This window comes from Pelodiscus sinensis, chromosome 16 (genome assembly GCF_052426305.1).
Source record: "Pelodiscus sinensis isolate ZL-2025 chromosome 16, ASM5242630v1, whole genome shotgun sequence".
NCBI classification, from domain to species: domain Eukaryota; kingdom Metazoa; phylum Chordata; order Testudines; family Trionychidae; genus Pelodiscus; species Pelodiscus sinensis.
This window is the reverse complement of record NC_143067.1, coordinates 21,036,315-21,324,672: the sequence shown is the minus strand read 5'-3', so window position 1 is coordinate 21,324,672 and position 288,358 is coordinate 21,036,315. Positions and strand designations below refer to the sequence as shown.

The window sequence follows — 288,358 nt, the reverse complement described above, 5'->3', positions numbered from 1 at the left end:
TGCTGGCATTTTATGAATTATTGATGTGTCTAGGTGCTTCTGCTCTCCCATTTCCTCTGTAGTGCCGTTCCTTATGCCTGCATCGCATCCTTCCTCTGAGCAAAGGACCACACAGCATAGAACCAAGATCAGTGTAATTAGCGCCTTTCTCAGAGCTGCCATGTCAGGACTGCTTCCATTCACTGACACAGCTCTTGCAGCCTGCATCACTCTGTGTGAGTATGTATACGTATTGCTGCAAATCCAGCACAACTTACTCAAGATAGGATTTCAGCCTTCTGCAAAATTCAGTTCAGTCTTCCCCCCCAATACTTACCTTAGGGATGGGTGAACCTGCTGAGGCCCATGACTGTTAACCAAGCAAATTTGGAGATGTGCAAAACTAGGCTGAGTCTGTGAACCTTTCCTTACAGTGGTCATTTAAATCCATGTTTGTTTTTCATGGATGAATATTTCTTTCCCTACATTTCTCTAACTAAAGGGCAGCTTCTGCCATGTGGTGGAAGTATAAAAAGTCCCCCAAAACTTGGCTGACACCTGTATATCTAGTGCAGAGACTATATATAGTTTTTCATTAGTATGTCTGTCTTCCCCCTCTCGGCTCCTGGTTCACACAGTGTGTATTTGGTCTTCACTCCCTCAACTGTCTTAATCCTCAACTGTCTGAGGATTATTTCTCTCCCTGTTCCTTTCTGCTGATTTTTAACAGTTCTTCCCAAGTACACTGCAAAACCCAAGGATGCTTAAATTCAAGTCGAACTTTTGAACCGACTATGTTTCAATGGATTTGACATTTGGTAAAATAAGATAGTAAAACTCTCATTTAAATTATTCAGTCAATCTTCACATTGCATGGACATCCAGAGGCCCTAGTCAAGACCAGTCCCAGTTGTGCTAGATGCTTTACAGACTCAGAAGTCACCATGCCTCCTGTCCCCAAAGAGCTCACCATCCAAAGCCACAATCTTTCAATGAGCACTGTTGGGTGGAACCCTACACCCTTGGAGACTCCCATTTAAGTCAATGGGATCATGCAGAATTCCACTTCCTTGGCTCTCATCTGGAGTATTTGTATCCACTTTTGCCGCTCCCCCTCCCCCCACTACAGACAGGATGTGGACAAATTGGAGAGAGTCCCGCAGAGGGCAACAAAAATTATTAGGGGGCTGGGCACATGACTTATAAGCAGAGGCTGAGGGAACTGGGCTTATTTAGTCTGCAGAAGAATGAGGGAGAATTTGATACCAGCCTTCAACTTCCTGAAGGAGAGTTCCAAAGAGAACGGAGCCAGGATATTCCCAGTGATAGCAGATGACAAGACAAGGAGCAATGGGCTCAAGTTGCAATGTGGAAGGTGTAGGTTAGATATTTAGAAAAACTTCTTCACTAGGAGGGTGGTGAAGCACTGGAATGGGTTATCTAAGGAGGTGGTGGAATCTCCATCTCTAGAGGTTTTTAAGTCCCAGCTTGACAAAGCCCTGGCTGGGATTGGTTCTGGGATTTAGCTGGGATTGGTTCTGTTTTGAGAAGGAGGTTGGACTAGATAATCTCCTGAGGTTTCTTCCAACCTTATGATACTCTAATCCCAGGCCTGGATTGACCATTGTGCTTATTGTGCATTTGCACACAGATGTCTCATAAAGGGAGTTGAGCCTCTGAACACCAGGTTTGGATGTGTGAACATAAGAATGGCCATACTGGGTCAGACCAAAGGTCCATCTAGCTCAGTATCCTGTCTTCTGACAGTGGCCAATGCCAGATGTCCCAGAGGGAGTGAACAGAAACAGGTAATCATCAAGTGATCCCAGTCCTGTCATCCATTTCCAGTCCCTAACAAACAGAAGCTAGGGACACCATTCCTACCCTTTCTGGCTAATAAGCAGGGCTCAACAAATCGCTGTTTCTACTCGCCTGTGGTGAGTAGATTTCAGCCGGTTGCCCCGTTCACCGGTGCTGCATGCATGCACAGTGCCAGTCTGGCGCATGTGTGGTGCGGGGCTGGCGAGTAGATCTCACCACAGTTTGTTGAGCCCTGCTAATAAGTATTGATAGACCTAACCTCCATGAATTTATCTAGTTCTTTTTTTAACCCTGTTAAAAGTCCTGGTCCTCACAACCTCCTCTGGCAAGGAGTTCCACAGGTTGACTTTGTGCTGGGTGAAGAAAAACTTCATTTTTAAACCTACTACCTAATAATTTCATTTGGTGACCCTTAGTTCTTTTGTTATGGGAACAAGTAAATAACTTTTCCTTATTCACTTTCTCCATACCTGTCATGATTTTATAGACCTCTATCATATCCCCCCTTAATTTCTAAGATGAAAAGTTCCAGTTTTTTAAATCTCTCTTCATGTAGCACCTGTACCAACCCTCTAATCACTTTTGTTGCCCTTTTCTGAACCTATTCCAATGCCAATATATCTTTTTTGAGATGAGACAACCACATCTGCATGGAGTATTCAACGTGTGGGCGTGCCATGGATTTATATAGAGGCAATAAAATATTATCTGTCTTGTTCTCTATCTCTTTTTTAATGCATGGCGTGGTGACAGAGGCTCAGTGCCACTCAGTTTTAGCCCAGCCTCCCTTTGTCCTGACAGGAGACAACCAAATGGGAGTGAGTGGCATTGTGACCTGGTGTGAGGGGTCACAGCACCATTCAGGCTTGGCCTGGCCACTTCTTTGTCATGAGAGGTGAGAAACTTGGGCTAAATTTGAGGACAGATGGGGGCCTCTGATTTCCATATTGCACAGAGCCCCCAAATTCTTCAATCTAGCACTGCTAAATCCTTAATAAAACAAAGTTTTCAGAAATTGGCACCATTACATAGTTAGATCATGCACCATTGGAAGTAATACTTGACAGCCTGGAGGGGTCCCAAAAAACACTTTTTTTGGAAAATGATTGCTTGCTTCTGGAAGACAAAGATCGGGTTGTAGCAATTAAAGAGGACATAGTTCAATATTTTCAGACAAATAATAAAGATAAAAAGACTTCTTCTCTGGGAGGCAATTTTTAGGGGGCATTTAAAAATCAGAGCCTCTCGGGGGGAAAAATGAAACTAGAACAAGAGATAAAAGATCATAAGAGATTTATAACTACACAAATTTAAAAAGTATATCCACAAGTAATTAATATAAGGGGGAAATTAATATGTTGTGAACAGATCCCCTAAAAAAAACCCTTTGGTATACAGGGCATAAGTTCTCAAAAAAGGAACTAAAAATAAGCTATTAGCTTGAAATCTTAAAGGGATTCAAAACTAATGTATTATTCTACCAATTAAAAACAATCCGCTGCTTACTGTAAAAATCCAAACATCTCTGTATCTCAGATACTCCAAAAATATCTGGAAGTAGCAGGCTTGTCAAAAACAAACAAAACTGATAAAATAACTTTAGGTAAAGAAATAACAGAAGAAGAAAATTTTAGAGGCAATAGCAAGTATGAAAAGTGGTAAAACTCCAGGATCTGATGGCTTTCCAGTTGCATTATGCAAGGTATTTAATGAAGCATTAGGGGTCCCTTGAGAAGTACTTTATACTATTCTGTTAAGAGAAGAACTTCCACAACCTATAAACAAATCGACTATTGTTCTCCCTGAAGCTGGAAAAGACCTTACTTATGCAGTTATTATAAACCCATATCACTGCTGAATCATGACACAAATTTTAGCAAAAAATCCTAGCTAATTGATTTCCATCTGTGTTCTGAGTGTATATAAATCCAAATCACAATAGCTTCATTAAATAGCAAAAAATACCAGAGATTCCAGATATTCAGAGAGTATTTGGAATCATCCAAAATGCCAGATCGGGGGGAAAAGATTCATTTATTTTATAATCATTTGATGCAGAGAAAGCTTTTGATGAAACAGAAAGTTCTACTCAATTCTAAGTCCTGTCCCAGATGCACGTTGGGTTCTAGAGAAACAGATATTCTCTATACTAGCCCAAAAAGTAGTTGTGCAAGTTAATGAAGTTAAATCTCCCCTACTGGAATTATGCAGAAGAATGAGGCAGGGATGTCCATTATTGCCTTTTCTTTTTGCATTGGTCATGGAGTCTTTTGCACACACAGACTGGAGAATAATGATTCTCAGCATGCATCTGAAAACAGCTGTATATGCAAATATGATGATATTTTTTCTCTAAACCAAATATTTCCCTAAAATTAGTAACTCAAGAACTACATGTCTTTGGGTAAGCATCTGGATTTAAAGTCAACAGTACCAAATCTGAAATTGTAGCTATAAATTTGCCAGGTTCAGAGAAGTAATTTCCATATTTTGCCAGATTCAGCAAGCTGTCCAATTCTGGAGGAATATTAACATTTGATGGCTATGCCTGGTCTGTTAAATATATGTAATCAGAGCTTTCACTCAGTTTAATAAAACCAATGCAAATAATATGTCATGTGTATGTAATGATGCTCACTCTGCTGTATGGTTACACCCTGTTAAGAGAGAGCTGGTGACTGTATTACCATGTAATGTCTCTTGAAACAAAAGGTTTCTGTTGCAGTGATGATTGTTTTGTTTCTGATATTTACAAAGATTTGTAAACTTGTCAAACCTCCTACATTAATACAATGCAAAAGCAAAGAAGTGCACTTGTTTCCATAAGATATCAGAAGTGCTCTCTCTCTGAAATATGAGTTTTAAACGGGCATATCATTTACCCAGGAGTATGGCAGCCCCTGCTCTCTTGTCCCCGATACAGATGCATAACAGGCAGTTTGGGGGGTGATTTTCAGTGAGGTTAGTGCTGGTGAGAAGTACCAGACTGGTGGCTCTGGAGACCAAAGACATCTCCTTGCCTACAGACCAGTTAAAGGAGAAACTGCAGCAGTGTCAGCTTCTTCCCCACACTGCCTTACAGACACTGTACATCACAGGTGCACATTTACAATTGCCCAATAACACTTGGTGGCAGGGGTGGGTGGTGAGGGTGACCAGGGTGGCCGCCCAAAGGGGACACTGTAAGCAGGGTGAAAACAAGCCAGTGCACAAGCAAAGAGCTGGCTGGGCTGGGGTGCTCGGCTGCAGGAGGAGGTGATGCGCTTCCAGCCCAGTTCCCAGGGCTTCCTGCAAGCTACTGAGTTAAGCAGCAGACAGATGAAAGGGGCTGGCTGTGGGCGAGCCCTGCATCGGTCTGGGACTGTCCCAGCCCTGAGTCTCCCCTAGGGGCCCTTTAGGAAGGGTGGGGGGACCTGAAGTTCACTCCCTCCCCATTCATAAGGGACACTCAGTGCTGCTTTGCTTTTCCCCTTCCCATCAGGGAGTGAGGGGGAAGTGCACAATTTACTGCATTCCTCTTTCTTCTTCTGGCTGGGGAGGACAGGGGGCAGGTGAGCCGTGCACTTTGCTCTCATTTCCTGAGAGGGACAGGAAGGGGAACAGCAAGCAGCTCAGGTACAAATACTGGGGGGAAGGCGGGAGCTTCATCAGCCCTGCCTGCCCTGATCCCCCTATGTCCCCAGCCCTTGCCCTGAGTCTCCCCACACCCGAACACTTCTCAGTCTCCTGCCTTGATTCCCCCACAGTCCACCTCACACTTACATTTCTTACAGGTACTATCGTATTCCTGTCCTGAGGGGCTCCCTGAACAGTTGCAATATGACAGTACCTGGAAGAATGTAAGTGACTTTCACCCTTGACAGTGGGTAGGATTTTGATCCCACCTAACCTGCTGAGAGCAGCTGCCCAAGGGAGGCGGCAGGCAGGTAAACAGCAGAGCAGGGAGTGGGGAGTCCTGAGCTCAGGGGGAAGCTGGATGACCAGCCAACTCCTCCAGAGCAGGGGCGCTTTCAGGGCCGTCCCTGCTGATAGGCAACACATGCAGCCATGTAGAGCACCATGAAATTTGGGGCACCAAATTGCCCTAAACCTCTTGACATCCTATGCAGCTGTGTGGAGGCTCCGGCCACCCGCTCAAGACTCTGTGCCCACCCCCCACTTAGCAGGTGGCAGCAAATGGCTCTCGCGGGCTGGAGGACTCAGACAGAGCAGGGGGGCAGCTTTGTAATGGATAGCTGAAGAGAAGTGGCACTTTCCCCTTCAAAGTGCTGCTTCTCTCTGGCTGGCTATGCAGCTGCCTGCTTCTGCTCCTGAGTCCTTCAGCCCACCCTTCCCTCCCAGCCCTGCTCCAGGTTGCCAGGGGCACAGGAAGTGCAGGGGTAGGAATGAAGGGGGCACAGCATAGGGGTTGGGGCACAGGATGGAGGTGCAGGCATTAGGGCAAAGAGGGCGCAGTGCAGGAGATATGGATACAGAAGGAAGGTGCCGGGGTTGGGAGGAGGGAAGTGTGGGGATCCTAGGGAGCCCACACCCTCCGGGACCACGGGCAATGAGGGGCACCACAACCATGGGACTAGGAGGACCAAAGTGCAAATTCTCTCAGGGTGCCATTTTCCCTGCATGGTGGTGTTGGATAGCCACTCCCACCCTAACTCACATGCCTGGACTAAGGGTAAGCCATCACACTGGCCAGGAGTTAAAGGTAATAGCACAATGTAGGCAGGATCAGACAGGATAAATTGTCAGAGTAAGGCCTGTGATGCTAAGAATTCAAGGAGCAATGAGCCTGAACCCAAATCTCAGATTTGAATACTCCTGTACTTATGGGAAGTTCATGGTTAGATCTGACTTTCGCAGCAGGGGGATAATTATTTAGATTCTGACTATATATCAAAGTTTTATATTGCTGCCTCTCCCCATCGTATCTGAATGTTTTCCCGGTAAAAGCAATAGCAAAATCCCTAGTGGACTTCGTGGTGGATGCTTGTACCTTCTTTTATGTCTTGCACAGAACTGAGTGCACTATGGGCACTGAACAAAGATAATTAATCATCATCTCTAGTTTTAAGAGACAGAAAGATAAGTCAGATGGAGACAGGGAGGGGGTTAAAGACACAGTTATGTGATAAAGCAATGAATGGAGATGGGCTTTTTTTTAGACCAGTGGCCTTGATCCATCTAACATTTATTTGCATCCTCCAGACTTTGCAGAGAAACTGGAATAAATCCACCTTTCTGGCTCAATTTCAGGTCTGCCTTTTAGAGAGACAGGAAATACAATTGACATGCAATGTCAGCGATACGGATCCTGCATTAATTCCTCGGGTACTGATGCTCATGGCCCATTTCATCAGGAATCAAGGTGAGTGGTAATGTGTTTTCCATGTTAATGCATGTGCATATGGCATGAGACCCATCTGCAATGTGGATCCAGCTGCCAGTCAGGGAGTCACTTGCATGCCCAATTTGTATGGAGCAGCAGGAATGAAATGCACAGCCCCTATGCCATAAAGCGCTAGCGCACCTTATTCCATTTACCAGAAGCCTTTTAAAGCAGGTCCCTCTCAAGACAGATTTGCCCCAGTCTTGAACCTTCATATCTGTGCAAAGTGGATTTCAAATGCTCCCAAATGAATACTCCCCACCACACTTAGTATACACCCTCTTTGCACAAATGTGAATGACCATGCATGGTGAAAAGTCATGGTCAAACACTGCCCTAGGTAATGCTGAATCTGGGACACTTCCCACCAAAGCTATAAAGATCTGGAGTATTTGTGTCCAGCTCTCTAAAGATGCTGCCTATTTCTTTACTTAATTCACAGCTCACCTGCCCCGTGCTGGCCCTGAGGTGGAGCTGTCCTTTCAGGCATTAGGAGTTTAGATACTGAAATGTGAATTTATTGGGGAGAAATTTTCCTTTTGTGTTGCCCGAAAAGGCAAGAATCTAAGGCTATGTCTATGCTGCAGCCTTTTGTCGGCAGAGACAATGCAAATGAAGTGCTCATTAGCATTTGTTGCGCTGTCATTTGCATATCTCTGTTGATGCTTTTTACGGAAGAGATTTTTGCGCAAAAACAAGCAGTGTAGATGGGGCCGTTTTGTGCAAAAAAGCCCTTTTGCGCAAGATGCCTCAAAAAAGGAAGTATACAGGATCTTGCATAAAAGGGTATTTTTGCACAAAATGGCCCCATCTACGCTGCTTGTTTTTGCGCAAAAACCTCTTCCGCAAAAAGTATCGGCAGAGATATGCAAATAACAGTGTGACAAATGCTAATGAGCACTTCATTTGCATTGTCTCTGCCGACAAAAGGCTGCAGTGTAGATGTAGCCTAAGTCTCCACCATCATCATCTTCCTTGTACTAGGCAGAGATCCCAGCTCTCGTGACCAATACAAACAGACCCCACCTCCCTCATGTGCACCCCCTCTGCACATCTTCCAGGTGCCTAGAGTAGAAGATGCCTCTGTTTGAGAGCCCACCTCCCTTTATTCAGCCAAGTCTTTAGAGATCACTTCCCTTCTGCCCCGTATCATATCAGTCCCACTTTGTGGAGAGGCTTGACTATTTGTCTGTCTGTCTCTAATTTTCTGATGGCTGCATCACCCCTAGTGTCTAGGCACTAGGTGAAACTAGGCAAGGTAACTTAACCAGAGAAGAACATCCAATGAAACGAAATAAGACAGTTCCCCTGCACACCCAACAGAGGGATGATGACCAGTAAATCATGGAAGCATAGGTGTGTCTCGTCCTACCCTTTTGGCTGGCTGTAATGGCCTAATTGCTTAGAGCGCCGACCCTACTACATTTGCATCCTTTGCCTGTGGTACTTCAGAATGTATCCAAGCAAAGCAAGCAGCAGAAAGTGCCTAGCATGGCTCTTCCATTGGGGCTGGTCTCTGGATGCTGACTGCCAACCCCTCTCAGTGTGACAGAGGAGAAACAAGTCATCCAGACCACCAGGGACCACATCGCCTGCTGCCTCGTCATTAGCCATCACTCTCACTTTTGAAGCTTGCCAAACAATGACAAATGCCTGACACTGGGGGAATTCAAGTGAGGACATCTCCTGTGTTTGTGTTAACCTTGGTGGGAGGGTTTTTCCTCCGTGAGGGAGAGGCGGGGGAAGGCGTAAGGGAGACGGGCTGGGACATGGTAAAAATTAGAAAAGGAGTAGGATGGGAGGGGATCAAACAGGAAGAGACTGGCCAGTGAGCAGAAGAGAACAGCCATCCATTCCAGTGCCCACCTGGATTCTCAGCACATGCCAAGCCATTGCAAAAGGGACTGTGCTGACATCCCCAATGGACGCTTCTCTTTCCAGGGCTTTAGGACTTGGGTGTAAAGATTCAGTCTAGGTGTTCCTTGCTAAATCTGGCCTCAAGCACATGTGCCGCTCGTTTGCATTTTGTATGGTTTACCAATCTATCGCTCATGAAAGCTTGAGAGCCCTGGTGACCGAGGTACTATAATTTAATCATAGACTAGGTACAGCACAGGGCAAAAACAACAATACAAATTTCTCCTATCTCCAGCCCTCAGTTCTAACCAGCAACGGGAAAAGAACAGTAGCTCATATACCCTCCCTTTGCTTTAGGGCAGTGTTTCTTAACCTGGGTTTTGCACACCCCCTGTGGGTGTCGCACCCCCAGAAAGGGCATCTGAGACATGCCAGATTTTTATGATATATCTGAGGTTTAAAGACCTGACCTACTTCAACGATTTTTAATAAGGGGTGCGAGAACATATTTTGAGAACCAAAGGGGTGCAGGCTGCAGTAAGGTTAAGAATCACTGCTTTAAGGGAAGGACAGATTAGGAACTGGAGTGAGCCCCCCTCCCCCAGTCTTCTTAAGCTAAACTACAGGGTGCTATTGAAATGCTTAAGACAGACTCACGTCACACTGGCAACTGAACAGCCTTCAAATCACAGAAGCTTTCAGACCCCCCACTGAACTGTACTAGACCTGAGCTCCTGCCCAAGAGCTGTACAGCCTCTTACCCCAAAAGCAGATCCCTAAGGCTAAGCCATCTAGCTGGCTGGATAGAGCAGCAGATAAAAACGAAGCAAGCAACAAACAGAAGCAATGTTTTTTCAACTGTTTTTATATGTTCTTACTGTGTTACAGGCAGCCCCCGGGTTACATACAAGATAGGGACTGTAGGTTTGTTCTTAAGTTGAATTTGTATGTAAGTCGGAACTGGTACATATTGTAGGGGAAACTAGCCAAACATTTCTCCAGAGCTCAGTTTTATTCTCCCACGCCTCACTTCCCTCAGTCCTTTATTCTCAAGATGAGGTGTCTGCTGAGAAAAGCCGCTCCGCGTCTCCCTGGTCTGCTCGGGGGGGAGGGGGGCGCACTAGCTTCGCGTCTCCCTGGTCTGCTGGGGGGAAGCAGGTAGTGCGGGGTTGCCTCACCCCGTTTGTAAGTAGGGATCCGATGTAAGTCGAATCCATGTAATCCGGGGACTACCTGTACTTAAAGAGGGTTGGCTGGGTTTTTATTTTATTTTTTGGGGGGGGAGGAGGGAATTGCAGGCACTTATTCCATGATGCGGTAATGTTTGCGGACTAATCTGTTTTGGCGTTTGGGAAAAACAAGCCTATTTTGAAACAGATGAGATATCAAACTTTAAATATCATCTGCTTCAGATCCTGTACATTTTTTCCCTGAGTGCTGAGAGCTACTGAAGGAATATTTAACACATCAGTCTTCAACAAAAGAACCAAGCTATTACATCTAGCGAAGAACTGGAAGGCTGAAATCTTGGCCCTTTTGAAGTCAATAGCACAATTCCACTGATTCCAGTGAAGCTTGGATTTTACCCATAGCCTGTTCCACCAATGCCTCAGCCAATGCACGACAGCATATGACAGTTGATTTAAATGATCATACTGTGACATTATCCAGGGGAACTGGAGATGTGATACAGATCTTTTGTCCAGATTGTTAGATCAAATTTAGCCACGCTTATATGAAATGAGTTTTGTTGTCCTTATGCAGTTCCCTCAGGGCGGGCATTGATCTCACAAAAATCCACTGTCAAAACGGTAGTTATAGCACCACCCTGATTGTCTCAGCAAGGAGGCTAAATTCTGAATATGGCACAGACACTGAGCTGTGATCTTATCCCCAGGGTTAGTTCCCATAATTCAGGGTTGAGGCACATGGGATAGAGTGTAGGGGAAACCAACATGGCTACTGCCAAGGCTGCACCTGTTTTGTGATTAGACACTTCCAGTCTCCGAGTCCCTCAATCTGATACCTTTTCTGGGAAGAGCAAACATTTCTGAAAAAAAATATTATGAAATAATGAAATGGGAAATGCAGGATGCTTCACAGGATAAGAGAATCTTAAGAGCTGGTTTTTGAACCTGGGTGAAACAGGAGCATCTGCAAAATTTCACATTCATCTATTTCAGCAGCAATGTACATATGCAAAGAGTTGTGCAAATCTTCAGCTTGGAACTTGGAACAGTTTGCACAATCTTAAGTGCTGTATTTTGCAGGCATGGAAGGTGCACATCTTTCCAGGGTACCCATTATATTGAAAGGCAATTAATGGATGCACGTGAGTTTTTGAAGGTGTGCTAGGTCTGAAATTTTGCCCCAACAGAACTTGAGTGTTGAATTTAGACTTACTGTAAATGGGTGTTGTCATGGCTCCTTCCCCACTCTGGCATGATAAATGCAGAAGTGGGGGCCAGCAAGTGTACCCCAAAGCCTTATCTACCAGGCTTTGGTATAAAACTTCCCCCAAGATCTTAAAAACCTAGATCTTGGGAATAAAACTTCCGCTGCCACCACCCAAATGTTGCTAAAGAAACCAGGGGAAAGATCATTTGGGAAATCTTCCCCCTAAAACAAAAATCAGGGCACACCATTAACCACTGCCAGGTTAATAAAAGAAAAGAAAGAACTTTTATTATTACAACAATATTCTGGTTGCAAGTATAATGACTAGAGAGGAAGGTAACAAAATATACTCATGGAGAAACTCCATGGGCCTAGAACTTAGTTACAAAGAAAAGCCAAAACATCTTTTAAGCAGTGCCAGACATCAGATCCCATACCCAATCCATAACACAATAAAACCTAACGAAACTACCTAAACTTTACCCTACTTACAGAAAATGAAGAATGATGTCTTGGAGAGAGAGAGAGACATGCTTGTCCCTCTCTGTAGCTGCAGACAGCTCTCTCAGAGAGACAAAAGGAAGAAAAGAGAGAAAAAACCCGAATTCCTTTGTCCCAGTTTGAAAAGTCCCACCTACATTCCTATTGGTCACTCCACCTGGCTAGGTGTAGTTAACCCCCTTAATCCCCAGGCTGCTGGCTAACCCTCATAATCATGACAGGTGTGATACCATTGATTTCAGTAGGGGATCTCACTTCTTGACACCACATCTGAATATCAGGTCTGTATTTGACTGCATATGTAAAATTGTGTGCTTAATTTCACAGACATTTATGCAGATTATACACGCAAACTGGATATGTATAGGTATTTAAGTAAATGGTCAGTGGGACAAGTAAATGAGCATTTATGTTTCCAAATACCCAGTTTGTATAGGCAATCACGGTACTGTAGAAGTACATTAGGAAATCAAGCACTGAGCCTATATCACATACAATGGAGGATGCTATTTATGTGGAGCAAAGAGGATGTGGTATCTGTAATGGGTACAATGGAGATCTAAACCAGATGACATCCCAAAAGTATGTCAGGAATTTGCCATTTTTAATCTCATCATAAGGTACAATGAGATTTTCACTTGGAGGATATTTTCCTGTATATCCAGCACTGGCTTAAGTCTTTCACCAAAACATTTCCTCGCATTTTCTAGTGGTTTGATTTCTAAGCACAACATTCTTTTAATGTAGTTTCTGTTGTGTGAATTATACCGTGTATGCAGGAGAGCTCTGTGTACCGTTGTCCCATAAGTAACTCTGAAAGAAAATTTCAAACGCCAGAGATGAAAGGGATGTTCTTCTGTCTCCCATAAATACTGCAGTTTCTACTTGTGGCTCTGCTCTCTGTGCATTTGAAAAGCAGGAACATCTACAATCCGCTTTATCTTTTCTTTTTAGAACATGTAACACAGGGAAGCCCAAATATATTAGTGTCTTATCAGTTTTCACTTGCCTTTTGTGTTTTCCTATGGATCTTAGCTTCAGGTGACTCCCAGGGAACAGATGTTTTATTGAAAGCCTGGCCCTGAGCATGTGCTGCTGTACCAGCTTTTTCTCCCATCTTCCCTCAGCTCCATGATTTGTTCCCCCAGCACTTCAGAAGTGACATCAAGAAGCGATGGTGAGGGCAGCTAAAACCAACCACAGTAAAATGATGGGAAGCTGTAAGGAACTGGTTTTATCTGAGGGCCTCAAAAGGTAGTTTCAAGCTGGGTCATACCCAATTTCTAGCACCTTGCTAAGACACAGTAGTGATCCACCTCCAGTCAATCCAGAGCCCTGCAAAACACATTTGTCAGTGGGGCTAATGTACAGGAGGCATGTATGAATGTTCAAATCAAGATCAACAAGTGCACTTCCATGTGTGTGCTCCTGCTGTGCTCCAAAGCACCACATTTGTGCATGCAAACTGGGCAAGTAGGCAGGCAAACAAGCACTTAGGCAAAGATCCATTGTGAATGTGCAAATGCTCATTTGCACAGACAAATGAGGATTTTAGTTGCACAACAGATGTGAGGGAATTTTTACAGATGCTCCATCTGGGATCTACTCTGCAGATTTGACCTAGAGGGCATGTCTCCGCTGCAATTAGACACCCATGGCTGTGCCATGTCAGCTGACTTCACCTCCAGGGGGTGTGACTGCTGCACTCTGGAACCCTCCCACTTGGTAGGGTCCTAAAGTCTGGAATCACAAGCTAGGCATCTACATTGTAATGAAACATCCTTGCAGCCCAAGGCTGAGTTAGCTCTCATGGGCCAGCCAAGGGGCTTAACTGCAGTGTAGACATTAGAAAAGTGAGAGACTTTGCTAAGTAGTTACATTCCTCTCACTTCTGTCCAACAGCTGTAGATTTGACCATTGCTTACCAGACCTTTTTGTTCTAGTCAGAAGTTCTCACAAGAATGCGGCTGCTGAAATCTTCCTCTCATGCAACAGCATCACTATGATTTCAGCAGTGATAATGGTTGTACTGGACTCTTTTCCCTCCTGATATAAGAAACTCAGTGGGCCATCCATAAACACAACCCAAGTCATTCCATGTGCTGTCCCTAGTCAGATCACAGCGCAGCTAAGAACTAGCTGGGTGCCTGAAGAAAAACCATTCAGGTGCTGCTATATAAACAAAGACTCTAACTAACCCTCCTCATCACCTGCATGCCACTGCCCAGAATGCTCTTTTGAATTTCAGAGGGCTCAGCAACACTGGGGTAACAAATGAAATATGGGGCCAAGGTGCTTAAAGATGCATTAAGTCACTATTGAAGGTTTCCGTCACCATTAGCCATAGTGTGGGGAACAAGTGATTTGTTTGGGATTATAGTAAAAAAAAGTATTGGAGTGGGTAATCCAGTTGATCTAATTTTGACTATGTGTAAACAGTGTGAATATTATATACAGGGCACTCTCTTGTGATAGCCCTATTACAGAGAACAGGCTTTCCCATAGCTACAGCTGTATGTGTGCACGGGCACCCACAAGCAATTACAATCAAATGACCATTTTAAAAATTATGGGTTCAAATTACAGGGGGAAATTATTCAGGAACTCAGTCTAATTTTGCAAGCCAACAACATGTTCTGAGGCACTTTAAATGCCCCTAAGTTCACTCTGTGCTCTCCCTAATAAAATTAAAACCAAAGTTTCATCCAAAACTGCTGGGTCTGACAATGCCTTTTCTGTTCCCAAAACTTAGAGAAGGAGAACCTATGTGCCACAGGCCAATTTAATATAGCAGTCAGACACTTTCTGGTCTGTCATCCTATCATGGGGTGGCTGGAATGGGGAGCCATGCTGGACAGCGGTAGGGCAAGCCGATAAGCCTCCAGGGCCCTTCCGACTGATTTTTTTTGTGAATCATTGGCTCTTGACCACAAAAAGGTTCCCCACCCCTGACTGGGGAGTTGCCAGTGCCTTTGAGCTATTCTAACTTAAGCTAGCTTGGAACAGCCTCTGTGGGTGCACCCCTAACACAGTATACCTGGAGGAGAAGCTGTTTCTATGCTCTCCCCACCCACAATCTGACAGTCACAGATTCTCAGCTATGTACCAGGGTGACACAAAAAGGCTGAGGATTCTGCTCCAAAATCTTACTGACCAATATGTTATTCCTTAGTCAGGCAAACCTCTCATCCACTTCTGGGCCCAAAGGCATATTATATACATGTGTAAATGGGGGCAAACGTAAACTTACAAAACTCTCATGCTGTAGACAGAAGAATCAGAGGGCTTACTGGAAACCCTCCAGCCTTGCTGCTCCTTGTGCATTTGGTTCACCAAATTCATGCAAGTTTAAGATTGTGGTAAATGCTGTCAGTGTGATTGGCCTTCCCACCCACTCCCTGTACCTCTTTCTCCAGAACAGAGGCACTTACATGCAAGCTGGGAGGCATGTCTCCAAATTCTGAGCTACATGAATCCAGACCAAGGTGGTTCCGGGGAAGTTACAAAATGCTATACTTTTAAATAGATGCTGAATTATTTAGTGCTTTTGCACTGCCCAAATGCTGTGTTATTTTGGTAGATGATGGCTTGGTTTCTCTCTCTGCTCTTTTGTTATGACACTCAGTAAATGGAGAGATATTGCACTCCTCAATAATTTATAAATAATAACCCACATTAAGGATCATGCTCAACCACAGAGTTTGGGTTACAAATCAGGCTGTGAGAGATGAAGATGTTTAGCTTACTTCCAATCCTGGAGGAAATGCCTGGCTCTGGATTTCTCTCAGATGCTTAGACTGGAGGGTTTCCTGACCACTTGCTTCTTGATCACTTGAAACAACAGCTGTTTCCAAATATGGATCCATGAGCTATTGGATGAGCTCTCAGTTTTCCAACGGGCACCTCAAAATAATAAAGTAATAGTAATATTCAGCATTTAGACCATGCCTACCTGGAGAAGCTATGGTGAAATAAGTCAGCACGTTTCATAGTGCAATAGCTATTCTACAATGACTCTTGTGGACATTTTTATTCCACTCTTTTGCTCCCCACTGTGGCAAGGTGCTTGCCCAGGCCCCTTGCCTTGGGACCCCTTCTTGGGTCACAAATCAACCAGAGACCTGTTCTGGAGCCATCACCAGTGCCTTTTATCATCAGTGCCAATTTCCCACTACCTTCTATTTACAGAGCTTTTGTTCACAGCAATTCAACCAGCCTCACCATCTGGCTTGGTGCACACTCAGCCACATCCTAGCTCCTCCCCTTTCACATCCCCGCTGGCTACCTTATATAGCCCTCTGGCTAACGAGGCCCACAGCTGCTTCCATTAGCCCTTCAGGCCTGGGCTTGCTCAGCTGGCTGTAACTGGCCTTTTCAGCCAGGCTGCACTGGCAGAGCTCTGGCCTAGCCAGCAGTCTGTCACAACACTTATTCATGTATGTGGCTTAGTCCACTTTCAGCAGAATGAGTGTGGCCACAGAAGAGCACTGGTGTGGAATGCTATTCCAGGCTATCTTCCTGCACAGACTAGCCCTTAGGTGACATATTTAAGGCAGCATGAATGGCCTAAAGATGGAGTCCCAGAGCTGGAGTTCTGCCTGGAATTTGAGCCCTTAGATGTCTGGGCTTCTAATTCTGCTTCTACCATTGTGCAGCCATGGACCAGTCACTTCAACCCAGTGTCAGTTTCCCCATTTGTCTGAAGGGGCTTTAGCATTTTCCTATTTCCCAATGGTCCTGTCAGGACATATTCTTTGGACTACTGGTTGGTCCAATATTTTGAATCTGCAAAGAGCTCTATAGGTGCAAAGGATTGTTAATTATTGGCATCATTGTTATTACTTTTGCCTCCTGGAAACCCTCTACAAACTAATGAATTAACCTTCACCACATCTGGAAGGGAAGGAGGCTAAATATTCAGAGGAGAGAGAATCCAAAGTATTTGTTGTAAACTTTGACAATGCATTGACACTAACATTTCCCAAAGTGGGCCTTAAAGTTGGCCTCCTAAATCCATATGCATTAGAATAAGAGATCTTATTCTGAGCTCTGCTGAGCAGCCATAGTCAAGTCAATGGGGAAAGACAGGTACTCAGAACCTTTGAAAATCAGGCTACTTTTATTCTGAAGTGTAACAATAGACTTAGAAGGATTCACTTTAGTTACCCAGCTTGGAAAATTTTCGCCTATGTCAGTAATATTTTTAAATATTCGGTCTAGATTATGTAGCATTATTACTGCTTTAAAAGGCTCAATTCATTTAAAAAAAAAGTCACATCTTTTCATCTCCTTTGGTCTATTGCTTTAAACCCCCTATAAAATAGAATAGAATTATATAGGTGCTCTCGCAATACCTAGTTCTGAATTTGCTTTACAGAACAAAATGCAGATCTTTGCTTTGCTGAAGAAACAGATTTATATCTAACACTGTCCAGGTGAAGTAACCCATGAACCTCAGCTTCTGCTGTGAAAGGAGAAATCCACTTCCTTGCTTGATAATGTAGTTAGCTGGAAATAACTAGGGAAGATGCGAGACTAAAATACATTCCTTTCGCTTCATACCAGTGTGCTAGACTATTTCCTTTTTGACTCAGTGCATTTCTGTATCGCTTTCATTGTATCTCTGTGCTGTTTGCTCTGAATGCCCAAATGAAGCCTACAGCAAAATGTACTTAGTATCCCCAGACTGATTAAACTGAAACAACAGGTGGCATGAAAAGAAAGTCCCATTTTCCCTTGTGTAGCTAACTGTAAAGTTGGTTTTATTAGGGATGAGCTTTCGTTATTACATTTCCATGCCTTGCCACGCTGCCTTGTGGGGTCGGCCAGGCTTTCCAGCATAAATCTTCATTTTCAGGCTTAGCAGCTCATCACACCAGGAAGGCTGCCCTTCCCTAGGAAAGAAGGATGATGGTTGTTGTTAGAGATGTTCCCTGTGGAATAAGTTCTCTGCCTGAATAGCTGGCCTGGGCACTGGTGACTTCCTTTGAGTCAGGAAGGCAAAAAGCCTTTTACCAAGGCTGTGGAGTAGCAATGGGTCCATTCTAGCTTGCTAAGGTGCAGGGAGGGGCAGCTGAACACACGCTGCCGGCTGTTTGGGCAAGCTGGAGAGAGATGTTTGACAGGTTGGATATGGCCCACCTGCCTGATTTTGCCCACCCCTGCTGTAGCAGCTGAGAAAGTAGCTGTAGGATCCATAGAGGGGGGATTCACAGGCTCTGCCCCTCCCCTCCCTTTGCACACACTCATGTTGCACACAGTCATGCCAGGAGTGCGTGCAGTTTTCTGCTCCAGTCCTTTATGTGAGCTCCCAAAATCTTGCCTCCTCTGCTGTGCAGTGGAACTTCACTGAGTCTGGACATTCTGCACCTGTGCCTCCAACGCCCCCACAAAATATCAGCCTGGCTGTTCATTCAGACTGAGTAGGGCCAAGTTACACCCCCTTGCTGTATCAATATATGCTGGTTTCGCTACATTCCACGTACAACCTTTTAATTAAAAATAGAAATTTTCCATAGGAAAAGCAGCTCAAATCAGCTTTAATATATGCAATATTGTTATTCATTTATTAACTGAAACCCGGACTTAATCAGTGTAGTGTTGTCCCATGGGTTTCGCCATGAAGCCTACCAACATACATAGTCACCACCACATCCCAGGGCTGGGATCCCAGAATGTAGCCTTAGCCAAACTAGCTTCTCGGTTCTCTAAGCCAGTTGCTGAATCTACAGATTTCAAAACATCCTCCCTGACCGGAGCAGCCCCCGCATTCAACGCACTCGGGCCCACTGCAGACACGGCAGCCTTGTTTGCTATCGGCCCCTTCGGGCTGGAGCAGTCCCCTGGCCATGGCAGGTAGGGAGTTGCGCCAGCCCCCACTGGATAACTGGAACCAATAGGCATTACCTGTTCGGAGTGACGTTTACCACTTAACCAGTTAACCTTTCACATACCTAGCAGGTGGAGCAGCTCCGCTAAGCTTGGTAACACTAGAGGTTTTCCGGGGCCAAATCCTGGCCTCGCTGACATCAACATTCATCCAAACCTGGAAATTAGGAAAGAAATGTCTTTAAAAATCAGCCCAATCCTGTTATTTCCAGCTGTGCCCAAAAGAGAATATGGCTTGGTTTATATTGGTTTTGTACCTGTATAAATATTGTGGTTAGGAGTGTGATTTTTTTAAAATTGAAGTACATAAGGCCTAGTGAGGATGCAGTTATATGAGTACAGAGGTGCCTTATTCCAGTATAGCTTAATATTCTTCCTGTACAGCAGTAAGCTATACCCACATTGGTCTATTTATATTGGTTTGGCTGCTTCCAGCCTAGGGGAGCTGTACCCCTTTAACTGTACTGGCATGGTTATTAGGGTACACCTTGCCTATTCTTGAATGTCTTCGCTCTCAATCAGGAATGAAACAGGGAAGCCGAGAAGCATCCAAGGACAATGAAAACAAAAGAAAGTTAACTGGATCTTTAAGCTGTCAGCAGAGTTCAGTTCACATTTCAGAGGCAAATTCAGGCTATTTCTGCTTTTCAAACCATTATTCCACCCCTCATTGGGTCTGCGGTACTGGCATGAAATATAAATATCACACAGGATGGGGAGGTGTTCAGCACTTTCTGCTGCACACCAGCTTCCCTGGGGTATACCCCTGACAGGTGTAACACAGAGAGGCAGCCATCCTCCCAAGCACACAGCCCCTGCATTATGCAGCAGTCATACATCTCCGTGTTGCTAGGTTTGGTCTTGTAGAGGGTTTTTTTCCCCACCCTCCTTCTCATCTCCCCATGATATCAAATGTGCTTCTATTGATTTCCTCCCTGCATTTGTTTTTGTTATTCATTATTAATGGGATCATTTTTCCATCCTTCGTGCATGAAGGCAAATTTTGTGTAAAAATCAATCGAGTGAGCGCCGCCGATGGCTTGTTTGGTTTTCTTTGCTTTCATCTCCTGTGTGCAGTCCCCAGGAGACTGAGAGCAGGATATTAGGGAACAAACACAGAATGGGGGGGGAGGGGGAATCAATTGTTAGTGGTTCAGAAACCATGTCAAGGGGCCTGTCTTGCCAAATCTCTTTCAGTGCCTCATATGCATGCACTTTATGGAGCTGTCTCCCTCCCAGCTCTGGCTGGATCACTCTCTCCCATCTCCCTCAACCACCACCATCATTACGTGGGAACTCCTTTTCCCCTCAGGATCACAGCCAGAAAAGGGAGTGGGGTTTTCTTTTAAAGGAATCGATTATTGCAGGGTGGTTCCACAGAATTGCTGCACATGGGTAATACCTGACCCAGCCTAACCCCACCAACATAGGAAAGGCCAAAGGTTTTGCTGCCCAACCTTACAAAGTACTGAGTGCCTCAGAATGCATCAAGGCTGATGGGAGTTAAGGGCATGCTATATCTCATCTGTACTTTTTGTAGCCTTAAAGGATCTAGCCCATAAGGAGCAGCTTGGACTTTTTGGAAAACTTTCTCAAAATATTGTATTTGTGTGCATTTTTGGAAGATTTTGATGAAATATCCTATTATTATTGATTGTTATTGGCAATTTCACTTCAGGCAGTTTGCTCCTATTGAAATTTACTCCCTTTAGAAAAGTTACTTATTAGTTACTCTCACCTTTTATATCTTGTCTCAAAATAATAATTTGTGCTTTTAGAACTCTTTTAACAGTTCGTTTTCAGTATACTTTACTAAGCTGGATAAGCTCCTCAGGATGTTTTATTTGCTCTGTAAAAAGAACCATCACACTTCTGGTAGAAATGTAGCCGTGTTAGTCATACTAATATTGCATTGTAAGGAACTTGAGGGTCACATCCCCTGGCCTCACAAATGTCTACCTCCTAGGGTGTGTCTAGACTACATGCCTCCTTCGACGGAGGCATGTAGATTAGCCAGATCGGAAGAGGGAAATGAAGCCGCGATTAAAATAATCGCGGCTTCATTTAAATTTAAATGGCTGCCCCGATCTGCCGATCAGCTGTTTGTCGGCAGATCGGGGGAGTCTGGACGCGATGCCCCGACAAAGAAGCCTTTCTTCATCGACACAGGTAAGCCTCGTGAAACCAGGCTTACCTGTGTCGATGAAGAAAGGCTTCTTTGTCGGGGCATCGCGTCCAGACTCCCCCGATCTGCCGACAAACAGCTGATCGGCAGATCGGGGCAGCCATTTAAATTTAAATGAAGCCGCGATTATTTTAATCGCGGCTTCATTTCCCTCTTCCGATCTGGCTAATCTACATGCCTCCGTCGAAGGAGGCATGTAGTCTAGACACACCCCTAGTAATGCCAACAGGGGTTTCTTCAACAGAGGCAAAGAATATTAGACCTCTTGCCTTTGCTGCCACAGCCTGAACTCTGATCAGGTCTCAGTGTCCTGAAAGTCATCACCAACTATGGATTCTCTTCCCACCATAAAAATCCAGCCAACTACCGTTGAGAGCAGGAGAATCCTTTGATGCTACTAACAATGTAGCTGTCATACAACATAGTACCCTGTTAAAAACACGATAGCTACGTCTACACTGGCATGATTTTCCGGAAATGCTTAAAACGGAACAGTTTTCCGTTATAAGTATTTCTGGAAAAAGCGCATCTACATTGGCAAGATGCTTTTCCGTAAAAGCACTTTTCCCGGAAAAGCGTCCGTGCCAATGTAGACGCGCTTTTTTGCGGAAAAGAAATCTGTGCTGTCTACACTGGCCCTTTTCCAGAACAGTTTTCTGGAAAAGGACTTTTGCCCGAACGGGAGCAGCATAGTTTTTCCGGAAAAGCACTGATGATTTTACAGTAGATCGTCAGTGCTTTTCTGGAAATTCAAGGGGCCAGTGTAGACAGCTGGCAAGTTATTCCGGAAAAGCGGCTGATTTTCCGGAATAAGTGGCCAGTGTAGAAATTCCTGGCTCTGCTGAAGTCCATGAAACGTCAGTGGAATTACACCTGAAGTGAATTTGGCTCAGAAAGCCACGCTGGGGACAGAGGAGGAGGGTGCTAGAAGCTCATGTGGACTGCATTTATACCACAAAACTCTAGGGCTGTGTCTAGACTGGCAAGTTTTTCCGCAAAATCATTTGCTTTTGCGGAAAAACTTGCCAGCTGTCTACACTGGCCGCTTGAATTTCCGCAAGAACACTGACGATCTCATGTAAGAACGTCAGTGTTCTTGCGGAAATACTGTGCTGCTCCCGTTCGGGCAAAAGCCCTCTTGTGCAAATCATTTGCGCAAGAGGGCCAGTGTAAACAGCACAGTACTGTTTTCCGCAAAAAAGCCCCGATCGCAAAAATGGCGATCGGGGCTTTTTTGTGGAAAAGCGTGTCTAGATTGGCCACGGACGCTTTTCCGCAAAAAGTGCTTTTGCGGAAAAGCGTCCTGCCAATCTAGATGCTCTTTTCTGAAAATGCTTTTAACGGAAAACTTTTCCGTTAAAAGCATTTCCGGAAAATCATGCCAGTGTAGACATAGCCTAGGAAGGCTTGAATACCCTTTTGCTATATTGCTGTAGTAACTTCTGGTGAATTATGTTGTCACACAAGCATTATCCTCTCCCGATGCAGAAAATAACAGATTTTCACTGCCACAGTGTAACGACGTCACATTTTCAATACTAATGTACAGCAGATCTGACTCACTGCAGAGGTTCTCAAGTCTGAAAGCTGCCCATAGTTCCTGTTTTTAAGGAGCTTTTCACAGTTGCATCATGGAGTCCCACTCAGGTCTTGACTTTCATTGCATGGCTACAGGGTAGAAAAATTCAGTATCACGTCATCTCTATATAATTATTTAAAGAAATATAATCATCTCCTACTACAAGTCAATTTCATGTAATACTTGATCATAAAACAGGGCTATAGAAAGTTACATTTATTTAAACAAAAATAGGAAAAGAGAATCATCTCTTAACCCCACAAACATGGAAGCCACTCGGGACTAGAGCAGTTTGACACACACACACTCAATTCAGCCCTGTGGAACATTAATGAACAACCTAAGACCCTGATTGTTCAAGGACTTTGGCACATGCACAACTTTTTGCACTGAGACCTATGGGACTATTCACTTGTTGTGTGGGCCCAACCCTTTGCAGCATTAGAGGTAACATTTTATTCCCTTTATCTGTAGTTTGCCAGTTACCTTCTCTTCATGATTTTTAACTGTAATCCTGTAGCTCTGCCTGGATGGGCTAGCTCTTCAGAATTTCGAGTTTTGACATGTTTTCTTTGCTGGTTCTTGAAAGTTCTTTCTCTGTAGGAAAAATTAATTGGAATGGGTAAAGGGATATGAACTAGTACAGATAATGATAGTTCAAACTACTGAGAATTAATAAATCTGGGTCTGGCCTTTATGGCTATAAAGACCCAAGGTGAAATTTTGGCCCCGATGATGGGGCATATCAACCTTGCACTGGAGAGCAGGGAGTAAGCTCTGCCCAACTGGTTGAAAGAGCCCCTCCCGCATATCCCTGCTGGGCATGCGCCTGGTGGAACCAGTCTATAAAAAACTTTGTCGGGGCTGACCGCTGATGGGGAAGGAGCTGCTGGGATAACCCAGGAGTGGAAGAGTGACCAGAACTTCCAGCAGCAGCCAGGCCTAGAGGTGCTATCTGCAGGGTCAGTGGATTGCAGGGAGGCAACAGGGGAGATATCCGCCAGACCCCAGTAGGAAGTAGCCCAGGGTGGGGAGTCACCCCAGAGTCTCAGTATGTTGTGGCAGGTGGCAGCCTCAGCCATTGCCTACAGAGCCCTGGGCTGGGACCCGGTGGAGTGCGAGGGGCCGGGTACCCCACTCCACTCCGTAGCTGCCTTGAGGTACCTACAAGCCTGTGAACTAGGCTCAAGACCGTATTAACCCTGATATAAGGGCCTGCAGATGGACTTTGGCCTATCAGCCATATTACCTCTAGCGAAAGGGACTGATGAATAGACTCTGCCCACCAGGTCATATTAAGCTGTCTATAAGGGCCTGCGGATGGTCTTTAGCCTTTGGGCTGTATCGTACATAATAAGAGGAGACTGAGGAATAGACTTTGGTCGCCTGGCCACATCAACCCCGCTGTTAGGGCCTGGGTGCGGACTTTGGCTGCAGGGCCGTATTATGTCTCCCAGAGAGGGACACAAATAGAGACCCCAGTGGGTAGGCCACAAAGGGGGGCTAAGTTCGAGGGGCTTCCCAGAGTAGGTTGCCCCTCGACAGCCCCATTGAAATAACTGGGAATTTTGCCATTGACTTCTATGGGAACAACATTCCACCTCTGGATTTAACCATGATTCAGTCACACAGATGAAAAGGTGGTTCTCATGCCAAACGTCCCTTAAACACATTGCAGGTTACAAGGACACAGTATTATGCATAACTCACAGAAAGCTCAGAACTGAACTAGCCTGTGTTAATGATGAGAGACTGAAGCTCATTGCCCAGAATTTGCCTCACGTGTACCTGGAATGTTAGGAGGGCAATAGTTCAGGATGGAGGTGGACTGCCAAGAGATGTTCCTCTTTCAGACGTGGAATCAGAATGGGGCATTGTAGGACTGCAACATATTAGCACACTGAAGGAGATATTCCCATGACATCTGCCAGCATTGTGCCTGGGCTAGCCAATCCCATTGGTTCCTCACTTTAAATTGCCCCTAAATCGATTCACAAACAATATCAAATAATCAGCACCCACAATTCAGTATAAAACTTACATCTCCTCTAGATTTAATGAAGGAATTTGGAACTTTGCAATGTCTCAAACAGATGAGTCTTGTATATTTCACATCTATGGTACAGAGAAGCACACTTTAAGTCTGTAAAGAGCAGCCCAGCTGCTCATCCATTCAACCATTTTTAAAGAACAATTAAAGTGAATATTGCAAAGGTCTGAGACAGACCATCATCTCACCATCTGGAGAAGTGATTGTCCACCACTGCAACTTTTATCTCACAGGTGAGCCTCTACATGGAGAATGCAAAGCAAGTTCACAGAGTGAAACTGAAATTGTAGTTAGAGTCCCCTTTTTAATATCTTGTGCTGACATCTCTGGGACTGAAGCAGATGCACAGGGAAAACACAACATAGCAGAGAAGAAATTTTAAAAAAATTAGTCAGCTCTCTGCATTTGGGGTACCAAGCTGCCGTTCCAAGAAATCCTGCTCGCCACACTCCCATAGACAGATCTAATGAGGAAAAAGAAAAGGGTTTCTAACATGCCTTATTTTTAAGAAAAAATAAAATAAAATAGTGTCACAAGTCTTACATCCTACATAAATCCTGTTTAGCTCACATATCTAGGCCTTATCTTGTCATTATACACTTCAATGGAAGTAGGATCAAACTTTTATATGTAATGATTTATTAGGGCATAGGATGTTTGATAGGCTTGGTAGTAATCCTTTCACCTTTAATTTACTAGTTTGACTCCAACCTAAATCAGTAGTGACTGAAAGGACTCATGATCCGATAATTATTTGGTGTTCTATGTGAAATACATTTGGGGGCTCAGTCTAGTTCCTAGCATGAGTGTTCACATCACACACATGCACCACAGACACAACTGTCACTCTTTATAAAAAGAGACACTGAACTGAATAGGTCATGAACATCAAACTGCCTTCTCCCTAGGTGCGACCCATAGAGGTTTGAGTTGTGAGAGACAATGATGGAGAAGTTTCTACCAGTCATACATTGGTTCTGCAAAAAGAGGACTGACCTTCTCAGGACTGTCAGCCTGGACCCTTTCTCTGGTATTAGAGAGTGTACACAATTTTTTTTTAAACAATCCCATGAAATGTTATGTTAATCCCTGTTATGCCACTGAAATTGTATCATAAAAACAGATTTTGAAATCCAGCACCAGGAATCTATAGGGTTATGTCATAAATTTCCTATACAGGTGAAAAAATAACATTCTTGCACTGATTTGACTCCAGCTTTGTTGGAGGACTATGCCTGTAACATTATTATTATATAGTTAAGTATTTAAATGTTTTTGAACTAACAGGACGTTACATAACTTGCAAATAGAGATACCTGATACCATGATTCAAGTGTGATGCCTTGTAATGAAGGCAGTGGAGTTATACCAGGCAAGAACTTGGCCGAATGTGCCCACATCACAAAATCATCGTATGACCTGGCACAATGCAACATGATTAATAATAAAATAATTATGACTGACTAGTCTCAGAAGCCCAAGAGCCAGATTTAGACTTGGCATTAGCAGATACAGATTTTAACTGTAAAAGAAGCTGTATTTGCTTGTTCTAAGTCTGAAAAGGACCCAGTAGTACAATAGAAAAAGTGCTGTGAGTCACACCCGCAGTGCATTAAACATAACACTACGGGAGAATTATACACAGAAGCTTTGTACATTGGGCCTGAGCTGCCTTTCAGTTAGGACTGAGTTACACATCTTTAACATTACTGGCTTCAGTGGAATAATTTGATGGTAGGGGAAAGAAGGGAGAGGGAGTCAGAATTAGCCTCAGTACACCTTACTCTAACTAGTGCTATTAGTTTCTTGCATCCATCAATGGAAAAACCACCCTAAGGTATTGGTTTGTAGCAGTTTTATATTCCGGTTGATGCTATGTTTTGTTTACATCTAGAGAAAATGATTCACCTTTTCTCTCTTTCTCTTCAGAATCCAACACAGGCTCTGACCCTATTCCCACTGATATCAAAGAGTGTTTTGCTACTGGCTTCAGTGAAATCAACAAAAGGACAATATATTCTAGTCTGCTTATTTGTAATCAGAGCTCTAAGGAGCTAATACAAAACTGCCACCAAAATGTATTGTTCCAGAAAAACAAGCAAACATTCAAATCTGACCTATCTTTCCAATAATGAAGATGAAAATACCAATATGTTAGTCTCCCATTTAACTCATTCCTTTCCTTAGGTCAGTGGACTCCAACCTTTTTAAGCACAAGATCACTTTTTGAATTTTAATGCAATCTACGATGTACCTGAAACTCAAATACCCTTGCATCTCCTCTTTCGAGCCTCTTTTCTGAGGCCCTCCCTCTGTTCACACCATCCTCTCTCCCTCCCCCACCCTTCCTCCTTTTCACCAGGCAGGGGCAGAGGGTTGGGGCACAAGATCTGGTCTTGGGCTAAGGGATTGAGAGTGTGAGAGGGGCTCTGAGCTAAGCCTGGGGCAGGGAGTTGGGGTGCAGGAGGGGCTTCAGGGTACAGGCTCTGTAAGGGAGTTTGAGTCCAGGGCGATCAGGGCTAGGGCAGGGGTGTGGAGTGTAAGAGGGGGTACATGACTGGGGCAAGGGTTCAGAGCTGGCTCCAGCTGGACACTGCTTACCTCAGGTGGCTTCTGGGTGGTGGTGCAGTGGGGCTAAGGCAGGCTCATCCCACCTTGCGCCTGTACCACTCTCAAAAGCAGCCAGCAAACTCCCTCCATCCCAAGCCCTGCTGTGCCCCTCCCTTAAATTCTGTGGAGATAGAATACAGGGTGGGAGAGGGGGCACTGTGACATCAGCACTCTAAGGCAAAGGGCATGAGATGCGCAGCTGTGGGGGGAGGGGCATCTGAGGTGCCAGCACTTGGTAGCCTCTTGGCCAAACCAGTTAGGATCACATGCCAGAGGCTTCAAGATCTACCAGTAGATCCTGATCTACTGGTTAATGACCACTGCCTTAGTTGAATGGACTCATGTAATCATCAAAATAGTCTTAACTGGGCCTTAGTCAGGCTTTAGCAAGGCACAATATAGAATCAGGGCTGCCCGGATAACAACAATGCACTTTGGGACAACTTTTAATGTTCCAAAATGTGTCTTTGTTCCTCTCTGGGAGGAGGATCAAACCTTTTGACACCACTCATTAAATGGAATTGTGGCAGAAATATCCATTTTCTAATGGGAAATGTCGGGGGGGGGGGGGTTATTTCTCTCTTCCAGGGTATGTCTACACTACCCCGCTAGTTCGAACTAGCGGGGTAATGTATGCATACCGCACTTGCTAATGAAGCCCGGGATTTGAATTTCCCGGGCTTCATTAGCAAGTGCGGTATGCATACATTACCCTCTAGTTCGAACTAGGAGGGTAGTGTAGACATACCCTCAGTGATCAGAGAATTCATTTTGGACTTCGGAAACCTTCCCATCAAAAACTTTGTCAAGTGTCCCCACAATATCTGCACTTCAAGGACATGGCATATTTTGTCAAAAAGTGATCTTGAAAGTGTTCTGACCAGCTCCTATGTGGGGGACTTGGCTGGACTGCAAAATAACCTAAAAACCAGGGATGTCAGAATCTTGCATGGGGGGAAATCCCGGATTTACTGAGTTCTGCCGGTGACTTCAATGAGGCTAAGACATTCCACCTGCTTTGGTATATTTGAAGTGATACACTTCTGTTAGGATTAAGATCGTTGCTACTTGGTAAAGGTGGGTCCTCCTATCCTAGCAGCTCCAGCCTGAGGCTCGCGCACACACCGGTATTTTCCTTTGGATACAAGAGCCACATTTGCTATAATCTTCTAAACCGAGACGGACTTGGCCAAGTCTTGAGCGCTGAGAGGACAGGGAGAACCGCCTTCTTCCTGGCTTCGTAGCACTTTCTGTCCTTTGTGCTCAGAATTGTACGTTTTGTATTCGTTCAGTGACAAGGAAATTGGCACAAGGCCGTTGTATTAGCGAGCTTAGAGCCCGGCTAATGCAGGAGCCTAATTGATCAGCTCCCAAGCCCCGCTCCAGGCCAAATGGCCTAGAGGAGTGTGCGACTGTGGCGGGGGGAAGAGGGGGTCGGCAGCAGTTGAGCGCGCCTGCAAGTAACTTTGTCGCGCCTGGATGGCTGAGCCTGGGACACGACTAGCTGCCTGGAGGCGATCAGGCCGGGCGCTGCACCGACCACCCGCCTGTTGCAGGGCTGCGGGGTTGGAGTGCGCAGGGGCTGGGGAAATGGGGAGTCTCTTCCCGGCAGCGGAACCCACGTGGGGGACGCGGCTTACGGGCCCTTTTGATGCCCAGCCCCGCGAGCCGCTGCCTCCTCTTCGCCCGAGGAAACTTCACCCGAGTCCACGCGCGTTTTGTTTCGCGTTGTGCGGGAAGGATCGGGCCCGAGCACAGCTGTTCGCACGCGCCGTCTTCTCCCCAGCCTGGAAACCCCACTCGGGCAATTCCTGTTCGCCACTGGCCGGGGTAACGCTCTGCCCGGACTCGAACCAAACCCCGCGGTCTTCCCGGCCTGGGGCTGTGCCCTGGGGCTGCGCTCGGAGCGGCACGGGCCGGGCAGGCTGCTGCCAACACTCTTCCAAGCAAACGTCGGGGCGTTTGCAACCCCGCCCCCATTTCCCGCTCCTCACCCCCTGCAGCTCCCAGTCCTTTGGCAGCTGCTGGGCGCGGGGAACGGTGCCCCAGCTCCAGGACAGGCCGGGGAAGGCCAAGAGCCGAGTCTCGGTTGGTCTCTGCGGAAGGGCTGCCCCCTTCCTGCACAGTTCGGGGGCTTCCTAGCGGGGGAGAAGCTGGCGCGCCCGGACTGGGACACGTGTCTAATGGGGACACTGGGCTCCAGTGAACGCAACGCTACCTCGGGTGTATAATGGGACCTGCTTTCAGCCAGGGGCTGCAGCCCCCGCACCCACAGTCCCAGCACTGGGGCCGTGGCCAAGCCGCTGCTCGCCAGGGACTCACTGGAGCGTTTTCTCGCCTCCCTTTGCAGCGAGGTCGTCTGGGAGCGAAGGCGGGTCCCGAACCATTGCTAGGGCGCAGGAGGGTGCCTGGTTTGGGGAGCGCGGGCAAGGAGGCCAAACAACGGGGCAAAGTCGCTGCCCCTCGCAGTGCCCGACCTGGGGCTCCCCTGCAGCTCACTAGTGTCCAGCTAGCCCGGGCCAAGCCCGGGGCTCTGCATTTCCCTCCAGAGGGAAGGTGCATCAGGTCTTAGAACCAACACACTCTAGACACGCGAACTGCAGCTGTCTGTAAATCAGCCCCCATCAGCGCAAGCCCACAGATCACACACTGCTCTGCCCACAGAATGTCCCACTCTCCGCGTCTCGTTGGCCACTGCTGACACAAGGGTCTGGGAGACTCTTCGGAGTGTTGTATTTTAACTTGTAAAATAGCAGCACTTCCTTCTAAACTCTGCCTTTGCTTTTCCGAGCAGAGGAGACTGACTCTCTTGCCCTAGTATTCTACCCCGAGTTGCGAGACTGTAGCAAGCACCCTGCTGGCTCCGTGCTTAGTGACCAGCGGAGGGTTTGCTGCCGGGAGAAGCTCTGACCTTCCCTGCCCACAAGTCCTTCCCAGAGTAACCTTAGCACGGTTGCTCCAAAGCAGCAGGGAACCAGTGGCAGCAGTTTCCAAACCAGGCAGCTGATAAAATAATAAAACCCAACAGACATTTTATAAATAAAAGATGCGGTGCTAAAAGAGGGTTTTTTAAAAAGAGGGCATCTCTTCTAAAAGTGGTGTCCTGAGGAAAAAAACTTGGGAAAAGTTCCCCACACTAAACCAAAGCATTTAACAATGCAATGATCTGACCAGTTCTGAAATGAAGAACGCCTGCCTGGCTGCTAAAGCCAGTACACGTCATTTCTCCGAGGAAGGTTTTGGAAATGTTCTCCATTCAGAGATGTATTGGGAAAAGGGTGTGTAAAATCATACCAGCTAGGAAACGAGGAAAATAAGGAGCCGGTGCACTCGCCAATCACCTTTTAAAATGAATTGTCGTTTCCCTTTTTCTAGCCGCTGGTTGGTGTGTTCGTCAGTTATTTATTGGATCAAAAATATTTGATCTGCCATGGGAACATTGTTAAAATTGATTCCAGGACAACTCTTTTGGCTAATTTATTACAGCGCATGGCTTAACCCCACAGTTAGAAAATAATTTATCTATCTGAAACTCCAAGAATAAATAAATAAATAAATAAAAACCAACCAACCGCCAGCTTGCTTTTGTTGATCTTGATACTGTATCTTGACTGTAAAACAAACAACAAACAAACACACGAAGAAATACAGTAGGTGAAGTTAATAGAATTTTTTAAGAATTGAGAAAAATATTTAAAATATCTTACCTGGACTTTAACAAACCCAGCCCTGCCTTTATAGAGTAACTGCTGAAATCCTAGTGGACAGCAGTGAAAGGATGCAGCCTGAATTGCTTTCTGCTCTTTTTATACTACGATAGCCAATTAATATTGCATCACCCTTATTTTAAATTTTCAAAACCCACAATATAATGTAATGGCATAAGGACATTTATTATTAAAGGACATTTGATTGGGAAAAATCATTGGGGCTGATTAGGAAGAAATAGAGCTAGGAAACTCTGGGAAGTTTAGCATTCTAGTTTTTTAAAAGACCTACAATTAAAAGGATGGATTTGTAAGGTGCTTTCCCAAAGGTGGGGTGAGGTGGGGGTGTGAAAGAGATAGAATCCCTGATCTAAGGTTTGATGTTTGACACTCATTGAAATGCTACGGTGAAATATTCAGAAGATACTTGGGCTTCGATCATTAATTTTTAATCGTTAAGGTGCTTCTGGGATTCATAAATAAAAGCCCTCTTTTTTCTTTTAAACAGCATTAGAAATGATCCTTTCAGGGAGTTGGTTGAGCGATTTTTTAAAATTAAACTTTAGAGAATGAAATACTTTCTGTAACTCTGTCCGGGTGAGAAAAATGAATCCCGTGCCTTCCAAAACTTACTTAAACTTTGGGTCATTAGCTTTTCAAAGGGGAGCTAGTTTTTCCCCGTTTGAATTACACGCAGCCTAGGAGCTAGCTAATAAATATAACAAAAACCCACGCACTGTCGGAATTTTCAGGAAATCTGGTAATTTACATTTTATAGACGGAGGTAATACATTTTCTGGCACAAAGAAATTATGACAGCCTTGAAAAAAAATCCCAAGGTAAATCAATACATGGAAAAGTGTAGAAACAAGGTGGTGAAACTTTACAGCTGGTAGAAACAGTCATATAATACAGGAGAAAGATAACGGGTTAACGGGAAAGGAAATTGTGTTAATTCAGAAAGGATCATCAGAATGCATAGCAATTAAAATAGCCAAAGCAACAGCAGCATGACTAGTAAAGCTGACTCATTACGATTTAAAATCCCTTTCCATTCTCCTGTGGAAAAGCACCGTCTAAAGTTTAGTATTATTACTGCTTATTTATAATAGTCTGTTCCGCTTCGTCCGACCAGCTTTCATCTCTGAAAAGAAAAGACTCCATTCGGGTTGAAAAATAAAGCATTTATTTCAGAAGTTAATCCAAGGGAAAACAACTTTTCAGAATGTATCCCGAAGAATGAATGAATGAATAAATAAATAAATAAACAAATTAATTAAATAAATGGCCACACACAAAAGCACACAAACTATGAGATAATAACTAAAATGTGAATCGTACGGGGGTGAGAGAGAGAAAGCACTTTGCAAATCTTGAACCAAGAATTTGTTACCAGAATCCTTACCAACTTTGTGTATTACAAAACTTAGTCTTTCATTAAAACGGGGCAAAAAATCTTGAATAAAAAAAGAAAGGGGGGGGGAGGGAGAAAATCGAGTGGAGACACCGTTCAAGCGATTACAGCAAGTCCATGAAGTTACAGAGCTACCGTTCATTCCAAGTCCCAGTGGTCTGGCTTCAAACCCGAGTGAGTGCACTGTACAAGTCTGTGGTGGGAATCTATGGAGCTGACAGGCGTTAAGCTGTGTTCAGACTAGTGCACGACTACCGCTTCGTTCCAGTTTCATCTCTTGTAAAAATAAAGTCAATTAAATAAGAGAACTTGATTTAAAGGTGAATTTTTAAAAAATCCAAGCACTACACCTGGCATCTAGTTGGAGATAGTTTTATGTGCGGGTTAGGGAAAAAGAAAATTCACACGAAGAGCAGCCAAAGTATTTCGTTGAGTAAATATAGGTTGATTTGCTGTTCTTTACTAAAGTGTTGGCGTATAAAACAATTGTTCACGTTTGTCTGATTAAGCCTGGACGTTTGTCTGCCAGACATTTCGGTCCTAGAATGCGATGAGATATAGAACCCCCACAAATAGCTAAGTAGAATTTGACCTCCGGATATAATCACGACTTTCTGAAAATAACCTTTTTATTTTTAAATATAATTCACAAATCTTAATAAATATTTATCCTCTGGTTTACCTCCCTGCCTCTCCAGGGGGCATGTCCCCACTCCATCCCCTTCAACCTATCCTTTTATTGTTATTGCAATTGTGTTAGAAAGAAGACAATTCCCCCACCTCTCCAGTACCTCTCAACTCCCAACTCTTCCAAAAGTGACAAGCAGTGCACAACAGAGACAACAAAAGTGAATCTCAGCCGAGGGAGTAACTTGTTCTGTTTGTTTTCAGGACAAGAAAGGGGGGGGGGGAGTAGGGGAAACATAACCAGCGTGATGGGGAAGTTGATGGCTTTGTTGGTCGGTCAGTTTCAGGATCCCTGCTCTTTCTCGGAATAAAATCTATAGAAGTCCAGGCTTCGAGAAGCCAGCAGCCCGCCCCGTCCCACCCAGCCCCGGCCCAGTCAGTGCACCGCGGAGTACTTCATGCGTTTCTGTTTCTGTCTCTGGTTGCAGAACCAAACCCGCACCACGTTTTTTTTCAGGTCCAGTTTCTCCGCTATGGCTGCGATCTTCTCCGAAGAGGGTCGGGGCTGGATGGCAAAGTAGGCTTCCAGGGAGCGCTTCTCCGGGGCGGCGATGGAGGTCCGCTTGCGTTTCCGCTCGCCGCCGCTGAAGAGCTCGGGCTTGGCGTTCTTCTCCCGGTAGGCGGCCTCCGCCTCCTCCAGCCAGGCCTGCAGCACCGGCTTGAGGGCGATCATGTTGTTGTGCGACAGGGTGAGCGACTCGAACCGGCAGATGGTGCTTTGGCTCAGCGAGCCCACGCCGGGGATCTTGAGGTTGGCCAGGGCCGCCCCCACGTCCGCCTGGGTCACCCCCAGCTTGATCCGCCGCTGCTTGAAGCGCTCGGCGAAAGCCTCCAGCTCCCTGGGATCCGACTCCACGTCGCTGACGCAGCCCAGCCCATTGTGAGCCGCGGCCGGGTGGGGGTGGCCCATGCCCATGGCCTGGTGCAGGTGGCCCATGGCGCCCAGGTGGTGCGGGTGGATCTGAGCCGACATCCCCGTGGGGTCGGGCGGCCCCATGCCGCCCACGCTCAGCGCTGGGGAGAGGTGCTCCAGGAGGTCCCCCTCCAAGCCCGGGTGCACGGCGTGGTGGGGGTGCGAGGTCAGGGCCGCGGGGTGCGAGATGGGCGCGGCGGAGGAGGTGGAAGAGCATGGGACGCTGCTCATGGTATGGTAGGTCGCGTCGGGCTTGAAGGGATGGCTCTTGCCGTGGGAGACAATATCCACCGCCGCCAGAGCTTCCGCGCGGGCCAGCAGCGTCTCATCAAAGCCTCCAAATATATTGCCCTGGAGCTGCAAGCAAGAACGCGCATAGCGGAGTCAGTGGGGAATACCGTCAGCTCAGGATTAAACCACATTTCCAAGCCCAGAGATTCCTCCTCAAAGCTCAGGTCATAAAAATTAATATGAAGGCAGCAGCTTTGCTTGACTAGACATGTGGATCAGAGACAAGCGTGAGAGCCGGGGGGGGGGGGGGGAGAGAGAGGTTCAGAGATACGCGATTGTTCTGGCGACATGAAAAAAACATTAAGCAAGTGCCTGTCAAAATATGTGCCTGAAAGCGGTAATTATGCTTCATCTACATACCTGCGGGGCTGGAAGGCAAACTCTGCGCATCGCCTCGGCGGTGGAGTGCAGGCTGGAGTACTTGGGCTCCGGCAGGGCAGGGTGCATCGGGAAGGGCTGCTTGGCGTTCATGGCCATCATCTTTGCACACCTTGCAGGTAGGCAGCCCCTGACATGGATTCAGGGCTGTCTCTCTGGCTCGCTTCTGTCAAAGTGAGCTACTTTCAATAACAGAGCTTCCCCCCTCGCTCCCCCCCCCTCCCGCTTCTTCACTCATCTTACAAGCCGCCTGCCAGCAGTGGGACCGGCGCCCTGCGCGCAGGCGCGCTGCTCGGGCAGACTACAAGGAAAGTAGCCCTAGGAGTCAAGGCTGCCTGTGCCAGCAGCGGCCGGTGGATCGAAGGGGAGCAGCCGGGTTCTGCAGAGCCATGGGCCGGCCGGTTTTAACAGCAGCGCGTCTGACCCTCGCAGCCAGTGCACGCTCGTGTTTTCAAACAAAGTCCAAGGAAGTGCTAAGGCCCCTGCCCCCGCACTTCGCTCGGTTCCCCTGGGTGCCCGCTCTGGGAGTCGGGGTCCCAGACAAGGGGCAGCAGAGTGGGCGGTACCGTAGCCACAGGGAGACACGCATGGGCCATACGCAGAGCGGCGCGTTGTCCACACACGCTGCGGGACCCAGATATAGAAGTGAGATCAACCGGCCTGTTTGTCACAGCCGCAGCCAGGGGCCAGCGGATCTCGTTTGATGATGGGAGCCCTTGCGGGAGGTGTGGGGAGGGGGAAACACCCTCCCGCAGCTGGAGATGGTCAGTTACGTTGTGCAAACAGAGCAGAAAAGTCTCAGTCAATCTGGGGAAACAAAACAGGCACTCACACCCCCCAGAGACACCAAAAGAGCAACACTTGCTTCTGGGCGTTGGCGTCTGCCGGCAAGAGCAGGCCCTTGCAGATGGAGAGCGAATTTTGCCGGCCCCTCTCTGGCTGGGAAGTCTGCTGGGTTGGTTGGGTGGCGTCCGAAGCTCTGCTCCACCCAGCTTTTATTTTCTGAAGTGCATCCTCATTCCTCTTCCAGCAAACCCGAGGAGCTACGTGCTCTGTGCAGTGGAGCTGGCTTTCCCCACCGCTCCGGGCTCCTGGGATGCAGGAGCGGGCCCCTCAGAGGAAAGCCAGCGGTTTCCAAACTTTCTTTTTCAATCGCAGAAGCTCTGCAACAGAAGAAGGAGAATAAATAATGCATGTGAAATCCAGATAAAGCCGCGCGGCGAAAGCCAAGGCTAGAGACAGGGCAGGTACAGGGTTAGAGCAAACAATCCAGCCAACCAAACCGACCCCAGCTGGGGAGAGAGAACTCTCTCGCTTGGGTTTGCAGTTGTCCAGTTTGCTGTAATCCAGGGATGGCGAACCTTCTTTGAGTCAGGGCTGCTGACCCACAGAAAAGTAGTCGGGGGGGCATACAAGAGACACCGTACTGATAGGGCCCCCGACTGAGAAGCAGACACTCCCCACATTTCCCTCCCACACCAAAGCCTACCCCAGCTAGAATAATTTGTAAGCCCCCCCCCCGGCTCTGGGATGGGGCAAAAAATGAGGGGTTAATATGTGGGAGGGGGCTGCGGGGAAGCAGGCTTGAGGTATGGGGTCTGGGTGGGAAGCAGGATTCAGGAGTGGGTTGGTGGGTCGGAGAGGGTGGGAGGGTGCAGGACAGGGATGAGGCTGGCAGGCACAGCGCCCGTGGGCTGGATGCGGAGCCGGCTCAGGACTTCTCTCCCCAGTCGACGCTCCAGCCCTGTGGGAGGGGCTGTGGGCTGGATGCGGGGGCGGGGGAAGCCCCCACCCTCTGGGCGATCCGCCCCCGGGCCTTAGGTTCCCCACCTCTGATCGTACTATGTGTACAAAGGCAATGCGCTTGAACTGAGACGGAGTTAAGAAGCCAGCAACTGCGGACCAAATATCACCGACTCCAACAGCCTTTCTAACAGTGCGCGGCCTGTTCGTGAGTTACAGTATTTCTTGCCCTCCCACAAGTAGCTTTGCTCTCGGAGAAGGGCTAAATAGGCGCCTGTGGCCTCAGGGCTTTGGCTGTAGACTCATGCAGATGGAGGAACGCCTTTCTTCAACCCCTGTAGATGATCTGTGGTGCCAAAGGTTTCAGGGATTGCCGAGAAGCCAGATGAAAAGCGCGGGTGGGGATGCTCTTTCTCTCTCTCAAGCGAGGTACTTGCCTGGAATCGGACCCGTTAGCACTAGAACGGATGAGATCAGCCCTATTCCAGTCTAGCGGTGGGGAGGAAAGTTGGCTTGGTCCAAACCCCGGAGACAGCAGCAGGCGGGAGACACTGAGATCAGTGGTAGGGAGAGAAGGGTAACCACGTGGAAAACTCTTTTTTCAGCTCTTTTACGTCTGAACAGTTTGCACCGGTCGCCTGGCTCCGGTGGTGGCGGGGGGAAGGGCGATCGGGCCATTTCCTGTCCCTCATCAGACTCGAGAGTTGAAATGTCCCCGGATGGTGGGGCAGTTAAACGAGACCTTTAAATACTCGGCCCTTTGACATTTCCCCTTGTAATTTTGACTGGCACGTGCCGAGCACGGGGGCAGAGGGACGAGAGAAGCTGCCTGACCGATTCCATCTCGCCTGCTCTCTGCTAAAAACGAAACATTTGCGGGATGAATGTTAAGCCAGGGGCTCAGAGACAAGCCCGCGTATTTACACTCCGGTGTCCAGTGCTGCGGACCGCTCTGGAGCTAGGTAAGCGCCCGGCTTGGGCGTCCCTACCAGAAGAAGGCAGTGACAAAGTGTCAGCCGCATTAGAATTCCTTTCCCTGGGAATCCGAATCTACATCCACAGACAGCTGTCAGCTCAGTGTGAACGCCACACGCGAATTGTACTCTGGGCTGCGTCCTTGACCCAGCTGGCCCTGGCGCTGAAGGGAGAGCGGCGTTCTACCCACCAAACCCAGCCTGGCTTGTTATAATCTGATCCTGCCAAAGTTTTCTTCCCTTCCCAGGACCTTATGATGGGAGGGAGGGGAACAGCAAATTCTTCGTCAATTGCAATCGATTTGCCCAGAGGGCAACATAGCAACTCGGCACCAACGGGGTGAGTAGAAGATTTCACGGTAAACTGTTGCTTACCTCATCCAAAAAGTTGGCTCAGCAGCTTGCCGAAAGCGTGACAACTCCCATTGACTTCAAGCAAGAGTCGGTCCCTTACTTTGGACCCTGCAGAGCCTTTGTATAGGAGCAAGACCCTTCCCTACAGATCCGCTTCAAGTTTGCCTTGGTCCAGTGCAATGGTGAATACTCTTCAACGTGTACATGGACTGTACTCAGTTGCTGGCTTTGCAACGTATCTTCCTCAAGGCAGCCCTCAGCGCCTTTTGCGCGTTCAACAAGGCAAGAAGAACCAGAATTTTTAAGACAATGTAAACTTCTCTGAGGGTGGTTGCTGTGAGGAAAGCTCGTTATCATCTGATCCTGCCAAAGTTTTCTTCCCTTCCCAGGACCTTATGAGGGGAGGGAGTTGAACAGTTGGGAGGCCATCTGCAGTTCTCACTCTGGCAAAACTACCAATTACATCAGCACTGCGGGTCAGGCGCCTGCCATGGGAATCCCAACCACGCGTCTCTGTATCACTATTAGGGAAGCGACTGACAGTTCGTTTGCGCTCAGCATTTGTCAGCACCGCAGAAGCTAAGGTGAAGCATTAAAACTAAGAAATTGTTTCCACGGAGGAAATTGATGGTAACAGAAATCAGAAACAGCCCTCAACCGGCCTCTTAGTGTATCCGGCCTCTTACTGCTCCCAGTTCTTCGTTCCACAGGACCTTAGCATCAGAACCAGACCTGAGTTTATTAGAATACTAGTTGCACTTTCTCTGAGCTGCTGAAACTACTTTGCAAACATACATTCACAAAGCTTCACCGCCCAGCTGTACCACAGTTATTAAAACTGCAGCATGTATTTGCACAGGACAGTAGGGAAAACTTTGAAGCTCGGAGACGTTAAATTACTTCCCAACTGACTTAAACGCCTATAAAATAGACGCTGAATAATAATTATGACACGGTTTTATATCTATATTGCATAGGCTGGAAGTTATTTTTTTCTTGAGACTTTAAAAAAGAGTAGAAAAGGGAGACTATTAAAATATAGTTTTTACTAGTTATAGTTATAATTTGGGATCCTCAGAACCTTCACACGTCTTCAAAAGTTTGGCCCGGTTTTATTTTTTGATGGTCTGGAGATTTAAATCTACTGATAATAGTGAACTCTGCAGTGCCACAGAAGAATGAAACTGCTGCCAAAGTTTAAAAGTGAAGATTCCAAAGCCCTCAGATCTTTACAGAGATTCTGACACACCATATCCAAAGATCCAAAGAAGGGCAACACAAATGATCAAAGAGCTAGAACACATAACTTATGACTGAAGACTGAAATAATTGGGTTTGATTAGGGTGGAAAAGAAAAGACTGAGAGAGGATCTTATAACAGCTGCAAGTATCTAAATGATTGTTAAAGGAGGAGGGAGAAAAATTATTCTCCTTGACCTGTGATGATAGGACAAGAAGCAATGGGCTTAAATTGCAGCAAGGGAAACACTTCCTAATGGTCAGGGTGGTTAAACACTGGAATAAATTGCCTAGAAAGGTTGTGGAATCTCCATTATTGGTGATCTGTAAGAGCAAATTAGAAACCCACCTGTCAGGGCTGTTCTAGATCAGGGGTGGGCAATAACTTTCACACGGTTGCCACTTGATGTGATCATGAGTGGTTCCACCCTCAGAAAGGGCAGGGTCTGGGGCAGAAAGGGAGGGGCATGAAATTAGCCTCCCCCCAGAATTGTCTGGAGCAAAAGGCTTTGAATTAAAAACACAGCAGAGGGCTCCAGTGGCTTGTGGCTCTGCTGCTACCCTGTTGCCTGGCAGCTAGGCCTGGAACTGCTACAGCTATTTAAAGGGCCCCTGGCCTCTTGGGTAGTGCTGCTACCAGGAGCCATTTAAATAGGATCCTGCTACCTGAACCACTGGCTGAAAATTTGGTGGCAGGGCAGTAGGATATAAATAGAAAGTGAGGTGATGCAAGATTCAAGTTTTAGTTGGGGCATCTGGCCCCATGGCTGGATCTTGCCCAGTCCTGTTCTAGCTGGTGCATGGTCCTACCCTGAGGGCAGTGAACTGTGCTTGAAGATCTCGCATAGCCCCTCCCAGTTCTAGGATTCTATGAAAAGGGAAAGGGACTGGTTACATCTCCTCCTCCCCCCACCAGAAGCATTAATTTTAATCTGTGGTTCACTGAAATCTGAGGTCCAGCTTTGTTCCAAAGATTCCTTCTTTCCCCTCTGTAAGGAGTAGCTAATGAGCTAGAGGTACCACAGCCCTGGCTCTCAAAGCAGGAATACAAACCAAACTAATAGGTATTATGCGCCCGCGCCCCCCCCCCCCCCCCCAGAAAGAAAGCAGAGACTGGAGGAAGAGCACAGTCCTGCTTCCTACGGGTCAGGATGTTGAAGGCACGAGGAAGGAAAGGGGATAAGAAGCTAAACGTGATACACAGAAAAAACACTGAAAAACTCGGTGTGTGGGATTTGTGTCTTCGACACACGTGCGAGACTTGCAGCCTGTGCTGCTGAATTCTGCCGCCTGCGCTCAGCCATAAGAGGGAGGTGTCTGAGTCGTAACTAATACACTATACAGGGCTTTTCCGCCGTGGATCTCCAAGCGCTTTAAAGTGGGGAAAGGAACCCCCTGCTCAGGGCCAGAGGAATGGACAATTGAGAGATGCGTGTGTGTGTGTGCGATATGCGTGTGTGAGAGAGCTGTGTGTGAGTGTGTGCGATATGCGTGTGTGAGAGAGCTGTGTGTGAGTGTGTGCGATATGCGTGTGTGTGAGAGCTGTGTGTGAGAGAGGTGCGTGTGAGAGAGATGCGTGTGTTTGAGAGAGCTGTGTGAGAGAGATGTGTGTGTGAGAGGCGTGTGTGAGTGTGTGTGATATGCGTGTGTGTGAGAGCTGTGTGTGAGTGTGTGCGATATGCGTGTGTGAGAGAGCTGTGTGTGAGTGTGTGCGATATGCGTGTGTGTGAGAGCTGTGTGTGAGTGTGTGCGATATGCGTGTGTGAGAGAGCTGTGTGTGAGTGTGTGCGATATGCGTGTGTGTGAGAGCTGTGTGTGAGTGCGTGCGATATGCGTGTGTGTGAGAGCTGTGTGTGAGTGCGTGCGATATGCGTGTGTGTGAGAGCTGTGTGTGAGTGCGTGCGATATGCGTGTGTGAGAGAGCTGTGTGTGAGTGCGTGCGATATGCGTGTGTGAGAGAGCTGTGTGTGAGTGTGTGCGATATGCGTGTGTGAGAGAGCTGTGTGTGAGTGTGTGCGATATGCGTGTGTGAGAGAGCTGTGTGTGAGTGTGTGCGATATGCGTGTGTGTGAGAGCTGTGTGTGAGAGCTGTGTGTGAGAGAGATGCGTGTGTGAGAGGCGTGTGTGAGTGTGTGCGAGATGCGTGTGTGAGTGTGAGAGAGATGCGTGTGGGTGAGAGATGCGTGTGTGTGAGAGGCGTGTGTGTGGCGGCGGTGGGGAATCGCTCCAGGGGAGCTGCCCACAGGCACAGACTTACCCCACAACGAGCCTTACAAGCGGCTTAGGCGGGAAGAGGAGAGTGTCCGGGCCGGGCAGAGCAGGCGGCGCGCGGCCCAGAACGGGCTTTGACGGGCCCTTGCGATTTCCTTGCCCTGACACTCCCGCCCCCAGCCCTTATCCCGGAGACCTGGCGACAGAAAGCGAAGGCAGCGGCGGGCAGGCGAGAAGCTGCCGCGCGCCGTCACTTCCCATCAGGCGCAGAGCTGCGCCCGCCGAAGCGGGGCATTAACCAGGCTTTGCAAGGCAGGGAGCGCGAGCAGCTTCCTCCCGTCGAGGGGGGGCGGGGGGGAAGCGACGCATTGTCGCTCCGCTCCGTGCCCTGATTTATGATAAAAAATTTAGAGGGAATCATTTATATTTCAAAGGGCCTAAATAGCGGCATGAAAGTTTTATCTAAAGTGGCACCGTGTCTATAGGCAGCCCCGCTAAGCTGGAGGTAATTAATAGACGGCTCCGTTTCCTGCCTTTGTTTTCCCACCCTTCCTTTCCTTGGCGCTGGCGAGTCGAAGTAATTAAATAAAGGGGGAAGGCGGAGGTGTGCGCCTAGCAGACACGCCCCCCCCCCCCGCTAAATGCGCGTGTCCCGGGCTGATGCGTTGCTCTAGGCTGCTGCCCGTTCTCCCCCCTCCTTCCGAAATCTGGGGACACAGCAGGGCCCCCTCCGAGCTGGCAGACTGTGGCAATGGAAGCACCATTTAGAGCTAAACGTTACAAGCTCAGCCGCAGGGTTCAGGTCAAGGCTCCAGCCCCCCCCCCCCCCATTGCCAGGCTCACCCTCCGATCTTGCCCCCCCCCCCATGTGCACCTTTTGAAAGACACCAGACTGGTCCGTCTGAGCGACTCTCAGCGCGCTTCAATTAAAGCTGTAAAATATTGATGGCCCTGGCCCTGTCTGTTGCTGTTACACCCTACAAGGGGGCGGGGGAGGGGGAGACAAGTCCAAAGGATAAACAAGAACAAGTGAAAAGAGCCCAGCTGGTTTGCCATCAGAAAGGAGCTGCAGCCTAAAAGGTGTCACTTCCATGGATTTGAGAGATCATTCGCCTGTTAAATAATTAACATTTCTGGAAGGGAAAAAAAAATCCAACCCTGAAGAAACGTCACCAGTGACTCATTCCAAATCTGAGGGCAAACGTCGGATTTAAATGTGCTTTTTACCCACCGGGTTTATTCTCCGATCACAGTCCAGAGACTGGGGGCAATGGAGTGGCATATACAGAAGAATGACACTTTTTCTTCGGGTCTGAAGCAAACCTGGGGGAGTCAGTGGGCCCTGACGCCAGCCTTGAGTTTCACCAAGAGAAACTTCGAACAGACTTCTATGCACTTTTGAGACACAACCCCTCCCCCCCCCCATTCTGTATGCAACATACCAGCAGCAGCTTTGGCCAATGTAACCCCTCCAGAAACTTACCCAAAGATCGCAAATCCAGGATGTTTTATTTGAATGCTAATTGCATCAAATTCTCGTGCATGATTAGTTGGAGGTCTAGTCCTGCTGGAAAGAGGATATGATGCTTTACATTTCAAGATGCGTGTGTAAATTAAACCATATGTAAGTTAAGCCAAAGTTCTTCTATTCCTTTTCTTTTCCTAACTGGGGTCTAGACACAATACCAGGTGCCTGCTTTCTGCCCCAGGAACTTGATCAGATGCAGCACTGTAATCGTTCCATAGCCTGCAAGGGGAGGCGGGTTTGGTGGTTCTTGTTTTACTCTATTGCACTTTTCTCTGTTGTGGATATGACAGAGTCAGACAAAGCTTTCAGATCTAGTTTAAGAACCAGAGCTGAAGTTAGTTTTTTCTTACTAGTGGGACTGTCCGGTCTCAATTATTTCTTATGAGACGCATTCCTCATCTTGAGCAGCGGAAAGGTGGTTTTGACTTCCCTCAACGTGGGGCTTTGACAGCAGATTTCTGACATCATAAAAGAACAAGAAACTCTGCCCACGGTATGACATAGATGTTCTGCTGAACAATCTGATCGAGGAAATATCTAAGGTTACCCAGACATTCAATTATTCATCAGCTAAACGGCCAAGCATCAATTACCTGGCTTGATTCTCTCATTCATTAAGGAGATTGAACAGTCCAATTTAACAAAGCCAAAGGAAGTTGCTAAGTTACAGCAACAGCGGATTGCCTGCATATTAGTAGACGTTCAGGGGAACGGGTCCCATACAGGGGAAGATAGAATGTGAAGAAACACCCAGGATTCAATTCTATTGTAGCTACTGTCTGTGCAAGGTTGAAGGTAAAAAAAGTTAAGAGCGAGCATTACAGAGACAGGGGTTTTTGCTGACTTAACTCCATCTTTATATGAACTTTATGAGAGTTTAGCTAAGGAAGTAACCCTTACTGGAAGCCTTTAGCAAAAGGCATTAAAAAGTACACATGACATTAATGTTCAGAGTAAGAAACAGAAATAGTAAGAGAGGGAAATCTCCAACTGGAAGTTACAACTAATAGAAGGGTGGGACGGAAACCTCTTGTGCTCTATTCAATGCAGCAGAGCCAGTCTTATGCATAAGCTGCACAGGTGGCCTCTTGGGGTTCCTGATGCTGACTTGGCAACTCACAAGCCAGTGGGACCCCAGCAGAGGATTCTCACCACTTAACTCTGACCTCCTTGTCATCTTATAGTAAATCCAGACCAGATCAACACTTCACAGCAATATGGGAGTTCTACCTTACAGTCTGGCAGATTGTGTGCACAGTTCTTAGCCAAACAGGAGCAGAAACCACAACTAGTCTATCAGAAATCCATGCTCTTTCACCAAAAGCTGAATGGACATTGAGCATTTGTAAGAGAGAAATAAATTACAGTGAGACTGCATCAGAGTGTCAGGGGATAGAATAGTTCTCAATTGTTGGTGGAAGCCCATTATTGATGACACAATCCCTTTTGATAATTGAATTATATGCCACCTGCATGTATGTTGCCAGAACAGATCACTGATGCTGATGAAAGGGGTACTTACTAGAAACTTCTTCAGAAGAATCTTATTACTTTGTTTCTGGGTATGTCTATACTACACAGCTTTTAGGCTACGCCTACACTGTATGAGTTTTGCTGCAAGAGCCTATGCAAATGAAGCATGGACTAGCATTTTCTCACACTTCATTTGCATACTCTCTTCCAATCCATTATTGTGCTAGGGGTTTTCACGCAAAAACAAGTAGTGTGGACATTTCCTTTTTGCACAAGATCGGTATACCTCCTTTTTTGAAGCATAAGGATCTTGCGCAAAAAGGGTGTTTTGCACAAAAAGGAAATGTCCACACTGCCTGTTTTTGCGCAAAAACCCACTGAGCAAAAATGGATCCGAAGAGAGTATGCAAATGAAGTGTGAGAAAATGCTAATCCATGCTTCATTTGCATAGGCTCTCGCAGCAAAACTCATAGGCTACGTCTAGACTGGCCACAAATTCCGGAAAAGGGATGCAAATCAGCTAAGTCAGCATAGGGAAATCCGCGGGGGATTTAAATAAACATGTCCGCCGCTTTTTTTCCGGCTTGGGGAAAAGCCGGAAAAAAAGCGTCTAGACTGGCGCGATCCTCCGGAATAAAGCCCTTTTCCGGAGGATCTCTTATTCCTACTTTCAAGTAGGAATAAGAGATCCTCCGGAAAAGGGCTTTATTCTGGAGGATCGCGCCAGTCTAGACGCTTTTTTTCCGGCTTAAGGGCTTTATTCCGGAGGATCGCGCCAGTCTAGACGCTTTTTTTCCAGCTTTTCCCCAAGCCGGAAAAAAAGCAGCGGACATGTTTATTTAAATCGCGGGGGATATTTAAATTCCCGCGGATTTCCCTATGCTGACTTACCTGATTTGCATCCCTTTTCCGGAATTTGTGGCCAGTCTAGACGTAGCCGTAGTGTCAACACAGCCATGTCGCTAAAAGTCAGGCAGTTGTAAGCACCGTTTGTCAGCACTTTTGCCATCAAAAAATGTCCCCCCTTCCTGCCAACAAAGCACTGTTTACACTAGTACTTGCCAGGGTAAAACTTTCATCATGGGGGGGGGGGGGGCTTTTTTTAAAGCACCCATGAATTACAAAAGCTTTGTCTCTCAATTGCCAGTGTAACTGAGAGACAAAGCTTTTGTAATTGCCAGTGTAAAAGGGCTTATCACCACTACACCAGGCATCCACACAGCAGTGGCCTCTTGTTTATCACATCTGCTTAGGCAAAATAAATTGATCTCTGAGGGTATGTCTATACTGTGGTGCTATTTTGGGATACTTCTGGTATCCTGAAATAGCTATTCTGGATCTTTTGTACAAGCCTATTATTTCAAAATATCTTTCAAAATAACAGACGTGCTATTCCAACATGCTATTCCTTGTAAGCTTCATTCCACAAGGATTCAGGGATATTTTGGAATAGCAGTTTATTTTGAAATCTGGCGCTGTGTAGACAGAGCCAAATTGCAAAATAAGCTATTTCAAAATACACTCGAAATAAGCTGTGAACGTTGGTACTCCACCAAGACAAGAAGAGTAGCCAGCGTCAACAGGAGAGCACAAGATGCCACAGTAAGTACATCCACTTCAGATATGCTGTTTGTATAGCTGAAGTTACACAGATTATATCGACATCATGGGTTAGTGACAAAGCCAACGTTTAAACGACATGCTCTAGCTTTTCTCCCCCTTATCCCCAATATCACTAAACAGAATTATCTAATGGGCCCTTTCTTCCCCAGAATGATTGTGCCAATTACAAATTTATTTTTAACTCTGTTGTCCCAGATGATAAATTAGAGTGAAAGGAGAATGTGGGCCCCAATAAGGTCTCTTTGCATTGTTCTGTTGGCACCAAATTACCCTGGTTGTGGCACTGGGTGGCTCTGGGAGCTGTAACACTGGCATAACTAGCAGTTACTGCTTTCCCATGCAATGGACATGTTGGACGCACTTCTTAGACAGTGTAATGACTTTGAGATGTGTGTCAATGTTGGTACAAGTTAAGGGTAGCCCCAGCCCCTCAGCAGAAGAGCACAGAGGTAGTATGCTGCCAGCTTTGTCCCTTATATTTTCAGTCACAGCTGAGCAGGATTCAGAACCTTAATTTAACACACACCCCTCCCCGAAGTACACACTTCTGCACCAAAGGGAGTGAGTGGGCTGAAATTAACAAAAGCAGATGAAGGGCAAACAAAGTTCAGGCTGAAATTCCTGTCTTGGTCTTGCAAAAACCTAAGGTAAGTGGTATTAGCTTCAGGGGGAGGCCTCATCAAGAGGAGAAGAGACCTATAAAGACCTAAATGCTGACCATGGGTTGTGAAAATCCATTTTCTGTTTGAAGATTCCCTAAGCAGACCCAGGTCTCGTCATATTCTACCATGCTGATGGACAACAGCCATATAGATAGACTCACAGTGTCAACTGAGTTTCTCAATTTTTTAGCTTTTAACATTATTTAAAGAAATATCCACTGGGACAGGAATTACTACAGAAAAATCCTTGAAGCAATCTGTAATTAGGAAATTGTTGTCTCCAGTTGCTAGAACTGTGTTCTCGGCCATTGTCTAAAGGTATGGGAAGTCACTCTGCTCACCTGTGTGTTAGCCATTTGGAGGTGGGGTTACCTTTTTGAGAAGAGTTTTGATAACTAAAGCCGCGATTTAAATAATCGCAGCTTCATTTAAATTTAAATGGCTGCCGCACTGAGCCGACAAAGAGCTGATCAGCTGTTTGTCGGCTCAGTGTGCTAGTCTGGATGCTCCCACGCAGACCTGAAAGCCCTTTATCGACCTCCCCGTTATGCCTCGTAGGATGAGGTTTACCGGGGAGATCGATAAAAGGCTTTCATGTGACAGGGGAGTGTCCAGACTGCCCTGATCTGCCGACAAACAGCTGATCAGCAGAGTGGGGCAGCCATTTAAATTTAAATGAAGCCGCAATTATTTAAATCGCGGCTTCATTTCCCTTTGCCGAACAAACAAATCTACATGACTCCATCGACGGAGCCATGTATTCTAGACGTACCCTAACTAATGTTTATAAAGTGCTTTTGAGGAGCTCCAGCAAGAGGAAATGTGCACTATTTATACACTCCTTTTTTGAGGTACTGCTAAATGGACTAGGTCTTCTGAATTTTGGTTAATTAATTCCAGTCTTTATACTCTACAATTTTTACCTCAAATTAATCTTTCATTCCCTGGCCAAAATTTGAGTTAGCTATCGCGCATCCTCTTTTTTTCCCTGCTTATTGTTGGTTTTTATTTTCCAGAAAACATTATTTATTTACCAGAAAACATTGTCTCCCACTTGACAATCATGACACTATGAACAAGGCCTAAGATACTTCACTGGCAATTTCTTTCACACGTTTGGATTTCCCTTTATAGTCAATACTTTGTGGCATCACACAAGTTTTTATTTAATTTTTAATTATTATATGAACTAAATTCAGTGTATATCACAACTTACTTGACCCTAGACAATAATTCTTGGTATTGAATATTTTTATAATCTAACAATTTTCACAGCATTTCTCATGCTTATAGCATCTTAACAATAAACCTAATTATCCCAACAAATAGCAAATTAACTGAGTCAGGCCTCCTCCTCAAATGCACATTCATTACCACCTCTTCTCTAGTTGAAGGAAAAATGTCAAACATCGTGCCCCTCCCTGGTTTTATGCCTGCAAAACTATACAGCCATGTGTTCATAAAATTACACTTGTGCCAGGTACTAAAACTAAGCCCATGGTTGCATATGCAAGTGGGTTTCTGTGTTTGCTAGAGATGGATGTGTATCAGTGATTTTTCCACTTGCAAATAGAAGAATTATGGCAATCTTTTTATACACAATGAAAATTTGACTCATAAGGCATGTAGCGCAAATCCCGCCAATATTTTCAAATATCTTCTAACTTTGAAAAGTGATTCAAACGAGGATAAAGTTTATTTCTTGCACTTTTAAAAATGTAATTCTGTTAACCCTGAAGTGAATGGGGGCAGTGGATGCCCAATATTTGTGAAAATCAGGCTCATGCTCATTCTGTGCCTGGGAACCCACAGCTGCAATATGGGGGCTATATCCACTTCATAGAAGCAGTCGAGAAAAGAGATTACTAGCTGCAAAGACTTATAACTGCAACACAATCACTAAAGCTGCTTGTATCAGAGGGTTAGCCGTGTTAGTCTGGATCTGCAAAAGCGACAAGGAATCCTGTGGCACCTTACAGACTAACAGATGTATTGGAGCATAAGCTTTCGTGGGCAAAGACCCACTTCGTCAGATCAGCTCTGACGAAGTGGGTCTTTGCCCATGAAAGCTTATGCTCCAATACATCTGTTAGTCTGTAAGGTGCCACAGGACTCCTTGTCACGAAAGCTGCTTGGTTCACTTGCACAACCAAGCTTTCACCTGTACCCCTACAGAGCCAACAAAGCACCATCTGTCCATGGTAAGTTCTGTTGTGCCACCTCCTTTCTTACCATCAGTGGGTACTGATACCAAAAGTCTCTTTCCAGAGTGCCCGTTTGTGTGCTTTTCCCTCCAACCATCTCCATTGCGATCAACATTTCTCTACCAGGAAATTGGAGTTGCCTTTTCCAAACCACTCTCCCCCCTCTGGCTAGAAAGCATCCAAAAGCCTGCTTAAGAAAGCTCTCCCCTTCCCTCTTGTTTCTTACTATGTTCTCCACTTATATTTGTGTTCCATGCAGCTGGCATGTCTTGTCTTTTAGACTTTAAACTCCTTAGGGAGGGACTTGTCATTTATTTCATGTTTGTACAGTGCGATACAGTAACACAATGTTAAATAAGTCAAGAAACAAAGGGATTGTGAGGCAATTGTGTAGTGAGTCAAGATGGATTGATTGCTTTGAAGTCCCGTTTCTTCAGCGCATAGGTAGGGCTCCATGCCCCCTAATCTTGATCAGGAGAGGTTCCTTTTAGCAAGTGAGAGGAGTTTAATTGCCACATCCGTTACATCTTTGGATTCTCTGTTGAAACTGGCAGGAGAATTTCCAACTATGATGGCATCCGGGAAAGGTGAAATGAGAACACTTGTCCTCTAGGAATGAGGCTTGGCGCAGCAATATACTTTATCCGATGATGCTGTTGGTTAGAGGCAACTTTGTCCCTAGGAGGCTGGGCCTGATTCAAACCAGCAGTCAAGTTGTGAAAGGTTCTAGAGTTCATTTTAAACCATTGAGCCAACTAGTTCCCCAAATCAGGAAAAGCCAGAAATATTTTGCTTAATATAAAGATGCCTGTTCTTAAATTCAATCACTTAATCAGCATGCCCCAGAGCTGCAAGGAACAGAAAAGCACTAATGAGTTATGAGATACATATTTTTATGCCAACTTGCAAAGAGATTGATAATAATGCTTGTAACTTATGCAACTCAACCTATTTGAAGTCAGCACTCTCTATAACCCACTTACCAAGTGGTGGTAGCCTGGTAATAAGAACAGAACAGAATTGTTCTGTATAAATTTGGAAGCTTGATTTCTGGTGCGAAATTGCTCCAAAGTACAATCATAGCACATTAGAACTGGAAGGGACCTCAAAAGGGTCATTGAGTCTAGTCACCTGCCCTCACGGCAGGACCCAGTACCGTCTAGACCATCTCTGATAGATGTCTATCTAACCTGCTCTTAGATATCTCCAGAGATGGAGATTACACAGCTTCCCTAGGCAACTTATTCCAGTGTTTAACCACCCTGACAGTTAGGCAGTTTTTCCTAATGTCCAACCTAAACCTTCCTTGCTGCTGTTTAAGTCCATTGCTTCTTGTCCTATCCTCAGAGGCCAAGGAGAACAATTTTTCTCCCTCCTCCTTGTGACACCCTTTTGGATGCCTGAAAACCACTATTATGTCCCCTCTCAGTCTTCTCCTTTCCAAATTAAACAAGCCCAATTCTTTCAGTCTTCCTTCATAGGTCATGTTCTCTAGACCAGTGGTTCCCAAACTTTTCAGCATTATACCCTCTTTTTGATTTTTGAGCAATCCTCACTCCCCCCTGCCAAAAAAAATAGTAGCAAACTTGTTGGGGAAAAAAAAAGGAACTCCGTGGGACCAGTGTAAAAAAAAGGTGCTGGTACTCCAGGGGAAAAGTTGTTGCCCCCCCACAAGTTGCCCTTTTAAGAGCAGAGCAAGTATTGCCCCTTTAAAGCAGCCATTTTGAAATCTGCCTGAGATGCTCCATCCTCCCCCTACCCCAGCCAGCCTGACCTGCACGTGTTCTGGCAGACACCCAAGCCAGGAAAAACAGAAAATACTGGACATTTCACATGATATTTTATGAATTTTTTTACTGGACGGACCAGGCTCTTTCTTGCGGGTGGGGTGGGGGGAAGGGGGAGAGAGAGAAGTGATGGGGGGTGGGGCTGCGTTGCCTTGCGCCCCCCCCCCCCCCCCCCCAGTTTGGGAACCTGTGCTCTACACCTTTAATCAGTCTTGTTGCTTTTCTCTGGACATTCTCCAATTTCTCCACATCTTTCTTGAAATGCGGTGCCCAGAACTGGACACAGTGGTTTAATTGAGGCCTAACCGGTGCAGTGCAGAGCACAGAATGACTTCTCCTGTCTTGCTCACAACACTCCTGTTAATGCATCCCAGAATCATGTTTGCTTTTTTGCAACAGCATCACAATGTTGGCTCATATTTAGCTTGTCATCCACTATGACCTCTAGATCCCTTTTTGCATTACAGGCAGTCCCCGGGTTACATGGATCCGACTTACATCGGATCCCTACTTACAAACGGGGTGAGGCAACCCCGCACTAGCTGCTTTTCCCCCTAGCAGACCAGGGAGACACGAAGCTACCCCCCCCCCCAGCAGACTAGGGAGATGCGGAGCGGCTTTTCTCAGCAGACACCTCAGTTTGAGAATAAAGGACTGAGGGAAGTGAGGTGTGGGAGAATAAAACTGAGCTCTGGAGAAACGTTTGGCTAGAGTTTCCCCTACAATATGTACCAGTTCCGACTTACATACAAATTCAGCTTAAGAACAAACCTACAGTCCCTATCTTGTACGTAACCAGGGGACTGCCTGTACTCCTTCATAGACAATCACTTCCCATTCTGTATGTGTGAAACTGATTGTTCCTTCCTAAGTGGAGCACTTTGCATTTGTCCTTATTGAACTTGATCCTATTTACCTCAGACCATTTCTCCCGTTTGTCCATATCATTTTGAATTATGACCCTATCCTCCAAAGCAGCTGCAACCCCTCCCAGCTTGGTATCATCTGCAAACTTAATAAGCGTACTCTCTATGCCAATATCTAAATTGTTGATGAAGATATTGAACAGAACCGGTCCCAAAACAGACCCCTGCAGAACCCTACTTGTTATGCCCTTCCAGCAGGTAATCTAATAAGGGTGGATCACTGGGACACACTGCATTGCACAAAGAGGAATGTTTTATAACTGAAGGGCTCTACCAATGCAAACAAAATTAAAATTTGATGAGCAATTTGAAATAAAAACTGAGCACCAATTAATCAAGGGTGCCATTCAGGAGTGGGAGGTCGCAGCCTTGCACTGTGGGATGAAGCTTGCTTTTCACCAACCAGGTACGAGAGGCATGCACAGAATGCATGTACTACCCCCTCACTCCCTTCACATCGGAGGAACGGGATGAAAGGCTAGCAGCATCCTGGAGCTCTTGGCTGCTGCCCTTCCTACCTTCCCAAAATGGCACCCTTGCAATTAATCTCTCTCTGATGATGAGCAGATCCATAAATAGTACTACTAAATACACATCATATATAAGTTTATGGGCATTGATAAGGACGTTTGGAGTATAGAACTGGGAATTTTTCAGATGTAGTCAGGCTGTGACAATTTTCAAAGGCGCAAATAGGAGCTAGGCACCCAACTCCCACTGAAAGTCACTGAAAATTAGATGCCTAAACAGCCTTTGTCTGAAAAAGTTTTCTCCACAGCTCAGATAAAACATGACATTGAAATATGTCTTGTGGGGAGACATCAACAATTTTACTTTACCCAGAAAAGAGAACAGACTCAGCTCTGCCATTGATAAAACATTTTTCCAGTAAAATAGGAATTGTTGCTGAAGGTACCATGGAGACAAAGATCTAGAAGCTGAAGCTGACCAGGGAGGCAGATATGCTCCTTTTCATGTCACTGCCCAGACTATGTCCAGTCTTATAGCAAGGCTAGTGTCTGAGCTCTAGGAACAAACCAACATTTGGGCTAGATTTGTGGATATGTGAACATGTTGGAAAATGGAAGATTTATGGAAGGTTTACTCTTAGTTCTCACCAGTTTTGGAATGCGGAAAAGTGGGAGAACCCCCGTATATAATGTATCCTACTTTACTGAGATGGTGGGAACGATTTAGCAGGGTGGTAAAACGACTTAATTAGTAGGGAGGCTGAACTTACATTTGCTTCATATTAAGCCTATATTTTAAAAAGCCAAATTAAAGTCTCTCACACTAGCAAACACTCTGGCCAAACCAGAAAGTGCAAAATGCCATACTACCTTAAAGCTAAAATAATTGGAAAGTAAACAAAACAAACATTGAAAGACTGGCAGTCTCATTTTTTAGTTTTGTAGTAAATAAGATTTTGATTTAAAGTAGCAGGAATGTGAGATACCAGAAAGTTCATTCTAACTGGGAGGGCTTCTCTGTACACATTTGTAATGTGCATGAATTATAGAATTAGTTTCTTGTATCTTTCCTTGAATTTAAAATTGTAACAAACACACATTGGTGCTTGTTAAGAATAAACACTATTTCTGCCATTTAAGATACAAGATGACAATGTTTTCCAGGAATAAAAAAAGACAGCATTCTTAAGAATAGTCTGACAGATCTTTGCTATATTTGCTTTGAATTCTAGAAATCCATCTAAATGTAGTCTAACAAGACTGTTTCACAAGAAATTAATGAGGAACAAACATTAATAATTCATGTCCTGAAACCGCAGGTCTGCTAATGTTTCTGCTAATCACCACAGCCAAAACAGTTGTATCCCTATAAATGCAATCTTGGAAAATATAGAGGTGAAAGAACATCTTAGAAAAGTCTAGTTCATTACAATTAGGTGAATTGCAGTGCCTCCAAAGTCCTCTATTTACCTGCAATTACAGTTGTAAATGCTGCAAAACAAAAGTAAGATCACAGTCTGTTCTAAGGCCATGTTCTATTTGAAAAAAAAAATCTATATATTATACTGAAATACTATAAAGCAGTAACATACCATAGGGCTGGTCTACACTACCTTGGGAGATCAAATTATGTTACTCAACCTCAGCTACGCAAATAACATAACTGTAGTTGATGTATTTAGATTTATTTACTGTGGTGTCTTGACTGGAGATGCTTTCCTGTCAATTCCCCTTGCACTTCTCACTGAGGTGTGGTGCAGGAAAGTTGACAGGAGTGATTGGCTGGCTGGATTGATTGCTGCCCCATCAATCCAGACTCAGATTTATCAATTATAAGGGCAGAAAGGATCAGGGTGACTTCCTATACAACACAGGGCATAAGACATTCCTGAATCAATCCTGTTTCAACTAGTGGAGATTTTTTAGAAAAACATCTTGATTTAAATATTTCTAGTTATGGAGAATTTATCATAACCCTTAATTAGTTGGTCCAATAGTTAATTATTCTGATTTACTATATATTTTAGAGAGTTTGTGCATCTGTCTGTGTGTCCGTCCATCTGTGAGTCTGTTAAAGAATGCCTAAAAGGTAAGAACTCGGACTGCCAAATTTGGTATGCAGTTTTCTCTTATCATACCTTAACACAAGATCAGGGTTTGGTTGTGCCAGGGCAATGGGATGTGCATGGATTGTAACTGTTTGACATCAAATGGAAAGGGAAAGGTGTGATAGCAGGGACAGTTATACTCACAAATGAGCACATGGGTACCCAAGCTCCAGGGAGCAGCCAGCAGCATGGCCCCTGCCCAGGGCTGGCCCCAGGGAGAAACCAGTGAGTGGCCTGTGTGGCCACCCCTCCCCACCCCACCCCACGCCACCCCACCCCAGAAAGGCCCCAAGGAGAGGTTGGCAGGTTGGCAGCCAACCCATAAACTTCTCTTTGTTAAACTAAACAGATAATTAAAAAGCGTGATTTCCATTCCTTTGATTATTCTCACAGGTCTTCTTGGAATGCTTTCCAATTTTTCGTCTTTTTTTGAATTCTGGACACCAGAAGTAGACAATATTGCAGCACTAATTGCACCAGTCTCAAATACAGAGGTAATATGAATTCAGCAGTGGTCACACTTTTCAACGGGAGTGTCCCCCAGACATTATATGCAGGAGAAGTGGCCATCCAAAAGTGGCATGGTGTCACGACAGGAGTTACATCTCTTAAACCCTGGTGAGCCCGGCATAATGTTCTTGTGAAGGCTTTTAAGATATTTGCCTCTTGCTTCTTTATGCTGCTCTTCTCTCTCCTCTTTTGTTTTATTTAACTAAAAGGAGAAACAAAGGGAAAGATCATTGACGGAACGGGAAGGGGAGGCCCTGCGGCCTCCACTGTGATAGGGCTCCCCTTTTTTTTTAAAGCCAGAAACAGGAAGAACAAAATTCAATTAATACTCTACTAATTAAAAAATGGCAACTCACCACATATTCGTACTCTGACCAAAACGCCCTGTGGGGGGAAGAGAAGCTCCATCCGTGACCGAGGGTGGTTAGTGAGGAACTGAAGGAATGTTGGGCCACGTCTGCGAGGCACGAATGCCACAAGACTCCTATTGCGTATGTATGGCCCAACTGACAATTGCTATGAAAAGGTCTGATCTGGGGCTCTGGGACGACCTGTTACCAACCCATCCCAGTGGAGCACCCACAGGGATATCACTTGAAGAAAATCTAGAATTTCACCTGTGCTACAGGGTTAATTCCACTGAGTTTTCTGCAGAAAAAGACAAATTTTAGATCTTGTCTACACTGGGAAATTTTTCTAACTAGTCTGTCTAATCTGATTTTACACCTGATTAGTCATAGTGGTCTCAAAACTAGGTCAGGCTGCCTAAAACCAGGGTAGATTGGCAGAGGCCCTGGAGATTTTTCGCCTTCCTCTGTAGCATGGGGTACAGATCACAGCTAGAGGATTCTCTGCATCTTGGGGTCTTCAAAGTATTTGAAGGCTTCAATATCTGAGATATAGGTGAGAGGATTATTCTAGGAGGGGTGGGTGAGATTTTGTGGCCTGCACTGTGCAGGGGGTCAGACTAGATGATCATAATGGTCCCTTCTGACCTTAAAGTCTATGAGTCTATAAAACCAGCATTACATTATAGCTGCATCCGCAATTACATGTTGGTGAAAGAGGTGAGGACTGAAGCCAAAACTGACTCCTACCCACATGTGCTAACCATCAGAGCATGCTTCCTCCTATGCATCCTGTGGATCCCTTCAAACTAGTTTCCATAGCACTGCAAATGAGGTACTCTGGAAGTCAGCATAAAGATTTATGGGTTGCTTCTATAAAGTAAGGTTTGTAACATCCTGTCCCCCCCTTACTTCCGAAAAGTTACCAATGCCCCTCTGACCAAGCGCCACTGGGGACAAGGACGTTTTAAAAGCTACTGGGTGCATGCTTGCCCTGTAGCTCTACAAAATTATTCAGCTTTGCGTTGCCTTCACATCCCTCTTACATTAATGCTCACTGAGATCTTCATTAAAATTTGAAATTAAAATGTAACAATCAAAGAAGGAAAGGGAGAAATCCTGTCACCTGACATTAAACTCACTGCTTCCACATTTACATTCTTAGGGTTTTTAATTACCCCAAAATAAATGAATAAGTAAATAAATCACACTGGCTGCTATGTCAGAGCTGGGGAAAATAAGTCATTGCTGGCCAAAGAATGTGTATTGTTAGTTGCACTGCCACAGCAAATCCCATGTATGATATCAGTGCTGACAAGCCAAAGCTTCCTGCTCTACTCACTATGTTTTATTAAGGAATAGAATCTGCTGGGCCATGTAGCTGGCAGTAGCTGGTGAACACACACCAGATGATTTTCCTTTGCTGCTGCAAACACTCCCAAGTCACAGGCATCATACAATATTTTTAGAAACTCTGTGTCTCTTCTGTCAAGCTGCTCTGATTCTTACTGCCGTTTCCCACCCATAAAACACATTTATCCTTTCCTTTACTGAGCACAACAATCCTACCAAAAGCCTAACAGTCTTAGAGTATGTCTACACTACAGCGTTAATTCGAGATATCTTAATTCAAAGATATTATTAATTCGAAATAAGATAATTCAAAATAATGTGTCTACACAGAAGCATTTCAAAATAGCGTTTTGCTAATTCGAAATACCGCGTCCACACTGATTGGATGCTGAATCGCATTTAAGACCAGCTGAAAGCGGTTGCCAGCAGGGCATCAGGTCAGTAGTTGCTTTGTGTGGCTGCTGCCTGAGGCTCGTGCTTAAAGAGACCCTCCTGGACAGCTGGTTCTCAGCTTTCTCTGATTGCTTGCCTACCTCGCCGAGGGACAGCAAAGCATTTTCTTCTTTGCTTGCTTTGGTTGCCTCAACTCAGGACACCACAGCACTTGGCACCATGGAGTCAGAGCTGCTTCTGGGCACACTGATGCTCATTTTGGATGTCTTGCTGTTAGCCTGGCAGCTTCTGCGGCAGCCCAACCCCCAGGTCCTCTTTCAGATCCCCCTGGGAGCCATGGAGAAGCAGCGGCTGGACGCCAGCAGTGACTGGTGGGACCACATCGTCCTGTAGCGCTAGGGAGACCAACAGTGGACCCAGAACTTCAGGATGAAGGAGGACACCTTCCTCGAGCTCTGTGAGTGGCTCGCCCCTGCTCTGTGGCGACGGGACACGCACATGAGGCCCACCATTCCCCTCCACAAGCAGGTGGCCATCGCCCTCTGGAAGCTCTTCACGCCGGATAGTTACCTATCCATGGGGAACCAGTTCAGCGTGGGGAGATCCACCATCAGAGCAGTACTCATGCAGGTATAACAGTCTCTGGCCACTGGGCTGGGCGGGGTGGGGGGGAAGGAAGGAGGAGATGGGCTGCCCCAGGGAAAAGGGGGGGAGCTGGTGCAAGTCTCCTCCATGGGAGGATTTGGTCTGTTCCATCCGCACTACAGACTGCCCACAGTGGCCAGGATTGCAGGGGGGTTGCTCCTTAGGAGTGGGGGTGCGGGGCAGTGGTGGGGAAGGAACACTCTCAGCCACCCTGGCACCCCAGTGACTCTCCGTTTTGTCTTTCTCTCTGCAGGTGGTCAGGGCCATCAATAGAGTGCTGCTCCGCAGAGTCGTCTGCCTCACAGATTCGGAGGTGGTAATCGAGGTGTTTGGCACCCTGGGTTTCCCCAACTGTGGCGTAAGAGGGGGCAATTGATGGGATGCACATCCCCATCCGTGTCCTGGAACACCAGGCCTCCCTCTACATTAACCAGAAGCGATACTTCTCAGTCATTCTGCAGGCCATGTCTGACTACCGGGGCCGCTTCCTGGACACCAAAGTGGGCTGGTCTGGCAAAGCACATAATGCGCCGGTGTACCACAACTCGTCCGTGTGCCAGAGGCTGCACCCCGGGACCTTATTCCCCGACCACCACATCAGGGTTGGGGATGTGGTCATCCCCGTGTGCCCGGTGGGGAATTCAGCCTACTCACTACAACCCTGGCTCATGAAGCCCTACACAGGACACCTCAACCCCTCCCTGTAGGCCTTTAATGCCAGGCTCAGCAGGGCCTGCATTGTGGTGGAGGGGGCCTTCGGCCGGCTGAAGGCCTGATTTAGATGCCTCCTCACCTGCCTCAACCTCTCCAAGAGGAATATTCTGCACATGGTGACAGCGTGTTGCGTGCTGCACAATTTGTGCGAAAGGAAGAGGGTGGCTTTCCTGCCAGGCTGGATGGCAGAGGCCGACCACTTGGCTGGCCCGTACGCACAGCCCCACATGGCTGCCATCCGGGAGGTTCATCGGGGGGCTGTCCATATCTGGGAGGCCCTGCCGGAGAGCTTCCACACGGAACAGGACTGAAGTCTCCCTGTCGTGCCCCACTAGGGCCTGGTGCCTTATGCCACCCTCTCATCCTTCCACTTACCCCTTGCTAGCCCCCCTTCCTGATGTCAAATAAAATACACATATTTTCAAAAATATAAAACTCTGTTTAACAAAACTGGGGGAGGGTAATGAAACTCTGGGTAGACTGGGGAAAGGAGGCAGGATATGGGAGGCGAGAGGGTGGGAGAGAAGAGGGGAGGGGAAAACTGGAAGAGGGAAGCAAGGGGAAGAAGGGGGAGGGGAAACTCAGGGGTGGGTGTCTCGCCGGACCAACTGTCTTCCAGCATGGTGAGTGCGGGGGCCTCAGCGTCCCCAGGGGATGGGGAGGTGGGTGTGGAGGTTGAGGTGGGGGGTGTGGAAGTTGAGGAGGGAGAGGTGGTAGGGGGAAAAGGAGTTGGAGGAGCTGGGGGAGCTGGGGGGGCAGTGGCGCAGGAGCAGCACGCCCTGCATCAGGGTCTGCAGGTGGACAGATGGCACAACCCTGGGCAAATACCTTCCACCGGAACTCCCGGTCATCCTGCACCCACTGCTCCATGGTGCAGTGCAGGGCTCACAGGGCCCTAGGTGCTGGTCTTGGTACCCCTGCAATGTTGCGGTGGACCTGTGAGCCCTCAGGTATGGGAGGATTTGCCGGGCGGGGTGGTGTGCCCTGCACGTGTGGCTGTGGAGAAAGAAGAGAAGTGGTCGGTTCTCCCTGGGGACATAGTGGGTAAAGCCCAGCCCCACTCTGCGAGGTGAGGATGACTGTGCCCTGTACTGTCAGAGCCGCTGTGTTTGCACAGAGGCCATGGTCAGAATGTCTGGCTATCCCCGGGAGTGGGAGCTGCCCAAAGACTGCACCCATGCCCCTGTGCTGTGTATAGTTCGGCCGAGGCAGGGGAAGAGATGCTCCCTGCCTCTGTGTAGAGGAGGCTTGTGAAGGGAGGGAGTCCTGCTGTGTCTCACCCCCGGGTCAGGAGCATGTCAGGTCTCTTCACACACATGTGTGGCTATCAGGCCACGGCCCGTGTGGCACAGCACATGCTTGCACATGCACAGGTTGCTGCATGATCCGTTGTAAGCAAGGCCCACGTGCGCAGTCCCTGGTTCTTCCTCCTCTTCCTTCACCACTCCGGGAAGGGGACAGTGATGGCACTTACAAGGTGTGGCCTCCCCGGATGACCCTGGTAACTCTGCTGCTGGGACAGCTCGGGGGTCCAGCTGGTGTGGCACTCTCCATGGTGGCTCCTCCTCTGCACCCTGGTCAGGGCCCTCCGGTCCTAGTTCGCTGCCCCCGGGGTGGCATGGACTGTCCCACTCCCCATGATGCAGTCCAGGGCGTCGAAGTAGGGGCAGGTGTCTGCCCAAGCTGAGGAGCTGCCCTGGCATACACCTGCCACAGCTCCTTGATCTTCATGTGCACCTGTTCTTGTGTGTGCATGTGGCCTTTGGTGGCCATGGTGACAGCTATGCGTCCGTATACAGCGGTGTTCCTCCATCTAGTGCAGAAATCATGGACATTGGAGACCTCCCCCCAAACCTCAGTGAGGTCCATGGTCTCCCCACTAGTCCAGGAGGGCACCCGCTATCTCTGACCCCTGGCTGGCTCCTGGGAGCTGGGGGGCTGGGGACAGCTGCCCAGCCCTGGCTGCCCAGCTCATTCTCTGGCCACTGGGTGAGGGGCAGTGACTGCTGGCAAGCCTGGCTCTGGCATACAGTGTGGCCAACATCTACCCCTTTAAGGGCTCCGGGCCTGGGGTAAAGGAGAAGAGTTTGCCTGGTTTGGCCCAGAGTGGCCACCAGGGGAAACTGGGAAGGGCAGAAGGCCCCCTATTTCAGAATAAGCATCTACACAGCACTTATTTTGAATTAGCTATTTCGAACTTGGCATTATTCCTTGTAGAATGAGGTTTACAAATTTGAAATAAGCGCCCTGCTATTTCGATTTTATTTCGAAATAGTGGTTTGCTTGTGTAGAAGCGAGGAAAGTTAATTCAAAATACCAGCTGTTATTTCAAATTAACTTTGATGTGTAGACATACCCATAAACTACTGTATATTGGTTACAGATCTACATTAATGCAATAGAATCACTCCACAGCAGCCAAAGGTTTATAGTGCATAAACAGCAGACAGGTGTATTGGAAATATTCCCAAGGTGGTTAGAAGCCTAAGTCCAATTGAAATTTATATCCAATGTTTTTCAATGGGTCGTGTGCTCCTAAACCCCCTCTACCCCTCAATTTGTCTCTTCTTCCTTGTTCGTTCTAACATTTTGCCCAATCAAGTTAAAGCAAGAGGGCTTCTGCCTTTTCCCATACTCAACTTCATATACTCTTTCCACCCTCAATATTTTCTTTTGATTATTTTCACCTAATTATTAGTTTATCTGCCCTTTCCTTCCCCCTTCTTGGTCAAGCCACAAACTCAAATTTTGGCTTTTGGCGCAAAAATGAATTTCAAGACAGCCTTTCAATTTCAAGTGCTGCATAGTCCTGTCTTTTGTCAATACACCAGTATACTTGCAAACAGCCTTTTAGCACTTGCTCTCCTGTCATCTTTTAGCTTAGCTACCCAAGTGTGCTTATATACACCAGTTCTTACAGCACTTTCAATGTGGTTGTTGCAATCCTTCAACTTGTCAACCTTTGGCAAGGTGCCCACATTGGCACCAACTAGCCCCGAGTGATAGTGATTGTACCAGTGCTGTACACAGCAGGGGTGGGCAACAAAATGGCAGCAGTGTTCCGGGGTTAGCCCCGTCAGGTTGCTGCCACTATATTTACCTGTGCCTCTACAGATACGGGCAATTGCAGCTCCCACTGGCCACAGATCGTTCATGGCCAATGGGAGCTGTGGGAAGTGGAGCTGATTGGGACACCACTTCCCATAGCTCCTATTGGTCAGGAATGGTGGTCTGTGGTCCATGGCCAACAGGAGCTGCAATTGACTGTTCCTGTGGATGGGCAGGTAAATATAGTGCAGCAACTTGCCAGGGCCTAGCCATGAGGAACCGGATCCAGCCCATGCTCCAGTATTTGACCACTCCTGGTATATGGGGAGATGAAAGCTTCTTCAGTCTATGAGTGGTCACTTATGGAGCCCATAGAGTAAGTGCATGATTCCTCGCACTTCCATTTCTGCCTTTCAAAACTTCACCCTCCTGTTGAAAACTGTACCAGGATGACAGTACTTTCCCCTCTTCTCTCACCTTCACACACATTTCACTTGCATTCCTCTAATTTGACACATCTGCTGCCAATACACATTGCTGCTTTTTGTCACTCAGTATTATTCCCCCACCCTCAGTAGCGTGTAGCATGAGGAAGAGTGTGTGCATATGCACAAAGTAAAAAAAAAAAAAATTCTCAGGATAGGGAAGCAGAGAGGACTCTGATTCTGCAATGCTTTATGGCTGGCTTACTGCTGCTTAATAGCAGAGCAAGGCCTAGGACCACCAATAGCTTGATGAATATGGGGTATAAGCAGGGCCAGCTGAAGCCATTCCTGCGCCCCGGGAAGCGGGCGCACGACACATGCGTGGCTCTGCCCCCGGGCACACTTGCTGCTCACCTTACAGCTGCAATTGGGCACGCAGTACCTGATTGCAGCTCTAAGGGGCACTGCGCAGTCCCGGGCGCGTGGCACCTGATGGCAGCTCTAAGGGGTGCCACGGGCCAGGTGCGCAGCACCCCTTACAGCTGCCATCAGGCACCCCCCCATAGGTTGGCACCCCGGGCAGCTGTCCGGCTAGCCCCCCCCCCTTAATCTGGCTCTGGGTATAAGTATGTATTACATACCATCATTTTCCTGTAAAGGAAGAGGAATTCAGACTGCATCATTCATAGTAGAGAGCTTGTGTTTATCTTTGAGGGAAACCTGCAGTCCCTGTTCACACTTACTTCCCTATTCTATTTTAGATGTCTGAAAGGTAACAGTCACCCGGGCAAAACAATTCTTTGGCTTGCTGGAGACCAAGTATGCGACTAAGTAGGCAATGAGCACATCCTTAGAAAGGGCTCGAGGTTTGTGTCAAAATGCCAGTGTCTCAAGGCAGGTTGAGAAGAAAGGCTGCCCTCCAGTGGCTTCTCAGACATAACAGCACATTGCCTCACATTTACCTTGTTCTAGGTTACAGGCCTGTCTTACCAACTGTCCTCAATGCCCACAGAAAAGATCAGAACCACAAACTCAGACATTAACAATACAAAAACCTCCAGTCGTGATACCATCTTACTACTATTGTCCTAGTCTCATTTCCCCCCACCTTGCTGCTGCCACCAGATTTGTAGCTAAAGCTCCAGGTCCCATTTCTGACAGCGTTACTCATATGGAGTAGTACTTCATTCAGAGTAATTTCAGCTGAAATCAAATTGCAGAGTGAAGGTGATGATCCATCTGTGATACTATAAGCTGCAAGGCAGAGGCTGCATTTTGTCTCCAAGGAGCCATGTGCACTTATGTCAATTTAAAAATAATTACATTAAAATATTACATTAATGAATCTTACTGCTACAAAAAGCATAAAAATAAACTAACAACTGATCATAAGGCATGGAAAATTACAGTTTCAAAAGCAGAATTAATTCTGTCACTTTCTAAGAGTATGTCTACACTACAAAGTTAGTTCGAATTAACTTTGATAGGTTCTACACTAGCGCTCCGCTAGTTCGAACTTAATTCGAACTAGCGGAGCGCTTAGTTCGAACTAGGTAAACCTCATTCCACAAGGACTAAGCCTAGTTCGAACTTACTAGTTCGAATTAAGGGCTGTGTAGCCCCTTAATTCGAGCTAGTGGGAGCTTTCCCTGGTGGCCACTCTGGCCAACACCAGGGAAATGCGTATGCCCCCCTCCTGGCCCCGGACCCCCTAAAGGGGCACGGGCTGGCTACAGTGCCCGTGCCAGGTGCAAGCCTGCCAGCACCCAGCTAGCAGACCCTGCACCTGGCACGGCTCGAGCCAGCCACCCGATGCCCCCCAGCCCTCCCCCTCTTCCCGGGACCAGGCTGGCGGCTCCCGGGAGCTTGCCCGGGACCACAAGAGGCGAGCACCTGCCTGGTCTAGTGCGGACATCGTGGATCTCGTCCACGACCTCCGCACTAGGCACAGGAAAGTGGCCGTCTAGGGCAGGAGAGCTGCCAGCCTGGCCACCCAGCAGCAGGTGTGCATGAAAATCAAGGTGGTCCCCGACCCTGAGCTTACAATGGCCGTACTGGGTCAGACCAAAGGTCCATCTAGCCCAGTAGCCTGTCTGCCGACAGCGGCCAACCCTAGGAACCCTGGAGGGGATGGACCGAAGACAGTGACCAAGCCATTTGTCTCGTGCCATCCCTCTCCAGCCTTCCAGAAACTTTGGGCAGGGACACCACTCCTACCCCCTGGCTAATACCACTCCAGGGACCCAACCTCCATCACTTTATCTCACTTCCCTTTAAACTCTGTTCTAGTTCTAGCCTTTACAGCCTCCTGCAACAAGGAGTTCCACAGGTTGACTCTCTGCTTTGTGAAGAACAACTTTCTGTTACTAGTTTGAAGCCTGCTACCTATTCCTTTCCTTTGGTGTCCTCTAGTCCTTCTATAATGGGAACTAATGAAGAACTTTTCTGTATGCACCCTCTCCACCCCACTCATGCTTTTATAGACCTCTATCCTATCCCCCCTCAGTCTCCTCTTTTCTAAACTGAAAAGTCCCAGTCTCTTTAGCCTCTCTTCATATGGGACCTGTTCCAAACCTCTGATCATTTTAGTTGCCCTCCCCCTCCCACCCTCTCTCTTCCCCTCTCCCACCTCCTTTTCCCAGTCTCCCCCAGTTTTGTTCAATAAAGACAGATTCTATTTTTGACCACACGTTTTCTTTATTTTGTACATCAGGAAGGGGGGCTAGGGAAGGGTAAGTGGAAGGATGTGAGGGAGGAATGGGGTACGAGCCCCCGATGGGGAGGACTTGGATGGCTCTGTGGGCTTCTGGAGGTGGAAGCTCTCCTGCAGCCCCCCAATTGCCCCCTCTCCCCAGATGGCAGCCTGCGGCAAGTGCAGCCTGTCTGATGGCCGAGTGCTGTGATGTGCCGAGTGTGGGCACTCAGGGCACTCCAAGCCAGGACTGCTTTGCAAGCGGGGCACCCCTGAGAACTGTCTGTCCGGGGTGGGGGTCGGGTCCCTTTAAGCACAGCCCTCAGCTAGCCTGAGGCAGCAGCTCCACGCTCTAAGTCCTCATCTGATGCCCTGCCGGCACTGCTTCCGGCCATCCTTAACCCCGGTTCAGGGTCCATTTAATGGGGACATGCTAGTTCGAATTAGCAAAACGCTAATTCGAACTAGTTTTTTAGTCTGGATTCGTTAGTTCAAATTAGCTTAGTTCGAATTAACTAATTCGAACTAAATTAGTTCGAATTAGCGCTGTAGTGTAGACATACCCGAAGTGTTGCTGGTCTTTGCAACCGTACTTTAAAAAGTACCGTAAATTAGCATATATAACCCATGTCCATGTATAACACACACGTGTGTATTACCCGTGGTTTTTCTTCCACGTGTAAAAAAAAAAAATCTTAGATTACCCACGGACATATGTAACCCGCAGAGACTTCTGCCTCCATCAACGGTGGTCTTTGATGCCCCGGTGAGAGATGTGGTGGCAGCGGAAGCACTGCCGCTTGGGCCGGTCCAGCAGCCCCGGGTACTTGAGCAGCAGTGCCAAGGTGAGGAGGTAGCCGCCCAGTGCAGAGAGCATCCTTCTGCCAGCGAGCTGGCCGGCCTGTGGGAGAAGAGCCGCGCTCGCCCTCAGACCCACCCTGCGCAGCCACAGCCAAGCGCCATCCACCCTCCTCCGGGAGTGGGGAATGGAGAGCACAGCACAGGCGCACTGGAAGCTCGTCAGGCCCTCCCTACCCCCCTGCAGTGGAGCAGGGGGAGTGGGAAGAGCGATTTAGGGGAACTGATGCTCCCAGGGGGACTCCAAGGAGTAAAAATCAACATGTGTAAGACGCGGACATGTGTACCCCATTGGGGAGGCGGGGTGTGTAAAAACGTGTATAACCCGCAGGTTATATTCACTAATTTACGGTACTTTAAAAAACAAACATAAATGCCATTAAGTGAAATCAGACCAACCCCTTTTGCCAACATGACTATCACCAGAACTGAAATCTGTGGGTCCATAGTACAGGCACCTACAATTACAGCTGATGGAGAAACTGGCTGCAGTAGTAGGCCGTTTTCATGTTTCATCCCCCCTAAGTGGCTAGTCCATACACTTTGCCAGTGGACTTCAGTCATTTGCTGAATACAGAAATGGTGAGACTTGAGCGTCGTGGTTTCAGTTTCAAGTTCTGTAGGCGAGTACCCTTGAGTGGTACTAACCACTTCTCATTTTGTCCTTCTCATCTCATCTTTCCCGTGTCTCCTCCTTGATCTAATTTCCCTCTCTACCTTTGGATTCTGCCTGGGCCCCTCACAAATGCAGAGATGTTAGAAAGTCAGATCACTTATTACCTAGCCTTCGGCCAGGGAAGCAGGGAGAGTCTTCCTGTTCTCAGTTCCATTATGTGGCACCACAGCAGTCCCACCAGACAGTAAGTGCAATTAAGGGAAAGCCCAGCTCAGCTCTTGCAGTGGCCTTATGATGGAGCATGTTCAGTCATTCTGAAAGGATAGAGCATACTCAAAGCAAGCAGTATCTTTGAAGATAGGGAACATGCCCCGTTATTCAATCTCTTGGAAAAATTTAGTTGCCAGCTTCTAACCAACTTCTGAACATGTTAGAATTGCAATGTTCAGAGGTTTGTCAACTGGCCAAACTTGGATGGATTTTTACATGCATGGCAGATGATACATCCTTAACATGGGGGTGAACTCCCTACCAAATTTCAAGTCTACTTCAATACATGGAAGTGATAGAGCTTTTCAGTGAAACCATGCTAAGGATTTAATCATGTTAAATGTTTTCCCTCTAATTTTTCCTTGAATAGGCAGACATCTACCAGGGACAATTTCTGTCTGAATAACTTACATCTGGCAAAGTTACAAGAAACTGAAACCAGGGTCTTAACAATGGAAATAATTAACTACAGATAGCACAGCCAGCTCACCCTAAAGTGTCCCATTAGGTTTCATTTACACTTTCCAGGGAGGAGATCCCAATTCTGCCTAAGTTGAGGGCTCACTTCCCCTCAATTCTTACTTCATGCAAGTCCAGCTGAAAGGGAATCTTTATGAGAACTGAACTGGCAATCATACTGACCTGGGTAAAGATTAGAGAAGGTGCTGTTCTGACTTTATACTAAGCATCATAGGCAGGTTGAACTTGAAAGTTAATTATATTTCAGTCTCATTTTCCCAATCCCATCATGAAAAGTTGACAGGATCTAACGGCAAACCATTTCTTTCTATCCCATTCAGAGTAGTTCCATCCATTAACTGAATTAAAATGTGTGGACAAGGGAATGCTCTAACAAAGCCAAGATCAGCAAGTACAAGCCAGAGAAAAAACAAAGCAAGACATGCAGGACCAAAACACACGCCGTTTATACCTATATAACTGCAATGAGGTTAGAGTAGAATTTAGCCACATATATTTACAGCTACTATTCTTGACACATTGATTGCTATATTGTTTGAACTTAGCATAATCTGAACCCAGGGATCAAAGATTTAGGAGTAAAGTAACATTCCTGATACATCATGCAACAGGTCGACAGTGTTCCTTTATCATATTTAAAATCAGATTCCTGCTGTGAAGATAGACATGACTAAAAACAGAGAGATATTTATGTTTATGTCAATGGCTTTCATACCGAATATCCTGCTTGCAAGAAAATTGTTTATACTCCAGAGTTGGTTGGAACATTTGTGACCAAAGGTCTATTTGATGGACTGCACTGCTTCAAAACCTGAATGTCTTGTGGTGATGTTCCCATTTCAATGGAGTTTTTCTCTAGAAAGAGAATAAAAAACTTGACTATTTTGTCAGTTCAATTTTTTCACTAAAACATTTGAAAGATTTTGGTTTTGTTCCAATGCGGAATGAAAAAAAAAAATCAACATCTTGACAGTTGTTTAGAGACAGAATTGCCATCCTCTGAGCACCTCTGCTGGATTCTAGATAAAAGTGGTCTTTATGATGGTCTATGAACCAACATGAAGTACTAGATTTTCAGCTAAAATATGCTAGTAATTCTTTGAGATGCACAAGTTAGACTCCTGTTTACTTAGTAGTTATTTGGGATCAGTGGGCACAGTGATAATAAAACAAAGGACTTGAATACATGCAAGGAGCAGAACTAAAGTAGCTCTATTTTTACAATGTCACTTTTTAAAATATATAGCCCACTGATGGCTTCTTAATGTTGTTTTGGCTGGGAGACAAGTCATACAAGTACATTATTAGATATCTTTAACAGGGATTTAGAATTAAGCCATGCATGGCTTACTCCTTGAGCTCACGTTAAAGGAGACAGCTGCTCTCAAGAATAGTGGAAGGCCTCCCATGCTATGAAACCTTTCAGGCTCTGGTATCAAATCATGTCTGAACAATATACATTTCAAGTAATCTTGAAACAATTCCTTCCAGCGTTCATGTTTAGAAATTCTTACAGGTAATTGCAACACACATATAAGCGATAAAAGTGCATGCTAGTCTAATAAAGATTTTGTTACCACCTTTTTAAGAGACATGCTAATGTTATGACTATAGTTTATTCATGTTGTCCCTTTCATATATTTGCATAATAATGGGCTTTATAACACACAAAAACAATTGTGCTCAGTTTATATGACATTTTTGTACTATAAATTCCAGCCTTATAAGTTTAAATAAAATGTCTCAACATTTTAATACCATAAATACACTTAAAGTTATTCTGGCCAGCATTTAAAGTTTCTCACATGCTTTTTAATAAATGCATTTCCTACCTCCTACTTTGACACAACACTTATGGCTTCAAAAAATCTTGCACACACAAGCTTGTGAATTGTCTTTTTTGGGGGGGGCATTTTAATTTGAGTCTGCAGCTAGAAAGCGAAGTTACTCACCTCCGGTACAGTAACTGTCGTTCTTCGAGGTGGTGTCCCCGCGGGTGCTCCACTATGGGTGCTGGGCTTGCCCCGGCACCGCAGATGGAGACTTGTCATTAGCAGTGTCTGGCCGGACCACGCATGTGCCGCGGGCTCGCGGCTTTTGCACTCTGTCGCGCGGTCCGGCCCCTCCGCCAGTTCCTCGAAACCGCCTCGGAGTCTGTAAGAGACAAGCAGAAGAGAGAGAGAGGACTCCGAAACGGGGAGGAGGGCGGATAGTGGAGCACCCGCGGGGACACCACCTCGAAGAACGACAGTTACTGCACCGGAGGTGAGTAACTTCGCTTTCTTCTTCGGGGATGTCCCCGCGGGTGCTCCACTATGGGTGACTGCGTAGCGGTAGTTGCCAAAAAACGGAAGGAGGGCAAGGAGGCCCTATTTATCCACCGTGGAGAGCACCGCAGTCGCCACTGCCCCATCTGAGTGAGAGAGAGAGAGAGAGATAGAATAATGCTTAGCGAAGGTCCCATGAGAGGACCAGGTCGCCGTTCTGCAAAGGTCCTTCAGAGATACGCCTCTGTGGAACGCTGTAGATGTGGCCATGGCTCTAGTGGAATGAGCGTGTGGTTGTGACGGAAGGGGCAATCCTCTCGTTGCGTACGATTGCACTATGCATGCGGTTACGAGATTGGAGATTCTCTGGAAAGATAGACGTTGACCCTTTGACCTGTGTGCCAGGGAGACGAATAAATGGTCCGTAAGCCTGAACGGTTTAGTACGATCTATGTAGAACTCTAAGGCCCTGCGGATGTCCAAGGAATGTAGGGCCACGTCTCGTGGCGAGGCATGGGTCTTCGGGAAAAAGGTTGGCAAGATGACTGGTTCATTAACATGGAAATTGGAGATAATCTTGGGTAGGAACCTCTGATGCAATCGCAGGACTACCCCATCGCTACGGAAAATCATATATGGTGGAATGGCCATCATGGCAGAAAGCTCGCTAACCCTGCATGCAGAGGTTATTGCAAGCAGGAAAACGTTTTCAGAGTGAGGAATTGTAAGGATACGGTCACCAGAGGCTCGAACGGTGGCCTCATTAGGGCGTCGAGTACCACGTCCAGAATCCACACAGGGGGGACTGGGTTACATGGTGGGTCCATATTGATAAGGCCCTTGAGAAATCGTTTAGTCGTAGGATGGGCGAAGATAGAAATGCCATCTATAGGTGATGTGAATGCCGATATTGCTGTGAGGTGCACCCTGATGGAGGCTAACGCAAGACCCTTTTTTTTTTTTTTTTTTTTAAAGGTGCAGTGCATAGTCCAGTACGGAGGAAATGGACGGATGTATCGGATAGTGGTGGTTCGAGGTACACCAGGAGGAGTATCTGTGCCACTTGTGAAAGTAAGTTTTCCTTGTGGTTTGTCGCCTACTCTGTACTAGGACATGTTGGACTGCGGCAGAGCAGAGAGATTCACATGGGTTCAGCCAGTTAGGAACCATGGTGTTAGGTTCAGCATTTGTATCTGGGGATGTTTCAGGCATCCTCGGGCTTGTGTGAGGAGGTCGTGGAGAGGAGGAAGGCGGATCAGTGTCCGCACAGAGAGGTGGAATATGTTGGAATATGTCGCGTAATATGCCATCATGCATTTCCCATTCATGTTTCGAGTGGAATTGTCTACTCAGGAAGTCTGCCGTCACGTTTGTGGTGCCAGGTAAGTAGGATGCCAAAGGAGTCACCCCATGGCGAATGCACCAGTTCCAAAAGAGGATAGCTTCCGTGCATAGGGAACGGGAGCGAGCGCCGCCCTGGCGATTTACATAGTACATGGCTGCAATGTTGTCTGTAATTATCGTCACAGTGGTATTCCGAATGTGGACAAGGAAGGATTTGCATGCGTTGAAAATAGCACTAAGCTCCAGGAGGTTTATGTACAACCTTGCTTCTCGTGGGGACCATTGGCCTTGTACCGAGAGGGAACCCATGTGGGCCCCCCAGCCTAGTAAGCAGGCGTCTGTTGTGATTCGGTGGAGAGTCTGCTGCGGGTGAAATGGTAGGCCCGACAGCAGGCTTGTGTGGCTGGTCCACCATCGGAGTGATTGAAGAACGGCAGGTGGCAGTGTAACGGGCCTGTGGAGATCGTGTCTGGTGTGGTGGTATACGAGGGTCAGCCAGTGCTGAAGGGCACGCAGGTGTAGTCTGGCGTATTTCACCACGTACGTTGTGGCGGCCATGTGGCCCATGAGTCTGAGACATGTGATGAGTGGAACGGTGGGGCTCACGGTGATGGTGCAAATGAGGTCCTGGATGGCCTGAAACCTCTGCAACGGTAGGAACGCTCTACCGGCGAGTGAGTCCAGACGGTCTCCAATGACCTGAGTGGGATGCAAGACAGACTTCTGCTCGTTGAGGAAGAGTCCGAGCGATCGAAAGACTTGTGTCGTGAGGTGAACCATGTGGGAGACCTCGTGTGCCGAAATGCCTTTGAGCAGGCAATCGTCCAGATAAGGGAAGATGAGCACCCCTTGGCGTCAGAGAAAGGCCATGACCACGGATAGGACCTTTGAGAACACCCCGGCAGCTGAGGATAGCCCGAAGGGGAGGACCTTGTATTGAAAAGGGGTCCTTCGCCACGACAAAGCGCAAGAACCTTCTGTGAGCAGGGTGGATAGGGACGTGGAAATAGGCGTCCCGGAGGTCGAGGGCGGCAAACCGGTCCTGTGGAATTAAAATAAGGATTATGGCAGCTAACGTTGTCATTTTGAATCGTTGTTTCCTGAGAAATTTGTTCAGACGACAGAGGTCTAGGATAGGGAGCCAGCCTCCGGACCTTTTCTGGGCGAGTAAATAGTGAGAGTAAAAGCCCCTGTTCCTGAAGTCCTTCGGAACTGGCTCTAAGGCACCCAGAGAGAGAAGGCGGTCAACCTCTAGTCTGAGGAGGGTTTCGTGAGAGGGGTCCCTGAAGAGGGACGGGGCGGGCGGGGGGATGGCTATGAGAGGGATAGGATAGCCTTACTGAACAATCTCGAGGACCCATTTGTCCGTGGTGATTTCTGCCCATTGATGAAGAAAGGGTCATAGACGGTAGTGGAATAGCTGGGTTGAACGATTCACGGTGGTGCCTGTGGCTGTGTGCTCGCCCTCGACCAACACATCAAATCTGTTGGTTGCTGTTGGAAGGCATGTTCGTTCTGCCGTTTGGGTTTCGGCGTCGTTGAGGCCTCTGGCAAGAACGCTGGTTGTCAAAAGGCCTCTTTGTGTCTAATGTAGGGGTAATCATATCTGCGCTGATAGGGTGAGTACCGACGACTCTTAAAGGGGGCGTATACATCCCCAGAGTTTGCAGGATTGTCCAAGAGTCTTTAGAGGAGTGCTGGATTGCATCCGTGGTCTCTGCAAAGAGCTGATCCTTGTCGAAGGGTAAGTCCTCAACTTTTGTCTGTAGTTCCTTTGGAACTCCTGCCACTTGAAAGAAGCTCTACGCCTAACAATAGTCGTGGCAGCAAAGCGATCAGCAGTATCAGCCACGTCCATGGCCATCTGGAGGGACGTTGTCGCTGATGTGTAGCCCTCTTGGATGAGTAATCTCAGGATCGAGCTTTTGAATCGGGGAAATGATCCATGAGAGAAGTGAGGCGTGAAATTGTATCGAAGGAATGATTGGAAAGATGCGCTGAGTAATTGGCGATTCTGAGGAGCAAAGTTGCTGAGGTGTATACCTTTCTGGCCAGGATGTCCAGCCTCCTTATGTCTTTATCAGAGCCCTGGTGTTTGAGGTGAGGGGCTCTAGATCTCTGCTGAGCTGCGTCGACTACTAAAGAGTTAGGCTGCGGATGAGCGAAGAGGAATTCCATGCCCTTTGGTGGCATGAAATATTTCTTGTCGGCTCTTTTGTTGGTGGGAAGGGCTGATGCTGGAGCATGCCACAGTTCGTCAGCCAGTTCCAGGATGCCTTCGTGGAGAAGGATGGCGAGGCGTGAACTGTGTCATGGTTGGAGATTCCTAAAAAGCTTGTGTTGCTTATCTTTGAGCTCTTGTAGAGGAATCTCCTGTATAATCGCTACCCGCTTAAATAATTCTTGGAATTGACGGAGGTCGTCTGGAGGAGAGCTGTCGTTGGGGTTCACTGCATCCTCCAGAGGAGATGAGACCGGAATGGAAGACCCCAAGGTATGGTGCACGAAGGGAGTATGTTCCGGCTCTGAAGAGTGGTGAGATGGAAGTTGGAGCGGCTGCCGTACCGATAATGGTACGGGGAGCAGCGAGCAGGAGCGGAGGTGTGATGCCCTAGAGGAGGCATGAGAGAAGAAGAAGAGGAAACGGGAGCAGCTGCGGCATGGGGAATGGAAAGCAGCAGCAGGGCTCCGGGGTGACTGAACTGCAGTATGCACTGAAGCGCTAGCTGCTGAATTACTCAGCTCCTGGTGCAGCAGAGCAGGAGCGATCAGCACCGCGCCGGCCCAAAATGGGTTTGCACCATGTAGTCCGGCACTGCGCGGTGACTCGAAGGCGGTGCCGGGCAGGTGTCGGGGCAGGTGCCGTGACCGGGTCCGGGGCTGCTCTCGGCGCCGGCTCAACGCTTGGCGGCGGCGGAGGAGGCAGCTACTGAAGTGATGCCGGCTGGGGAGCCGGCGTCTTTGCAGGCTCCCGTGGGAGCGATCAGCACCGCGCCGGCCCCAGAACGGGTCGGCGCCATGTAGTCCGGCACCGCGCGGTGACTCGGGGGCGGTGCCGGGGCCAGTGCCGTGATCAGGTCCGGGGCTGCTCTCGGTGCCGGCTCAATGCTCGGTGCTGGAGGAGGAGGCAGCTGCTGAAGTGATGCCGGCTGGGGAGCCGGTGTCTTTGCAGCCTCCAGTGGCCGCTGAGACTTTGAAGTCCGGAGGCAAGGGGACATGGCTTTGGAATGCCAGAGGTCCCCGGTGTCTGTGCCTGGTTGTGCCTGCAATTAAAGGCAGCTGGGAGGAATCTTTCAGAGGCTGACATTGCCTCCCGGCAGGAGCAGCATTTTTTTTTTTTTTAAAGAAGCCGGTAGCTGACATTTGCTGGCAGCCGGCTGCTTGTTATCTCCTGTTGGTTTTGAGCAGTAGGTGGTTGTTAAAGCAGATAGCCTGGTAATGGCTCTGGTCAGCTATCTTTTGTTCTTGTTATCTTAACAGTGTGTCCTTTTTTTTTTTTTTTTTTTTTTTTAAAAAGGTGAACGGAGCGCTATAGGGAGAAGCTGAGAGGCGGGAGGTAAGAGCGCTCTCCGCTTTCACTCCCGATAGTTCTTGTTTGTCCTTCCTCTCTTGAAAGAAAATGTGTTTTTTTTTTTTTTTTTTTTACTTTATGGGGAGAGAGGGGAGAGGGAGGAAAAGGAATTTTTCTTTTTTCTTTATAGAAAAGGAGAACTAGAAGCTGTCTAGCTCTGTGGAGAGAGAGCGCAGTTACATGCGTCTGCAGCCTGAGGCGGTGAAGAGGAACTGGCGGAGGGGCCGGACCGCGCGACAGAAAGAGCGCGAAAGCCGCGAGCCCGCGGCACATGCGTGGTCTGGCCAGACACTGCTAATGACAAGTCTCCGTCTGCGGTGCCGGGGCAAGCCCAGCACCCATAGTGGAGCACCCGCGGGGACATCCCCGAAGAAGAAACAAAGTTTTATGCGATATTAAATTTTGGAGACCTAAACAAAATGCCGTTTACAAAGAAAAGAGATCAGAGAAATGATTCTCCAAGGCTGGCAAACACCCATTCAAAACCAGTCTTTTTCTCCTTAAATGGGTCAAATGGCTACATTTTGAGTCAACCGCTTCTAGATCACAAAACCTCAAATCACTATTGTTTCCCTCAATGTTAATTCTAAATTGGTTCAGTCTATTCAATTGTCTAATTTATATGGCATTTCATACTCTGAAGTTTAAAAAGGAACAATTTCAATTGACCATCACCAGAGATATTAAAAGTTAAAATCTTAAGATACCTGAAAAACTTAAGATCCCCGTTCTTCCCAATTCCAAGTTAGATCCTTTACCACAGGAGTTAAGAATAATGGTGAAAAGGAATTCCAGGATCTTAAGAGGCTACAAAGAATGCTTAGAATACAGCAGAAACATCCCAGTATTTTGTGAGTTACATTTAAACAATTACCATTTCTCCAAATTGCTTTCCAGATGCGGAACTTCAAAACTGCACTCAGCATTGGTTAAAACAGCAACATGAATCCAGTAATTCCCTGTTTATCAGTGACTCCTAGTATTGTGAAGCATGCATATTGTTCAACTGGAAATAAAAGACTAAATACTGCAGCCCTGTCATTCAGCACAGAACTTGCATTACAAGCAACATTTTCTGTTGTTACATGGGCCAACTGATGGAAGTAGTAAGCCATTCAATTACCATTATATACAATCCCATGTGGGTTTTTTTGTGGAACAACTGTCAAGTAGCTTCAAGTCCTGGTGCATATTTCTGAATCTACCATCGACTCAGCCTGGTCTACACTGGGGAGTTATTTCAAAATAACTCCTCTTATTTCAAAACAACAAGCAGAGTGTCCACACTACCAAGCCCATTATTTCAAATGGTTATTTTGAAATAACTCCTGCTTTCCATGAAGAATAACATTTATTTCAAAATAGTTATTTGAAATAGCAACAGTGTGGATGCTCCACTGTTGCTATTTTGAAATAATTACTCCCCAAAGTCATTCAAAGTAATTCCTCCCCAGAGCTTGCTGGGGCTCTAAATTGAGGTACTGCGTCCATATTAAGGGAGCCTGCCTCAGACTAATTTCAAGCCTTCCTTGTAGTGTCGACATGCTATTTAGAAATAGTTATTTTCAAAGTTATTATTTTGAAATAAGTAATTTCAAACTAATTTCCTAGTGTAGACATGCCCTTACTGACAAGGTCTTGCAGCAAGTAATTTCATCTGTGCTTCAATTTACTCATTGTACAGATGGGCAATCTATTATTTCCTTGACACAACCACAAAGTACAGCTAAATCAAGATGAAAACAGATGGAAAAAAGCAGTTTTTAAATAGTCAAGATATATGTTAGAAGAGGAAGATAAGTTGTACGTAACTTATCAACTGAAAGCCCAAGTAAATTTGGCATTAGCACGTACCATGCCAAATTATTTATGGTACCTTTGGAATATACCATCATGAGGTTGAAGTTACAGAACATAGGGATAGTTTACTTATAGATGGATCCTACGGACTGCTCATCTGCTATCCTGACTACAGCAGTCAATACTGACACTCAAGTAGCAAATACCAGATACTTCAGGAGTGATCCCTTTCCTTGTTGCCACCCCCTAAAAATGAAATAACCAGCTGTTCAGTCTTGTCATACTTCCAGTCCCAACAGGCAATCAAGTTATGTCCAGAAATATAAAGTATATATTCTATACTTTGAAACACACAGACTTGTGGTTGACTGGAGCTACCATGTCATCTGATGGGAAAATTGTTAAATTTCATGTACCAGGCTACTTTTGCTAGCAGTGGACAAAAAGCAACAGTTCTTTATTCTGTAGCTTGTATTGGCAAGATTAGGTCTTCTGCTTGCAAGAAAAGAGCATTGTTATTGAAATTATCCACCATTAACCAGGAATTTCTCTTGATGGAGAAGGATGGTAGGATCCTAATTATCTGCTATTCCTTTTTGCTCTTAGTTTCACAAAGAAAGAATTGTGTACTAAGCAATGGTGACTCCATAATACAAGATGAAGAAAGGGAAGTTACTCACCTTGTACAATAATGACAGTTCTTCAAGATGTGTCCCCCCCATGGATGATCCACTGTTGGTTTTGGGTTGTCCCAGTGCTGCAGACCGGAGATTTTCGTAGCAGTAGCTGGTTGGGCCACTCATGTGCAATAGGTGTTGCATGGTGTTTGCACCTTTGCACCCCAATTCCCCTCAGTTCCTTGTCTATATCTGGGTATATTAAAAAAATACTCCTAAGTAGAGGGGTGGCTGGTGGGTAGTGGAGCACCCATGGGGACACTCATTTCAAAGAACTGCTGTTACTGCACAAGGTAACTTCCCTTTCTTCTTCAAGTGATGTTCCCATGAGTGCTCCACTGTTGAGGACTATAAACGCAGTAACCCAAAAGATGGTAGGTGGGTTTCGGAGTCACCATTTGTAGGCAGATGAAAATACCACTGTGGCTACTGAGCAATCCATGGATAGTTGTGGAATGATCATGTGTTTCATAAAAGTGTGTTCTGATGACCATATAGCCGTATGGCAATTGTCCTTGTGAGGTATACCTGGAGTAATGCTGTAGATGTAGAGATAGCTCAGGTGGAATGCACTTGGGGCACAGCAGGAAGGGTCTTGTTCCGCAGGGAGTAGCACTGGATAATGCAGGAAGATACCAATTTTGAGATATGCTAGGTAGAGATCGGCATGTCTTTTAAACGTTGTGCAAAAGGAACAAACAGGTGCTATGATTTGTGGAAGGTCCTAGTCTTGTCACTGTAAAAGGGAAGGGCCCTCCAAACATCCAGGGTATATAGGATGGCCTCGTGGGGTGAGGCATGAGGTTTCGGGTAGAAGGTTGGAAGCACAATAGGTTCATTGAGATGGAACACTGTGAAAATCATGGGTAGGAAAGAGGGGTGTGGTTGTAGGACATCTTTGCCTTTAGTGAAGACTATAGGGTGGCTCTATTGTCAGGGCGCTCATTTCGTTGACCTTGTGAACTGATGTGATTGCGACTAAGAATGCCACTTTCATTGGAAGTAAAAGGAGGGAGCAGGTTGCCAGAGGTTCAAAGGGAGGCTGAATAAGAGTATCCAAAATCAAGTCCAAGTCCCATACCAAAGGGGGCTGTCTGTATGGAGGGTTAAAATTGTAAAGGTACTTGAGGAACCTTCTCCTGGTAGGATGTGCAAAAACTGAGAATCCCTCTATTTGGTGATGAAAGGCAGCAATTGCAGTGAGGTGGACTGAGAGGGAAGATACAGACAAGCCTGCCTGCTTCAACTTGATGATGTATTCGAAGATTATGTGGATTGGTGTGGAACAGGGAACCATTCGCCTTTGGGCACACCATGCAGAGAAGCATGTCCACTTATAAAAGGTAGGTGGCATAGGTAGTCTCTTATCTGCTGTGTAGCAGAACTTCTTTCACCTGATCAGAGTATAGTCTTCCAGAATCCCAGAACCAGAGAGAAGCCATGCAGTGAGGTATAAAGCTCAAGGCTGGGAGTGTGGGAGAGAAGATCCTGCTGGTTTGGGAGAAAATAGGGAGGCAGAAGAGACATTAGATGAAGGTATGGGAAACATTTCTGTCTGGACCAAGAGGCGGCTATCAGGATGACTTGAGCCCTATCCACTCTGATTTTGTGCAGAATACTCAGAATGAGGGGGAGTGGAGGGAAGGTGTAATATGCACTGTAGCACTCCAGGAGACAAGGAATGATCTCAGTATAATGCTCACTTGAGAACAATACTGAGAGCATTTTGCATTGAGATGGGATGCAAAGAGGTCTACTGGGGGGGAATTCCCAATGAAAAAAGATGAAGTGAATGACATGGGGGTGGCGCTCCCATTCGTGATCTATTGAGATCTGACGGCTGAGGGTGTTGGCCGCCATATTGTTGACTCCCAGCAGGTAGGATACTATCAGTGTAATGTTGTGCCAGATGCACCAATTCCACAACAGAATGACCTCCACAGAAAGCAACCAGGAACTAGCTCCACCCTGAATGTATGTAAAACATAGTGGTCATGAGAATACAGACAGTGTGGTCATGGATTTTGGAGGTGAAATGTGTGCATGCATTATGTACCGCTCTCAGCTCTAATAAATTGATGTGGAGTCTGGACTCATGGGAGGACCACCTGCCCTGGTGGACTTACAATGGAAGCATGTGCCCCATCCCAGTTGTAATCTGAGCAGAGGGCTGCCTCTGGTGAAAAGGAATTCTGGAGAGGAGATTGTTGGGATTGATCCACCACCAAAGAAAAGCAAGATCATTGGGTGGCAGGGGGGAAACCAGTTTGTGAACACGTTTGGAAAGGATGCTTGTTGAAGAAAGCCAATGTAGTGGGCATCAGAAATGTAGGCGAGCATGTTGAATGACATACATCGTTGCTGCCATGTGTCCTATAAATTGCAGACAGGTGAGTACTGACATGGTAGGGCTCAATAAAACTATACTGATGTGGTCCTGGATGGCCTGAAAATGCTGGCAGGCAAATAGGGCAAGCTGTTATCAAATTGAGCCAAGCACCTATGAACACCAAGACCTGAGCTGGTTCGAGCACGGACTTTTGCTCGTTTATGAAAAGTCCTAATGTCTTGAAAAGTTTCTTAGTGATTAGCACCATCTTGACCCCTTATCAGACAATTGTCCAAATATGGGAAGAGCATAACTCCTTGTCGGCAGAGGTAAGCTGTAACAATTGTGATGGTGTTTGACAAGACCCTGGGCATGGAGAAGCCAAATGGGAGGACCCTGTACTGGAAGTGGTCTGAGGCTATCGTGAACCAAAGAAAGTGTCTGTATGATTGAGGGATGGATGGTCAGGTGAAAGTAGTGTCTTGGAGGTCAAGAGCAGTGAACCAGTCTTCCTTGTCCCTTGATTGGATCATCAATGTGAGGGTGATCATTTTGAAGCATCGTTTGTGCAAGAACTTGTTGAGTTTGCGGAGATCTAGGATAGGTCTCCAACCTCCTGTTCTTTTCTCTGTGAGGAAACAGTTGGAATAAAAGCCCTCGGGAACCCTCTCGAAGGCTCCTGTGTGTAGTAGATGATCGACTTCTTGTCTTAGAAGTTTTTATAAGAGAGGGGTCGCTGAAGAGGAACAGGGAAGGTGAGGCGGCTGGGAGAAGGGAGGTAAAGGGGATAACGTATCCTGATTGGATTATTTTGAGAACCCACTGGTCTGTTGTAATTGAGGTGCATTATTGGTAAAACGATCATAAACAGCGGCAGAAGAGGTTCGCACTGATTTAACAATAGTATAGGGGAAAGGTTGGGCAGACCCTCAACCAAATTCTCAAAACTGCTGTTTTGAGGAATGGAAACAGAGAATCATAGAATACTAGAATTGGAAGGGACCTCAACAGGTCATCAAGTCCAGTCCCCTGCCCTCATGGCAGGATCCAGTACTGTCTAGACCATCCCTGATAGATGTTTATCTACCTGCTCTTAAATATCTCTAGAGATGGAGATTACACAACCTCCCTAGGCAACTTATTCCAGGGTTTCACCACCCTGACAGTTAGGAAGTTTTTCCTAATGTCCAACCTAAACCTCCCTTGCTGCAGTTCAAGCCCATTGCTTCTTGTCCTATCCTCAGAGGCTAAGGAGAACAATTTTTGTCCCTCCTCCTTGTGACACCCTTTTAACGCAGGGTCAATAAACGATTGTGAGGAGATTGCTTCTTCTGTGCTCTTGATTTAGAGTGACCATGGTCAAAACCTCTCTGCTGGTGTCAAGCATAGGGAAACTCTCTCTGTTGTTGATATGGTGCATATTGCCTGCTGTGGTAAGGTGAGGTGTACATGCCTAGTGTGTACATGGTTTTGCGGGATTCCCTGTTGGCGTTTAGGTCATCAGTTTTTGCTGCCAACAATTTGTCCTTTTCAAAGAGTAGGTCTTCCACCTTATCCTGTAACTCTTTCGGGACTGTGGAGGCCTGGAGCCAGGAAGTCCTGGGCATAACAATTGATATCACCGTAGCTTGAGCAGCAGTGTCTGCCACATCCTATGCCAACCAGAGCACAGTGTAGATGAAGGTATGGCCCTCCCGGATTATGGATTTCAGGTGGGGTGCTTATGGTCCGGAAGATGCTCCATTAACTCTACTAATTTTGAGCAGTAATCAAAATCATGGTTGGCCAACAAGGCGGAGTAGTTGGCGATATGGAGCTAGAGTGTGGCCAAGGAGTACATCTTCCAGACAAAGATGTCCAGTTGTTCGTGGTCCTTTATCTTGAGCTGAAGCTTTGAACAGTGGCAATTTTGACCTATGGTGGGCAACGTCTACCACTAGTGAATTTGGCTGAGGGTGTGAGAATAAGAAGTCCATACCCTTAGTTGGGATGAAGTACTTCCTACCAACCCTCCTATGTGTGTGAGGAGGGGGGAGAAAAAGGTGGAAGCCAAGGTCTGTCATCTCATTGGAGGCTTCCATTATGGCTTCATCAATAGGAAGTGCTATTTTGGTGTGAGGTGTCAGTTATAGAGTCTTTAATAGCCAATGCTGTCTCTCTTGAACCTCCTGAAGAGGCACCTCCTGGCTTGTAGCAATATGCTTGAACAGTTTCTGGAACTGTTTTAAGTCATTGGCCGCAGATAAGTCAGAAGGAATCACTGCCTCATCAGGAGAGGAGGATGATTGGTTCGTGGATGACATGTCCGAAGGATGAGGTTCATCCTCATCCATAATCTGACCCTCTTCTGCCTCCAAATCCTGAGTACCTCGAAGACATGGGGCTTGAGAGGATGGGGGAGTCTTAACAGGTGTAGAAGCAATGGAACAGGGCCTTGAAGAAGACCAAAGGTGCCATGGTGACCACTGCATTAGACACGAAGGGTTGTTGCAAATAGCATGGTCTGTGTCTATAATGGGCTGAATTAGATCAGTTAGCAGAGGAGTGATGGAAAGAGAATACACTCTTCTGGTCATCCTCAAATTCACTACGTGTGGAAAGCACTGACAATCTAGGTGAGCCAACAGAAGCCTGGAAGAGGGAAGCAATGGTGACAGTTGCCTGGAAGCAGGTACAGTAAAACTTCAATAGTCTGGCATCCAATTGTACAGCACTCCTGATAGTCTGGCATCAAAATGGCAAGAGCTTAGTGAGTGAGCTTCAGCAAAAAACGAGTCACAAGGCAGCAATGGCAGCAGCTGAACCGAGCGGAAAAAGGTAAAAAAAGGGTTAAAAACCTAAAACGTTAAAGTATACTGTATATAGTATGTACAGTAAAGACAGTTAAAAACGATGTATATACTGTATACTGTATATATAAACAAGTTTATAGTACTTCCTGATAGTCCGGCATATCCGATAATCCGGCACCACCTAGGTCCCAAAGGTTCTGGATTATCGGAAGTGTACTGTAGCATGAGAATGGGTTGGTTCTGTAGGAACAGCTGGCACCAAGGTGTTTTAGTCAGGACTTCTGGGTGCAGAGCAGCTGCACATGAATGGATTGTTGGCTGGTGCTAAGGACTGCAATGCTGATGGTGGTGCCATGGTTACCGGTGGTGAGGTGGGCAGTTCAGTGTCTTAGTCAGAACTGGGTCCTTGTCTGGGTCCCATGTCTTAGCTGGCACCGGGATTGTTCCAGGTGGTGGTGACAAGCATGAATAGTGGGGCTTGAGCTCCGTGCTGGAAGTGGAATGGGCACGACCGGTGCCAAAGTTTCCTGGTTTGTCCTCTTGTGCTGGTTTGCGCTGATGCTGTGGCTAGAAGGGACCAAGCTGGGGGAACCCTCTTTTTGGCAACCGATTTTGCTGCTGGTGAGCTTATACGTTGTTTTTGAGTCTTAGAAGACTAACTGAGATGAGAAGTCTTGGGGATTTGAGGGATGTAGTGCCTTGTCAAAGAGGAGCATGCAAAGGTGCAACTCCATGTCCTGCCGCACTCTGTCAGTGAGGCTACAACAGTGCAAGCACTTTTGAGGGCATGCAATTCTCTGAGGCAGCAGATACACAATGCGTGGCCATTGGGTTGTGATTAGTATTGTACTTCTTAAAGCCAGGGGAATCTGGACTGGCAGCTATGAATAGCATGGTCTCTTGAAGCGCTATGTCTGTCATCCTTCTTAGTTCTGTTATCTCTTCTCTCTTTTTTTAAGCACACAGAATAACGTATGTATGTTACCCCTGGGTAGCCGGGGAGAAAAAAACAAAGAAAGAGAAAACAGTTCAAGGGGAGGGTTGTGGCCTTAACACTTATCCCCACTTAAAAAAAAAAAAAAAAAGAGAGAGAACATAAACGAACAATAAAAAAACCATTAAAACTAAATAAGGACAACAATATTTCTATTCTGACTAGGCAACGCTGAGGAAAGAAGCTGAGTTTCTTCTGGGACCAAGGGTGGTAATGAAGGAACTGAGGGGAGTCGGGCTGCATGCGCAAAGTGCAATGATATGAACACCAGAAGGCCTAATCATGCACAAGTGGCCTAACTGGCTACTACTATGAAAAACTCCGATCTGCAGCACTGGGACTACACAACACCAACAGTGGAACACAGGGACATCAAAGAAGAACTGAAACCCCTTTTTGGAGCAAGTCAGTTTAGACTTAAGTTACATGCTATGCAGCTGCTACATAAAGCTTTGTGTCACCAAAAAAGGTGAAATCAGCACAGTCACATCTAAGGTACAGCAACCTGTACTCCTTTGGGAAAGAGAGGGCATTTGACTTGCAGCAACAAAATGAAACATCAGTTCCAAATTAGTATTGCATGCGTTTACAAGAATCTGCACCCTGTACTAAGCAGCAAATAACTCATATTAGTAAATATACTTATGATAATAAAGATTTGATAAGACGTTTCTCTGTCAGGTCAATGCTCCTGCATGCATGTTAAAACTTCCAGTATACAATACTGTACACAAATAAAGCCAAAAAAGCCTTCAAGACCTCTAACAAAGCTTAGTATAGAAATATGGTATATGTAATACGAAAATAAGTTCTATCTCCTTTAATAAAATGGATTTCAATGTTTGAGACATGCTCAGTTAAAAAGTGTTGTTCATTTTTTTCTGACCTACAGATAACCCTAAGTCACTTTAAAATGTGAAACTGAAGAGTGGATGAGATTGTTGTTTGACATATTTTTGGCCACAAGAGACTATACAGAAGTACATTATATTGAGCTGACTCCAAATAATTTTCACATGAATTACTAAAGTGCCAGAAATGTATAATTTATTAACATTTAAATAAATCACATGGAGAAGTACTTTAAGGTTATCAGTGTGATATGCACAGAATACCAAATTATAATTACCAAAAATGGTTATGAAGCACAATAGAACCATGTAATAATTTTACATGAACAAGGCAAGATAAAGACTGAACAGGAAAGAGAGGATTAATCTTTTAAACAAACCAAATGATCATAAATAACTGGTTTTAAAAATATAATAGTTAATAAAACTAGTGCCAGAACTGGTCCAGTTCATTTGGATCCATTGCTTTTTGTCACTTTCCCTGGCAGTAATTTTCCCTAGGGTCTACAACCTCTCACGCACATACATTTGTGCAGCTACCAGAGACAACATGCCTTCTATCAATTAGCAACCAATTAGTTTGCAGTGCACAGCTAAAATAACCTATTTAAGGGAAATTCTATCATCACAAATATTCAACTTACTGATTCATTTGTGGTTTTTCAATCTTGTAAACAATAATGGGCAATGAATGGGCCACCACAAATTGGGTTAGTGTTCCCTTTTGACAGTTCTTATGTCTCACTTTCAACAGTCAGATACTTAGAACGGAGACACACCTGCAATTATTTCCATTAATTTCTGTTTAAACACATGTACAATGTAAATAAAGCACACACCACATTATTTTTATAAATTCAAAATCTGAAAGCTACCTTCTTTAAAAAAAAAAAAGACTATTCTCTTCAAAAACTAATTGCCCCTCTTCCCTCCGCCCCAACACACCCTGGGAACTAGTAAAGGACTTTAGACAGATAAATCTTGATAGACTATTTGACTTTGTGGTGGTAAAACAGGCCTAAGAAAGTAATGCCATCATTAAAGTGCAGTTCTCAAATCTTCTTTGACATTTACAAAAGTTTGAGATATGTTACATTATTATAGAGGAAACATTAACAGTTTTCTCCAGGAAAATGTTTCAAAAGCAAGTATCCCTGTTTCCCTCATATCTAACACATGCATTTACAATTCTGTCCACACCATGTGTTTAATCACCACACACAATTTAAACAATCTGAAAAGATCCTACTCCCATTCCAGTACTGATTCAGATGCTTCTGCAAGGTTCTTGTTTGCTACCCAGTGGGAAGTGTTCATTTGGTGGTAGTTGTGAGAATATCTGTGAATACACCTGTCTTGCACGTCTGTCTTATCCTGACTTTGTAAGAAAGAAAGCTCAATAGATACGACCTTTGGCCACAGAGATGTGTCCCCAAATTTGCACTTCAGGCTGCTAGCTTGAGCACTGCTACTGAATAAATCTGCTGAGGCAGGTCTCTAAAAGAAGGAGACCATCAGTAATGCCTGTAGTTTAAGAAGAAGTTACTCACTTCGTGCAGTAACGATGGTTCTTCAAGGAGTGTCCCCGTGGGTGCTCCACGTCTGGTGTCGGGCTCGTCCCGGCGCCACGAATCGGAGGCTTCCCAAAGCTGTGTTTGGCTGGACCGCGCATGCGCGAGGGCTCGAGGCTGTTCGCGCCTTTCCTCTCCGAGCGCGGTCCAGCCCCCGCTTCAGTTCCTCTCACCGCCTCATCTGAAACGAGAGAAACAAACGAGATTCCATAGTGGGGAGGAGGGCGGGTCGTGGAGCTCCCACTTGGACACACCTCGAAGAACCATCGTTACTGCATGAAGTGAGTAACTTCTTCTTCTTTGGGTAGTCCCCATGGGTGCTCCACGTCTGGTGACTCCAGAGCAGTGGTCTGAGCTAAGGTTGCGCTACGGGATCTGTGTTACGGCAGCGTTGGAGCACTGCCGAGGCTACAGCGGAGTCTGAGGTGGAGTGTTGCTGAATTGCGTAATGTCTCATGAAAGTGACGTTTGACGACCAAGTAGCTGCCTGGCAGATGTCGTGCATAGGGACTCCTTTCAGGAAGGCCGTCGAGGTAGCCATTGCACGGGTGGAGTGTGCTCTAGGTTGTGATGGGAGGGGTTTGTTACACAGATTATAACAGGTGGTAATGCAAGCGACAATCAACTTGGAGATGCGCTGCGCAGAGAGTGGACGACCTCTAAACTGATCCGCAACAGATATAAAAAGATGGTCTGTCTTTTGAATATCACGAGTTCTATCAATATAAAATACGAGGGCTCGGCGAGTATCCAGCGTGTGCAACAGAGCCTCTTGAGGAGAAGCGTGAGGTTTAGGACAGAAAGAAGGCAAGACCACTGGCTCGTTAATGTGGAACTCCGAGCAGACTTTTGGGAGAAAGGTCGGGTGCGACCTAAGAATCACCGAGTCCTTATGAAAGATCGTATATGGGGGAGATGCTGTAAGAGCTGCTCTCTCACTCACCCTGCGTGCGGACGTTATAGCAATAAGAAAAACAACCTTGGTCGTAAGTAGTTGAAGAGATGTAGTTGCAAGCAGCTCAAATGGTGGCCGTGTCAACGTATCTAGCACGAGGTCGAGGTTCCATGCAGAAGGTGAAGGTCTACGTGGAGGGTTGAGATTGAGGAGGCCCTTGAGAAACCTCTTCGTAATGGGGTGGGCGAAAACCGACCGGCCATTGATCGGGCGGTGCAATGCCGTAATTGCTGCTAGATGAACTTTAAGTGATGGTATGGAGATACCTGACGTATGAAGGTGCAAAACATAGTCCAGAACAGCCTGCAATGGTGAGACAGAGGGGTACAACCCTGTAGTGTCACACCACTGCGTAAAGCGAGACCTCTTTGCGAGATATGTTTTTCTTGTGGAATCTCTTCTGCTATTGAGCAGAACTCGTCTCACTTGATCTGAACAAAGGGTCTCCGACGTGTTGAACCATCCAGCATCCATGTAGTCAGATGGAGGGTGAGCAATTTCGGATGGCGAAGGGATCCGCTCTGCTGCGTTAAGAGGTCCGGGAGAAGAGGGAGACGGTAAGGCGTTCGTATCGAGAGCTGCAGGAGCGTGGAGTACCAGGCTTGCCGGGGCTAGGCCGGTGCTATCAGTAAGATTCGGGCTTTGTTGAAGACAACTTTCTCCAGTACTCTTGGAATTAGAGCCACAGGAGGAAATGCATACAATAGTACCGTGCCCCAATGTAGGAGGAACGCATCCCCCAGGGAGTGTGAGCCAATCCATGCTCTGGAACAATAGACCTTGCATTTCGCATTGGCAGAAGTGGCGAAGAGGTCTATGGCGGGTCGACCCCAATGGTGGAAGAGAGATAGGAGCACGTCTGTGCAGATCTCCCATTCGTGGTCGTGTGGGAAGTATCTGCTCAGCGAGTCCACGATGGAATTGTTCACCCCTGGCAGATACAAAGCTATGATAGTGATGTCGTTGCGGTTGCACCAGGACCACAGGCAAACCGCCTCTGCACAGAGGGAGTGGGATCTGGCACCGCCCTGCCTGTTGACATAGTACATTGCAGCGATGTTGTCCCGTAAGGATCCTGGTAACTGCGCCCTGTATGTGAAGTTTGAAATGTCTGCAGGCATGAAAGATTGCTCTGAGCTCCAATACGTTGATGTGGAGCATCATTTCTGTATTGGACCATCGACCTTGGATAGTATACTTGTCCATATGCGCACCCCAGCCGGTGAGTGAGGCATCTGTTGTTATCTGCTTCAAAGGCTGAGGTTGGAGAAAGGGAATGCCCATCAACATGTTGTTGGGCTCGGTCCACCACCAAAGGGAATTCTGAACATGGATAGGCAACATCACCTGCTTTTGGATGCTGTGTTTGGCGGGTTTGTATACCAAGGTCAGCCACTGTTGGAGGCATCGGAAATGCAGTCGTGCGTGGCGGACCACCATCGTGGTGGCTGCCATATGACCCAACAGCTGAAGGTGCGTACATATGGGAAGTATCGAGGAGAGCGTGTGAACTAGATCGCATATGATTTGGAAACGGTCTGCAGGTAAGTAGACCCAAGCTGACCGTGAGTCGAGGTGAGCTCCTATAAACATGAGAGTCTGGGCCGGCTCTAGACGTGATTTCTCCATGTTTATAATTAAACCGAGGGAACTGAAGAGACTCCTCGTTACTGTGAGAATGTGGCGAGCTTCTGAGCGAGTGTGGCCTTTGAGCAAGCAGTCGTCTAGGATGGGGAAAATGGAGACCCCTACCTTGCGAAGATGCGCAGCAACTACTGCAAGTGTTTTGGAGAAAGCTCTGGGAGCTGAGACGAGACCAAAGGGCAGCACTCTGTATCGGTAGTGTTCCTGCCCCACTACAAAACGGAGGAAGCGCCTGTGTGCTATGTGAATGGTGATGTGAAAATACGCGTCCTGTAAATCGAGGACCCCGACCAATCTTCCTTGCTCAGTGATGGTATAATTTTGTTTAATGTGACCATTTTGAAACGCTGCTTCTTGATGTATCGGTTTAAACGCCTCAGATCGAGAATAAGTCTCCACCCTCCGGATTTTTTGGGGACGAGGAAATACCGGGAGTAAAACCCTCTATTCCTGGATCTTGAGGGAACTAGTTCTATGGCTCCTATAGCAAGAAGATGACGTACCTCTTGCTGGAGTTGAGTCTCGTGTGATGGGTCCCTGAAGAGGGACGGGGTGGGTGGAGTAGTGGGAGGTATGGAGATGAAAGGTATCATGAAACCTGACTTTATTACTTCCAAGACCCAGCGGTCCGAGGTGATGTCGCGCCACTGGTGATAGTATGGCTTGAGGCGGTCGTGAAAGAGAAGGGTGGTGGTGGGTTTTTCTACTATGAGCACTGAAGATGTGTTTGTGTCCTCGACACAGGAGTCAAATTTGCTGTTTGGCATTAGCCCGGGCTGGCGCACGACTGAACTGCTGGCGCTTGTGTTGCGGACGCTGTCGGAATCGAGACTGTTCAGGAGCGCACTGCTGATGTTTCTGAAATGGATAGTCATATCTCCTTTGAAATGGATAGTAGCGCCTATGCTTAAAGGGGGGTGGATACATCTCCAGAGTTCGCAGAGTGGTGTGTGAGTCCTTACCCATATGTAGGACGTCGTCAGTTGAAGTAGCAAATAATCTCTTACGATCAAATGGGAGATCTTCGACTTTGTTCTGGAGCTCCTTTGGTGCTCCTGCTGCCATTAGCCAAGAGGCTCTGCGCATGGTGATACCTGTTGCCATGGCTCGAGCTGCCGTATCCACGACATCGAGGGCAATTTGGAGTGATGTCCTACATGCAGAATATACCTCCTGGACAATCGTCTTCAGCAGAGGTTTCTTAGTATCTGGAAGGTGTTGCATTAGGTCAGGTAACTTGGCATAATTGTCAAAATTGTGATTCGAGAGAAGGGCAGCATAATTTGCGATCCTAAGCATTAGGGTTGATGACGAATAAATCTTGCGTCCAAAGAAGTCAAGCTTTCATGTGCCCTTATCCGGGAGTGTGGTTTTGAAGTGAGAAGCCCTGCTCTTATGGTGGACTGCATCCACTATTAAGGAGTTGGGTTAAGGATGATTGAAAAGAAAATCCATGTCTTTAGATGGGACAAAATATCTCTTATCTGCTCTTTTGCTAGTAGGGGAGATCGTTGTGGGAGTCTGCCAGATCTCGTGAGCCACATCCAAAATTGCCTCATCAATTGGGAGTGCAATCTTGCGTCGTTGCTGGGGATGCAGATTTTTCAGTAGCTTATGCTGCTTCACCTGTGCTTCAGACAGCTGAACCTCCTGGCTTTGTGCCACCCGCTTAAAAAGGTCCTGGAATTCCTTAAGGTCATCGGGTGGTGAGGTATCACCTGGGGTCACAGCATCATTTGGTGCATGAAATGAAGAGCACACATTTGCAGGCATGTCTGTTTCCGCATCCGAAATCTGCCCCTCTTCAGGGTCCGATGGTTCTGCTGCGGATCTGGACTTTTTGGAGGGGGTGGAGCATGAGATGGTGATCGCGGCCTCGACCGATCGTGATGAGAAGATGGACTAACCGAGCAACAGGAGCACGGAGACCTCCGATGGGAGCGGGAGTGGCTGTGATGAGTTGAGACATAATAATAGGGTCCATCATAATGTCCATAGTGATGGTCCCAATACCGTGGGGATGAGTGTCGTGAAGAGGTGACACTAGCATGCTTGATGTAATATGCACGGTGTGGTGAATGCACCAGAGAGCAAGAACATCGCGAAGGAGAGCGTGAACGAGAACGCCTTAGGTGGGGAACAGGTTTTCTGCGCTGGTGATAATAGGGTGACAAACTCCTGCGGGCTCGAGTGTTTTGATCCCTGGCGGAGTGAGGTACAGGAGAACAGTGCTGAAGAGATGGTCCGGGTGAAGCTGTAGGAGAAGGCAGAGGAGAAGATGCATGCCTGCAGGATTTTGAGCTTGCCTTCTTTGGTGCGGGGGGAGGCAGCTCTGAACGTACGGAGGTTGGTGCTGAAGGGACAGCGACCTGCGGAGCAAAGGGAGCTGTTAATTCAGGCTGGAGCTCTGCCGGTGCGGAGGCTGAGGACAGCTCCTGAGGTGGGAAGGGGGGAGCTGCAGCTGCACGTGGTGATGAGGACTGCCTTTGAACTGCTGGTGCGGGCAGGGCATAGTCCTTTAAACAGTGCTCCGGTGCCGTGCCCGGTCGAGAGCGCGGTGTGGTGCCGGCCGGCTTCTCTGAGCCCGAGATCCGGTGCAGAGCCGGAGGTGCCCGGCTTGTCTCCTGCGCTTATCCGCTTCTGCGGAGCAACAGGCAGGAACCTGGCCAGTGAAGGTTTTTCCCTCACAGGAGGCGTAGTCTCAGGGGAGGGAGCCCGTCTCCTCCCTGCATCAGCAGTGGGGTTAGTGGTGCTGGCATCCTGAGGCGCGAGTGCCTTGTCAAACAGAATCATTTTCAGGTGCCTCTCGCGGTCTTTGCGGGCTCTTGAGGTCAGGCTGGCACAGTGAGTGCACTGCTGTGGCAAGTGTGCCTCTCCAAGGCACCTGATACAGGAGGCATGGCCGTCAGAAACCGGCACAGCCTCTTGGCAGAGGGAGCACTTTTTAAATCCCGGAGAACCCGGCATTTTGCCGCTTGAGTGCTCTTGCCAGCACACCACTCAGTTCATGGTATATGTGCTACCTTCAGTCTGTAGATATATTTATTTTCTGAATTGCCTTACTTCAATTATCCTGTTGTCTTATTCTCTGTGGGTTCTTTTTGTTTTTTTTGAAGAGAGAGAGAGAGAGAGAAAAAGCGGCTAAGTGCCAACCAAACAACAGGAATAGCAGGGACAGGGAGGAACTACCGAAACGTCTCTATTTCTACTTTTTTTTTTTACTTTAACAGAGATAAGGTAAAGGAAGGCAGATAAGATGGAGGAGTAAATTAACTATTAACAGGATTGGTGAGGTACTCTGAGGAGAGGAGAGGAGAGCTCCGTCCGTGGCCAGAGGCGGCTGAGAGGAACTGAAGCATGGGCTGGACCACGCTCGGAGAGGAAAGGCGCGAACGGCCTCGAGCCCTCACGCATGCGCGGTCCAGCCAAACACAGCTTTGGGAAGCCTCCGATTCGCAGCGCCGGGACGAGCCTGACACCAGACGTGGAGCACCCACGGGGCCTACCCGAAGAAGAAGTTCTACATCCGTGGTGTCCAACGCATTAGCCACTAGACACGTGTGGCAATTTGGCCAGTTGATTGTGGCTATTGCAGTAGCCACTACAGTGGCTACTGCTCAGAAATGATTGGACACCATGAGTCTAGATGAAGTGTTAATCTTGAAGTGGCTTCAGTATGCCAAGGGAACACCGTAGAAAAGGAAGAATTAGCTGGATATATAGAGCCCGGCAAATACATGGGTATCTATTATATATTTGCAGGTATCCGCTTCCACATATGTGAATATCCGTGGTTCACTTTTGTGGATGCAGATACAAAATTTTGTATCCATGCAAGGTTCTCTGGATGTGCTCATTAGGGATGTTAAAAAGCATTTATTTTAATTGATTGTGTAACTACTGAAATTTACAGCCGTTACATGTTTGTACTTCGGGGCTGGGCTGGAGCTGGCTTTTAAGCACACTCCTTGCATGACTATTTGAACTCCTTTATATTTAAAAAAAAATTGTGGTCAACATTTACAAACAAAGCACGCCCCCCCTTGAAATTCCTACATACAGGAATGGTGGTTTTTCCTTGCTGGTTAGGTTGCCCATTCATGGAAGGGGACAGGGTGTTTATAGGGAGGGAGGAAGGGGGATAAGGTATATCTGGCTACAGGGGCTGCAGTAAGAGGGGAATGGTGGGGTGAAGGGGATATAGGAATGGAGGCAGGGGGATGGGCAGTGTGGGGTGAGGAAGGTAAGAGGTTAGGGAGGGTGTAAGAATAGAGGATGAAAGGTGGGGGTGGGTGGGCTGTGGGCCATAGAACTCTGGGAATAAGGTCTGGTAGCCCAGATTTCCCCACCAGGCTCTTTTCCCATGTGACCCAAATCTGGTTCTCAGTAGGGTGCAAGCATGTAAAGCTAGGTCTCCCCCATGGTTCCATGTCTCTCCACTGCACTCTGTCTGCACTGAGCATGTTCTAGCCTCACAGCGGGAGCTCACTTGTCAGCAGGAAGGGCACATGTGGAGTGCTGCTGCCTGAGTGTGGAGAGTGAGGAACGCTTTTCCTGCCTGGCTACTCATGCATAACCCAGCCTCTCGCTAGTGAGCTGGGTGCCCAGGAGCACCCAGAACGAAGGAGATTTGTTTGGAGTTGGGCCCCGTTTTATTGATTACATTTGGCCTCAAGCCCACAAGATATAGCCTTTCCTGATAGGTCACTTCTCCATAGCCCCGTGCTAATTGCCAGGAGAGGCTCTGAACTCTGCATGGAAACAAACTATTTTATAGGTGGGTGGGGCAGGAGTGTGGGGTAGGGACTGGCTGGTGATTGAATGGTGGAAGTGGGCGGGATGGGCCAAGAGCGTTCAGAAAGAAAGGTCCGTCCAGGGATGTGGTGGGATGGGAGCAGAGAAGGGTGCGAGTAACTTGGGGCCACAGAAAGCACAGGCTCAGTGCAAGATTAACAAGCTCTCTGGCTGCAAGAGTGGCCAGCAAGAGGAGGGTTGGCATGCGTAGCAAGCAGCAGGTGCAGCCCTATAGCTTTTATGTATTGCATTTGTATTGGCATTTTGAGATGATCAGCAGAACCTATAAATGGCACAGCCATGAGTAACTGATCTCAAACTCTTGCTGGTTAGCTGCATATCACACATCTGTGCATCTGGAATGTTACATCCAAGCCTTTTATGGTCAGGATATTAGTGAATGAAAATGAAAATTCCAAAAGTTTACCATGCAATGAAAAGTATAATAAAAATGAATGTACCATGGTTGGAAGAATGAGGATAATATTTTCTTGTACAGTGACAAGATGATCCTACTTTATGCAGGCAATCACAAACTAAAATTACTATATCAGCTCTTTTTATCAATACAATTTATAAGACATATGAAAATTGCAGGAACACAGCTAAATAAGTTTATAAACTTTCATTTTATGCTAAGGTTAAAAGAAAAGGCATCAAACACATGAAAATATTGAAAAACAACATACTGAGGCACCATATAAAAACTAAAAGATCATCATAATCCACTTTGTTCCAGTGAAGGCACTTTTAAGATTAAATTGAAAATAAAATAAAGCAGCCAAATTACTGCAAAGTACATTATATTTCCTGGATGAACACTGCTAGGGTCACAGAAGATATTGCTTTAAAATATGTTTATCTACAGATTAACATAATCCTATTCTATATGGTTTCCAATAAACTTTTCTGTGCTGCTCCTCCCAAGGGATACAATGCTCAAATCCAACTTGCAGATGGGGACAGATGAAGCTAGCACACTGACATTTGATAGACACAAATAAAAAGGCCTGCTGACAGTGACACTACACTTACCTATGCATAAGCCTACAGGGAGCCAAATGGAGGGAAAAGTCAAATGCATTTGTATTCATTTTCTAAAACATGCTCATGTAGTGTTGTGTAACCGGGTCTATTATATTCATTATGTATTACATATTCATTAGCCTAACATAAGACACACATTACAAGGGAAACATTTACATAGTCTTGTCTTAATTGTGATGCTGGCAAACAAGGTGCCAGCTAATGCCAAGGCCCCACCTCAACTGTACATTGCTGGGAAACAGTCTGACCTGTGTGTCAGTATTGTTAAAACAGATGTTAAGTTTATATAAATGTATTTAGTGCTAAGGTTTTATAGCATGCCGTAGGATGCTGAATGTCGTCATCTCACTTATAACTCTGTACTAGGGATGTTAAAATGTGTTTATTCAGGCAAATGTGTAACCACTGAAATCAGCTATACCTTTACACATGAAGGGAGAGGCGGTGGCTCCCCAGGAGCCGGTGTGTGCAGGGAACCAACTTTTAGGCCAGGCTGGCTCCTCCAACCCCTACTGCCTCTGTATCACATCTGATAGAGGAAGCAGTGTGGTGGGGTTGAGGGCTACATGTAATATGCACGTTCACCAATGAGCCCAGACTCATTGGTTAACTGTGTATATGTTTACACTTTCAGATCCCTTCTCTGTACCCCAAATATAATGCAGCTTACATCAACCTAATTATGTCTATTTTCACTTGTCCTACTACACTGATAGAACTTCACCTCCATGAGATGTGTACCATTTATGTTGGTGTCGTTAAGGGGACAGTGTCAGTGAGGACATTGCATAACTTAAATCAGCTGTTGGCTGTAATTCTTGTCTATTTTATAGTGCTCCTGCTCTTCGGCAACAGGTGGCTCACAGCTGTGTGAAAACAGGCTCTTTTCTGGCCAGGCCTCGTGCGCATAGCCTTCCTAGCCCAAGTTTACCTTCCCCTCAAACCAAAAATCCTGCACTATGTGACTTAAAATCAGTAAAAACCAGGAGTAAGACACCAGGCAGGTAAGGGTCATACAAAGTTCGCGCCACTCAAGGGCCATCTCACCCCCTCCCCTTCCCCCTCAGCCTGTCACTAGGCAGACTGAATCTGTCAAGCCTATCACAACTAAAAGCTCTTGCTCTCTCTATAAAACAGCTTTCCCTCCTGCATGCAGTTGAGGGTTCCCGAACATTTGGAAGGCAGAACATGAGCCAGGTTCTGAGGGCTGATCACCTGAGGACCCCCTCCCACTCACCGAATCTACCGAATCTTTTGCAGAGCGTAACGAATAACGAATATGCTGTTGTCTCTTGTATGTCTGATAAATGTGAGTATTGCTGTGTAAAGTTAGTTAAAGGTTTGATAAATAATAGTGTTAAGAGTAAGTTAGTTAGAAGTTTGTTAAATAGTATAGTTAGGAGTTTAAATAGATGTTAAACCTCATGAGTGAAATTAATGTAAATATAACTGATAAAAATCCCTGGGCTGTTATTGATAATTACTTAGACTTAGAGAAACCCCAGGGCATTTTCCTCTATTGTATTGCAGTTTGTTTGTTGTTACTGTTAATAGTTATCTGGCGCCCATGCATGTAAAAAGTTGATAAATAAAAAGTTATAGTTAAAAGCATTTTAATAAAAGTTAAAAATATTCAATACAAGGCTGCCTGTTTCTGCACCTCTCTGGGGCTGGCCACATTCTCCAACCTTCCATTTTACCTCTACAAGCTGGAGCCATGAGGGCCAATGTTGAACACAAGATACTGACTAGATCAGTGTTTCCCAATTTTATTTGCCCATGGAACCCTTTTCTGCATAAAAGAATTTCAAGGAACCCCTAGGGTTTCCAGGGTAAATTTTTTTTTCTTGACAAGACCCACCAGGATTAGTCAAGACTTATTTCTTATCTTTTACCCTTAAACACACTAACCACACATCAAGCATGGTAGGGTGCTATCAGAAACATTTTCTAGGTACAGAGATGGGCGACTCCAGTACGTATTTCACCTTCTCTTACTATTCTATCTTATTAAAAATCCTGCAAAAGCCTGGAAGCATCCTATCTGTTGGGCCCTGATGGCTGTTTTCTTGGACTCAATACTTGAAGTTAGAAATCTTTGCTCTCAAAATCAAAGCTATTCAAAGGCTATATTGCCTTTTTTCAGAGCCTGTAACCCCCTGAATGTGTATAATTTATGCGTGAATGTATCATTCTTGTATGTGAAGTTAGAAATATTAAGTGGAAATCTGTTTTACTAATCCTAGGAGTTCTAGTGAAAGTCATTAGTGCTACTTAGGAACTTAATGGGTTGGTACTCAATTCAACGATCTATAAATGGTTTTGTTTTTCCTAAAAGCCAAACTGTGATTGGTCCTTCAGACACACATGACCATGGTGCTGAAATTATCTTGAATTTGTTATTTTTTTGATGGGGAGAATTGAACAAAGGATTCCCACCCTGGGAAAATTCTATTTAAGGGATGGGGAGCAAACAAGAATGGTCTTCAGCTAGCTTTTGAAAGTGCCTCCCCACACTAAGATGATACACGGGAACACCTGAAAAAGAAAAGAACTGTAATGAGAAGGGTAGAGGGAATGTTGGGCCCAGATCAGAGAAAAAGACTCTCTCTAGTGTCTGAAGAATTGCATCCAAGATAACAGCCTGTAGCCATTTACACGATTAACCGATAAGCCTGGGCTCATCGGTTAATCCTCACGGTTACCTGCAGCCCTCTACTGCCTCCCGGATCAGTCAGCAAGGGGGAAGGAGAGGTGGGAGCTGATGCCTGTGGTGAGTCAGCTGTCTGCTGCAGAAGCACTTGCCTCCCCACTGCCTCCTACAAAGTCAGCAGCGTGGGGGAGGAGGGGAGAGAGAGGAAGGGCGGGAAGAGAGAGGACAAAGTGAAAGTTGGCTTAAAAAGCCAGGTGTCCATGAGCACTGGTTCCCGTGGAGCTGCCTGCCCCCCTTGCTGCCCCTGTATCAGAGGCAGCAGCATGGGATGGGGAGGGGAGCTTAAAAGCTGGCTCCCCATGAGCACTGACTCCCACAAAGCCCCCTGCCCCTCCTCCCCTCAGGATCCTGCACTGCTGCTTGTGCATCAGAGGCAGCAGTGTGGGTTAAGGGGAGGCAGGCAGGAGCAGATGCTAAAAATCCAGCAGTTACATGTTTACACAAATACATGTTTATTAACATCCCTTGTGAGAAATATGATTTGTAACAACCTTTTAGTGTATCAGTGTTAGCTGGTGTGTTTTATTTTATTTTTGCTTATTAACTGATGTTGATCTGTCTGTTTTCACTAGCAATCATTTAAATCCTATTTTTGTATGCTTAATAGAAAACAATTACCAAACCCAATGTAATTGTTACCTGGGGGTGGAGGTGGGAAATCAATAGCTGTGGATCACTCTCTTTCATTGAAAAAGGCGGCAAACTCTGAGCTTTCTCGGTGTAAAACTTGTATACAGAATAAGATTGATTCATTTGGGGGTTTAATCTTATTTGGGGCTACGTTCCCGGGTGATGACAAGTTCCTGTAGCTGAACTTTTTTCAGTCTGCGTTACTCTGTTGGGGGGCTGTTCCCCAACTCTGTGCCTTTGCTGGGAAGGCGGGGTGCTATAGACCAGAACATCTGGCCCAGGAGGACAGGGCATGGGGGGGGGGGTGCAACACAGAGCACACAGGCAGGCAGGCTCAGTGGTATGATCACCCGACTGGGTGACTCTTTAGGGGATATCTGTGAGTGAACCTGTCACACACAGTGTGATTTTCAAAAGCACCTATATGTCTAATTCTTTACCCATCTACATCTTTAGGCACCTAAATACCTTTAAAATGTTGGCAATTACAAACCCATTCTTCTGACAAGCTTAAGCAATTTGCGATGCCACAGACGCATGAAAGAGGGTTTATGAGCAGACAGTCATTTTTGCGGTACAAATATAAGATATCTGCATTCTCATGCCCTCTACAGGATAAACTTCCTATAGCTTCAGTTTCTCACCAAATCTTACTTCAACTCTCAATGTTGCGGCATACAAAACCGAAGTAAATGGAAACTTGAGAAATAAAGCATTACTACAAGTTAAACACTAATATAATGCTAACATTAAAAGGTATCGAAACCCACCAAGTTTCAAAAGGTCAGGTATGACCACACACTTCTCAGGAAGTTTGAAAACTACATTAAGCCTTCTAGTGTCCAGTAGAGGACACTCTAGGCTCATCTTTTGAAGGTGCCGTGCAGATTTTCATTGAATTCTTATGACCTTCGTAAAAACAATGGATTTATGGCTTATTACTTCAATCTGTAACCCATTATATTTCCTTTTTTGGCTTATGGCTGCAGAGTTATTAACAGGCTACTTCACCTTGCTTGAATGGTCTCTCAGGGCTTGTCTACACTATTGCTTAAGTTGATTTATCTTAGGACACTCAGGGGTGTAAAAGAGCCACATAATATACATCAACTTCAAGCACTGTTTAGATTGTGTTAAGTTGGTGGGAGATGCTCCCTTGCAACTGCAGCTTCTGTCTCTCCTCAAGTTGGAGTAATTATGCTAACAAGAGAGTGCATTACAGTGGCACAGCTGTATCAGAATAACTGTGCTGGTGTAGCATGGTAGTCTGTTCCACCTTGTATTAGCTGTTACACTGCATAACTTTCCCAGATCTAAAGAGGTCTGTGTAGCATGAAACCTCATCTCCCTCACCAACAAAAATTGGTCTATTTAAACCCTAAGCTTTATTAAGTTCATTTGAAAAAACTTGTTATCCATCAACTTGTATTTAGTATTTAATTGTTTTAACCTTTGATAAAATAGCTAAACAACGTCTACACTGCAGGCTTTTTGCGCAAGAGTTCTTGTGCAAAAGGTCTTCCACAAGAGCGTGTCCACACTGCCATGTGCTTTTGCGCAAGAGATGTGCTTTTGCACAAGGGCGTCCATGACAGTGTGGACGCTCTCTTGCGCAAGAAAGCTCTGATGGCCATTTTAGACATAGGGGTTTCTTGCTCAAGAAATTCATGTTGCCTGTGTACACTGCCTTCTTGTGGAAGAGCTCTTGTGCAAGAGGGCTTATTCCTCGTGGAGAGAGGAATAACTCTTCTGGATGAAGCCGTTTTCTTATGTTGTACTGTAAATTTACTTGAGTAAGAATGCGTGTGCAGTGTAGACAGGGCGGAATTTCCCATTGGCCGTTGCGTCCACACGCTGTTGCCCCTCACTCCGTGTGGCTCCGCATCCGCGCTGTATGAAGTACACAGAGCCCGACCCACCGCCTGTGCCACGTGCCAGACGTGATGCAGGGAAAGGGGGCGGGGCTTGAGGGGCATGCAGGGTGACGTCATGGGGAGGGCCGTTCTCAACCCATTTCCTGGGCCTATTTTGATTGCCGGGATGCTCCTGAGTGTAGACGCTCTGCAAGTTTTTGTGCAAGAAAAAACCTGCAGTGTAGATGTAGCCCTACAGATCAATAGTTACTATCAAAATACCAGACTGTATTACACAAAAGATCACTAGAGATGTCTAACCATTTCTTACTACAAGTCCTACCTGTAGCAAGCAGCCTAACCCCAAGAACTGGACTGGCTGGTTAATCTTCAATGGATTGCAGAAATGAATGTCAAAAGCAGATCCTGTAGAAAAAAAAAAGAAAGAAAAAGTTACTCACCTTGTGCAGTAACAACAGCTCTTCAAGGTGTGTCCCCCCATGGGTGCTTCACTGTAGGTGTCGGGTTCATTCTGGTGCTGCAGGTTGGAGATTCATCACCCGTAGTCCATCCAGACTGCGCATGCGCAGCAGGTGTTGCGTGCCTTCTTCTTGCCGTTTGTGAGCGTGTGTGTGGTCCGGCTCCAGCCAGTTCCCCCTAATTGGATCACATCTGAAAGACAGAAAGAAGAGGCTCTGAAGCGGGGAGGAGGGCAGGTCGTGGAGCACCCATGGGGGGACACACCTCGAAGAACAGTCATTACTGCACAAGCTGAGTAACTTCCTCTTCTTCTTCGAGTAGTGTCCCCATGGGTGCTCCACTGTAGGTGACTACAGAGCAGTAGCCTAGTCTACAGAGATGGGAACTGGAATTATGATCTGTCGTACAGAGTACTGCAGAGGCAACTGCTGAGTCATGCACGAGTGTGTGAATGGCATAATGCTTTGCAAATGTATTGTCCGAGGACCAAGTAGCTGTTCAACGGATATCTTGCAAGGGGACTCCTTTGAGGAAGGCTGTAGACGTCGCCATCGCTCTGGTAGAGTGAGCTCTTGTGTTTGGAAGGGTTCTGTTTTGCTATCAGTAGCAACGCGTGACGCAGTTCACAATCAGCTTAGAAATGTGTTGTGCTGTTAAAGGTTGGCCCTTAGATTGTTCAGTCGTGCAGTGAGAGAGAATGAATCAAGATTATTAGCAGCACACCAGGTGTGGAAAAGACGCCATTTATGCAGGTAAGTTGCTCATGTGGAGTCCTGTCTACTGTGCATCAGCACATTTGATCTCCTGGGAACAGATGACTTCCATCTGTTGGAACCAGCTAGGAGTCACGCTGTGAAATGCAGTCAATCGATTTGCACGTGCATCATGGTCAGCCCTCATTACGTCAGGTCACGTCATTCTGGCAGATAATATGGAGAACATAAGGACATTTGGAAGAGAAATGGAAGCCACATCTGTCTGGGCCAAAACGGGGCTATGAGTATGACTGTGGCTCCATCTAATGATATCTTCTCCAGTACTTTCGGAAGAAGCGGAATTGGTAGAAAAGCATAGAGTAGGTGGCGGCTCCAGTTCAGTAGGAATGCTTCCCTGAGGGAGCTTGATGCAATGCCCACTCTGGAGCAGTATGCGGGACATTTCACACTGTGATGTGTTGCAAATAGGTCTATAGTGGGATACCCCCATTGTTGGAAGAGATGCTGCATTGTGTCGTGGTTGAGTTCCCACTTGTGCTGAAGAAAGAAGTGTCTGCTGAGGGTGTTGGCAATGGTATTGTGTTTGCCCAGGAGGTATGTGTCGATGATAGTGATATTGTGGTGAATGCACCAATTCCATAATCGCATTACCTCTGCACAGAGAGACCTGGAACAGGCTCCGCCTTGACAGTTGATATAATAGACCATGGTCATATTGTCAGTAAGGATTTGAATGGTGTGACTGTGAATGGTGGATAGAAACTGCTTGCAGGTGTTGAATACTGCCCTCAGCTTGAGAAAACTGATATGTTGGAGAGATTCCTGTGTGGTCCATTGACCTTGAACATGACATCCCGCACAGTGAGCTCACCTTCTCTAAAAGAGCGGCGTCTAGCAATCTGTATCATGGGTTGTGGATAATAGAATGGAATGCCAGTGAGCATGTTGGTGGAGAGGTCCACCATGCTAGGGAGTCTCATAATATTGTAGGTACCAAAACGGATCTGTGAACATCGAAGTTGCCTGGGAGATAGATGGAGGCTATGCAATGTTGGAGGCATCGGCGACATAGTCTTCTGTGTTGTACCACGTAAGTAGAATCATAGAATACCAGGACTGGAAGGGACCTCGAGAGGTCATCAAGTCCCGTCCACTGCCCTCATGGCAGGACCAAATACTGTCTAGTATAGAATGACCTACTCTTAAATATCTCCAGAGATGGGGATTCCACAACCTCCCTGGGCAATTTATTCCAGTGTTTCACTACCCTGATAGTTATGAACTTTTTCCTAATGTCCAACCTGCAGTTTAAGCCATTATTTCTTGTTCTATCCTCAGAGGCCAAGATGAACAAGTTTTCTCCCTCTTCCTTAGGATACCCTTTTAGATACCTGAAAACAGCTATCATGTCTCCCCTCAATCTTCTCTTTTCTAAACTAAACAAACCCAATTCCTTCAGCCTTCCTTCATAGGTCATGTTCTCTAGACCTTTAATCATTCTCGTTGCTTTTCTCTGGACCCTCTCCAATTTCTCCACATCTTTCTTGACATGCGGTGCCCAGAACTGGACACAATACTCCAACTGAGGCCTAACCAGCGCAGAGTAGAGCAGAAGAATGACTTCTCGTGTCTTGCTCACAACACACCTGTTAATGCATCCCAGAATCATGTTTGCTTTTTTGCAACAGCATCATACTTCTGACTCATATTCAGCGTGTGGTCTACTATAACCCCTATATCCCCTATATCCCTTTCTGCTGTACTCCTTCCTAAATAGTCGCTTCCCATTATTTATGTGTGAAACTGATTGTTGCTTCCTAAGTGGAGCACTTTGCATTTGTCTTTATTAAATTTCATCCTGTTTACCTCAGACCATTTTTTCAATTTGTCCAGATCATTTTGAATTATGACCCTATCTTCTAGCAGTCATACCCCTCCCAGCTTGGTATCATCTGTAAACTTAATAAGTGTACGTTCTATGCTAGTATCTAAATCGTTGATGAAGATATTGAACTGAGCTGGTCCCAAAACAGACCCCTGCGGAACCCCACTTGTTATAACTTTCCAGCAGGATTGTGAACCATTAATAACTGCTCTCTGAGTACAGTTATCCAGCCAGTTATGCACCCACCTTATAGTAGCCCCATCTAAGTTGTATCTGCCTAGTTTATTGATAAGAATATCATGAGACACCATCTCAAACGCCTTACTAAAGTCTAGGTATACCACGTCCACCGCTTCTCCCTTATCAACAAGACTCGTTATCCTAGCAAAAAAAGCTATCAGATTGGTTTGACGTGATTTGTTCTTTACAAATCCATGCTGGCTGTTCCCTATCACCTTGCCATCTTCCAAGTGTTTACAGATGGATTCCTTAATTACTTGCTCCATTATCTTCCCTGGCACAGAAGTTAAACTAACTGGTCTGTAGTTTCCTGGGTTGTTCTTATTTCCCTTTTTATAAATGGGCACTATATTTGCCCTTTTCCAGTCCTCTAGAATCTCTCCTGCCTCCCATGATTTTCCAAAGATGATAGCTAGAGGCTCAGATACCTCCTCTATCAGCTCTTTGAGTATTCTAGGATGCATTTCATCAGGCCCTGGTGACTTGTGGGCATCTAACTTTTCTAGGTGATTTTTAACTTGTTTTTTTTTATTTTATCTTCTAAACCTACCCCCTTCCTGTTGCCCCAAAAATATTCTCACTGGAGACCACCCAGGGTTACACTAGTATAAGTTTATTTCCACTAGGTAAAACTAAAGAGAAAGCAGCCACCAAAGGTTTAAACTAAAGAAGATAGATCTCTCTCTCTCTTTCACACACACCCCCATCCATTCATTCCTGCCCTTAGGCAATCACACACTTACACAGACATAGAGGTTGCAGAAGGAGCCAAGGCATGTGGATCCTGGAGGGTCTGTCTGCTCATCATGGCTGGGGAAGCTGGTCAGGAGTGAGAGACTGGAGAGGAGCGTCTCAGGAGCAGGGGAAGGAAAAAGAGAGTCTCACATGTGCTCCTTCTCTTTATATAGTGTCTGAATGGCTCCTGTGACTCATTCACCTTGTCATCAGGGAGCATGCCAGATTTCCCTTTATCCAGCAGGGAGCATGCCCATACTGTGATGACTAATTGCCATGTGGTCCATTGTTCCAAGCCTTCTTCAAACACACTCACACTCTCTCTCCATTCACTCAAGGGAGAATGCAGCTTAGGGAAAGTTACAAGCAAGGTGGCTGCATGTTACAAAGATTACAAAATTGCAGTTTACAGTAAATTTGAGAGTTACACAGATTACAAAGATTGACAAGGATCACAATAAGTTGCAGTTTAAAACCTTAGCTCGTACAGTTTGGGGTAGCTTTAGACAATCCATGTATATAAATCTAGTGAGCTCAGGTGAAGGCTTTTTTATGCAACACTTCCCACTAGCATTCACTATGTTAGGCATTCTTTCAGATTTCTTGGTGAAGACCGAAACAAAGAAGTCATTAAGCATCTCTGCCATTTCCAAGTTTCCTGTTTTTGTTTCTCCCTCCTCACTGACCAGTGGGCCTACCCCTGTCCTTGGTCTTCCTCTTGTTTCTAGTGTATTTATAAAAATACATGTTTTATAATGTAGTGGCTGCCATATGTCCTATGAGCTGTAAGCAGGTAAGTATCGCAATTTTGGGACTGATGGCAAAAGTGTGAACAAGGTTCTGTATTGTGTGAAATCTGGCTAGAGGAAGGTAAGCCCTGGCCATTGTAAAACCTAACTGTGCCCCGATGAACTCGAGGGACTTTTGGGGCGCGAAAGATCATTTTGGGATGTTGACTACGAGACAGAGTCTTGAACAGGTTCCTTGTAATGTTGGTAGCAGATAATGCATCATTGAACAAAGGCACCTTGATTAGGCAGTTGTCTAGGTATGGGAATATCATAATGCCGTGCCGGTGTAGGTGTGCGGCCACTATTGATAGAGTCTTTGAGAAGACCGTGGGCGCTGATGACAGGCCGAATGGGAGGACTCTATTGGAAGTGTTCTGTACCTAGGAGGAATCTGAGTAAATGTCTGTGTGCCGGGTGTATCGTCACATGAAAGTAAGTGTCCTGTAAATCGAAGGACGTAAACCAATCTCTGGTGTCAAGCGCTGGAATGATAGAAGCTCATGTTACCATCTTGAACCTGTGCTTCCCGAGGTACTGATTGAGCCATTGAAGGACCAGAATAGGTCTCCATCCCCCGGACTTTTTCTCAGCGAGAAAGTAATGAGAATAAAATCCTTTGCCCTGAAATTGTTCAGGCACTCTCTCCACAGCACCAATATGTCTCAAGCGCATGGCCTCTCGCATTAGGAGGACCTCATGAGAGGGGTCCCTGAAGAGGGATGGAGAAGGAGGAGAGGTTGCAGGGAGTGGGGGGAGAGAGAAAGAAAAGTAATTGTGTAGCTGGATGTTACTAGCTCACGGACCCAACAGTCAGTGGTGATGGTGAACAACCTGTGCTGGTACGGCCGTAATCGGTGGTGGAATAGCTTCTGCGACTCTGGATGGTATTTTAGAGGAATGGTCTGCGGTCCCTCGACCAGTCAATCAAACAGGCTGTTGGATGTTCTGTGGATTGGGTGCCCTATTAGTCTGAGGACGTCATTTTTGTTGTTGTGGCTTTGCACATTGTTGTGGTTCATACTGTCTGTATCTTGCTGTGACATAAGAAAAAGTCCTCTGTCTGTAATATGGAGTGTAACATTAGCGGTGGTACAGTGGTGTGTACATGCCGAGGGTCCTCAGGGTCATTCTAGAATCTTTACCTGAGTGTAGTACCTGGTCTATCTTCTCGGCAAAAAGGCTCTGTCTATCAAAGGGTAAGTCTTCTACCTTTGATTATAGTTCTTTAGGGACTGAAGCCATCTGGAGCCAAGAAGATCTGCACATCACCACTGAAGTCGCTGTGGTTCGTGCCGCCATGTCAGTGATGTCCAGGGCCATTTGTAATGCTGCCCTAGAAGCAGTATAGCCCTCCTGTACTATCGACTTAGTATTTGATGCTTGTCGTCTGGTAGGTGTTCTATAAGCATCATCAATTTTGTATAATTATCAAAGCTATGGTTGGACAGGACGACCGCATAATTAGCCAGTCTCAAGGTTAATGTGGCGGATGAATAAACTTTCCTCCCAAACAAGTCTAAATGCTTTCCCTCTTTGTTGGAAGAGGCGTTCTATATTGGGGCGTTTTGGCTCTCTGTTGGGCTGCATCCTAAGGAATCAGGTTGTGGATGCATGAATAAGAATTCCATCCCCTTTGAGGGAATGAAATACTTTTTATCCGCTCTTTTCTTCATTGCTTGAGAGGAAGCCGGAGTCTGCCAGATCTCCTCCGTGATCTTGAGGATCGCCTCGTCCAGTAGTAGTGCCCTTCTGCATTTCTGAGATGGCTGGAGGCTTTTCAGCAGTCGGTGTTGCTTCTGCTGTAGCTCGATGTGTTGCACTTCTTGCATCTCTGCCAAACGTTTGAATAATTCCTGAAACTATCCAACATTGTCCATTGGTGAAGAGTCGCCAGGGAAGACCGTGTCACCCAGGGAAGAAAACTGATCCATTGGGGACTCTGCTTGTAGCTGGCTCCGCTTGGACATTTGCATCTCCTCCAGTTCAGGCTGACGTGCTGTTGATGGTACGTCCCTCAAGAGGGTGGGAGGTCTTGTGGCCACATCAGGAGGCGTTCATAATTTAGCGCTGCTGTGCAAATGTTGCCATTGGTGATAATGAGGAGATCTGGAACAAGAGTATCAGAGGGGTAGCTGTGTTAGTCTGAATCTGCAAAAGCGGCGAGGAGTCCTGTGGCACCTTACTATTATTCTATAAGGTGCCACAGGACTCCTCGCTGCTGGAACAAGTGTGTTCAGACGAATAATGTCGGCGACGGTAATAACGACATTCATGATGACAATCATAATATCTTCTTGGGGAATACTCAGGAGAGTACCTCCTGCCAGTCGTGCGGTAATATTGGGAGTAAGATGAGCGTTTGGGTGATCTGGGTGAACAAGATCTGCCCAGTGAGTATGCTGGAGACCGTGAAGGTCTGTGGTAACACTGTGGTGATGGTGAGTACTACAGGGAGCGGCTGTGATGTCCCATAGCCGGAATGGTGCATCTCTCGTGCTCCGATCGCACTGAGAGTATAGAAGCCGGAGACTGAGGCTCTGGGGAGAAACAAGCCAGATCTGAGCTAGGAAAGGGAGCGATCAGTCTCCTAGACTTGTATCTAGCTTTCTCTGGTGCCAGAGAGGGCTGTTGGTGATATGGTGGTATATCCACTACCAGGGCCGGCGGCACTGTCCATGCTGGTGCCATTATTGGTGGTACCGGTGATGTGGTGGGTGAGTCTAGTGCCATTGGGCTTGGTGCCAATGACACAGGCAGTGCTGCTGGGCCCAGTTTCAGTCTCATGGGTGGTGCCATCAGGCTTGGTGCCAATCTCATTGGTGATGACGACTCTCGCAGTGCTGCCTTTGGTGGTGCTGCTGTTGGTGTTTGCTTTGTTAGCGCCAATGCTGGTTCCCTTGAAAGGGCCGGACTTGGCGCCAATGTGCTGCGACTCGTCTTATGCCTCTCAGCGTGACGACTGAGGGCTGCTCCTGATGTCACAGGTTTATTGCCCATACTTATCCACCTTGACAATGAGTGGTGGGGTGGGGATGACTTCTTAGAAGAGCTGGGGGCAGTACGGGATTTACTCCCCTCTGAGGACCCCGGGAATCTGGAGGACTCCGTATTCGTAGGCTGTAGGGCCTTGCTGAAAAGTAGCATTTTCAGGCAGATTTCACGATCGCACCTGGCCCACGTCATTAACCTGGAGCAGTGTAGGCATTTCTGAGGGATAGGACCCTCGCTCAAGCACTGGATGCAGCTCGCGTGGCCATCCATTGTGGGCATTGGGTCACGGCATTTACTACAATTTTTAAAACCAGGAGATCCTGGCATTTCTATTAACTAATCTAACTGAACAACTGGAAGAAAAAAAAGTTTTTTTAACGAACAAAGAACTACTACTGTAGCTATGGACTACTGACTAAAACTATAACTAGATAGTTAACTTTTTTACTAAATCTACTCTTTTTTTCCCCCTGTCTCAGGTTTGCGGAGAAGCAGCTTGCTGAGCCTGCGACCGTGGATAGTTAGGAGGAACTGGCAGGAGCCAGACCATGCGCACGCTCACAAATGGCATACGACGCCCGCCGCGCTGGCTGGACTACAGCTGATGAATCTCCGACCTGCGGTGCCAGGATGAGCCAGACACCTAAAGTGGAGCACCCACGGGGATACTACCCGGAGAAGAATCGACAATTAACCCCTTTGCATTCTGCCCCAAGTGAATTTTTCCACTTATAGCTTTACATTTTTCCAGTTTTCACTTTACTGTGCAAATAGTAGTACAGCAATGTGAATGTAGGTTTTAGTTAGTTAAATATAACATACACTGTTAGGTTGGCTTACACCTCTGGCCTCCCACCTTCCCCACTTATGAAACCTTACAACCAACAACATCTTCAATTAGTTGCCACTTTTAGGTCAATTTTAAGGACAGACAGAAATTTTCCCATAGTTGTGTTGAAGCAAATGATTTCCTTGTGATTAAGCTGCTAACGAAAAGCTTTATTGATCAATAAGGCACAAAGTGAGCCAAACGTGACCCCAGCAGAGCCAGGCCCAGTAAGGCTGCTAATACAAATCAATCCTAGTACTTTATACCCTTAACCAAACAAGTCTGACATCAGGGCATCCAATTACAGAAATCAATTAAACTCAGAAGAGCAAACTTATCAGAAAGAAAAAGGCAGGTAACGGAGTGAGAACTGCCTCTCAAACAGCTCAATTAACACATTCCAATAACTCATCCTTCTGGCCTTTTTCACATGGGATGAAAGCTTCTGTTATACAAAATGGCTTCTAGCTAAATATGAAATGGTTTCCACAGTTGTCTAACTACAAAGGAATGGATACTAGATCAGACCCATCATGCATGAAGTATAGCACCCTGCCTCAGACAGGAGCCAATACTAAATGCTTCAGAGGAAGGTGCAAAACCCCCTCCTAACTGCTAGTAGTTTGAGACTGATTCATATGCTAAAGCATGACGACTAACTTCTCTTCTAAAATTTGATAGCTTTATTAACATTTCAGATATTCTTGTTCATATAATAACCAACCTCTTGTTCGAATTTTCCTAATTTTTTTCCCCAATCAATGGCATCCTATGGCAATGAGTTCCACAATCAAATTATACGTTATGTGCAAAGTATTTCCTTTCAGAGGTTTTGAATTTACAGGAAACCCCCGAGATGCAACCGCCCGAGTTGCAACCCCTATACTTACAACCATTTTTGTAAGTGTGGAAGAGGCCCAAACCCTCCAACTCATGTCCTCGGCCCGCATTTATGACGGTGCACAACTCCTATTGTAAATGAGGGTTCAAGTTATGACGCCTCCGACTTGCAACGCTTTCCCAGGAACCAATTGCGTTGCAAGTCAGGGGGTCGCCTGTATCACATTTTACTTAAACTTTTGCCTTAAGATTTTTGCTGGGTCCATTATGGCTTTGTTGACCAGCAGGGCTACTTTAGATAAAGGTGAGGACTGTAGTATATTGGTCAGTTTGTGCTTTGTCTTAGGAACCTTGACCAATGAAATGTTGAGCTTATTAGCCACTCTCTTGTATAAGTCTTGGAAAAACTTGAAGTTGTTCCCATAGTTGGTGGGAGGCGGCATTATTGTCTCAGGGGAAGATGACGAGATGTGTGAAGGAGGTAGTGTGTCTTCTCCCTGTGAGTCCTCCCATCTGCTCCTGTGTGAGATCAGATCTCGTGGACATGGGAGGTCTGTGGGCCATTGTCTGAGGCCTGGGTGGTGCCAGCAGTTGAGGTACTGGTGTTTGAACCTTTATGGTACCAAAGGGATCCCATCCCTGCCAAGGTTGTGGGAGTGGAGTGGGAGGGAGCCATGGAAAGGGTTGCCACTTCTAGGGCTGAGCCAGGTGCTGCATGTTGTGGGGAGAACGTGATCTCCTCATTTGTCATCACTATCACTGGAGAAGGTGGGGGACAAGCTTGATGGTGTGTCGAGCCTGCTTGGTCCCTCCAGTGTTGGTACCAAATAACAGCATACCATGCTATTGCTAAATCTTGGTGGGTAGACAGAGGCCTTGGAGGAGTGAAGGTTGGTACTGCCGGTGCAGAGGATTGCAGTTGCTGCATTAAAGAGTCTGCCTGTGCCCTGGCTATGGTCGGTACCTGGGAGACTTCAGTAATTGGGGACGGTACCAATTTGGCTGATGCCTGTACTGGTGGTTCCGGGCAGTCCTCGTCTACGCTGCGGTGAGGCAGTTTGCGCATCATTTTTGTCAGTATCACCAAGGTCGGTATCGCTGGTGCAGTGGCGGTTTTCTTCGGTTTGAGTAACCAAGACCACAGGGCATGTGTCTTTGGTGGACACTACTCCTCAGGGTTTGTCTGTACCAGATTTCCCCAGTACCTGTGCATCCCCAGCAGCCCGCCCCTTCGGTGACAGAAGCGTGTGTTGAGAAGATGATCTCTTCAGTGCCCTCTCTGCTGAGGGTAAAGAGTGTTTACTTACAGCTATTTTCTTGGCTGGAGCCTCCCTCGATGCAGAGGGTCCTTCATATGAAATTGCTGTGGGTGAGGTCCAAGCAGGGGAGGTTTGGGTGCCGGTTCCGAGGCTGGTCTCTCTACCTTCTCCATGGTGAGGAGCTTTAACTGAAGCTCCCTTGCCTTCAGCAACCTGGATGACAGCTTCTTTACAATGGTGGCAGGTCTTTGGCGAGTGGTGCTGGCCCAGGCACCGGATTTACTGGGCATACTCATGTGAGATGGGGATAGACATTCTACAAGTCAGGGTGGGCCTGGCATGCCTACACTAGCCTAACAACTATAAACTACGAACAGTAGAGAAACAAAGTTTTTTCTCCTGAAAGAAGAGGTTACTTACCTCATAACTATAGGTCTTCAAGATGTGTTGCTCATGTCCATTCCAATCAGGTGTGTGCACGCCGCGTGCACGGATCTCGGAGCTTTTTCCCCCTCAACAGTATCCATAGAGCCAGCCAGGGAGCCCCCTGGAGTGGCACTGGTAAAACGGCGCATATACCCCTGCTGACCCCTCCACCTCCTCAGTTCCTTCTTCCCAAAGTTCTCTGACGAAGGGGAGGCGGGTGGGATTTGGAATGGACATGAGCAACACATCTTGAAGAACTAATTATGAGGAAGTAACCTCTTCTTCTTCAAGTGCTTGCTCATGTCCATTCCAATCAGGTGATTCCCAAGCCATTTCCACTGGCGTTGGGGTCAGAGAGTAATGACATGTATCTCTCTATAGATTGCAGAACTGACCTACCCACAGATGCGTCAGCTCTGGCCTGCTGCGTGATGGCGTAGTGGTCTGAGAAGGTATATACGGAGGAGCACGTGGCTGCCCTACAGGTGTCCAATATAGGCCCTTGAGCCAAGAATGCAATGGATGTGGCCTGTGCTCATGTAGAATGCACTGTCAGCGGAGGAGGAGTCTTCCCCAGTCCATGGTAACTCTTGTTAATGCATGAGATGATCCATGAGGATTAACACTGAGCCGACACTGGCGCTCCCTTCATCCTTTCCGCCAAGGAAATAAAAAGTTGTGATGACTTCCGGAACTCTTTTGTCCGGTCTATATAAAAGGCGATGGCCCTCCTCACATCCAGGCAATGTAAAGCCTGCTCTTTAAGTGTGTTGTGTGGCTTAGGGAAAAACACCAGTAAATAAATGTCCTTGGACATATGCAAATGAGAAACCACTTTAGGAAGGAAGGCCGGATGAAGGCGAAGCCTAACCTTGTCCTAAAAAAACCCACCACCACCCAACAAAAACTGTATAGGGGCCCGTAGCTTGGGCGATGTAATGGCTATCAGAAATGCCACTTTCCATGACATATGCTTTAAAGAACAGGTGGCTAGTGGTTCAAAGGGCGACAGACAGCCTAAGACCCGTAAGTACCACATTAAGGTCCCAGGGGGCAATAGGGGGATGCACTTGCAGCATTAGCCTGTCGACCCCTTTCATGAATCGCTTTATCATTCTATTAACGAACACCGACCTTCCCCCTTCCCCTGGATGGAAGATTGTAATCGTTGCCAGATGGACTCTCAGAGAGGATGTGGCAAGGCCCTGGTACCTGAGCTGTAGGAGATGGTCGTAACCGGGTCTATGCCCCTTTGTTGAGCCTACAACACAAACCTTTTCCATTTGGCTTCATAAAGGGCCCTGGTAGATGGTTTTCTGCTTTCTAATAAGACCCTTTGGACTTTGAGAGAGCATCCCCATTCTATGTCAGAAAGCCACTTAGGTTCCAAGCTGCACGGTGGAGGATCCCCAAGTTCGAATGGCATAGAATCCCGTGCCCTAGATCTTGCGTGAGCAGATTTGAGACTATAGGTAGTCGCTCCAGGTCCACTACTCACAGTTCCTTCAAGGGAGAGAACCAGTGTTGGCGGGTCCACATTGGTGCTATCACGATGACCCTTGCCCTGAAATGCCGGACCCTGACTAGAGTGTCCTGTATCAGTGGAAAGGAAGGGAATGCATACAGTAGCAATTGGCCATTGTATATGGAGAGCGTCCCCTAGGGAGCCAATTCTCTGCCCCCTGAGGTAGCAGTAGTTCCTGTACTGGGCACTGTCCCTGGATGCACACAGATCCAGAAGGAGATAACCCCACCTTCGGAAAACCTCCTCCAGAATATACCTCCTTATCATCCACTCGTGGACTTGAAAAGAGTGACTGAGTCTGTCTGCTAAATTGTTGCTGGACTCTGGAAGGTAGGTAGATTGCAGGTAAATGTTCTTGGGTATGCATAGCTCCCAGAGTTCGAGGGCCTCCCTGAACAGAGGGGAAGAGCGAGCACCCCCTTGTCTGTTGATGTAGTATGTGGCTGAGGTATTGTCGGCCAACACCTCCACCATCTTGTTCTCTATCGGGGAAGAAATGCCTAACATGCTAACCCAATTGCTCTGAGCTCCTTGACGTTGATGTGCAAGGAATTCTCCCTCATTGACCATAGGCCCTGTGTCCTCAGGGTCCCCAAGTGGGACCCACACCCAATGTGTGATGCGTCCGTCACTAATTGCACAGATAGGGCCTGTTTGGTGAAAGGGACTCCTGCACACACTATGTCCTCCTGAGTCCACCAGTCCAACGAGTGAAGTACTGAGTTCGGGAGGGTAACCACCATGTCCAGTGGCTGGTGCACTGGGTTGTGAGTGGTTCTCAGCCAGCCTTGGAGTGTACGCAGCCTCAGTCTGGCGTGTCTCACGACATACATGCAAGCCACCATATGTCCCAGTAGGCGCATACAATTACGGGCAGTAGTCAAGGGAGACCTCTGAAGGTCCATAATCATTACACGCATAGTCTGAAACCTTTGAACTTGTCTGGAACAGGTTCCACCACTCCGAGGTGCAGAAGCTTTGCAACCTCCTGCTTTCACAGTGTTTTGTGAGAGGGGTCCCTGAAGAAGGAAGGGGAAGAGCGAGGGGTGGGACAAAGGAGGGAGGGATGGAGAAGGGGATCGAATAACCCCATGCTACGAGGTCTAAGACCCAATGGTCTGAAGTTACGGAGGACCAGGCCTGGTAGAAGCAGGACAAATGGAAACCAAAAGGGGGTAACTGAAGTGAGAGTGATGTGCTGTCCTCGACCATACCCTCAAAATGAGGGTTTGGGGTGCTGGCCCATGGACATGGTATGCCCCTTATCTTGGCCCGATCTCGAGCCCCTACGTCTGTTTCTAAGCGGGTCATTCCGTAAGTAGTTACGGCCCCTCCATCTACCACGGTCAGGGTAGGAATGGTCTCTCTTAAGGTCTGGGGTTGAGGGGCCGCCTCAGGGGGCCAAGTGTGTGGATCCCCAAAGATTTTAGCATTGCCCTCGAGTCCTTTAAACAGTGTAATTTCAAATCGGTGAGGTCTGAAAATAAGCCCCTTCCTTCAAAAGGCAGGTCCTGAAGGGAGGTCTGGACCTCAGGAATAATGCCCAACACCTGTAACCATGCACTCCTTCTCATTACAATGGCAGTAGCCATTGTCCTTGCTGCCAAGTCGGCTGCATCAAGTGCTGCTTGCAAGGCAGTACGCGCCACGGTTCTGCCCTCATCCGTCAGGACCCCAAACTCTTGCCAGTCCTCCTGTGGCAAGCGATCTTTGAACTTGTCCATAGCGGACCATGTATTAAAAGCATATCTCCCCAACATAGTCTGCTGGTTAGCTATGCGTAATTGTAGACATAGAATAAGTCTTCTTCCTAGGAGGTCCAATTTCTTGGGTTCCTTGGCCTTACGGGTAGGTCCAGGGGGACCCTGTCCTTCCCTCTGCCCCGCTGCCTGGACAACTAAGGAGCCTGGAGGAGGGGAAAGAGAGGGATGAAAGAACAGATACTCATGCCCCTCCTGGGAAACGAAATATCCCTCCTGGGAAACGAAATATCCTTTGGCGTGGGAGGAATGGAGGCCGGTGTCAACCAAAGTGTCTTCACCAGCTTATCCACCGTTTTGATCAATGGCAATGCCACCCTCCCGGGAGTATTTGCCGAGAGGATGTCCACCATTGGATCTGCCTCATGTACCTCCTCCACCTCTACTGACAAGTTTGCTGTCATGCTCCTCAGGAGGTCTTGTAGAGCCCTTGCATCCATCGACAGTAACGATGGGGCTGGATCACCTAGGGCCTCATCAGATGAGGAGTCCCTTGAGATGGGATGGTCCTCCACCTGCTCGTCCACCAGTGGCCCTGGCTGCAATGTCGGGGATACCTGCATGGGCTCGGGGGGTGGTGGGGGGAGGGCGGGAGATCTGGTTGCCACTTCGCTCTGAGTCACCTGTGGTCTGGAGGTAACCGTGGACGTTGACTTATCCATCTCAGACACAGGAGCTCTATGTAAGGGTGTCGCTGATGGGGGACTCCCTCATCTTGACAACCCTGAGATGGATGCCTTGAGGGGTAGCCATTGGGCTTCATGGTCGGCCCTTGGGCTTGAGGGTCAGCTCATGGAGTCCAAAAGGGCCACTGTTGAGACGACCAGGTGTACTGCTGGGCCGGGTCGACACCGACCGCCCTGTGGCGTGAACAGGACCAGTGACTCCATCTTGACCTGTAGGAGGACCTCCCTGACCTCAGGGACTCTGCATCCAAGTCACATGAATATTCTGAGGTCGACCAAGGAGGGGCACACGACTCCTGTTCCCTCTGATGCTGGGCCATAGCCCATGGTTTCCCCCGAGTGCCATGACTGGTGCAGGGCATTAAAAGGGGCGCGTCGGTGCCGCGTGCACTTGCGGTGCTGTCTGCACTGGCAGACCTTGCGAGGGCAGGGCGCTTGGAGTCCCCACTACTGACCACACTGGTGGGACCAGTGCCAGGGATGACGTAGGCATTGGCCGGTCCAGAAAGGGCACCGATGCCGCCTTCATTGGCGCCAACATCTGGGCCAGCACTGAAGCTGAGGCCGGTGCCAGCGTCGGTACCAGTTGTGGTTCCGTAGTTGATATGAGTGCCAGAAGAGCTGGCGGTGCTAGAGCCTGCACCAGGGTTGGTGCAACATCCCAGAGAGGGGCTAGTGCCAGAGTCAGTACCTGGGCCGGTGCCAGCATCTGTGCCAGGGCCTGTGCCAAAAATCAATGCCGGGATCGATGCCAGGGTCGGTACTTGGGCCGGGGTCAGAGATGGTGCTAGGGCTGGTGCTAGAGCAAGTGCCAGAGATAGTACCGATACAGTGATGGGTGGCACAGGCATTGTTGGCTCCAGCACTCCCGGTGCTGCAGCAACAACCATTGATGGGTGTCCATGCGCCCAGGTCATCTGAGGGCCCAGTACCCATAAAGACGGTAAGGATGTCATCGGTGCCACTGACTGTGCCGGCCAATGCACCGTTGAGCTACTCGGTACTGGTACGGAGAAGGCTGACGTGTCTGGGGTGGTAAGCGCCATCAGGTCGTGAGCCACATGAAACATGTCCGGCATCGACGGTCTCAGGTCCCACAGGACTCCATCGGCCTTAGCCATTACAGAAGCGTGGCCATGCCCAGACTCTGTGCGAGTCTGGCTTGGAGCCTTCATGGCCACGTGCCCATCCTTCGGGCGGACTTTGTGGCCTGTCCTGTGTGGGGGGGAGGAGGGGGAACATCCCTCCCCTCCTTTGATCTCCTCTAAGAAGGAGATTGTGAATGGTGCAGGGAAGGCTTAGCCTTAGTCTTAAGCGGCGCCATCGAGGCCTCCCGCACCGAGGGGGGGGGGGGGCACTGCGTACTGACTGGGCCTCTTCCCGTGCCGGCAGTTGGGAGAGTAGACTCCATGAGAAATCTCCAGCCTAGAGTTCCTCTCCCTTCTTGTCTACAGCTTAAAACTCCTGCAGATCTTACAGGCTTGCATGCAATGTGCCACACCCAAGCACTTTAGGCAGGAGTCGTGCGGCTCCCCGCAGGGCACAGGTTTCAAATAGGACACACAAGGCTTGAATCTATGTGGCCCTGGCATCCCCTCCCCAGCAGGGAAGAGGCAAAGAGGAGGAACAAAGCCCTCTTGTCACTAAATATTTACACTCTAAATACTATATCTAAGTACTATTTACAAACTAACTAGGTGCTAACTACTCTACTGAAGAAGCAATGAAAGCTAAGGAAAGACTAAAAATCTTATGCTCCAGCTGCCGCATGGGCAGTAAGAAGGAACTGAGAGGTGGGGGGGGCCAGTAGGGGTATATATGTATCGTTATACCGGCGCCACTCCAGGAGGCTCCCTAGCTGGCCCTATGGATACTGCTAAGGAAAAAAAGCTCCGAGATCTGTGCACACGGCATGCACACATCTGACTGGAATTGACATGAGCAAGCACTCGAAGAACTAACTATTAACTTGGGAAAGGAAAAACCATGAACAAGAACCTAACAACAAATACATTATACGTAATTATCTAAGGTATAACACAGAGCTCTGCTGTGTTCCACCCAAACCGGGAGCGGCTGAGAAGGAACTGACAGACGATTGATGGCGTATGTGTTGGCACATTCGCTATGGTGCGGGCCGTGCTGTGCCGGCACCTGGGGGAACGGGGGGAGGGAGTGGGTACTGTTGCTAAAAGTTCCTATTCCTATTGCAGGAGCACCAAGACATCTATAGTGGAGCGCCCATAGTGACACTCCTTGAAAAATGACAATTAAATGATAGCTATTCACCATGACCTTTGGTAAATTGTTCCAATGGTTAATTGCTCTTATCTCCAGTCTGAGTTCATCTAGCTTCAGCTTCCAGCCATTTGAACATGTATCTTTCTTTGTTAGAGTGAAGAGCCTATTATCAAATACTAGGGAAATGACAGTTTTATCCATTTAAGTAACTGGGACAGCCTTTCCTTTGACAAGCTTTATTATTTCCCCTTTCTCGACCTCCCCCCTCCCCCGCTCTGCATATCACAGTAGGGACTTGTAATTTGGCAGGACAGTGGCCTCAGTGTCAGGGATGTATCTTGCTGTCCCAGTGAAAATCTGCCAGAATTTGGACCAATTATAAGTGTTTGAAAAATTGCAATTTGGACATACTCAGAGATTTTTCTGGTTTTTGGCAGCTGATCCATAAAGATTCTGTCCCTACTCAGTATGGATTAGCCCAGCATTTTGAGCAGCACTCTCCCTGAAATTGTTGTTCTGGGTTACTGCGGACAAGAGCAAAGAACCTCTTTCTTCCTTGCTTTCAATGATTCCCCTGATGGATATGTTCCCCATCCTATAAGATGCATCAGCTATGATCTGCATCATGGGCTGAGTTCGGTGGAACGCACCCAAGCTAAAAGGTTAGCTGGTGTGGTCCATCAGATCAAAGACTTGACCACTCTTGGTGGCAGACACGTGTCTGAACTTCGCGTCTGATGCGAGTATAAAGGGAGGCCAGCCAGTGCTGGAAGCACCGTAGGTGCAACCTTGCATGAGCTATTACATGTGTGGTAGCCGCCATAAGCCTCATGAGTTGGAGGCAAATAAGTATTCAAACAATGGGGCTTGTAGCAAGAATCTGTATGAGGTCCTGAATCATTTGGAATCTCTGTAGTGGCAGACAGGTCCAGGCTGTAGATGAGTCCAGATGAGCACCAATAAATTCTAGAGATTGCGGTGGCATCAAGGAGGATTTCTGGAAATTGATTATAAGACCCTGAGATTTGAAGTCCGCTCTTGTCATGTCGGTCGATTGGACCATATCTGCAAAGGATGGGCCTTTGATTAGGTAGTTGTCAAGACAGGGGAATATGGCGATCCCAGCTGAACGTAGGTATGCTGAGACAACTGCTAGTGTTTTGAAAATACCCTGGGTGCCAAAGGGCAAGACGTGGTACTGAAAATTACTGATTCCGACAATAAATCTCAGGAAACACCTGTGTACCAGATGGATTGTGATGTGAAAATAGGCATCTCGTAGGTAGAGGACTGAGTAGTACCAACCATGATTGAACGCCGGTATGATAGATACCAGAGTCACCATCTTGAATCTCTCTGAAAAGTCAGTTGAGTTGGTGGAGGTCTAGGGTAGGCCTCCACCCTCCTCATCTCTTCTGGGTGAGGAAATAATGGGAATAAAAGCCCTTACCCCTGAATTCTTCAGGTACTTATTTCAAGAGGGTCTCGTGAGAGGGGTCCCTGAAGAGGGGCAGGGAGAGTAGAGGGCGGGAGGGATGTGAAGGCAATTCAATAGCTGAATGTTACTAGCTCTAAAACTCAGCAAATTGGTAGTGATGGTGGCCCACTGTTGCTGGTATGGTTTCAGGCGGTGGTGAAAAAGATGTGAGCATCGTTTTGGTGGTGACCAATAAGTGGGTTAGCTTGCAGGCCATCAACCATTGTGCCAAACCTGCAGCCGGTTACTCTGCTGGTTGAATCCCCTATGCAGAGGTGCCAAGTACGGGAAGACTCAATGTCTTTGGTACGGGGTGCAGCGTCTATGCCAACAGGGAGACATATACATGCCTAGTGTTCTCAGCGTCATTTTCGAGTCCTTGCTCGTATGGAGGATGTCAGTTTTCTCAGCAAAGAGAGTTTTTGCCTGTCAAAGGGGAGGTCTTCCACTTTGGCATTCAGGTCTTTAGGAACCCCTGCTGACTGAAGCCATGAAGCTCTACATATGACCAATGACGTTGCTGTACAGCTGGCTGCTGTGTCTGAGAAATCCAACGCAATCAAGAGGTCTGTATGGGATGATGCATAGCCTTCCTAGACAATGGATTTTAGTATTTGTCGCTTGTTGTCTGGCAAACGCTTGCTCCATAAGCGTGGTTAGTTTGGCATAGTTGTTAAAGTCATGGTTGGCCAAGAGGGCTGCGTAATTGGCCATTCGAAATGTCAGTGTCCCAGAGGAATAGACCTTTCTACCAAAAAGGTTGAGCCTCTTGCTCTCCTTGTCCGTTGCAGTATTTCTGTACTGTGGTGCCTTGGCTCTTTGCTGTGTTGCATTGACCACCAATGAGTTAGTTTGGGGATGGGAGAAGAGAAAATCCACCCCTTGGCAGGGATGAAATATTTCTTGTCCGCTCTTTTATTGGTAGCGGGGGCAGAGGCCAGGGTCTGCCAGAAGTCACTGGCTACCTCAAGAATAGCTTTGCGATGGACAAAGCCACCTTGGATTTTTGAGAGGACTGTAAGTTTTTGAGGAGATGGTGTTGCTTCTCTTGCACCTCCATCAATTGAACCTCTTGACTGACTCCTACATGCTTGAAGAGGTCCTGAAACTGCTTGAGGTCATTGGTTGGTGATGCATCCCCTGGAATTACTGCCTCATCAGGAAGAGGAAGATTGGTCTGTAGGAGAAATGCCTTGTGGCTGTTCATAATCGGACAGCTGACCTTCCTCAGGGTCAGACTGTTGTGGCAGAATGGATGTAGTTTGCGTAGGAGTGGGAGGGCGCGTATCAGCTGGAGCAGGAGACAGCATATGGCATTATCTGGAGTTGGAATGATGGCAGCAAGGTGACCAATGTCGAGAGTGGTTCGGTGACATATACTAGCGCACCATACGAGGGTGTTCATAATAAGTGCAGTAGCTACGGTGATGGTCGTTGTAATATCTAGAAGGGGAGGAGTGCCTGGAAGAAAAGGTGCTCCTGTGATCGTTGTGGTAAGTGGCATATACTGATAGCATTGGACCCATAGGTGACCTGGAAGCGGCCCTTAAAGGAGGTGGAGAAACTGAGATGTGTCAATGGAAACGGTACGAGTGGGAGCATGGTATCGGAGAGTGGCATGATGCTCAACTGTAGTATTCCCTGGAAGTGTAATGTCACAGAGCATCAGTAGGTTGGGCTGATGGCACCGGTGAGGGAGAAAGCGGTGCCGGGGAAAAGGTGATGGGCTCCGAACTTAGGGAGGAAGCAGCGATCCCATCAGTTTTAAACTAAGCCTTAGTTGATGCCGACAATGGTGCTGGTGCTGCAGTGGTACATTTGGCAGCAGGAGTTCTTGCTGGTGCCACTGGCGGTGCGGAAGATGATGTTGGTGCCAACAAGGGTATCGGTGCAGGCCTCTGTGCTGGACTCAGATCTAGTACTGCAGCTGAAGTGACAATGTGGTGGCAGGACAATGTGATGGTGAGGTGAGGCAGGTGAGTGGGTGGCACAGGGGGCAGGTGTGGGGTTGGGTAGGACATGGGATGACCCGGTGGGCACCAGCTGAGGGGGCCGAGGGAGGGAGGGATGCAGCACAACAAGCAGCCTCACTGCTGGCAGCATCTCCCGTTTCTCTTTGTCCCCAGGCCCAATGTGCCGCTTGGAGCCTCTCACAGCTCATGGTTTAAAAAGGAGAAGATATAACTACGCCATGCCAGGATCTCCTGGCTTCAAAAAAATGTGACGCTTGCCAGGAATCCATGACTTCTCCAGACAGGCACTCCTGCTGTATGTGTTGCCTGGGGGAAGGACACATTCCCCAAAAGTGTCCTCACTGCTCTAAGCTAACCACTAGAGAAAGACGAGACAGAGAAATGAGGGTTTGGATGCTGTTGTTTCACAAGGCACTACAGCCCTCACAGCCAGCGCTTTCCCCACATCGTTCAGACCCAATAAGGGCTGAAAAACATAGGGCCGCATCACTTAGGTCTTGTTCCTCAGGCAAACGAAGGGCCTCCCTGGCACAATCCCTACCACCAAGTTGCGTACACACTGGTGATAAACCGGGCACCCATGATAAACCAGAGATGCAGCAATGAAACCACGCCGCAGTATACTGGTTAGATAATGAGACTATTACTACTAAAATAACTAAACTAACAGCAACTAACTAACTAGACTTTTTATTCTTGTTCTGATAGGATAAAAGGAGAGAGGGAGCTCACTCCGTCTGTGACTGAGGGCAATTAGGAGCAACTGACAGGAGCTGGATCATGAGTTGCCACCCTCACCTGCCAGACAGGCTGTCCCCAGGACACAGGAGCAGCGCAGAGCCCCAGCCTGCGAGCTGCTCATACCAGGCACAGGTCTGCATGGTACTACTGTTGCTGCCAGCTCCCCACTGCACCTGCTGACTTGATGGGGAGGCACCAAGCCCAGCCATGACCCCGCGCCAATGATAGCATGAGTGGAGGGGCCACCCAACCTGGCCCACCAGGCCACCTGCTGCTGCACCTGCTCCCACCAAGGGCGCAGTTCCCATCAACTCAGTCTTGCTCATTCTGGCATATTCTAGAAACTTCTCAAGTCTTTCAGTGTATCCTCAAATGTTCTCTGACAGCATAATAAACACCTATGCTTTTTGAATAGTTTACATTAGATTTAGATTTGTCACTCATGTAGGTAATTACAGACTGCAATCAAATCACTCCTTTTCCTCAGAACTCTGCAAACCCATGGATATCCATGGATTATTTCTGCAGATGTGGAAATCGATTTTGTATCCATGTAGGGCTCTACTCATACTGCTCTGTATTAAGATAAATAGATTGAGCTCTTTGAGTCAGTCAGTATAAGGCACATTTTCCTCCTTTAATTATTGTTGTGGCTCCTTTCTGAATCCTGTCCAGTTTTTCAACAAAATGCAGGACAATGTAGCACTTTAAAGACTAACAAGATGGTTTATTGATGATGAGCTTTCGTGGGCCAGACCCACTTCCTCAGATCAAATAGTGGAAGAAAGTAGTCACAACCATATATACCAAAGGATACAATTTAAAAAAATGAACAAATATGAAAAGGACAAATCACATTGCAGAACAGAAGGAGGATGCGGGGGGGTGGGAAGGGGGAGGAAGGAAGGTAAGTGTCTGTGAATTGCTGATATTAAAGGTAGGGAGAGTGGGATGTTTGTGAGTTAATGGTATTACAGGTGATAATTGGGGAAACTGTCTTGATAATGGGTGAGAAAGTTCAAAGACTTGTTAAGTCCCTGGTGGTAAGTGTCGAATTTTAACATGAATGACAGTTCAGAGGATTCCCTTTCAAGTGCAGATGTAAAAGGTCTTTGTAGCAGAATGCAGGTGGCTAAGTCATTTAGAGAGTGTCCTTTCTGGTTAAAGTGGCAAGAAACTGTTTTCTCTTTGTGATCTTGTCTAATATCTGTTTTGTGGGCATTAATCCTTTGGCGAAGTGTCTGAGATGTTTGTCCAATGTACATAGCAGACGGACACTTTCGGCACATGATAGCGTAGATTATATTTCTGGATGCGCAGGAATATGTGTTCTTGATCTTATAACTCACTTGGTTAGGTCCAATAATGGTATCAGCAGAATGAATATGTGGACAAAGCTGGCAACGGGGTTTGTTGCAAGGGAAGGTACCAGGGTTGGTATTAGTGTGGTATGTCCTGTGGTGGTTGGTAAGAATCATCTTGAGGTTAGGTGGTTGTCTATAGGAGACTATGGGTCTGTCTCCCAGAGCCTCTTTGAGTATGGTATCCTGTTCCAATATAGGCTGTAGTTTCTTGATAATGTGTTGGACAGGTTTAAGTTGGGGGTTGTAGGTGATGACAAGTGGTGTTCTATTGTTGGTTTTCTTGGGTCTGTCTTGAAGTAGATGGTTTCTAGGTATTCGTCTGGCTCTTTCAATTTGCTTTTTTGTTTCTCTGGGTGGGTAGTTGAGATTTATAAATGCTTGGTAGAGATCCTGAAGCTTCTGGTCTCTGTCAGTGGGGTTAGAGCAGATGCGGTTGTATCGAAGGGCTTGGCTATAGACGATGGATCGTGTGGTGTGTTCTGGATGGGAGCTGGATGCATGTAGGTAACTGTATGAGTCAGTGGGTTTTCTGTAGAGAGTGGTGTCTAATTTTCCATTGTTGATTTGTACGGTGGTGTCCAGGAAGTGGATCTCTCGTGTAGAATGGTCCAGGCTGAGGTTGATGGTGGGGTGTAGGTTGTTGAAATCTCTGTGGAATATCTCCAGTGTTTCTTGGCCATGTGTCCAGATCATAAAGATGTCATCGATGTACCGTAGGTAGAGGAGGGGTGAAAGGGGACGGGAGTTGAGGAAACGTTGTTCTAGGTCAGCCATAAAGATGTTAGCATACTGTGGGGCCATGCGTGTACCCATGGCTGTGCCGCTGATCTGGAGGTATAAGTTGTTCTCAAACCGGAAATAATTGTGGGTGAGAACAAAGTTACATAGGTCTGCTATCAGGTTGGCAGTAGTGTCCTCTGGGATAGTGTTTCTAATTGCTTGTAATCCGTCTTCATGTGGGATGTTGGTATATAGAGCTTCTACATCCATGGTGGCAAGGATGGTATTATTGGGGAGGTTATCGATGTTTTGTAATTTCCTTAGGAAGTCAGTAGTGTCTCGGAGATAGCTGGGGGTATTGGTTACGAAGGGTTTGAGAAGAGTGTCTACATAGCTGGATAGACCAGTAGTGAGCGTGCCAATACCAGAGATGATGGGACGTCCGGGGTGCCCAGGTTTATGGATCTTGGGAAGTAGATAGAACAATCCTGGTCGGGGGTCAGAAGGTGATTCTGTGAGGATTTGTTCCCGAGTAGCTGTGGGGAGGCTTTTAAGGAGACAGTGTAGTTTCTTTTGGTAGTCCAAGGTGGGATCAGAGGGGAGAGGTTTGTAAAATGTGGTGTTCGAGAGTTGTCTGGTTGCCTCCTGGTTATAGTCGGCCTTATTCATAATGACCACAGCACCCCCTTTGTCAGCTGGTTTGATTACAATGTCCAGGTTGTTTTTGAGACTCTGGATGGCATGGTGTTCAGCGCGGCTAAGATTGTGTGTCGCTTGTTGTCGTTTGTGAATAATGTCAGTCTGTGCGTTGTTGCGGAAGCTGTGTATATAGAAATCCAGATTGTAATTCCGACCGTCAGGGGGAGTCCATATAGAATTATTTTTCCTTTGGTGTTGGTAGGGGGGATCTGGTAGATCAGATTGATGTTCAGTGGTGGTTTGGAAATATTCTCGGAGACGGAGGCGGCGAAAAAAAGCCTCAAGGTCACCACAAAATTGTATCCAGTTTGTGGGGGACGTGGGGCAGAAAGAGAGACCCCGGGACAAGACAGACTCTTCTGCTGGATTGAGTTTGTAGCTGGAGAGGTTAACAATATTATTCGGTGGGTTGAGGCAGTTGCTGTTGTAGCCAGTGGTATGGAGCAGGTTAGAAAATTTATTGTCTTTTCTTTGTTGTAGGGAATAGAAGTGTGTATAGTAGATTTCTTGTCTGGTGGAACAAAAGTCTTGCAAGGTGTCAGTCGGTGTGGATGTTTGTCTTGAGATGAGACGATCTAAGTTAGAAATGTCATTCTTGATGGTTTTCTGTTTCTTGTATAAAATACTTATCAGGTGGTTTCTTAATTTCTTGGATAGTGTGAGGCAGAGTCTTTCACTGTAGTCAGTGAAGTATGTTGATCTTAGTGGATTGTTCACTTTCAGTCCTTTGGGTACGATGTCCATTTTCTTGCACTTGGATAGAAAGATGATGTCTGTCTGTATCTGTGCGAGTTTCTTCATATGGTTGATGGATTTCCATTCCAAACGGCTAAATGTAGTGCCTTGCATGTAGAATAGTGATAGAAATGTAGCCGTGTTAGTCTGGGGTAGTTGAAGCAAAATGCAGGACAATGTAGCACTTTAAAGACTAACAAGATGGTTTATTAGATGATGAGCTTTCGTGGGCCAGACCCACTTCCTCAGATCAAATAGTGGAAGAAAGTAGTCACAACCATATATACCAAAGGATACAATTTAAAAAATGAACAAATATGAAAAGGACAAATCACATTGCAGAACAGAAGGAGGATGCGGGGGGGTGGGAAGGGGGAGGAAGGAAGGTAAGTGTCTGTGAATTGCTGATATTAAAGGTAGGGAGAGTGGGATGTTTGTGAGTTAATGGTATTACAGGTGATAATTGGGGAAACTGTCTTGATAATGGGTGAGAAAGTTCAAAGACTTGTTAAGTCCCTGGTGGTAAGTGTCGAATTTTAACATGAATGACAGTTCAGAGGATTCCCTTTCAAGTGCAGATGTAAAAGGTCTTTGTAGCAGAATGCAGGTGGCTAAGTCATTTAGAGAGTGTCCTTTAGCCTGGACCATTCTACACGAGAGATCCACTTCCTGGACACCACCGTACAAATCAACAATGGAAAATTAGACACCACTCTCTACAGAAAACCCACTGACTCATACAGTTACCTACATGCATCCAGCTCCCATCCAGAACACACCACACGATCCATCGTCTATAGCCAAGCCCTTCGATACAACCGCATCTGCTCTAACCCCACTGACAGAGACCAGAAGCTTCAGGATCTCTACCAAGCATTTATAAATCTCAACTACCCACCCAGAGAAACAAAAAAGCAAATTGAAAGAGCCAGACGAATACCTAGAAACCATCTACTTCAAGACAGACCCAAGAAAACCAACAATAGAACACCACTTGTCATCACCTACAACCCCCAACTTAAACCTGTCCAACACATTATCAAGAAACTACAGCCTATATTGGAACAGGATACCATACTCAAAGAGGCTCTGGGAGACAGACCCATAGTCTCCTATAGACAACCACCTAACCTCAAGATGATTCTTACCAACCACCACAGGACATACCACACTAATACCAACCCTGGTACCTTCCCTTGCAACAAACCCCGTTGCCAGCTTTGTCCACATATTCATTCTGCTGATACCATTATTGGACCTAACCAAGTGAGTTATAAGATCAAGAACACATATTCCTGCGCATCCAGAAATATAATCTACGCTATCATGTGCCGAAAGTGTCCGTCTGCTATGTACATTGGACAAACATCTCAGACACTTCGCCAAAGGATTAATGCCCACAAAACAGATATTAGACAAGATCACAAAGAGAAAACAGTTTCTTGCCACTTTAACCAGAAAGGACACTCTCTAAATGACTTAGCCACCTGCATTCTGCTACAAAGACCTTTTACATCTGCACTTGAAAGGGAATCCTCTGAACTGTCATTCATGTTAAAATTCGACACTTACCACCAGGGACTTAACAAGTCTTTGAACTTTCTCACCCATTATCAAGACAGTTTCCCCAATTATCACCTGTAATACCATTAACTCACAAACATCCCACTCTCCCTACCTTTAATATCAGCAATTCACAGACACTTACCTTCCTTCCTCCCCCTTCCCACCCCCCCGCATCCTCCTTCTGTTCTGCAATGTGATTTGTCCTTTTCATATTTGTTCATTTTTTTAAATTGTATCCTTTGGTATATATGGTTGTGACTACTTTCTTCCACTATTTGATCTGAGGAAGTGGGTCTGGCCCACGAAAGCTCATCATCTAATAAACCATCTTGTTAGTCTTTAAAGTGCTACATTGTCCTGCATTTTGCTTCAACTACCCCAGACTAACACGGCTACATTTCTATCACAGTTTTTCAACATCTTTCTTGAACTGCTAACCCCAGAACTGGATGCAGTATTCCAGCAGTGACCTTCATTATTTACCATTCCTCAAATAAAGGAGGTAAAGTAACTTTCCACTCTTACACAAGATTCCCAAAAATCACATTTGGAACTTTTGGCCACAGCCTTGCGGTGGAAGCTCAAGATCAACTACAAGATCAACTACATTATCTATGATGACCCTCAAATCTTTTTCAGAACCTTCCTAGGATTGTCTACCGTATCCTATAAATATGGCCTATAATATTTGTTCTCAGATGAACAATCTTACATTTGGCTGTATTATGACGCATAATGAGTGCTTGCACAGATACAAATTCATCTGGCTGGCAGACCTGGGTATCAAAGCCCTCTTCTTTTCATTATTTACCACTGAATTTTGTAAACGTCAGTGATGATTTTGTTTCCTTCTAGGTCTCTGATGTTAAACATGGGGCCAAGAACCAATCCCCGTGGGACCAGACACGAGACACGCATACTTGATGATTCCCCATTTACAATTATATTTTAACACCTAGCAGTTAGCCTGATGCATTTAATGCACGCCATAGCATTCAACTTTTTAAGTTCCAACATCACGAAGAACCCAAATGTCTTAAAAAGTTGTTAATATAGTACATCAGCTGTTACCTTTATAAAACTTGTCATAAAAAGATGGGGTGATCAGTTCTACACATCTAGACAAGGCCGCAGGACTGAATTATATGATGGCATAATATTCTCCCTGTTCTCCACCCCATTCTTTATCTATCCTAGCATCTTGCTGGCTAGACAAATATAAGACTATGGAACTAGGTGCATCAACAATAAATTTCTTAAAAATAAATAATTAAATAAATAAATAAAGCCCCACTAAAAAAAAGTGGACAATATGACTTTATATACATTTTCATTTAAGGAACTTCACATTATACTTTGGTCAACTATTGCAGCGGGGTAGCCATGTTAGTCTGTAATTTTTTTTTTTTTAAAGATTAGTCCTGCAGCACCTTAGAGACTAACCAGTTACTCATTCACATCCCTAGTAACAAGTATCAAGAATCTGACTAATATTTGCTAGTACAGGAAACCATCACCATTTGTGGTGGATGCATTCCTGCATCCACTGCGAATAGTGACATTTGCTAATACTGGGAGCTGCAGCTCCTGGCCCCTGCAGTGAGCTTCATGTGGCTTCCAGGAGCTGTGCAGAACACTATGGCTCCTTGTAGCTGAGGGGAGAGTTCCCCATGGTTCAGAGTCACCACAGGAAATGCACTGCAGAGGCTGGGAGCCGCAGTGAGTTCCTCGGCTGGGACAGGAGATCTATGAATAGGCAGAAAAGCAAACAGCAATTCCGCAAAGCACAAGGGTCTTCTATACACATTTTTCTTTATTAATTATATAAGCTAGTCAGATTCTAGCTCTGCATAGGAGAGACATGATGGTCTTCTAATAAGCAATAGTTGGCGTATAATGTAAAAATCTTTGAGTTAAACGAGTTTACCACATTTGTTCTGTTAATATATTCCTTCATGCATCTTGCTGTCGCCATGAACGTTTTAAAGAATGCTTTCCTCTCCACCATAAGTGTAGCTGCCACATACTAGAAAGGCGCTAACATTTCTAAAATCCAGGTGCTAGACAGTTATCTTTCCATACAAAAGATCTGCAAAACACAAGAGAAAAAAAAATGAGAGTCATGAAATACATGCAGGGTGATTTCTATCATCTTTTCTAGCTTAAGAAACATATTCTGTTTTCTTGGCAATCATTTATTCAGTTCCAAATCTCATGCCCTAAACATCCCTATTTCAAGAGATTTTGAATGAAAGGCCCTCTCTTATAAGGCAGATACTGAGAACTTCTCTAACACTTTATATTGAGGCAGAGGAAACAAGATCCACCAAATACAAGACTTATTCCTATTATGGTAGTGCATAAAGGCCGCAACAGGGATTGGGACCCATTGTGCAGAATACTGTCAAAATATTAGAGAAGTAATTAATTACCTTGAAGTACAGATTGAATCTTTCTAGTCCAGCATTCTCGGGACGTGACTGATGCTGAACCAGAAAATGTGTTGAACCACAGAAGGTCAATATTGCCTATTTCTTACAGGCTCTGAGAAGACATTTTGGGGTAAATTATAGCACCAAACTTTATGTAAACAAACTTTATGGGACCACAGAAATCTGGGCCACATCCATGGTAAGTGGATATTGACTAACTTAAAATCAGGCTGAACCACAGATGTTGCTGAACGAGAAAGAATGCGTAATAGAGATGTTCAACCTGTACTTACAAACTAATGACAAAGGATAGGGCAGAGGCAATAGGGATACAACACACCAGTGAATAAGCATGGAGACTGTTATATGTTTTTGCTTAAAGTGAGATGAAGTAAAAAGGGAGAGGGGGAGAAAATGTCACAGCTAGTCAACCTGCCAGGTAAGCAAGGTTTTGTAGAATTTGATCTATCATGATGGCTAAGTAGTAATTGGAAAAAGGATTAGATGAAGTTGAATTACTTTTCCCCATGTATAAGGGGCAACACAGGAAAAGATGCAGAGGCATTTAAGGAAGCTGACTGGGGGGGATTTAAGACTGGGGATAATGGCAGACAAATTCTGATGAACAGATAGATTAATAGGGTGAGGCTACATTGTGACAGACTTTCGTTTTATTTATACCCTATTTGTACTCTGATAGCACTCCATCTTAAAGATCAGGTGATAGGCATTTGATCAAACGGGCTGTAGGTGTATAAAATAATTCTCCACTTTTAAATTGGACTTTCAAGCCTTTCTAAAGATTTAATACAAATGAGACCAACAATGGTTCTCACTCTGCATTAGCTCATTCTAATTTGATTTTACAATTGGCACATTGTAGTTTTATCTGACTATTGTATTTTCAGTTGTTCCAAAAGATCGATGGATTTGAATTCATTTTGTTCAGTGCACAAGTGCACTAAAATAATTAGTTTATCCTTTATATGAAAGATATGAAATGCTTTGCCATTTTCTGCAAAAACACAAATATACTCACAGTTTGCTGACCACATTACTTCATATTGGCTCTTAAAGACCTGTAATACTCTCCACACAGAAAGTGTATCTTCTCTCAAGCTGTTTCAGCAATATTTGTTAACTTGAATTATAAAGCAAGCAAGAGCCTGCACATACAGGGCGCGCGCGCGCACACACAGACACACACACACACACACACACACACACACACACTTTTTTCAGAAAAGTGATATAGCTCTTTTTGTGATGGTTGTAATTTTTTGGAATGGTTCTTCAGTTTTCCAATTTTTTTAAGTTAGCGTTATTGGTAGCTTTTTCTTTTTTGTTTTTGTAAATCTTGAACCATTCCATATTATATCTTTATTGCAAAAAGTCAACATGCATTTTAGAAATTCAGATTGTAATCAATAAAACAAACATTACATATATGAATTTAAATGTATAAACAGTTAGAAATTCAACAATATCTCCTATTTTACTATTACACAAGTTCACAATTTTGTAAAAACTATAGTACAAGTTTACTATACAACAAGAGGAACTTATATTCCTTTTCACATGATTTTGTTAAAAACTGTTGAAACATTTTCATCACAAATGGGCATGTGTTTTCAAATTACTCTTTTCAGCTCATGGGCTGTTATACTTCAGAACTTAATTTGATGATACAGGAATGAAGAATAATTCTTCATTCCAAGGTTTAATGTTTAGCATTTACAGTTGTATTGTCTGTAAACTAGGCTTTAGTGTGGTAACATTTTATTTTTAAATTTTCTATGGTGTATATATATGATTATGAATTATGTCAACTGTACTTTCTAAAGGTGTACAGTATAATTTCATAATAAAAATAAAACATTACCATAAAAATGTTCACTCTCAATTACCTTCTTAAAATAAACAAATTTAGTATTACCTACTAAGCCCTAAAATACAACACAAGGAGAGAGATCTAGCTTTGGCAAAATGAAGGTATTTTTTAAACAGCTTTCCTACTCTTTAAATACCAAATTAAACCAGTTATTGTTACGATGCCCATCACTTATACTCCAAAATAATATAATAGCATGTTTTTAATACAGAAGCTAATTTCAGAAGCACAACTCACTTTTATGCTTCAACACTTAGAAGCCCTGTTTGGGATGTGACTTGAGGATTTACGTAAGGCTACCTACCAATGTATATACCAAAGGAAATTTTAGATAAATCTCTCCAAGGCCCATTAACTACAACTTCCACCCTTTCCTCTCACCTATCTCACCCAACTAACAAAGCCAATACATAGGAGGAAGTGCAAAAGTATTATCTGACCAAAATGTGTCAATCAGGTGTATCCTTTTAGAGTTTAAAACCATATGAAAAGGAAACCCCAATCTATTTAACTGTGTCAAAGGCTACTGACATTTCTCTTACAGCTTCATTCATTCACTGTAATCTTCAGTTTCCAAATACAAAAATACAACAATTCTTATTGAAATCTATACGCTGGTAGTTTTTAGTACACAAAAAAGCAAAATATTTACAAAATGATACAGCTTAAGAAAAAACTCTGTACAAAAAATATATAAATCCTTTGTTCCCGCTAGCAGTTTTTAAACCATCAGGACTCAAACATTTGCTGTTCCGGATCTTTCAAAATATACACTGAGCCACAGACATTAAGAAAATGAGCGGTGGTAGGAGAAGAGCAAGGATTAGTCTTCTAGGTTCAAAGTATTAATCTTTCTCATCATTCCTTTATAAATTAAATTTAAAACGCAGCATTTAGGAATGCAGTATTTAATTTGAAATTGGAAGTCTTAATATGAAGGGGGGGGGGAATATTGAAGGACATATTCCCTCCAACTGACACAAACTTTAAGCAATCAAATTGTTGCTTCTTTTACACGTAATCACAGCAAAGGGATACTTCAATGGAGAGGAAGCATACAAGGGGCAACCTGAAAGAATGTGACTTCAAGTAACTTGCTTCGTTCAGCCTAAATTAAAGTTTCTGGTACATGTTGTGAGTACTTTGAATCAGGAACCAGTTGCCAAATACTCTGGGTGTGCTAAATCTCTGAAAGCAATATATCATTTCGAAAGCCAAGAATGTATGAATTTGGTACATGTATGTAACAAAGCTGTTAAGTATCCCAGCAGTTGGTGCAGTATGTTTGCTCTGCTCCTCCAAACTGACATTCAGAATACAAAGACATAATTTTACACGGCTACTTACATAACAGAGAACTCCTACTCTACAGAGTGTACAGTACAGATGGATATAGAAAAAAGGAAAAAGCATACTGAACAATGTATTTATATTCATGAACACCAAGACCCACATAACAGAGTTATGAAGATCTATGGCTCTCAAGGGTCTAAATTTATTAGTCCCATTTCTATCGCAATCACCACCATTATTTTTTTGGTGTTTGTTTTGTTTTAAAATAGCATAGAGACCAAGACAACTGAAAATTTCATAATGTGTTTTTAATTAAACTGCACTTTAGAAAAACTATTTGTATTTATATATTAAAGTGAGTTTTAAACACTAGTCTTAAGAATATCACTTAAAGTGCTGGTATAGTATAAACCTCTGAGTGGGATATTTACTTTTGATGGGGCAGAAAAAAAAATATCCAATCTTATTTTGAATACTGTATGGGTTTGGCCTGATTATTAATAGAAGTGACAGATCTGGTCACATTATGGTGTGATGGGATAGTGGGAGAAGACTGTTCTCATGGGTGATTATTTTAGAACTCTATACAATTTTACAGGATTGACATTTACCAATACTGACAATGCAATACATCAACAGCCTGCGTTAAGCATGAAATTTGTATTTAAGCTGTAGGAAGGAACTCACACCGACAGTGAAAGAATGGAAACAATATGCTAGTGACCCAGATATCAGTGTCACTGCTAATGTTTCACAGTGAAATAGGATTTAAAGCAATTTACAGTGAACTAGCACCAGGCAGTATCATACTAATACCCTGTTAAAGTATGCAAGAGGAAACAGAAGACGAAACAGTAAAATACAGAAAAGTTGGGGTCTTCTATACTGACGCTTTGTGTGGCTCTCAAAACAGATCTTGAAGAAAACATGAATTCAGACACAAATATTTCCTGTAATAGCTGTCTCCACATGTAAAAAAATGCTACACTTTTGGAGTTAGCAAGCATGAAGCAATTGACACAATGAAAATGTGTCTGCAGCTCTCCCCTGCAATCCTAAAATATTACTAAATAAAACCTGTAACATCTTTTCATTTATATATAATAAAGCAAAACGTTAAAAAAAGATAATACAGGCGGCATGAAAAAAAGGGCTTGTCAATATTGATGAGTTTCTTCTCCATAGGAAGACCGCTACCACTGATGATCTTTATAACTCTGCAAAAAGTCACTGGGCCTTGGGCTAACCTAGTATCACAGATAAGTATCTGACATGTTCGTATCACAAACTTGTTTTCACTTTAAATCTATGTGTATCTTGCAAAGAAAAGAAAGTAAAATTTTTTGGCTCATCAACTTTTTAAATATATTTTTTTAAAAGTTGCAGTTCAAACTATATTCCTAAAACTATACAATTCCAAATCAAGTTTCATCTTCTCCAAGAACGGGATTCATCTTCATCTTCATCATCATCGTCATCATCTTCATGCAAAAATAAATCTGAGGTTTCAGTCTCCTGGATGAAAACAAAATTGTAGTCTGGTTTTAGAGATGACACATTAATGCACTTCTATACGCAAAAGGCAAATTGCTATAAAAAGCAGTTGCCACAGCAGTGTCTTGATATTATTTTAGGGTTTGGTTTACATAATGGCTTCTAAATTCCCCATGTAACATGCAAATACAATGCATTGACTCTAAAGAAGAAGCTGTGTCCCTTCCTCAATAACACAAGTATGTTGCAAAAAAAACAGTAGCATTGTTTTCATTTAAGGGAAACAATTATTTACTACAGGTGGAATACATTTGTAATATTCCTATTATGGTTTGGTTAAACAATATGTCATATCCCACCCTGTCAAGCGACATGAACAATTATCTCACTTAATTATTGCTTGGTTTAGGATGGCATGCTGGTCTGAGGAAGCACACACTCTCTCAAAAATTTTCCTGTGGAACACAGGAGCCAAGTCCCACCCACTCCCAGCCTGCTCCTCTCCTGTGGAGAGCTGGGGCTGTGCCTGCTGCCCCAGCCCAGCCCTCCCATCCCCAGCAGTCAGGAGGAGAGCCATAGCTGGTGCGGCCTTGGCCACGAGGGAGTGGAGGAGAATAGCCAGGATTGGCTGGAAAGAAGGAGAACCAGGGTGGCCTCGACCCCCTCTCCAGCAGCTGGGTGGCCTTGGCCCAGCCCTCCACAGCAGGAGGAGGGGTGGGTTAAGAGCCAGGGCTGGCCGGGGAAAGGGGGAGGAACAGGGACAGTGTTGGCCCCTCCTCAGAGGCTGGAGCAGTCTCAAAACCAGTGGCTCGGAGTGGGGGGGAGGAGGGGAGGAGTAGAGATGGGGCAATCATGGCCCAGGAGGCAGAGACCCAGGGTTGCTCGGCCTGGTGAGATCCCACACTCCCAGCCCTCTCACTCACCCCTTCCACTGAGACCCCACACCGCCAACCTGCTCCTGCCCCCTCCCTCCTGGCCTGACTCCCTGCCCCCAGCCTGCTCCCCACAGCCAGACACCTTGCAAATATCTAGTAATTTACAAGTCAAAGGGATAAGATCATCTTGAGATGTGAACAATTATTTCTACCAAAATTTATAAAGAATTTTGCCCCATTGTTAGGGGGAAAAAAGGGCAGAAAGGAATCAACATTTAGTTTAGAAATCTAATACTACACTGCATCTGAGAAGCCTTTATTAACTATAGTTGGTTTTCTGAAACAAGTACTTTCATTGGCAGACCAGGTTAAGGCAAGTTTGTTTATCCAGAAAGTTTGTTTACCCACCCACCATTTATAAGTGCCCAAAACAGGCAAAACAAACAAACAGCAATCAATCTGGTACTAGAAACGAAGAGATTTACCTCATTATCAGAACTTGCGATGTGTATCTTTAGCAATCAGCACACAGAGAACTCAACTGCTTTTTGGTCCTGATAGTTTATACACTTATACATATTTTACTCAAAAATACCAATTGCTCTCAAGGATGCATGCACAGGTGCAATATCTGAGTAAGGTTTCAACATTTCTATCTTGTAAGAAATACTGTAAAGTTTGCCACAATATCTTGAGACAGCAAATAGAGAAAACCTTGTGTACAACCAAAACTCCTACTGTACTAGGAATCCTGTGAAAATGGATAAATCACTATTCCAATATACTACAGTACCTCTTCCTTGGACTCTTCTTCCTCAATGTCTGTGGACACAGAAGGTACCTTCGGTTTGTGCCATGATATCTGTAGTCTTCGGTCTTTGAATCTTGATCCTTGGTTAGCAGCCTAGGTTTTTATTTTAGATGTGTTTTAAAAGGGAATGAAAACATATGGTTCATAAAAGTTAAGAAACAAAGTAACCAAAAGCAAGCTAAATATTTTAATCAGAAGAGGTGATCCCTTTCAAAAAAGTGTCAGTGTACACTTTCCAGATTTATGCTACACAACTACCACCTCCCACTCCTACAAACTATTTCTGAGCAGCAACTTCAATACAGCGCTTAATAGGCTGAGTCACTGTATGCAAAGTGGCTCTCTGGGAACAGTAACAGGGCTGAAGGATTGCTTGGTTGGAAGATTCTTGCATTGAATCTCTGCTAATACTGAGTTCACCTACAATTTACCTAATGGCAACAAATATCCACATTGTCTATTCCAGACTGGTATGGAACAAAGCACCCTGAAGAAAGTTCATCTAGTACATTTTAGGAAAAAGTAGAATTCTTATCCTAAAGCCACAGTAAGGGAACTCTTACTGAACTTACATTTTCAGCTTCTGACCGGGACTTAAAAGTCAGAACGACACTTAAGGGAGATTCCTCTTCTTGGAGGTCTTCAATATCTCCAAATTTCTGTGAAATAGGTGTACAATAAGAAAAAATCCACCATTAAACAGATGTACTAGTAGGTCAAACCATCACATTATCACATGGGTCTATTCAAATCTGAAATTTAAATATGGCTTTTTGGTGTTAAGAAGAGAGCTTGAGGCCAGAAAGGTGTCATAGCTTTACCATTCAGCTGTGCTATATAGCCTGGAGCCTGTCTCCAAAGAAATAAACAAATTACATGCTTTTAAAATTCACCGCTCAACTAGGAACACAGACCCTCCCCACACACAAAATGGGGTCTTCACTTACCAGAGAATTAAGAATTCTCCCCCCCAATGTATCCTATACATGCACACGCACACACACACGCCCCTACACCTTCTGCATCACATACCTTCTCTAGTCTCAAAGTAGTTCTTTTTGAAGTTCATTACTTTGAAAAAGGAAATAGTCTAGCTACAAAGCACACCCTGCTAAGTATTCTACCTCCACAGCACTTTGCCAGAAAAACAGAAGCTTAATCAATCCATAATCACTAGATCAATCAGATGTTTGCATTTTGTAACTAATGAACAGGATGGATAAAAATGAATGCTTTTAAATATTTTTTAAATTTACATATTTTTAATTTTAAAAATCAATACAATACTAAATGTCTTGTTTAAAAATAACAGTTATAATTAATTCTCATCACAAACATGCTACACCTACACTTACAATCACATAAAAATGAATTTCTGTCTCTAGTTTGCCTAGCCTAACTACTGGCTCTTGCTTCTTGAACGAATTGGGCTTTCACTTTCTGTTTCTCAGCAGGCTAAAGTAACAAATGCAAAGAAAGACATGGTCTATAAAGCATTTTTTTGTTCTGTGCGTACATGGTGGTGGACCTGGGCCAAGCATGGCAGTAGAGTTAATTAAGTCACTATCTTAAAGACACAGACACAATATATAGGAAAAGACAAAGGCGGCATAGAAAGGAGAGAACTGGAAAAAGAAAGGAAAGACATTCATCACACACAGAGCTTCCTGTGTTCTTCCACACTTCTGCCATAGACAAACTGTCATGGTTTCTGGGCTCAAGAGAGACACTACCTGATAGTATCTTGAAGAAATTCGTTCCCTGGGTAAGAAAGGAAGATGCGTCAAGTATAAACAGTACAAGATGATGATGCAAGGCTTAGTTGCAAGAATGAAGTGTCATATGGAAAAATGCTTACTGGGAGAAAATCATGTGGATGAAGATGTTGATATATCTGAAGAACAATGTGGATTATACACACCCACACTCCACAGACTTATTCACTACAAGAGGTTTATTTCAAGTGTTTAAGTAGAGAAAAATTCAGGGAGGAGGGTGTTTGGACAAATCAACTAAATTGGACATCCATAGAAACTGCAGTGCTGATACATCAGATATGGCAAGTGTTATATTTGGGCTTTGAAGGATTAAATTTTTATCCAGTAAATATCAAGTTCACCATACACACACAAACTGATGAAAAATAATTTCCCTCAACCAAATTTAAAGCAAGACAGTGAGCGAAGCGTCTGTTGTAATTGTGCACCAGGAGGAATGCTGAAGAAATGGAACGCCCATGCAAAGATTGGCTGGTTTCGCATGACATGGAGTGTCTTAGGGACTTGTACACCATGGAAAACCAAACCTGTAGGCAGCACATGTGAAGTCGGGCAAGTGATAGTACAAAGGTCATAGCTGCCATGTGACCAAGAAGTTATAGGCAGTCCTTGGCTGTAGTGCAAGAGGAGAAATAAATCATTTTGGCCAATGTTTGAATAGTGAGGAACCTTTTGTGAGGTAGATAAGCTCGAGCTGCCATGGAATCTAGGTGGGCCCAGATAAATTGTATTCTCTGGGAAGAGTGGATAGAAGACTTTTCTCTTTATTCTAATGCCTACATTTTGAAAGCACTGTATGGATATTGCAGTCATGTGTGCGGACTATCTGTGATGAAGCCTTCAGAAGCTCAGAGAACTTGTAGGTAAGGTCCCATGGGAAGCAAGACTGAAGGGAAAAACAACTGAGGAGAGTTGGAAGTATTTCAAAGGGACGTTGTTAAGGGCCCAAAAGCAAACAATTCCGCTGTGTAGGAAAGATAGAAAATATGGCAAAAGACCAGCTTGGCTTAACAAGGAGATCTTGCATGATCTCAAAATAAAAAAGGAGTCATATAAAAAATGGAAACTAGGACAACTAACAAAGGAGGAATATAGGCAAGCAACACGGGAATGCAGGGGCAAGATTAGAAAGGCAAAGGCACAAAATGAGATCAAACTAGCTACAGGCATAAAGGGAAACAAGAAGACCTTTTATAAATACATTAAAAGCAAGAGGAAGACCAAGGACAGGGTAGGCCCACTGCTTAGTTAGGAGGGAGAAGCAGTAACAGGAAACTTTGAAATGGCAGAGATGCTCAATGACTTCTTTGTTTCGGTCTTCACCGAGAAGTCTGGAGGTGTGCCTAACGTAGTGAATACAAGCAGAGAGAGGGTAAGTTTAGAAGATAGGATACACAAAGAACAAGTTAAAAATCACTTAGGAAAGTTAGATGTCAGCAAGTCACCGGGTCCTGATGAAATGCATCCCAGGATACTCAAGGAGCTGATAGAGGAGGTATCTGAGCCTTTAGCTATGATCTTTGAAAAATCATGGCAGACAGGGGAGATTCCAGAAGACTGGAAAAGGGTAAATATTGTGCCCATCTATAAAAAGGGGAATAAGAACAACCCAGGAAACTACAGACCGGTCAGTTTAACGTCTGTCCCAGGGAAGATAATGGAGCAGGTAATTAAGGAAATCATATGCAAACACTTGGAAGGTAATAAAGTGACAGGGAATAGCCAGCATGGGTTTGTGAAGAACAAGTCATGCCAAACTAATCTGATAGCTTTCTTTGATAAGATAACGAGCCTTGTGGATAAGGGAGAAGCGGTGGATGTCATATACCTAGACTTTAGTAAGGCATTTGATACGGTCTCGCATGATATTCTTATTGATAAACTAGGCAAATATAACTTAGATAGGGCCACGATAAGGTGGGTGCATAATTGGCTGGATAACCGTAGTCAGAGAGTTGTTGTTAACGGTTCTAAATCCTGCTGGAAAGGGATAACAAGTGGAGTTCCTCAAGGGTCTGTTTTGGGACCCGTACTGTTCAATATCTTCATCAATGATGTAGATATTGGGATAGAGAGTACACTTATTAAGTTTGCAGATGATACCAAACTGGGTGGGATTGCAACTTCTTTGGAGGATAGGGACATAATTCAAAATGACCTTAGCAAGTTAGAGAAATGGTCAGAGGTAAACAGGATGAGGTTTAATAAAGAGAAATGCAAAGTGCTCCACTTAGAAAGGAACAATCAGTTCCATACATACAAGATAGGAAGTGACTGTCTAGGAAGGAGCATGGCAGAAAGGGATCTAGGGGTCATAGTGGACCACAAGTTGAATATGAGACAACAGTGTGATGCTGTTGCAAAAAAAGCAAATATGATTCTAGGTTGTATCAACAGGTGTGTTGTAAGCAAAACTCGTGAAGTCATTCTGCCGCTCTACTCTGCACTAGTTAGGCCTCAGCTGGAGTACTGTATCCAGTTCTGGGCGCCACATTTCAAGAAAGATGTGGAGAAATTGGAAAGGGTACAGAGAAGAGCGACAAGAATGATTAAAGGTTTAGAGAACATGACCTATGAAGCCAGGCTTCATGAACTGGGCTTGTTTAGTTTGGAAAAAAGAAGATTAAGGGGGGACATGATAGCGGTTTTCAAATATCTAAAAGGGTGTCACAAGGAGGAAGGAGAAAATTTGTTCCTCTTGGTTTCTGAGGACAGGACAAGGAGTAATGGGCTCAAAGTGCAGCAGGGGAGGTTTAGATTGGACATTAGGAAAAAATTCCTAACTGTCAGGGTGGTCAAATATTGGAATAAATTGCCAAGGGAGGTGGTGGAATCTCCCTCTCTGGAGATATTTAAGAACAGGTTAGATAGACATCTGTCAGGGATGGTGTAGACAGAGCTTGGTCCCGCCTTGAGGGCGGGGGGCTGGACTCGATGACCTCTTGAGGTCCCTTCCAGTCCTATTATTCTAGGAATCTAAGACAGTCATTGAGACAGAAGACTATGATTATTCCCATGGAATGAAGATGCACTGTGATTACAGTGAGCACTTCGGAGAAAACTCAAGGCGCTGTAGACAGGCCAAAAGGTAGGACCTGGTATTGGTAGTGATCTGGATCTACCATGAATCTTAGGACTCTTCTGTGGGCAGGATATCTCAGAATATGAAAATAAGCATCTCAGAGGTCGAGGGCTGAAAACCAGTTCCCTTGTTGCAATGCTGGGCTAATGGCATATAAAGTGACCATGCAAAAGTGTGGTGTCTTGATGAATTTGTTCAGATTGCACAGATTTAGAATTTATCTCCAGTCTCCCGGGCTGTGTCTAGATTGACATGATTTTACGCAAATACTTTTAACGGAAAAGTTTTTCCGTTAAAAGTATTTGCGCAAGAGAGCATCTATACTGGCATGTGCCTTTGCGCAAAAGACTAGCTTTTGCGCAAAAGCATCCATGCCAGTGTAGACGCTGTCTTGCGCAAGAAAGCTCTGATAGCCATTTTAGCCATCGGGCTTTCTTGCACAAGAAATCAACTTGGCTGTCTACACTGGCCCTCTTGCGCAAGAATACTTGCGCAAGAGGGCTTATCCCCGAGTGGGAGTGTCGGAGTATTTGCGCGAGACCCACTGATTTTGTACAGTACAAAGTCAGTGTTCTTGTGCAAATACTCGGGGCCAGTGTAGACAGACGGCAAGATTTTGTGCAAAAGTGGCTGCTTTTGCACAAACTCTTGCCAGTCTAGACGCAGCCCCAATGTCTGAGTTAAAAAGTAACGGGACTAGAAGCCTCTGTGCTGATGTAGGACCAGTTCTACAGCCCCTAGATCTAATAAGTGCAGCACCTCTTGTTGGAGCAGGGTGTCACGAGAGGTGTCCCGGAAGAGGGATGGAGTAAGAGGGTGGATAGAAGGCTTGGAAAGGAATGGGATGGTGTAACCGGACAAAATGATGTTGAACACCCATTTGTCTGAGGTGATGGAAGCCCACTGGTGGTAGAATGAGAGGAGACAAATTTGCAAAGTGTGTGGGGTTGTCCTTGGTATTGAAACTTGTAGGGGGTTTTCCCGGGCTCTTGACCAAGCCTTCAAATTTGTTTGTTGGCTGATGGCAGTTGAGGGGGCTGAGCCCAACGACTGTCTTAGTCTCGGAGGCCAAGTTTGGTTCCTATTGGGGTTGTTATCCTGCCATTGGTTGAGATACGCAGGGTAGCATGGCCGTTGACAGGGCTGGTACCAGTACTGTCTACGCCTGTTGGCCGTTGTATGCATCCACAATATGTAGAGAGTAGAGCAGTGTGAGAGTCCTTCATGGTGTTAAGGACTTCATTGGTTTTGGCCACAAATAGCTTCGCATGATCAAATGGCAGGTGGTCATGGTCCTCACTGCAGTATCAGCAGCATGAAGTGCTGCCTGGAAGGCTGACAGGAAATGACGTGTCCTTCAGATACTATGGCAGCAAATTGAGATCTCTTTGCCTCAGAAATGTCGTTCACAAAGTCCATGAGTTTGGTGTAATTGCGAAAGCCATATTTCCCTAGAAAGGCTGATTAGTTTGAAATTCTGAACTGTAAAGTTGCAGAAGTATACCCAAGAGGTCTTTATCTTCTGGAGTGGTGCGAAAGTGATGTGCAGCTTCTACTGCTAAGGAGTTTGGTGTGGGATCAGAAAAGAGAAATTTTGGGGTGTTGGCAGGTATATAGTATTTCTTATCCGCTTGCTTGCACTAAGGTGGGACAGCTACAGGAGTATGTCAGATTGCATTGGCTGGATCCAAAATGGCGGGATTGCTGGGGAGGGCAATTTTGGAAGATGGCGAGGATTGGAGCATATCAGTGAGCTTGTGCTGAGGTCAGAGACTTCCTCCGTAGCAATTTTAAGCTCAACTTCAACTCTCTTAAAGAGCTCATTAAAATCCATGGCTGAAGATGGACCAAAAACCATGAATTGGTATGTGGTGATGTATCAGGAGGTGACTCCTCCATTGCTTGAGGCACTTGAGGGTCTGGCTGTTACACCACTCACAATCTCATCGGTGCAACAGAAATAGCCTCTTTGTGGGGGCTCGGGTGCATACTATGGTGTCTCCTGTATGGCCACTGTACAGGATGCGGTACTGGAGGAGGCATCTAGTGTTGTCCATACCGGGGGGGGGGAGAGGGAACATCCCATGGGTCATAGTGGGGTTTATAATATTGTATTCAAGGACTGCAGTACGGGGAAGAGGAGGCTTGTTCACCTTCCTCTTCTCTGCTGGAGTACTGTAATGGCACCAGGGACATGTGATATAGTTGGTACCGGCAAACAGGGGCAGCCCGTGGCTATAGGTGGACTCAGCCGCCACCGCCCGGGGCACCTGCCAATGACGTCAGCCCATTCATGGCCCTGCAGGCGGGGGCGCCGATCACGCGTTCCATCTGGGGCGCCAGCTGCTGCAGCTGGCCTCGGGCCACCCCTGCCGGCAAAACTGTCAAAAAGTGGTGACTGAGGGGAAACGTCACTGTTAGGTCAGCATATCACATGTACAGCAATGGTACTGAAAGGATCGGTGCCAGAGTCTGCAATGTTAGTTTGTACATTGCCGATGGTGTGTTTGGTACAGATGGAAGCGACTGCTAGTAAGTTGGAGGTACTGAATATAAGGCTGGTGCTGCTACTCTGGTCGGTGCCAACAGTGTTGAGGAGCGAATGGACACCATCAGTGCAAAGGAAGTAGATGGTGCCATTGAGCAAACCAGCGGTGCCAGTAGTGGTGGTGCTGCTATAGTTGTTGGTACCAACCAATAGTGGATGTGACAGTACCAATGTAGTCAACAGTACTTTAAGATGTACCAGAGCGGCCACAGGATGGTGTCTGTACCCTTTGCAGTTGGCGTGGTCAACAGTGCCGCAATGCCTGAGGTACCCAGAGCATTAAAAATACTGATGCAGAACCTTTGTACTGATGATCTGGGAGGAGACTCCTTTCAGGAGGAGGGCTTGTGATGAGGAACTCCTCTTTCTTGGTGCCTTTTGCCCTGAGGGAGATCATAGCTCCCTAGGTTGAACTCCTGGCTTCGAGGCAGGATGCGCATTTTTTTTCCCCAGAAGATCAGCTTCAGATGAAGGTCCCTGTCCCTGCAAGTTCTTGCCTTGAGTTTGGCCAGTGGAGACAATTTTGGGAAGAATGGTACTCTGCTAAAAAACTGATGCAGTGTGAGTATCTGTTAGAAATGGAGATTGTTCTCTGCAGGAGGCGCAACATTTGAAATCTGGAGAACTCAGCATGATGTTCCCCTCCCACCCCCCAAATGAACTACAAGTAACTAACTAGATCAGTGTTTCCCAAATGGTTTTCCACGGACCCCCGGACTTATGCAAAGTGAAAATAAGAGTTCCGTGAGAAAATTCCATTACAATAACATTTTATGATTAAAAAAATAATATTAAGCATTTATGAATTTAATTGAAAACAATTTTCATTTGTGTTTGCCACAATAAGTGTCCCTGTGTAATGCCAGCTTAGCCAGAGAGCAAGGACGATGATATCACCACTCAGCATTGCTCATGCAGTCAGTCAGTAGTGCAATCCCCTGTTATATACCACCATAAATCACAGTACTCACTCTCAGGGAGCGTGGATCATGTGGGTGACTGAATACAAATATACTAGCACCACACTGGACAAAGTCGAAGCTGATCGAAATCGTTTCATATGGCCAAATAATAAAAAAAATGTAAAGAAGTTTCTCTGATTACAATTTGAGGCGGCTTATGTCAAGAATATTCAGCTTTATCAAGATGTGCAATTCGTCATTTGTTACCCTCATCCAGCGCATACTTGTGCAAAAGTGGGATCTCAAATTAGGCAGCAACAAAAATGAAATACAGAAATTGACTGAATGCCGACCAGATATGCGAATCCAACTTTCAGTATTAAACCAAATATAAAAAGAATTTGCCAAGAAAAGAAGAAAAACCACTCTTTGCACTGACAACTGACAATATAATGGATATTAGTTTGTTAGCTTTATTTTTGGTACACATTAAATGTGATTTTTGTTTTTAAATATGTGCAATGAAACTAAATGTTGATCTCATGATCTTGTTTAGCATTTGTTTATTATCCACAAATAAGTAAGGTCTGCTTTTTCAGCTCTGTATAAGACTTATTAGGGGTTCCACAAAATTCTTTCGAATTTAAGAGTGTTCCAAGGCCAAATAAAATTGGGAAACACTGAACAAGATAATTAAGAAAACAACACTAAGTGACTAATAACTGACTAATGACTAAGAAGGATTTCAAAAGTGTGAAATAAGGCAGACAACTGCAGAGCTCAGTCTCAGACCGAGGGCAGCTGAAAAGAACTGGAGGGTTCAGGCCATGCATGGGCAGCGCCTACTGGCATGGCGCACACTGGTTCGCACTGTGCATTTGCAGCCCCCACAGGAACTGCTTCAAAATCTCCGATCTAGGCGCCAGGATAGCACCAAGACCAAGCATGGAGTTCCACGGGGACCTCTTGTACATCCATAATTTCCTGCAACCAACTGTGAAAACGTAAAAACTGATAAAAAGATACATCCATATATTATATATATATATATATATAAAACACACACACACACACACACACACACACACACACACACACACACACACTTAAATATCAATATCCACTGAAATTACTAAAGTGAACTTTGCCAAGTGTAGGTATATTTAGTAATCCAAATCCCAATTTTGGAAAACCAAATTATATACTATACTAGTTCTATGATTTTGGGATAGTGATAAGACTTGTTTATTATGGAAATATGAATAAAGATTCACACATATCTTCAAGATGAGGAAGGGGATAGGAGGTAAAACTTACTTTGAGCTCCTCCATCTGAAGACAATAAAGTAAAACCAGGTCTTGTATCTGCGATGCAAAAAATTCACAACTACTGTTTTTCAGTTAAATTTTTAACTATTCATATGCTGACTTACAGAGAAGTGTTGTAACAATTCATCTTTCTCCTCTTCTACAAAGCCACCGACAGTTAGAGCTTTGGGGCGGTGATCTACCACCATATGATTCAACGTGCCCCTTCCTCTCCCACCACGACCTCTTCCTCTTCCTCTTCCCTGAACGGATACCACCTTTCCACGACCTACAGGCAAGATACCTAAGCGAGCCGCCTATCAAAAGGAAAGGAACATGATGGGCAAAATAATCTTCAGCTTTCATGGGAGCTGAAAACTGTATGTAACAGATATGAAGCACTGGGGCAACAACTCCTTACAAACTCACCTCAACCTGTAGTTGACTGAGCTTTTTCCGCAACTCTGTTGTGTCTTCTCCAGAAGACAATCTTTTATGAAAGTCCAGTTCTGCATCCAAGAGCTCCTTTTGTGCCTTAAAAAAATGTGGATATTAGTATTTCTTAATGCCTTTTATTCCATTTTCTTTAGCCACTACCATTAGGAAAACCCCATAATATCCATATTACTCCCTAAGTCCAATGTTTGTGCCCAGTAAAAGAAAATGTATTCAACTCTGAAGAGAAAAGATTTAAAATTCCTTTCCTAAGTACAAATGTCAGGTTGGTAAAGATCCTTTGGACAAGCAAACTAGGATTTTAGTGAGCTCTTCTCAGATGACCACTGAATTACTTGGTTCAAAAGCTCTTTTCTATTGGAGTTGATAAATTTGCTCATGCTTATACATATCAGTAGGTATCTGGTTATAAGGATCACAGTTAAGGTTTTTGGGTTTTTTAATGTTTTCACAGGTAAGAAAGGATTTTATTCGCAATGCTGAAGGAGGACAGTTTTACCGCTTGTGGGAGTATCAATTAGTAGTCATTTGTATCCACACTAATCTCTTTGTCCTTGCTAGGGATGTAAAAATCATTTGAAAATGTAACTACCAGCTCCTACCAGTTAACTGGAACCAATAAACTTCACCCATTAAGGGTGAGACTTACCAGTTAACCATTTACATCCCTAGTTCTTGCACCTAAGGCTTTTGCTTAAACCTTTACAATATGGACCTTTACAAATGTCTGCAATTAAAACAGTACCCCTAATGCTTAACATTGATATTACATGTTATTGAGCTAGAAAAGTAATCAATACCTTACTGGTATAATTCATGCAGGACAAACCGGCAAATACTGAGTAACATGACATAGTTCACATTCAGGACTCAAAGAACAGGATTGATAAGAAATACTAATGATTAAATTGACTACACAATTTGATTTCTTTTCAGAACTAATGTGATGTATTTTAGAAGCTGACATTCAAGCAATGTCTGTAATCAACTAAGGTTTGAAATATGCTCAAATTACTGTAACTACGTATACCAGTTCTCTATGTACCAGTGTTGTAAAACATAGTAAAGCTTCCCCCTTTGTTCTATACCCATGCTTAATTATCCACACTAAAAGAGTAGGTGAGAAAGTAAACCTGAAGACTACTATTACACAGCTTGCTAAAAATCCCAGTAATGATTTATTTCATATCATTATTAACATAATCTCTCTCCCTCATGTACAGAAGCAGGATAATGCACACACCTCTGTCTTGGACTTCAGTTTAGATGGTGTAGAAGATACAGATGAAGTTTTCAATTCATCCTTTAATTGAGAAATCTTTCCTGTTAGCTCTTTCAAAGTCTTCATTAGTTCTGCCCTCTCCTCTGGTTTCATGGCTTTATTTTTCTCCAACTTAGATATCAACATCTATATAGGTTTAAAAAAACTGAGTAAGATGATACAATTTAGACCAGTGGTTACCAACCAGTAAATCAGGAACTACTGGCAGATCCTGGAGCCTCTGACAGGTGATCTTGACTGGTTTGGCCAAGAGGCTATCAAATGCTGGCACTTCAGCTGCCCGTCCCTACACTGCTGCTCATCTCCTCCTGCCTTTTGCCTTGAGCTGCCCCCACATTCCCCCACTTGCTGGGTTGGGCAGGGCAGGAAGAGGAAGAAGTGCTGATGTCAGGGTACCCCCTCTCCACAAAATGGAGGAGGGAACAACAGGGCCTGGGATGCAGGGAGTTTGCTGGCTGCTTTTGAGAGTGGTACAGCGTCAGAGCATGGCTGAGTCTGCCTTAGCCCCACTGCACCACCTGTGGTAAGCAGTGCCCAGCTAGAGCCTGCATCCTGAACCCCTGCCCCAGCCAAACCCCCTCCTGCACCCCAAGTCCCTGACCTAGCCTTGAGCCCCCCCAAGACCTAAACTCCCTTACAGAGCCTGTACCCTGAACCCCCTCGTGCACTCCAACTTCCTGCCCCAGGCTCAGATCAGAGCAACTCCAAATCCCTTAACCCGAGACCAGAGTCTGCGCTCCAACCCTCTGCCTCTGCTTGATGAAAGGGAGGAAGGATGGTGGAGTAGGGGAGGATAGAGTGAGCAGGGGTGCGGCCCTGGAGAAGGGCACAAATGAGGTGGGGCAAGGGTATTTTTGGTGTGAGGTAGATCCTGGATGGCACTTAAATTCAACAAAGTGATCTTGTGCTTAAAAAAGTTGGAGATCACTGATTTAAACAATCAAATTGAATAATTTTGGTGCCCACTGGAATCAGAATGCAACAGCTAGAAAAAATTTCAGAATTACCTTTTGACATTCTATTTGTTTTTCTAACATCTCCTGCTTCTTTTTTCTCATATCTTGCTGTAGTTTCATTGCCTCCTACATGAGAAGGACATACTTTCAGTTAGTTATTGGACATACTCAAGTTACGATGAGGAGGAAGAACTAAATTAAAACCACACCACTTTGTCTTAGCTGAGATCTAGAGTAACATCCATTTAATATCACATTTGTCCTGCACTGACATACAATGCTACACTTGACAGCAAGATGGATTCAGTAAGTCTTTCATCCCAAAGAAGGTCAATGGCAGCTTTTCTAACACCCCTTCTACAATGCCAGAGATTTTATGGTTTTTCTTTATAAAAAAGCCCTAATGAAGACTAAAGATCTGTGCATTACTCAAACGTAAAAAAGCTCTGATCCTGATTCACTGTGTCACTAACACCTAATTGCTCCAAGTGAATGCTGCAACATGCACACAAAACAAGTGACAGCATAGACCACTTAAATGAAAACATTTGTCTATCCCACTTCATCTTTTTACAAACATTCTCTCAAACAAGTAGGATAATTTACAACTTTAGAAGAGAGGAAACACTCTGATAAGGAGAGCATTTCCAGGAAAGAAAAAAAAAAATGCAATACTGTACACTTAAAACCATACGCTCCCTTTACTGCAAAGGGGAAGAACTCTTGAAAACCACTGGGCCCACCTGGAAGTCTATAATAAAAAATGTGGGTTCACTGTAAGAGGCAAATCATCCCAGAATGGCTCACTGCTCTACAAGAAAGTTAAAGCTATGTGACAAGGTGTATCAGGCCCTGAAGCCCCCTTCTGGAGGCCTCATGGTTCTACCATACTCTGCCCCCAAAAGAGCTGTAGAGTCCTCCAAGATACCCAAAAAAGCTGCAAGGGGTCAGCCAGCCAGGGCCCAGCAAACTCAGAAACTAAAGAGCCAGAATGAGTGCAAAGGGCTGGCTTAGTCTGGGGCTGCAGGAGGTACAAGGGCCAAGGCAAACAATTACTAGCAGAGACTGAAGGAGCCAAGCAAAGTGCTCCTAGATGGCTCTGTGATGCAAGATAAGGGCCACAGGCAAGTGGCCCAGGGAAATACAATTAGCTAAAAAGAACATGGCACAAGGCTGCAATTTAGAGGTGTTCCTGGTTTGAGATCTGGAGTAGTGGACAGGCCAAGGTCCTCCCATCAGCCACTGGAGAAGTGGCTAAATCCTTCCTGAAGAAAGGGCTGACTGTACAACAGTGTTACCTTAGAAAGGGCTGAACTGAGACTCAATCTGCTGGAGAGCTGGGGTCAGTGACCTGAGTTCAAGAAGAGTGGCTGAACTGGAAACCCTGAGGTCACTGAGGACTCATGGGAAGGCAAAGAAGAATCCCCAAGACCACTACTTCAGAGCAGGAACACTTGCAAAGTAATCTGATGCCATGATGGGCCCTGTTGGATGGATTGACTAAAAGACTGAGCCTGTAGAAGGCTACAGGACATTACTAAAGGCTTTGAGATAGGCTTTGTGAATTGTAAACCCCACAGAGATTTGTCTGTTTTCATGCCTGGACTACATGTGACTTGGTCAGCGGAATGATTCATCAGAGACCCACCTGACAAACACAGGGGCCGTCAGCTGGCACCATGAGCTGAGAAATTCAGAAAAAAACTGCAGGTACATGCACTCACCCAGGAAATATGCTGATGTAAGAGGTCATTTCTTTACAAGGACCTTGACTTTTATAATATCCATTAAAAATGAATACAGGCAGTCCCCGGGTTACATGGATCCGACTTACATCGGATCCCTACTTACAAACGGGGTGAGGCAACCCCACACTAGCTGCTTCCCCTCAGCAGACCAGGGAGACACGAAGCTAGTGCCCCCCCCCCAGCAGACCAGAGAGACGCAGAGTGGCTTTTCTCAGCAGACACCTCAGCTTGAAAATAAAGGACTGAGGGAAGTGAGGTGTGGGAGAATAAAACTGAGCTCTGGAGAAATGTTTGGCTAGAGTTTCCCCTACAATATGTACCAGTTCCGACTTACATACAAATTCAACTTAAGAACAAACCTACAGTCCCTATCTTGTAAGTAACCTGGGGACTGCCTGTATACAAAATTACCTGTTTCTTTTTAAGGGCCTCTTGAACATCATGGGATTTAGAACCTGTACCAGATTTCACAGACGTCTTTAAGTTTGGGGAACTGTACACCATTTTTGTATGGATTGTAGAAGAAGGAAATGTCTGAAATAACAGAATGCTGAAGTCAATTAGATTATTATCCTAGCACATGGTTATAAGCACATGAACAAGCTTTAAGAGTAATACCTCCAGGGCATGTCTAGACTACATCCATCTTTCTTTGTATCAAAATTGCAAATGAAGCCGGGATTTGAGTTTCCCGTGCTTCATTTGCATAATGGCGTCTGCACGTTTTCGAAAAAGGGCTTTTTGAAAGTGAAATCACCATCTAGATGCAGTTCTTTTGGAAAAAATTTTTTTGAAAGATTCTGTACTCCTGAGGGTTCCCCCCCCCCCTTGAAAAAGGTCTAGACGGCAGTTTCATTTTTGAAAAGCCCTTGGTACGGCCACCACTATGCAAATGAAGCATGGGAAATTCAAATCCCGGCTTCATTTGCAATTTTCATCAGTCTAATTTACATCCCTCTTTCAAAAGAGAGCTGTAGTCTAGTCATGCCCCCTGTTTACAACTAAGATGTCTAAAAAGAAATTATGCTATTTGACATTTAGGTGATGCATGACAACTTACTATACAGAGCAGTGTTTGCAAGCAATTAAAAAAATTAACAACTAATCGCTGTTAAACAACTTAATGCCGTTTATTTAAACATTTGTAGATGTTTTCTACCTTATCAAATATAAAGATTTCTATTACAGCACAGAATACTAAGTATACAGTGCTCACTTGATTTTTTGGTTAAATATATCTGCAACATAAAAATGATAAAAGAAATAGTATTTTTCAATTTCTTTATTGCGGAAGTGCAACTTACAAATGTAGATTTTTTTTTTGTGGTTACATAACGGCAGTCAAAAACAAGACTATGTAAAACTTCAAAGCCTACCAGGCCACACAGTCTTACTTTTTGCCAGCCAGGGGCTAGGACAAACAAGTTTGTTTATATTTATAAGAAATGCTGCTGCACTGGGGTGCGATCTTTTTATCAGGAAAGTTAAGTTTAACAAATATAGGATTATGTACAAAAAATTACTGCATTCAAAAATAAAACAATGTAAAAACTTCAGAGGCTACATTGTGAACACAAAGGTGGCAACAGTAGAAAGAGAAGGTGAGTGCAATAATCTCTTTTGTTGAACAAGCTCAAAAACTTCTCATACAAAGAGAAGTTGGTCTAACAAACAATATTACCTTGCTTCTTTAATAACCTGGGATCAACATGCTATAACTACACTTCAAGTATAATAAACATGAGTGCATACAGGAATCAATAACAGCATAATTCTGCCCAGAAGAGTGAAGCCTGAATGCTTGCCAAACAAAAACACCCCATCACTTCTCCCCTATTCAAAGGACTTATTTAGAGAATACTGCAGGGAACGATAAGAGACAGTGAGGCCATAGCAAGGTGATGCTGTCAGTTACACAAACCACAGCAGGATCAAATTCATCTCTACTAACCACCATGGAGACTAAGCATATTACTTTTGCATTATATACAGGTTACCAATCATACTGTAACATTGCACTCTGCTCAGAATTTTCTAAATGCGATTCCCATTAAAAGAGCAATAGTTGTTCAGCCTAAACCTTGCATGATTCTTCCTTTCCCCCTATAAGTATGTCCTTTGGTTAGCAGCACTACTCAGCACCACAGCATCAGTGCAACTCAATCCCCATTATCTGATCTGTATGAAGATCACTATACAACCATCTAAAAAGTACCTACTCATGCAGGTTGGTGCACACAAAGGCTACGTCTACACTACAAGTTCTCAGCAAAAAAATATGCTAATGAGGGACTCATTTGCATGAGTCGTCTCATTTGCATATTTTCTGCCAATCCATTTTGTGATGGGGTTTTTGCACTAAAACATGCAGTATGGATGTTGTCTTTTTGGGCAAAAACACCTTTTTCTGCAAGATCCTTACACCCCAAAAAAATGGTTAAACCTATCTTGCGGAAAAAGGGGTTTTTGCCCAAGAAGAAAACATCCACACTGCTCGTTTTTGCACAAAAACGGATCGGCAGAAAATATGCAAATGAGATCAAGACTCTCATTAGCCTATTTTTTGCACAGAAAACTTGTAGTGTAGACGTAGCCAAAGAGTAAGTTTACAGGAATAAGAAAAGGAATCTAGTCATTAGAGAGTCTCATCGCAAATAGGAAATTGGAGATACAGAGATTAAATTACTTGCTTGAGATTACACAAAATATTAATGGAACAACCATATACAGAACCCACAAGTTGTATTTACTCATCCTCCAATCTAAAGAATAGTTAAAGTACTAAATTTTAAAAATGTACAGACACTAATTTTTGTCAGACATACCTGAGAATCCTCTGCAGTAGCACTGGACTGGTTTAACAAATGTGCTGTATCTGTCTGGTTTCCACCTGCTGCTCCAAGGCGACGTTTAACTGAAACCTTATTAAGGACATAAGCACCCGATGCCAGTGGTTTACTTATCACCTATATATGAGTACATATAAAAAAAGAAAGATTATATAATTGCATTTTTAAAGTATTGTTCACTTCAAAGCATTGTTGATCTTAAAAGCTTTGACTAGTCTGACAAAGCAGCATCATTTCGCACGAGAGCAGTATACCTTAGACACATTGCTATGTACCGTTGCAGATGACGGTTGGGCAGTCAGTGTTTGTTGCTGAAGATGAAGCTGGTGATGCAGAGACTGTGGTGGTGGTTGCTGATGATGGTGCAGGTGCTGCTGCAACAGTGGTGGCTGCTGCTCACCTTCCCTATGCCATAGAACTCTTATGAATCGATTGTTTAAAACTGCCTCTGTGCTGGAAATGGCCTTTCTGGCCTCATCATTAGTTAAATATTGAATTAGAGCAGCTTCAGGATCATTCTTGAAAGCAACCTAAAACAGAAGTTTAGCATTTATGAACAATTACCACTGATAAATATGAAACAAAGCATCTGAAACTTCATGTAAAACTATATTTGACAAATATCCACAAGAAAGAAGGGAGCTGTATTTTTCCAAGTATTGATTGCACAAAGATGACACACAGGTAAGTCAAAACCAAATGTCTTCTGACATACATAAAATCTATGGTCTATGCTGTGTAAAATATGTAGTAAAATACAGTACCATTGCACTATTTGTCACCATTAAATATTCACTAAGACATGAGACAGGAAGAATCATTGCTACTCCTATCACAGATGCTCTCTGCATTCCCAGTTCCTTTAAACCTCTTATGGAAGGGCAGGGTTTGAATCCATACAAGACTAATTATGCAATGTATTTAATTAAGCCTTTGGATTCTGCACAAGGGCCCAATCAAGTAACTACAGTGCAAGCCACAAAGGGTTGCTCAATTTTTAGGAACAACACCTCCTAATTCCTTGACACACATTTGAGGAAAAACAACTGTTTTATTCCATGTCAGTATCCAAGTCCAATTTTATTTTCCAGTATGGTTTTCCCTGAGGTCCCTAGTTTATTCTCTTGGGACTAACCTGCCAGTCAAAGACAAAGAGCCTGGAAACTTTGCATGTTAAAACAGCCTTCCTTTTGTGAGGGAATTCTTTGTTTCTATATTCTCCCCTTCCATGGAAAATTACCTGGTCCGACCCTACCAGTTGGGGTGGTCACACATCTTCTTAAGACCAACCACTGCTTAGAGTTAAAGGACAAAGGTGGCTGTTTACAGGTGATTACCCAGAGACTGAGGTGTCCCATCAGCAGGAACACCATTAATGGCTTTCATTTGCACATGTAAAACCATAAACCATTCTCTATTTCATAACTAACTTTATGTACAAGAAAAAAAACTTTAAAAACAACAAATATCCTAATAGCACTTTAAAAAGCGAACAAAACATGTAGATGGTATCATGAGCTTTCATGGGCAAAACCCTCTTCAGATGATCCTTATGTACAAGAGAGATACATACACCAAAATAGGATATACATATCCGGCAGATTGTGACATTAAAATTGAGTTTATGTGAGGTATTTTGTCCAACATCTTTGAGTTATACATATTTGTCTCTAAGACAATTTCATAAAACATGGGGGAAGGACCAGTCACAATTATATTTTTAAAATATACTATTTTTGGTGGCAAGTAGTTTATTACCAATAGAGTATAGAGAAACCTAGACATTTTCAGACTAATAATGTCTTTACTCATATTGAATGCAAAACATGGGCAGATTTTCAGAAGTCCCACTTCTTATTCAGTTCCTATCAAAAACCTGAAGGAAGCCAACCTACTGTCCCAGCCAAAAAGTGGGAAACAACTGAGTAAGATTTTAGCCTACAATTAGAAATATTTTGTTTATATACTGTTCTTCATTCCAAACAATCCCAAGGGCCATGACCTGAATTGTAGTCACATCTGTGATGGAAAATGGCAGTGAATTTACATGCAAAGCCTTTGGGTGAAAGATGCTTTGATAAACCTTATGAAAAACATGATGGCATCTTCAATCCCCACACAAAAACAGGGAGGATTTTTTTTTAACAAGGTATCTTCCAAATATCAAGTGTCCAGTGCTCAATGAATGTTGCCATTTCAGACCTAATGCTTAATGCCCATGCTTTACCCTCAATTTTGAGAGTTTAAAATGCACCTGCACAGCAAGAAGCTTCTGCAATATTTTAACAGAATGGAGACAGTAATGCAGAGTGCACCAGGAAGAAGCAGCTTCTGATACAGTACCTCACATTCCCCCTTTACCTATCCTGACTTCCCAAAAGATACAATATGGTTGTTTGACAAAGTTATTGAAGAGATATCAGGAAAAGATATCTTGATTTTACCTGAATGTTAACAATAGTTCCAAATTTGCTGAAATGTTCATTGAGTTGTGTAATATTATTCAACTCAGGTGGGATTTTTCGAACTTCCAGCCTGGTGTTAGTGTACTGATTCTTTTTCATGAACGCTGGTTTATTCTGATTATTGGCTTGCCTAGAAAAAGCAAGAGCAAGGTAACATTTTTGAGAAACATACTTGTGTTTAAAGGCAGCAAAAATATTGTTTCATGCTAACTAAATAGCCTACTGTGCATTACTCTCAATATGACACTCTCAAGGTTTAGTGAGAATATATTATATGTAGCTTTTAACATCTGTATTATCAAATGGAAGGAGTTCATTCACTAGACCACACAATCTTTTCAGAGATCTCTGGCTCAGACAATTATATTCAGAATACTGAATGAAATCTATTTTACATTACAGATTAGTCTGCTGCACTTAGATAATCTCGCCATCCTTTCTGGCCTTGTACTCTAACTTATGAGTTCTTACTTTCCCATCCAGGGTTTCTTTACAGGCGGCCCTTCCATGCTACTTGGAGGTCTTTTCCTGTTGTCTGGCTCAAGAACCACTCTGGTTACATTGCTGCTGTTATTTGCAACAGAAAGGGGAGTTTCTGTCTGGATGATAATGTTGGCAGCTGGAGAAAAAAGAAGCACATTAATTAAAATGCTCTAACCTAGGTATTTCCAAAATTAATATTTAAATGTCAAAAATGAGTAAAATTTAAAAAACAAGTGTCAAAAGGGTAGCCGTGTTAGTCTGAATCTGCAAAAACGATGAGGAGTCCTGTGGCACCTTATAGACTAACAGATTTATTGGAGCATAAGCTTTTGTGGGCAAAACGAAGTGGTTCTTTGCCCACGAAAGCTTATGCTCCAATAAATCTGTTAGTCTATAAGGTGCCACAGGACTCCTCGTCGTGTTTAAAAAACAGGTTGTTTAAAGAAAAGCACAAGTATACATCTTTACTATATATTTTAGAAACTTGCCTCCGTCCGTCCTTCCATGAGTCCGTTCAAGAACTCTTCCTAAATGGTACCAAATTTAGAATGCAGTTTCCTCTTCTGATAAATTGTCATAACTTAGAGCAATGTCAGGGTTTGATTGTGCCAGGAGAACGAAATATGCGTGCATTGGATTGTTTTGCATAAGATGGAAAAGGATTTGGAAGGAGGGGCAATAATACTGTAGAATGATCACAATGGGTCATCAAGGGGCCAGAGATGGAGACCAGGACAGCTATAATCCCACTGGGCCAGCAGGAGGTAGGGTGGGGTGTAGAAAGGAACAGATATCTCACGGATGGCCAACCCATTCTGGGCAAACAACCAGGGCACAGTTGTCGACCAAAAAAAAAAAAAAAAAAAAAAAAAAAAAACACACACTCTAAAAAAGGCTCTGCCCCTTTAAGAAACCACATTAAAAGGCATTTTTGAGGCTTTTTGGCCATAGCAGGCTCCCACCACCTGCCGCCATCTTTATTTCTGCAGCTTTCATGGCTGCACCAAACAGCTCCCCTGCCCAGGTCAGAACAGGGAGCTGGGAGGAGAGGGCCATTTTTGGGGACACAGGGGCAGCTTTCAAGCCACAGGAAGGAGGGGGGAGTGTGCTTCATGAGCTGTACACTGGGGGTGTGGGGGGGAGGGAAGAGGAGAGAAGCCACATGCGGCTCATGAGCCTCGGGTTGGCCACAGCTAAGCTACTATATATTTTAAAGTTTGTCTTTTTGTGGGTTTGTGTCCCCCCCAGCTGGGGGACAGGCATACCAGCACTCAGCAGGGCCAGCTGCAGTAGCCAGTGACCTAGCCCCAAGCTTCTTCAGAGAGAAGGCTGGGATTATCTTCTCTCCCTGGGGCAGTCTGTATACCGAAACTCTGATCCCCAGAACAATGATTTAAATGAGCCCTCAAGAAAATTGAGTTAAGGATCCGAGCAAAGCCGGTTTAATCTTTAATAGTGGATATATGTTTGTTCAGCTATAAGTACTAAAAATTAAAGATTTTGATAAGGTGGTTAAATTTGTTTATGGAATTACTTCAGGGAATGCAGATAACTTGCTTAACAATAAGCTAGGTTGCAGATGGTAATAATCTATTTTAAAATTGACTTTAAACAAGCATCATATTAAAATTAGAGAAAAATCTGTCAATTAAACCTCATAGTTTAACTTACAAAGTAAACATTGGCCTATTTAAGTCAATTAAAGTATGGGGCTTCAGCAGATGTTTGTGGATGTCTGCTCAGGCCAAAATTAACATTTTTTAGCAAGGCTTGCTTTCCTGGGCTGAAGATCAAGACAAAGGTGAGAGGCTGCAGAAGTGCTGAGCAGCTGCAGATCACTATTAGGTGCAATTAAGAAAACTAGAGTGGTTAAGAATATTTGCCTGGCACTTTATTGCATCTTACTTAGATGCTGCGATTGCCATTAGTCTTTCATTCCCCCATGCCAAATATTCATTCCCCTAAAAAGAAGCTTCTGGAACCGTACATCATTTCATATGCTTTGTATAAACTACCAGAGACTTTGGTAACACTCAGTTACACTAGTCAGAACGAAGGACACAGGATGCACAGATTTCTTCATCTTAAATATAAAAACAGCTTGCAAAGTATGTGAACCTCTCTTAGCCCAAGCAAACTTCAGTAGAAGGGGATTGAAACAAAATTTACCCATACTGTTCTGGATTTTCCCCATTCTGAAATGCATTCTCCAAAGGAATGTGATAGTGTAAATAGTTAACTGATGAGCCTGGGCTCGTCGGTTAATCTTCAGTTAACGCAGCTCCCTCACCATCAGAAGCAGCAGCGCAAGAGGGGAGGTAGGCCCTCCCTTCTCCAAATGAAAATATGTAACTACTGAAAATTTCAGCAGTTACGCGTTTACTTGAAGACATGCATTTTAACATCCCTAATTCTCAGAGAGGAATCTCTTAGAGTTTGTAATGAAGTTAATTCTGAGTTTACAGCATCACAATCTAATGCTACAGATTCCACACTAAGATTTCACAACTAGACAATTAGTAAAGATGATGACTCATTATGGAGGGAACTCTGCAGCTATGTGTCTCTTTGCAAATCTGCTTTCCAGTTTTGCTGCCTAGTAAATATATGAAGTACAAATAGCTGCATCCTCAAATCCCCCTCTCCTCCACCCATTGTGGTAGTTTCTTTCATACTATTGTGGACCCTAACAGACTTTTTTTAAAGCTCACAGGTCTTATGTGCAAGCTGAAGGTTTTTTTTTTTTTAAATACATGAAAATTAGCTCTTCACTTAGACTATACCAGCTCAAATCAATATATGCAACAGTTCTATTGACAAAGATGTAAAATTTCATGTGTGACAGACAGCCTGTTTCAATTAAGGTACCTTGCCTAAAATAAACCAGACCCTCCAGTGTTCAAGCTCTGCCACAGCAGCTCCTTTGTTGTCACACTCACTTCAGACGACACAGGGAATTGAATGAGTGAAGGTGGCTCGGATGGGCATTCTGATGCCCCTGCTGCCAGAATGAACCTTTGTTCCTTTAAAGCAGTGTTTAGGCTGCTAATGTTATAATTAGGGATGTAAAATAGTATTCAAAAATTATCCAATTAAACATTATGTTTAACTGGTTAACTGGGATCCTGCAGGTGTGCGGACTGCTCCAGCCTGGCTGGGCAGCCAGTTAACCAGTAGTCATGCTGGTAAGGGCAATGCTTACCAGGTAACCAGTTAACCCTTTACATCTCTAGTTATAATGGGTATGGTTTTAGGATCAGGAAGCTTTTTGCCCCATCTCATCTTGTTAAGTGAATTTGAAAATGAGAGAGAAAAGTGATTTGTATTATGCAGTAGTCCATACACTAGCAAAGCAGATCAAGAAATTGGGCTTTTTTTAAAAAGCTTTTAGATCAAGTTATCAAAATCATTAATAAGAACATTGACATTTAAGTGTGTGTGTGTGTGTGTGTGTGTGTGTGTGTGTGTGTGTGTGTGTGTGAAAGTTAATGCCCAAATGTTACTTCAAAGGCTCTTTTTGTTTCAGCCTACAACAAAATAAAACCAAGTGATAATTGGCTCAACTCTGCTCATAAGATTAGTCACAGCAGTATCATAAGAACATAACATACATAAGAACAAACCAATGGTCCATCTAGCCCAGTATCCTGTCTGCAGACAGCGGCCAATGCCAAAAGCCCCAGAGGGAGGGAACAACAGGTAATTCAGAAACCTTTCTTACCTCTTGGATTTGTATCCATCTCCCCAGATGTTAGGCCAATCAGATTTGGTCGCTGTGTCTGTGTTCTTGTAAAGAACTGTCTGTACTGAGATCTACCAGCACTGGTAATACTGGGTGCTTCTGGGTTATAGCCATCTGGTTCATATGTATCTATCAAGAGACAGAAAAAGAAATAGGGATTCTAAATAGTTCCAAAATTCCAGCTTAGTTGTTTTGAGGAAAATGATCTGAATGTAGCATGTCTTCTGTACTACACTGAGCAGATAGGCCTGGTCTCAGGGAAAAGATATTACACAGAGTTCAGCTAGATCATCCTGAAGATCCACCATGATCTGCAAAACCATGCTGAGATACAAGAATTAGAGCCCGTTTTTGGGGGGTAGATGAGAGGAGAGTAAAATAGGACACAGAAAATATACTTAGCCTACTGAATATTACTGAACTCTGTAGTAAATCCATGTTCTACTCAGTTTAACATGATTGTTAGTCCGAGGTAGGTTAATACCTCAACCTGGTTCTCAATTCCAAAATGAACGAAGATGTAAGCCTTGTGAGTTATTTTTAATAAATAAGCCAGGCAATATGGTTTCCTTACAGCACTCTTCACTAAATCTAATTATAATCCAGTGCCTGAGGGGAAGCAAAGAAGATACTTATGTATTTTGCTGATATTCATTTGACATCACATATAAAAACCCCCAGCAAACTGGCTTTTCACATTGTCAAAAGGTCAATGAAGATTCCCAATATACATTAGGGATGTAAGAGTTTAACCATCTAAATGGTTAACCAATAAGCATCAGTTTATCAGGTTTCCATTACTATTCAACTCCTGTGCACACTGGCTCCTGGCCCTGCTCCTGGGAAGTCAGCTGCCACCCCACGCTGCAAGGTCTTATATACTGCAGAGCCCGCAGTGCGGGACAGCCAGCTCCCTGGAAGTAGGACTGGCAGAGTGCTGTGAGCTCTGACAGGCCCACTCCTCCTGGAGAGCTGGTTGCTGCCCTGTGTTGCAGGATCTTGTACTGCTAGCCCACAATGCAGGGTGCTAGTTTGCTCCCCAGGAGCTGCAGGGATATCCCTCATCATCCTTCCTTCCCTAGGCCCACTCATCCATAGATCCCCAAAAACTTCAATTGTGTAACTGCTAGGATTTTTAACTGTTACTGTTTTTAAAAAATTTTAACACATCCCTAATAATACATTTGAAAATGTACAGTATATATTTCAGAAAGAGCAAGCGTGACAAATGGTTGAACTTGGATATTTTTAAAAAACAATCTAGCTTTAGATTTCTGCTAAGCATACATCAGTTGTCCTATAGTTGCATCCCATCTGATTTCAAGGGCACAGTCAGTGAGTCACAATTTAAGAGTAGGACATGACTGTCTCCCAGACAGGCATCAAAGCATCAATAACATCCTGAGAATGAAGACAGATTCATAAACCACGGAAAGCCCTACAACTGAAGGATAATCATATGGGGACAACATGGACCAGTTTTATTTGGAAATAAATGAACAAAGATTTCAGCAGGATTACTATATACCCTTCAAAATGTGGAGAATCACTCGCATGCTGAACTAGTCTTTGAACCATGTCTGTCTGTCTGTCTCAGAGAAAGAGAGAGAGAGAGAGAGAGAGAGAGAGAGAGAGAGAGATTAAAAAAAAGCCAGAAGGAAAGCAAACTAAGATGGCAATGCTAGCTGACTCTTCATTACAGACAACAATAACGAATTGGTGAAAGTATTGTTGGATTTAAGTTAATCATTTAAGGTTATTCAATGATCAGACAGATATATTTACTGCTTTCAATGATATTTCATATAGAACTCTTCATTTTGCATAGTAAAGAGACACACATTCACTAAAAGCCTCTAATCTTTTGGATAAATTATGATGAAGCGGCAATATAAGTGAAGTCTTTCCCTTCTATCCTGCTTTCCAATACCAACATACTTGGAGGCGCACTCTATTTTGGTAGCTGCATAACATCTTTTAATTTTCTATTAAAAATGCCATCATAATCAAGAACAGAAGCCTTATAAATAGCCAAAAATAAAAAGAAGCCTGAGAAAATGATAGGAAAAAAGAAAGATAGCAGTTTAAGTGTGACAAGTTACAAGTTTAAGTGTAAATACTGATGTTTAATCTGATAGTTCACCCCAGGATCCTAATGTGGATCACAGGATCCCACATTCCCTAAAATCCTATGCCATGAGATCCATCCACACAGCTTTAAGGAGAAGATGCCTGGATGAAATTCCATTTGAATTAGGGATATTAACTATCGGATAATCAAAGGAAATTCCCGCAGGGGCTCTTGTCCTTTAAATGAGGAACGTGGAACTTGACGTGCAGCCTGGAGCCAGCTGCTGACTTCGGGCTGCACATGAGCCATACCAGTTTTGAAATGTACAAGAGTCCCCAATGGGGGCTCTTGTGCATTTCAAAGAAGAAGCGCAGCTTGGAGCTGCCGATTTGAAATGCCACGTGGAGCCCAGGGCTCAGCTGGGGATTCTGCAGCTTTGCGCCATGCTGTGGCAGTGTTTCAAAGGAGCAATGCTGAACAGCTGATCTGAAGAGGCAGCAAGGAGGGAGGAGGAGAATTGACTAGTCGACTGACTAGTCGACCTTAACATGCATAATTTGAATTAATTTTACATTACTAGCTCAGGGAACACAACAGCTTCCCCATGCTACTCAGCACAAATTAAAGGGAAAGCTACAAGACTGGATGTGTTTGGATTTATATGTAATACAAGGAAGTAAAAGTAATCATTAATACTATACAACACTAACAGAAGTTCTACTACTACTTTATCCCAGACAAATTAAGAGAGACATTTGCTTACGTTCTGATACTGTATACAGTAGGTTCTGGGGTAAAGGAGGAGGTAGTCTTGTTCCCACTGGTGCAAGATTGGGCACGGCACTTGTCCGAGGCTGGTCACGATTATTCATCAAACTTGACTGTGTTAAAGGTGGTCCTATAATGACAACATTAAACAGATCATTAAGACTTCATAGCCCTACAGACGCTGAAACAAGTTTGCACTGAACTGTTTGCACATTTATATTCAGAACCTTTACTATTAAGGATGTTAAATTACATGATTAGCCAGATAACCGCATGAGATACAATTTGTATTGACTACACAATTAGTTGATAAGGGCTGCTTTGCAGAGCAGCAACAGGGGTAGCTCCAGAAGCTGGCTCAAACTAGGACCAAGCAGTCCCAGCTCATGCTGACTGTGGGAGCCAGCTGCACTGCAGCTCTGCGTGTTAAATGTAGCAAGAGCCGCTGGGCTCTTTGTACATTTAAAATGCAGGGACTCAGCATCCTAGACCAGCATGAGCCGAGAGTGCTAGGTCCCAGCTCATGCTGAGTCCGGCAGCCCCTGTTCACAGCAGCCAGCCCTCTCCACCGTGAACACGGGCTGGTGCCGGAGCCAGCTTCTCCACAGCACCGGCTCCTGTTCCCCCGCTTTGTTGCCTCTGTAAGAAGCAGCAAAGGTGTATGTTGGGGAAAGCAAGTACTCAATCCTCCACTCGACTACCTGATAAGCTTATGCTTATCGGGTTGTCAGCTATTCGCTATTATCCCTATTTACTATAACCGAGTTTCTAGAGATTGCAATATTTTCTAATCTGAAAGCAATAAAAAAAAAACATTCTGTATATGAAACTCCACTGCGATAGTTTACTCAACTACATTTTAAACAGAAGGAATAAAACTTTAAACTAAAAGGCTCTCTGTTCCCCTAGAGAGAACTGTTATTGTTAGGGGATACATTTGCTAGAGTTCTACCAGGAGAATAAAACTCCATAGGGTATGTCTACACTACAAAGTTAATTCGAACTAACAGCCATTAGTTCGAATTAACTTTTATAGGCGCTACACATACAAACCACTAGTTCGAACTTAATTCCAACTAGTGGAGTGCTTAATTCGAACTAGGTAAACCTCATTCTACGAGGACTAACGCCTAGTTCGAATTAAGTAGTTCAAATTAAGGGCTGTGTAGCTAGTTGGAGGCTAGCGCTTCCCAGCTTGCCCTGGTGGCCACTCTGGGCCAAGCCAGGGAAACTCTTCTGCCCCCCTCCAGGCCCCGGAGTCCTTAAAGGTCCACGGTCTGACTACAGTGACCGTGCCAGGTGAAAGCCTCCCAGCACCCAGCCAGCAGACCTTGCACCTGGCACAGCACAAGCCAGCCACCCGCTGCCACCCAGCACTCCGCCTCTTCCCGGGACCAGGCTGGCGGCTCCTAGGAGCCTGCCCAGGGCTGCAAGAGGCAGGCGTGGACCTCATCCACGACCTCCGCACTAGGCACAGGAAAGTGGCCATCGAAGGCAGGATAGCTGCCAGCCTGGCCACCCAGGAGCAGGTTTGCATGAAAATCAAGGTGATCCAGTGAGACCCCCGACCCTGAGCTTAGAACATAAGAATGGCCATACTGGGTCAGACCAAAGGTCCATCTAGCCCAGTAGCCTGTCTGCCGACAGCGGCCAACACTAGGTACCCTAGAGGGGATGGACCGAAGACAAGGACCAAGCCATTTGTCTCGTGCCATCCATCTCCAGCCTTCCACAAACAGAGGCCAGGGACACCATTTCTACCCCCTGGCTAATACCACTCCATGGACCCAACCTCCATGACCTTATCTCACTTCTCTTTAAACTCTGTTCTAGTTCTAGCCTTCACAGCCTCCTGCAGCAAGGAGTTCCACATGTTGACTATTTGCTTTGTGAAGAAGAACTTTCTTTTATTAGTTTGAAGCCTGCTACCCATTCATTTCATTTGGTGTCCTCTAGTCCTTCTATTATGGGAACTAATGAAGAACTTTTCTTTATGCACCCTCTCCACACCACTCATGCTTTTAGAGACCTCTATCATATCCCCCCTCAGTCTCCTCTTTTCTAAGCTGAAAAGTCCCAGTCTCTTTAGCCTCTCTCCATATGGGACCTGTTCCAAACCCCTGATCATTTTAGTTGCCCTCCCCTCTCCCATCCTCTCTCTTCCCCTCTCCCACCTCCTTTTCCCAGTCTCCCTCAGTTTTGTTCAATAAAGAGAGTTTCTATTTTTGAACACGTGTCCTTTATTTTGTACATCAGGAAAGAGGGCTAGGGAGGGGTAAATAGAAGGAGGTGAGGGAGGAATAGGGTACGAGCCCCCGATGGGGAGGACTGGGGTGGCTCTGTGGGCTCCTCAGGGTGGAAGCTCTCCTGCAGCCCCCCGATTGACTCCCCCTCCCCCTCCGGATGGCAGCCTGCAGCAAGTGCAGTTGGGCTGATGGCCGAGTGCTGTGATGTGCCGAGTGTGGGCACTCAGGGCACTCCAAGACAGGACTGCTTTGCAAGCGGGGAACCCCTAAGAACTGTCTGTCCGGGGTGGTGGTCGGGTCCCTTTAAGCACAGCCCTCGGCTAGCCTGAGACAGCAGCTCCACGCTCTGTGTCCTAACCTGATGCCCTGCTGGCACTGCTTCCGGCCATCCTTAACCTCGGTTCAGGGTCCACTCAATGTGGACATGCTAGTTTGAATTAGCAAAACGCTTTCGAACTAGTTTTTAGGTCTAGATGCACTAGTTCGAATTAGCTTAGTTAGAATTAACTCATTCGAATTAAGTTAGTTCGAATTAGTGCTGTAGTGTAGACATACCCATAGAGAGCAAGAGATAACAATAATGCTTTTAGACTACAGGTCTAAAACAGGAACTGCAAGGGCAAGAATTATTTTGTGGATGGAAGTATTTTTTGTGTGCATGCTCAGAGGTATTCCATTATGTTCTTTTCTATTTTGGTACAGTATAACACTGAGAATGCGAAATATCAGTAAATTGAATAGTTGACTAATCTTAAATTCTTATTGGTTACTTGACTATTCTATAGTCTCCAGGGGTGGGGCTGGAAGCTAGTGCGCTCTGGCCCCACTCACAAGGCACCACCTGCCACTCCACGCTGCTGCCTCTGTATGAGAAGAAACTGTGGGGTGCCAAGTGAGAGCTCGTTCATGAGGAAAGCCAGTTTAAAAACCAGCTCTCCTCATAGACTGGCTACTTGTCACCCTGCACTGCTGCCTCTGATTCAGAGGCGTAACCCCCATTTGGCAACAGGCTGAGCTCCTGGAGCTGGCATGAGCCAGGCTGCCTGTCTGTTTGGCTCCTAATACACTTTAAATGCAGAGCCACGGAGGGGGGAGGTCCCGGACCTGGTGTGAGCCAGGACTGAGCCGGCCTGCTGGCTAGCCTGCTAAAAAATTTACTGGCAAGGGGAAGGGGGAAAATGCATGTAATTTACTCTATAGCATTAACCTGTAAGCTTTTGCTTAACAATTAATTAGTTAATCGACTACACTATTACATCCCAACTGAGAACAGCTTTGATTGTTACTCGTATTTTAAGGGACTACAGAAAAAGCAGCTAAGTAATGCTATGAATCCAATTAATAAGATGTCAATCATGATCAGATGGTATTATAGCCTGCTTTCTACTGAGCAAAGAAAATGGTACTTTTCCTGATCAGATGTATTTGTTTAGGCACCAAAACAATATTTTAATTTCCTTAAATTTTAAATATGAAAACAAAATTTAAATGTATCAGAGTTCTTGAATCCTCAAGTCCTTACAAGAAGTTTTTATATAGAAGTTTTGCACCCAAGTTGGTCATTAGCATTACTCCTTCTGGGGGGAGGGGGGGGGAGTCTATCAAATTCAAGCTTCAAAAAAGTTGAGATTTATAATTCACCCACATTCAGACCATTTTCTGAATATCACTTAACTCAGGGGTCTCCAAACTTTTCAGCCCGAGGGCCGCATTAACTATCAAACAGCAGTTCAGGGGCTGCTTTCACGACGGGGAATTTCAGTTGCCTATTGAGCCTTCTGTCGCAGCGCGGCCGGTACTCTGACCATGCACTCCCTCCAGTGCTGAAGGGGAGGGAAAGGGGGGCCCGGGCCCACCCTCACTCACGGGCCCCAGCCCAGGGCCCTAAGGACACGGAACCAGCTGGCTCCGGTCCGGCTGACGGGGCTCCTGCCGTAACTCGTCAGCCCGCCAACTCTAACGAGTTCTGCCCTGGGCTGCTTCCTTTCCCTCCTCGTGTGACCCTCTACCTCCCCCCACCGTGGGGCAGTCACCTTTGATTCGTCCGTCAGGCTGACGGTCGTATATCCAGACGCCCACCCCTCCCGCCGGGGCTGGTCCTGCCGTCTGGGTGGCCGTCAGGTCTGGACTCCTGAGAAGGGGGGGGGGGGGCTTTTCCCCCGCTCTCCCCTTCCTCTGCACGCTGTCCTCCCCTCCTGCTTGCCACCACTCACTCCTTCCCCCACCCCGGGCGGAAGGGGTCACCTTTTTAAAGTTCCCGCCGGGGTTCACGTTCCCCCGCACGTCGCCGGGCGGGCGTTACCACCACCGCCCATCCTGCCCCCTGATTGGCCGGCTGCCCTGTCAGTCTGGGTGGGGGAACGCCGCCCGTGCTAACCCCCGCCCCCTGCGCCGTTTGCCGCCGCGCGGCCGCTTGTCAGCGGAGCGGCCCGCTTCTCCTGCCCCGGCGCGGCGTGAGTACACGCCACACACCCCTGACAGGGCCCCTCTCCCCGCGGCAAGAAGGGCCCGTTCGGCGGCGCCCCAGAGACGGGCGGGGGTCGCCTCGTCACACCGGCACGCGGAAGGTGGGGCCAGACAAAAAGGTCTCCACAGGCCGGATGAGAGGGCCTCGCGGGCCGCATCCGGCCCGCGGGCCGTAGTTTGGAGACCCCTGACTTAACTGAACAGGAGGCCTAACTGTTGAATGCTTGGTGAGTTCTGATAGAGTAGGACTATTCCTATTACCACAACAGCTGGATGATTAGCCTATATAATGCCATATGAACTGTGTTGATGTAATGAATAAAACAATGCTGAAACAGTGTCCATGTTTTCAGTATTCTGCAGAAAAAATTCTTCTCATAGGCACACTATTCTCCAACATTGCTCACAACTAGCAAAATGCATTGGCATATAATGGAGAAGTGGTTAGGGAAACCTAGCCACCAATGACAAGCCAATATCCCCAAACAACCAAAAGTGGCAGATGAGCTAGAATGCAGCCTTTTTTTTAAAAAAAATTTTTTGGGGAGGAGGGGGGAGTGTTCTACAGAAATGAGGGAACATTTTGAAAAATATTAAGTATGATATGCTTTATTTCCAGGTGTTGTAGGACAACATAGAACTTGAAACCTCTGCCTGTAAGCTAGTTCAATTTGGATGACAACACATGTATTTGCCTTGAAATACTTATTTGAATATTGATAGAAATGTAGCTGTGTTAGTCTGGTGTAGCTGAAACAAAATACAGGACTATGTAGCATTTTAAAGACTAACAAGACGGTTTATTAGATGATGAGCTTTCGTGGGCCAGACCCACTTCCTCAGATCAAATAGTGGAAGAAAATAGTCACAACCATATATATGGTTTATATATATGGTTTGGTATATATGATTGTGACTATTTTCTTCCACTATTTGATCTGAGGAAGTGGGTCTGGCCCACGAAAGCTCATCATCTAATAAACCGTCTTGTTAGTCTTTAAAATGCTACATAGTCTTGTATTTTATTTGAATATTTTATGATTCGTAAGTAGAAACCTGCAAATTTGTGGATATCCTCATCTAGGGATGATCTGCAGATATGTGGATCCCAAATTTGTATCTGCACAAAGACTATGAAAATCCTTCCCAATAAAACACAAGAATCTTTTGACAAGATTAATCTAAAAAGGTCATCTAACAGGTTGTCAGCAGTGGTCAGCCATTTGTACGTGAATAAAAGCATCTATATCTTTCTATTTAACATGCTTTGAATCCTGAATATTTACTAATCAAAGAGATGTACTGTACTGAGTCTATAGTGTGTCTTATTGGAGAACATACTGAAGTGCTAAGTACATGAACGTAAATGCTAAATCCTACACTAATGGATAGGGGATAGTTAGATAATATTACACCGTCTCCCCTTGAGTTTCTAGTTTCTATATTAGTCATTTATATTACTGCAAATATTACATTTTTAAAACCACTTCCAAGTATTAGTTTAGTAAAATGTGTACAGCACACAGATAGGTTTTTCCAGCTTTTTAGCTATTACTCTAGGTAAACAAATATTTATTTTAACAAGAGCCAAATAATTCTTATTAGGACTACAAAATAACCTACCCATATATTTTAAACTTACTTGACACAGGAAGCACAACAGGAGGTGGTGGCTGAGGATGTACTTGTGGGCCTGGCATTCTCATATTGTGAGCAGGACCTGGCATTGGAGGCATTAGCATACCAGGAGGAGGAGGAGGAGGGGGGAGTCCTGGAGGTGGTGGTGGAAAAGGAATCATGCTTGGCAATGAAACTTCATCTACTACTAACGGGTCATTTCCATGATCAAATTGGCAAAGGTCGCCAAGTACACAAAATCCTCGCTCTGCAAAGACAACAATTTCATTACATTTATCAAGAACTTCAAAATGATTGCTATAAAATTTAACAAAGTATAACCATTTCCAAGATTTCTCATTAAAGAACATACTAAACGCATTTAAGACGACCAGAATTTTCTGATCTAACATTTTGTTTTACACTATTAAATAAAACTTCAAGCTAGAGTTCAAGTTGGAATTATATGATTTCAGAGTCAAACAACCTGAACCGTTTCCACCACAGTGTACCAACTTCACCAGTAACACGGGAAGTAGGCAGGTAAGGGAGAGACAGAATTACCACCGGTTTTAGACCAAATACTATAATCATATTGAGCACTGCTAAAGGCTGACACATTTGCCAAGACATACATGTAGAATTATGAACTTAATATGTTTCTGCCTGCGCAAAGAATTGTCAGATTTCAAATAAACTACTTCCAGCAACATTAAGTCTGACCCAAGCAATCTTTATACACCACTTAATCTTCATTTACTGCTTCCATTTAGTGAAGAATTTAATAGAGTATTTAAAAATAAAAGAATGAGAGCTAAGAAACAGAGGCACTAGAGAGGAAGTTCGAGAGAAACGGATAGCTTCCTTACCATCATAATCTCGACATCGTCTTTTAGGCGGAGGGTTTCTGCCAAATGAATTTGGAACACTATGATTGTTATAATAATTTGACCAGCTCTCTGTTGTGTTCTCAGGATGGTGAGCAGGTGCAATCACAGTAACTGCACTGGGAATAGATTGCGCAGAGGAATACTGTTCAGTAGAATTACTGGATGACAAAGACACTGGATTATATGTGCTCTCTGTGTCATTCCTTTCACTCTTGAATTTTGCTCTCTCTTTGTGTTCCGCTTAAAAAAAGAAAAAGAAATTAAGTAAAGTAAACCAGGTAAGTTTTTGTGCTTTTTTCAGGTTTATCAAAGGCCTGCAGAATGGAATGCATGGATAGCTAGTGGACATTGCATAGTAACACAAACTTGCTTATTCGCCATGAAGAACATAGAATTTTTATACTATCGGTGACAGATTACTTTTTGTAAAACGCTAGAACTGTAGACCCAAGGCATCAAGAAGTTTCCACTTCAGCAACTGGTCACTGCTCTCACAAAGCTCATATTTATCCAACCATTTTACTTTCTTCAAAACAAAAGCAACTTTTCCCTATAATGTTGCATGAATGACACACGCTCCTTAACATACCCTGAAATCCACAACACTTTATTCTGCCAGTCCCTTCAGTTCCTGGATTCCCTATACAAGGCCAAGAGAAAACATGATGCCATCATTCCATTTAAATATTAAAAAAGAAAACTCCTAACATTGAAACAATTTTATAAGAACAAAACAACTTCTGCACAAAAAACAGACAGCACAATATCAGATGCATACATCCACTGGAATACACTTATGAATAAATTAAAATGGAGTAAAAAACCCTCTAATTCCCAAGACTGTACTATTCTACTGAACAGCCCCTTAATTGGTTTAATTATGTCAGCAGTATGTAGTTCTCCAAGCCTTTTCCATAGCTAGTGTCCTTAAACAGCTCACTGGCATCCAAATTCTGCATCGTTATATATTTTGCATTAATCACTACAACGAGTCAGATGTTCTTTCAATGCAATGCTTTGGCTACTCACCAATATTTCTGGTCGGATCCCGGTCTTTGCTTCTACCCCCACTGCGGCTGCGACTTCGGCTTAACCCTCTGCTTTTACTACGACTTTTACTCCTGCCTCTTCGCCAGTCATATTTATCTCTATATAAATCATTCCGATCATAGTATCGATCATAGTCTCTCCATTTGCCATCATCTCTCTTTTTCTCTCTGGTTCTGTAAGACAGGTATGTGTAACCCACACACATTGAGAGAAAAAGCTATGGAACATGCTTGCAGTTGCAAATTGTAAATATTCTTCTCTTCTCAATCTACTCACACATTGGGGCCCATATGTGAGACAACATGGCAATGGCGACACAAGAACACATTCCTAAAATGCAAACATCACCAGCTGCTATTAATATTGTATACATCTCCACCCCTTAATGATCATCATTCACATTTCAGAAAGGAGAATAATTAGAATAGATGGAACTCTTAAACATCCCTTAGCACCAGCCTGAGAGACACTGTTGTGTTCTCAGAGGAGATTATGTTCTACCAAAGAGTTATTGGAGGTTGGGAGCGGGGGGGGGGAGGGGGCGCGCGCAGGGGGCACGGAGGGGGAAGCGGACGAGCGGGCATTCTGGTAAAACAGCTCTCTCAAGAGGTGAAAATTTACAGTTAAAGAGTCTTGCCACAAAACAAAGGAACCCATTGTGCTTCATACCAATACTAACCTTTGTTCATTAGAATCTAAACGGTTTCTCTGTGGGCTAGGATGCTTCTTTTTCCTGCCATCTCGTTCTTCCTCAAATGACTCTTGAAATATCTATTTAATAAACAACACATCATTAAACAAACAAATGGTTTTAAAAATACAAAGAAATAAACTAAGATTTAGTTCACATCACATCTAGCAACTGTTTAAGACAACAGAACACCTATGCTACACATATCTAACAAAACACCAGGGTTGTAAACAGTCATATCTTTCTTTTTAAAAGTGTTTAGTTTCTTTTTGGCACTACAGTTTTCCAAAAACAGGAAACTATTTTGGGTTAAATTTACATCAGACAGGAGGTGTCTAGAAAAATAGTGTCAACCTCTAATTGGTTGTAGGATTCCTTACTGTAAGCAAATAGGATCTTTTAGGTACGATTTCCCAGACAACAAGAACTTAAAACTATGCAGCCTTGCAGGCGTTCTTTTATCTGTACTTGCATCATTAATATGAATTCTGGGTATAATCAATACCTGTAAGTGGTAAACTATTCATGTATTTGAACAATAGTATTCAAGTCATAAACCTTTTACAAGCATTACCAAAAAAGCTAAAATCAATTTCACTGGTGCCTTTAGTCAGCCTCAGCATAACTTCATCTGCTTGAAAAAAATCCTTTGTCCTGTTTCTAAATTTATTTGCAGCCATTTTGTCACAAAGTATATCGCTTATAAAATTAACAATTTTGATGGCAACAACAGAAAACAATGATCTTTTATGAAAGATTGTATGCATTTTTTAAAGTAACGGTATTACTTCAAGGTAACTATGTTATTTTAAGATTCTTCCTTTGTCTGCATTATTTTAGCCTGTGTCATTCCATTTACAAGAATACTGAAATATCTCTAGATGTGCAGCAAACAAGGTTTCACAATGAAAAAAGACAGTCTGGTTTAGGACTGGTTATAGTATATCCTGATCCCATGGATGATCCCAACCCCCGTAAGAAACCAAAATTCTCAATATTCGACCAAGAGAACAATATCAGTTCTGTTCCAACATGAACTATCATAGTTAAATACAAGTATTGTGGCATCAAAAGTAGTAATTGACTTGCAATGATGCAATGTGGCAAATTTTCCACTCAGGATCAGATAGTATTTCAGAATTAGAATTTTGGTATGAAGACGGCCTTTAGATACAATTATAAGCAACATCTACACAGTTCAGTCTACAAAATAGCTATTTTGAACTGTGTAGATATTATGTTATGCTTTTAGTAGAGAAATGTCTCCCTTTCTAAACTCACCATTATATGGCTATTCTTTGGAGGTCTGACTAACATTTCGCAATGTGTGATCATTTACGGTCTCCATGACCTTCAGCTGGTTGCCGACATTACAGATAGTTTACTACACTTTTGTTGTCCTATTTCCAATATCTATATGCAGACTGTCAGGCAACAGCATATATGTGAAAAATCCATTTAGAGGCACTTGTCTTAAGCCTTGTTCCCCCCCACCCCCCCACACAACTATTCACTTACCAAGGAGAGATTTTTAGAAGGGAGACTTCCAGTAGTTCTAACAGTACATGATATACATGCTTATGACGTGGGGAAGGGGATCAGAATATCATATATCTCATTCGACCTTATCTAAAAATAGCCAGCTCTCTTTTGAAATAACTATATCACTTAAATCAGCCTTGTGAACCTCACTGAGCCATGATAACTATACATCTAGAGAACAGAGAATTATTTGTCCTGCATTCTCTACCAAACCTTCCAATCAGGATCAAGGAACCACAGAGCTATGTGTTTTACAAATATGTAGGAAGAAGTTCCCTATTTTGGGGAATTCACAACATAAAGAGACACATTTAATGATAGTGGAAAGGGATACAATATATAGCTGAAGTGAGTGAGCAAAGCTGATGATTGGCGCAGACATTGGCACTTCTATTTCTAAACATTTTAGTTTTATTATTGTGAGCAACAATGAACAGAACCATAAAAAGCAGCTGTCATGGAATGGAAGCTGTATTATATTCAGGGTAATTCCTTTAAGAAAAAAGAAAAAGATGCTTATTAACGTGTTTCACTGGTAACCACTTTCCTACATAACATTTAACCCTAGAATAGAGGTATTTTGGAAATCTACATGCATCTTCCGAGATAGCTAGCAAGGCCTTTACATCTTTCCCCATTCCTTAACACAGTCCATTGTTGTGTCATTCCTCACAGCCAAGCAGAACTGAATGAGATTTCATAATGCTACTCCAACATTGATCAAAGGGAGGTGTCTGTAAAAGGATAAAAAATACTGCCTTATCCAAACGGACAGAGCATACCTTTGTTACAGCATTCCTGTGAGCTGAGAGATGGCAGGAGAGACCATTAACTACAAAAGAGCCTGTTCAGTGGGTTTTGTTTTTATAACAACTTTCTACAAAAGTGGATGGTGGAGGGATTGGTTTGAGAAGTTCATAGCAGCAAGTGAGTGAGAAGTTAATATTACCTCCTCTTTGATTTCTTCTTTTTCCTGACCTGAAGGCTTCGGTTCTAGTTTTGCTGGTTCAAGGGAAGGAAGGTAGTTCTTTGTGTACAGACTTTCAAAAAGTTTATCTACAAAACCTGAAGTTTCTGAGAAAGATACACATAAAACTTGATTATACATCTTGACTTAAATCTATTGTCAGGACTGTGTTGACAAGATAAATCCCTCCAAAACCAGCCACAAAGACTTTTTAAGTAGTATTTTTTTATTTTACGGAATGACAGCCTTGAAGAATTGTTTTCTATACAGCAACAGAACACATAGGTACACAAGAGGAAGCAGCATGGACAACCCCACATACCCGTTAGTACAGGCAGTCCCCGACTTACGCGGATCCGACTTATGTCGGATCCGCACTTATGAAGGGGGCTTTTCTCGCCCCGGAGCTCACGGGCGGCGGGTCGTCGCCCGTGTCCTCCGGGGCGAGAAAAGCTTCTCCCTGTCTCCCTGGTCTGCTGGGGGGGGTCCAGCAAAGCCGCTGGACACCCCCAGCAGACCAGGGACACCCGAGCAAAGCCACCGCCTGGGCGGCTTTGCTCCTGTCCCCCTGGTCTGCTGGGGGTGGTCCAGCTGGGCAGACCAGGCTTTTGTTGCGGGACGCCTCGGGTAGAGCAGTTGGGGGTGCTGCCGGGTTGGTCCTGTGGGAACCTATCGGGCAGCACCCCAGCTGTTCTGTCCCAGGTTCCAGATTCAGCAGCTGTTGAAACTGATCAGGCTGATTTCAGGAAGCTGGGGGCAGATCAACTCTGCCTCCGGCTTCCTGTAGTCAGCCCCTGGTCAGTTTCAGTGGCAGCAGCTGAATCTGGACCCAGTTCCGACTTACATACAAATTCAACTTAAGAACAAACCTATAGTCCCTATCTTGTACGTAACCCGGGGACTGCCTGTACATCAACTTGTGGTGGAGGGACCACTTTCAACACTGAATACTTGATTTACTCAATAGTTCATTCAACTTTTGCCCCTCTACTAAAATTGCTGACTGAAGTAATTTTTGTGACGTTGATGCTCATCTGAGAAGATGACGACAAGATTTCACAAGATTTATGAACCCTTGGCCTAGAAGTGAGAGGCTCCAAATCACTATTTCCACTCCCTGGACAATCAAGTCTATTAAAAATAGACTTAAAAAAACCCAAAGGCAAAAACAAAACCCACCAATCTACATTTATTAGCAAATTTAATATTTGAAAACCCCTAATGTTTTAATTCCATCACCTTGACCTTAGCTGTTGAATTCTAACCTCTGGTTAGATATATATTTATTTCTCTTACCAGAGCATGCACACATGCTGCGTATGACATAATAACTTTTCACATTATGTGCACAAGTGATAACCTTTATAGTGTCATTTGATTTCCAACTGCTGAATTCTTTGAGATATCTAGCAAGACTAGAATGAGAGTCAGTTTTCTTTAACCTCATTAACCGAACATTTATAGTGATCAGAGGCCATGTGTGCACTGAGAGTTTTAGGCAATTTTTGATTTAGTTACCATACAGCTTTCATAGTGGAAGCAATAGTGTAGACACACAACGTTTTTACTACCACATCATTAAAAGATGCTCAAAGCATGTCTAGATGATAAAAATAATGGTGTGCGCTATGCTGCAGTTTTCACCATTGTTAACTCAGGAGGAGCTGGACTTGGGCTTAACTTGCTTATAATTCGAAGCACAGACAAGAAATAAAGGTTTTAATGGCATTTCCATTTTGGTCTTATGAATAGGATCGGCTCCTCACAAAACCAAAAGTGAAGGAAGGAGATAAAACAGCTCTTTAGTTTTCAATAAAAGGGGATTCTTACAAAAAGACTTTTCTATAAGATCCCCCTCCCTTTTTAGTCAAAATTCAAAAGCTGTTTGAATTTCACTCCATCTCGCTCTCAAGCCTAGTTATTTTAAACATTTGCAAAGGGGCGAAAAGGACAAAATGAGTCTGCTGAAGTTAATGAAGTTACACATGGAATAAGTTCATTGCATAATATCAGTCTTGGATCTGACATTAAAAAGATGGCATGGGTTCAGCTCCAGTAATAAGGAGGAAAATTTAGTTAGGTACAGAAGCGAACTAGCATCTTTAAGTCCTGAAGTTTCAATCTATTATAAAAAAATGGTTTCATCCTGTTGAAGGACTGGTGAGAAACAGGCACTAAGGAAATAAATTAAAGCCTTCAAACATGATGTTGTGAAAGTCTGTCATCTTCATTACTCACATTTAAGAGTAATCTCATCCTACTATACATGTTAATTTTATCACTAAAGATCAGATTTCCAAGTTCTCTGCATCCATATTTGAGACATGATTTTTAATGGGAAGAGAGCTTCCATTTTGGCACCTAAATAAGGAACAGATTTTTAGAAATACTCTACACCTGACAGTTCCGTTGTGAAAGTTATGGCCCAATTTTATTTTGCAAATCTGGCCACTAGGGTTTAAGGAAATTAAGTGTGAAATAAAACCTGTTAGTTTTTAACTCAATTGAACTTGTTTAGAAGTCAGATTGTGGAATCTTGGATCCTTTATTTCCTAGCAGGAAATACTAAATCTCATAAGGAAAGCAAAATTGTATATGGGAAGAAAAGAGTGGGCCCCAAGATGTCAACCCTTCCTCCCCCCCCACAAAAAAAAAAAAAACTTTATATAATCCTTTCCAAATGGAAACTATGATCTTGCAGAACCACCACCTTCTAACAATAAATTCATCACAATTTAAAATCCTTAATCTTAATTTATAAAACGTTAAATGCAATAATTACATTTTAATATTTAACTGCATAGCTACTAAGAAAGCAGAAAAAGTACCTTTCTGCAGAAAGACGTCTAGCTGATCAGCACAGAATGCTTTCAGCTCTTTCTCTGGTTTGTCTTTCTTGACTAATGCCACAACATAGTTAGCTAAGGCTGAAGGATCTGCGTCACATCTGATAAGAAGAGAAAAAAATTACTTTTAGCAACACAATTTGATTTTGTTAAGCAATGTTGAAAAAGCATTCTGAAAAACCATAATAGTTATAGAAACATCATCAAGACAATCTTCTGACAATTTGTGTTGTTGGACCTATAGGAAAATATCCTGTAATCCAGAAACACCACAGTTGCGCCTGATTCCAATGCCATGGAAACATCTCTGCCATTGTTGCACACCAGTGAGCTATATTGATCTTATTTTGTGTTCCACTAACAATGTCAGAAAAAGCTCCCATGCCTTGTGCTCATTCTTTGGCTTCATTTGTGAAAAATACCATAATTCAATTCTTAGGTCAATGGACAACACTGACCCTATATGCCCCATAATTAGAGAAAATTTCAGAAAATGATATGGAAGATTGTTCCACAGTACGGATGTAAGTGACTAATCAAGTACTCAATTACCCAATAAACTGAGGTTTATTGGGTAGTTGAGTCGACTACTCAACTTCTCATATCCCCGCCCCCTTGCTGCCTCTGTATCAGAAGCAGCAGGAGGTGGGGAGGGGGAGCAGGAGCCAGTGCTGGGGGGAGCCAGCTTAAAAGCTGATTCCCCCCCAGCACTGTGTCTAAAGTGCCACCTGTCAGTTCCCCCTACTTCCCCCACTCCATAAAGGCAGCAGCGCAGGAGGAGAAGAGCCTGCTGCAAAGCAGACTCTGCCTGCAGTGAGCAGAGGCTGCTCTGCATCCTGTGCAGCAGCTCCTGTCCATCAGGGGGGTTCCAGATCCCCGCTGGGGACCTCCACAGACAGGGGCTGCTGGACCCAGTGAGAGCCAGGACTGAGCAAGCCGGGCTCATCCTTGGTTTGCACCAGATCTGGGACTGCTGTGGCCCTGCATTTTAAATGCAGTAAGAGCTGCCCAACTCTTACTACATTTAAACTGCAGAGCTGTAGTGGGGGTAGTTCCTGGATCCAGTGTGAGCTGGGACAGAGTGCCTTCGCTTATTGACTAATCATGTAGCCAATACAAACTATATCGTCTATATGATTAGCCAGTTACTTGCCTCTTAACATCCTTATTCCACAGTGGAAATGCTGAAACCAGAATAGATTAACCAACCACATCTCACCAGGAAGAGAACTGGAAAAATGTGTATTACATACAATTTCATCACACAGCAGCACAAGAGAAAAGAATGAAGCCACCATGCAAACCTTAAGAACATATGAACAGCCATACTGAGTCAGACAAAAGGTCCAGCTAGCCTTTTTCTGTCTTCCAACAAAATGTTTTGTTTCGAAAAGACGTATAGAACTTCAGTAATGAAAATGACTAATGCACAAAAAGTGGCAGGTTATCAGGTCTGTAATAATGTGATCAATATGTTCCATGCGAGGTCCCATGCACAACTTAAGGAACAGAAAAAGCTTTGGTGTTACAAAAAAGAAAGAACTTTCTTCCCTTCCAAACATATTTCTTGGTTTTAGTCTTTATGCCTTCCTCTTTAGCATCCCAATTCCTTTCATGATGTCCCACCATGGGCACAGTCTAGAACTTGCTAATTACATAACAGAAACTTGCATAACATGCATATTATATCCTGGAAAGGATCTTTTCTGCACATTCACTCCTCACTGATCTCAAATGCACAACCACTATCACAATTCTAAAACCTGGTCTCCAATAGAAATTCACAAAGACTACAACTTTGTATCGGAAGTCTGAAAGTGCTCAGATTAGAAGGCCAATCAGAATCAATGACAAAGACAAATGATCAAATAGAAAAGGTAGATGAGCATATTTGGAGGGATTTTTTAAAATATAAAGACATGGTACTGATTCTTAATTTAAGTTATTTTATCAAAATTAATGCAACAAGTGAAGAGTGAAAGTATTCAGAGGAAAAAACCACACGCACTAACAAACATTGTACTTGAACATTATTTTAATCCTTGTCCTTAATAATGGTAGTACTTAAGAGCTACGGCTCAAACCTTCATCTTAAATAAGTCAGTATCATTAATAATTGCCAGAGTCTTCAAACATCCATTGTTAATAGGAAATGGGGCAAGTTTCAACAAGTCTCTGTTTCTTTGCTGTAATAGGTTTAGGATAGACCTCTAATATTGTTTGGCACAGTGGAACATTATATCAATGTTCATTTCTTTTACTAATGACATATGAATTAGTAAAGCTCATGTGAATATGTAATGACACTAGCCTGCAATAAATGTTCAATAAATATCGGCAATAAATATTATAGTGTATCTGAACACAATTCTTTTACAAGAGGTGTGCTTTTTAACAGACTGTAGCCAGAGTCACCTTGGGACCTAGTCAATGTTTCAAATGGACAAACACAAAAACAGAATATATTCAGTGAAACTAAAAATTCAGATAGTCCCATGTCCTTCACCAAACAATAACTCCATCCTCCAGCTTTCATTAGAAGGAAAAAAATTGTTATTGGCAAACATTTTATGAAGTGTGGATTTATACATATTTTACAAATATTTACCCAGTACATAAGGGACTCCTTTAGCACAACATTTGTTTGTAATTACATAAAAATGGCATATTATCAAAATCCTTCAAATGTTTGACTGGGAAGTTTCCTGCAGATCCCCAAGAGTGGATATTGAGTATTAGCTTTTGTCACCTTTTCAAATGTGACTCAAGATTTTATGAATTAGCTTAGTGTGTGTGATGGGATGAACTCATGGTGCACAGTTGAAGATTAAATGCATACTGAAGCCAAACGCTCTCTAACCCTCAAAATATGGTGCAAGTGCCACGTATGTGGTCTGCAAAGCCCTATGCAAAAGTTTACTAATTATTCGTTCACATTCCTGTGAAGTAGGAAAATAAGTATATCCCCCTTTTACAAAAGGACCCAAGGCAATTTAAATGACTTCCCCAAAGCCAAAGAGGGCATTTCTCGCAGAGCTATTAGAACAGAGGTTGTCTCTGGATCTCAGTCCTGTGCTCAGGCCACTTAAAAGGATAATCTCTAGGGAAGTGCTGCATATTGAAAAGTATGAGCCAGCACAGGACAATACACAAGCAGCTGCATGAACTGGTTAGCTAGGCCCTGCCACTAACCCAGTCTCTCGCCCCTTGGCCTACCCCCCAACTGGCACGGCAGGGGCAGAGCACAGGGCATCTTTCGAACAGCTGGAACAGGAAGATTGCGACCCACAAGCCGTCTGTGCCAGAGCACTGGTTGGCCGAGCCCAAAAGTTTATCTGCGAGCCCGACGTTATGCCAGGTGTGGCACAGCAGCCTGCAGCCCCGCGTGAGAGACCGCCAACCCGCTTTGTGAGGGCAACACGTTTCACACACACAACCCCAGGTCTCCCGCGCCCGTGAACATCCCCGCCCCTCACAGCACCCCCGTATTTTCTCCTGTCCCAACAGCACAGCAGCCCCTTCGCTTTCCGCCCCCCGCGCAGCCCCCTCGTCTGTCTGCCCCCGACCCTCGCGCCCCCCGGCAGCACCCACCCCCCGGCTGCTCTCTGGGGACCCCTCACTCACATCGGCTCCAGTAACTTAGCCAGCCAGGTCTTGAGGGCGTCCACGTTCTCAATTATCATGGTGCCCCCTACTGCTCCGCCCGGCGCCTCCGCTACACCCCGGACACCATGGCCCCCAGCGTCGGCTCGGACCCCGCTTCCCCCAAGGCAGTTAGTCGCCAGTAATCCCCCTCCCCCCACCAGGGCCTAGTACAGGAACTAACCACCCTCACACAACGTAACCTGCTGGTTGCCGGCGGGGGCAGGTCCCCTTTCCCTCTCACCAATCACATAGACGGGAATGCGCGAAGCCAGCCAATCGTAGCTGCGCAAAGGTACTCGGTCCGGGGGTCACCGGAGAAGGCAGCATGTTAGGTAGAGCTAACACGTGAACTCTTGGCGCAACATGGTCGAGGGGCGCTCTTAAAGGGCCAAGCACTTCTATTACCCACTCACCCCGTCCCAAATGTTCGAGCGACGCCGTACTGCCTCCCATGGGGTGATCACCCCACTGCCAGCCGAACACCCCTGCTCATTGAGGAAAGACCCCCCCCCTTATTGCCTTGCCCATAAGGTGGGTGCCCCACCTTCCAGCCAACCCCGCACAGGGAGGCACCCTATATAGGAAAAGTGCCCCACGTTCCTCCCATCCACCCCATGGAGAGCTCCCTATTGTCACTCCAGAGCCCTAGCGACTGAGCACCTTAGAATGCATCTTCACAGTTGTGCATCCGTGCACACTGTTCTACTGCGACTCCTCTGCACAAAATGGCTTTCAGGATCTTATTTTGAACAGGCTCCTACTGTCACCACACCAGTCACACACACTGTGTTCAGGGTGGGGGCCGCTGGAGGCTGGAGATTGATTCCTCAGCTAGTGGCCTCTAGGGAGAAATAAAATTAGTAAAACCAGCAGGCACACTTGCAACTGGGTTACAAAGTCAATTATTATTTAAAATACTTTCAGCTTCACTTGCTTCAGTTTTCTCTGGTAGGAATCTCCACAAGGGAACCCTATTCCACCCTACTCCATCCTTTCATGAATGACTGTTATTTTTAATTAATTAAGGTATAAAACCAAAGAAGCATACTATATTTAAGAAGACTTTATGATGGCCAGATTGGTGTTTATGAATCACACTTGTTTTATCAATTTCATATGCCAAATAAATAAATGTGTCTAATAAAGTGTGAGTATGTGCAGGCCTTCTCAAATATTTGTGATTATGTTGTAGTGGGTACCCCAAAAAAGGATTACAGACCATCATGAAGTACAAATATGGAAGATTTTCTTGCATCTCTAGTGTCAATCTTCTACTTTCAGCAGTGTTAGATACAGGCAGTCCCCGGGTTACATGGATCCGACTTACATCAGATCCCTACTTACAAACGGGGTGAGGCAACCCCGCACTAGCTGCTTCCCCCCAGCAGACCAGGGAGACGCGAAGCAGCTTTTCTCAGCAGACACCTCAGCTTGAGAATAAAGGACTGAGGGAAGTGAGGTGTGGGAGAATAAAACTGAGCTCTGGAGAAATGTTGGTTAGAGTTTCCCCTACAATATGTACCAGTTCCGACTTAAGAACAAACCTACAGTCCCTATCTTGTACGTAACCCGGGGACTGCCTGTATATACATCTAGATTACTTCAAGTGACGTGCAGGGAATATTACTGGACTATGACTGTTTGGGACATTGGTTGTTTAGGTATTCTGTAATTTGAAATCCATTTCCAGTTGTGTTTCAGTCACAAATACAGTTGCGTTTCAGTCCCTGATTATGGAGGAAGTAAGTGCACCTGCTACGTCAGTAGCAGATGTGGTTCAGAGTGGACCATACTTTCCATGGGAGTGTAAAGCTACTGGGTTCTTTTGTTGAGTCCTTGATGAGCTGTTTCTATGGAATACTAGCATTTTTCCAAATTGTTCACCATTGATCTTTGGGGGAGAACTCTGAGACTTTGAATGCTTGTACTGCAAGCCAAAAAGGTTTTCTGGATTTAAATCATACTCTGTTTATTATTTAGATCTTCATATATTGGAAGATGTTTGTTCCCTCAAAGATGATGGAATTCCCACAGAATCCTGATTTTGTAATGAACTTAACGTGAGTAGATTTGCACCAGTACAGGAAGCCACAACTGTGGAATTGACTTTGCTGTATCCATAAGGATCTGCATAATAGTGTTAAGCTGAGAACTGAAAAATGATGTGTGAGACATATGTGTCCAAATGGGTAAACAATATTCTTGTGTAGAGTAGACTGGGATATGTAAAGAGATCCATAGAATTTTCCCATTATATCCTCAGATCATTTCTGCCAATTTCTGGATGAGATTTATCTTCATCTTTATTTGGCTATGTATATTTTTCAGGGGCTGTAGATATGTGAGGTTTAGGTTTAATGTTACACTAACATATTTCAGGAGGCTATGTCTAGACTACGGAGTTTTTCTGGGATACCGGGGGTATCCTGAAAAAACTCCGCATCCAGGAAATGCTTCTGCTCTTCCAATATTTTTTGCGGAAGAGCAGATGCGCTCTTTCAGAAGCCTCGTCTTCCTCATGCCACGAGGAAGAAGGAATCTTCTGAAAAGTTTTTCCGAAATTTGGCCCAATGTAGATGGGCCACATTTCGGAAAAGCCTCTTCCAACAAAACTATCGGAAAAAGGTACGCAAATTGCACAGCACAATTTGCGTACCTTTTTCCAACAGAAAGTGGCAGACTAGAGCATTTCTTAGATACTGGCCACAGAAGTCCATAAGCAGCTTCATCCTGCTCTTTCGATTGATTAGATGAAATTCTACAGAAGATGATGATCATCTTTTCCTGGTCTGCCATATTATGGGTCAGCACATAATCAATTTAATCAAACAGGCATATGAACCAGGGAGGATAAAATTAGATGATTTAAAAAAAAACAGATTTTTTTTATGTAAAAGTTTTTTTTATTTTTTAAAACTCATCAATAAAATACTACATTTCTCATTTAAAAATAACAGTTATAATTATATCTTGTCACAAACATGCCTCACCTATACTTACAGTTTCATAAAAGTGAATTCATGGCTTTAATCTGTCCAGCTTAACTACCAGTTCTTTCTTCTTGAAATTTCTGGGCTTTCAATTCCTGTTTCTTAGCAAGACTAAAAAGTAACATATGCAAAGAAAGACAGTCTGTATGGGATTGCTTTTGTTCTGTGCTTATGTGTTGATGGACCTTAGCCAGGCATGGTAAAGTTAGTTAAGACATTGTCTTAAAGACAGAGAGCCAATATATAGGAAAGGACAGAGGCAGCATAGAAAGAAACAGTAAAGTGGATTGGAAAGAAAAAGGGAAGACATTATTCAATGCACACACAATTTTCTATATTCCCCCATGCTTTTGACACCAAAAAACTGTCATGGCTTCTGGATATTCTGGTCATAAGAGACCCTATCTGGGAATATTTTGAAGAATTTTTTTTCCCTGGATAAAAAAGGAAAATATGTCAAGTGTAAGCAGTGAAAGAAGATGATGCAGTGCCTAGTTGCAAGAATTAGGGATTTAATAGTGTAGTCGATTAAATGATTAACAGATAAGTGGGTGCTCATTGGTTAGGCTATCGACTGCACACTCCTCTCCCTCCCCCTGCAACTTATCAAGTACATTTTTTAGCGGGCTGGCCAACAGGCTGGCTTAGTCCCCGCTGATGCTGGGACCCGGCAACTATTCTCACTGCGGGTCTGCACTACGGGCATTTTAAGAGCCCATGTGCTGGCTTTTAGTGCTTGTAGTGCAGTGCCATAGTGGGGGTTGTTGCCAAGTCCCAGTGTGAGCCAGGACTGAGCCAGCCTGCCCACGTACCATCTCTTAGTACATGTAGTGCAGAGTCACAGCAGGGGTTTATGCCGCATCCTGGCGTGAGCTGGGACTAAGCCAGCCTGCCCGTGCATTGTCTCTTAAGGTGCTTATATTGCAGAGCTACAGCAGGATAGTTCTGGCACAAGCCGGGGCTGAGTGATGGCAGTGATAGTCCTTATCAGTTAATCATGTAGTCAACACATTTTTTGTTGACTACACGATTAACAAATTACACACTTCTTAACATCCCTAGCAAGAATGAAACGTTATAAGGAAAACTGCTTATTGATGAGAAAATGATGCGGATATCAAGGCTGACTGGAGCAACTGGTTAGTAACTTAAATCATTCAGAAAACAACAAGAAGTCTTGTGGTCCCTTACAGACTGAGGGTATGTCTACACTGCCACCCTAGTTCGAACTAGGGTGGCTAATGTAGGCATTCAAAGTTGCAAATGAAGCCCAGGATTTAAATATCCTGGGCTTCATTTGCATCTTGCCGGGCGCCGCCATTTTTAAATCCCCCTTAGTGCGGAATCCGTGCCCGTGGCTACACGCGGCACGGAGTAGGTAGTTCGAATTAGGCCCTCTAATTCAACTACTGTTACTCCTCGTGGAACGAGGTGTACCGGTAGTTCGAATTAGAGAGCCTAATTCGAACTACCTACTCCGTGCCGGGTGTAGCCGCGGGCACGGAGTCGCACTAAGGGGGATTTAAAAATGGGGGCGCCCGGCAAGATGCAAATGAAGCCCGGGATATTTAAATCCCGGGCTTCATTTGCAACTTCGAATGCCTACATTAGCAACCCTAGTTCGAACTAGAGTGGCAGTGTAGACATACCCTAACAGATTTATTTGGGCATAAGTTTTCATGGGTAAAAACCCAATGCATCAGTCTTCAAAACTCTCTCTATGCCTTTTAGTATAAGTGTGAATGACAAGTAAATTCTCAAGCAGGTTCCTTGTTGGATGTTGCTAGAAAAAAAGCTTGGCTTAGCTAATCCTTATGGCTTGTTTAATTAATTATGTATAAAATGTATCACTCAAGTATACAGTAAGAAAAATCTAGAGTTGCCAGTTGCCACTGTATGTCATTTTCACTGTGTATCAGAGGTAGCAGTGCAGGGGAAGGGGATGCACACGGAACTTGCTTAAAAGCTGCCCCCTTCCATTGCTGCCTCACAGAAGCAGCAGCATGGTGGGTGGCGGTGGGGAGAGGGAGGAGAGGAAGCTTGCATGTAATCATGAAGGTTAACTGATGAGCCCAATACACGGTACAATTGTGTACATGGTTACACTTTCACATCCCTACTCTAAGGACAGCCTAAGCTTTTTTGGTAACTTGACTTAAATCAATGATTTTTTATTTAAATCATGATTCAAATCAGTGATTTATATTGCCTTGATTCAAATCAATCCACCCTGGTCTGAACATTGCTCCATGAAGGCCTACATTGAACAGCAATAAGAGTAGTTACTTTAGTGATAGTGAACTTAATTGTAGGAAGAAAAGTCCTCAGTTTTAATCCTTACTGACAGCTATGAAGTCTGCAATATAAATTGTGAATATGAAATCTGGGGTGACAAAGGAATAGTTATATCTTCCATAATTTTCTTTAGCAGCAGGGGTGGGAAACCTTTTTTGGGTCGGGTGTTGCTGACCCACAGAAAAATTAGTCAAGGGCTGCACACAAGTAAGAATCAAAATGAGAAGCCCCTGACTGAGGAGAAAGACACCCCATCATTCCCCTTGCACACCAGAGCCTAGGAGAGCCCAAGCTAGTAGATTTTGTGTGCTCCAGTCCTGTAGGCGGGTGGCAGCGGGGCTGGAGCACCAGCATGGTGTCCCTAATACTGAGTCTCGGGGGCTGGATCCAGGCAAGCTGGGGTCCCCCGGGCCTGAGTTCCCTACCCAAGTCTACTGTGTTTTCATTCACTTTGTGTGTCCTAAATGGTGAACATACCCTGACTTGTGTTCTTATGTTTGATAATGTCTGAAATATACAAGTGGAGGATGAAGAGGGACATTACTACCATAACCTCTCTGAAATACCCAGGATTAGGGGAGAGTTTGGAAAAGAAATGGGGAAAATGATATAGTAAGACTTCATGAATATGGATGTTGCATCTATGTCAAAAAGATCATTAGGCTTGTTTTGACTGGGTATTCATGTTTAACAAGACAGAAATATTTTTCAAATGTCTCAACTAAGCTCTACTAAGCTCTTTCAGTGTATACTCTTAAAAGACAGGACTATGCAGCACTTTAAAGACTAACAAGATGGTTTATTAGGTGATGAGCTTTTGTGGGCCAGACCCACTTCCTCAGATCAAATTGTGGAAGAAAATTGGCATGACCATATATACCAAAGGGATACAATCAAAAAAAGTGAACATATATAAAATTGACAAATCAGATTTTAGAACAGAAGGAGGGTGAGGGGGGGGAGGTTAGTGTCTATGAGATAATATATTAGGGGTGATAATTGGGGAAGCTATTTTTGTAATGGGTAAGATAATTAGCATCTTTGTTGAGGCCCATTCGTAAAGTGTCAAATTTAAGTATGAATGACAGTTCAGAGGCTTCCTTTTGTAGTCTTGAGTTAAAGTCTCTTTGAAGCAGGATGCACGTAGTGAGGTTGTTAAGACAATGCCCAGTCTGGTTGAAATGGCAAGAAACTGTTTTTTCTTTGTGAAACTGTCTGATGTCTGTTTTGTGTGCATTGATTCTTTGGCGAAGTGTCTGAGAAGTTTGTCCAATATACATAGCAGACGGACACTGTTGGCACATGATGGCATAAATTATATTTCTGGATTAACAGGAATATGTGTTCTTGATCTTGTAACTAACACGGTTTGGTCCAATGACGGTGTCAGCATAGTAAATATGTGGGCAAAGCTGGCAACGGGGTTTGTTGCAAGGGAAAGTTCCAGGGTTGGTGTTAGTGTGGTATGTCCTGTGGTTGTTGGTAAGAATGATCCTGAGGTTAGGTGGTTGTCTATAAGAGACTATGGGTCTGTCTTCCAGAGCCTCTCCGAGTGTAGTATCCTGTCCCAGTATAGGTTGTAGTTTATTGATAATGAGCTGGACGGGTTTAAGTTGGGGGCTATAGGTGATGACAAGTGGTGTTCTATTGTTGGTTTTCTTGGGTCTGTCTTGAAGTAGATGGTTTCTGGGTATTCGTCTGGCTCTTTCAATTAGTTTTTTTATTTCTCCGGCTGAGTTATTGAGGTTTATAAATGCTTGGTAGAGATCCTGAAGTTTCTGGTCTCTGTCAGTGGGATTAGAGCAGATGAAGGACAGGCATCCCCACCTCCAAGGAGTCAGCAGCATGAGCCGCCTACCCCTAGCATAGGGGGCTGGGTTCTGCTCCCACCCAGCCCCTCCATAGCAGGTACTGGTTAACTGGTGCCTGAAAAGCTGGGTAATTTGTTTCCCATTCACATCTCTATTCCAGATCTTAATTACCTTTAGAGTTACAAAGTTTTTTTTAACCTAAATCTCCCTTGCTTCAGATCAAGACATACTTTTTGTCTTACTTTCAGTGGACATGTGTGACGGGGCGCGATCGCCTCACACTCTGAACACCCCCGTTGCCGTGCTCTGCGGGGAGCACAGAGCCCATCTTGCCGCTTGTGCTCAGGGCCGGCTCGAGCCATTCCTGCGCTCTGGGCAGTGGGTGTGCGGCGCATGTGCGGCCCTGCCCCCTGGTGCACTGTGCACCTTACAGCTGCCATCGGGCGCGCGGTGCCTGATGGCAGCTTTAAGGGGAGCCACATGACCCCCAGCCCCAGGCGCGCAGTGCCTGATTGCAGTTCTAAGGGGCACTGTGCGGCCGGGCATGTGGCGCCCCTTACAGCTGCCATCAGGTGCTCCCCATAGGTTGGTGCCCCAGGCAGCTGCCCAGCTAGCCCCCCCCCCACCTTAATCCAGCCCTGCTTGCGCTGCATGTTCGCGTGCCATGGCACAGCTGGGCAGCGCTGCAAACCGGATCGGGATGCCTCGGGCGCGTTACGAGCGTGCCAGGAATGCCGCGAGAGGAACGGGGCGGCGGGGTGCATAGCAGTGATGTCATGGGGAGGGGTAGGGCAGGAGAGACAAGGCAGGAGGTACAAAAGGGAAATGGACACAGAGAAGAGGAGAGATGAAGGAGGAGAGAGAGGATGGTCACCGCAAGTGAGTGGGAGGGATAGCGGCAGGGCTCGGCCGGCTTCAGCAAACCATCTGCTATGATCGAGGAGACAGCCAGGAGGGGTGCGGACCTCCCCAGCTGTAGAAAGTAGCCCAGGGTGGGGCTTCCCTGCTAAGGCCCACAGGCTCATGCGTTACGGCAGGAATCCCCATCTGGAACTTGTCTGTGACTGTCCTTAGGGCCCTGAGCTGGGACCTGTGAAAGAGGGCGGGTCTGGGTCCCTCTACCCTGTCCGCTAAGGGCGGGTGCCAGTGTACGAGCTATTGGAAGCTGAGACTCTAACACACTGCCGAAGAGGCAGGGTGGCCTGTGAAAAACTCTGAGCAAAGGGCCAATTAGGAAGGTGAGAGGAACCCCACAAGAGAGGGGGACTAGCCCGCTCCTTCACAACATGGAAAACAATTAATCACAAGTCCTCTTTATGGCAGCCTTTAACATTTTAAAAACTGTTATGGGGTCCCTCCTCAGTTGTCTTTTCTCAAAGGACCAGTTTCTTTAACCTTTCCCAGTCACAGCTCGGGTTTGCTAAACCTTTTTTTTTATCATTTCTGTTGCTCGCTTCCAGTCCAGTCTGCTCAGTCCCCAAGAGCAAGGGGCCCTGATGCAGACACCCACTGCTCAGCTGAGCGGGGAACTAAGTCCACTAGGCAAGGGGCAACTATAACGACAGTCCCACATCACTTCCCTCTAGCCACATGTCCCAAGCACTAAGAAGGGGAAACTTGATAACGTGGCCCCCCTCTCTTTGCGGGTTGGTCTAGTCCAGTGATGGGCATGATGGGACATGTAGTACAACTGTGAGGTATTTGGGAGCTACACGTCGGCCAGCCATGCGCTTGGCGTCGCGGGGTATCTGGGAATCGTAGTTTTTTAGCTCCTCTTCAGCGTTAGACTGGCAGCATGGAGAACAACATTTCCCGCCAGTCTCTGCGGCAGCAGTCTTGGCCTTGCGCTTGCCGCAGTGTGACTGGATTCCTGAAGCCGGTGCAGCGTGGAGCTGGCTGAGGAGACCAGGTGGGGGGAGTCGGGACCCCGGCCGCAAAAGACAGGGTGATGGTGAGTATGGGGCTGTGTCTCCGGGGCACCGCAGACAACGGCTGAGAGGGTAGGTCCTTGCTGACCGCTGGGAGAGGGCGGGGGGCTGGACGCTGTGTATTGCCCCCCAGGGCGGGCGGCTGGGACTGTAGACACGGAGGCTGTGTGTTGCCCCCAGGGTGGGATGCTGGGGCATTGAACTTCCCAGTGGCGTGTGACTGTGACGGGATGCTGAACTGTATATCCATGTGGGACGTTCCTGTGCAGGGGCCTCTGAATGCTCCATTTCGCGTCATGCCTTAAGTCAAATAATTTTAAAACAGTTTTCTACCATTGAGCCACTCACAAGGCTCTGAGAAGCTGTAATTGTTATCCCTCTTTTACAAAAGGGCAAACTGAGGTGGTGAAAGGCAAAGTGACTTGCCCAAGACTGTGTGGGGGCCAGTAGCAGAGTTTGGGATAGAAACTACATTGATGTTCAGTGCTGTGCTTTAACTAGCGTGTGGCATGCATGCTGTTGCTCTTCTTTGTCCTGTTAACATGGCACATGGACTCCCCAGCTGATCCCAGGTTCCAGGGAAGTGCCACGCGGAACCCGGGGTCAGCTGGGGACTCCATGGCTGCCCCCTTAAAATGGGCAGAGGTGGCAGTTTCAAAGGGGAAGCCGCTGCATAGCTGATCAGTGTGTGGTGGCTTCCCCTTTGAAACTGCAGCCTCCGCCCGTTTTAAAGGGGGCAGTGGTGGTGTTTTAAAGGGGGAGACAGCCACCCCACTGGCCCCGGGCTCCATGGCTTTGAAATGCACAAGAACCCCTGCTGGGAACTTGTGTGCATTTCAGAGCAGGCACCGGGGAGTAGCCCAGAGTCAGCCCTGGGCTGTACACAAAGTTCCACATTCCTCCTTTGAAATGTACAAGAGCCCCAGTAGGGGCTCTTGTACATTTCAAAGGAGGAATGTGGAAGTGCCTATGACTAGTCAATGGAAATTCCATCAACTAGTCTGCTAGTCAGTTAACCGCATTTTAACATTCTTACTTTAGTCCTCCTGCAACAATATTCTCTGGCAAAGACTGTATACTGAAAGCTTTTCCATCTTTTTAAACTATGAAATACTGACCTGTATTTTTATTTTTAAACTTTCTAACCATTTGGTTTTTAGTGGCATGAATCAAACCAAACCAGTTATGATTGGCTTTGTTTTTTTCCTAATGCTTGAAATGAAAACTCTGTAATGCACAGGTCAATGGTAATTTATTTGTGAAGTAAATACAGATCATTTAGCAGTAAGGTTCCAGAACAGGAGGCTTAGTTGTGACTTCCTATAGCATATTTGATATTAATATGGAGGCAGCATATTTAGTTCTCTGAGCAAACTGCAGTGAGTTGAGAATTTAGGTATGCTCACTTAATGCAAATTGTTCAACCCTATTTGATATAATAGAAACGGAGGTAGAGAAGTTAATGGAACTTCATTTAGGTAGCAAGTCTGAGGATTTATTAATATTTATAGTAGTGCTTTGCCGATATGCAGCTTTATCTGAGTCCTAAACCTTTTACAGTATTCACTGAATTTTAACCAGGCTTTAACTCTCAAAAAAAATCTTGGGGGAAATAGGAGACACACAAAACTGTCAAATAAGAAGTGGATGAATTTCAGAGTAATGATTGGAAATCTGAGATATAGTTCTAGTGTTCAATTACAAAACAAATGTGTAATTATGAACACATAAATATGGTAAATGGTTGGCTAACTGGCTAGATTTTTTTTCCTCTTGTGTTGAATAGGAAAGGAAAGGGACAGCAAAAGTGGACTTCCTGAAGAAAATTGAAAAAGAAATCCAGCAGAAGTGGGATGATGAACGAGTGTTTGAGGTTAATGCATCTGATATTGGGAGCCAGACAAGGTAATGCTTTTTTGGGGAGAGGGACAGCTTTTAAAAAGAGCTGGCTGGAATTTCTTGAATGGGAATTTTTTTGGTTGAAAACTTGAGGTTTTTTTTTTTTTTCATTTTCAAGCCAGCTCTGTATTTATGTAATTTGAAAGTGCAGGTGATTGGACTTGATGACCTCTTGAGGTTCTTTCCAGTTCTAGTGTTCTGTGATTCTATGAAATACTTAGCTGTTTCTACATTGTGTGAATTCCTATTGCTGACTGCTCATAAAGCAATGCCATGTGTATTTTGACTGAAATACCAATGAGTGAAAAGAGATTTCTTCTTTTTCCTGTGTAGCAGCAGAGGCTGTTTTGATAGGTGTTCTCCATATCCCTTCTGTGACCAGATGACTTTCCATATTTTGTGGTCATGGTAAACATTTGTTATTCTTAATATTTCTATATGCGTTGATCTACAGTTCCTGAAAGTGATCCAATTATCTAGTGATCCAGAAAGTGCAAACAGTCTGTGAATGCTAAGAGAATGAATGCAACAAATCATATGATTATTTTCCATGTTCAGATTTCAGGTAGATACAGCAAACAACTTTTATATGGGACATCTACAATTCCCTAACTTTAATGTTTGTGATGTTATCCTCCCAAAAGAGCATGGATTAAAGTCCAGAAGTATTACCATTTTTTAAAAAGTTTCAGGTTACAAAGGAAAGCTTCAGTTCAGCACTCCATAAACAATTTTTACAGTAATAAACCCTTTGATCTGGAATTCCATAGGGTGCTATGGTAACATGCAGTTATTCTATTTGAAAATTGAATAAAAGCTGTGTTGCTAAATTAAGCTGTTTATACATCTGGTTAGTGTGCAGTTCTATTTATTTTGGGGTTTAAATCCTATGGCTTTAAACTTTTGGCACTGCTTGTAAAGTTAAAGTAAGTGAAACTAGCTATAAGTGCTCCAGAACCAGAGGTGAAAGTAAACAGGTGCACCAGCAGGGAGCTATTTAAAGAACTGTAAGGGACCTGGGCTGCAATAGGACAGTACCTATGAGAAATGAAGTTACTTTCACTGCTGCCCAGAATAGAGAGTTTCCATGTCACTGATGCAGTAGGGAAGGCGTCTACAAACAGCTTGTCCTTGGATAGTAACGTTTGAAGTTAACAAAATTGGGGATGTTAACGGGTAAAAGGTGGCCCAATAACCATCACCCATAATGGTGATGTTACCAGGTAACTGTGAAATGGTACTTACAATGGCAGCGGGCTGCTCTAACCCCATTGGGCCCACTGCACAGGCTGAGAGCCGGGAGCTGTGGTGACAGTCCCCACTGGAAGCAGCCAGGCTGGAACAGCCCCTGCGTCTGGTGGGGGCTACTCTAGCCCGACCCCAGCAGGGCTGGAATGCCCCTTCCCCACCAACCCCTTTAATCGGTTAAACACAGTGTTCACACTACATTTAACCAGTTAAACAGGATTTTACATACAAAATGAAATCACCAGCTATGGTATGCCTTTTGTACTAAGCTTTGGCTCTTATAGATCAGCAGGGGAATGAGTTATGAAAGTGAGGGCCTTCTTCTGCCAGCTCTTCTGCCATTCCTGCATTCACTCCTAAAAACTGTCAGCAGAAACATCCCTGTCTGTCTAAATGATATAATGAGAGATAAGGTTTCATAGAGTCACATTAATAGATCAGGCAAAAATAGACCATTGTGATCATACAATATCACTTGCTTAATAACACAGGCCATAGGACTTCCTTGAATTAATTCCATTTTTAAAAGAATTCAGTCTAGATTTGAAAATTATTGAAAATTAACATTAACAGTCAAGAGAGCTCCTCTGCCAACTCTTAAAACTTGCATTCAAGTTTTATCTTCATATGCTGACTTTAACATTTCTAACAGCTGCTGTTTAACATGCTCCTGAGTTATTGTTGGAATGGAAAGTAATAGGATTACATCATCAGGCTTTTTTTTCCCAAATACAGAACAGAAATATTTATTGAATACTGCTTTTTCCTCATTACTGTTGACAGTTCTGCTATGTCCATGTAGTAATAGACCAATATCGTTGTTCTTAAAACCCTCCTTATTGTCCTTAACTCTGTTGACTATATATTTGTCATTGCTCACTTTTGGTTTACTTATTAAATTAATTTCTACAATGCTTTGTTTCTAATCTATCTTAGTTGCTATCAATGCTGCTTTTCTTCCATTTGTTATATAAGTTTATAACTATATTTTATAGTTGTTTACACTTTCCCTCTAATCCAGCTTGGATTTTTTTTTACCAGGATAGCCTTATTTCTTGATTGCGGTTCCATGGGCATTCAGTAAAATGTTCTTAAGTAGTTCTTAATTATCATTTATATTTTTGTATTTAATACTTTCCTATGGCCAATTTGGCTCATCATTGTTTTCAGCTTTGTGAAACTGACCCTTTAAAGGGACCTGGTACATAAATTATTAGTTTGGCTTTTATTCTATTTGCACAGAAAAAATGAAGTGTTGCTGCATAAATACATGCAATCCATTGATTTTTTTAGTTCTGTGATCAGTTCCTGTTTATCTGCCAAGATGAGGTTGAATTATCAAATTCCTCCATGCTGAATGCAACACTTTTGGAGTTAGTGGACAAATCTTGTTATTATAGTCCCTGAGTATTCAGAGCTTTAAAGACTATAACCAACAATTTGAATAGCACCTATAAGTACTAGAGGCATATCAGCAGAACGTGTTTGTGCTTACCCTGTTCTCACCACAGAGAACAGGATAGAATCTGGGGAAATTGAGTTGTATGTCCATCTTTACTTCTAACTCTGGGTATGATTTTCAAATAAAGTGTTTAAGTGACTTAGGAGCATAATTCCCATTGAAGAGCAGTGGGACTTGTGCACTTAAACTATTTATACAGTTGAGAAAAATCCTTGATTTAATCTCTGTATCTCATAGTCACATCTGTAAAATTAAGGATAAATACCCACATCACAGGGTTGCTGAAGCTTCAGTATCTGAGGTGTTGTAAGATCCCTAAGGAGAAAAGCACCATAAATATGTAAGGTGTTTTGTACTATCTGATACTAAGAGAGTCCAAGATGATTTCAGCTAGGAGTCACTAGTTTTGAAGCTGAGTGGGATGAAAACAGAATATGCATATGGAAGTCTAGAATCTGCTTCTCTTTCCATTGGTTCAAAAATCCTGTTAACTGACTCTCAGCTCTTGAAACATACTTCATCAGTTTATCATAGGCACCACTTTTACCTCTCCTAGTTCTTTAAGTTTACTATGATAATCATGACAGTTCCCATTTAAATTATAGAGAATATTGTGATTGAATTAACATCCTTACTTTTGCTTGAGTAAGGTGGCCTGAGTAGGTTGTTCTCTTATGGTTCTGAAGAGAGAGTCAGTTTTGTTGCTTTACTGTTACTTGTTTTGAAATGATCATATATGTGCCCAGACAATGACATGGGTACAAATAGATACACTTAAAAAAATGAGACTCGTAAGGTGAGTGGCCACATTCTGTTCTAGTTAAAGCTCCGGGACATGGCTGCTGCTGTGCCCACTAGCTTGAAGTGGTTTCCATTAAATACAGGGTTTTACAGTTTGGTTCTCAGTACCCTCACTATAAAAATTGTTCCAGCCCCCCTGTTTCTGTGTGGTCTTCAAGATCAGCCCTAACCAGCTACAGTTGTGGCAGTAGCTTATTCTAGACATATGATGGGAAATAGCTGCTCTCCCAGGGCTTTTAGATTGTACTTCCTTCAAAAAACTGCCTTAATGCATACAGCTATCAATGTACGAATAACTACACTGGACAGCCTGAGAACAGAAATTCATACCTAATGAAGCTTGAGGGAAAGAATCTCTTAATAGCATTAAGAGGCATTACATATTTATAATACATGTTCATACACTGGGAGAGTGGAGTGATGGGTGGAGGAGGATTGAAAGCGAGGCGCAAAGAGGATGTGGGGAGTTTAGCCTAGAATTTTCTAATGCTCCCAGGACCTAGACATTATCTTGGTAGTTTTGACATGCCAATCTGTAATTGTAGCAATATATAGCACTAGGTATATTCCAAATTCTCCTATGAAGTAGGTCAATATTATTCTTATTCTGCGGATGGGGAAATGGCGCTGCAGCGTCTTATTACCAAGTTCTCTGATTCATGCAAAATCTTTGGGCTAGCAATAAGCTTGAAGAAGACAGTTATTGTGTGCCAAGACTGTTCTGAACCAGAACAGATGATGTTAACCAATTATGCTACCTTGTTACTACTGTTGCCAGCAATGTATATCTTGATGCTATGGATGTGAATGGGTAACCAGTTAACTGGTACTTGGGAGTGGCTCATGGTCTGCTGTGGGTGGAGGACTGCTCCAGCCCCATGCAGCTGCTGTCTCTCCATCCGTGAGATCTGTACTTGAAACGTGTTTTATCCACTCTTCTTTATGGCTCAGAAAATGAATGACTTACATCAAGCATACAGAAAGACTAAACAGTTGTCATATCGATGCTTGCATAAAATTCTTCAGATAAGATGGCAAAACAGGATGATAAATGTGAAGTGATAAATTGTGCTGGTATGTCATTCCCAGCAATGTTGATGAATAAGAAAAGATTCAGGTGGGTGAATGTGTCAAGGGAATGCTGGGTTACAGGGTGCTAAAAGCATATTGTCCAGTACACTGAAGCTAGCTAAGAGTCTAGAAAGAGGAAGGCTGCTGCACAAGATTTTGGAATGCTTACAAAGATGATTGATTGGGAAAGGAGTGTAGAATGCTGCTCTGGTTGGCAGTCAGCTTGTAGCTGGAGCGAGGCATTGTGGAGTGCTACTTGGATTCAAAACATTAATAATGTGTGGCTGTGACAGGACTCAGCAGCCATCAAAGAACTCCTTGGCATATACTTTGTGCTTTATAAAGAGTGTTAGTGCCATTGATGCAGGTGGAAACTGAGGCTTAGATAGGTTAAGTAAATGGATTATCCAAGACTACATATGTCACTGGTAGAACCAGAATTAGAACTCAAGTGTCTCTTGCTTTTCAGTCCGTTGCAAGATGCTTTATCTAGTAAGCATCTGTTTGTGTTAGGCCAGTATTCACCTTATTTATGAAGAACTTTTACTTATAATCAAAAAGATGTTACTGTGGACCAGTGTTCCCTCTAACATTTTCTGTCCTTGGGAGGGTTGAATTTTCTTATGTGCAGTATCAATATTGAGGTGGAGTGTGGATGTGCACCACCAATACAAACAAAGAAACAAACATACAAAATATATATAATGAAGGTATATAATGAGTCCATAAGTGTAGAAGAAAATATATTAAATCAAGGGATAGTGAACAAGAAACAATGGTTGTTATATTTAATATTAAATTAAATAAAAATAAAATTAACACTACCCTTAGAGTACATGTATCATCTTCCTTTCTAACAACTCAAGCTAGTAAACACACCAAAATACATATTATCCAAACGTAATTCAGCTATAAGATGCTAAACAAATCTATGAGTCAACTAGAAATAGTCATGCTCTGCTTGCAAAGACTCATACAATATTTACCGATGCTGGAAAGGAGAGTAAAAGGCATTCACTAAGGCTTATACAGTTTCTCTTGGGAATGTTTACAAGAACAAATGAAGCAGAGACCTGTGAAAACAGATAAAAGTTCTTCTGGTTTGAAACTTTCACAGTGTGTGTGTGTCACCAACTCAGAGTAGAAACCCCAGAGCAAATTAACACATGGCTTCAGGGTTTGTAAACAGGTGCATGTTTCAAAGATCTTGCAAATAAAGTTTCTTCCCACAAAACAACTAGCATCACACCTAGTACTTGCTACTTCTGACTCATAAGAGCCAGAACTCTACTATGTAGCAAAGATCTGGCTTTAATTGAATACAGTTTACCATGTATTAATTGTAACACAGGGTTTAAAAAATCATTAAGATCAATGGTTTAGATATCTGCAACACTCCAAAAAAATTCTGTTAAAAGAATCTTTTTCTTTCTTTCCATAAGCCATTAACACCTACGTAAACTTTGTTTGAAATGTAATCATGCAAATATCCTAGCACACGCATAACCTATGCACCCTACTTCCCTTCCCCTCTGCCCCAACCCAGACAGCCAGAGAGGACTGCAGCAAGTGAGCCAGGACACCTCAAACAAACTCCCTTCTGTATCTACTGCAGTGCACAGACACCCTTTCTCCCACCTATACTCTTTCTCCCACATATGTCAATGCAGTCCGCTCCTCTCAGCCCAGCTAGGGTCTAGCACAGGGGTTCCCAAACTTTTTGACACACGGACCAGTAAATCCATTCATGAACTTTTGAAGGACTGGTAACATATATTTGCATATTCATTAATCAAATGATGAATATTCAGATAAGTTGTTTCTGGTCCTCTCAAAAGCCTCCAGTGCCAGCTTTAGCAAAGCTTTTGATATGGTCACCCACAATATTCTTGCCAGCGAGTTAAGGAATATGGATTGGATAAATGGAGCGTAAGACAGACAGAAAGCTGGTTAGATCAGGGTTTCCCAAACTTCTTACTTTAGTTGGAACCCTTTTTTTTCCCATACTGTTTTTTGCAGCCCAAAAATATAAACACATAAAAAACAAACTGAGAAAATATCAGACGTGTTATATGTCTGGTATTTTCTCATTAGGTAAGTTTTATTATTACTAGATGTATCAGTTTGTAGTTTCGAACTGCCTGGTGGGTAAATGTGCTCAGACGGCATGAGTGTGTCTATCAGCCAGACAGTTCGCGACTACTGGAGGGTGTGTGTGTGTGTGTGGGGGGGGCACAATAGAATCCCTGGGCCAGACTCACTCGTGCTTTGTGGGGAGGAAAGGGGGGCAGCACCCCGAGTTCCTTATATGGCTGGGTCAGTCGCTCCCCCTGCTGCGCCTCCGGCCAGCCCCACTTCCCCCAATCCCCTCTCGGACAGCCAGTTCTGCTCCGCTTCTCCTCCCAATCTCCCTTGACCAGTCCCACTGCCCGCATCCAGCCCTGCTTCCAGCGGCCGCTTCTCCCCCTCTCCCCTCATCTTCCCCGGCCAGCTCCCTACCCCCGAACTCACGCCTCCCCCCCCCCCCGGCAGCTCTGCTTCTGCCAGTCCCCCAACCTCTCACGGACAGTCCCGATGCCCAGTGCAAGCCCTGCTTCCATCGGCCACTTCTTCCCTACTCCTCCTCTCAATCTCCACCGGCCAGCCCCTTGCCCAGCTCTGCTTCCGCCGGCTGCCCCTCCCCCAATCTCCCTGGCCCTCCCTGATTCCCCCGTCCAGTGCTGCTTCTGATGGCTGGCTCTCCCTTCCTATTCCTCCTTCCCCCCTGCCCCGACCTCCCCTGGCTATGCATCTGCCGGGAACCAGAAGATCCAGCTGCAGACTCCGCCCAGGGCCGCCAAGGGCTTGGGGGACCTGGTGCCACAAAGAAACTCTGGGAGCCCAGAACACTCCGGCAACCATGCTGAGGCCCAGTACTTTTTTCCTGCAGCCCGGTACTGGGCCACGGCCCATAGCTTGGGAAACGCTGGTCTAGCATAAAATCCATCTCAAACTTGCAGGCATCAGCAGTCTAGCTGAGAGTTAGGACAGGACACATAGTACAAATTCACTCTCCATCCCTCCCCCACCTCACCTCAGGACACACAGCACAAACTCCCCCCTGCTTCCACCTCACCCCAAAACCAGAACCACCCCCTTTCTCCCAGCTTCCCCGCCGCCCCACCTCCCCCCACCTTCTCAGCACAGGAGACTTGAGGAGAGGGCTGGGTTTCTGCCTCTACCTCTTCTCCTGGCACAGACTGGAGTCTCCAAACTCTCCTCCCCTCCAACTCCTCCCAGCCAACTACCTCCTCCCTTCCTTCTCCTCTGCCCAAACTCCCCTACCCTACAACTCTTCCCTCAGCCACTTACTCCCTCCTTCCTTATCTTCCTTATCTCCATTTGAAGCTGCACAGATGGCTTCTCTAAGCTCCTTGCCTGCATTGGAGCTCTAAGCCTCTGAGTGGAGCTTAATAAATAGCTACATGGTCGCAAAGCCTACAGAGAACTTAGCTGTGGACACTGTACGTTATCATAGCTGTGGGTCTATGGTAGCAAAACATGCTTGTTTGTTTAATAGATTCATTCTTTTAAAAACAATAGATGGCGCTAGTCTCCTATTCTGAATTTCATTTTAAAAGCTAGTTATAATGGTATTTTAAAACATCTTTTTTATCCTTCCTTAGTAAAGGAAAGTATTTTGCCAGCTTTCCATACCCATATATGAATGGTCGCCTTCACCTGGGACATACGTTTTCTTTATCTAAATGTGAGGTAAGAATTTCCCATTGCTAATGGCTTTTAATGCATTCTCAGAACAAATGTTAAACATCCAGAATGCCTCACTTAACATTCTCTTGTTGAGCATTCACAAAGTGTTAAGATGCCAAGGTTTTTTCTCTAAATTTTATTGTCTCTATCCTTATATAAAGTGACAGCAGTCTAGCCACCAAAAGTAAAATGTTTCTAATTCCAGCAGATTGAGATGTTGGACTTCAAAACCAGATCATTCTAGTTATACCATCGTGTATTCATTGTACAGGCAGTCCCTGGGTTACGTACAAGATAGGGACTGTAGGTTTGTTCTTAAGTTGAATCTGTATGTAAGTCAGAACTGGCGTCAGCCGCTACTGAAACTGATCAGCGGCTGATTCCAGGAAGCCCGGGGCAGAGCAACTCTGCCTCAGGCTTCCTGTAGTCAGCCCCTGGTCAGTTTCAGCAGCGGCTGAATCAGGACGCCTGGGGCAGAGCAGCTGGGGTGCTGCCGGGTTAGTACAGTAGCGCCGAGGAGCGGCGCTGCGGGACCAACCCGGCAGCGCCCCAGCTGCTCTACCCCAGGCGTAGGCAAGAAAAGCCTGGTCTGCTGGGGGGGGGGGCACTAGCTGCACCCCCCCCCCCAGTAGACCAGGGAGACGCGGGTGGCGGGACTGCCCACGTCCTCCACGGCTTTGCTCCGTCTCCCTGGTCTGCTGACCAGGGAGACGGGGAGCAAAGCCTTGGGGCACGCCCGCAGCGGGACAGCCCAGGCGCGCCCGGGCTGTCCCGCTGTGGGCGTGCTCCAAGGCTTTGCTCCGCGTCTCCCTGGTCTGCTGGGGGGGACTCCCCCCCCAGCAGACCAGGAAGACGTGGAGCAGCTTTTCTCGCCCCGGAGGACAGGGGCGGCGGGACTGCAGCGCATCTGGGTGTCCCGCCGCTCCAGTCCTCCGGGGCGAGAAAAGCCTCGTTCGTAACTGCGGATCCGACATAAGTCGGATCCACGTAACTCGGGGACTGCCTGTACTCCCATTTCAAATTCTTCATGATTTTAACAGCTGCTTTCTCACATGAGTTAAAGGATTGAGGTCTGAGATTTCCAAAGAAACCTCAACACATCCTTCTTTTGTGTAAGCTCTAACACCCACGTCCAAGTGCTTTTAAATCCAAACAGCTGTACATGCACAAAATCCAGCATTGTGTACATAAATGTTTGTGCGCACACATGTTCATATCCCAAAATAGGCCATTTTCTGAAATTCTGCCTCTAGAAAGATGGTATAAAGCAATGATTTCTAGTTATACTGGTTTTCATAGTAGTGTCTGCTGAAATTGTACTAGATTTCAAGTGTGGATGGCATAAGTCACCATAATTACAAGTGACATTTTTTTCAAGGTGCTATATTTGCGACTTGCTAAGCCAGTGAAGAATGATACATAATATGGAAAAGGGAAGAATTCCTACTTTCCTAATAGAATTCATGTTATGCACTATCCCTATCTCTGATACATCCCACCTTATCTACCATTTCATCCTTCAGTTCAGCAGTGTCTTTTTGGCACTCATCTATGCCAAACAGGCCATGTCATTCATTAATATAATATTCATTGCTATCTGCTCAATACTGTATTTTCCCCTCTATTTTGATCTGCACCAGTTATATTAGAGAATTATATGGATAACTACTGATAGAAATGTAGCCGTGTTAGTCTGGGGTAGTTGAAGGAAAATGCAGGACAATGTAGCACTTTAAAGACTAACAAGATGGTTTATTAGATGATGAGCTTTCGTGGGCCAGACCCACTTCCTCAGATCAAATAGTGGAAGAAAGTAGTCACTACTTTCTTCCACTATTTGATCTGAGGAAGTGGGTCTGGCCCACGAAAGCTCATCATCTAATAAACCATCTTGTTAGTCTTTAAAGTGCTACATTGTCCTGCATGGATAACTACTATTCCCTTTCCTCAATATAAATATTTGTGAAAAAGTTTTACTGAAGATCATTATAATTTTATAGAGTTTCACTGCTTATTTAGTGAAAGCCCAATGTGTGTTATGCTTTTATGTTTTTACTCGCCTTCCTAATATACCGTGTTTTGAAGTCAGCTGTTTTATATAAAAGTTATTATGGTTCTGACATGCACTCATTTCATCCATGGAAACTCAGTGCTTTACAAATATTAGTCAATCAAGTCTTGTGGGACTTATCTAAAATGACCTATATGACCTCTTTTTTCAGGTGGGGAACCTGAGATAGAGACTGAGTTGCTCAAGATTTCATAGCAAATCAGTTATAAATCAGGGCTATATTCCCAGATCTGCATTCTTTCACTCAGATCGTTAGACTGTATTTGCTGCTTTGTGTATTTTTAGTAATTTTGACTGCAAAATGAATCTGAGTCAGAGATTAAGGACTTAGTGTTGTGAGTCACCTGCAATAGCTTTTTGTGGTTATTCGTTTATATTTTTGATGGATTCCTTTTTTTAAAACTTTCTGTAGTTTGCAGTTGGGTATCAAAGGCTAAAAGGAAAGACTTGCCTATTCCCATTTGGCCTGCATTGTACTGGCATGCCTATTAAGGTAAGACTGTTTTGAGCTACTGACATCTCTTCCACATATTTCTGTATTTAACTGAAAATGTCACTTAGCCCTACACTGTATATCCAAATCATTGATTGAACTGCTTGAAGAATTCATAGATGCAGTTTGATCTGAAACCTATCAATGTTTAGGATTTCTACAGTATGAAAGGGTGGCTGATTTTGAACTAAAAAGTAACATCCTAGTCTCAAATCAATGTGTTTAGATCATATTTGCATCCTTTCCACACTCACAATGATGCATGGCATCCACTGTCATAATAGGTATATACAGAATCCACAGTACTTGAATTTGGACAATCCCTAGGATGATATGTCAATATCATTGACTGGACCAGTCAATCGTCAGGTGTTCGGGGCCCCCCAATTCTCCCCACTCCCAAGAAGCCTCTCTACCTACCTCCAGCGACAATGGTGGTAGTGCTGGCTTCCCGCAGGATGGACGGAAGTCCGGCAGCTGCGCACCACTTCCGGGTTTTCCGGAAGTGTGCTGCCTGGTCCCCTCCTTCAGGTCTGTGGTGCGCCGGGGACTTGCTGCGTCGTGGGAGAAGGTAGGAGTCCCGGGGGAAGAAGCGCTTTGGGGCTTCCCTCCTCTGCAGGGGAGGGGGGAAAAGTCCTGGTGGGAGGCGCATGTTGGGGCTTCCGTCCTAACTCCTCTGCCCCTCCCGCCCAAAGGAGGGAAGCTCTGGCGCACACCTCCTCTGGAGACTCCTAACTCCTCATCCCCCGGAACAGTCCCAGGGGGAGGCATGCGACAGGGCTTCCCTCCTCTGGCGGGGGGGGGGGGCGGGGAGGGGAGGGAGGAAATCCTGGGAGGAGGTTGGTGCAGGGGACTCTCTGCCCCCACTGGCACTCTGTCCCCTGCTGCAGAAACCTATCCCCTGCCCTTCTGGCACCCTGTTCCCTCTCCCTTGTCCCCACTGGCACCCTGTCCTCTTCCCTGGCACCCACTAGCACCCTTCCCCAGTACCATGTTCCCTGCTCCCACCAGCACAGTTGGGGCCACATTAGTGAGGCTTGGGGGGGGGGGGCGGGTTGGAGGAGTTGTGGGTTTTTTTTTTTTGTATCTCACTTGTGTGGCCCCAGCTGACATTTCTGTGAGTCAGTGACTACAGAGGAGGAGAATAGAGAGGGCGGGACTTCATGGAAGGGGCAGTAGATCTTGACTTGTTCTGTCATTTAAAAAGTGATCTTGGATGTAAAAAAGTTGGAGACCACTGTTTTAGAATATAATGGGTCAGATTAGATCATTTCCATGGTACTTCTGGCTGACACACATTGAATTGATTGCCATATTAATCTTTTCTCCAGCATATGATAACAGAGAACTGGTAGGGTACATCTCTACTTTTATGCTTTCTATATTAATTACCATACATTGCAGTAGCACCTGAAGGCCATAATCAGGTTTATTATGTACAAACACCTAATGAATGATTTCCTCAACTATTTTATACTCTGAGTCATTTGGGTATGTCCAGTGCTACCAGTTCATGAAGGCCTCAAATTGAGAAACCTTGCATTTTTCAATAGCCTATTTTTTGTGTTCTAAAGTTACTTGGTAGCTGCAAAACTTACAAGCAAATTACATCTTGCCAGCATTGCTTATGCACCTAGAACTATGATAACAAAAAGCATAAGCAGTGATTAATAACTTGTTTTTTATTGATTGCTTACTAATAATCCTAGTTATAAGTGAGGCTTGATTATTGCTTTCCTATCTCTATCACAAATTAAGATAGGAGTGGAGGAAAATTGTTTCAGTTCTTAACCAGTGGTCAAAGATGGGCAGGTTAGTGGTGAATTAGGGAAAATTATTTAACTAAAAGCTAGGACTCTTGCAATTTACCATTCTGGGTGTGTCTAGACTACAAGGTTTTTTCCAAAAAAGTGGCCTTTTTTTCAAAAAAACTTCCCCTGCATCTCAACTGCAGCTGCGTTCTTTTGAAAGTAAATCGAAAGAACGCGGCAGTTTTTTGTTATCACGGTAAGCCTCATTTTACGAGGAATAATGCCTTTTTTCGAAAGTACTCTTTTAAAAAAAGGCACTATTGAATGCAAAATGTGCTTTTTCGAAAGAGTGTGTAGATTCTCTTTCAAAAAGCTGCTTGTACTCTAGGCGTTCTTTTTGAAAGAGGCTTGTAGTCTAGACGTAGCATATGAGTCTCCAGAAATGGTTCAAATTGCTATAAAAGAAGTTCAAAAGTTGAGTCCTGAGAGACTCAAGAAAATATTATCAATATAATCTTTGAAGTACATAAATAATTGATATAAAAATCAGTCATTGAAAAGTGTTCCAACTTTAACCACTGTGCAATTCTAATAGGCAGGGATAGCCGAACTGCGGCGAGCCTTGCTCGCCAGCTGCTCTGTCCAGCGAGCTGCACATGGGCAAATTGTTCTGCGCATGCACAGATCGCCTGAACCCGGCTCTTCCGGGTTGCAATCTACTCGCCACAGGTGAGTAGATTGCATTATTTGTCGAGCACTGCTAATAGGTTATCAGTGACTTTTTATTTAGGCATGTGCAGATAAGCTGAAAAGAGAAATGGAATTATATGGCTGCCCACCTGAGTTTCCTGATGAGGAGGAAGAGGAAGAGGAAATGGCTTCTAGAAAGGAGGAGGAAGTGGTCATCAGAGACAAAGCAAAAGGCAAAAAGGTTTGTATCACACCTTTCTCAAAGTATTTTTTTTAAATACATATGAGTACATGGCACATATATCTATGCACATGAAATGTAAACATGCACATTTTTTTATGTACATTTAAAATACATTTTCACTTTAATGAGGTGCTTTAATGATGGCTCTGAAAAGATGCTTTAACTACATGGTCTTCAAAATCTCATTTTATTGCATAAAAGTTTTCTGAGCTTTCTTCAACTCTTCAATAGTCATCTGAGGGAAATGGAGTCTGCCCCCTTGCTTGGGATGTTGAAAAGGACACTAGACAAAGAACATGAAGACCTACGGTAGAGGAAACAATCCTGTTCCATTGGTGTGATGGACTAGATGACCTAATTGATGTAATGGACTAGATGACCCAGATTTTCTGATTACTCTCTGTGCTAAATTGAGAGTCAAATCCTCACTAGACATATTAAATTACAGCCACGTTCAAAAGAGTGGCTTATTGAAGAAAGTATTAAGGAAATTTAAGACTTTGATAAGATACCAGAAATATTAGGGCAAGGGAAAACTTTGGTTGGGGGGGGGGGGGGAATAAATATTCCACACAGATTAGTTTATAGTCTGTTAAATAACTTGTGAAATTTGTGAGTAAAGGATTTGGAACACAGCTCTGTGTCTATCTGTCTGTGAGAGAGAAGAAAAACATCTTGCCTAATTTGACCTGTGCCAAGTGAATTCTTTTGTTTCTTCACAGTTTTTAATCCAAATTTCTAGATATTTTTCCCTAATATATTTAAGGTAGGAACAGAAGAGATTATCAATCAATCAGAAGGATATAGTGCAGAGCTATTTAACCTTTTCCTGTATACATATCTCGTTACTAGTCCAATACTTCACCTGTACCAATCAGTGCTTGCTAACTACCACATAGCATGCCCTGATACTGACTGTATTTGGACTGATCTGAAATTCATTCTCTGGGCTGCTTCATGTTAGACACATGTGAATGTGAGGCAGATGGTGAGTGTGCACCAGCATTGTATCCTCATTAAATAAGAGAAAAGCAGCCAAAATATCAATACTAGCACGCATCTTGGTGGCTTGACGATATTAAGTTAGGATTGAATGATTGCTGGCAGGAGATGAAGAAACAGGTGAGACATGCTTGGATGTTCTTTTATTTACTACATTTTTTTTTTTTTTTTTTAGAGTAAAGCTGCTGCCAAGACTGGCTCGTCCAAGTACCAGTGGGGGATCATGAAGTCTTTGGGTATCACTGATGAAGAAATAGTGAAGTTTTCAGAGGCTGAGCATTGGCTTGATTACTTCCCACCCCTTGCTCTGCAGGACCTAAAGAGCATGGGGCTGAAGGTACCTATTCAAAATTTAAATACTACTACACACATGAGTTCTCTTATTGGTGTTACTAAATTAATGTTGAGATCTCTTTTTCCTTTGATGTGTTTGCTTTATGTTAGTACCAGAGCAATAAGTATGTTAGCAGCAGTGCACTTGGAACATCAAAAGTGCTAGAAAGCATTAATAAAGCTTCACAATATCCTAGTATGATCAGTAAGTATTATCTCCATTTTACCTGAAACACCAAAAGTAATTTAGCAAGACAGAAATACAACCCAGGAGTTCTGACTCCTCTTGCTCTAATACCAGACAATAGCCTTCTTTAACTAACATTAAATATTTAGAGGTGCCTTACTGAGAGTGAAGAACTTTGTTTAAAAATTAGGAATAAGACTGAGAAACGAGATGAAACTACTGTGAAACTTCAGAAGGGATGCCCCTTCTGACACAAATCTAATTTCTGAGAGAACAGACCTTACATACCAACTTGTTTTTTATAAAGGATGGAGATTTTTGCCAAACCACAGGTTAGCTGTGAAGTTATTTCCACATCATACAGTAAATTCTCAACGCTAAATTGCTCTGAAGTGATGGAATTCCTTCATGTTCAGGAGCCTGACTTATTAGCGACTTAATAATGGTGCAAGTAATTCATAGGTTCTCTCCTGCTATCCATGACTTCCCACTGGTTCAAATCCTGCTTTGCTAGTTGATAGCCCAAAGTTGTTGCTTACTCACTTCTGTGCATTGATTTGTTACTAGTACTAAAGTGGCTCCTTTAGGCAGTATCTGAAGAAAATCCAGGAAAAATGTGGCTACAGCTACACTGAGTTTTCTTGGCAAAAAATATGCTAATGAGGGACTCATTTGCATGAGTTGCACTCTCATTTGCATATTTACCACCAATCTGTTTTTGCACTGGGTTTTTTGTGCAAAAAGAAGCAGTGTGGATGTTTTCTTTCTGTGCAAAAACAGATTGGCAGAAAATATGCAAATGAGAGTGAGACTCATGCAGATGAGTCCCTCATTAGCATATTTTTTGCCAAGAAAACTCGTAGTTTAGAAGTAGCCTGTATGTTGAAGACAGAGCTGCCTCAATAACCCTTGAGGGAGTATCTTCCACTTCACTTACTCACTGTTTTTCTAATTGGTTAGGTAACTTTCACTTTGTTTCTCATAGCTGCACCTGTTCTGTGAATTTTTTTTTAAGGCATCTCCTGTCATATAACCACTAGAAGACTTACCTGGATCCTCTTTCTCTTTCCCCCTGGACCCTCCCAGGGTAGATGAGGTAGCAGGAGTTGTCTCCCAGGCAGGGGGGACCACACGTAACTGGTCTGGTGGCAGGCAAGATGGTGAGCCCCATCCCCAGCTGTCCACTCTCTTGGGGATGTGGCTGCTTACAGTTGTCACTCTGCAGTATAACTCTCCCCTGCACTTGCTGCCTCCAGTGGCCATTTTGAGTGTAGCATCTCTCCAAACAGCTCCTCCCTTTTCATGTTATGGAAAACAGTCCCACTCCCTTCACTTCCCATTTTCCTGGTACAATCAGACTCTGGCCTTGCTTTAAGTTAAGAGAAGAGGAAGCGGCATATCATATTTATGGTCCTAGTTCTTATGGTTTAGGAGGAGTCCTTGAACAGACTCAGACAGACAGATGCACATTTCTAAAACAGATCTTATTTTTTTCAAGATTTGGAATAGGGATGTAAGTGACTAGTTGACTAATAGACTATCCAGTAAGCATAAGCTAGTGATGTGACTAGTTGCTCCCCCCACCCTTGCTTCTTGTATCAGAGAGAGGCAGCAAGGAGTGGGGGGAACAGGATCTGGCTTAAAAGCTGGTTCCCCCCAGCACTGTCTACACAGGGCATAGGAGGTAGAGGCACAGTGGAAAATGGTGTTAGTGGGGACTGAAGCAGTCTCCCTTTGCTCAAGTTCTGCTGTGGTTCTGCTTTTGAAATGTACAAGAGCCCTACCATGTACATTTCAAAAGCAGAAGCTGCATGGGGCCAGTGGGGAGTCCTCTGCTGGCTCCCTGCTCCCTGTGGGGTTTTCTTTTGAAACGTACAAGAGCCCTGTCGGAGCTGGCCACATGCTACCTATGGGGCTTCTGCTTTGAACTGTAGCAAGACCTCTTGCTACAGTTCAGAGGCGGAGGTGCCCTTATCGACTAATCGAATAGTTGATGGAAGTCCTATAGACTATTTGATTGATTAACTATCTAAATTTAACATCCCTATTTGGAAGTGAAAGGTGCCACAGATCATTTACATATGACACCATTTATGGGCAGCCCCTTCTAGGGTGTAGAACAGGCTCCAGGTAGAGAACTTGTGGAAAATATTCCACACACATGCAGAGGAGAAGAGGAATCCATAAAGGACACGAGCGAAATATGGGTGCATCTACACTGCACCGTTACTTTGAGATAACTAGCATTATTTTGAAATGACAATGTGAGCTCTTACATAGTCATTCTGTTTCAAAATAATTTTGAAATAATGGATGGCTTATTCCAAAATCTGTAAACCTCATTCTACGAGGAATAATGCCTATTCTGAAATAGCTGTTTCCAAGTAAGGCATGTGTAGATGCTCCACTGCTGCTATTTTGAAATAGCCCCTCACAAGAGCCATTCTAAGTTATTCCTTCCCAGTGCCTCCTGGGGCTCTAAATCGAGATAGCATGTCTACATTAGGGAAGCCTGCCTCAGACTAATTTTGAAGCTACCTGCAGTGTAGATGTGTTATTCTGGAATAGTTATTCTGAAATTGCTTATTTTAAAATTGCCGCGCAGTGTAGATGTAGCCTATGCCCCCTCCTCTTTGGTCTTACAAAAAGTTCCATGGAGCACACAAAAAGCAGGATCCAGGCTTTTTAAGGTCTTTTTTGAAAGACCCATGTTCAATCAATTGCATAGACTTTGTGTATACATAGAAGTATGAAACAATCAAGGTTTGTTTGTGTTTTTTATTTCATGGAGGTTTTTTATTTCTTGTAGGGTTTGAATAAATATAGCAAGTAGGTGATATGAAACAAGTGTTCTGTGTTCTAAGTTTCACAGGAATTTTCGGCTGGATTTGCTTACTTGTTATGTATCTTTTCAGGTGGATTGGAGACGTTCTTTCATTACCACTGACATTAACCCTTATTACGACTCATTTGTACGGTGGCAATTTTTAACACTGAAAGAAAGAAATAAAGTTAAATTTGGGAAACGGTAATCATATTCTCTTTCACTTGCTAAGTCTGTACTATTAAAAATCCTAGCAAAAAGGTAAATGTCCCCCTAGGTACTGCTTTACAAAATTGGATATAATGTGTTTGTGACTTAGTTACGATCACTTTGTAATTTATACAGATTCACTCATGCAAGCTCTCTGAATAGAGATGTCCCATCAAACTTAGTGGGTCTCCTATGCTTCCCTTGCTGTCTAAGTTGTGTCCTTAGACTTCTGGGGTGAGGTTTTAAAAAACTTTCAATATTAACCTAACTTGCACTGGTATCAGTGGTAGGATTCTTGCTAACATTAATTGTAGCAGAGTTAAGCTAATTGACTATTATTGAAAATCCCACCCAACATTCTTCGTCCCACACAACTTGTCGTCCTCCTTGTCTGTACATTGCCACGCACATCCTTAAATAATAATTTACTGTGTTTCTTAGGTATACCATTTATTCTCCAAAAGATGGACAACCTTGCATGGATCATGACAGACAAACTGGAGAGGTAATTTGTTTTATTCTGACACAGATTGCTTGCACATTGTATATAATTTTTAAATCCTGAAGAAATATGCTCTTGATAATGATTATTAAATATATAGTCATCTTGACTTAACTGATCTCAAACCGTTAATACATGAGAAGCTTGGCCTCCTCTAGGAAAATAAAATTGAACCACAACAATGGTCAGTGTTAACTTTAGTCAGTTTCCTCTGATTGATTATGTAACAGTTTGTCAAGATTTTCACTAGAACACGATTTGGTGCCTACTGAAATCCAGTTTCTTTTCTTTAGTAATGTAATATAATAGCCTAGATAAATAAAGTGTTTGATCAAGAGAAATAAATAGGATCATGTCCTGCAGTCTGTATGCTGATAAAATCTCATTGACATCATTGGAAGTCTAGTTTATTTTGGGACCCCAATATCAGATCCTTAAATAGTATTTGAACTGCGCTACTACAAATGCAGAATTGATTTTCGGGAAATGATGCTTTTGCTGCGTGAGTAGACTTTTATATTGACTCCTGGCTAATGTGTGTGACTCCTAGGGTGTCGGACCTCAAGAATACACGTTAATAAAAATGAAGGTAGTAGAACCTTACCCTGCAAAGCTAAGGTAGGTCTCATAGATTCATTCATTTTCAGGCCAGAAAAACCATTAGATTATCTGGTCATACCTCCTATATAACACAGAATTTCAGCCATTACCTCTGCACTGAGCCTATTACTTTGTATTTTACTAGAATATACCTTCCTGAAAGGCATTGTCTATTTTATAAATGTATTTTTAAAAGGGATCCAGTCTCCTTTTTTTTTAAAAAAAAAGTTGGTCAGGAAAAAATTGAACTCAAACTTTTAAGTTGAACTCAAAATTCATTTTTATAAATATTTAAAATCTGAAATCCATAATAGAAAATGTGTAACACAAACATCTACAAGATTGTGAAATATTACTTTTTTTTTCTTATTTACCTGTCAAGTCCTGGATTTTTTTTTCTCTCTTGTAATTAATATTTAAAATGCACGTTCCATAGACTGATCGACTTCTGAGGGCAGTAGTGATCACAGTGATCATCTAGTTTGACTGCTTGCACATCACAGAACCTCACACACCCACTCTTTTATAATAGCTCTGCAACCTCTCATTGAGCTACTGGAGTTGTCGAATCACGATTTAAAGACATCAGAGAATCCACCATTTACTTTAGTGACTGGCCAGTGACCTGTGCACCAAGCTGCAGAGGAATGTGAAAACCCACTATGGCCTCTGCCAATCTGACCTGGGGGAAATTTGTTCTTGACCCAAATGTGACAATCATTTGGGCCCTGATCGTGTTGGCAAGACCCACCAAATAGACGCCGAGAAAGAATTCTCTGTAACTCAGAGCCATCTTCATCTAGTGTGTCATCTCTTGCTGTTGGGGATATTTACTAATAGCAGCCCTAAATTGCCAACACTGGCATGTGTCCCATAATACTGTCCCTTCAATAGAGTTATCAATCTCAGTCTAAAATCCATTCCTCCCCTTGGAAGTCTGTTCTAAAACTTCACTCCTCTGATCAGAAACCTTGTGTCTAATTTCAAGCCTATACTTGTTGATGGCCATTTCATATCCATTTGTTCTTATGTCAATATTGGCACTTAAGTACCAGGAAGATATGTTATTTATCCTTCTGATGTATTTATAAAGAGCAATCGTATCTCTTCTCAGCCTTCATTTGGTTAGGTTAAACAAGCCAAGTTCTTAGTTTCCCTTCATAAGGTAGATTTTCCATTCCTCTGATTATTCGAGTAATCCTTCTCCACACATGTTCAAGAAAGATGAATTCAGACTAGAATATAAGAGATCAGAATTGCACACAGCATTACAGATGAGGTGTCATCAGTGCCATGTATAATGGTAATAATATTTTTCTTTCCTTACTGGAAATCCCTTGCCTCATGTATCCTATGTTTGCAGTAGCTTTCTTCACAGCTGCATCATTTTGACATCTCATAGTCATTCTGTGATCAGTCGATACACCCAGGTCTTTCTCCCCTGTCACTTCCAACTGATAGGTTCCCAGTATATAGCAATTCTTCTTGTTAGTACCAAATTGCATGACTTTGTGTTTCACACTATTACTTTAGTTTTCAAAGTCCTCCAGATCTTCTTGTATGATAGTCCAGTCCTACTCCCAACTTTGTCATCTGCAGATTTTATTAGCACACTCCCACTTCTTATGCCTTGATCATGAACGAAAATGTTAAATAAAATTGCTCCCAAGACCTATCCCTGAGGAACTCCTCTAGTAACTTTCCTTCTGCCTAATTGGTCAACTTTCAGTAGAGCCTCTTGTAGTCTCCCTTTTAACCAGTTCCTTATCCACCTTTTAATTCTTATTTTAACCACCATCTTTTCCAATTTACTTATTTATTTCTTATGTAGAATTGTATCAGCTGTCGTACTGAAATTCAGGTATTATTTATTTTCTCATAAATCAAGTTAGTTTGGCACAACCTACCTTTTCTAAGACAATGTTGTATTTTATTCCAATTACCATTTATCTCTGAGTCCTCAACTACTTCTTCTTTCAAACTTAGTTCCAAAATCTTGCATACAGTTGAGGTCCAACTATTTCGCCTGTAGTTTCCTGGTTCTTTCTCACCCCATGGCTGTGTAAAAATCATCTTTCACATGTGACAGAATATCTCCCCGTGTGTGTTCTTTCACGTATTGTGACTTAATTGACAGTTTACTGCTCTTTATTTCTCTTAGCCAGTAGTGACCTTCATTAGGAAGAGAAAAACGCTTTGTTGAAGATTTTTCAAAAGTGATTACTTGAGATGACTTAAAGGAGCCTGATTTTCCGAAAGCGCTGAATTTCCATCACCTGAAAATCAGGCTCCTTTAAAGTATCTCAAGTTGGCCACCCAATTTGTGAAAGTCTTGGTGGTTGTTGTCTTGAGTCGGTGTGCTTTTGAATCTGAATAAAGACTCAATTTAATACTGAAAATTTTAATAAGTGGAAAAGCCTGGTAGACCACCCAGATTCATCTCTTACTGGACTTTATTTAGGGCTAAGTTGTGAGTAAGGTTCTGTAGTAACTCAAGTTTTCTTATTTTAATGTGCTCTCTATTTTTTAGTGGCCTTAAAGGAAAAAGTATCTTCTTGGTGGCAGCTACTCTCAGACCTGAAACCATGTTTGGACAGACTAACTGTTGGGTTCGCCCAGATATGAAGTACATTGGCTTCGAGACAGTGAATGGGGATATTTTTATCTGCACCCAAAGAGCTGCCAGGAACATGTCCTACCAGGGCTTTACAAAAGATAATGGAGTGGTACCTGTTGTAAAGGAGCTGATGGGAGAGGTGAGCATCTTGCATCTTATATGTCAAGTTATGAACTTCTGTAGGAGCTTTGCTGTCTACCTAAGACGTACAAATTTGATGATACTTGAAATCTACTGAAAACTTTTTGGTGAGTGTTAACTGACCAAATAAAGAATGGGAAGATTACCAGACTAGTGCAGCTGTTTAATCTCGGGACAAATGTGTTAATATGTCATTGTTCTCAAATAAAATTGTAGTAACAAGCAATGTATGTACAATATGTGAAGCAGCAACTCATTATTTTTACTATAAAGAAGTAATAGTTAACTAGAAAGAGTTAAATAAGTGCAGAAACTTTTTCTGTCCTATGTGAGAGTACCTATTTCCTTTGACTGCTCCATGCCTTTTAATGTTTCAGAATGCTTAGGCCAATGCTGATCCAGTGGCATTTATTCAACATAACAATGCAATATTGGGCATTCCATTAGACATCATTGTCTAATTAGAATACCACTTGCTAAAATTTGATGCACATGATCTCCTAATAATTCCTTTGTGTTAGTAAGTCACACACAGGAGAGAAAATAGAATATACTATTCAGTTTTTGTTGAAGATAGAATTAATATGAATTGGAAATGAGGAAAACTGTTAGGACACCTACTCCATCCTTTGTCAGTGCATGTATGGCCCTGACAATACAAGCGGTTTTACAGACCTTCTTTCAACCTAGTTATATATTTCCCAGTTCCTTTCTCCTTTTCTTTTGGGAGACTATTTTTCAATCTAATAGTCTTAAGGAAATTTTTCCTGATACTCAGCCTTTTAAACCTTTTTCACTGAAATGTACCACATTAAACCATTCCATTATGTCCTTTCTGTTTACACTTTTCATTTACTTAGAGACAGTCTCTCCCCATTTAACCAGTCCTTTAACAAAATTCTCATGTGTCTGGAAAATGGGTATAATCTTTTGTACAGTTATCCAGTTCTAATAATTTTAGTTTCTATTTTCTGAATTTCTTCCATAATCTAGTACTTAATTTCCTAGTAATGAATAAAACACGGTATCTAGTTTCTTTGCAGAAGAAAGAAGGTCTTCTGCAGTTTGTATTATGACCTTTTAATTTATTTACTTATTTGCAATATGTGTGGAAGACCAGCCGGTTTAAAAAGAATATCGGCTCAGCAAGTTCCTGCTGAGACATGCTAGGACAGTGCTCCTTGTTATCATATTCTTCTCTGTTGTTACAGGAGATTCTTGGAGCTGCACTCTCTGCCCCCTTAACTTCCTATAAAGTTATCTATGCTCTTCCGATGCTCACAATTAAGGAAGATAAAGGTAACATACAACATTGTCTGCTTGCATGAGCCAGTTCATTACATCCCATGTTTCATAGTATACATTAATTGATTTTTTTTTTGTTACCTGATTGATTTTTGCAAGGTACTGGAGTGGTCACAAGTGTTCCATCTGATGCACCTGATGACATTGCAGCTCTGAGAGATTTGAAGAAAAAACAGGTAAGTCTCTCATTTAGATCTGCAATGCTCACAGTTCCTTTTATGTGTGACAAGTTACTTTAATAAAATGGGGATGTCTTCATTTTAGGATATTTCTATGAATGGCCTCTAAAATTAGGTGCAATCTAAGGGATTCTAGTTGGGAACCCACTCATAAATAGTATTTTTTTAAAAATCGTTGTCAGTGCCATTTTTGTACAGACTTTGGAAATGTACCAGAATCTCATTATTATACTAGAAGATTTGTGTGACGTTGCTCAGGTCCTTAAATAAGTTTTGTTTTTTCATCATTTAAATCATTGTTCTGGGGTGAGGCTGAGGATGAGAGGTTCATTATGCAGGCTGCCCTGGGGAGAAAGGATAACCTCAGCCCTCTCTCACTGCAGCAGCTTGGGGCCAGATGAGAAGCGCCTGTCCATGGCCGCTGCAGTGGATACTGTGCCCGTATGGGGGACACAGACAAACACATGGGACTGGGAGTTGGGGGTGGAAGGAGATAGTATCACTCTGTTTTACAGAATGCTTTTTTTAACGTCTTCTGTAGGCACTGCGAGGGAAATATGGAATTAAAGATGAAATGGTCCTGCCTTTTGAACCGGTAAGTGCAGCTCAGTGTGTGTTTGAAATACACATGAATTTAATTATTTGGATTTTGAGCTTGCCTAACTTTCAGAAACTTTGTTTTTAAAACCTTTTTTTGGGGGGTGGGTGTGAGAGGGCAAAAGAGGTTGAAGCATCAGGAGAACTTGCTTTCGTAGTTTTTTTTCATAGCTGTTACACTGTGCATAAGAACATAAGAACGGCCGTACTGGGTTAGACCAAAGGTCCATCTAGCCCAGTATCCTGTCTACCGACAGTGGCCAGCACCAGGTACCCCAGAGAGGGTTGACCGAAGACAATGATCAAGCGATTTGTCTCCTGCCATCCCTCTCCAGCCTCTGACAAACAGAGGCCAAGGACACCATTTTATCCCCTGGCTAATAGCCTTTTATGGACCTAACCTCCATGAATTTATCCAGCTTCTCTTTAAACTCTATTATAGTCCTAGCCTTCACTGCCTCCTCTGGCAAGGTGTTCCACAGGTTGACAACACGCTGTGTGAAGAAGAACTTCCTTTTATTAGTTTTAAACCTGCTACCCATTAATTTCATTTGGTGTCCTCTAGTTCTTCTATTATGGGAACTAATAAATAACTTTTCTTTATCAGCCCTCTCCACACCACTCATGATTTTATAGACCTCTATCATATCCCCCCTCAGTCTCCTCTTTTCTAAACTGAAAAGTCCCAGTCTCTTTAGCCTCTCCTCATATGGGACCCGTTCCAAACCCCTAATCATGTTAGTTGCCCTTTTCTGAACCCTTTCCAAGGCCAACATATCTTTTTTGAGGTGAGGAGACCACATCTGTACACAGTATTCAAGATGTGGGCGTACCATAGTTTTATACAGGGGCAGTAAGATGTTCTGGGTCTTATTTTCTATTCCTTTCCTAATATTTCCTAGCATCCTATTTGCCTTTTTGACCGCCGCTGCGCACTCTGTGTGGAAGTTTTCAGAGAACTATCCACGATAACTCCAAGATCTCTTTTCTGATTTGTCGTAGCCAAATTAGCCCCCATCATACTGTACGTATAGTTGGGGTTATTTTTCCCGATGTGCATTACTTTACACTTATCCACATTAAATTTCATTTGCCATTTTGTTGCCCAATCACTCAGTTTGGTGAGATCTTCTTGGAGTCCCTCACAGTCTGCTTCTGTCTTGACTATCCTAAACAGTTTGTATCATCTGCAAACTTTACTACGTCACTGCTTACCCCTTTCTCCAGATCATTTATGAATAAGTTGAAAAGGATTGGTCCCAGGACTGACCCTTGGGGTACACCACTAGTTACCCCTCTCCAATCTGAAAATTTACCATTTATTCCTACCCTTTGTTTCCTGTCTTTTAGCCAGTTCTCAATCCAAGAAAGGACCTTCCCTCTTATCCCATGGCCATGTAATTTACACAAGAGCCTTTGGTGAGGGACCTTGTCAAAGGCTTTCTGAAAATCCAAGTATACTATATCTACTGGATCCCCCTTGTCCGCATGTTTGTTAACCCCTTCAAAGAACTCTAATAGATTAGTAAGACAGGATTTCCCTTTACAGAAACCATGTTGACTTTTGTCCAACAAATTATGTTCTTCTACATGATTTACAATTTTATTCTTTACTATTGTTTCGACTAATTTGCCCGGTACTGAAGTTAGACTTACCGGTCTGTAATTGCCAGGATCGCCTCTAGAGCCCTTTTTAAATATTGGTGTCAAGTTGGCTACCATCCAGTCATTAGGTACGGAAGCCGATTTAAAGGATAGGTTACAAACCACAGATAATAGCTCAGCAATTTCCCATTTAAGTTCTTTTAGAACCCTTGGATGAATGCCATCCGGTCCCGGAGATTTGTTAACATTAAGTTTTTCTATTTGTTCCAAAACCTCCTCTAATGACACTTCAATCCGGGACAGTTCCTCAGATTCATCACCCACAAAGGACGGTGCAGATACGGGAATCTCCCCAACGTCCTCAGCCGTGAAGACTGAAGCAAAGAAATCATTTAGTTTCTCCGCAATGGCTTTATCGTCCTTGATTGCTCCTTTTATAGCTTGATCATCTAGGGGACCCACAGGCTTTTTAGCAGGCTTCCTGCTTCTAATGTACTTAAAAAACATTTTGTTATTTCTTTTTGAGTTTTTGGCTAGCTGTTCCTCAAAATCTTTTTTTGCTTTTCTTATTACATGTTTACACTTGATTTGACAGTGTTTATGTTCCTTTCTATTTATCTCACTAGGATTGGACTTCCACTTCTTAAAAGATACCTTTTTGTCCCTCACTGCTTCTTTTACATGGTGGTTAAGCCACGGTGACTCTTTTTTAGGTCTCTTGCTATGTTTTTTAATTTGGGGTATACATTTAAGTTGGGCCTCTATTATGGTGTCTTTAAAAAGTTTCCATGCAGCTTTCAGGGATTTGGCTCTAGTCACTGTGCCTTTTAATTTCTGTTTAACAAACCTCCTCATTTTTGTGTAATTCCCCTTTTTGAAATTAAATGCCAGGGTGCTGGACTGCTGAGGTGTTCTTCCCACCACAGGAATGTTGAATGTTATTATATTATGGTCACTATTCCCAAGCGGTCCTGTAACGGTTATATCCTGGACCTGATTCTGCACTTCACTCAGGACTAAATCGAGAATTGCCTCTCCCCTTGTGGGTTTCTGCACTAGCTGCTCCAAGAAGCAGTCATTTAAGCCATTGAGAAATTTTATCTCCGCTTCTCTTCCTGAGGTGACATGTACCAGTCAATATGGGGGTAATTAAAATCTCCCATTATTATAGAGTTCTCTATTTTGGTAGCGTCTCTAATCTCCCTCAGCATTTCTATGTCAGTATCGCTGTCCTGGTCAGGTGGTCGGTAATATATCCCTACTGCTACTGCTAATTTCTTATTATTGGAGCATGGAATTTCTATCCATAGCGATTCTATGGAACATGTTGATTCACTTAATATTTTTATTTCATTTGATTCCACAGATTCTACATCTGTGGTCTTAAAGGAGCAAAGTTTCATTATGTTGAAGATTTTTTTTTACGCAAAATACTATTTTTGTAGAAAGTGCTACTTTGAGGCTGCAGTTTAGAGTTTGTCTCTGTGGGTGGTAATCTTTTGTGATAATCTTGATTTAATGGAGATTGTTATCTGTTTAATGGAGATTGTTAAATGTGCTTTGGCTGTGCTAGAATTTACGGGGATTCAGCCATGTATGTAATTTGAGAGTACAGGTTACAGCTAAATACATCTCAGATTTTCTTCATTGTGCCTGCTCTCCTCTCAGTTAGCTGCTCAGTATTCTTTGTCTGTCTCATTCACAGGGAAAACGTTGGTTTATTGCTTCCAGATGTGCAATCAGGAGTAACTGGGGAGTGGCAAAAATTCCTGATGAGCTTAGTGGCATTGCTGTATAAGCTCGCCAAATTAGATTAGCAATAAATTCTGAAAATCAGCACACAATGTATAAACTGCAGGAATTCAAAGACTTCTGTAAGTTTGACAGCTGCTTTTCATAGGTATTTTCTTTAGAATATTATTTGCTCTGTGCAAATCATAAAAGCCACATGAATTTTCACATAATTGGTAGATATTTGCTTTCTTCCTTCCCTCCAAATCTCTGGTTTCAGGTTGGTTGGTGAACTGTGAACATGAAAGAAAAATACACGTAGCTCTGCATTTTCTTCAGTGTCAGTTTCCACTGAAGACTGTGAAATTGAAGAGACAATTCCCCGCAAGATGTGTGTTGTGTTCATGCAATTTGAAACAAATCCTGACAATATTATGCTATTCCCAGGTGCCCATCATCGAAATCCCAGGCTATGGCAGCCTTTCAGCTCCATTGGTCTGTGATGAGTTGAAAATCCAGAGCCAGAATGACAAAGAGAAACTTATAGAGGCTAAGGAAAGAGTGTACCTGAAAGGATTTTATGAGGGAGTAAGTAACGAGGCCTCCCTAGGTGTATTGTGACATTTTTTTTTTTATAATGAAGTTGCTATGAAATATTTGTAAGGAGGCAGATGGATAAATACATGTATACGGTGAATGTGTATGGATTTTTGGGCGAGGGTGGTTGGGTCCTTTGGGATTTTTTTGTGGCCCACAATTTCCCCTTCGATGAACCTATGTATCTACTGAAGGGATACATACGTAGAATCACAGATGGGAGGTTGGAGATGTCTATCTCAAGATGAGGCCTACAGAATGGTGGCTGGATGCACCTTTCTCATGAAACAGTCAAAATCATTCCAAACATTGATTTGAAGGGCCTGATAGAAAATGACAGAAGGGTGTTCCCCTTTTCAGCTTGTTCAGTGGGCTTCTCTTACAGCGCCCTAAGCCTTGGCCCATCTACACTATTTTTTAATTCAAAGATCAGTTTCTTGTGTGGCAGTGTTGTGCATGTTCAGGTAGCCCTCTAGGTTTCAGTGTGCATAAATAAAACATACACTGTATAGATATATATGTGGGAGATAAGGGGGCATCTTTTTTTTTTTGACAGATTTTCAGCATCTACTTTTTCTTTGTCTTGTAGCTCAGAAAAATGAGTTGTTTTTACTTGACGTAATCTTTTTAAAAAACCTAACTTCTGCAGTGGTCTCTCTTTTACAGATAATGTTGGTGGATGAGTACAAGGGGCAGAAAGTCCAGGATGTCAAGAAGCTTATACAGAAGAAGATGGTGGGCAATGTATGTAGTATTTTGTATGCTGCTTTCCAAAATGATTCTCTTTCTTTCCCATAGCAGGGCAGTTGCTTAATCAAATCTGTTGGTGTGTTTCCACGGAAGCATTGCCTCAGATGTTCTTTGGACAAAGCAGTAGCAATAGAGTACAAAGTGATGCTAAAATAAAGCTCCGTATTCTTACATAAAGAGAAATGTTTTGTATTTGATGGATCAAATAGAAAGAGATGTCTGTTTTTTCTAGCATTGAGCATTCTGCGGGATGTAGAACAGGAAATATTATATTTTCTCTATTTCATAGATGCAAATACCACATCAGAGAAAAAGGCATGTCCAAATCATGACAGTAAATTGCTGCCTGAGCTGGGATTATACTAGGGGGGTTAATTATTGGTAACTTGCTTTCATATAATGCCTTATGTATTACAACTTCTTTAAAGGTATAAACTATACCTCATTCATTTTATCTCAGGGGGAAGCAATGGTTTATATGGAACCCGAGAAACAAGTTATATCAAGGTCCATGGATGAGTGTGTGGTGGCTCTTTGTGACCAGTGGTGAGTGAAGTGAATTCACATGACCTATCCCTCTGTTGAACCCTTATGTGATCTTCTTTATTTTAATTATTTTCCTTGATCTTAAGGTATCTAGACTATGGAGAAGTAAACTGGAAGAAGCAGGCATCTGACTGCTTGAAGGATCTAGAGACGTAAGTTATGGGAAAGAGATGTATCAAATAGCTCGGAAAGTGGTGTGTGCTAACAACAGAACCCGGAGAGAGACCACGGATTAATAATAACCTGTTCCATGTAGGTTTTGCGACGAGACCAGAAGGAATTTTGAAGCTAGTCTGGCCTGGCTGCAGGAACATGCTTGCTCAAGAACATATGGCTTAGGTAGGCAAAACGCATGGCTTTTCCTCACTTGCTGCTTGAGTGTAACTCTGTTTCATCCATTCATGCTTTTTCTGATGAGGGTTGAAGCTGGAAAGTAGGGAGGACCAGACATCCCTTCCACCACCACAGGTTCCAGCTCCTCCTCGGGGATTTCCTGGTGTTCCCAGGCCTGCCATGAGAGAGAATCCCTCCAGAATGTCCTGGGTGAGCCTCAGGGCCACCTCCCAGTGGGACATGCCTGGCAAAGTTCCTAAGGAAGCTTCTCAGGAAGCATCCTTAGCCCCTCTGTTGGACCCTGTAAATCTAGAGGAGTAGCATCTCTCTTCCGAGGCCCGCCCAGATAGCCGAGTCCCTCACTGTCTCTCGGAGAGTTAGCCCAGCCATGCTGCAGAGAAATCTCATTTCTGCTGCTTGTATCCACGATCTCATCCTTTCAGTTATTACCCAAAGTTCATGACCATAGGGCTTTGTTCAAAGAAGTTAGCTCCTGCCTCACCACTACCGATTGGTAGAGTGCCTGCATCACTGCCGCACCAATCCTTCGGTCGAGCTTGTGACTGAGACCCTTTCAGTCCTTGAATTCTTTCAGTAAGGGAGCTGCTACCCCACCCTCATCTGGAAAGGGCAGTGCACTTTCTTCTAGGAGAGGACTTAATTCCCTCTGCTAACCTCTCAATTCAGTGTTGTATTAGGTGTAAAATGACTAGACAAACTGATAATTTAAAATCTAATGCAATATCTAACTGAGGATAGGTAGGCAGAACAGAATTACCCCAATTGGAATTTGACCAGGATATCAAAAAATGATACTTTCCCCGTGACCTAATTGATAAGGAGCATGTATTTGTTTTTTGTTTTTTAAATGGAAACAAATCAGTAAATCAGAGATGGGATTGCAGGAAATGATATTGGTTCCTTGGCTTTGTGTGAGGGTTTTCCTCACAGGTTTCTCATCCAGATCCAACCCTTCTTAGTTTATTAAGTAGAATCCTGATGCAAGACTTCCTGATTCAATATGGCAGCAGGCCAGGATAATCTCTTTCTATGAAACATACAGAGCAAATGATAAGGTGAACATGTGCTTCAGTTTAAATGTAGAAGTTGGCTGGCCGTTGCATTAAAAGCTGAGGATAGTTCCCTGAAAGGATTCCCTTTGTCTGCCAAGATGTTCAAGAGCAAAAAACTGCAGCTGTAACTGGCCTGTTCTTCTGAGTGAGATTTTTCAGAAGCACTGAAGTGATTTAAGAGCTCAAGTTCAACTGAAAGCCAATGGGACTTGTGCTCCTGAATCACTCAGGCACTTTTGAAAATCCTATCAGTTGTGAACTCTGCAAATGATAATTCAGGCCTATGCCTGGTTATGAACATCCTTTTGGGGCCTTTTTGTAGGTACTCGTTTGCCTTGGGATGAGCAGTGGCTGATAGAATCACTCTCTGATTCCACTATCTACATGGCCTTTTACACAGTCGCTCATCTGCTGCAAGGAGGTAATCTGCGTGGACAAGGAGATTCTCCACTCGGTATCAGGTGAGGGGTATAGGTTGGTGGAGGATGGTATATTTCAATATGTATTTCTGGTCTTGTTCTTTCCAAAGGCATAACTTATAGGCTGATTCTTCAGATCTGTACATAGAGCATTACATATGAATAGTAGCATAGATAAAGGCAGAGCCTTGATTTAGCAAAGCATTTAGACTGGCAGTGTTTGAGGAATGGGGAAGGGCAGAAGGGGGTTCCTGCAAGAGCTGCTGAAGGAGGTCTGTTTGTAGAGCAACCTTTTTTGTTCAGCACTTTCTGCCTTCAAATGGAAACTGACGTTTTGGTAGTTGACTGATTTCATTGTGGCCCCTACAAGTACTTCTGTGTTACCTGCTAAAAATATAGTGTGTAAAGCCTTGTCAGCATTAATCCCTGCCATCTATGTAATCTATGTGACTTCAGCTATGCAAATAGAGTAGCTGAACTTGACATACTTACCATAGTGTCTTGTGTGCGGCAAAGTTGATGGGGGGTCTGCTTTCCTGTTTATGCTGGCTACACTCTTAGTCCTAGTGGAGTACTGGCATTGATGGGAGAGTGCATGGAGAAAATGAATGGCCAGTGAATTGATCACTGCAGCATCGATCCTCAAGTTAGTGGAGACAAGCCCTAACCTTTTAAGGGCACAACAAATTGCAGTTTGTCCCCTTCTACATGCTTGCTTCTGGGGACAGAGTGGACGAGGACAGGTCTGGCTGTCAGTCACAAGTGAATGCCTACTAGAGTAGGATTTAAAATCCCGGTTAATCAGTTAACCAGTTAAACTTTAGGTAAGCATCACCTGTTAAGGTTACCTATTCCTATCCCTATATTAGACTGGAAATCTTCCTAGAAGCTTGGATTTTTACTGTGCTGCAGTAAAAAGGAAGGCTTCTAGCTTTTATTTCCCCCCCTTCTCTCTTGAATCAAAGAATGCTTGATATATCCGGGGTACGTTTCACTTTTGGGCTCTGGCTTTTTTGGTAAGTGTCCTCTGAAAAGCCATAGTGCTCGGACATCTGCCGGGTTTGTTCTATCACTTCTTAAACGGGGTGAGAATTTAAGGACTGTAACCCATGACTGAGAGATTGCGTTCAGTCTTCAGGATGCCAAGTGTGCTGCCATTGCCACTTTCTCCTCTTGATGCTGGGGTTTTAGTGTGCTGTTTCATGTGTTCAGGAGAGTAGTTATGCATCAGAGAGAATGGAGGGAAAGATAGAAGCTTCCTGCAAATGGGGGATGGAGGGGTCAGAAGGGGAGTGAGGACGGGGGGAAATAAATCAAGCAAGTTCCTGGCTAGAAAGAGAGTCCATAGGGTTGCTATCTGATCCCAGGCCTTGTAGTGGCCTTTTTGTGTCCTGTTCTCTACACCTGATCCTGTGTCCGTGGCAGCTGCTTCAGTCCATATGGATCTTTCTTTCATGTCTCCAAGTGCCTTTACACACTCCAAGTTTAAGTGGGGGCAGAGCTCTCCCCATATTTTCACAGCAAGGCCACAAGCTTTCCAATCCCCCAGTTTTTCACCCCATACACATTTGCCGTGAAGCCTCATTTGATGCTTTAGTTCAGGGCGTGGCAAAATATGGCCCGGGGGCTGGACTCAGCCCGCCAAGCCACCAGATCCGGCCCACAGATTACTCTCCTGGGACCCTTAGGCACATGTAGCTGCTGCAGTTTAAAACACTATCCCTGCGTCTCTCTGCTCTTCAGGGAAGGGGGAAGCTTCATGCGAACTCCCCACCCCCAGCCCAATTCTCAGTTCCTTTTGGCCAGAAACAACCGGCCGATTAAAAACTGACTTCAGCCAATCTCTCAGCTCCTATTGGCTGGAAACAGCTAGTCAATTGGAGCTGAGATACTGGCCTGAGCGACTGGGGCAGTGGAAGCCTGTTCCCCCACCCGAAGTTGAGAGCCATGTGGAGGGAGCAGGCTGTGTTTTCAAGCGGGCTTGGGCTCCAGCCTGCCTTGGGAGTTCTGCAGCCTGCTGGCCAGGAGACACTTAGGTAAACTCCTCCCAGCCAGCGCCTTCCTATGGCAACCCAATGCCTCCTGCACCCCAACTCCTTCCCCCAGATCACCATCCAAAGCCTCTGTACCCCCTGCCCGAGGTGACAAATCCCTCCCAGACTCTGTACCTCTTTCTACAACCCTCCCCCAAGCCAGAATTCTCTCCTGCACCCACACTCCCTCCCTGACCTACGCTCCAATCCCCTGACCCGGTCACAACCCCCTTCTTCACCCAAACACCCTCTCAGACCCCACACTGCACCCCAGTCCCTGACCCTGTGTGTCCTTCTGCACTTAACCTTCAACCTAGACCCGTACCCCCTCCACAGAAATGTGCGCCCCTTGATCACTTACCAAATCTTGGAGTGGCTCCCCTACCAAAAATTACTGCCCACCACCGCTTTAGTTAATCTGGAAAGAAATTACAATATAAGGTACCTGCAACCAAAATGAATCTTTCAAAGCCTGTCAGGAATTTCATCTGGCTCAAGGAACCCCTCTAATTACATACAGAAGGTGTTTTTTGTTTTTTTAAACTAACGGTGTCTGGAAACTAGATTTGAAGTGAGCAGTCTGAATTGCGTTGAATTTTGGGTGTACCTGTATATTTTTCTGTGCTTTGCCTAATACAAATTTTGCACCCAAAGTTTGCAGAGCACTTTTTGCAGAGATTAACACTGTGTGGTAAATAAAGGGCTGTTTAGGGATCACTTGACCTATTGTTATATTGCAGCGATCTTTCTTTGTTGCGAAACATAGCAGTTGAGTAACAGCACACATCTCTAACCTGTCATTTAGGATAGTAACTTCAAGGCTTTCAGCAATAATCCATCAGAACAAGAAATTTTAAAAACTATCCTTTTTAGGGAATGGATGGTAACCTGGTGATGTCTCATGTGCAAGCTATAGCTTCTGTCTAGCTTATACTTTAAAGTCTTTGTTGCTGTGCAGGGTCAAAATGGTGATAATAGAAATTTAGGGGGAATAAGAGCAAGTAGAGTCTAATTAATTGCAATGAAATCCCCCATACAAGTCCTATGGAATCTTGAATGCCTTGGCTTTGTGTCTGGTTTCTGAAACAGCACTTCTGGATAGCACATTTATTCTTGAACTACTGTCCTGCCACTTAATGATTTGTTGTATAAGCCTTTCAGCATCAGAAAATGTTATTGTGTGAGGAACCTGGCTGTTGGCCTGTGTTGGCAGTCTGGGAGTGCTTGCTATAGGGACAAAATCTTTACTCTGAAGTAGGAGGTTGCCTTGTGTTGCTGAACAAATTATTCCTTCTCTCTTCTCTTCCTTCCCACTCCATGATGGCTAAGAGGAAGGGTTAACACGCATGAATGAGATTTAATCTTTTCTTCTGCCAGAAGGATGATATCATGACCTGTGAATGAAGGCTTAGATTCTGGTTCTGGGTTTTCAGGATAGTAATTGGGACAAAAAGGATGCCCAGATAATGGGGAAGAGAGAGAGAGAGAGAGAGAGAGAAGGGATTGGTCCTTCCTTGGGCAGGGGACTGGACTTGATGACCTCCTGAGGTCTCTTCCAGCTCAGTGGTTCTATGAATCATGCTTCCAGGACATTAAAGCGTTTGGAGTCAAAGGACACTGTAAGGTAGAGAGAGGCATGGCTGAAACAGGACATCCTGAGTTCTGAGCCTAGCTCTGACATCAACTCGGTCCTCTGTGACCATGGGTAAGGCCTCTCTGGTTACATCTGCACTGCAATAAAACCACCACAGCACTGAGTCTCAGCGCCCGAGTTAGATGCTGTCCCCTAAGTAGGAACATCTACGCTGCTCGTTTTAGTCCTGTAGCTTGAGGCCGAATCAGTTGACCTGGACTCTGATGCTCGCTGCTGCAGGGTTTGTGTTATTTATTGTAGATGGTACACTCTGTCTCACTTTTATCATTGTGAAAAAGAGAGAAAAGTAACTAGCTCATAGGAACTGTTGTGAGAATGTTACTGTTTGTAATAACTTGGAATTAGTTAAGTGCTAAGTTTTCAAATTAAGTAGTGATAGGCCTGATATTCAGGCTTTGTTAAAATTAAAATGAACATCTTGATTTGTAAAGAAAAAAATAAATCTGTGTGTCCTTTGTTAGTCTTAAATTAAGATGTCAGTATTTCTGTACAGGGCAAATCAGATGTCCAAAGAAGTCTGGGATTACATCTTCTTCAAGACTGCGCCATTTCCCAAGACTCTGATTCCAAAGGAAAAGTTAGGCAGGCTCAAGGAGGAATTTGAATTTTGGTATCCTGTGGATCTAAGAGTTTCTGGCAAGGATCTTGTCCCCAACCATCTGTCATATTACTTATATAACCATGTAGCCATGTGGCCAGGACAAAGGTAAGTTTGGAAGTGATGTCAAACAAGCGTAGCGATAAGGCTTGAATGTTTGGAGTATTGGTGCTCTTGTCAGGATGATCTATATCTGAGTCTTGGCTGATAGTATGTGCTTTTTAATAATAGACTTAGTTACAGCTATGTGTGTGTACCACCAAGACCAGTGGTTCCTATGCTGTTATATGTGAGCTTAATGTTTCATCCATTCACCTCTCAACAATTCTTTAAGAAAGTGATGTTTAAACTAGTAAAGTTTGGGAGCTACTGATCAAGATCAAAGCAGGAATGGGGCATCCTTAGAGCTCATAAACTATTGGCAGAGTTGTATGAAACTGCTGGCTTTTATCCATTGCTCTCAGTCCCTAATTTTCATTGGCACTAAATTAAATTAAAAATGTAATTGAAGAGAAAAGGTGGCTGTAAGTTGAGTATAGTTTTTTTAAAAAGATCTGTAGTGCATGTTTTCACTGTAGCAGCAGTATGGGTTAGCTCCTGTTCTGTAGCTTTTTTTATCTTCAAAGTAACAATATTAATCCTCAAGATACTTCAGTAGGTACCGGTTTAGAAGGTTCCACTTAAAAACATGTGCATTCCTAAATGAAATCACTAGACATTTATTCTTTCTGAAGAAAGAATGTAATTGCGTTTTAAAATAAAAATACACTGCTTATTTTGTGTCTTCAAATGCAGAGACAAATGGCCTGTAGCTGTGAGAGCAAATGGACATCTCCTCCTGAATTCTGAGAAGGTACAGCAGTTTTTCACTGTCATATTCTTGTGATGGTCAAGACAGCTAGAAATTCCTGGGTCGGCTTCAAAAAATCTTCCAGCAGATTAATCAGGGCAGCATTTAGCATGCAGAATATCTCCTTCTGTTACCCATCTTTCAAAGCAGGTGCCTGCCTGCCTACCATTCCATCTGTCTAGGTATTTTACTATAATATCTGACCACTTAATGGTACACAATAGAGCAGTGGTCCCCAACCCGGTGCCCGAGGGCACCATGGCGCCCGTGGGGGCATTTGTGTGCGCCTGCCAAGTGCTCGGGGCTGGCCCCGCCCTGGGTGCATGGTGCATGCGCAGTGCCAGCCCCAGGCATGCTGCATATACGCGGCGCCAGCCCCGGGCACATGGCACATGGGGAGCGTCAGCCCCAGGTGCACAGCAAATTGGCCGCCCTGGCCGTAGGCACGTGACAAATTGGCTGCCCTGCCCCTGGGCGCGTGGCGAATTGGTCTACCCGCCCCCAGGCGCGCAGCTGTGGGGGGAGCCGGTTCTGGGCATGCGTGGCTCTGGAGGGCGCCGGCCCCAGGCTTGCGGCAAATGGGCGGCCCCGCCCGTGGCCGCACGGCGCATGGGATTGCTGGCCCCAGGCACGTGGCTCATGGGGGTGTGGCGTATGCGCAGCTCTGTCCCCGCCCTCTGGTTCCCGGCGGGTGAACGGCCCCGCCCCCTGGCGCCCGGCAGCTCCAAATGGTTAGGGATCACTGCCACAGATCATCAGTGTACCTCATCCACTAATGCATTGTAAGGTTACCTACAATGTCTGCTTAATTCTTCTGGCGTTTCAGGATTATCTTCCTATATGGAAGGGTTTCTTACCTGGGAATTTGAACTGTAGTACTTTAAAGGTGAATTTTACTTAGAAGTGAAAGTGAGGGAAAAGGGGAAAGTTCATACAGACAAAATGTGTTCTACCGAGTGTATTTTATTAAAATTAAATGTGCTGTAACTTAATGGTAGTATTACCAAAAAGCTCTGAATGATGTAGGGTGTGCATACGGTTCTGTCAGGATTGTGACTGTAGCACATATAGAAATACTTGAGCTAATTGTGGTCTAGCAAACTTGATTAACAATAGCAGTACAGGCAGTACCAAGACTGTCCATCTCGACCTTGGTCCCTATGTATGTACTCAGGTGGCTAACTTGTGCTGCTGGCCTGGCTTCACTGTTGCTGTACAAGCCAGCTAGATTAAAGATAGCTCAGTATGTCTGCATGTGTTTCAGGAACATATCTGTAGAGAAGACTGAAGCTATGCCTACGCTACAGAGCCTATGCCTGCATAGCTCCCTTGTACAGATGCAGCATATACTGTCAGATGGCGAGTCCTGCCAGTGTGGAGACACCACCTCCGCAAACGATGTTTGCTATGTTGACAGAAGCTCCTTTTGGAAAACAGGAGACTGAATCAGGAGCAGAGTTTGGGTTTCTTGCAGGGATGCAGAGAGTCCCAAGCAAGCCACAGCAATCTCTCTTGTCTGTTATCAAAGATGCACAGACTTATATAATCCTACTCTCTTAGGCAGGGACAGATTATGTTATTTGTGTCATTCTCCCTTTGTTTATCAGATTAAGCAGCGTGGACATGTCAGAATTTCTTATGACTCTTTTCTTTCAGATGTCTAAATCTACAGGCAATTTCCTCACCCTGAGCCAAGCTGTTGACAAGTTTTCTGCAGATGGTAAGTGCCCGCAAACTTGCATTTGTTTAGTGATACTAAATTCTTGAGCATGTTGTGCCACCTTCCAAGGAGTAATGGGTTCATTTCAGCTTTGATATTTGAATTGCAAAATATACACAATGGTTATTGGCTACTCTTGTCTGTGAATAATCACCAAGCTCCTGTATCTGCAGAGTACATGTTAATCCTGGCATCACAGAATCATAGAACGCTAGAACTGCAAGGGACCTCGAGAGGTCATCGAGTCCAGTCCGCTGCCTTTATGGAAGGACCAAGAACTGTCTGACCATCCCAGAAAGATATCTGTCTAACATGCTATTAAATATCTCCAGCGATGGAGATTCCACAACTCCCCTAGGCAATTTATTCCAGTGTTTAACCACTCTAACAGGCAGGAAGTTTTTCCTGATGTCCAACCTAAACCTCCCTTCTGCAATTTAAGCCTATTGCTTCTTGTCCTATCCTGAGAGGCCAAGGACAACAATTTTTCTCCCTCCTTATAACACTTTTTAGATATGTTCCCTCTCAATCTTCTCTTTTCTAAACTAGACAAGCCCAGTTCTTTCAGTCTTCTCTCATCGCTCCTATTTTCTAGACCTTTAATCATTTTTGTTGCTCTTCTCTGGATCTCTCCAATTTCTCCACATCTTTCTTGAAATGTGGTGCCCAGAATAGGACACAATACTCCAGTTAAGGTCTAATCACCACAGAGTAAAGCAAAGGAATGACTTCTCATGTCTTGGTCACAAAACTCCTATTAATGCATTTTGGCAATTTTTGCATCCTTTCCTGTCACATGTCCCCTTCTAAGGCCTAGGATTTAGATAGTGAATGAGAAAAGTGCAGTATTTTGCTGCTGTGTTAGACTCTCATTCTATTGTCCTATGTCCACACCCCTTACGGGAGGCCAACAGACTTGCTAGGCCTCTGGGCAAGGTTGGGGGGGATAGCTCCACGCTCCTAGAAGGGGCATGGCTTCAGGTAGAAGGTGAGGGCTGATGCAGTCAGCCCTCAGCTCTGCCCAGAGTATGCCATACTTCTCCCCAAACCCTCAGAGCTGCCTGAAGTGTGCTGCGTGATGCTCCAGTAGCAATTTATAGGGCCCTGGGCAATTTATAGGCTCCCCCTTTGGTGGGCCTGCCCCTTTTGTTTTAGATATGTCCATACCTAAGACCATTCCTGCGTCATGGTGACACAATGATTTTTGTCCTTCTCCCTCCTGTGACAAGGCGGTACACTGAACCAGATCCCTTTTGAAGCATTGCTTTCACTGTTGATGGCATGTAGCTTAATTGAATATATTTTTGTCCTTCATAGGTGAATGTTTTGTCTGCATTTTGCTGGCCCTTTGTATGAAAGGCCAGTTGGGATTCAGACTCTGATTTCCCTATAAGCCAGGGCTACTCAACTATGGAAGCCCCGGAGGCCACAATGATACAGCAAATGCCAAGGGCCGCAACTTAAGTGTGGTTGCATATACATGCAAGTATATGCAAATAGCTTCTTTCACATTGGCGGGCATGAATACAAAGATTAAGGCAAGACTACATGACACGCAGGCCTCATTTAAGTCAGTTCTGCTGATATTAATAAAATGTAATATTTTCCCAATTTCCACCCATATGACAGCACTTTTAATGAGCAACAACAGTCCGGGAATTTAACTACTAAAACGCATAGCAACAGAAGACCATTATATTGACTCGCCATTGTGGAGCGTGTTCCCAGTGGAGGCCATGTTCAAAGGATCCTGCCCGCGGACACTTGTTGAGCCCTGTGTAAACCCAAACTGCACCGTGGGCTGCAAACAAATGGGCTGCGGGCTGCATGCGGCCTACAGGCCGTGTTTTGAGTAGCCCTGCCATAAGCAGCTGCCGCATTTACCAGTTGGCTGTGGAGCCAGATGCGTTAGTTAATCCCGTCTCTCGTTCCTCTCTTCTAGGCATGCGTCTGGCACTGGCTGATGCTGGCGACACAGTTGAGGATGCCAACTTCGTGGAAGCCATGGCCGATGCTGGTATTCTTCGTCTCTACACCTGGGTGGAATGGGTGAAGGAAATGATTGCAAATAGGGAGAGTTTAAGAAGTGGGCCTGCCAGCACCTTCAATGACAGAGTCTTTGCCAGGTACCTGTCAGAATAACTGTCTTTATAGTTTCTAGCTTTTCATTGTGAGTCTAATTTTCACATTTTTTTTTATGAAGATAATTTTGTCAAATAATGAATCCTTTAGAACAAACAAATGCTCAGTTAACTTTCAGATTGGTGTGTGTTCCTGTGGGATCAGGGTCATTTATATTGTCTCATTACCATTATATTTAATTATTATTGCATTATTATGTGAGGTGGACTCTGTGACGTTAATGTTTTCTCTTCTCTTTTTTTCCTAGTGAAATAAATGCAGGCATCATAAAGACAGATCAGAATTATGAGAAGATGATGTACAAAGAAGCTCTGAAAACTGGCTTCTTTGAATTTCAGGTAATAGTTCTTCTCATAGGGTCAGGAACTATATCCTGACATTTGTTACCTCACATGTTTTTTTTCTTTTAATATTGATGTCACTGATCCCTATTTAATTATACACTTGAATTGGGCTCCGTATTGTACTAAAAAGCAGGAATAACAAAATTGATTAAGGATCTGAGGTTTTGGTGGTCTGTTTGTGGCATAATACTTCTACAGGAAGCAGATGTTTTGCAAATACAGCCCTATGATCTTAGCGGAGAAATACGCAGCAGAAAAGGACAAATTGTTAAAAAGAGTGTTTCTTTGCCTCAGCTATTTTTAAACAAGAATAATATGTATGAGAGATACAGAAAATACATCAGCAGAACTATTTGGAAATAGAATGGTTTTCATAATATTTCATAAGGTATCAGCATTTCTCTTAAATGTGTGCAAAACCATCTGATTTCACTTAATGGCTTATAGAGACTGCTTTACAGAATTGATTTGACTTTCAGGAATATGATTAGGCAGGCTGAACAATGTACAGAATGCTAGATCATATTTATTGCCTTTTTTTCTTAGTTTTTAATGGTATCTTTTATATGGGCCATCTAGAATGGTAGCACCTAATATACAATTACAGTTACCCTTGACTTTTATGTCTGTGTCTATAGATGTCTTTAAGAGCCATAATAATGTAAAACTATAATGTCCAATTGGCAGAAACTCATACTCTTCCATTCCCATCTGTTTAAGAAAATATAGTTCTTTTAATAATCCATTATAGGATTCTAAGCAGTTTACATTTTAAAGACCTATTAAAGCGAAGAAATATTTCTTTGTGGCAGATGAAATGTTAAATAATGGCTGTGCTGCCTGTGTTTTAGGCTGCAAAAGATAAGTACCGAGAACTAGCGATAGAAGGAATGCACAGAGACTTGGTCTTTCAATTTATTGAAGCTCAGACTCTGCTTCTGGCTCCAGTCTGCCCTCATCTATGTGAATATGTGTGGACACTCCTGGGAAAGGTACTAGTATATAACTCAGGAATGCTTCTCTGAGACTCTGCTTTTGGCTCAGATTTATCATAATAAGTGTGCATGCTTAGATGGCTTTTTTTTTTTTTTTTTAAAGAAAAGTCAGCACAAAGTCTAGGGCAAGAGAAAAATTAATATGCATCATGAATCACTGAACTTTGATAGTATCATCAGTCTATTTGAATTGAAAGTTACTCTTGTTGTACATGCAGTCCCTGGGTTACGTACAAGGTAGGGACTGTAGGTTTGTTCTTAAGTTGAATTTGTATGTAAGTCGGAACTGGTACATATTGTAGGGGAAACTCTAGCCAAACATTTCTCCAGAGCTCAGTTTTATTCTCCCACACCTCACTTCCCTCAGTCCTTTATTCTCAAGCTGAGGTGTCTGCTGAGAAAAGCCGCTCCGCATCCCCCTGGTCTGCTGGGGGGAGGCGCTAGCTTCGCGTCTCCCTGGTCTGCTGGGGGGATGCAGCTAGTGCGGGGTTGCCTCACCCCGTTTGTAAGTAGGGATCCGATGTAAGTCGGATCCATGTAACCCGGGGACTGCCTGTATATGATTAATATATGAGGGTATGTCTACACTACCACCTTAGTTCGAACTAGGGTGGTTAATGTAGGCAACCGAAGTTGCAAATGAAGCCCGGGATTTGAATTTCCCGGGCTTCATTTGCATCTTGCCGGGTGCCGCCATTTTTAAAGCCCCGCTAGTTCGGACTCCGTGCCCGTGGCTACACGCGGCACGGAGTAGGTAGTTCGGATTAGGCTTCCTATTCCGAACTACTGTTACTCCTCGTGGAATCCTGATGTGCACAGTTGTAATACTCACACTGTAGGAACTTTTCTATATTTACAAATAGTTTTATACATTTAGCACAGTCACAAACACTGTAACTCAGTAAGACAGGGATAGTACAGAAGGTACATCTGAACATCCATATTTATGCCATTCCTGCATCTCTCTCCCTCTCCCCTTCCTTCCCTCCTGCTCGCAGCTGGGAATGTCACTTTTATAATACGTTACGCTAATTCTACCATATCTAATGCATATTCAGTAGGGGTTTCTCTCCTTTTCCTTATTTATATTTCTTCCCCTTACTAATGTTGAGGTATCCTTCAATATAGGTTAGTATATTAATGATTTTAACTCATCATATATGTCAATTTGTTGCCATGGCACTATTGTGGTTGGATGTTCTTTCCAAAACTTTTCAAAACCTGGTGCTAGCTAATGTTTCCATTGTTGCCTGACATCATTATAGACAAAATTCCCTCTTACACTGTACTTCAAATTCCCCAAAATTTAGGGGCTACTATTGGACCATTTATCTGTGCCAGAGTTCTTAGGCCTCTTGCTAACTGCTGAAGTCAGTATCTTACAGAATGCAAGCCTGTAGGTTCCTTGCATTACTGCCTAATATAATAAAGGCAAGGCAGTGAATATAGTAGACAAGCATGGGTTACAGTGTGTGTGTGTGTGTGTGTGTGTGTGTGTGTGTGTAAAATGCTGTATTTGTTACAATTCTTACACCAATATTAATTTTATATTTGATAATCTGTAGGTGAAGGCTTTATCCAAAGCTTGTTGAACTCAATAGAAAGATTTGTATTGGTTTCAGTGATGCTTAGATTAGGCTTGTGCTTAATACAGGATGTCTCCCATGTGTAAGTAGAGGGATTGTATAAATGCATGTCATACACAAAGAGTATATAACAGTGTGAAGCTTGTATATGAGGCTGTGTTTACAAGGATATTGTATTAATATACATAGTTTTAATGCAGTTATTTTGTATGCCTTATTGTTATGAGGTGACCTAAAATTAACCCAAATAACAATGCGGAGTTCATTCACTTAATCATACAGATGATATCTGCACACATGTAGGTAATTTAACAACCACAGAAGCAAATTTCAAGTTTGCAAATGAAAAGTTATATAATGGTATAATCATGAACATGTGTACTTAGGCATTAATAAACTTTTACAAATGCATACTAATTAGGACAATAATTCTGTATTTTACAGCTGAATTACAGAGCTAGTGAGTTGGTGTACTGCTTAATTTGAACTCTTCATGTATCTCCTAAATGTTCCATTTCCAATTAAAATAAAATAGAGAAGTCACCAGAATTTCTTGTCCATTAATCCCAATGCCTGTCTTTTTGTTTTGTTTTGTTTTGTTTTGTTTTGTTTTGTTTTGTTTTGTTTTGTTTTTGATAGCCTGACTCCATCATGAAAGCTTCATGGCCAGTAGTAGGTCCAGTGGATGAAATATTGATCCGATCTTCCCAGTACCTCATGGAGGCAGCCCATGATCTCCGACTGCGTCTCAAAAACTACATGGCGCCCGCTAAAGGAAAGGTGAAATACGTGAAGTTCCTTCTCCAAAAATATGAGCATAAAGTTAACAGATTCAGGGACTCCTTTGAGATGATACATATTTCTCCCTTCTTTCTTTAGAAAGGTAGTAAGGAGCTGCCCCAGAAGCCATCCCATTGCACCATCTATGTGGCAAAGAACTATCCACTGTGGCAATATACCACCCTCTCAGTTCTGCGCAAGCACTATCAGGTGAACTTTGACACTTACTGTAGTTCTCCATATGCTCTCCGTTTTACTGTCCACAAAACAAACATTAACTTAGCACCGAGTTATTTGAATGTAAGGAGAAATAGTTTTAACATGATTTGTTATGTTCTTATAACTCTTCAGGAGATTCCAGTGGTCAGTAAATATGGTTTTTGGCACTTGATTGTCCACAATATGACCCCATTGCTTTTGACATTTTTAAAATAGAAAATAGCCAGGATTTCATTACTTGTGATCTTTTTCACATGCATAGATTAGTAAAACATTTCTCTCCCCCTCTGTCCCATAATGTTTCTTGAGGAAATATTGGCTGATGCTTAGAAACATGAGTTCTTGTTCTCGGTGGGTATGGTATTCAGCATCTTTGGAGAAAATGTACTGAAATGTAATCAATTCCTCTTTCTTGTAAGTCATACAGTGTAAAGAAATCTGGCTTAAAAGCAGCAGACCCTACATTGTTGAGCTGCTGGAACTGATCCTGTAATTGTTATGGTGCATGAACAATTGTCCTCCTCTGCCCTGACAAGTCAATATCATAATGAATAAATTGTAGAGTTGTGGATTTCCCTCCCTGCCTGTACTACCAGAGTTACATTTTACATATGGTTGTAAATTAACAAATGTTGGTGTTCTGATGGTAAATTATATTGGAGAGAAGTCTACATTTTCTTTGCATCAGAGTTGAAGTGTGCCATTGAATCCAGAGGTACAATGGTTACTGCTGCCAGTGAAAATTGCAGGGCAAATATTGGAGTGTGGAATGTGAAATTTAAAAAATTAATGACTCGGTGTACTACTGCTTCGTGTCTGCTTGATGGGGGGTGTTATTACCCAAGATTAAAACGTGGCAAAAAATCAGGCATATCTAATGTTACAGATTTATGCATGTTGCTTTATGTAGTGAATACAGACATGGGATAACAGTTTCAAAATTGTATTTATTTCATTTAAAAGGTGATTTGATAATGGGACTCTGATAGGCAGAGGGAAGGCGTTTCAGGCATTCAGGGGAGTGTGATAGAAGGTGCAGTAGTAAATGATAAATTCCTGTGGAATGTGCTGATATTTGCTGTGCAGTGTTTAATGGATTGTTTTTCCATGATGTAGCTTAATGGAGGACAATTGCCAGATAACAAAGTAATTGCCAGTGAATTGAACATCTTACCAGAGCTCAAGAAATATATGAAGAGGGTTATGCCTTTTGTTGCCTTGATTAAGGTAGGTGTCAATGAATGGGGCTAAGATCAGGTGAAGTTTTCAGTCAAGAATAAGAGAATTATCTGAAATGTAGGCAGTTACCTAATGGTTAGAGTACATGCCTGGGTGATGGGAATCTAGTCTGCCATCTTGGGTAGGTCATTTAGCATTTTCAAGTCTGTTTCTTAACTGTAAAACAGATGATGTATCCCCAAGAAGAAAAAAAGGGAGCTTTTTGTTACTGTTTTATAAAGCACTTTGAGACCTTTGGACAAAAGATGCTGAGTGAGTACATTCAGTATATATCAGAGGGGTAGCCATGTTAGTCTGGATCTGCAAAAGCGACAAGGAGTCCTGTGGCACCTTAACAGATGTATTGGAGCATAAGCTTTCATGGGCAAAGACCCACTTCATCAGATGCATGCTTCAGTATTTATTGTCCTATGTGAAGTATGGACTAGCTGACACTCAGTAACTTGCAAAATTGTGCCACAATGTCCAAGTGTATCCCTCCTGCATACATCAAAAACATCATTTGTTCTGAGAACACAAACAAGATGGGAATGTTAAAAATTGTCTTAGCAGAATTCTTCATATAATTTAGATGTTTGACACAGATCTGGAGTTAATTACTGGTCACTCAGTTTAAGTGTGCATCAAGGGATGGCTGAAGTAGAGTATTAGCCATGTCGTGTTACCTGTTCTCACAATTTTATTATTAATCTTGAAAGACTTAGGAATTTTCTTAACACTCCAGGTTCTTATCATGTAATCTTCATGAGAGTCAGAAAAGTAAGAGTGCATCTACGCAGCAGGGCTTAACTCGAAATAAGCTATGCACGTTGAGCTACGCCAATTGTGTAGCTTATTTAGAAATAGCTTATTTTGAAATTGGGAGTGTCTACACAGCACTTATTTCTAAATAGTGCACTCTTCCTCCGACTTCCCTTACTCCTTGTACAATAAGGGTTACAGGAGTCGGAGTAAGACGTCCTCCAGCTTGACAGTATTTTGACATTATTTTGAAATAACTGCCTGCTGTGTAGACGCAGACTAAGTTATTTCAAAATACAGAAGTTATTTCGAAATAATGTTGCTGTGTAGACGTACCCTAAGTTTCTATCCCTCATGGTGGAACAGAAAAGCTCGAACACAAGAACTTTGAATGCTGAAAACCAAAAGACCAATAAAGAGTCCAGTATTTATTATTTTTTTAAAATCTCCTGATCTTTTTTTAAGCCGGTTTCATGATTTTTGGGGGCCTGACTCATGATTTTTGAAAGCTTGAGTTGAGAATGCTGATCATGAGTAGAGGAGCTAACTAATGGGCATGTCAAAATGTTACATTTTCCCCTAAAGTAGAAGAAGGTAACTTGATTTTTTTAAACACATGTTAACAACATGTTCCTTTAATAGAGCAATGAGTTCTGTTGCACCATACACATGCAGGTTCATTGTCTCCCTTTGTACCCTGCACTGATATAATTACTACTTGCTGCTGAAGCACACAATGTTCAGAGAAATAGAATGGGTAAGCCCAGCTCTAACATTCCTTGCTGACTGTCCTTGTGGGCCAATATCTGCTGCATTAAAATATGCAAAGGGATATGGCATCCTTTTAAGATAAGCTAGTTTAATTCTTTCATCCCTTACATAAAACACACCATGTGCCTTTTCGGGATTAAGGGGAGCAGATTTTGTTAGGAAAGTTCTGTGTGTTTGTTTTCTTGATGTTGCAGAACTCCATTGATGTTGATTCTGAAGCTGTTGTCTGTCTTGCTTTGGCTCCAGAAAGTCACAGGGTCTGCTGTTCAATGTTTTAACTGTTCACTCTTGCAGGGGGTGTATTTCCTATATACAAGCCTGTATTTTAAGATCTTATCTGATGCCAGGTGGATAGTACTAACCAGATAGTTTGCTCTTATCATGATTCTTGGTCATGCTTACCACTTCACCTCCTTATGCATAAGGCTTATCAAACAGTCTCAGCACGTATGTTTTGAAGCAACAATAGATAGCAGTTACATAACCAGATCTTAGCAACATCCAGCCCAGATTTTTAATTCCCTAGGGAAGTGGTTCTCAGCCAGTGGTAAACGTACACAGACATCTTCCAGGGGATACATCAAATCATTCTGATATTTTCCTAGTTTTACCATCAGATATGTAAAATACACTAGTGAAATGAGTACATACTAAAATGTCATACAGATAGCGACTTGTGTATATTGCTCTATATAGTTATAAAATGAAATATAAGTACACTATTTATATTCCAATTGTTTTATTTTATAATCATATGGAAAGGAAGCAAATTTTCAGTAGTAATGTGTTGTGACACTTTTGTGTTTTTATGTCTGATTTTGTAAGCAAGTAGTTTAAGGAGTATGCAGGACAAATCAGAATCCTGAAAGGGCTACAGAAGTCCAGGAAGGTTGAGAGACATTGAGCCAACATGCTATGCTCAGAAGCAGATTACTCAGCAACTTCTTCATGCAAAAGATATTTCTTTCTATGCTTTCTGTCAGAGATTTTCTAATTTACAAAGTGAAGCAAATCACTGATGATTTAAGAATATTGTATATTTAAAATAATCAATGAATCAGGAAGCCACTATCATCTGAAATCTGACTTTATTAGACATTCAGTGAACACAGCTCAATTTATGAAAGCAGGAGAGGGGCTGGAGTCTTAGCTGTGAAAGGGAATTTCTGATTTGTTCTTATTAGAAATATCATAAATAGGAGATGACAGCCTGGCCACTTTTGAAGTCAATGAAAAAAGTCCCATTGGTTTCAGAGTGGTCTGAATTTCGTCCATTTTGTGTATTAAATTTAAATGTAGACGTTTTGAGTTAACTATGCTTTAATATACAAATTACCATTTTTTCTGAGTAACTTATCATACAATTACTTTGGACAGGTCCAATTTCGGCCTTCCTGTCCTGTCTCAAACTAGGCCATCAGACTGGACTTCCTGCTGTGAAGCAGCAGAAAAATGGCAGATTACTGAGACAGTCCCACAGTTTGCACTTTTTTTTAAAAAGTGCAATGTTCACAGCTATTTCTATATACATTTCAAATTCCATATTAAAATGCATTTTCATTTTCTAAATAACGTTCAGTCATACAAATGCTGGCACTGAAGTTCTTCTTCGAATGGTTGCTCATGTCCATTCGAAGTAGGTGTGTGCACCGCGTCTTCTGGAGCATTTTCCCTAGTGGTACCCGTAGCGCCGGCAGGGCGCCCCCTGGAGTGGTGCCGCCATGGCGGGGCATAAGTACCCCTGCCGGTGCTGCCCCACCTCAATTCCTTCTTACCGCAGCGACGGTCGCTGGAGCGTCTCCATATCTCCCAGTCTACTTAGTTAGTTAATGGTTCCTGTTCTCACATTCGTTTGTAAATAGTTCTCGCAGTTAGATAGTTAGGTTCTTTGCTTTGTTCCTTCCCCCTTGGGGTTAAGGAATGCCAGGGCCGCAAGGCTTCAAGATGTGCACTGACTGCGGGAAGTTTATGCCCAGGGGCAACCCACACGACAGCTGTCTTAAGTGCTTGGGTGAGGCTCATCTGGCTATTGCCTGTAAGATGTGCAAGTCATTTAAGCCCCGTACCAGAAAAGAAAGGGTTTCCCGCCTGAAACTTCTCTTCTTGGAGACAGCGCTTCAACCGGTGCTGCCGGAACAGCCTGCGGTGCGCAGCGCACCGGCTTCCACGCAGGAAGCCCCTCACCGGCACCGCGTGTCGGCGTTGAGTTCTCGGCACCGGTCGCACTCTCCTCCAACTGAGAGAGTGAAGAAATCCCGGGGAAGGTCCCCTTCGAAGAAGACCACGTCGGTTGGGCACCACACTGTGGGCTTTCCGGTGCGCGTATCGTCCCCTTCCCGTCGCCGAACCGTCAGTCTCAGGGAGTTTCCAGCCATGCGCGAACTGCGCTGCAGTTGAGCTCCTTACCAGCTCCCCGCCTGGCGGTACCGGTGCCGTATCTGAGTAGCCATGTGGCGTCCACTCAGACTTTTCTCTCCTCCATGGAGGTCACCCAGGAGCCGGCGTCCATCTCCATTGCCTTCATCTGCACCGGCATCGACGCAGTGGTCTCGTCAGGCACCGGGCCTGGGTACCCCGGTGCCGCAACCGCCGGCCGCAACTCAACCGGCACCGGGCCTGAGCACCCCGGTGCTGCAGTCTTGGGCAGCGTCTCAACCGGCACCAAGCCTGAGCACCTCGGTGCCACAGCTGCTGGTGACTCAACTGGCACCGGGCCTGGGCACCTCGGTGCCACAGCTGCTGGCAACTCAGCTGGCACCGGGCATGGGCACCCTGGTGCTGCAGCTGCTGGCGACTCAATCGGCACTTGGCCCGGGCACCCTGGTGCCGCAGCTGCTGGCAACTTAGCCGGCACCGGGCATAGGCACCCCGGTGCTGCAGGTGCTGGCGACTCAACTGGCACCGGGGCTGGGCACCCCAGGTCCCACAAATAGTGCGGCCACGACGTATTCATGCGGGTCAGCCTGAGTCAATGGCAAGGTTTGCCCCGCATTCTTCATCAGCTCCACCCTGGCCGGAGTCCGATTATTCCTCGGACTCAGCTGCTGCCTCTGTCCGTTAGGGCTCCTCGAGGGCATCCTTGACCCACAGGTCCAGGTCCAGACATAGGAGGGATCACACTCAACAAACGTGGCCTCCGCACCCACAGTGGCCTTTCTGGACCCCCAGGGCCTACCATCAGTGGCAAGGTCAGGTGCCTCCTTCTCTGGGGTTGGGGACTTCAGGGCACCGTTCCCAACCGTCGGCGTGCCTGTCCCGAGCCCCTCCCTCCCCTCTCCGGGCACCTCAACCCGATCCAGCGGCACCGCAACCGCCGGCACCGGAGGTGGACCCATCGGGAGCGCAAGCTACCCAGACAGCTCTGCAGTTGGTGACAACTGTTCCTATGCCATGTTGGGAGTCATCGTCGTCCCCGGACAAGGCACTAGCAGACCCTGCACCGAGTCTGCCATCAATGGATGCCCGCACGCACCAAGACCACCTCCATCGCATGGCTGCCAACTTGGCCGTTCTGGTGGAACCTGTCATCGAGGACACGGATCCAATGGTGGACATCCTCATGGAAGATGCGCCTGCGCGATTGGCCTTACCGCTTAACAAAACGGTATCAAAGATTACCAACGCCCTGTGGCAAACGCCGGCAACCTTGACCCCTACCTTAAAAGGGGTCGAGAGGCGTTATTACGTCCCAAACTCGGGGCATGATTACTTGTACTCACAGCCCACCCCCGGGTCCTTGGTCGTGCAGGCTGCGGCCCAAAAGGAAAGACTCCCTCTGCCGGGTCCTTCTCCAAAGGCTAGGGAGCCTAAGCGGCTGGACCTGTTGGGCCGTAAGGTTTACGCCACGGGGGCGTTACAACTCCGCATCGCAAAACAGCAGGCGATGCTGAGTAGGTATGCCTTTAACACCTGTCAGGCCGTCGAAAAGTTCCGAGACAGACTCCCTGTGGAGAACCGCCAGGAGTTCGCGGCTGTTGCCTCAGAGGGTAAAGTCATCTCGCGAACTGCTCTCCAGGCGGCTCTGGACACTGGATTCAGCAGCCCGCACGATGGCGACTGGTGTCGTTATGCATTGGGGGCATGGCTCCACGTCTCGGGAATTCCCCCAGATGTGCAGCATACAATTCAGGACTTGCCCTTTGAGAGCAAAGCTCTGTTCTCGGAGCACACCGACTCTAGGCTCCATACCCTGAAGGACACTAGGTGCACCCTAAAGTTCTTGGGCATCCACACGCCGGCCCCGCAGCAGCGACAGCTGCCCTATAGGCAGCAGGGAAGGGCGCAGCCCCAGGTCCCCCATGGAGATTACTGGAGGCGCCGTTCCCGGGCCTCTGGTGGAGGTTCCAGGGTGGCCGCGCACCCTCAGGGGGCTAGGGGTTGACATCATCGCCCCAGGACCGATACCCAGCGTGGAGGTCCTCACAGTCCTTCCCGTCAGGGCAAGCTTCAGTTTTGACGCCTCATTCGAGAGTCCCGTATCAATCTCCTGCCCTGGCCCTCCATTTGGGGCCAGGCTATCCCTTTTTGCCCATGCTTGGGCCATAATAACTTCAGATGCCTGGGTTCTGAACATTGTAAATGGAGGCTATTCTATCCCATTCCTAGGCCCGCCGCCCTCAAAACCCCCTTCTCTGTCTTTAGTAAGGGACACTCCGTATGAACACATCTTCTGTCAGGAGGTGTCTGCACTCCTCGAAAAAGGAGCGATAGAGGAGGTTCCTCCGCGAGGAAGGGGTTTTTACTCCCGTTATTTTGTTGTCCCCAAACCGAAGGGAGGGGTCCGCCCCATCTTGGACCTCGGAGATTTAAACAAGGCGGTCATAAAACACTAGTTCAGAACGGTGACCTTGGCATCGGTCATCCCAGTGCTACAATTAGGAGACTGGTACGCGACTCTCAACCTCAAGGACGCGTACTTCCACGTGGCAATCAGACCCAGCCACAGGAGGTTCCTCAGGTTTATGGTGGGCCAATACCATTTTCAGTTTACAGTGCTCCCTTTTGGTTTATGTACGGCACCGAGGGTATTCATGAAATGCATGGCGGTGGTTGCTGCATATCTCCGCAAACAAGGGGTGCACGTGTTTCCGTACCTCGCCGACTGGCTGATCCGAAGTCGCTCGTACGAGCAGATAAAAGCTCACGTGGCACTCACAAGAGCCCTTTTCCTAAGGTTAGGACCAACTTGATGTCAAGAAGTCATCCCTGACTCCCTCGCAACAGATAGAATCGTGGGAGCTCTTCTCAATTCGAGGGTGGCAAGGGCGTTCCTGCCCAAGAGCAGGTTCCTCCATAGTGGAGCTGATCTCGGGGCTAACCCGGTCCCCTATAACGACCCCTCGGGTCTGCTCCAGGCTCCTGGGCCATATGGCGGCGTGTACGTACACAGTCCGCCATGCCAGATTGCGGATGAGACCCATGCAGGCGTGGTTGGCGAGGGCCTTCAGCCAGTCCAGGGGTCTTTGGGACTCGATAATTATGGTGCCCACAGAAATTCTGGACTCCCTCCTATGGTGGACCCAGGAAACTGTGGTATGCAGTGGGGTCCCTTTCAATACCCCTCCCCCCCTGATGCTGATCACCGATGCGTCCAACCTGGGCTGGGGAGCGCACCTGGGGCGACACAGGACTCAAGGCCTTTGGTCCCCCTCCGAGCAAGCCCTACACATAAATGTCCGGGAATTGCGGGCGGTGAGGCGAGCCTGCGAAGCCTTCCTGCCAAGGCTCGCCCACCGCTCGATCCTGGTTCGTATGGACAACACAGCGGCGGTCTTTTACCTCAACAAGCAGGGTGGGGCGTGATCACCTCCCCTCTGCAAAGAGGCCCTGCAACTTTGGCATTTGTGTGTCAAACACGGTATCACACCTCAAGTGGAATACCTCCCGGGGTGCAAAAACCTGCTAGTGGACACGCTGAGCAGATCCTTTGGAGCCCACGAGTGGACCCTCAAGGATTCTCCGCCAGGTTTTCCGCAGGTGGGGTTATCCCCGCCTAGACCTGTTCGCCTCGGCAAGCAATGCCAAATGCAGAACCTACTGCTCCCTGCTGGGGATGGGGAAATATTCCCTGGGGGATGCCCTGACGACCGTGTGGCCAGAGGGCATTCTCTATGCCTTTCCCCCGTTTCCCCTAATTTCCAGGGTATTGACCAGGGCAAGGAAATTTCGGTCCTCGATCATTCTCATAGCCCCCAGTGACCCAGACAGTTCTGGTTCCCCATCCTAGTGGACATGCTTGTCCAGGACCCAATAGCACTCCTTCTAGTCCGGGATCTGCTAAGTCAACCCTGGGACAAGGGGATCATGGTTCACCCAGATGTCCGGTCTCTCCACCTAATGGCATGGTTTATCCGTGGTTGAACCAACCTGAAAGGGAATGTTCCCAAGAGGTTCAGATGGTTCTCCTCAGTAGCAGGAAACCCTCTACTAGATGGTCGTACGCTGCCAAGTGGCGGCGCTTCTCGTCTTGGGCGTCCCGGAGAGGAGTACACCTGTCCTCAGCTCCTATTCCAACTATTCTTAACTACCTTTTCCAGCTTCGGTCTAGTGGCCTATCTTTCTCTTCTATCAAAGTCCATGTGGCATCTCTCTCCGCCTTCCACGTTGGTATGGCAGGAGTCTCCCTTTTTTCTAACCCGGTGTTAAAACGGTTTCTTACTGGCCTAGAAAAACTGTACCACTCGGTGAGGGCCCCGCTTCCCGCCTGGCCATTACCCGTGGCCATTACTTCGGCTCCAATGGGTGTCGGAACTAAGGGCGTTAACTATAGACCCGTCCTACCTTGTCTTTTCCAGTAACAACTTAAGGCTACGGCCTCATCCAGCCTTCCTCCCGAAGGTGGTATCACCATTCCACCTGTCCCAGGAGATTTATCTCCCAGTTTTTTTCCCAAAACCTCATGCCTCCTCTAAGGAGCGGGTTCTGCACTCCCTGGACGCCAAGCGGGTGCTGGCGTTCTACATTGATAGGACCAAGCCGTTCCGTAAATCACAACAATTGTTTATTGCATTTGGGGACAGGGTGAAAGGGTCGCCTATTTCCACGCAAAGACTATCAAGATAGGTGGTGCAATGCATCACAGAATGCTATCACCTGGCTGGTAAAACCCCACCCAGGGTGAAGGCACACTCCACCAGAGCGCAGGCGTCCTCGGTGGCCTTTGGTGCCCAGGTACCGATCACAGAAATTTGCAGGGCAGCCACCTGGTCTTCCCTTCACACGTTTGCAACACACTATGCGCTACCTCAGCAGGCCAGGGAGGATGCAAGGGTGGGCTCTGCAGTCCTCGAATCTGTGATGTAAATATGTTTCCGGTTGTCTTTGTTCTTAAATGGTGCCTTATCAGTGTTGAATTGTTCAAATAAATCCGTTTATTGTTCACCTCACTTCATGACTCTGGTGGTATGACTGCTCCGACCCCTCCTCCATGGGGTTAGCTTGGTAGTCACCTACTTCGAATGGACATGAGCAACCACTCGAAGAAGAAAAGAACGGTTACTTACCTGTAACTGTTGTTCTTCGAGATGTGTTGCTCATGTCCATTAGTCTCCCACCCTACCTCCCCTTCGTCGGAGTATCCGGCAAGAAGGAACTGAGGTGGGGCAGCGCCGGCAGGGGTACTTATGCCCTGCCATGGCGGCGCCACTCCAGGGGGCGCCCTGCCGGCGCTACAGGTACCGCTAGGGAAAATGCTCCGGAAGACGCGGTGCACACACCTACTTTGAATGGACACAAGCAACTCATCTCGAAGAACAACAGTTACAGGTAAGTAACCTTTCTTTTCCCTTCCCCTTCTCTGTGTCAGTATCTCACTGCAGATTCAGCCATTTCACTGTCAATTGTAACTCTAGTGTGTGGTGAAATTGCTAGCAAAGAACTCTAACAGTGAATAGAGTGGTCTACTAAGGACAGGTGCAGCTGGAGTCTGTAGCTTCTAATGTCATTTTAATTTGCAGCCTTAGAGAGTTTTAATCCAAATTTTCCTTCTTCTAACATGGCAGGAAAATCTGGAGAAGAAGGGACCACGTGTTCTTGATCTGGAGCTGGAATTCGATGAACGGGCTGTGCTCATGGAGAATATTGTCTATTTGACAAATTCCCTGGAGGTTAGTGTTCATTTGGGGCATATTTTATTTGACCTTCATTGGAGTAGCTGATTAGCTAAGCACTTGCTTTGATTTTAAACATACCGAAATTAATTTCTGACTTTGGGGTGCCCTTGAACTTGTCATGGTCTTAGTGATGCACATGCTTGTACAAAAACAGAGTTTGCTCTAATTGAGAGAAGTCTCTTCATATGGACATTGAGTATGCCAGGGATAACCTAGCTGTGAAGGGCCAGTTCTCTCTGGCATTGTGCTTGTGACAAAAGTCTCTTCACCAGTAGACATTGGAAGACATCAGACAATATTCTGACTTCCTTAAAAAATGGCTAATCAGCAACTCAGCTGTGGAAGGCTGTTCTAAGGTAGTGCCAGTGAGCATGGTCAGAATTATTTTGCTGTAATACCTTCTGATCTTGCTGTTGCAACTATATCTTGTCTCCTAAAAGGAATAATGTACGTGTCAGTGCATTTAGAGCTAGAACTTGGTGCATACTGTTTTTTCAGTGCATGTGGATGCCAGTTTGGGAATGATTATGCCTTTTCATGTCGTGGCCAGAATTCAGATCAAAGGACAGGGCCATAATAAGGGGAAAGCCTTGGCACGGTTACAGGAAATAATTTATTTCAGGATTTCTAATCTCATGAATTGAAAGCTGTTGAATACCTCACTTTGTATTCCGTAATGTATGAAGTCATTGATCTTAGATAAATATTCAATTCAACCATCTGAGCAAAGCATCCTGCTCACAATAGCTTGCTGTTTCTGTTGTTCCTCGTTTGCCTTTTTTCAGTGGAATTTGCCTTTCTCTGTACTGTAGAAACAGCTGTATTTCAGTGGCCTGGGATGATGATACTTTCATTTCTTCTTTCCCAATGCTCCACAGCTGGATCAGATCGAAGTGAAATTTGCTTCTGAAGCAGATGACAAAATAAAAGAAGAGTGCTGTCCTGGAAAACCATTTTCTGTCTTCAGAACAGAAGTAAGTTCAGAAATCCAGAGGCATTGGAAATACAGATGCATCATTAACTGATTTTAAAAAATAAAATGACTTTCAATTTGAGGATGTGTTCCCATCAGCAAATATATGCATAGGAGGGCTAGGTGGCTCAGAGCACTGGTGACAGAATATGCTGCCTCATGTTAAGCTTAAAATTGTAACAACTAAATTGTCATTTTCTTGCTATTCAGGAGCCCGTGATACATGAATTTGTTCTCAGTCCAGTTCCCAGTGGATGCATTTGCACATCATAAACATCCATCCCCCTACTTGCATCTTGATGGGTGTTTCTGTTGAAAAAGCCAGAAAGTGAATGTGTGTGGGGACTACAATATCTTTTGATGTTTATAAGTGGAACGAGGCATGTTGCAAGACTTTAGTCTCACAAGCACTGAATTAATTTTAAGTAGTGACGCTTGTTTTGTTTTTAAAATGTAGAATTTCACATGACTATGGCCATGTCTTCACTTGCGGGAAGACTGATGCTGCAGTGGTTGATCTTTCGGCTTTTGATTTAGCAACTCCAGTAAAGACTAGCTAAATCAAATGCTGAGGATGCCCCAGTTGGCGCTAGTACTTTTATTCATAGCAAGGAGTAAGGGAAGTCAATGGGAGCATTTCTCCCATCAATTTTTTGCTAAGAGGATGGAGCTGAAGCTCAGCTTAATGTGCATTGACTCCAGCTATGTTTTTTACCTAGCTGGAATTGCGTTCTTTTAAGCCGACCTTCCCCTGTAGTGTGGACCTGACCTATGATTGTGTCTTAAATTAATTTTTTTAGTAGAGCCTTTTTAACAGAGAAGGTCATTGCAGGCGACTGAATTTGGAGAATTTCCTTACCCCCACCACACGCATACACACACATGTTTATGAATAACACTAGAAAGGGATGGGTGGTCTTAGGATCATAGAACACTGGAACTGGAAGGTACCTTGAGAGATCATCAAGTCCAGTCCCCTGCCTTCACGGCAGGACCCACTACTGTCTAGACCAGGGCTACTCAACTTTGGAAGCCCTGTGAGCCACAATGATACAGCACATACCGCGGGCCACAACTTAAGTGTGGTTGCATATACATGCAAATATATGCAAATAGTTTCTTTCACACTGACAGGCATAAATACAACAGTTAAGGAGAGACTACACAACGTGCAGGCCCCATTTATGTCAGTTCTGTTGATATTAATAAAATGCAGTGTTTACCCGATTTCCATCCATATGGCAGCACTTTTAATGAGCAACAACAGTCCAGGAATTTACCCACTAAAACGCATGTCAGCAGAAGACCATTATATTGATTGCTTTTTTGTTTTGGCTCCCACCCAAGGGCTGCGTGTTGAGTAGTCCTGGTCTAGACCATCCCTGATAGATGTCTGTCTAACCTGCTCTTAAGTATCTCCAGAGATGGAGATTCCACAACCTCCCTAGGCAATTTATTCCAGTGTTTAACCATCCTGACAGGACGTTTTTCCTACCTAAATCTCCTGCTGCAGCTTAAGCCCGTTGCTTCTTGTCCTATTCTCAGAGGCCAAGGAAAACAATTTTTCTCCCTCCTCCTTGTGACACACTTTTAGCTGCCTGAAAATTGCTATATGTCCCCTCTCAGTCTTCCTTTCCAACTAAACAAGTCCGATTCTTTCAGTCTTCCTTCATAGGTCATGTTCTTTAGATGATTAATCATTCTTGTTGCTCTTCTCTGGACCTTCTCCAATTTCTCCACATCTGTTTTGAAATGTGGTGCCCAGAATTGGACACAATACTATAATTGAGGCCTAATCAGCACAGAGTAGAGCAGAAAAATGACTTCTCATGTCTTGCTTACAGTACTCCTGTTAAGTCCTCCTACCTGTTTAGGGTATTGCAAAGCACAGGTTCTAAAAAAGAAATTGGAGCTCCCACATGGAAAGTGCTATTCTTTATTTTTTGATGCATCCCAAAATGCATTGTGATTTTGATTACGAATTAGGAAATAATTGCAACAATGTACTACTAGACTGCATTGCATTTTGTGAAAACAACAAAGATTTGTAAATTCAGACCCCATTATACCGCTATGTGGTGAAATCTGTGAGTGCTAAAGTGAGTTATAAGGCAGGGAGCTCAGTGAAGGACAACGTAATGTTATCTTTTACAATCTTTGAGCTAGTTATAATAATTAGATATGACTTCTTGGCTATCGTGAAAGAAAAACTGGAGCATATTGAGTGATGGGTATGAAAAACCCCTCCATTTATTTATTTATATATATAAATAATGTGTGTGTGCACATGCTATAGTTTATTTTTTTAAGTCTGTGATGGTGCTTGCATCTATCTTCTGATATTCAGTGTTTCTGAATAAAAGGTTATTTTATCATCCAGAATGCTCTCTTTGTTCCCTTGTTGGTTGTATGCTTCTTTACATGCCTCCATAAAAAGCATGATTTTTTTGTAAAAACAATGTTCTAATTTCTTACAGCCTGGTGTGTCTTTATTTTTGGTGAACCCCCAGCCGTCTAATGGCCACTTCTCTACAAAAATTGAGGTCAGGCAAGGAGACGGTAGAGATGCAATAATCAGGCGTTTAATGAAGGTGGACAGAGGAATCAAAGGTAAATGCTGGTTTGGAAGTACAGAGATCACATTTCATCCAGGCCAGCTCTGAACAATTGTGCAGTTTCTGAAATTCCCTGGAGACACTGGGAAACAGGAGGCAGCTTGGCAGGACTTCATTATCAACAGGAATCTCTTTCTGCTTAGTAAGAAGCAAAGAGCTCTGTGCCCAGTGAGTGTGAACGTAAGCTGAAGCTGGTTGCACACTCCTTTAGAGGAGTAAAATTGCAGAAGCTGAAACATGATTGACAATCAAATGAGTGTGCCTCTGATGCGAACCCTTATTAATCATTGTCTTCCCTCCTTCGTTAGTCTTTTATTCTCTGTCAAAAAAGCCTCTATTCTCTATTAGTGATTTGCCCAGTAGATATGTCCTTGTGCCAGGAATCCCCAAGAGTGTGGGTTAATAATCTAATAGTCTCCTACAAGGCTCTTCTTCCAGTAGGGTGAGGGCCTCTGGGGGTAGAGCCTTCAGAACAGACTTTCCAGATTGCAATTTATTTTCGGTTTAGATGTTTAAAATGAATTAACTGCAGTGCCAGTTTGACATTCAAATCTTCTTTAGCCTGCAAAGCTTCTCTAAATCCTGGATCCTTACCAATCTACAGACATAGTCTTTAGGGAGGGAGCTCTTTTGTTGTAGTACATCTCAAGTCTCTGGGCATGCAGGCTAAACAATACCAACTACATTGGTATGCTTTATAATGTGAACACTTGTCCTCTAAGAACCTGGATAGGAGCCATTAATTCATTTCAAATGAGACCTCTGAAAAGTTGTCCAGTGATCTGTCAGTCACTGTTGACCTCTGCAAGATTGGAACTGATGACCTGAATGTGAAAGGCTTAATATTCTATTACAGATCCCCTGAGCCATCCATTCCGTCATGCACTAAATTCCTTATTTTAAAATTTTAAATTTCCAACTCTGTAGTGTTAAAAGAAATAGGGGATAAGTAGCAGTAGAATCTTTTTGAGAGCACTTAAAGTTCATTGGCAGTAATGAGCTGCAGTGTGAAGGCATTAAGGCAAATACGTTTTGTCACCTAGGAGCCAGATTCTGCATGTAAACTGCTATAAATTCTGTTCCACCCCACTTAGAACAAAGTAAGAGGTAACTGTGTCACATAATCATCAACAGCTAAAATGCAGGCTCTGCAACTATCCTGTAGCAACAATTGAAAGTAAATTAAAGATTCTTTCAAATCTTTGTTGTTTCTAGGTGATAGGCTGGTAAGAACAACTTCTTTCTGTTGAAGACTAGTAGTGAGAGAGAGGCTTATCTGGCAATTACATTCTGGGCTTGTTAGTATAGGTCTTGAGAAGTGAATTGTTGTTTATAGTCTGTAATAGATGCTGGTAATGTCATTCAGTACTGAGCTCTAGAAATCGGGACTCCTGGGTTCTGTTCCCATTTCTGTTAGTGACTTGCTTTGTGACCGACTTGTATAACCTCTGGGTATGTCTAGACTACACGCCTCTGCCGACAGAGGCATGTAGATTAGGCTACCCAACATAGTCAGTGAAGGGGGGATTTGAGTAATCCCCGCTTCATTAAAATAAACAAGGCTGCCGTGCTGTGCCAATGATCAGCTGATCTGGCACAGCGTGGTAGTCTAGACATGGATCTGTTGGCTGGGGAAGCCTTTGCTGACTGATCCTGTAAACCTCGTTTCACGAGGCATAAGGGATCGGTCAGCAAAGGCTTCCCCAGACGACAGATTTGCGTCTTGTCTACCGTGCTGTGCCGGATCAGCTGATCATTAGCAAAGAGTGGTGGCCATGCTTATTTTAATGAAGCGGGGATTATTTAAATCCCCACTTCATTGACTATGTCGGGTAGCCTAATCTACATGCCTCTGTTGGCAGAGGCATGTAGTCTAGACATCCCTCTGTTCCCATTCGTAAAATGGTTATAATGCCTACCATATACAGCTATTGAAGCTTAATTGGTGTTCATAAGGTGTTATGTGTTTCTTTGAAGAAAGGTGCCACAGAAGGGCCCATTATTAATTAAAGACATCCATTCTGGTTAGTGTGGGTGAAATACAAACCTATGTATAGACACCTGTGACATGAGACTTGTTCATTTTTTTGTAGAGCTCTCCAAAGTAAAACTAATGCGGTTTGATGATCCTGTGCTGGGCCCCCGTCGTGTTCCTGTGCTTGGAAAAGAAGATGCAGAGAAAACACCCATTTTAGAGCAAGCTGTTTTCCACCTTGACCTGGCAGAGAAACGGGTTCACATCACCGAAAATGGGCTGACAGCCGATATTGGCGACACAATTGTCTATCTAGTTCATTAAATTGTGGACTACACCAGCTTGATCCTGGGTTAATATGACCTTTTAAAACTCTAGAATGGTTTTGTAAACATCCATTATGGACCAAAATAACTGTCATTTCTTAAACAAAATCTAATTTAGTGGGCTCCCAAAATCTTTTAAAAAGGGATATAATAAACATTTTCCTCCTTGTCCTTGGCTCTTCTTGAAAGAAGTAATTTTCCCAAATGCTGACAGCAAATTCACCTTTTTCAAGAGCTTCCTAGCCTTTTGGTATTAGAGAAAGCATTACAAGGTATTAGTCTTATCGACTACATACTGATTTCTATATGGATGTCTTATGGATAGATTGATAAAAATAATAGAGGAAAAATTGCATTTATTTACATTCTCTGTCTCAAAGATTGTGGTGGGGATTTAAGCATAATGCATTGGATTTTGATGTGGACCTGTAGCTCAGAAGGAATTTCATAGTGCATATCCCTCAACAAAAGTATACATGGACATTTTCTCAATGAATATAAAATAAAATAGGCAAAAATTAATATTAAGTATTGAGGCTTACCTCAAGCAAGGTGCTGTTAGTTAAGGCCTTGCACTTCACTTTAAAAAGTTCTACAAACAATTTTAAGAACAAAGTAAAGAGAGAAAGTATCCTTTTCCTAAACAATTTCAGTTTGAACTATCCTGGCTTTGATGATTCCAGGATTGCTGATTTTTTTTAAATGAGCTGTTCTATCATAAGTCACAAACAGTATTATAAAGTATGTTCAGCTTGTATAGTGAGAAGGGCCTATGTTAGATGTGAGCATCAGCACAAACTGCTTCAGAAATCTTATACATACAATATTAATCTTTGCAGATTTATATTTAAATGTCACTGGCTGCAGGCAGAAATGGGATAGTTTGTCCTGTACAATAAGTCTTTGATTTTCACAACTTCTGATACCACCCTGGGCTTAGCATGGTAACAAAGCAAGATCAGATTTATAACGGGTGTGAAAATAAAGGGACTAGTATACTAATATAAGACAATCTTAATGAGAGTTAAATAATGCCATGTCTCTTAGGAGGGGGAGTCTCCCCTTTCATTTTTCCATTCTTATGTATTTTAATGTGTATGATGTGCCCCCTCACCGTGGCAGTGTGCATATACAAACGTAGTTAGACATACATTATTTCCCTCTATTCCAATAACTGAAGTAATATGCTAATAAACCTCACCAATGTAAACAAATATTCCTTTGCCACTAGTCCTTTCACAGCCCCACCAAGCAAATGTTTGAGAAATGGGATTTTTATTGTTCCTTAAAGATCCACCCTCACACCATTGGGGGAAATAAGTTCCATAGCAGAGGGCTACCCACTGGACATGCCTGGCCCATAGGGAGTGTTAGCTTGAACTCCCTCTGATGTCTACTACCATTGCAGGATTTGAGAGAGGAGGTTCTACTTCAGCTACGTTAGGCTTTATGGGGCAAAGCTTTGAATTGAACATGGGTAGGAGCCGGTACTGTTGTTTGAGAATAGGTGCCATTTTTTCCCTCCACCCATCACCAATTGATATAGCAGCAGGGCATAAGTAATGATATCAGTTATCGTTGGCAAATTCTATAGGTCACCTCTTTACAAGTCAGCAGGAGAATGACTCTATCTTATAGGTGTCAACTTCCCCATTAACCGGGGGGAGCTCTGCCTCCACTGCTCCCTTCCCTCCAAGCCTTTGCCCCGTCTCTTCCCATCTCTGCTTCACTCTCGCCCCACCTGTTCCCTCCCACATCTCCCAAGTGCACTGTGTCCTGGCTCATCCCTCTCTCTCCTAGAGCCTCCTGAACACCACAAAACACTGTTTAAAAGTGGATGAGAGGTGCTAGGAGAGTTGGGGAAGAAGTTGGTCAATGGGGCTGTTGGCAGGTGAGAGGCACTAGGGGAAAGAGTTGCAGAGGTAGAGCTTGTCTGCCAAAGGGTGCTGAGCACCTGCTAATTTTTCCGTGTGGGTGTTCCACTGTCTGTGGTCCAACTTGTAAGCTCACAAACTAGAGATCCTCTAGAACAGGAGGTGGGCAATAATTTTTGATGGGGGAGGTCCCTCCAAGAATTTGGAAAGTAGTCAAGGACTGCACACTTCCATATTAATGGAGGAAGTGCAGAGTCTGATGGAGGTTGGGTGCAGAAGGGAGCTTGGGGTATGGGAGTGGGGTGCCGGAGGGGATGTGGGATCTAGGAGGGGGTTGTAACCTTGGGCAAGAGACTGGAGTGTATGAAGACTGAAGGCATTTGAGTTGTGACCTAGGCAGGAGGAGATTGTGATCTGAGGGAAGGGATTGGAGTGCAGCCAAATGAGTTTGGCACAATCTCAGGAATTCACAAAGGCTACGTCTACGCTGGCATGATTTTCCAGAAATGCTTTTAACGGAAAAGTTTTCCGTTAAAAGCATTTTCGGAAAAGCGCATCTAGATTGGCAGGATGCTTTTCTGCAGAAGCACTTTTTGCGGAAAAGCATCCGTGGCCAATCTAGACATGCTTTTCTGCAAAAAAGCCCTGATCGCCATTTTTGCAATCGGGGCTTTTCTGCGGAAAACAAATCTCTGCTGTCTACACTGGCCCTTTTGCGCAAAAGTTTTTTGGAAAAGGACTTTTGCCCAAACGGGAGCAGCATAGTATTTCCGCAAAAGCACTGACAATCTTACATGAGATCGTCAGTGCTTTTGCGGAAATTCAAGCGGCCAGTGTAGACAGCTGGCAAGTTTTTCCACAAAAGCAGATGATTTTGCGGAAAAACTTGCCAGTCTAGACACAGCCAAAAGGTTTTAGTTGACCCAAATTTTTCATTGTTTTGCAAAAGGAAAAGGCTGAAGAGCTTTACCCTGCTCTGTTTGGAACTGTTCTGGACATGACAGAGCATGTAGGACTGAAGAAGCATTGGCCTTGCTACTGTCTTCAAGAACTCATATAGAAAATAATCTGCAGTATTGGGCAATACTAAATCTGAAATAAGCAATAGTCCCAAACCATTTCCATTTTCTGTGCAATATATGTCTGTCTTCCATCCTGGGCAGATTGGCGGTAATCATCATCTTTTTCAATAACTTATTAACTAGCATGGAAAAGGGCATTGAGGTGAAAGACACTGGTCCTTCTCTCACCTTTTTCTCTGTGCTTTGATTAGTTTCTCTTCAGACAACCAGGCTGCCTCCTAACGCCTCTTTAACTAGGGCTTGTCAGTAAGAAAATGAGCTATTTTAACTGTGCAATTACAGTGCCTGCTGAATGCCTGTCATCACAGCAGTAGGAGCCTGCTCAGAAGTGTATAACTGCTGGAGAGGGAATTAGAGCAACCAGGGCAGAAAGTTATAAATATGAAGTGAGACTTGCATACTAAATGCCCTCTGTGTTCATATAGAAACCACTGACAATAAGACTCAGATTTTTTTTGGCCAGCTATTGGAATAAATGCTCAGAAGACTCCACGCTTTTGATGGAGTAATTCTCAGGAGAGAGAAATAGGTGTGTTCATAAAAGTGGGCAGGATCAAAGTCTCAAGCACATGTACTGTGAATTGCAGGCACAGGTATGTATATACATATGTAGATTGTCTGAGTAAGGTCTCCAGTGACCTCTTCATCTGCAAATCTGAGGTCATCTATGCAGTCCCCATTCCCCTCAATTGTCTCTGCTGCTTTTGACATGATCACTTGTCCTCTCCTTGACATTGTGACCTCACCAAGTTTGAGGTCCGACCTTCTTCTGGTCTCTCTCTCTCCAACTGTTTTTTCAATTTGGGTGGCTTAGGGAAGTGTATACAACTGAGTGTTCCTGCTAGTGAGGATAGTACAAATCAAAAAGTGAGGGAAATGAGATAAGCCTTAAAAGGTACAAAGATTGGGAATAATGAAGCCAAGAAAAATGAAAGCAGAACTCAGATGGTGAGATTGTTGGACCTTACAAGGCAGAGGCATAAAACCCACTTCTGGCACCCTCAGTAGCTCAGGCTGTCACTTCTGCTTTTCCTTTCAACTGCCTTCTTAGTTACTTTCTCTCAGAAGTACCTTGCTATGCTAATCTGCAACATCACATTGAATCTATACTTAGACAAACAATGCATTAAACATAACTAACTAGCCAGATCTCGTTAGTTACAATCAAGCAGGAAAAGCTTTCCTTCTACTCCAATATGAGAACATAAGAACGGCCATGCTGGGTCAGACCAAGGTCCATCTAGCCGAGTATCCTGCCCTCTGGCAGTGACAAATGCCAGGTGCCTCAGAGGAATTGAACAGAACAAGTAATCATCAAGTGATCCCACTCCTGTCACCCATTCCTAGCCTCTGGCAGTGGCTAGGGATGCCATTCCTACCCATCCTAAGAGCCAGTGATGGACCTATCCTTGATGAACGTATCTAATTATTTTTTGAACCTTGTTAAAGTGATGATCTTCTCTACATCCTCTGGCAAGGAGTTCCATTAGTTGACTACATTTCATGAAGAAATACTTCCTTTTGTTTGCTTTAAAACTGCTACCTATTAATTTCATTTGGTGACCCCTAGTTGTTCTTATGGGAACAAGTAAATACCTTTACCCAATTCACTTTCTCTGCACCAGTCATGATTTTATAGACTTCTATCACATCCCCCCCTTAGCCTCTCCTTTTTTACACGGAAAAGTCCCAAATATCTTTTCAGTCATTCCAAACCCCTAATCATTTTTGTTGCCCCTTTTTGGAACTTTTTCCAATGCTAAGATTTTTTTTTTTTTTTGGAGATGAGGCGACCACATCTGTACATAGTATTCAAAATATGGGCATACCATGGGTTTATACAGAGGTAATGAGAAATTCAACATCTTATTATCCCCTTTAAAATGATTCCTAAGATTCTTTTTGCTTATTTGACTGCTATTGTACACTAAGTGAATGTTTTCAGAAAACTATCCACAATGACTCCAAGATCTCTCTCTCGAGTGGTAACAGCTTATTGAGTCCCCATTATTTTGCACGTATAGTTTGGATTATGTTTTCCAATATGTATTACTTCGCATTTATCAACATTAAAATTCATTTGTCATTTTATTTCCCAATCACCTAGGGCATGTCTACACTGCAGGGCAAAGGTCAAATTAAGATACGCAACTTCAGCTAAGTTAATTGAGTAGCTGAAGTCAAAGTAGCTTAACTCAACTTTTGGTGCTGTCTGCACGGTAGGAAGTCGAAGGAAGAACACTCTTCTTCCTTTGACTTCCCGTACTCTTCGTGAAATTAGAGTTGCAGAAGTGGGAGAAGCCCATTATTTTGAAATTATTTCGAAATAACAGGATTGCTCTGTAGATGCACACTCTGTTGTTTCGAAATAACGTGTTATTTCAAAATTAGTGTTCAGTGTAGACCAGTGTTTCTCAACCTTTTTTTTATAAAGTACCCTTTTTTCAGAAACAAAATTATAAGTACCTCCAGTACCTAAAGTTTTCAGACACACATTTTTTTTCTACCATTGCAACACATTTGGTTAATCAACTTAATTGTAGCTGGATGGGCAATGACATTTTTGGGTGTAAAAAGTACAAAAATAAGAAAACGCTGTAAAACTTAAAACAAAAAATCAGTTTTCTCCAAATTTCAGTTGTTGATGTATCCCCCAGACTTCTCTCGAGTACTCCAAGGGTACTCGTACCACTGGTTGAGAAACACTGGTGTAGACATAGCCCTAGTTTTGTGAGATCTTTTTCAAGCTCTTCAGTCTGCTTTGTTTTAACTTTCTTGAACAATTTAGTATCATCTGCAACTTTTGTCACCTCACTGTTTACCTTTCTCCAGATCATTTATGAATATGGTGAATAGGACTGGTCCCAGAACAGATCCCTGTGGGACACCATTGGCTACCTCTCTCCGTTCTGAAAACTGACCATTTAGTCCTACTCTTTGTTCTTATCTTTTAACCAGTTATCAATCTACGAGAAGAGTTTCCCTCTTATCCAATGACAACTTATTTTAATTAAGAGCCTCTGATGAGGGACTTTGTCAAAGGCTTTCTGGAAATCTAAGACATAAAGTGCATGATTTGATCCTCTTTTTGTCATACTCTAGCACCATGTTAGCCCCTCCAGCAGCTTGCATTAACAGCTCTTGTGTTAGTACAGATCATTTTTGTCCTCCACCTCCATTTATGGTGTCCAGGTCAGCTCAAGGTGTTAAGTCTTAATTATCATTGTGCACTTTATTGCTTCTGTTATCTCAAGATTCAATACATGTTGTATTTCATGAGGATAATGAATTTAAAACTATTTTTAATTCAAGGCCTCCTAATTTGACAAAGGTGTATACTGAACACTGCAATAGTTTTTTTCTTTTAATCAATTTCAAAGAATTCTTATAAGTCTGTGGAAAGGGCTCTTGAATAAACAGGCTTTGAACATCACAACCAATTTGGTCTTTCATAGGAGTTCCCTTGGATACTTTTTCAAAGGATTCCCATACAATCATTCCCCTCTCCAGTGTCTCTAGGGAAATATCCCACTTTAACATCTTACAAAGTTTCTCTAAAGGGTCCCCCTAGCCCTCAGGCATTTCTGGCTCACTTGTCTGATACAATCACCTTTTTAGACTCAGTATTATTTTTTCTTTCTTGTTTATAGCAAATTGTTCAGGCTCTGAATGTCACAATTTGTTTGGCTTAAGCAATCCTAACTTTGTGTCTGACACTGAAAAAACAGATTTTAACAAAAAGAGGAGGAATGAAGGAGAGGTCTATTATAAGATGAGCTGCTGTGGTCCCAGTTCATAGCAAAGACACCATCTTCAAGCCAGAAAGCTAAAAGTTTAGGTACTATCCCAGGAATGTGGTGATATACCAGAGCTGACCCTTCTATGCTGTTCCAAAGGGTTGTTACACAAGTCTCCTCCTTTGGAATAAAGCCTAAAACCTTTCCACTAGTCCCACTGGATATTCAAATGAAAGTAACCAATAGATGCTGCTGCAAATGACTACAGATGTTATAGGTAACAAACCCCCAACAACCCCCCAACAACCCCGCTGAGTTTCAGGCCAGAGTGTAGAAGGCAGATGATCAAATATGGTTTCTTAAACAACTACTTTCCTTGTCTGGAATCACCCTGGCTGGCTCCAGAAATTAGAAACCAACCAACCAAATAAATAAATAATCCTCAAGTAATGTGGACTGACAACCAGCTAAGCAGAGGAGACTGGACTTGATCCAAAAGCTTCTAACAGCAAAGGTTGCTTCTTGACCCTTGTCACTTGGCAGCTTGTGTTTGTATTAACGTGTATTTCAAGAACAAAGATGATTTTAGATTGATGTTGCACAGTGAAACAGTGATTTGGTTTGTTTTTTAAAGAAAGCATCTAGGAAGGCAATCTAGTCCTTTTTGGTATGAAGAAAAAATAATAAAACAAATATGCCCACATTTGCCCAAGTTTCCTTCAGTTCAGCCAAACAAAACGGCTGCGTCTAGATTGGCATTATTTTCCGGAAATGCTTTTAACGGAAAAGTTTTCCGTTAAAAGCATTTTCGGAACAGAGAGTAAAGATTGGCCCGGATGCTTTTCCGCAAAAGCACTTTTTGCGGAAAAGCGTCCGTGCCAATCTAGACGTGCTTTTCCGCAAAAAAGCCTTGATCGCCATTTTCGCGATCGGGGCTTTTTTGAGGAAAACAAATCTCAGCTGTTTACACTGGCCCTTTTGCGCAAAAGTTTTGCATAAAAGGGACTTTTGCCCGAACGGGAGCAGAATAGTATTTCTGCAAGAAGCACTGATTTCAGACAGTAGGAAGTCAGTGTTTTTGCGGAAATTCAAGCAGCCAGTGTAGACAGCTGGCAAGTTTTTCTGGAAAAGCGGCTGATTTTCCAGAAAAACTGGCCACTCTAGACACAGCCATTGTTTTAGATGCACGAGAAGCTATTGACTACACTGATTATTCTTCCCAGTCTTGGTTGGTTGGTTGGTTTCCAGAAGATGTCACTGTTATGCAGCTATGTGTGCAGTTTCTGTCTGATAAAAAAGTAACAACAATATAAAGAGTTGTTTGGGTTAGATTCTCTGTATGAGTAGCAAAACTCTGGAACTTCTTCACAGCTATACTGGAAGAAAAGTGGTTAGGTAAACATTAAGAGGGAATTGCTTAAAACCTCCCCCCCAGTGAACTGTCTTTTGCTGATGCTAATTTACTGTGTTGTCCAAGGGTATGGAGGAGAATGACAATCAAGACTCAGCTACTAACCTGCTATGTGGCCTTGGGCAAATTCCTTTAAATCCTCTGTGCCTCAGTAATAATTTTTAATAAAATTCCTTTAAATCCTCTGTCCATCTATTGTGAGCAGTAATAAAATACTGTCCTTTTTCTCAGGAGTTTTGTGAGGCTTCATTCTGAAACTTTGAGATCGTCTGAAATGTGCTAAACATGCACATTAGTATGGCTGTATTAGTTAAACCAGTTACACATTGGATGAAATCACAAGCTGTGCACAGATTTCAGCAATCTAAAAACAAACTCAACACAGAAAATAGATTTCCTTTTTCTCCGTAGTACTCTCCAAAGGAACAAAAATGTGGCTTCATTCCCTGCCCTCCAGGTGCCCGTTTTAGAAAAATCAAGGAAAATTCCAGTTTCAGATCAATCAATCTTTGGTTTGGCTCCTCTCAACAACTAAGTTAATATCCCAGGGGATAGTGTGGAAGGCCTACTCTAATGGAATCAAGAAACCAACCCCTTGCATGTGAACTGTGGGTCTGTAATGTGGGTGCTTGTCTAATTTATGTCTGATAAAAGTTAGTGGCAAGATAAAAGGATTTGTTAGCAAAACTTTAGGGTGACTTTTCCTTACTGGGAGAATATGGGTTAGGTAGGGTGACCATATTTTGCTATCTTGGATATAGAACATCTGGTAAAATTACTTATATTCAACTCCATTTGATAGCAATCAATGCAAACTGTGAAATACAAATGTTCAAATTAACATCAAGTCGAGCAAGCCTCTGTTAAAAATAAATACTGTGTAGCTGAGTTTCTTTACCTTCTGCTTTAGGGTTCACACAGGGAGATGGATGCTACCCCTCCATACACCCCTCTCACATGGGCGAGTAATCAACCTTCCTGACCCTCGCTGCCTGGTGCTCTCCACTCTCTACGCCTGACTGGGCCCCCAGGATGAACCCACTTGTCTGGTACCTGGAGCCATGTCTTCCTAAGGCAACACATGTAGGGTCACATCCCCTCCCCCAACTTCTGCTGGGATTCACACCAGATTGTGGCCTGCAGCAGCATTTCAGTACTGTGCGGGAGGGAAGGGACGGCAGCTGCTCCCAGCTGCCGGGGAGGAGAGGGGGAAGGCATGACCTAGCTCATATCTTTGCAGTGCTCATCTCTTCCCCTCCCCTGCTCTCTTGTGGCTGGAAGCAGCTTGTCCCTTCCTTTCACGCAGTGTTGAAAGGCAGCAAACACCTCCAGGTTGGGGCTGGCCGCTGTCCCCGGTTAGAGCATAGGCAGGAAAGGGTTAAGTCCTAAGGCTACATGGTGCACCAGGTTCCTGGCAACCTGACTATAGGTGCTTCAGGGAATCCAGCCAGACAGGTGGCTCAGTGGAGGCTGTGGGGGGAGGTTGCCTAAGGGATGAAGCAGCTCTGTGCTCCCTGGCAGCAGGTGAAAAGGTGCTAAGCCCCTGCCAAGGGGGCTGCTGGGAAGCTTTCAGGATTGGGGCACAAACAAGTTGGAAATTGATCCCCCCCCTCCCTGTCACTCCAGAGCTTAGCTGAGGGGCAGAGAAGCTTCCATGTTGCCAGTGCCGTCTGGGGCTTTGGTTCATGCAGGGCTCAGCATCCCCTGGCCAGCACCCGGTGCCAGCCCAGCCAGAGGGAGTGGGGGAAGGAAGGAGCCCGCTGGCTAGGCTGTTGCTGAGCTGAGTGCTCCGTCCAGGGGCTGGTTCTCTACACAGTGCTGGGAGGGGTTGTGCCCTGCAAGGGGGGACGTGGAGGAGCAGCGGGGCTGGAGGGCATAGCAGAGAAAGGACAGTGAGAGAGGAAGCACATAAAAGATCAGTGGGTGGGCAATGGAGGCAACAAGTAATTGGTCACTGCCTGGCAGAGTGCGCTCAGTACCAGCTGGAAATGGGACAGAGGGTGGGGCCGTACTGGCTGAGAGCTGACACATAGCAGGGGCAGCACTGCTGGACCAGCAGGGAGATCATCTGATCCCGTGTGGTGCAGCTTTGCCCTGCCATCAGCTTTGTACATACCCCGCCATCATTGGCCACTGGGCCCCTTCCCACCCCATCTCACATCTGGTGGGTGGGCAACTGGCAAACAGGGTCTGGCGAGAAGAAGGACCTGCCAGTACTGATGGGGGCAGACAGAAAATACAGGACAAGTTGCCTGTTTTAATGGAAAAGTTGGGACACCTGCAGGAAGGCTTAAATATGGGAGAGTCCCTTTAAAAAACTGGTCAATCTAGAGTTAGGCAAGTTTTAAGAAGGAATAGCTTAAAAGTCATGAGCATGATTTTTACACAGGCATTAAATCGGTTTGAACTTTTAATGCCTATTCCTAGCTTATCTCCATCCTTCAAACTTGATTGGGTAGAATGCTCTGTTTTCAGAGCTGTCCATCAAGATTAAACTGTAGCTTTTTCTCTGTCCCTCTTTCCATCCTTCCTGAGCCTTAAGCATGGTCTACACTTTGAAATTAGAGCAATGTAACTATGTCACTCGGGTGTGAAAAATCTGCCCCCCTGACCATGCACTGAAACCAACATAACTGCTGGCATAGACAGCGCTAGGCTGATGGGAAAATTCTGCCACTGACCTAGCTGCTATTTTTTGGGCCGGTGGAGTACTTAAGAACGGCCATACTAGGTCAAACCAAAGGTCCATCCAGCCCAGTATCCTGTCTGCCGACAGTGGCCCCTGCCAGCTGCCCCAGAGGGAGTGAACCGAACAGGTAATTATCAAGCAATTACCAGCGACACCTTGGAGTAGGTAGTAGCATCTTTACTGAAGTGCTGCAGTGGCACAGCTGCTGCATTTTAAGTATAGACATGCCTTTGGCAACTGACTTCTCATATTGCTTTTGGTGCATTGTTGAAAGATTTCTTCAAACACTGTGAAACAAGATATCACAAGTTAACAGAAAAGTTTTCGGTTAAAAGCATTTTTGGCAAAGAGTATCTAGATTGGCACAGACACTTTTCCGCAAAAGCACTTTTTGCGGAAAAGCGTCCTTGGCCAATCTAGACGTGCTTTTCCGCAAAAAAGCCCCGATCGCCATTTTTGCGATCAGGGCTTTTTTGCGGAAAACAAATCTCAGCTGTCTACACTGGCCCTTTTGCCCAAACAGGAACAGCATAGTATTTCCGCAAAAAGCACTGATTTCTTACAGTAGGAAGTCAGTGCTTTGGCGGAAATTCAAGCGGCCAGTGTAGACAGCTGGCAACTTTTTCCAGAAAAGCGGCTGATTTTCCGGAAAAACTGGCCAGTCTAGACACAGCCTAACTGTTAGATGTTCTAGTGTGAAAGACTATGGGAAAGGTGCTAATACTACTAGATCTGATATTTATACCACTATACACTTCATGGCTGGAATGATAGGCTCACACTATTGAATCAAGTCTGTGGCAAAACCATGCATGGGAACTGATTAGCAGTTCTTAATCAAGAAGGACTAGATTATCTTCTATCACTTGAAACTTCAGGTCTGTATCTTCAGTCATTTTAAAGGACTCTCCCATCCACCACAGACATGCTTTAGAAGCTATCTTCAGATTTTGTGTAAAGATGTATGGGTAGGGGAGGATGTATATGTGTATAATTTCTGGGGGAGGATGGGATTTCCCTTTCTAATCGGAGGGTTATTTCAGATGTTGGAACCCCATTGTGACATCAGGCCTAAGCAAGTAGTGATGTCATCAGCAGTCAGCTGCGAACAATCTTGAGGCACGTTTTAATCCAGCGGAGAAGGAAAATTTTCTCTCTCCTTCCTTTCAGCCAGAAATGAAGCGGTTGGGAAGTCGCTGCTTCAGCACAACTGAAGAGGCTTTGCTACCTGAGATCCAAGTACCGTTTATGCTTTCCCTAGTAACTCCTGATGATGGGACCGTTTTTCTTTCTTCTCTAGGGTAAGAAATAAAGTGAGATGCCTGCCCTTGGCTTCATAGTTTTGACACTATAAATAATATGTATGGGGAAAAATATTTGACAGGTGATAAGAAATGTATGTTTCCTGCGATATAGCGCTGTGCACAGGGTTCAGTTTGGTATAAGTCTTAGGGCTTGTCTACATGGGCAAGTTTTGTCCCCAAAAAACCCTTTTTGGTGACAAAACCTGGAGAGCAACCACATTGCTCTGTGACAAAAGTCGTGACAAACTCCCAGTTTCAGAAATAAAACCCTTCCCCCTCCATGTGGGAATTTTGTCTCCTACCCTCCTTTTACTATCAACAATCATAAGAACATAAGAACGGCCGTACTGGGTCAGACCAAAGGTCCATCTAGCCCAGTATCCTGTCTACCGACAGTGGCCAGCACCAGGTGCCCCAGAGAGGGTGGACCGAAGACAATGATCAAGCGGTTTGTCTCCTGCCATCCTTCTCCAGCCTCTGACAAACAGAGGCCAGGGACACCAAGTCTATTCCCTGGCTAATAACCTTTTATGGACCTAACCTCCATGAAATTATCTAGCTTCTCTTTAAACTCCATTATAGTCCTAGCCTTCACAGCCTCCTCTGGCAAGGAGTTCCACAGGTTGACTACACACTGTGTGAAGAACTTTCTTTTATTAGTTTTAAACCTGCTACCCATTAATTTAATTTGGTGTCCTCTAGTTCTTCTGTTATGGGAACTAATAAATAACTTTTCTTTATTGGCCCTCTGCACACCACTCATGATTTTATATACCTCTATCATATCCCCCCCTTAGTCTCCTCTTTTCTAAACTGAAGAGTCCCAGTCACTTTAACCTCTCCTCATGTGGGACCCGTTCCAAACTCCTAATCATTTTAGTTGCCCTTTTCTGAACCCTTTCCAAGGCCAAAATATCTTTTTTGTGGTGAGGAGACCACATCTGTACACAGTATTCAAGATATGGGCGTACCATAGTTTTATACAGGGGCAGTAAGATAGTCTTGTGTCTTATTTTCTATCCCTTTATTAATAATTCCTAGCATCCTATTTGCCTTTTTGACCGCTGCTGCACACTGTGTGGAAGTTTTCAGAGAACTATCCACGATAACTCCAAGATCTCTTTCCCGATTTGTCATAGCCAAATAAGCCCCCATTATACTGTACCTAGAGTTGGGGTTATTTTTCCTGATGTGCATTACTTTGCACTTATCCACATTAAATTTCATTTGCCATTTTGTTGCCCAATCACTCAGTTTGGTGAGATCTTCTTGGAGTCCCTCACAGTCTGCTTCTGTCTTGACTATCCTAAACAGTTTTGTATCATCCGCAAACTTTACCACCTCACTACCAACTTTACCCCTTTCTCCAGATCATTTATGAATAAGTTGAAAAGGATTGGTCCCAGGACTGACCTTTGGGGGACACAACTAGTTACCCCTCTCCATTCTGAAAATTGACCATTTATTCCTACCCTTTGTTTCCTGTCTTTTAACCAGTTCTCAGTCCAAGAAAGGACCTTCCCTCTTATCCCATGGCCATGTAATTTACACAAGAGCCTTTGGTGAGGGGCCTTGTCAAAGGCTTTCTGAAAATCTAAGTATACTATATCTACTGGATCTCCCTTGTCCGCATGTTTGTTAACCCCTTCAAAGAACTCTAATAGATTAGTAAGACATGATTTCCCTTTACAGAAACCATGTTGACTTTTGTCCAACAAATTATGTTCTTCTACAGGCCTCACAATTTTATTCTTTACTGTTGTTTCGACTAATTTGCCAAGTACTGAAGTTAGGCTTACCAGTCTATAATTGCCAGGATCGCCTCTAGAGCCCTTTTTAAATAATGGTGTCACGTTGACTACCTTCCAGTCATTAGGTACAGAAGCCGATTTAAAGGATAGGTTACAAACCACAGATAATAGTTCAGCAATTTCCCATTTGAGTTCTTTTAGAACCCTTGGATGAATGCCATCCGGTCCTAGAGATTTGTTAACATTAAGTTTTTCTATTTGTTCCAAAACCTCCTCTAATGACACTTCAATCTGGGACATTTCCTCAGATTCATCACCCACAAAGGATGGTGCAGATTTGGGAATCTCCCCAATGTCCTCAACCACGAAGACTGAAGCAAAGAAATCATTTAGTTTCTCCGCAATGGCTTTATCGTCCTTGATTGCTCCTTTTATATCTCGATCATCTAGGGGACCCACAGGTTTTTTAGCAGGCTTCCTGCTTCTAATGTACTTAAAAAACATTTTGTTATTTCTTTTTGAGTTTTTGGCTAGCTGTTCCTCAAAATCTTTCTTTGCTTTTCTTATAACATTTTTACACTTGATTTGACAGTATTTATGTTCCTTTCTATTTATCTCACTAGGATTGGACTTCCACTTCTTAAAAGATACCTTTTTGTCCCTCACTGCTTCTTTTACATGGTGGTTAAGCCATGGTGACTCTTTTTTAGGTCTCTTGCTATGTTTTTTAATTTGGGGTATACATTTAAGTTGGGCCTCTATTATGGTGTCTTTAAAAAGTTTCCATGCAGCTCCACTCAGGACGAAATCGAGAATTGCCTCTCCCCTTGTGGGTTCCTGCACCAGCTCTAAGAAGCAGTCATTTAAGCCATTGAGAAATTTTATCTCTGCTTCTCTTCCTGAGGTGACATGTATCCAGTCAATATGGGGATAATTAAAATCCCCCATTATTATAGAGTTCTTTATTTTGGTAGCCTCTCTAATCTCCCTCAGCATTTCAATGTCAGTATTGCTGTCCTGGTCAGGCGGTCGGTAATATATCCCTACTGCTAATTTCTTATTATTGGAGTATGGAATTACTATTCATAGCGATTCTATGGGACATGTTGATTCATTTAATATTTTTATTTCATTTGATTCTACATTATCTTTCACATACAGTGCCACCCTGCCACCCCAAAGTGTACTACAGAAGGCTCTTTTTTGGCTGAGTTTATTGAACCCTAGGATGTTTCCCACAATGCCCAATTAGCCTCTTTGGTCAGTGCTTTGAACTCTGCTGCTCTGCAGCCACAGTAAACAGGTTATCAGAAATGTGCCCCTCCCCATGACAAACCATTTCCTACTGGCTGGGTCATTGTGTAATGCTCCTCATGGCATCGTCTCAGGGAAACCAAGGTGGCTATTCCTGAAGATGGTCTCCTTTTTGGAGCCCCCCAGAGCTTTTGGATCTGATCAGTATGTGGTGGTGAAGAACTGGTGCAATCACAACTGCAAGTGTCCTGTAGGAACTGGGACACATACAGTTGCATTTCTCAAGCCTTTTGAGAGAAGGGGTATGACTGAGACACTCTGCATTGCAAAGCCAAGATAAAGGAACTCTGGCAGGCACGCCAGAAGGTGAAGGAGGCAAACAGCTGGTTTGGTGCTGCACCCACAACATGCCATTTTTATAATACCATCCTGGGTGGGACTTCCATGTCCACAGCCAAGGACCCTGTGGATACTTCCCATAGCACAGAGTCAGCAGAAACTGGACTTACCCTGGAAGCAGAAGTTCTTGATGAAGAGATGGCAGTGGACTAGGCGGAGGGCTCATTGCAGGGTCACAGAGTGTGGAAGGCAGCCAGGAACAGTTCTGACATCCGGAGGTTCATGTTGACTCTCAGCAACTGGAAGTGGAACATGAAGCAAGGGAAGAGATGCAGGAAAAGTTGCTCTGTTGCAGTGTGGTGTGTGGGGAGGGAATGCGGGGTGGTAAGTTGCTCTGTTGCAGCTGAGGGGGGAGGCAATGGCAGCTGGGAGGGGGCAACGGTGCTGCTAGAACCCAGGTCACACATATTTGGGCTGCATAAGAGCAGGGCACCCTCTGTTTGCCTCCAGAATCAGAGCTCTGGCTTGCCTGTTAAACGTCAGCAGGACTATATCAGCAGAGTAATGGCAGCCTGTGGACAAGTGTAGGATTTGTGGAAGAAAACATTGTCCTCACTCTGCGTTTGTAAGCAACAAGTAGCCAGAGGCAGTTTTATTACGAGCTGCAGCAAGGGAAAAACTGGTTCGGACGGGGGGGAAGCCTCCCCCCCCCCGAGGCAGATCTTTGAATACAAGCAATTATGAAGCAGTTTATATACTGTCTATTAGATATAATAACAATAACAATTAGTCTCCTTCCCATTACAAACACCAATGGCTAACAGTTATTTAGTTCCACCCAGATGCTCCTTATCTCAAGGTCCCTGCCAGAGTCAGCATTCTGTCCTTATCTCCCTATGGAGGTGAGAGGCAAAGGCAGCATCTAATTACAGATCTCGCGTTGTCAGGCCACTGACTTAGCCTGACTCTTGCTCTCTTGTTAACAAGACCAAGATGGCTGCACACAAATTCCCTTATTCCCTTTTCCTGCCTCCACAGATTATTACAAATTGTTTTAATGTACACCTGCTGCACAAGTGTGGACCGTACTTTCTTGGGGCCCCATGACCAATACTCCTTTCCACTGATCCCACCTTTGAAATTCAACATGATCAGAGTGTCTGGAGAGATCTGTGTTTGCTTCTAGGGTAACAAGAAAAGTGGCCTGTTTCATTCAGAGATGTGCATGTTAGTGAAATGTTTCAACCTTTATAGGAACAGAACAGCCACTCTATTGTTAATGGTTACCTTTCAAGACCAGATCTTGATTAGGTTTTGTCAACTGAGGAAAAAAACCTCAGAGGACCAGAAAGGACCTAGTGAAAGATAGTTTGCAACATTCACAGACTCATAGACTTTAAGGTCAGAAGGGACCATTATGATCATCTAGTCTGACCCCCTGCACAGTGCAGGCCACAGAATCTCGCCCACCCCTCTTAGAATAATCCTCTCACCTATGTCTCAGATATTGAAGCCTTCAAATACTTTGAAGGCCCCAACATGCAGAGAGTCCTTCAGCTGTGATCTGTGCCCAATGCTACAGAGGAAGGCGAAAAACCTCCAGGGCCTCTGCCAATCTACCCTGGAGGAAAATTCCTTCCTGACCCCAAATATGACGATCAGCTAAACCCTGAGCATGTGGGCAAGACTCACCAGCCAGACACCCAGAAAGTTCCCTATAGCAACTCCTATCATCCCTCCATTGACCTATTTCCAACTGGTAATGAATGGTCAATTAGTTACCAAGATCATGTTATTTCATCCAACCATCCCCTTATCATAGAATCATAGAACTGGAAGAGACCTCAGAAGGTCGTCAAGTCCAGCCCTCCGCTCTAGGCAGGACCAATCCCATCTAAATCAACCCGGCCAGGGCTTTGTCAAGCCGAGACTTAAACACCTCTAGGGATGGAGACTCCACTACTTCCCTAGGTAACCCATTCCAATGCTTCACTACCCTCCTAGTAAAATAGTTTTTCCTAATATCCAATCTGGACCTCTCCCACCACAACTTGAGACCATTGCTCCTTGTTCTGCCATCTGTCACTACTGAGAACAGCCTCTCTCCATCCTCTTTGGAACCTCCCTTCAGGAAGTTGAAGGCTGCTATCAAGTCCCCCCTCACTCTTCGCTTCTGCAGACTAAACAGACCCAAGTCCCTCAGCCTCTCCTCGTAGGTCATATGCTCCAGACCCCTAATCATTTTGGTTGCCCTCCGCTGGACCCTCTCCAATGCGTCCGCATCCTTTTTGTAGTGGGGGGCCCAGAACTGGACACAGTACTCCAGATGTGGCCTCACCAAAGCCGAATAAAGGGGAATAATGACATCTCTGGATCTACTGGCAATGCTCCTCTTAATGCATCCTAATATGCCATTAGCCTTCTTGGCTACAAGGGCACACTGTTGACTCATATCTAGCTTCTCATCCACTGTAACCCCCAGGTCCTTTTCTGCAGAACTACTACTTAACCGGTTGGTCCCCAGCCTGTAACTATGCTTGGGATTCTTCCGTCCCAAGTGCAGGACTCTACACTTGTTTTTGTTGAATCTCATGAGATTTCTAGTGGCCCAATCCTCCAATTTGTCTAAGTCACTCTGGACCCTATCTCTGCCCTTAAGCGTATCTACCTCTCCCCCTAGCTTAGTGTCATCTGCAAACTTGCTGAGGGTGCAATCTATCCCCTCATCCAGGTCATTAATAAAGATATTGAACAAAACCGGTCCTAGAACCGAACCTTGGGGCACTCCACTAGAAACCGACCGCCATCCTGACATTGAACCGTTGATCACTACCCGCTGGGCCCGGCCTTCTAGCCATCTTTCTATCCATCTTACCGTCCATTTATCCAATCCGCATTCCCTTAACTTGCTGGCAAGAATATTGTGGGAGACCGTATCAAAAGCCTTGCTAAAGTCAAGGTATATAACATCCACTGACTTTCCCATGTCCACTGAGCCAGTTACCTCATCATAGAAGCTAATCAGATTGGTCAAGCACGACTTGCCCTTTGTGAATCCATGCTGACTATTCCTGATCACTTTCCTCTCATTCAAGTGTCTCAAAATGGATTCCTTTAGGATCCCTTCCATGATTTTTCCAGGAACCGAGGTAAGACTGAGAAAAGGGAGGAAAGATGGGCCAGGGAAATGAAAGCTAGAAAAGAAGCCACTGAGTGCATGCTAAAGCTCATGGAAGACCAAACTGAGATGTTGAAGTGTTCCAATCAAGATGCAAAGCTAACAGAAGCAAAGGCCTCCCTGACAATACAAGCACAATTCTTTTCCCAGCAACCCCCTTTCTATGCCCACATACTCATTTTTGCAGTCTGGTATTGGCTTTTTAGCAGCACACTCCACTCCTTGTCACAGCAGCCGAGATTTTGACAGCTGGATGTTAACACAGTTGCAAAATTGTTCAATAACCTTTACCCTTCCTTCCCACCAAGCATTGACCGATGGGTGTGACTATGATTGAAAGAGATCAATAAAGACAAAACTGATCAAAGGTTCAATGAGTTTATTTGGTGTGACACAACCCAAGCCAATCACTCTGGCCCCTGTGGAAGTCTGTAACAGCCTTTGATTTCATGGGAATACCTTGCTCAGCATCAACAGTTGGATGAGGCAGGGAAGCAACCCCAAAACATGGAAATATCAATGCTCCTCATTGTCAGAGTGGTTCTTCTGGGCATCCCTGATGTTGATGGTTGCTCGATGGTCTCCCCTGACAACCTGAGTGTGTGGCTGTTAATACTGTACACCCAGGTGCTATACCTCAGTCCTCCACCTATGGGCAAACATGTCACCCTTACTCTCACACAAATTATGGAAGCAACAGCACATGGCTACCACCTTGGGGATCTGATCCTCCATAAGGTCCAGTCTGCCAAAGAGGCCCCACCATCTCTCTTTCAATCTGCCAAAAGCATATTCAGGCTATGGCTACACTGCCATTTTTTTGCGGAAAAGGATATACAAATCATGCTTGCATTTGCATATCTTCTTTTGATTCTTTTTGCAGAAGAGGTTTTGCCGATAAAAAGCCCGTGTAGATGATGCCATTTGTCGGAAAAAACCCTTTTTCACAAGATCCTGTAAACCCCATATAAACGGGGCTTCAGTAACCATGTGGCATTGGCTTAGCCTGTTGTTGAACTGTTCCTTACTGCTGTCCAGGTGCTCCAAGGCTTCTTGAGCCAGGATTGTAAGGGGTAAGCTGGATCACCTAGAATCACCAATGGCATTTCCACACACCCCATTGTAATTTTGTGAACTAGAAAGAAAGTCCAGCTGAGAAGCTGATTGGTCCTTTTATGCTTTCCTGGTCAATGAAGAGAGAATTAATGACTGCATGGGATACCAGCAAAGCATCCAGAATCCAAATTCTGATTAAACCACATGAATATTTTTCAATAGTGTCTTCATTGGATTAGAAAGATAGTTTGAATTTTGCTGGATTTATTCTCCACTGAGATTAGGGACAACTTGAAATAATCAATTAACTGTCAATGAGAGACACAAATCAGCTACTGAGTAGGAAAGGAATCCCCTTTAGGAAACAGCCCAGAGTGAGCCTATTTGCAAATGCTCACTTCAAATTTTTATGTCATGTTTTGCACTTTCATGTGGCTCTATGTTAATATTGACCGACTCTCAGGGATAGGGATGCATTTATCCCCATTTTACAGAATTGAAAATGATGGCATGATACAGTGAGGTTGAGTCTTGCCAGAGAAGCATCAGTACAGAACTGGGATTACAGCACAGGTCCTGGACTGGGCCTCCATGACGGACATGGAGAAGATCTTCCCTCTTGTGTGCATGTATGTGTTAACAGCTTCCATAGCATCTTCCTCGTGCTTACATGGGGCTGGGGATGAGGCTGAAAGAGCCCTACAACCCCTCCAGCAATTCTGTGGAGAATCCACTACTTGGGCAATAACACAGCCAGCGTTGATATCACTTCATGCACCAGGCTCCTCTGTACTGACCCAAAGTGTAAGAGGGAATCCCAAATCCAGGGCAGAGGCACAGAGCTGCCTTGCTGATGGCTCTCATTCTCAAGCAGAACCCTGATTTCTCCAGAGTGGCTTATCACAGGACAGCTTTCCATTGGACACTTGACATAAGAGGGTGGCAGGAGTTCTTGGCTCTTAGGTCCACGTTGACTGGTCTATGCTGCCATTTCTAATTTAAGTGCATGTTGTTCCATATGGTCAAAATATTGACCAAATGATCATAGAATGGTTGTGTGCTCCCAGAGAATAACATTCAGAATGCAGAGGATTGACACATGCTGTCCCTCCTGAGTTATTCAGTTTAATGGCAGAACCTATTGATAGTGGCAAGTAGGACAGCCTCCCAGATTTAGCACAGTCTAACGACTGCTATGTTCTTCTACTGCTGGACAAAGGAGGAGAAAAAAATAGTTCCCGTAGGATACTATAGTGGAGATTTTTTTAAATGTTGTGATTTACTGAGGTAGCACTCCTGCAAGAAGTCTCAAAAACCAACAAAACCAAAAAGCAGTTCAGCAAAAAGCAGTGTTGCTTCACCCGAAGTCCCAGGAAAAGAGTCAACTTCTCAATGCCTTTTTATTAAGGTTCTTGCTGTTTCAATTTCAAGGCAAGTGGAACATCAATACTGAAGCTAGGGAAATGTAATCACTGTGTGGAGCATTTTAATAAATAAAATGGTTTGAAAAATTCCATGCAGCTCAGATGCTGCTGCCAGTTCTTGGTTTTTAAATGAGGCTTGAACAAACCTGGCCTAATGCTCCAGGGAAAATAAACCTGGGGACTGGGAGCTAGTTTCTGGTCTCGTTCTCACCCCTAATTGTGCTGCTACCATGACCTGTAGGCTGGGGCTGTAAAGGTGCCACATAAAATTCCTCCATTGCAGGAGCTGCTTAGTTTACATGGTCTTATTTTCATAGAGTTTACGTCCAGAAGGGCCCATTAGATCATCTAGTCTGACCTCTTCTTCAATATAGGCCGTGAATTTTCACCCAGCTACCCTTATAGAAAGGCTAATATCATTCTGGGGAGTATTAACAGGGGTGTTATATGTCAGAAGATAATTGTCCTACTCTACTTGGCACTGGGCCTACTCAACTCAGCTGGATTACTCTCAGTGTCATGCCTACCCATAGGCAAAACACGCAGCCGCATAGGGCACCATGACATTTGAGGCACCAAAGTCTTCAAATTTCATGGTGCCCTATGCAGTTCTGTGCTGCCTATGGGCTCTGGAAGCCCCCAGTCCCATCCCCTTTCCCCCTGCAGGCTCAGTGCTTCCTCACAGCAGTTTCAGCAGCCCCAAACCTCATGCCCCTGGCTGTGCCATCAGGGCTCAGCACCCAGCCCCTGGCTCACCAAGCAGTGGCGAGTGACACTTGTGAGTCCAGAGGGCTCAAGACGGAGCAGGGGACAACCATGAAGCAGGTAGCTGGAGAGAACCAGCACTTTCCTCTTAAAAGTGCCACTTCTCTCCAGTCAGCTGCATGTCCTCCTGCTGCTCCTCCCGCCTGCGCCTCCCTCCTGGCCCAGCTCTTGCACTGCCAACAGGACACCATTGCAGTAAGTGGCGTCTTGTCCAGGAGAGTGGGCAACCCCTTTCCTTACAGCTTCAATCTCCTTTCCACCCTGTGTGGAGCAGCTGGTCAGGGAGAGAGGGGGAGAAGTGCTGGTGCAGAGGTTGAAAATAGGACAAAAAGTCACGAGCTTAATCTCAAGCAGAGGAGATTTAGGTTCCATATAAGGAAAAACATTCTAATTATAAGGGTTAGTTATGCTCTTGAATAAGCTTCCAAGAGAAGCTGTGGAGTCCTGTAGCCAGACAGCCCCCCCCCCCCATCTCAACCAATCTTGCTTGCCCTCTGAGATGTCTGTATACAGGGCAGAGAAGGAACAATAAGAAAATCAGCATAGCCATTAAGCTTTGATCTGCTTTGATGCGAGATCAGGATATGCGAGTGTTCCCTGACTCTGAGTAACGATTAAGGCAATAAACTGAGCTCGAGGCTGCAAGAAGTGCCCGGCTGGTACCCATGTTGATTCGAACACACACAGTCCCTGGGAGAGGAATTTCCCACTGAGAAAAAGAATGCCCAGTACTTCCAATTTAATCCTCTCAACTCTCTCTTACAAGTGTAAATTAAGTTCACAACTCCCTTGTAAGAACTGGTCTCACAAAAGACAGACCAGCACCATTTGGCATCACAGATAAGAAAGAGAAATACGTGACCCAATGGGTATAAAGGTGGGTACAGGAGCACACTCACTTTTGAGTGTCAAACTACCCTCTACCTGCTGGTCGGGTTAGGTGTTTTGACCTCCCAAGGTTCCACGGGGACGCCCACCTCGTATTTTCGTCTTTCCGAGGAATCGAGGGACCGATCCTGGCCTGACACGCTGGGACTGAGCGACGCAGAAGGGGGTAAAAATTGTAACCGTATGTGTCCTTTTGTTTTAGTGCATGCATAGAATAGAGCTCTTTAAAGATTAAGCTGTCATTTGGTACCATTATTTTCTATTTCTATTATTTTCTATTATTTTCTATTTCTATTTTTCTTTGTAACCATTTTTTTTATTTTTTAGATCTATATATATATATATATATATATTGTGACAGACCGGGCCGTATCTGGGCACAGCTTAGGGTGTCCGCTCAGGGCGAATTGCTCAAATCCGGGGCTCCTTACAGTCCCCCTGACTGGCGACCTCTCCAAACAGGCCACAAACCAGTCTCACAGAGCGCTTCAGCAGCCTGCCTGAAGCCTCCCGAGCAAAACCCCTCCGACACCCCAGCAATATCCGTGCCCCAGATGGCCCCGGGCCTCATACACAGGTGGGGGGTCCTAGCACCCAATCCCACCTACCCCGAACAAGTTCTGTCCGGTTCCAAGAAACCAGCCACAGATCCCTGGTCAATTTACCCTCTGGACCTTACCCACAAATCACGCTGGGCCAATCCTTTAGAATCTATATCTAAAGGTTTATTATTACAGGAAAGAAAAGCATGAGAGTAAGGTTATTAAAGTACAGTACGTTACATGCACCGAATCTCCCAGTTCTCGATGCAGGCTCTAGCAGAGATGTTGCAGCTGCTGGTTTAAAAGTCCTTATTGCACATCCTACGATCAGGATGGGTTCACAGGTCTTCCGGGCTCTTCAATCCCTGCAGTGCTGCCTCTGGGATGAAGTGCTGAGCTGAGAACAAAATGGCATCGACCACATGGCCTCTTTATACTCCTTCCTGGCCTCTTCTAGTCTGCAGCAAGTCACCTGGTCAGAGGCCAATCTCTATGTTTCCTGCTGGCTGCCCTCAGGTGACAAATCCCATTCTTTGGGTGTGTCCATAGCCCATTGAGAGTCATTGTTCCACAGGGCTTTGCTACTCAGCCTGTCCATAGCCATGCTTAACCACATTCACAGAAATATTCAGCTTCCACACAGATTACAGATTCCTACCTACACACACAGACATTATACACTCACATAAATAGCGTACATAAGATCAACAAACAATAATCTCCCATTCAATACCCCACATGGCTCCCCCCACACCAATTTCTGGGGCCAACACCCCCACCTAGGGGTGCAGCAGCGATCTGGCTGCTTCCCTCCAATTCAGCAACGTGACATATATATACATATATACTTGCCAGCAGTTAAGAAATAGAACAATAGCCATTGCAACCATATGATTTATAAGCTTCCTCAATAAACCTGTAACTGTTTAAGCTTTAACCTGACTCCTTCAGTTGCTGTAACAGAGCCAGGCACAATTTAAAAGAACTTCAGCCGGTCATTAGGGAGAGATATAGGGAGAGCTTGGGCGTTTGGATTTGTGTCACACCCAGGTGGCAGAATCTGTTGGGGCACTTCTCAGCCTCCCCCAGGCTGCCCGCTGCGAAGGAATCACAGATTCTAGCAGCTAAAATCTGAAGTGTAATAAGCTCTCCCTGTACACTTATTGGGCACCCATCAGCCTCCTCCAGGTTGCCTGCTGCAAGGGACCCCGGTCTCAGCAGTTAAAGTCTCGGGTGTATAGTACACACACAGTATAGGAAGAGCTTGGGCGTTTGGATTTGTGTCACACCCAGGTGGCAGAATCCACTGGGGCACCTTTCAGTTTTTCCCAAGGCTGCCCGCTGCGAAAGAATTATGAATTCTAGCAGCTGAAATCTAAGGTGTTATAAGCTCTCCCTGTACACTTATTGGGCACCCGTCAGCCTCCTCCAGGTTGCCTGCTGCAAGGGACCCCGGTCTCAGCAGTTAAAGTCTCGGGTGTATAGCACATACACACTGCCCTGACCGTTGGCTGACAAGTCCCTGTCATTGAAGTTTTTTACGAACAGGCTGGATCAATATCCGTCATCATTGGTCTTGGTTTGATTGGTCCTGCCTCAGTGCTGGAACTGGGCTTTAAGGACTTCTCAGGGTCCATTCTAGCCCTACATTTCTATGATTTTATGAACTTAGATTGAGCCCAGGTGATTTTAGTTAGACAAAAACATTCCAGTCCTCAGGAAACTAACTCATTTAGTGCCATTGGCAGAGAACAAGAGAGTCTGAGGTACCACAAATGCCTGAATCCCCTGCAATAGCAGGCAACAGATTAGTTAAGGCAGTGTTTCTTCAACGTTTTAAGACCGAGGAACACCAAACAATAATTTTTCTTTGTGAGGAAAGTTATTGCGCAAAAAAAAAAAGGTTAACTGCCCCTTTAAGGACGGCCATTTTGAATTATGTTGTTCTCCGCAGCACACGTCCGACTGGCTCCGGTGTGCCTCGGAACGCAGTTTAAGAAACACTGAGCTAAGGCATGCCCAGGTAATCATAGAATCATAGGGCTGGAAGAGACCTCAAGAGGTCATCGAGTCCAGTCCCCAGCCCAAAGCAGGACCAATCCCAACTAAATCAACCCAGCCAGGGCTTGAGGGTATGTCTACACTACCACCCTAGTTCGAACTAGGGTGGTTAATGTAGTCAACCGGAGTTACAAATGAAGCCCGGGATTTGAATTTCCCGGGCTTAATTTGCACGTTGCCGGGCGCCGCCATTTTTAAATGTCCGCTAGTTCGGACTCCGTGCCCACGGTTACACGCGGCACGAACTAGGTAGTTCAGATTAGGCTTCCTATTCCGAACTATCTGTACACCTCGTTCCATGAGGAGTAACGGTAGTTCGGAATAGGAAGCCTAATCCGAACTACCTAGTTCGTGCCGCATGTAGCCGTGGGCACGGAGTCCGAACTAGCAGACATTTAAAAATGGCGGCGCCCGGCAACGTGCAAATGAAGCCCGGGAAATTCAAATCCCGGGCTTCATTTGCAACTCTGGTTGACTACATTAACCACCCTAGTTCGAACTAGGGTGGTAGTGTAGACATACCCTGACTTAAAAACCTCTAGGGATGGAGATTCCACCATCTCCCTCGGTAACCCATTTCAGTACTTCAGCACCCTCCTAGTGAAAGTTTTTCCTAATATTCAACCTAGATCTCCCCCACTGTAACTTGAGACCATTTGCTCCTTGTTCTGCCATCTGTCACTACTGAGAACAACCTCTCTCCATCCTTTCTGGAACTTCCCTTCAGGAAGTTGAAGGGCGCCATTAAATTCCCACCTCACTCTTCTCTTCTGCAGACTAAACAAACCCAAATCCCTCAGTCTCTCTTCAGAGGTCATGTGATCCAGCTCCTTAATCATTTTGGTTGCTCTCCACTGGACCCTCTCCAATGTGTCCACATCCTTTCTGTAGAGGGGGCTCAGAACTGAACGCAATACTCCAGATGTGGCCTCACCAGTGCCGAATAAAGGAAAACAATCACTTCTCTAGATCTGCTGGCAATGTTCCTCCTAATGCACCCCAATATTTCATTAGCCTTTTTGGCTACAAGGGCACGCTGTTGACTCATATCCACCTTCTCATCTACTGTAATCACCAGGTCCTTTTCTGCCGAACTGCTACTTAGCCAGCCAGTCCCCAGCCTGCATCAATGGTTGGGATTCTTCTGTCCCAAGTGCAGGACTCTGCACTTGTCCTTGTTGAACCCCATCAGATTTCTTTTGGTCCAATCCTCTAATCTGTCTAGGTCACTCTGGACCCTATCCCTGCCATCCAACGTATCTACCTCTCCCCCTAGCTTAGTCATCTGCAGACTTGCTGAGGGTGCAATCAATCCCTTCATCCAGGTCATTAATAAAGATGTTGAACAAAACCAGCCCTAGAATCAATCCTTGGGGCACGCCACTTGAAACTGAACCCTAATCTGACATCAAGCTGTTGATCACTACCCGGTGGTCCCGGCAATCTAGCCAGCTTTCTATCTACCTTACAGTCCATTTATCCACTCCATAGTTCCTTAACTTGCTGGCAAGAATATTGTGGAAGACTGTATCAAAAGCTTTGCTAAAGTCAAGATATATCACAACCACTGACTTCCCTATATTGACAGAGCCAGTTCCCTCATCATAGAAGCTAATCAGATTAGTCAGGCATGACTTGCCCTTGGTGAATCCATGTTGACTATTCCTGATCACTTTCCCCTCTTCCAAGTGCTTCAGAATGGATTCCTTGAGGATCCCCTCCATGATTTTTCAGGGGACTGAGGTAAGGCTGACTGGTCTGTAGTTCCCTGGATTGTCCTTCTTCTCTTTTTAAAGATGGGAACTACATTTGCCTTTTTCCAATCATCCGGGATCTCTCCCGATCTCCATGAGTTTTCAAAGATAACGACCAAAGGCTCTGCAATGACATTTGCAAACTCCTTCAGTACCCTTGGATGCATTAAATCCAGACCCATGGATTTGTGTATGTCTAGCTTTTTTAAATAGTTCTTAACCTGTTCTTTCTCCACCAAGGGCTGTCCTCCTCCTTTCCATACTCCGTTACCTAGTGCATTTGTCTGGGAACTGAACTTGTCTGTGAAAACAGAGACAAAAAAAGCATTGAGTACTTCAGCTTTTCCCACATCATCTGTCACTAGATTACCTCCCTCATCCAGTAAAGGCCCAACACCATCTCTGATCACCTTCTATTGCTAACATGCCTTTAGAAACCTTTCTTGTTACCCTTCACATCCTTTGCTAGTTACAATTCCAATTGTGCTTTCGCCTTCCTGATTACTCTCCTGCATTCTCAAGCAATATATTTATACTCCTTAGTCATCTGTCCAAGTTTCCACTTCTTAGAAGCTTTCTTTTTATGTTTAAGCTCACCAAGGATTTCACCGGTAAGCCAATCTGGTCACCTACTTTGCTTTTCTTATTGCACATTGGGATGGTTTCTTCCTGTGCCTTCTTTAAAATACTGATAGCTTTCCTGGATCGACAACCCTTGCTGGAGAGAGAGGCAAAACTTCCACAAACTCCTAGCCAGTCTGACATGGTGGGAGGGGAGAACGTTCCTGATCCATAATCTGCGGGTCTGTACGACCCTGAGCACATCAGGCAGGCACTGAGAAAAGGAGGGGAAAAATTCAACAACCTTAGAATACATCTGGGAGATTGTGTAGCTGAGCAAAAATTTCTTCCTGACCCTGCAGGTCAGGAATCTCTGAAGCATGAGATCTGATTTGTTGCTCCTGGCCCTGAGTTCCAGCATCCCGGACGTAAGAAAGAGGGCTGACAACATGGCATGGCGGAGACAATAGGAATGGGATTCACTTTAGCACTTAGCACTTCTACCATTCTGGGCTGCAAAGATCCCTTCAGATAAATGTGGTGATGCTGACATAACTTATCCTGGGGTTTGCATCATGTGCTGTAGGCACTGTCTGGGTGATACAAAAAGGTGGATTAATGGTACTTTGCCATGCCTGGCACCCTGCTATCCCTACCTTGCATCTTCTGGGGTGCACCTCTTGGAAGATGAAACGTAGAATGCAGCCTTAGAAGAATTGCTCACAATACTACTTTGGAAAGAATTTGGCGCTGGCTCAGAAACCAAGTTTCATGCTAGGTCCAACAAGGAGAAGGATACCTTTCAGCATGCAAATGAATTTATTCCACTCAAAGAAAATCAGTATCAGTAGCTCAGCCCTTGAAAACCCCCTCTGGTGAAATCATGAATGATTTGATACATTCATCATAAGGATGAAAGGTTTGTGCTAGGAACATATTTCTAGCATTAACATTCAAGAGGGAAATTGCAGTGATTTGGCTGGTGGATGCTGAAATCTGCATGAATATTGTATATTTTCACTTGAAGTACTTGGTTTCTGATCATTTCTTTGTTTGCTAGAGACTGAAGGGCACTGGTGGTCAGCTATATATTCTGCCTCACTCTATGAGGCTAGAGAGCAGCAGCAACAGAAGCAGAGAAAAACAAAACTGCAAAAGAGGATAGCCATAAACAAAGCAAATTGGTAGCACTAAAATAATGAATTCTATTTTTTTTCTGTCAAACTTGGGATTGCCTCATTTATGAACATCCTCAGTGGTAAAACCCAGACTCCCTTTTTTATTTTATTGCTTGTTTTTCAATCAGAAGCAAAAAGCTAACAGCGCCTGTGACAACTCAGCCAACTCGTGGGGTTCATATGTCCACCATCACAACAGTCATACGGACAGGAGGAGACTGGACCACTGGCCTCTTTGATATCTGCAGTGACAAGCGTGTTTGTAAGAGTTTGCAGTGTTTTATCATTGCTTTCATTCTTCCTTTGGGGATAAATTCAAGTAACGCGGGGAGGTAAACAAAATGAGACTTCCATTGACCAGTTATGAGACACTGGAGACTGAAGACTCAGATCATCCATCATGGCTGGTTTAGGGGTAATGAAATTAATATTACAGAGACGCTCAATAAATAAATAGTCAATTAATAAAAACAACGCTTGTGAAAGCATCATTAATGGATTCTATCATTCTATTTTGGGTGTATCTCATTATCTCATTTTGTCAGTGGGGAAACTGAGGGATCAAAAGATTAAGTGTCTCACTGAAGCTAACGCAGTGAATCAGCAGTGGAATCAGGAATACACCAGTTCTCCTGATTCCAATGCAGGGGCTCAAAGCAGTAGAATGCCAGTCGCAGAATCCTTGGTTGTTCCATGTTTGTTTTCTTACTGGTTCTCCATGTAAATGAGTGTCTAAGAGAACAAAGTATTAGCCAGCATAATGCAGGAACTCATTCAGGAATTTACAAATAATCTTTGACACACGCGTTCGCCCTTGGTTTTCCTGGTACATCCTGGAAGCTTCCTCTCCACAGTCCTGCTAATGAATTACCCTGCTGACTTTCACTTGCCAGTTCTGTGCCTTTCCTAAATAGGGGACACCCATCCTATTATAATGCAAGGTGATTTGTAATGTGGGCAAATGATGAGATCAGCACCAACTCTCTGAGGGTACGTCTAGACTACGTGCCTCTGGCGACAGAGCATGTAGATTAGGCTATCTGGCATAGGAAAATGAAGCAGTGATTTAAATAATCGCTGCTTCATTTACATTTAAATGGCTGCCACGCTGAGCCGATCAGCTGTTTGTCGGCTCAGCACAGTAGTCTGGACGCTAATAAGAATTCTTAGTAGGCAATTAGAGAGGAAGAGTACTAACAGTACAAATCTGCTGTTAGTATTCTTCCTCTCTAATTGCCTACTAATGTTTCTTATCTGCCTCTTTTGACTATCCAGTCTTTAGGTGCTTATAGACTATTTGTTTTTCCTGTTACATTCCAGCTCTGCTTTCCCCTTCATATTTTTATACCCAACTGTCTCTTCTTGGTCCCTCACTCCTATTTTTTCCTCCCCCCCACCCTTCTCCCTATTTATTTTAGTTCTGGACATCCAACACTCTGGTATCTGAAGAAGTGGGTTGTGCCCACGGAAGCTCATGATACCATCTGCATGTTTTGTTAGTCTTTAAAGTGCTACCAGACCATTTGTTGTTTTTTAAGTTTAACCAACTCTCTACTTTTTCTCTAATTTACCTGTGACAGTGATTACCATAACTGCCCTGCATTCTGGAATGGTCCCTAATTGGAATGGCTAGTGTTCCCATTGCCAGAAGGAAGTGGGAGGAAATGAGTTCTTGTTTATTGTCCTGCCCTGGGGGCTGAATTAAACCACATCAGTACTTGGGAGAACAAAGGAAGAAGGTCTGAAAGCCTCGATAGCTCCTGCCAACTCAGTTTGCTCTTGTGCATTAGGGTATGTCTACACTACCCCGCTAGTTCGAACTAGCGGGGTAATGTATGCATACCGCACTTGCTAATGAAGCCCGGGATTTGAATTTCCCGGGCTTCATTAGCATAAGCGGGGAGCCGCCATTTTTAAATCCCCGCTGCTTCGAACCCCGTGTAGCGCGGCTACACGGGGCTCAAACTAGGTAGTTCGGACTAGGGTGCCTATTCCGAACTACCGGTACACCTCGTTTCACGAGGAGTACCGGTAGTTCGGAATAGGACCCTAGTCCGAACTACCTAGTTCGAGCCCCGTGTAGCCGCGCTACACGGGGTTCGAAGCAGCGGGGATTTAAAAATGGCGGCTCCCCGCTTATGCTAATGAAGCCCGGGAAATTCAAATCCCGGGCTTCATTAGCAAGTGCGGTATGCATACATTACCCCGCTAGTTCGAACTAGCGGGGTAGTGTAGACATACCCTTAGTGAATTGCTTGAAGCCATATTATTTGGTGAGGTAGTTTGTACTTTCTGGTGCCATCGCTGTCAGTACTGATTACAGTCTTAAATGCAGGGGACCCCCTGAACCAGTGCCCCCACACCCATCTAGTTTTCTGCCAAAGCTGCCAACTAACTTTAAATAGTTGATCAGTTCTTGAAGATAATCTCTAAAATATTGAGAACAATCCTCATCAAAAGAGAATTGATTCTGAGAGGTATCATTTTAAGAGGAGTTACTCTCGCCAATGCGAAGGCATTCCTTCAGATAACCAGAGTAAGATAGTACTAAGGGTACGTCTAGACTACATGGCTCCGTCGACGGAGCCATGTAGATTTGTTTGTTCAGCAAAGGGAAATGAAGCCGCGATTTAAATAAGCCCCTCCAGAACCTAGATCAGTAGACTTTGGTTTAGGCATTCTCTATGTGACTGCAGGCCATCAATTTAAGTTATGCAGCTTAATGAATAACATAGCTAAAGTTGACGTACATAGGCCTGCTTGATGTGGTATCTTCACCATGATAAAGTGACAGCTGATGCCCTTCCATCAGCTCCACTTACTCTTCTTGTTTTGGTGGAGTATTGGAGTCAGTGGGCGAGCGCTCGGCACTTGATTTATCATGTCCTTGTAGATAAATCAGAGCCCGCTGGATTGATTGCTGTCTGTTGATCCAGCTTGAAGTTAGACATTCCCTCTTAGGGTATGGGGCTAACAATAAAAGTGTAAGTGTTTGGGTTCTCACACCTCCCTTCCCCATGAGTTTTCAGAGTCCTGGCACCAGCCTGAATGTGAATATCTACACTGCTATTCTGAGCACATTAGCCTGACTTCTGCAACCAACCCTAAGTCAATCGCCCTGGTTTCTGAGATGTTGTGCAGTGGATCACAGAGCAAACATACCCTCAGTCTCTCGGGGCATGTCTGCATTGCTGCTGGGAGCAGGTCTGCCTGGGGAGTAGTTCGGGCTAGCAGCCAGAGTCCAAGCTCCCCCGAATCCCTGGATCTGAGCGTGAGTGTCTAGCCCACGCTGCTGCTTGTGTCCCTGTGTCCTCCCTGCTCTTCTTAGCATTCTAACTTGAGTCAGCTTCTGTCTACCAGGCTGGGACATACGCTGCCATGTAGACATACCCTCTATGTCTCAGATCCTCCTTTGTAAAACAGGGCTCATGGCACTGCCATTTCTTCATAGGACAAATATGTGACACACTGTGAGATGCCCAGATACTCTGGTGATTGGGGCCAGACAACTCCCTTAATTAGATTTTGATTAGCCCCTGCCTCCCCCCCAAATAGGTCAATTCTCCAGAGCTGAAAAGCGAGTTTAATTGTGTGATTTTTCCCTGATGGAAGGAAGTGGGGATTGTGGAGTGATTAAGGCACAGGACTTGGGAATCCTGGGTTCTTCTCCAGGCTCTGCTAAAGACATGCGGTAGCTTAATTTTTCTATCCCTCAGATTTCCCATTTGCAAAGTGTTGATGATATCTTCACCACACTGTGACATTACACTGAATTCTTGTATATCAACCAAGGGTATTGATGTCCTTAGGTAGGAGACATGGAAAGTATTAATTTCTATTTAAAAACTGATTCTTGAACTTGCTCAATATTAAATTAACTTTAATGTTGTCATTCTTTTCAATTAGAGAATACATTTATTTGTATGGTGACAGATCCATATAGGCTATGTCTAAACTACACCGCTCTGTCGGCAGAGGGATGTAAATTAGACATCTCGAAAATGCAAATGAAGCCACGATTTAAATATCCCATGCCTCATTTGCATAATGGCAGACGCTGCTTTTTTTCAAAATGTGACTTTTCGGAAAAAAAACCCAGTTTAGACTTCAACAGAAATGCCCCTTTTCGAAAGATCCTGTACTCATTTTTTTTTTAGGAGTACAGGATCTTTTGAAACAGGGCATTTCTGTCGAAAAGTCACCATCTAAACTGCCATTTTTTTAAAAAGCCCCGTTTTGAAAAAAGCAGCGGCCGCCATTATGCAAATGAAACACGGGGTATTTAAATGCCAGCTTCATTTGCACTTCTGATACATCTAATTTACATCCCTCTGCTGACAGAGGGGTGTAGTTTAGACGTAGCCGTAGAGTGATTGTAGTTCCTGGAGGAGTTGAAATGATAGGCGAGAAAGGGCTAAATTTCTGGCTTTCTCCTCTTCTTCCTTCCTTTAGTCTAATCAAATAATGGAAAAGTGAAAACACATTATTTTCAACTTTCCATTTGCTTTGGACTTAAGTCCCTTTCCAACCAACCGAAAAAATGGCAGGATAACCCAGAGCTGTAATTTTTGTGTGCCCATGGGCCTGCATGTAGAAGACATTTAAGCAAATATACTCTTTACTCCCTTATTGAATGTGGTCATAAATTATGTGAAGTGAGCAATAGAATACATAAGCCCCTTTATACTGCAGCTGTGTTAAATTTTGACTGCCATATGAATTCATTTTGCTGAAACCACTTATAATATCACATTAGCCATCATACTGGAAAATTTAAGTATAGTTGGGCCAGATGCCTGGATAGCGGTCAGCACTAACATCATCCATGGAAGTCAGCAGGAATAATGGATGCTCAGCACCAAAAAGGATTTGGCCAACCAGTTGTTTCCCTTTTATCTTCATCTTCAGTGTTACAGTGGGGTTTGCATTATCCTCATGGCGTGTGACACTAAAAAGACACCATTAAGCAATGGCTCCCTGACATCCCTGACAAAGAGAGTGACAGTATGTTCATAAACACACTTGTGTTTTTTTAAACAAACTCTTTTGTGTATAAGCAGTTGCTCAACATTAAATAAGGCAATGAACCTGCCTTCTGTATTTTAGTTAGACATACCAATCAATCCTAAACATGCATTATTTCCCCTCTGATCTTTAAAAAGATAGTTTCTTTGCCTTAAGTACAAAAAAAGAAAACAAAAGAAATTGTTGCTGCAATTTCTAATCTGTTAAACAAAAAGTAAACAACTAATAGCAATGTTTTTTCTTTGTTTCTTTTGATGTTTTTTTTCTTTACTAGCACTTCAGGTTTTCTTGTCTTTATTTTCTCTCACTTATTATTTTCTTCCAGGTTTCTTTTCTCCTTTTATCTGTCTTTCATAATATGTCAACAGAAAATCATCACTATTAATTTGCAACAAGGATACAATCTGGAGCAAAGCCAGATTCAAAGGCTCACTCTGAACTAGTTCTCTGAATTTTATTCTGAACACAACTCTAAGGGTCAAGTCTGCTTATTTTATGGGACATGTTTTATAATGCCAGTTGGAGGAATAAACAGTCATATGTATGTGCTTGCAATTACTCAATAGACCAGTGAAGTTAAATTGTTACTGGAGCCACTGAAATAATTCTGCTGATATGCATGTTCTCAGAAAGCTGCTACTGCTTTGACTTATTTCTCTGAAGGTGGCCCAGATGAGCTTACAGGTATGAGGTCAAACTATTCCCTCATTTACACCAACTCTACTAAAACCAGTGGAGTTTTATAGTGAGGGGGCAGGGTTTTTCAATTCCAATTTCTGGCTGGGTTAATTGGGTCATAAACATGGGTTGCAAGACCTGGTTGGCATCACTAGTGCACTCAGCCACATGCAGAAAATATCCTCCTGGTTGAATAACTGTTTAGTTTCTCCTGCTGTGTCACCTGGAATCATTGGCTTTGACTTTGTTGTCTTAGCCAGTACTCTGTTCCCAGATGAGGCAAGTTGAGGGCTGCGGCCGTACTATTTCTTTCAGCTTTGTCATTTTCATATTGAAAATGATGACAAATTTAGGCTTCCATTGAGATTAAGGTGAAGATTTCCCAAAAAGGGGGCTATGGGCTACAATTAACAGAAATGGGTATATTTGATTGAAAAATACTACATCAATTGTCACCAAAGAATGAAATGAATGATTCCAGGCAGTGGGCTTTAGGGTGCTGTAGTTCTGTTACAAGGATGAAAGCACTTGTAGGTGCTTTTACTCCAGATTTGAGAACAAAAGACATTTAAATGAACTGCATGAAATTGTGACAATAATACTGTTGAATTTACATTTTTCAAGAATTTTAAAAAGGAAAACAAATGAATCCAATTGGGATACAGTGCTGTCTGGAAAGACATTTGAATACAATGTCTTTGCTCTCTATTCATCCCTCTTATTGTTCATGGAGTGACACTTCCGGAGATTTAGGCCCATGTGCATTACAGGGGATCGCTGTATTGTAGCTGCATCTTCTGACTTGTTAGTTGGAACTGTAGTATATAAAAAGGCCTTTATTATCAGAAAAGTGTTATATAGGCTACTTTTGTGGAAGTGAGCAATCTTAAATATAGAATCATAGACTACTGGACCTGGAAGGGATCTCAAGAGGGCATCAAAGTCCGGTTTCCTCCCCACACAGCAAGACCGAGGACCATCAAGATCATCCCTGACAGATGTTTATCTAATCTGCTCTTAAATATTGATACAGATAGTCTATATTTATATAGACTATCTATTGTATACCTGCCTTGGCTATTTTAGTTCAATGACTAAAAATCCTAATCACACTGATCAGCAAAACCATAGAGCAATGCTTGGTTGAAGATTGTATAGTTCATAGACATTAGAACCAAAAATGACCTGCTGGGCCAAGTAGTGCAGTGATGACCAAACTGTGACTTATGAAGCCCCACCTGGTGTTCTACAGACAGCTATATTTTTAAGAGCTAAGAACTAGACGGTTGGGAAGAGGACATGGGAGGCCAAGTCAATTGCCCGCGGAAGGAAGCCATTGGAAAGCCACCACCTCTCTGACAACATTGGGTTTGCTAGAATTCTGTGAAGTTCAGTTCATCCCAGAGGGGACAAGGCTATTAGAACAAAATGAATGTTCCAGGTTATTTTCAAAGTGCGGTTTGCCACTTGGTAATTGTGAAACTACAGCACTCCTGTGATTGTGATTGTGATTGCAGGTGTCTGTGGTGCGTTGTGTAGCCCATGTCTAGAATGCAACCTTGCAAGGCACTACGGGGAGTGCCCATGTTTCCCACTGCTGCCAGGTTCCTCGTTAGCGTTGAGAGTGGGTGCCAGAGAGAAATACAAGATACGAGTAAGTCTTTGTGTGTGTGTTTGGGGGAGGGGAGGTTGTTTTTACAGCTTACATAATGCTAAGAGGCATGTTCCTCCTGTGCCCAAAAGAAACTGCAGCACAAGCTTAATATCTGTAGACATGGGCAGATGGGATTAGTGTGCTAGGGTGTGCCACTGAATATTGATAATGTAGAAATTATTATGCAAATGTAAAAGTTCATTTGGGGTCTGATCCTGAGAACAGAGATCTCAGCACCTCACTGGCCTTCCTCCTTTATTTTCAGCTAAGGTCTGAACAGGGTCCTTTTGCCAAACTCCATTGTGATCTTAGAATCTGTTTTTCAGATGCCTTAATGCATTTTTAAAGCAGAACTAATGCATTAAACCTCAAGAATGCCCTTTCTCTTTGCACGGAGGCAAAGGCAGCATTTGATTTATAATAGAATGCCAACTCCAAGCAACTACTCATGTTTTTTAAAGTACTTTGGAAGAACAGAACTGTGGGGGATGGTGGGTGGGGATTGTTTTTGTTGCAGTGAATTTACATAGCCAGAGCTGATGCTTTAAAATATTCATTGCTATGCAATCAGGATGACAGGAGCAAAGAGCATTGTTCACACCAGTGGAAAGACACTATAAAGGCCTGATAAGGGACTGAGTATGCTCAAATCTCATTGGCTTTAATGGGAGTCATGGGCACTCAGCCCCTTGCAAGATCAGAGCCTAAGGTTATGTCCCTACTGCCATGAGGGCATGTAACTGTGACTTGTGTCGATATATCCAGGTTAGCTTTAATCTACCGAGGGTGGGTACTGACAACAGCAGCAGGGACGGGGGGCAGACAGCCCTCAGTGAAGCCCGGACTGTGGCGCTCTCCTCCTCCCCCAGCCTTTAGAGCCGTGTGGTGTGGCGCTCTGGCAGCGATTCAAAGGACCAGGGCTTCAGCCACTGCTATTGTTACTGCAGCAGCGGCTCTTTAATTCACTGGGACCTGGAGCAACTGCCCCCTGCCCATTCCCGCCTGTCAGTGGGCCTGGTCAGTAGGGAAGCTACGGGCTGTACAAACCTGCTCAGGACCCTCAGCAGTCATCTGGGCAGCTGGCCTGCGCTGAAGACTCCACTGCCACGGCTTCACTACTATCCACTTCCTGAGCTAGCTAGATTAGTGGTAGCTTGGGTTTGCCTACACTGACCACCCTGCTTGGACTGTAGACAAAGCCCAAGTCTTCTGTGGGCCAGTAGATTAGATGAGATCCTGTTAGATACTGGACTCAAATCAGTTCTCATTTACTCAATGTAAACCCAGAGTAATTTGTTGATTTAGATCTGAATCAGGCCCTAGAACTCATGCTCTCTACAGGGTGATCAGAAATACATAGGGAGGCAGAAAAGCTGCTTCACAATCATTTCATTTGTGAGAAATAATTTCCTGCCTTCCCCAGGGAACCCTGTGTGACGACTGGATGGCAGTTAATTGCTGCTGGCCTTTTGCTGTTTGCCAAGTGGCCCGAGAGCTGAAGAGGAGGGCTACAACCCCAATCTATGAAATAAATACTGCTCCTACTGCTAGAGATACCTCCGTTTAAAAGTTTCCAGCCAGAAAGCTTGACTCGTGACACTTCCTTTTCCTGCCAATGTAAAATGCCCTATTTTTAGAAATAGAATGTGTTTGTGTCTTACAGCAAGGGCTCTCTAACACTCCTGTGAGGTTGTATATGTCAAACCCTGATATAGCACCCAATCACCTCAGCTGTCAGTTTCTACAGTGCAGCCATGTTAATGTGGTTCAGTGATTTAGGGCTTGCGTTGTAGTCTGGCACTGCGGATGACCCCTGTCGCTCTGGGCACAGGGATCTGAAATTGTAACGTGAAGCATTTTGCATGCAATTCCTTAGAAAAGCAGGAGTGAAAAAATCACTGCAGCTGAAAAAGTGATAGGGAATTAAGAACAAATTTAAGGGAGGAAGCAGAGTGCTGTGGTCAAGGTACAAAACTGGAAGTAAAAAGAAATGGATTTTTTCTCCAGCAACTCACATGTGACACCCAGGCGGTAACTTAATTCCTCTAACTCGATTTCCTAAACATGAGACTCATAACACTCAGCCTCCTTTGAAAAGTACTTTGAGATCCTTGGAGGAAAACTCTCTGGGGCTATGTGTACACTACACACCTTTTTCCGATTTTTTTTTGGAAGAGGCTTTTCCGAAATTTGGCCTGTCTACACTGGGCCAAATTTCGGAAAAACCTCCTCTTTCAGAAGAGCCCTTCTTCCTCATGAAACGAGGTTTACAGGGCTTCAGAAAGAGCGCATCTGCTCTTCTGCAAAAAATGTCGGAAGAGCAGATGCGTTCCCTGGACACAGCAGAGTTTTTCTGGGATACTGGAGGTAGAGTAGACATAGCCTGGTAGTACTAAGGATATGAATATAATCCTTTGCCGATTATTG

At 44.4% G+C, this 288,358-nt stretch overlaps 4 protein-coding genes across 6 annotated transcripts; 2 read left to right on the top strand and 2 right to left on the bottom strand.

Annotated features, from left to right (window-relative positions):
* Positions 1-33,220: 33,220 nt before the first annotated feature.
* POU4F3 (POU class 4 homeobox 3) lies at positions 33,221-35,214 on the bottom strand. The gene is made up of 2 exons (XM_006128560.5): positions 34,623-35,214; positions 33,221-34,328 (listed from the first exon to the last, which is right to left on the bottom strand). The coding sequence occupies exons 1-2, from the start codon at positions 34,740-34,742 to the stop codon at positions 33,435-33,437; spliced, it is 1,014 nt and encodes a 337-aa protein (XP_006128622.3). The 5' UTR covers positions 34,743-35,214; the 3' UTR covers positions 33,221-33,434.
* An 89,866-nt stretch (positions 35,215-125,080) lies between these two features.
* Positions 125,081-178,180, bottom strand: RBM27 (RNA binding motif protein 27). Of its 3 annotated transcripts, none has more exons than XM_006128556.5 (22): positions 177,979-178,180; positions 174,337-174,455; positions 171,491-171,615; positions 168,988-169,079; positions 168,288-168,481; positions 167,848-167,898; positions 167,238-167,498; positions 166,394-166,636; positions 160,035-160,169; positions 157,180-157,329; positions 153,447-153,594; positions 152,955-153,105; positions 150,765-151,040; positions 150,487-150,627; positions 148,073-148,195; positions 145,965-146,039; positions 144,919-145,083; positions 143,649-143,753; positions 143,345-143,536; positions 134,174-134,260; positions 133,584-133,694; positions 125,081-131,936 (listed from the first exon to the last, which is right to left on the bottom strand). In XM_006128556.5, the coding sequence occupies exons 1-22, from the start codon at positions 178,035-178,037 to the stop codon at positions 131,850-131,852; spliced, it is 3,090 nt and encodes a 1,029-aa protein (XP_006128618.2). In that variant the 5' UTR covers positions 178,038-178,180; the 3' UTR covers positions 125,081-131,849. The 3 variants fall into 3 exon arrangements, with proteins under 3 accessions (XP_006128618.2, XP_006128619.2, XP_006128620.2); XM_006128557.5 differs by having other exon boundaries at positions 150,786-151,040; XM_006128558.5 differs by lacking the exon at positions 167,848-167,898 and having other exon boundaries at positions 177,979-178,179.
* Positions 178,181-186,891: 8,711 nt separating this feature from the next.
* On the top strand, positions 186,892-250,085 carry LARS1 (leucyl-tRNA synthetase 1). The gene is made up of 32 exons (XM_006128555.5): positions 186,892-187,046; positions 188,810-188,928; positions 197,170-197,257; positions 199,738-199,818; positions 202,360-202,500; positions 203,681-203,842; positions 206,941-207,053; positions 207,501-207,564; positions 208,112-208,179; positions 210,692-210,917; positions 212,131-212,218; positions 212,324-212,400; positions 212,945-212,998; positions 216,784-216,924; positions 217,600-217,677; positions 218,144-218,229; positions 218,316-218,381; positions 218,486-218,568; positions 219,958-220,096; positions 224,235-224,447; positions 225,135-225,192; positions 226,846-226,909; positions 228,852-229,035; positions 229,299-229,389; positions 230,247-230,387; positions 232,616-232,756; positions 232,856-232,966; positions 234,092-234,202; positions 243,727-243,831; positions 244,716-244,811; positions 247,288-247,420; positions 249,519-250,085. The coding sequence occupies exons 1-32, from the start codon at positions 187,044-187,046 to the stop codon at positions 249,722-249,724; spliced, it is 3,531 nt and encodes a 1,176-aa protein (XP_006128617.2). The 5' UTR covers positions 186,892-187,043; the 3' UTR covers positions 249,725-250,085.
* Positions 250,086-261,606: 11,521 nt separating this feature from the next.
* PLAC8L1 (PLAC8 like 1) lies at positions 261,607-287,498 on the top strand. Its single transcript, XM_025187486.3, has 4 exons — positions 261,607-261,820; positions 278,703-278,836; positions 285,795-285,931; positions 287,355-287,498. Exons 1-4 carry the CDS (start codon positions 261,696-261,698, stop codon positions 287,496-287,498), a joined length of 540 nt encoding a protein of 179 aa, XP_025043271.3. The 5' UTR covers positions 261,607-261,695.
* The last annotated feature ends 860 nt before the right edge of the window (positions 287,499-288,358 follow it).

Bases quoted from the DNA above. Each gene is read 5' to 3' on its own strand.
- RBM27 (XM_006128556.5), bottom strand. From the start codon at position 178,037: ATGATAATTGAGAACGTGGACGCCCTCAAGACCTGGCTGGCTAAGTTA. The intron at 153,106-153,446 runs GTAAGAACTCAT...TGCTTTTTCTAG, and splicing joins AAGAAACCCTGGATGGGAAA to GCAAGCCAATAATCAGAATA. The intron at 148,196-150,486 runs GTATGTCTGACA...CTGTTATTTCAG, and splicing joins CTACTGCAGAGGATTCTCAG to ACATTTCCTTCTTCTACAAT.
- LARS1 (XM_006128555.5), top strand. The intron at 207,565-208,111 runs GTAATTTGTTTT...TGTGACTCCTAG, and splicing joins ATGACAGACAAACTGGAGAG to GGTGTCGGACCTCAAGAATA. The intron at 234,203-243,726 runs GTAGGTGTCAAT...CTAACATGGCAG, and splicing joins CTTTTGTTGCCTTGATTAAG to GAAAATCTGGAGAAGAAGGG.
- PLAC8L1 (XM_025187486.3), top strand. From the start codon at position 261,696: ATGAAGCGGTTGGGAAGTCGCTGCTTCAGCACAACTGAAGAGGCTTTG. The intron at 278,837-285,794 runs GTAAGAGTTTGC...TTGTGATTGCAG, and splicing joins CTGCAGTGACAAGCGTGTTT to GTGTCTGTGGTGCGTTGTGT. The intron at 285,932-287,354 runs GTAAGTCTTTGT...TGCCTTCCCCAG, and splicing joins GAGAGAAATACAAGATACGA to GGAACCCTGTGTGACGACTG.
- POU4F3 (XM_006128560.5), bottom strand. From the start codon at position 34,742: ATGATGGCCATGAACGCCAAGCAGCCCTTCCCGATGCACCCTGCCCTG. The intron at 34,329-34,622 runs GTATGTAGATGA...TCTTGCTTGCAG, and splicing joins TTTGCCTTCCAGCCCCGCAG to CTCCAGGGCAATATATTTGG.